This window comes from Acanthochromis polyacanthus, chromosome 22 (genome assembly GCF_021347895.1).
Source record: "Acanthochromis polyacanthus isolate Apoly-LR-REF ecotype Palm Island chromosome 22, KAUST_Apoly_ChrSc, whole genome shotgun sequence".
NCBI lineage: Eukaryota > Metazoa > Chordata > Actinopteri > Pomacentridae > Acanthochromis > Acanthochromis polyacanthus.
This window is the reverse complement of record NC_067134.1, coordinates 18,109,017-18,397,374: the sequence shown is the minus strand read 5'-3', so window position 1 is coordinate 18,397,374 and position 288,358 is coordinate 18,109,017. Positions and strand designations below refer to the sequence as shown.

At 40.8% G+C, this 288,358-nt stretch overlaps 6 protein-coding genes, 1 long non-coding RNA gene and 1 pseudogene across 17 annotated transcripts in view; 6 read left to right on the top strand and 2 right to left on the bottom strand.

The window, feature by feature from the left end:
- Positions 1–20,715, bottom strand: part of LOC110959547 (transmembrane protein 163) — a 28,692-nt gene extending 7,977 nt beyond the window's left edge. The window contains exons 1-6 of the mRNA XM_022206433.2: positions 20,530–20,715; positions 18,661–19,072; positions 16,358–16,477; positions 8,980–9,023; positions 8,803–8,894; positions 3,698–3,794 (exon numbers count right to left, since the gene is read on the bottom strand). Of these exons, the coding sequence (XP_022062125.1) occupies positions 3,698–3,794; positions 8,803–8,894; positions 8,980–9,023; positions 16,358–16,477; positions 18,661–18,844 (537 nt within the window). The 5' untranslated portion in view covers positions 18,845–19,072; positions 20,530–20,715. The remainder of the gene's footprint in view (positions 1–3,697; positions 3,795–8,802; positions 8,895–8,979; positions 9,024–16,357; positions 16,478–18,660; positions 19,073–20,529) is intronic.
- Positions 20,716–23,935: 3,220 nt separating this feature from the next.
- On the top strand, positions 23,936–29,814 carry LOC110959548 (cyclin-T2-like). Of its 2 annotated transcripts, XR_002596235.2 has the most exons (7): positions 23,936–24,173; positions 24,729–24,810; positions 24,896–25,024; positions 26,655–26,715; positions 26,926–26,988; positions 27,162–27,533; positions 29,667–29,814. XR_002596235.2 is itself a non-coding variant. In XM_022206434.2 (6 exons), the coding sequence occupies exons 1-6, from the start codon at positions 24,016–24,018 to the stop codon at positions 27,395–27,397; spliced, it is 729 nt and encodes a 242-aa protein (XP_022062126.1). In that variant the 5' UTR covers positions 23,936–24,015; the 3' UTR covers positions 27,398–27,897. The 2 variants fall into 2 exon arrangements, 1 of the variants encoding a protein (XP_022062126.1); XM_022206434.2 differs by lacking the exon at positions 29,667–29,814 and having other exon boundaries at positions 27,162–27,897.
- Positions 29,617–34,184, top strand: LOC110959545 (cyclin-T2-like; annotated as a pseudogene).
- Positions 34,185–51,642: 17,458 nt separating this feature from the next.
- Positions 51,643–147,785, bottom strand: zranb3 (zinc finger, RAN-binding domain containing 3). 3 transcript variants are annotated; one of them, XM_022206435.2, is made up of 22 exons: positions 147,470–147,785; positions 144,871–145,073; positions 132,805–132,823; positions 132,358–132,536; positions 128,427–128,658; positions 123,288–123,373; positions 121,468–121,639; positions 117,144–117,278; positions 111,969–112,088; positions 106,589–106,708; positions 105,721–105,900; positions 104,439–104,612; positions 102,469–102,940; positions 95,615–95,905; positions 88,798–88,952; positions 78,415–78,519; positions 74,611–74,753; positions 64,169–64,309; positions 60,484–60,642; positions 59,100–59,292; positions 52,928–53,059; positions 51,643–52,229 (listed from the first exon to the last, which is right to left on the bottom strand). In XM_022206435.2, the coding sequence occupies exons 2-22, from the start codon at positions 145,014–145,016 to the stop codon at positions 52,131–52,133; spliced, it is 3,453 nt and encodes a 1,150-aa protein (XP_022062127.2). In that variant the 5' UTR covers positions 145,017–145,073; positions 147,470–147,785; the 3' UTR covers positions 51,643–52,130. The 3 variants fall into 3 exon arrangements, with proteins under 3 accessions (XP_022062127.2, XP_051798122.1, XP_051798123.1); XM_051942162.1 differs by having other exon boundaries at positions 147,655–147,779; XM_051942163.1 differs by lacking the exon at positions 147,470–147,785 and adding an exon at positions 147,305–147,448.
- On the top strand, positions 147,786–197,155 carry LOC110959550 (R3H domain-containing protein 1-like). 8 transcript variants are annotated; one of them, XM_022206437.2, is made up of 27 exons: positions 147,786–147,917; positions 156,191–156,350; positions 161,108–161,306; positions 164,213–164,230; positions 164,812–164,901; positions 168,792–168,915; positions 170,155–170,233; positions 171,052–171,111; positions 171,604–171,744; positions 172,005–172,113; positions 172,266–172,361; positions 172,677–172,702; positions 172,957–173,010; positions 174,532–174,764; positions 177,183–177,446; positions 177,977–178,128; positions 178,933–179,058; positions 180,073–180,423; positions 180,621–180,750; positions 184,404–184,561; positions 185,713–185,846; positions 189,192–189,295; positions 191,870–192,051; positions 192,714–192,867; positions 193,898–193,995; positions 194,580–194,664; positions 196,151–197,155. In XM_022206437.2, the coding sequence occupies exons 3-27, from the start codon at positions 161,148–161,150 to the stop codon at positions 196,450–196,452; spliced, it is 3,429 nt and encodes a 1,142-aa protein (XP_022062129.1). In that variant the 5' UTR covers positions 147,786–147,917; positions 156,191–156,350; positions 161,108–161,147; the 3' UTR covers positions 196,453–197,155. The 8 variants fall into 8 exon arrangements, 7 of the variants coding, with proteins under 7 accessions (XP_022062129.1, XP_022062130.1, XP_022062133.1 ...); XM_022206438.2 differs by lacking the exon at positions 147,786–147,917 and adding an exon at positions 151,199–151,382 and having other exon boundaries at positions 185,716–185,846; XM_022206436.2 differs by lacking the exon at positions 147,786–147,917 and adding an exon at positions 151,200–151,382.
- Positions 197,156–197,262: 107 nt separating this feature from the next.
- On the top strand, positions 197,263–201,276 carry si:dkey-154b15.1 (uncharacterized). The gene is made up of 3 exons (XM_022206445.2): positions 197,263–197,818; positions 199,225–199,319; positions 199,549–201,276. The coding sequence occupies exons 1-3, from the start codon at positions 197,626–197,628 to the stop codon at positions 200,746–200,748; spliced, it is 1,488 nt and encodes a 495-aa protein (XP_022062137.2). The 5' UTR covers positions 197,263–197,625; the 3' UTR covers positions 200,749–201,276.
- Positions 201,277–202,049: 773 nt separating this feature from the next.
- Positions 202,050–207,265, top strand: LOC127531885 (uncharacterized). The gene is made up of 2 exons (XR_007939124.1): positions 202,050–202,556; positions 203,418–207,265. It is a non-coding gene; the product is annotated as an uncharacterized LOC127531885 (long non-coding RNA).
- A 24,339-nt stretch (positions 207,266–231,604) lies between these two features.
- Positions 231,605–246,684, top strand: rnd3a (Rho family GTPase 3a). The gene is made up of 5 exons (XM_022206446.2): positions 231,605–231,940; positions 232,791–232,878; positions 241,715–241,824; positions 243,708–243,842; positions 244,048–246,684. The coding sequence occupies exons 1-5, from the start codon at positions 231,791–231,793 to the stop codon at positions 244,294–244,296; spliced, it is 732 nt and encodes a 243-aa protein (XP_022062138.1). The 5' UTR covers positions 231,605–231,790; the 3' UTR covers positions 244,297–246,684.
- The last annotated feature ends 41,674 nt before the right edge of the window (positions 246,685–288,358 follow it).

The window sequence follows — 288,358 nt, the reverse complement described above, 5'->3', positions numbered from 1 at the left end:
GCCCAGAATGTGAATAGAGCATCTGACATTTCTTTTTGACAGCTAGAGATCCCTGAGCAAAATCAGCCGGCCGGCACCTCTAAGTCCAACATTAACTCCAGTCTTTTAGTGAAGACTAACCAAGCAAGAAAGAACCTGTTAATTAGTTCAGAAAAATTTAAACCTAACATGATAAAATGAGTTGATTTTCACTGGGTGCCATCATCTCATTGCACTGTTTATTTTAACTTGTTTGGAGAAAATAACATCTCACCCAAATTGACAACTGATTCAGGGACTAGAATGTGTTGATGATCATGTCTTAAACAGATTTCATTAGCACAGGGAGGATGTGAGAACTCTCAGAGGTCATTGCAGCCCTTGAAATTAATTTCAAATATGAAAAACCCTGTTGGGAACAAAAAGGTTTTCACAAAACGCCTGTATGAAGAGAGCAGTTTTGTCGTGGATGCTAACTGACATTAATTGGCCACCGAGGACTAGCAGAGCAGGAACAGTCAGGTGTCAAAACCAAACATCCTCCTCCACGTTTCCTCCTCGCCTCTCCCTATCATCCCTGTCGAACCGCTGCATACCTAAGCAGCTGCTTACCTTATTAACATTTTATGAAGACGATGAAGAGGGGGAGGAGGAGAAAATAAACCTTATTATATTGCAAAGGCTGTGAGGCATGCACAAGCTATATATAACTCCTACTGTGATCCACCAGAAGCCAGTCTGGTAGAACCCGAGTGTGTGACAGAAGAAGAGCAGGTCGACTCAGAAAAAACACAATCTGTCTGCCTCGCCGCTCCCACACTCTGCCTTTGTTTATGCTTTGGTGCTCGCTGCGTATCAGGCCGTCTCGCTCCCCGGCTGCAGCCACAGATGAATAGAAGGAAAACACAGTTGGTCCTATAAATCTATAAAGGGTTTTTAAAAACTAATTGAATTTTAGACCTGAGTGAGTTGCAAAGACTATCTGAGACTCAGAAATGTGCATTTGTTATTATTCTGCAACTGATGTAAGAATATGACAAAAATCTATAATTTTTATTAAATATGTTCAGCTCTGTCGACGAGTTTCATGCTCTATACAGCAATCCTCAAAGCAACATGAATAGACAGGAACTTATTAGAATGAACAACAAAAGCAGAACAAAGCATGTTGCAATCAGAGCAGGGAATTAGTAAACATATATATTTTATAATCAGTGCTCACGAAACACACAAACATCAGATTCATGGTTCAGTATTTCAGTGTCAGTTCACCTACATTTACCTTGACACAAGCACATGCGTATACTATATACTGAAAAATATATAATCATGTGTTCACTAAATCCAGTTGTAGCATTAAAACTTCAGAAAATGATTATAAATTTAACTACCTTTTGTGATGTTGGTGGGACTTTATTTATAAATGCAGAAAAATGACTTTCAGAGTAATTAGTTTTCATGCTGTTTAGAGAGAGATGTTGACATCATTCAGCTGTTTTAAATGAAATTAGCGGGACACTGTGTAATCTGAGGTTATTTTTGTGACACGTGTTTTAAAATCTACTGTATCATTACAGATCAGGTCACTATCTTGTGCTTTATCTACATAGACTTTACATTAGCACACTAACTTTAGTGTCACTACCTAATTTGAGTTGTTGCCCAATAGTAACAGTAAGTTCTAGCATCTGTACTGCATTCAGCAGCCACTCTACCCACTGAGCTATGCCACCCTATGCATATATCACTCATTCACACCTCAAATCGAACCCCAACCTTCTCACAAAGATGAAACCCCACCATGACTGGACCAATTCTGACACTCAACTAATTTGTTATTCTACATACTCTCCTCTGTTGACATCCTCAGTGTAATGGTTCTTACAGACAGAATACAACAACGGCGTCGCTGCTCTCAAACCTATTATTTTCAATGGAGAACTTTTACTGCTTTGTATTGTAATAAGAACCCTTAATACAAACGATTCATTCAATCAGGCATGGAAGATAAAACAGATGAGAACATGTGTCTGAATTCCCTTAGTTATGGGAATTATTAAGTTTTCATTTGCAATGATATTTTGGGTAAAAGAAAATAACTCGATTGAGGTTTTGTTTACAGAGAAGATGTATATTTTCAAATGCACATTCCTTAAGAGTGTAGTTTTATGGCATGCTGTTCGTAATATAATTTTGGTATTCATCAGATATGAGTTTTGAAACAGTCGTTCACAATTACAGGACTTAATAAACCTTTTTACAAAAACGACTTTGGGCATGCAGATAGAGTGTAATCTTTAAAGTATGTAATCACACATTTGGGGCTAAAACAAACAACAATGATTCTCCAAACTGCACCAAAGTGAATTCTATGATAGAGTTAAAGTAGACAACGAGAGGCACGAGCACCGGCGCTCTCTCAACAGTAATTTAGCTCACGAAGGTATATTGTTCCCATATTTACTCATCATCATCATCATCATCATCATCATCATCATCATCATCATCATCATCGTCATCATCATCACGCTCAGATCCTCAGCAGTGTTTCTAAGGTGATGACTATTGCCTGGCAACCAGGTGGCAAAGCTATTTGCAGAAGTGTGAAAGCTTCTGAGTATTCACACCTGAAATTTGTGACATTCTTCATCCAGCAGCAGCGACAACAACAACGCAGTTACACTTCCTTCACGTACATTCTCTCGCTCACACACACATACAGGCTGTTAATGGAAAAAACAAAAAACTAATCTAATGTTGAGTCTGGAAATCATGTAAGTTTGCATGTTTTCAGTCCTATTTGTCTTAACAACGGAAGGTAAGTCAAGTAACTGGCGCTATAAAGACATATTCTGTGTAGTTTAACGTAAACACAGATTCAATGCATCTTCATTTACGGTCACACACAGCATCGGGCTTATTAGCACTTTGATTTTGGCTTTTGCAGCTTTAAGCTTTTATGCACCTACAACAATAGGTCAAACCAACATGACAGCTGCTGACTCCATGAGAGCAGAGCTTCAACTTTGCATCACATGATATCCTTTTTATGGTGAACTTGTATGAACCGCATGACCCCATAGCATCCACCAGAAAAGCATACATTTAGTAGATTCAATAGAGGGTTATTGTGAATGGCAAATATGCAGAAATACAGTAGATTCATTTGTGGGGTTTTTTGTTTGTTTAAAGACAAAATCCCAGAATCTGTGATCTGCTCAGCAACATCAGGACTAGCATCGCTCCATGACCAGAACCTCGAGGACCAAAGCTGAAAATATGCATAACTTTATTCAAATCTGCAATAGCTGCCTGCGTGTTTTTTGTCTTGGATACTATCATGTACAGTCTGGTTTTCGACAGATATTATTAGACACAGGCACAAAGTCAACAAGCTTTAATTTTAGATTCTGAAAGAGTATTCGTCTTTGGCAGACTGTTAGTGTCACAGTAGGGGAGAGCAGTCCAGAACTGGTTGGAAAAGTGGTTGTTACTATCTGGCAAAGCTTTAAAGATAGCCACAAATTCCAATCAATAATAATAATATACACCCAAATGTAAGATAAATATGTGGCAGTAAACTGTAATTGAGTACTTTGTTGTGTTTTAAGCACATATCAGCTCAGTGTGTGGTAGTGATTGCATTTTAAGCTAAATTTTGAGTCAGTGAATGTGCAGAATTTCTGATTTGTGTGTTTTCTGTGTGTTAATTTCTCACCACTTCAGGTAGCAGCTTGGTGGCCAAGTCATGGATGGCCTTACCCAGAATGCACAGGGAGGACAGGATGAAAATCACACCCAGGATAACACAAGCTCTGCAGAGGAAAAGAAAAGAAGACAACTGGCAATGAACAAGAACACAAACAGAAATTACTGTGGCAGACAGGAAGAAAACGAGAGCAACCCGCATCTTCGTTTCAACATTGAACAGATCCTGATGCAACAGTCAACCCCAACACTGAAAGTCCACATTAATAATGAAAGACATGTAAGCTGGTACCTGCAGGGCCTGAACCAGGATCTCAGAGATACTGAGGTGGTTAGTTTGACTTCCTCAACACAATTTACTCAAATGAGAACATCTTGACCAGCCAAACTCTGACAGAGTAAGTTTAAAGGATTAAACGGGATTCCATCAATTTTGCACATGACTCATGTAGTTTATTTTTAAAGTTTGAGGTAAAATCACATGAGAAGTCTGTTTAAAGACACAACTTGGTAGCATGATGGGAAATGTTGACTTTAGCGCTGCTGGAGCCTGACCTACACTACACAATAACACTTTACGTATCTAGCAGATATCTTGCCCTCTTGATTATAACCGTCCTCTCTTGTGAGTTCCCAGCTTTACAGATTTGCAGTACTGCAAATTGCGGGAGAAACGCCGTCAAAGAAGGAACAGCATGATCGCTGCGGCTCCTGATGTGATTAAACCCCTTCAATTAGAAGATGTTTTCAGTAATAAGTCAGGACGTGTTTGCATTTAGCTCAGAGGACCACTGCACAGTCTCAAAGAGCTGCTGGCATGGCTGTAGACATAAGCAGACACCCATGTACACCCAGTTATTAATATACTTGGTTTCGAGTCCACTCAGAGGAATTGTATCTACATTTTTTACACATATACACACTACTGCCCCTACAGCGAGGTTGTATTGTGGACTCACAGACACAGAAAGTATAACACCAGCAGTTGTTTTTATTGTCCTACTTTTAAATCCATGTCGTGTAAATTTTGTCATCTCTCCAATTCAGCAACAGTCCATGCAGAGCTATCCACATGTGGCACCAAATTTTAGTTCAGGTTGACTCTTGTGGACCGTAGCGAACACTCAGATACAAGCCTTGATCAAACTCCCTTGTGTGTCTGATGATTGGTGAGCAGCTGCGGACATATAAATGCATTACTAGCGTTATTTTACAGCTGTCTAATCTGCTTGGAATCTGCTGTGTGGACTCAGTTGTTTACATGTAGATCAGCAGCTACATATTCCACACATGCACACTACTAATCAGCATCTGCGGTTATAGTCACCATCCGGTCACAAATTTAATTTCGAAATGCACATGTGAGTCCGAGAGGAGTCCACGCAAACTCTCACGGACTTGAGCAGATAATAAAATCCACTGAAAGGATCCTGCCTGCTCGCTGATGCAAAAGTATAACAACTATGAGCCTTTGGTGTCCATATTCACATTCCCAAGTGAGTTTAATCTAGTATTTCATCTTAAAAAGATAGATAGTTGGATTAAACAACACTTTCATGTGACAGTATATGATCCAAAATGACAGATAGCATTCATCTAGTGTTTTACGGAGCGAACGTGCTCTGTGTGGATTTAAATGAAGACAGCAGATGTCCTTTGAACACCTTTACCCAATTAACAAAGTCTAGCGGGACGCAAAAACCAACTGGAGCATATGCCCCGGTCATGCACGGTTACCAGTGTTTATGTGCTTAAGTCTAAGGGCTGCTCTCGAGCATCACTTGGTGTCCTGGGTTTTGACCAGATGAAGTAACCACGGCAACACCCAACATCTCTCCGGGAAGTCCACAGCAGGACGCACACACACAAACACACACACACACACACACACACCCAGGAGCTCTGTAAACCCACTAACAGGCCCCCTGCTGCTTTCTGCACACTGTGGATGTAAAAATGACACCAAATCAGTGCTGCAGTTTTCTCCACAAGAAAACAGCAAAAAAAAAAAAAAAGTCACTGAAGCCTTCAGCAAAATATTGATTCTGTTTTCATACATCCACATCTAAAGTGGATGACATCACTTTTTAACATCAACACTGGCATGACAATCGCATCTCGCTCTAACCTTGGTGAAGTGACTGAGAGGGTTCTTGTTTAAAAAAAAAAAAACGTTCCATGTTTCATTTAGAAACAGAACTCCCTAATTTGTCTTGTTTTGACACCTCTGGCTTGTTACCTTGGCAACCAGTCGGGACTCGGGCATCACTATTCAACCGCATCTCCTCTATCAAACGCAGACAGATCAAGAAATTAAGAAGAATAGCATGAATCCTCTTGTTGTGCATCAATGTTTTCTCTCTCAGTCTGCTGAGAGCTGCTGACTGTCTGCAAACAAGCAAACAAAACAGCACTGCTGCAAGAGAAAAACAGGAACACAGCTCCAGCTAAGGCATCTGTGAGTTAGCTGATATACTGTCTGTGTTCACATGGGAATGCATATAGCACATGTCTATTAAAGCACTGCTATACTTGTGCGTCCATGTGTGGGTGGTGATTCCCACCTTTCTGTGCGTTTCAGAGCATCTCTGCATAAATATACCAGTGTGTTCGTGGCTGTTGGTTTGTGTGTGATCCAGGAGCAAGCCTGGCCTCTTGGTGAAGCCAATTACTGGCTGAGCAGCTTCCTGAACTCAGTCCAAATTCTCCAATTAGCTGCTGGAATGACAATGAGAAGTGCTGTCAAGTGGGTTTTTGTGGATGTTTTAATGAGAGGATTTAACTCTGTGTCAAACATCTTATCAGACAGACGGCTCATTTCAATCAGATCGGTGCTTAACCTCAAACATTTGTTATGTTCAGTTTGTCCATTTGATCACACAGAATCTGTTACTGACATTATTTCTGTTACACTTTCTAAGACTCTTGAAATAATGGACAGCTTTTGAAAAATAAAAAATGAAGGCATATTTTTTCTGGTTTGCATAAGATGGCACTGTTTTTTAAATACTAAATTCATAGTTTGTGCCATTGATTAATATTTGAAATGTAATCTGCATACAAAAAATATTAAAGCCAACTACTTTTTATGCTAAGCTAGGCTTTTGCTCTGCATTAAACAAAGTTATGAAAGCAGTATCACTCCTCTCATCTCAAATTGACAAAGAAAAAGCAAATAAGTAATCAAACTGTAACTTTATTAGACCTGAGTTAACCCTCCTATTGTCTTCATTTACGGGCACCAAAAAATATTGTTTTCTTGTCTGGAAAAAACAAACAAAATTCAGCAAAAAAAATCTCCAGGTTTCTGAAAATTTGCAAAACATTCAGGAGGAAAAATCCCATAATTATATAAAAGTTTCCCTTAAAAGTCTTATTTTAAAAAATCCCCCAAATTTGGCAAGAAAATTCTTGTAAATATTTTCAAAAAACGAAGAAAAATCTTCCGAAAAATCCTAAAAATATGTAAAGTGATTACATGTATATCAGTAAAACTTCTAATATTTTCTTTAAGAACATTCACAAAAAAATCAACCAAAATCCAGCGAAAATTTTTTGTGAATGTTCTTATGAAACATTTTTAACATTTCTTTTTTCCACCAAAAAACATTCAAAAATTTCTCAAAAATGTTGAAAATGTGGACATCAGAAGTTTCACTTTGAAAATATTTTTCCCTCCACATTTTCAAACTTTAAACAGGCCAATTTGACTCGCAGGACAACACGAGGGTTAATTTATTATCCTTTTCTTCCGTTTTAATGCTACAACTGGATTTAGTGAACACATGATTACATATCATAGATGACACGAGGGTTAAACTCCCAAAACTGGTGCAGTCGTCCAAAAGCTGCACGTTGATCATGGATTTGGTTCTAAAAGGTTGGACTGTGTTTACTCTCTTCAGAAAAAGAAAATTCTGGCCACTAACTGGTATTTTGTTTGCAGCATGTCAGATATTTGTCATCTGAATTAATATTTTTTTCCATGTGTGTTACCGTCTCGTCTCCAGAGGACGTGATCTCATCTGTCGTCTCCACAGCAATTAGCCGTCGCTCCTGAGACCAGGACTCATCTCTGCTCCTGAGTGTGTGCTGGGACTGACGGATTCACTCTATGAATCCAGCAGATGCTCCAACAGGAAGGACGGAGACGGTGAGATTTTTTTTTCATCTGATTCATTCGGTAACAGATGATTTGGTTTTGGTTGAATTTCAGTGTTTGATGTGTTGATTATTACATTTCAAGAGTTTCCCATCTAAAAAGAAGAGAGCAGAAATAAAGCGACGACGACTCTGATTTCTTCTCTTCTCTCTCTCAGTGACCTGCTGGTCGTCTGAACGTTCACCAGGCTCTGAAAAACCCACCTCCTCACACACACAGACACCGTTTTCAGCCAGGTGTAGATGAGATGTGAGGCTCTCGGCTGTGATCGGTCCCAGTGGGGCGAGGCTGACGGAGCTGAAGAGACCTGCTGTCTGACACACTGCTCTGAGGACAAAGCCGACCACACACTCACACTCTGCCACATTAGACGCTGTGGATGCTTAAGTGGATTTCAGTGCATTTCTGGGTTCATGGATGGAACTAAACCTTGTGGGAAAGATGCAAGAAAGCCTCAAACAACTGCAGCATAATGTGAACTAAAAATAGAAAATACAGAAACAGAGCTGCTGTCAAGTCAACAGCAGTTGGTAGAAAATATAACATAGATGGACACTATAAATAGAACACAAGTCAATTACGTTTTATGATAACTTGCACGATTATTTTTAGATTTGACAGATTTTGACGACACTCTCAGCTTTTACTGATAATATCTTTATTCCTTTATCTTTAACACACTTTTAGGTGGCTTATTTTTATTTTGCTCCAGGTAAATGCAAATGATTTTTCGAGGAAAAGATCAGGCAGACATTATATTTGCTCAGAATACAAAACGGGAATGTTTTCGTTGTATTTGTGCAAGCCATCATGTTATTATCTATTTAGCATATCATTTCAGCCAATTTAAAACACCTCCGGGCATTTCAAGCACACACAGACTCCCAACTGAAGGTTTGCATGCTGATTTGAAGCAGGTTTGAACGGATGTGGGTGTAGGTGGTTGTACTTACATGTATTCACGGTGTGCTGAGTGGACGGCAGCGGCGTTGCTGTACCGCCACAATACGATGACAGAGGACAACACATCCAGCGTGGCATCAAACTGCAGAGTGAAAACAAACACGTTTTATACTCTCTTCCAGAAAATACATGCTGTTAGTTGTTCTAGGTGTATAAACTGGACTCACAGCAAATCCAAAAGCTGAAGCACTGTGGCGCATAATGGAAACAGCTGGAAAGAAAACAGAGAGAGTTTTAACGGACACAACACATTTTCCCACTGTTCTTTATTCAAACCAGATTAAATTAAATACTCGTAGTTGTAAGCAGACAGTCAGTTATATCAGTCCTTCATTTCACCCTCCTAACCCCAAAACACACTAGCATGTTTGTTTGGCATGCGATCCTCTAAATGAACATTTCTCAGGGCCAGACACCACCATTAATACTATAACTGCGCCATACTCTACAGAAATCACTGTTGAGTTCTCTTTGCTTGTAGACATGGTTTCCACAGAGGTAAAACACCGAGAAACTGTTTGGGTCTCAGAGAGTTAAAGCCCACAGAAATAAGAGATTCTAACTGCAGTTCAGGACACTGACTGGATCGTCTTGTTTAACTGCTTCTATTGAAGATGATCATTCGCATCAGCTCCTGCAGCAAACCTGCCACAAAGAAGAAGCCCCATTGTGCAGTAATTTGGCTATCTGCATATTACTTGCTTGCATTTGGTCCGATGATAGTAAGACGTAGATCTGCTAAAAACAAACATGTGGACGCCTGCAATGGGTGGGAATGAGGAGAGAAGGAAGAAGAGACAAAGATGCAGAAGGGGAGGAATCCCTCCTCCCATGTTTATTTTTAGCAGGACTCACAGGGGGCCAGCAACTCGCCTCAGCCCTGCATACAGAAACACAGGACTGTGTGGTATCTCTTTCTCCCCTTTAGCTGCTCATTTTGCTTCTGCTTCAATAAAATCAGTTTTTCACCCAATCCCTCTTCCCTTCCTGTTCACCCTTTTTCTTCCCCTCCAGCCTCCTGAGCACCTCTCTCCTACACCCTTTCTTTTCCTCACTTATTGCTTCATCTACATTCAGTTCCTCTCTCTAGGCTGAAGGCACAATCATCCACTCTGCTGTCATGGCCCAGACCAAAATGAAAACAGAAACAGATGCTGCTTTCACACTCTCTCAGAAACAATTGAACATCCACGAATAACTGTTGAATACAAATAAGTGGATGTTTTGTTTTTTTTTAAACCTGAAATCTGCAGCATGAATGTGGTGCCTTCAGCAAATTGCAAAAATTATCTTGAATGTATTATGTGTATTATTATGGCTAAAAAGCTTAGAAATGGAAGCTAAAAGATTATCTGAGGCACCACCATGAAGCCAAATCCTGAACATCCCTGTACAACGCCATGCTCACAAATATAATGTTCAAAACAGCATTACATGACTGACAACAAGCCGTTATTTTTTTATAGTAAAAATGTATGTTTAGGTCTCGCTTGTATTTTTTTTGTCATATTTTCTTGTTGTTTTGTAACTTCTTTGTCAGAATTGTTTCCTTTTTCTGTTTGTTTAGTGTCGTTTGTCTCATTTTGTCTGACTTTTTTCGTTTGCATTTTTGGTAATTTGTCTATACCAAAAATACAAAATAATTTGCACTAATTTCTCAAACAGAAAGCAGAACATTGGATGAAGCCAGCTGTAAATGTTTTGCTTAATTTTGTTGCTGTTTTAGAGTGAAAGGTTTATACAGGGGATTTTTGATATTCTTTATCATTTGATAAATTAGAAGTATAATTAGATACACAGCCACCAAAAATTAATTTTTGCATAAATCACACTGTGAATGATATAAAATCAAACCAATCTGTAAAACACTTTAGAACACACATGAATAAAACTGGTGGGTTTAGTGTATGTAACCTGCTGGAGCTGAGATTTCTGGCTCAGAAAGAGGAAAAAAAAACATTTTGAGGAAATTAATTGTAATTTTACATGTTGTAATTGAAATCTAGATACACATAATAGGCAAAGTGTCGTCAAATAAAAGCCTGAATGTCTGTTTGGATGTTTTCTTTTCATTAATCTGAAAGAAGACATGCTATGGAAGCAGTGCTGTTTCTCACACGAGTTGTGTTATTTTCATGGCAAATTCATTCCACCTTTATTTAAACTACAACGTGATGTAGTCGAGTGGGATAATAAAAGATGTCGGCACATAAATTAAATCTGAAAGCAATAGAATATGAAAATATAGCTTTATCAAAGAGTGCAGATAAAGTGATCTGCCCGGTAATATCTTCCTTAATTTCTATTTTATGTAAAGCTGGTTTGAAACACAGTGTGGTATCATCTCAGTCCCAGAGTTCATCTATCATCAAACAGTATACATACCTATACTGTACATCATGTAGTGTAAAGTCTATTAGCTCATGGCATTCTTTAAACATGCAGAGTGGAGATGTTCTTCATGTCAAAAAATAAAAAAAGAAGTCAAATCCTGTGTGGATCGTCTGTCAGCGTAGCAGCGACATACGAGTGAACAAATAGAATCTGACAGCTGTTGAAACGAGAGTAAATAAAGAGCTGGGGAACACACAGGTGTCACACATGTGCCAGAACTGACATGATAAGGAAAAGGTAGTCAGGAAGAAAGGCTTTCCCAACAAGTGAAGGACTCTGGCAGAATAACTGAGGTGAGAATGTATGTCAAGCACAAAAAAACCCAAAAGCCAAGGCTTATTGAACTTAACTATAGTTTGGTTCTCAAATGCACTCCCACATTTCTTCCAAAATCATTTCCTCCATGAGGAAGGATGTACTGAATCTGCAGATGTATTCTGTAATAGAAATTCTTTAGATATCTGAAAGAAGTACACATTCCACTGTGACTTTTGCTTTCACGCTACCTAACACAGTTTTTCAGTTCTTAAAGCTCTCAAGTGGGATGAAGACCCCACAGATCTGACTTTAACGCCATCCAGAAGTGTATATCTCCTGCTCCTCCTGCCTTCCTCCCCTCTTTCCTCCATTCCTCTCCTCCTCGCTCCTTCATTAGGAGCAGAGAGAAGGAACTGTGTATAAATGAATCTGCTGCAGCTCTGCGGTCGTCAAAGCTGAGCCCAGCGACGGCTAATTGGTTCCCAAGAAAGCAGGGTGGGTGTCAGCGGGGATGGAGCTCCAGCATCGCACACACACACAATCACACACAATCACAAACACACAAACGTGCACAGTTGAGGTCTCTCGTCTCCCTCCTCCTTCCCCCTTCCTCCCTGTCACATGTGACAAGAGAAGCAGGAGAATAGAAGATAAAACACCTTCCAAGCCCTGCTGCTCCATTGGCTGTTCCTGCAGCTGCAGTATGCATACAACACTTTGCTATCAAGGTTGTTTTTATACTTTGTCACATTGTACTGTTGTGGAAATGCCTTGTTATGAAAACAGCAACAAAAAGCACACTTACATTTCCATTCATTCATTCTTTCACTCTTTCCGCTAAGTTCCACTGGACAATAGACAGAGATGAAATGCTACCTCCAGCTCAGACTAAAACTGACAGCTCTTCTTCTTGATTTGTGCCATGAGCATGTCATTTCCCTACTGTGATGTCTGCACGATAAACCCAAAGCAGCACCTGCCCGCTCACATTCAAATTCACACACAATTGCATATACAGTATAGTCTGCTTCCAGGCTTACTGGTCTTTGCCATGTTTGAATAATGCTAATGTTTCACACGGTCTGTTACCCAGTGGCTATCACTCAGCCATCATGTCGGGCTGACAGGGAACAGCAGCAGGTGGTGGTGACTGGACTGACACCCTGCAGAGCTCTGGTAGCTCACTAAAACACTGCCAGGACACAGGCTCTGATTCCTAATGAAGTCCTTTAGACTGAATACACCTTTCCATATTTCAGTGAATTTCCTTTGAAAATCCTCCGCTGCCTTGAATTTTTTCTTAAATCTCTTCCATTTGTGATCAGTGTAGCCTTAAACAAAGAGTCTGAATGCTTGTATGGTGGAGGATTTTACCCAGAATCTACTACATTTCGTCAGGCTCTATCTTCAACTATGCCAGGCTAAACATCTCCTGCACCTTTGTATTTAAGCAGTATTAATCTCCTTATTTGACTTTTGAAAAGTGTATTTCCCCAAATACTGACCTCTTTCTTTACTAGCAATACAATACTATGCTAATCTATCTAAACATCATTGTGACAGCTTTGTCTTTTTGCATTCACTGCATCTTCAGTCCATTCGTCTCTTCCTTAGAACAATGTTTTGTTTGGTGCAACTGAGTTTACGATGCGACCTCAAGCAGGAGGCTCCTTTATACAAACAGACACGTCCAAGCACAGGGATAACAAACAAATGTCAAAGATGGACTCTAATGCTGTCATCAGCTACTTATAAGCAGGATTCTCACACAGTCTGTGCACACTAAAATGTTCTTATTTACAGTGGGGCTCACAACTGAGGACATCATTTATATTCAGTACACTCTGGCTTGTTTCCAAGGAGGCAATGACAGCCCTAGAGAAGATTTAACAAGTGTTTAATGAGCGATCACGCAACTGTTGCAGTGGATTTTGAGCTAATAGAAGTTATTTTTCTCTACAGTGTCAAAAAATAACAGGAAGTGGCTCTGCACTGCAATAATAAACACAGTAAATCTAATGTATCCTGCTGTAAAAATTAGATTATCAGGGACAGGAATATAAAATCTTAAGCATTGATTGAATAGCTTCATAGTGTCACAATTCACATAAGAAAGAGTTTACACTGATGCTAGCTTATAGTACACATATAGCACATTTTTTAACAGAACTAAATGAGGTTGTGGTTTTTGGTCACAAATATAATGTTGCTCCTGACTGAACTGCCTGTGAGAACAATTATTTGCAGTTAATATTTTTGTTGATTAAAATTGATGTATTAAACTTTAAAGCAGATGGCAGAAGGACGTGCGATTTAACAGTCAGAAAATGTATTGGAGATTAGCTGTAGTACCTGCTTGCTCCAGTAGATGGAGCCTCTTACTGTTTAAAGGAGGTACAGGTGTGTTTGCTGACCAGCCTTAAGAATTCTTGCTGTTTAGCTGCTAGCTGTGGCAGCCATGTTGATAAACTCTGAAATAGATGTAAAAATTGTGAAAAGTTGTCCAACGACTGTTCGGTTACTTATGCTAAAGCTAAGCTAGGATTATCAAATGCTAACACAGGTCAGGAGCTGAATGTGTGTCAGGAGATATGCTGCTAATGTTCAATAGCGGCAGGGCTCGAATTACATGCGTCCAACAACAATCAAATTAAAGTGATGAATTGATGCTCTGCTCTGAGTATAAATTCATTTTAGAGGTGGGATTAATTACTGACAGATTTCCTGGACTGGCTAAGTCGCTGTGACTGTGTATTTATGGGCATCTGTTCAAGCTGAGGAGCTGTTTCCTGCAGCTGGACTAACATTAACTACAGTAAACAAGTCAATCCATCATGAAAATCAGATAGAAGGACCATTTTTTTATATCAAACTGCTGCATAGAGATTAATAATGCTGCAGGATTTATTTACTGTTGAAGACTGCAGCTTGTTGCTGTGTTTAATACTTTAGATTTCATTGTATTTTTTTCAACAATTAATCATTTATTAACTGATACAGTGGCAGACTATCAGTTAAGGGAATTATGCATCCCTAATTTAAATTTAATTCAGATATTATCTAGTTTTTATATTGAAGTTTCCAAGACAAAACCAAACTAACCAGTGATATAATTTAGTTAATCTGCTAAATTAAAACAACTAAAGTCAACATCAGTTTTGTGTGCAACACTTTTTGTCACTTCAATGCAAAACACCTGCAAGAGCATTACTATCAATAAAATTAGATTCTACACTCTGCAATGAATGCACCTTTCAGGGAGGAATGTATTAAACACATAGCTCAAATAGGACACACAGTAAAGAGGAAAGTTGGCCTGTCCTGCTGCTCTACCATCAGTTCCTCATTAAAACAGGTGGTGGGCAAGATGTCTGACAGAGCTTCGAATGAAAGGAGAAAGAGGCGGATTTTCTACATGTCTCCATCCTTCACTGCAACAACCTGCAAACAAACAAACCTCACTTTGATAATTCTGACAACAAATCAAATTCCAATTTTCAATTTCACACTCAAAGATGCCTCCAATGAGTTTCTTAACCGCAGCATTTTCTTCGGTTCGCTCTGTTTTCCTCCACAGGGTGTCATCATCGAAGAAAAAACAATCATGTGCCTGTAATGATGCCGGTCCGGTGTGACTTCATGTCAGATCTCTGTTTGCTAGAATAGCTGCTGCTCTGTCTGCCTCATTCATCTCCTCCTCTGCTCATTTCTGCAGCTGATTTGCAAGCAGCGTCATGTTATATTTATGAGTGAGAGCGGGTCTCACTGCAGGACTACAGCAATGTGACAACGGTGTCTAATGAGAAATGAAAAATGTTTAATGAAGAGAAATGGCCTGTTTACTGATGTGGAAAGTTTTATGAACGCAAACACATTCACAAACAAGGTGAGGAAGAGCAACACAGGAAACTCTCATATCTCTGCACATCTGCAAATCAATCTCGAGGTGATCAGCTACACTGCAGCAAAGCCTCTGCTCTGCACTTATGTCAAGAACTAATCTGCATTTACTGCAGGGGAGGAGGAAATCGCATCAGTTGAACATTAGTATGTGTGGTGACTGATCTGTGAGATAAAACTATGAAGCGGTATTTTAATCATTTTCAAATCAACAAGAGTCATCATCTCAAGCAGATTTGTCACATTTTACCTCACATTTCAAAAGTTACCTGAGACATAGCTGTCCCTAAACTCCCCGTTTGAAAAATCTGTACAAGTCTCGACAATGGGACTTGAAACCCAATTTACAAATTGGAAAACGTGACAAAACTTGGATTAGATCTACAAAGCGACTCCCTTCTATTTCAAATTAATCTCAAAGGGACATTTAACGTGCAGAGAAACTAAAAGAGGTGATGTTAAAAGTCTAAGACACAGTCAGTAATCCTCTTTGTCTTCTCTCAAACCCAGAATGACTCACTGTATCCAGCAAAGGATCCTTGACATGTGGAGGTTAAATGAAAAGAAAAAAACAGACTGCTTATGACAAAGATCACACAGTCCTGCCTCTAAAAGAAAACAAAATTCAACAATGGCAGTGAGAGTGAAGGTCGACTTTAGACACTATCCAGCCAAAATGTTCCATGTTGCTCTGAGAGAAGGCATGCAGTGGGAGGCTAAACTTTTAGGAGTGAATGAAAAAAGATCCTGACATGTGGACTGTCAGGGTTACCATGTTGAAAAGCTCGTCCTTCATGCTGTCTTTGAATTTCAGAACTAATGTTTAATCAAGCTGTCGGGTGCCACATTAATCCACAGGGTGTCGAACTAATTAGCAAACCTGTCCTTCAGTAGAAGGACCAAACAGCAAGAACCCATGATTCTGGAGTTTTTTTTTGTGTAAATGTCTTTGTATGTTAAGCACACACTGTAAAAGCTTCAGGTGCTACTCACTGAAAGCGGCAATGGCCAGGACAATGGTGACCACGATGGACACCCAGGACACCCACAGAGCTTTCTTGCGGTAACTCTGTGCTTCATGAGGCTTCAGACGCATGCTGCTCTCCAGAAGACCTGCAGACAACATGACAGGGCTCAGTGACCCACAGTGTACAAATATAACTCGGAGAGGTATAAAGGAGGCGGTTTAACTCAAGTTTTCATGGCTTTAAAGCTCAGTTTCCAACAGTGTTCAAACTTATTCAACACTTATTCAAAAGATTTAAATATATATAATAAAGAGGAAACATTAATTTGTGCTAAATTGTATGATTTATGTGTTTTAAATCACTTTATGTGTAGGAGGTAGCTTTATCAGGGTTATCAATATGGTTATGTCTTCTGATTTACTGCAACATTACAACTGGGAAAGAAAGACTAATTTGTGACTGCACTAAACAAATTAACTAGTAACATGGCTGCAACGTTATTTTAGATACTGAACTGTCCAGCATTTTCTAGATTAAGTAATTAGGTCTATGAATGTCGAAAAAAATCAACAACCCAAAAAATATTCAGTTTACTGCCACGGAGGAGAGAACCAGAAAAAAATCATTCTGAGAAACTGGAATCACAGTATTTAGACTTTTTTTTAAATTATTTAAACCTACTGACTGATTATCAAAACAGTGGCCAATTAATTTGAACTAATCTTTTGTAGCTGTAACTGGTAATTATGCATAAATCACATTACAGGTGCCTTTAAATAAGCAGACCTGTAAATAAATTATGCTTGTTGATGCTTGTTGGTCGATAGAAACCTGCTAAAATGAACTGTTTTCACCACTTGGGGGAAACAAACTGTAAACACTGACATGTGTTCATCTTATAAATGTGTTAGCAAACACATCTAAGATATGGAGTCATACAGTTGTGTTTTAGTGACTTCATCCTCCCTTTAGCTCTGTTTGTAGTCTCCATCAAATCCTGAAGAGGAAATCTGACCCTCCAGCTGCTGAATGCTTCATGTTGTTCACCAGCTAGTTGCTAACTGTGTCAGTCTGCTGCTTGGTGCTGAGCAGGTAGAAAACAGTACTTATATGCTCCCTTCACTGAATACAAATCTGTGCCATGAGGGAAAATGTCCCATATGCTAAAGTGCAAATGCTTGAAGGTACTGTCTGTTCCAGCCTACACCAAGCAGTTGAACCAGTACAATAGAACATGATGCTATATATACACAAGCCCTCAGCAATGAGTGAAGATTTTTTTTTTTTTTGCCAGAGTACAATAAACAAAGGTTAGTAGCATATACACAATTATACAGAGGTTAGTAGTAAAACAGAAATAACAAAGAATACTAAATACAAAATGTAGTTTCTAAAAGTGTTTGTGAGAAGTGTCTTAAGTGTGTAGTGTCCAGAAAATAAGAATTAAAATAAATGAGAAAAATAAACCAAGATAACAGAAGTACAGATGTAAACTGTATGCAATATTATAACAAGAAAGATTAACAGAAAATTAACTGAAATAAGAGTATACAGATGTATTGCACTAGAAATATTGCACTTGAACAATGAGAATTTTGATTATGAGTCTAATATAACTGCTTTCCATTGTTAAAGCATTCTGCAATACTCTGAAATTTAATTATGTTTCTACAGTTTTCACTTCATCAAGGTAAACTGTTCTGCAACAATTTGCAGAAAATTGCATCGTATATAATAGTCATTAAAAGGAACAGCTCATCTGCTGTTGATTTGATCAGTTTGATTTGTAGAGATGTTGCAGAAGGTGGATTGATCTGAGACATTCAGGGACAATCACTGTTCTAGCACTATAACAAAGAACAGACTTAGGCAGGGTCTTTAAAAACACACTGTAATGAGCAATATGTTTCAGGATATTTCCCAAATTAAGGTACTCATATTTTAGTTACAGTCTTGTTGCTAAGAGGGTTATAAACACACCCTTTTCTGTGCCATAGTTAAAGATGGAACACCTGTCACTGTTTTAATGGCTGCCTCACGCTTCCCCAAAGGAAATCCAGTTTGTTATTCACAGAATATGTAGCAGTGGTTCAGGTAACATGACTATAGAGAGCAGGTTTCCATTATGTCTGATTTGAGCACAGTTTGGAACAAGTGGGGGCAAAACACAGGAAGCAGAAAGCAACATGTTTAAGCATAGTTGGATGAGGAGTAAACGGATTTCCAGCGCGTTCAGTGAAACCTCGGTCTGCTCTCCATGGCATTACGCACAGTGTGCGTCCTGGCCGCAGGGCATCCTAAACTTTAAACACATTTCACGCTGCCTACCTCGGTCCTCTATGCTGTCTGTTATCTTCATCTCCTGGTCCATCTTGAAGCCTTCTGCTTGACTTTCCGCGCTGGGCTCCTGCTGCTCCTGCTGGGGGTCGCACTGGCCGTTCACCACCGGGGGGTCCACAACTACAGCCGGCTCCGGGACGGCGGTGGAGTCTGGCGGTGTGGAGTCCGTCATGTTGTCGGCGGCGGGATGCGGTTCCAGTGAGGCACTCCAAAAATGTCACACCTGGGTGAGGAGCGAGGCTTTTCCAACAGACAGAGAGCCGGAGACGGAGGGAGGAGGAGGAGAGAGGGAGACTCCTTGCAGGGCTGTGAGTCCAGTTGCGCCAAAACGCAAACTGTAAGGCGAAGTAAGACCGGAAAGCAGGAGACGTGGGCTTCAAAACAAACGCCCATTTCTCACCTGAAAACAATGCAGAGATGTTTTGATGCTTGAGCAGACATTATGCCTGGGGCTTTTAGATGTTTGTTTTTCCATTTTGTCAAATGATTGTTAAATTATCTTTACGCAATTTCCGATGTAGTGACAGTTATTTTCTGTTTCCCTAAATGCTCAATAAACAAACAATGATTTACATTCAAGTAAACACACTACATGAAAAGATGCAACCTGTTTACCTGAAAAGTAAGACAAATGATTCTAAAATTTCACCATTTTTTAGAAAATAATTGATGTTTTGGCCTCATGACTCACACTGACTGTGGATTAGTTACTGAAGTTCATATCAAAGTCGGATGCCACACCAGCTACATTGCAAAAAAAAAAAAAAAAAAAAAGGTAAAATTCTGGTTGCTGTGGTCGTCAGAACGCAGCGTAAAATTTTGGTAAAACATTTTCTTCATTTACAATAAAGAAATGTATTGAAACTGTTGATTTTATGGTTAAAAAATTTTAATTCCATATTTTACTGTAAAAAATGTTTCCCTTCAAAAACTTGAAAATCTACACGGAAATACAATATGAAATAAAGTTTGTGTCACCTATTACAAATATCACAGCATTTTCCATTATCAGCACCACAGTTGGTGTATTAGCATTAAATATATGCATTTTGGCTATGAGACAGGTGTAGATGTCATAAATATGACAGCATACGTCCATAAGTAACACAAAAGTGAATCAATCTGACCAGTAAAAACTGTGATTTTTAAATTAAATAAATTAGCCCAACAATATGTACATCTAACTATGAAAAACTATTTTTGAGAAATAAATGTAAAAATGGCAGTACTGATCTGCATTTTTCCAATAAATAACTGTGCAAGAGTAGAGAATTTATATTTTAAGACAATTTTTTCTATAAAAGTGCAGTTTTCTCCTCATTGCCTTATTTTCAGTGATTCAGTTTTATATAAACTGTATCAAATTGTTAGATTTTTTTGTATTTTTTTTTTTGCATTTTTTGACAATTGGGTTTATGTAATATATATATATATATATATATATATTATCGTATTTTTTGCTTTTTATATATATTTTACTCTATATATTGCTATTATTATTTATACTTTTTAATTTTATTTTAGCTCATTTTTTTATATGTGGGTTTACACACACACACACACACATATACTTTTGTTTGTCAAAGAATTATCTCTCTTAGAAGTCACATAATATCGCTTTTATAAAATTTTGAATGCTGAACTTTTACTTGTGACACTTTTAAAACGTTGTTTTACAACTTTTAAGCTTTGGGTTAGCAAAAGCAGCTGAGCAGCTATCTGTTAGCTGCTGATGCTAACAGCTGCTCCCACTAACAGCAGCTTATGAGCTTCAGGCTCTAAAAGCAACATGGCGGCTGTTTATTTTGAAGGTTCTGAGTGGAATTATGGGAACTAGGGGTCCACATGAAGACTAACCTGACAGAGGAGCTGCTCGCAGTCTGGACGGACAAGACACATGATTCACGACAGGCTCCAATTCGCGGCTCCGTTCAAACCTCCACAGCTGGACTCTAATTACTGAGGTCACGACACCTGCGCTCGCGCTTCTGCTCCGTGCGAGGAGAACATCTGTCCCGGAAGAGCAGCGACGGGTACACCTGCAATCGGCACTGTTTAGAGAGGAAAATAGTCCCAATAAGTACTTTACCTCTGAGACAAGATTAGTTTTACACTTTATTACTTAACTTTCTCTCCTTCACGCCCACAAACAGACAGTATTTTCTCCTCAGCAACAATTCAAATCTGATGTTTCCTGAATGTTGTCGGTTTAAATAATCATCACGCTACACTGGAGAAAGTAACGTGATTGGGTTGCTAAGATACGGAGCCAATTGACAGGCAGGTCTGCATTAAAATTCAGTTTTATTCATATATTCCAAATTCATCAAGTCAATTCAGGACACTTTACATAGGAAGTCCAGACGTCAGAGAATAATATTATAGAGAGAAACACAACAAATCCTAACAATTCCCTGCAAATTCATCCACTGACTGAAAAGAATAAAATAGAATAGAAATCCTTTATTGTCGTTATACAAAGTGCAAAGCAATTAGAATTTTAAAATGGTAGCTGAAAGAAGATTTTTAAGATGCTATATCAGAGTAAATTAAAAATAAGTTCACAATCTCATACACATTCAACTTTAAGTATCCTGCACCTTTATTAATCCAAATCTCGAGCATGAAAAAGTTCAAAACTGGGATTTTATGAATAATCTAATTATAATATCTTGATGATGTGGGCGCCTAAGTTCGTGCATGTCTGGAGCCAAACTACAGATGCAAGGAATCTAAAAAGTATTGTAATTAAGCTGTCTGAAAACACTCTACAGAAGCTAAACCAGCCGAGCTTCACTTCTGTTCTTAGTCTCTGCCTCCCTTCAGTGGACGACACAGAGAAATGCAGCTGGTATGAAACTGATGTCTGCACTTCCCACAATAGTACTTCACATTTTGTGTTAAAATTAAGATGGCCTGTTTTTCAGATTTATTGGTAAGCTTTATCTAAATCCAAAGTAATGGCTAGTCTAAGTTTAGGCCAAGTTTTGTTTTCATATTCATCTATTTTTGTTGCGCTCTGAAAGTATGGAGAGACTTTGTTGCAAAAAACAAGGCAATATTTGATAAATGTTTGTGGTAAACAAACTGGAAACACCAATTTTGAGATGGACATTAGCAGAAGGTTGAACTTGTGGAAAGTCTTCAATGTTAGAAGTTCTTGCTTAATTGGTGTCACATGGTGGTGTTCAGTTTGTTATATTATGTAGTAAATTAAATACTAATCATTAAACAAAATTAGAGTATTATGGCTCTGGAAAGCATACAAAAAGAGACAGGACATAGAGGCTTTACATGTTTACACGCCTGAAACTGCATTTCAGTCAAAAATGCTAATCTCTAATAGTAGTAATTCTCATTATTTTTAAAGTATTATTTACTTCTTTTAATATCTGTATCGTTTTATGAGGTTATTCTTATTATTATTATCACTATTATCTACAACATACATTAATAATAATGTTAAAGAAGTCCAGAGTACATTTGTGACCCCTAGTGGCTAATCCGGGTATTTCAACCTCAGCTGATATTTGACCAATCGTTTTCTTCTGGCTGAAACTGTGACTGTTGAACAAGTGGCTCACTAGACAGTTAATGACTATAAAGCTATATCCAAGTCTTTTCAAGGGTTGTTGGCCACAATTAAAGCATCATTAGAAAGTATAACGAGTTCTACACAGTAGACATCTTGGAAGACACAAGGGAAACCTGCACTGGTAAGAGTGGTGTAATCAGAGGAAAGAAGAAGGTAAAGATCAACACAAGACCCATTCAGATTCTACAGCACACACTGAACAAGGCCGGTTTCCTTTGACGCAGAGCCAAAAGGACTCTATTTCTCCCAGAAAGACACCAAAAAGCATATGTGGACAAAGAAGGAAGCTGTTGGCCATCGGTTCTATGATCTTAGGAGATGAAAATGGAGTTGTTTGGACACAGGGAGGGAAGAAAAGAGAAGAATTCAACCCCAAGACCATCCCTGTGATCAAACATGGTAGTGGGAATGCAATGCTTTGGTGGTGCTTTTCAGCCGAGGGAGCAGACGGAGTCTTGTCAACATAAACAGTATTATGGGAAAAGAGGACAACATGAAAACATCAGCAGACACTGGACCTTCCAACAAGACAATGACCTAAAACACACAGTCAACATGCTCAAGAAAAGGTTCATGTAAAGCAGTATGAACATTTTGCACTCGCACAGTCACGGTCCAAACCTGAATCTCATCAAGAATCTGTGGAGGAACTGAAGACCAGAGTGATGAAAGGAAGCCTCAGCCTCAAAGAGCTGGAGATCATTTCAAAGAGTAGTTGAACAAAATCCCAGAGGAGACATGCAGAAAGATTACCAGCAAATATGAAAACAGCTTGAACAATGTGATATAAAGCACAAGGAGTCATGGCCTCTGAGGTTCAACCAAGCCAAAGACATCTACCTAACAGGGTAAATATATAATTGCGGGACTTTTTGCATCATAGTTGACATTTTTGCTGTTTTCAGGCTTAAAATCAACATGGCCACCTATAACCAAACACCACATGGCATTTTTACAGAAAGATTCTTCGAAAATATTACATATACAGCTGAGTAAAATTGAAATTGAAAGTTATTTATAAAGGTATTGTGGTAAACCTGTTGACATGGGATAAATACACACTTGGCTCACACACTACTTTATATTAAATAACTCAGAAAGCCTTGGAGTCTTACCAGTCTCTCTTCAGGAGGAAATGACATCATGTGGAGCAGGTCATGTGATCTGGAATTAATACACTTCTTTGAGAAGTGTTTTGTAATGGGTTCTCGGCCACAGAAACAGTTTGTTATTTTCCATATAAAAGTTGACATATTGGCAAAAAAAATAAGCATCCGTCATGGTTATCTTGTTAAAAATGTTCTTAAAGAAACATTTTTAATATTTATTTTTCCACCAAAAAATGTTGAAAATGGATATCAGAAGTTTCACTGTGAAATGTATTTTTTTCCCCCCCACATTTTCAAACTTTAAAACGGGTCAATGTGACCCACAGAACAACACGAGGGTTAATATGGAACTTGCTTAAATATGGAACTAACATGGAAATAATGAACATGAAACTATTGTTGTTGTTGTTTTAATGAAAATGCGTGCAAGACGCCATGGACGCCAAAAGATCCTCAATTATATATTGACCCAACAAATTAAAAATTGATTGTTGTAATTCCCATTAGGTGCCGCTGGAGGCTCTGTTTCAAAAACTGGACGACCGGTTTGAGCTCAGCTCCTCTTTCCGTCCTTCCGGTGCCCCCGCCGCCCCGCTCCCTCCCGGTGCTAACACCGTCGGGCTTGGCTGTGGGAGCGTAATGGCGGTGCACCGGGGACCCTCTACGAAATGGCTCTTCACCCGGGAGCAGCTGGAAAACACCCCGTCCCGGCGCTGCGGAATCGAGGCTGACCGGGAGCTCTCCTACCGGCAGCAGGCTGCTAACTTAATCCAAGATATAGGCCAGAGACTCAACGTGTATCCTTCTGAACCGACCAGAAGCCGGCCGACAGACGGGCTAGCTCGAGTTAGCATTAGCATATAGGTAGCCGGAAAGGCGAGGCTTGATTTATTTAGCATTTTGACTCTAAAAACACACTTAAAATTCTTCTTTATAATACACACAGTATTATGTAACTAAAACCGGCTGTTTATTTCATCTAACATTGCGTTAATCCGCCACCGGAGGTGTCGCGGCCTACTAGCTAGCTTAGCTATTGTTTTGTCTCTTTAGGCTGCAGATTCTATTGTTAGCTTCATGTTTAATGACAGCAGGAATAAATTAACACTGACTCAGATTGTACGTGTGTTTTAAACTTGACATCAACCGATAAATGGATCCCTTCACTGTTTGATAAGTTGGTAACGTCTTAATCCTGCGACTGGTTTTAACGTGGTTTTGACTAATGGGCTCACGTTTTGCTAGCAATGTTAGCTTAGTGCTATCCGTCAAGGTTTGTGATCTAATGCAGTTTCAGTTGTTTATTTTATTTTGCTCTGTCATCCACGTATTTTCCTTGACTGTCTACCCAGGTCTCAACTAATAATCAACACTGCTATAGTATATATGCACAGGTTTTATATGATCCACTCTTTCTCCAAATTCCATAGAAATGTAAGTATCACTGCAATTTTGGTCGATGCCATAATTACTGCTGGTGCAGACTATGAAAACTGACCGAGTTTCTTTTTCTGTGTAGATCATTTCTCAGACCACGTTGTTCCTGGCAGCTAAAGTTGAGGAGCAGCCCAGGAAGCTGGAGCATGTCATTAAAATAGCCCATGCCTGCATTAACCCACAAGAGCCTGCTCTAGACACTAAAAGCAACGTAAGTAAACTGTGACTAAGGGATCGATTTTGATTTACATGAGTCACTGTTACATGGATAATGTGTTGGAAACGCTGTATCTTGTGGCTTCTCTGTTTGGCAAAGATGTTGCTTTATAGATTTTACATGGTTTGTGCTGATACACAGAGCGGTTTTGTTGAGACTGGGATAATTGTGGCATTGAGTTTCAAGTCTTTTTGATTCATTTTTTTGTGACATATGTGTCCTACTTGTTACTCAGTTGTTTGTAACTCCTTGTACTCACATCTTCTGTGAGGCTTTGGAGAGAGAAGATACCAACAGAATGAACATGATGGTTGGTTAATTAGTGATGTTTTTTCAAGCATAATATTGGCTTCATGACTGTAAGAATTTGCTGCTTTTCTTCTCAGTAAATTTGCAGTCTGTTAGTTCTGTACTAGTTGTTTGGCTTTGGAAAACTCTGGGGACTGCTGTTCTGCAGTATTGAGGTTTAATAAACCAAAAGACTAATTGGATAAAAAAAAAAGGAATCGAACATACTCTTTACATTAAGTGTGAAACATGAGCAGTACTTAAACACTCTGATCGATCCATTCAGTCCACATCACCTTCATTTGATAGCTGTTCTCCAAACCAGCTGCTGTCTTCGGGAGACAGCTGTCTTCACCAGGCATGTGGACTGCTGGAATAGTTGTCATATAGAAATGAGCAGTATTTTTATGGACTTGGCTTATCAATTTCCAAGAATGCTGCGAAGGGAGGAGCAGAGTGAAACCTGAAAACTGACAGTAACACCTGGAGCATGATTTTACAAATGCAATTAGGAAAGTTAATGACATATAAATTGCACAGTTGAGTTTTTTTTTTTAAAAAAGCTGTCCATTATGTCTGAAGTGTGCAAGAGGAAAACAACAAGCTTAAAGTGTAAAGACAAATAGATGTGTCTAACGTGATCTGGATGACAGCATGTTCCAGATGTTTTGGTTCAGTTAATGAGGTGAATGGTGGGCATGTAAAAACTCCTCTGGAAACACCTTTTCTGTGAAATAGCTTTTAGATTACAGCTTATTTCAGACATTTTGTTTATGTCTCTGCTACAGTTTGTATGTCATATTTAGCTTACAACATCACAAAGGAGATCTGGGTATAAAAGACTGCTGTCAAATACTGAACGCTCAGTATGGTCAAAGATAGTTTAGTTAACATTCACTTTTTTAATGGTTTTTCAACTCAGTTTGTGTCTGCGCTGTGACTGATATTACGATTTGAGAGTTCAACTAAAGGATGCAATAGTAAAGTTAAGATTTCACACTGTTTCTTACTTGTAATGAGATGTAACACAATGGATATTACATGTTTTTGCAAGTTTTAGATTACTAAAAGGTTTCTTTTAACATAAATTTTGCGTTTAGGGTGAATTCAACTGAGAAAAAAATGACAACAAGGACGAATGTAGCTGCTAGTGCTGCTCCATGTTTGTAAAGTGTTGCACTCTGTCTAAAATACAGGTTGAACCTTTTCACCTTGTTTAGAGGTTGGTTAGAAACGTGGATTTCTTTTTGAGTTGCACATCTGAACCAGCCCTCTTTATGCCATTTTTATTATATTTTATTTATGTTTTAATTCTTCATTGCTTGACCTTTTTCAGGCATTCCAGCAGCAGGCACAAGAGCTGGTAGCACTGGAAACAATAGTGCTGCAAACGCTGGGTATGTACGGAGTTCTTGAGTTGAACTGGTTTCTACAGTAAGTCGTTTTAGCAACATTATCTGTACAAACAACAGAATTATACAAGTACCATGTTGAATATTGAACTGATCTTCTTTTCGTTTCCCTTTTTAAACCAAGCCACATTATCTGACTGATGTTGTGCCTCTGTTCACACTGGCTGATCGTCTCATTTAACATATCGATTGCAGGTTTTGAAATAACAGTTGATCATCCACACACAGATGTTGTGAGATGTTCCCAGCTAGTGCGAGGTATGCTCTTTTTTTCTCAGCTCCTTCTCTCACTTGAGCTTTCTTTTTTCTACAGTCCTATGTGACGAGTGAAGCTACATGCTAATCTAAAATCTGTCTAATGATGTTTTTCTTTAAATGCTGTTGCCACTTAGAAACTGAACCCTAATTCAGATTTTCTCCTTCTTTTACAGCAAGCAAGGATTTGGCACAGACTTCCTATTTCATGGCTACCAACAGGTTATTATCCTGTTCCCATTATTGCACTGTAATGGCACACTATAGCTTCCTGTCCTGCAGGGTCCCCCTTCCTGTGTCCAACGCCCTGTTTGCACTTGGATCCTGGGAACCCCCGACACGGGGAAGTACCGGCCAGGCTGCTGTGTGCGGTGTATTGTACAAGGGCTCTGTGTTGGCACAAAGGGGTTGAATGCACAATGTGGAGTGTAGTGGTGCTGTTTACCTCTCGAGGTTGTTTGGTACGGAGTGCACATGTCTAAAAAAACGCAAACGGTAGCCTGAATATAGATTGCCACTAAAGATTCTTAAACTTATAGAGTTTCTTGGTAAGTATAGTTCAGTTCTTTTTTTAATTTTTAATATTTTTTTGCACATTTTTCATCCTAAAAGGAGCTAACAGTGAAACACCAAACTATACTGCAAACTGACACTTTCTGTGAGGAGTTTGTAACATTACACAAATAGAACGGAACTGAAAAAATCTTGTTTATCTTCAGCTCAGACAGGATATATTATGGTTTGAGGAAGATTTTCTATTCACCGAGCTTCTGATTTTAGGACCGTGTTGATTTTACTTGTAGTTTGATTTGTCAGTCTGTGAAGATGACGATCCCGGCAGATTGAAGCGTGTTCAGTTATTTTTCTGCACAAAAGGCCAAGTATATATATATATATATATATATATATATATATGAAATAAAATAAAAGTACAAAACAATTTCTTTGGACTTTAAATGTAATTCTTGACCTGTATTTATCAGCCACAGTACTACTGCTACTCTAAATTATACTAATTATCAGTATAATACTTTAATTTTAGTGTCAAAACTCAAAACCACAGAGAGAGGACAGTCTTGGAAAATCTATCATAGATTAATTAAAAGCAGAGTTGGTGAATTTTTTATTTATTTTTTTAGCAATGATAAACATCCTAATAGCAGAAATGATAACATCGAAGGTTATTTATCCTCTAGTTTTAATTTAGCTGAGAGCCAGTTTATTACCAGGTTTCGTTGTCCTGCTTCTGCTGAGTTTCAGTAGAGCCAAAGAGGTGTGCTAGCCTCTTAGCGTTAGCCAATTCATGCTGTCCATGTGAACAGACCGATGTGGACTTTTTGGAGGCAGGCAGCGGACACACACATGCTTGTATTCATGCTCCAATAGGTGAACAAAAAACCTTATTTTATATGATACAGCAGCTACTTCCAGACTGGACTGCAGCTCTGTGTGAGTAAATATTCCTGAGGCGTGTTGAGCACAGTCGGGGGGGATGTAGCGCAGGGTTTGGGCTCTACGATGGAAAGCATGAACAAATGGAAGCACTGCAAAGTCCTGCAGTGACTACATGAATTGCATCTCCTTTAACAATGAATAGTGAAGGTGTGGATTACAGATGTGCGCTGAAGCATAAATTAGGTTTCAGGAACAGGCGAGAAATGGAGGTTAAACAGATGTACATGCATCCTGTAGAAGGAGAAACGTCCACAATCACGAGATCAGTGAAACTGAAGTTGTTGATTCACACTTTTATGGCAAAAATTAATAATTATTTGACAGACTTTGCGTGGGATGCAAAAGAGAGCGCACACTCACCACAGAAACTGTTCAGTGAATGCAAGAGTTGATGGCGTGACGGTGTTTGATTCATTCTTTACAGCTGTGAGAACACAATATATGAAACGTGACTCTAGTCTCAGTATTATAAAATATAACAGTTGTTACAAGCTGTCTTTTAGTTTTTGTACTTTATTCTAGATAAAATATTTACTTACACACACAAATGCTACATATAATATGTTATCTTCTGCATTCCAGGTTATTCCTACTCTAATTTCAAACTTTTGATGAATATAGCCCCTGGTTATTTCCAGTGTGAACCCTTGTGAGCCAGTTTGCAGTGTAGTTTGGGATTCAGGGTGCAGGGGAAATTAATCTTTTAAAACCTAAAGCCTGGTCATTTGTCTTGGCTACCAACAACAGTGTTTCTCAGTCTCTGATGTTAACGGAACACTTCGCATGAGCTCTTATCAAGATCATGGTTTTGTACGAGTAAATGTGGTGTGTAAATGTTATTTAATATGTGTAAAATTTAGATTATCTCCCTTTAAGAGACTGAGAAACACTGTTCTTGCGTTACATAATTTTCCCTTTTTTAATAAATCAAGACAATAATGTGGCCTCATAGGTTCAGTATATCTACATTTCTATATTACTGTATGAAACTGTGTGTATGTCTCATTCAGACATTTAGGAACATGCCTAACAAACATAGGTTTTCTTAAATGTTCCAGTTCTGTAAGGTAAGGCTGTGTGTATGTGAATTAATGTCAGCGTTGCTGAAAATTTCTGCCTTTAGTTTAACTGTATGTTGCTTTTGTTAAATTGTATATTCAGTGTATGTGTTAAAGCCCTGCAGCTGACAGTTGGATCTTTTTCTTGTTTCTCGTCTTCTCCTGCAGTTTGCACCTCACCACCTTCTGCCTGCAGTACAGGCCCACGGTTGTCGCGTGTGTCTGCATCCATTTGGCCTGTAAGTGGTCCAACTGGGAGATTCCCGTGTCCACAGATGGCAAACACTGGTGGGAGTACGTGGACCGCACCGTAACGTTACAGCTGCTCGACGGTGAGCGTTCGCATCCTCTGCTTTATTTTAGTCGTGGATGTCAGATATAATTCTCATTGTGTTATCAGTAGTGGAGAGCAGCTAAATACATGAGTAGGGTTGACCTATTAGAGCCTTGTTTTAATTTTTACGCAGTCGAACAAATGTGGCTTAATTATGCAAACGGAAAAACAAAGCAGCTGTTCCGACTGAAATCGCCACGCAGAAGGTGTGATCAGAATGTTCAGATGCAGCTCAAAAACCTGATTTAAATGTGGCCACCTGTCGTCGTGCCACGATCCGTCGCTCCCAGTGCTCCTGTAACGCTCCCTCCTGTTACGTTAACACGCCGAATACCATCTGTAGAATTTTCTACGCTGACAAAATGGTGACCCGTCCACTCGAATGTCATTTTGGGGAAGCGGTGGAAGTCAAAAGGAGCCGATCTTGCAAGTAGGGCAAGTGGGGGAAGGCTGGTTGTGGTGTTTTGGCAAAATTCCACGTATAATCAGAGTGCTGTGACCAGAGCACATACACGCCGTCAGGCTACGTTTGAGGTTGTTTGCTCCGAATGTTCTCCTTCAGACACTTGGAGACATTACAGAACCCAAAGGAACACAACAAGCATGTTCCTGGTTCTTCTCTGACTTGCCTGCAGTTAACCTGTGGGTCAAAATTGACCCGTTTAAAGTGTGAAAATATGAAAAAAAAATATATATTTCACCGTAAAATTTCTGATGTCCACATTTTCAACATTTTTGGGAAATCTTTGAACATTTTTTGGTGGAAAAAAGTAAAGTTAAAAATGTTTTTTGAAGAACATTCACAAAAAAATCAACCAAAATTTGCTGGATTTTGGTTGATTTTTTTTGTGAATGTTCTTATAGAAAATAATACAGGTTTACTGATATATATGTAATCACTTTAGATATTTTTAGGATTTTCTTGCCAAATTTGTGGGTTTAAAAACATAAAACATAAGGAATTATTGGAATTTTCTTCTTGAAGGTTTTGCAAATTTTCAGAAATTTGGGGAATTTTTTTGCTGAATTTTTGGATTTTTTCAGACCCATAAATGAGAACAACAGGAGGGTTAAAGAAATCACAAATATATCTGTACCACAGGCACAGCAAGGAGTCACACTTTGTTCTTTCTCATACTAAAAGTTACTGCTCTCAATTAAATGTAATGCACTGAGCAGCATGACTGACTTTTTTTGACCGCACCACGTACTGTGTGCAGAGAGTTTCAGTCTCAGTCATGATCAGTTAGTACAGGGGTCGGCAACCCGCGGCTCTGGAGCCGCATGCGGCTCTTTCAGCCCTCTGTTGTGGCTCCCTGTAACTTTGGAAAATAAATTGTTCTGCCTTTCAGGCGCGTTTCAATGCATTTTAATATAGAGAGTTTTATTGTGAAATTACCGCTCTTATTTTGACGTGTCACTTCACCGGATGTGCTGCTGGGGTTTTCCCCTGGCTGGGACATGAGAGCGCAAGGTTGATCCGGAGGAGATGGAGAAGCAACGCATGTAGTTTCACATCGTTTTGTACTCAAGAATGGCAAGCCTGTATATTAAAGCTCCACTCCAAGAAAGACACGTCTTGTCTTTGAGTCAAAAGTACTCATGATAGGGTAATACACGTTACACGCAAGAACACGGCAGCAGGTCAGAGAGTCAGAGGAGTAACGTCTTGGAAAACAGGGCAGCGACTTACCGGAGAAAAGTTATTAGCTTAAGATAAATAGATAAATAGATTTTACAAGTCAAATAGACATTCGCAAAATATTGAGTTCCAGCTAACATTATGTAACATTTGAGGTCCAGGAGCAAAAATGACATTAACCAGGTAAGATAAATATTAGTGGAAGGACACAATTTAAAAAATGAATCAAATTAGAGGCTTTGTAATTAATTAATCACGACTGATTAACAAGGGCATAGAAGTAAAAAAAAGCGATATATGCAGTGTTGTCTTCATTTTAAATGCCAAAAGGATTTTGCGGCTCCCGGTGTTTTCTTTTCTGTGGGAAACGGGTCGAAATGGCTCTTGGAGTGTTAAAGGTTGCCGACCCCTGAGTTAGTAGCAGAGCCGTTTCCACTGACACGGTTTTCTTTATTGCTTTCAGAGCTCACGCACGAGTTCCTTCAGATCCTGGAGAAGACGCCCAGCAAGCTGAAGAGGATACGAAACTGGAGGGTATGTCATAAATACTTGTCAGGCAGCAGTATGAGGGCAGCGCAAGATATATAGCAGGATTGGTGTTAAGTGTCAGTATCTCATGCTGAATTGTGCTGTTATGTTGTTTTCTAGGCCATTCAAGCAGCTAAGAAGCCAAAGACAGAGGGCCCGACCGTGGACAGTGCCTTCCAGGGGACGTCCTTAGACAGCCTTCCTGGGGTTACCAACTCCTTCTTCCCCTCCACCTCAGCGTCAGACTCTGCAGACATGCCCACCCTGAACAGCATTGCAGCCCCATACGCCTCCTACCAGCCGCTGAACGACCAGTCAAAGACCTGTGGCTACGACCAGTTCTCCCAGCCTCCCCACTCAGACTTCACACTGGTCAAACACAAACCCAAAGCTGCTGGCGGGTCTAGTAGTGAACACCAGCAGCTTGGTGTGAACGCCACGGCTTTTTCACGGCCACAGAAAATCTTGACTCTGGAAAAGTACAGAGAGAAACACGCAGCCGAGCTGGCCTTGCAGAACGGCTTAAAAGAGGAGCCCGGCACGGACATGTACGCTCCTCCAGTCCTCTCCTCTCACCACCACAAGAAACGCTCTCAGACACATCAGGCTGGCCAGCCAGGTGACAGCAGGAGAGATAAGGCCAGCTCTAAAAGGCCTCGGCTCCCAGCCTCCTACGCTGAGAATGGCTCTGCCACCAGCGAGGAGCTCAAGATGCGAATCAAAGTTTCATCTGAGCGTCACGGAGGCTCGGAGCAGAGCGGGACTCTTTCTGGAAAAGACAAGCACAAAGAGCACAGTGGTCACCGCCACTCAAAACACACCCACTCACACTCGTATTCCCTCAGTGGGAACAGCAGAGGGACAATGGACAACGCCTCCTTATCTGTACGAGCTCCCAGCAGCCACTGCAGTGACGGGAGCTCCTCCAGCTCGTCTCGTAAGAGGCCTCACTCTGACGCCAGTAACCACAACCACCACCACCACTCGTCCAAGAGCAGCAGAACCTCCAAAGGAGGCCTGAACTCGTCTCACTACTCAGACAGCAGCCAGAGGATGATGGATCACCACGGCCACGACGGAACCAACGGCATGCTGACGTCCAACGGCCAACACACTGATTACAAAGACACTTTTGACATGCTGGACTCTTTACTAAGTGCCCAAGGAATGAACTTGTAACCCTCAGAGCCCCCAGTGTTGTCTAGAATAAGGTATTACCATGTTTAATAGATTTTAAAAATGAATTTATTTGTCTTAAGTTATCTGAATTCTGCATCACCCTCAGTCGTGTCTACACACTGATAACTGATGATTCTTGTCAAACTGTCAAATGTAAAATTACCTGCATAGAGCTGTGTGCTACTAGCTTGCAACAGAAAAAACAATCTGAAAAGTTTGAGGAATGCGGCTGGAAAATGGGATTTTAAACATTCTGTTAATGTGAGCTGACACTGATTTTAATGTGCATGTTTTCAGTCACAAAAGGGAAGACAGTGTTCGCAACAGCTGTGACAGTTTACAGACAGTTAATGGTTTTTTTTGTATGTTAAAGCATTTTGTTCCACTAAAAATCTCAGGTCTTGAACTTTTTTGATATAAGAACGACTCTTCCTCTGTTTGGGTTTGTTACCTGTATCTGTGGAGATGTATCACCTCGTCCATTTGCTGACAAAGATGGCAGAATGTTGGTGTCTGTCTTAGGTAACATGGTCTGCTTATTTTTCAAAGAGTGCATCTATGGTTCCAAACCAATACAAATGCGAGGCCGACTCCATTTGCTGTCTATTGGGACTTCCAGGGCCGCGCCTGAACTTATTGTGCAGACTCATAATAGAGCAACAAATGAAGTTTACGTTACATCTGCTGTGAAAGTGCATTTAAGATATAGCGGCTAAAATTGCAAAAAAAAAAAAAAAAGGCCTTGTGATTGTACCTTGTCAATCGCTATTCAGTATGATAAATGTTATTAACTATCAGAAAATACAGATCTCTAAAATGAAATTATGTATATAGGACTGTAGTTGACAGTTAAAACTGTTGGTTTATTGCATCAGTCCAAACCTTCCTCCATTCAGTGTATCATGAGATCTAAAGCAGACTCTGTATTGATGAGCATATCCTCGATTTGTGTATTGGGAGCCCGAATAAAAGGTGTAAAAGTCATTTTTACACATTACAGTCATCTTCTGTTATGAGTTTGCTCAAATTTCTTCAACAGCTCAGTTGCTCTTTTGTTTTGTGGTGTTTTTGTTGAGCAGATGAAGACCTTGGAATGATTCTGAAAGCTCACTGTCTTGGAGGGCAGTTGGCCGACACGGGAGGGTCATCAGCTGATTTATCTCACTTTTTCAGGCTATAAAAGCTGAGCCATGTACTCACTGCCTCTTCTATCCACTTGCTAGCATCCTTTGTGCTTTTAGAAGCTCCATGCACTGTTTGCATTGCTGATGTTCGCACAATGTTTTGTGTTAAATTTCGTGGTAATATTGCAATTTATAAGCCATTGTTTTAAGGACTTCCTGCTTGCATATAATGGTATCTTCACTGACAAAAAAAACTGCTTTTCCTTCAAAAATAAGGACATTTCTAAGCGACCCCATACTTTTGAAGAGTAGAGTATACAGTGCTTTTGAAGATCCTCAAAGATGCTTTAGATGATCCTGCATCATGCTGATAGCCAGGTGTTTTTATAGTGTTCATCTGAGAAAGAGATACAAAGAAAGCAAGCAAATAGACGCTGTGGGCAACGTTCTGCTGGGGAACCTTGGGTCCTGCATTCATGTGGGCGTTACTTGAACAGCTCCCTAAACACTGTTGCAGACCACGTATGCCCCTTTCATGGCAGCAGTATTCCCTGGCGGCAGCTGCTGCTTCTTGCTTGGATAATGTGCAAAAATAGTCCGGGAAAGGTTTGAGGAAAGTGACACAGTTCAAGGTGTCGGCTTGGCCTCTAAATTCCCCAGATCTCTGATCGAGCGTCTGAGGGACGTGCTGGAAAAACAAGTCTGGTCCGTGGAGGCCCCAAACTGCAACTTCCAGGAGTTAAAGGATCTGTTGCTCACGTCTTCAGAGGTCTGTGGAGTGGAAGCCTCAACAGAGACAGACCTGAATAGTATGAGGCAGGTGGTTTTAAAGTTATGGCAGACAAGTGAAAAGATTTGACAAATACTCAAAGGAACTGTCCACCACTGGACATTTTTAACTTATTTCCGTTGCTGTCGAGTTGTCCCTGAAAGCCCTGATTTTCCATTTTCACTCTGCCATCCATGCAGTGCCCTCCTGCCCCGTTGCATCTACAGTTCTTAAAAACCTCTTCTGACGTTCTAAAATCAACACGAACCTCTTGGGATGGCCTTGATTCCACTTGTCGAGTGCAGCGAAAAAAATAAATAAAAAAAAAATGTTTAAGCTCCTAATTTTGGCTTCCAAAGCACACATAGCATGCAAAAATGAAAAGAACTGCCAAATCATGCAGATGGTTTAATCCCAGCCTCATAACATTGGATTTATTCACCAATGAATTTAAGCCCTCGCTGCATTTGAAGATAAAACAGTCATTTGTCAAACGCCGCCAAAGAAAATTCTCATCAAAACCGAGCGCATAATGGCTTTTTCTTGCTCTATGTCTGCTTATATGTAGCCGATTGATTAATTGATTGTTGAAGGCGACCAAACAACAACACTGATTTCATTAAGTGACCACATTTCCAGCTTCTCGAACAGCCTCTAATGGAGTGCTGAAGTGATTAGTAGTTGGGCTGCTGTGCTACTGAATTAGTAATGTTAATGGGAGTAATGAGACATGATTGGAAACGCACGTTGTTGAGCTGCTGCTTGGAGTTTTTCGAACAGTCTTATTAAGTGCCATCTTCTTTTAGTTGCCAAATTACCTTCCATTCCTATTTTTGTTTTTGCAGAAGGATCAAGCAGCTGTTTGACAAGAAAACCTGCTATTTCGTCCCTTCAACAAACCAGAAGGGTTTTTTTTTTTTCTTTTTGAGGTTCAGCTTTGGACTCTGCTGCCCTCTCACACAACACAGCTTCAACGGTTCATTTGTGGGTGGAACATAAATCCAGTTCTTGATAATTAACTAGCACCCTCGGAGCAGACGCAGCGTTTTCACCAAGTATTACCTTCTAATTTTAGCGTGGAAGACAATGGGGAAATTCAGCGGGAGGACGTCAGTGAAAATTCAACCATCTGGACATTCTCGCATACTGGTGGGAGGGTGATGATTTATTTTCAGCAACCTTTCGAGCTGAATAAGAGACGCCTACTGCTCGAAAATCCACAGAGAGGAAGAGATATGAGAGCGGCTTTTGTGAGCAACAAATCCCAGAATTAAGAGCCATCTGAAAGGAAAACACCATCCAAGCTCCTAATTACAAGTCAAAGAAGAGGAGCATACTGTTTAGAGCTGCAAAGGTGGTACACAGAACCATCATTTTTCTCATTATGACCGTCTCAGCAGCAGATTAGAAGTTAAAGGGTGGTCAGGTTGCACTAAAAAGGTGATTTTAAGATGTTTTCTAACTTAATTTTGCTCTATTTCGATGCTATCCAGCAGTCAGATGAATGCTATCAGTCATGACAATCGTTTTTTATTCGTAGAAGAGAAGCAACAGAAAAAAAAATCTCTCTTTATGTCATGATCTATGCATGGCTCATAGCTGTTGTGTTGCTTCGTGTACACTAGATGGCAGTATTACCTTTGGCCTCCAATGCCAGCAGGAGCAGCTCAACAGCACAAACATCCAGTATCATTTTCTCTGTTTTTACAGGATTTTTTTTTTTAAAAAAGCAAACAAGATGCAGTGTTGAATAACCTTGAAAAAAGGACGCAGGTTTTCATGGCATAAATCCGAGGGGCCGCTCCGCACACTCTGTGATCCTCAGTCAAAACAATCACACAAACACACACGTGTCAGCTGCCACTAACTTTGGACTTGATCCATCTCATTAACAGATTCAGATAACTGTCGGACGGCGGGGGCTCAGAGACATCCCAGGAAAAAGTCATGGCACTTGGTAATTTCAGTGGTGGAGCTGATCAAAAGGCCTTTGCAGAGCGGCATGTGCTGCACTTACACCCATATGAGTCTTAATGCAAATGATGCCCAGGAAATTGTGCAGGAAAGTGGCATAATTATAAGCCATTGAAAGTCCATTGTCATTTCTGTCTGAGAGGTCTCTCTTGAAAAATCAGGAGCTGATGGAAACCCCTCTAAGTACCTGAGATAGAGCCGGAGGGGGAAAATGACTGGGCACGGGCTGCCATTATACCATGGTAGCGCAATTATAGCCAATGATTGGCAGGAGAATAAATTAGCTTCTGTCTTCATGGTGTGGTTTACTTTTTGTTTCCAACCAGTGCTAAGGTATTTTTCACATGCTAACAAAAAAATCTGTAGTTCTCTCTTTAGCCAGCTGTTCTCGGTGAAAAACAAGACATTATTTCAGTTTTACTCTGTAATTATTCCCTTTACTACCCCAGTTTATCTCTCCACCCGATGCAAATGCATCCTCTCGCGGCCTGAACACCAGAGATTCATGTTTGTGGTGGGAACCGCACAGCACCAGCTGTCCTTTAAAAAGAGACAGCTAAAAAAAAAGCACAGTTGATGTGAAATGTCTTCCTCCCTACTCGTCCCCAATCATCAATAATTCACCGGCTTCGACATTTGAACTAATTATGGTGCACCAATGGCCTATTTGAGCAGGGTCCTGTCAGATGAAAGCTGCTTGGTCCTTCCTGTCAGCAGAGGAGGCAGCAGAATGAAGCGACAGCAGTGGAGGCTGAAGCCATTAAAATGAATGGAAGGCTCCTCTAACAATCATACACCTCTGACACACATACACACACTGCTTCCTCAAACACACACACACACACACTCGTCCTTTCCTGCCTCATACGCTCACGGATGTACCACACAAATAATAAAAAAAAAAAACAGAAAAAAAACATGAATTGCGGCCTCACACACACCCACACTCGTATAGACACACACAGACATGCATAAACATGATGCGCTACAGCAGCTCACACACACACACACACACACACACACACACACACACACACACACACACACACACACACACACACACACACACACACACACACACACACACACACACACACACACACACACACACACACACACAGTGACGTGCCCGCCACCTGTGTGGGTTGTTTGGCCTCCTCATCCAGACCTCTCTGGTTTTAATTAGCCTGCTGCTGAAGTGTTTTCCTTTTTATATTCTCTGAAGGGCGATGATAACGGCTAGAGCCGAGATGGAGGCTCTCCGCTGGTTTGTTTCATTAGGGAGAGCATAATGACCCTGCAATCACAAAATACCTACCCTAATAATTATTTTCCTCCTAATGGTTCAGTTTATACTCTGTTACTGGGTTTGTCATCAGGGCCTCAACAATGGAAAATACTAATAACGATGTTAATCATGATAATACTAAAAAAAAATCACGTATTTACTTGGATTAATTTTGCTCAAATTAGTTCCAATGCAAAAAAAAAATATTGATTGCTTAGCCTGATGTGTATTAAAGGTTTAGTTTTAGAAATATAAATACATTGAGCTCGATACCACGCTAAAACGGAAGCTACAGTCAATGATTTGCTAAAGACTGGATAACAGCTAGTCTGGCTGTTTGAAGTTTAAAAAAAAAATCCACATCTTAATATCTCCAAAGTGCAATATTTAACACTATGTAAATCGCAAACCTCATGTGTAACAACAACTGCTAGCTGTTTACCCCTTCAATGTACTATCTACTTTTGTGACAATATTTGAAGTACAAATAGAAAGAACCTAAAAAAACTGAGAGGGTGTGTTTACATATTTATCACAAGGACTCAGAAAAGTTTCAAGTGTGTTAACAATTGTGGTTAAACATCTTACTAAGACACTTGAAAGGGTGCTTACTTTAATTTGTCACCTATTCCAGACATCTGTTGTCTGGAGAACCTAATATTTTTCCAAAGGATCCTAAGCTTATTTTAAAAGCTAATGTACCATTAGTTAGCCAGCTACCAAAATTAAAGCTGCATATATTAATATTTTTTAGAGCCACAACCGATTAAATAACTATGCAAGATGTGATAGGGATCATTTATAGGGGCTTAAACAAAACAGAATCACCTAGCTTTAAATAACGTTTAGCATCTACCAGCTAACAGTTTTATGGCTCTCAATGCCAGCAGGAAGTTGCTATGCTAGCTGCTCCTTAACAGAGGCTACTTAGCAACTAGCTTATGAACAGCGGCTAAAGTGCAAGACAGCAACTAAAAATGGTGGACCTAGCCAACGACTGTTTATAAAGGCTAGCAATGCTAGCTAATCGACTCACTTTTGGAGCTTGCCACAAGTGGACATTCAAGGAAATGCATTTTTTTTTCTTTTTTGCATTTCTAAGTTGCCTTCATATTCTTCCCACCTGGACTTGGACTCTAAATAGATGCTAATATTACTTTTATATTCATTGTAACTACTTTATGAACTCATAGCTGTGTTTATAGCTTATCCCATTTTAATGATGAACTAAATATATGTCAAAACAGTGACCTCCCTTCACCCCATTACAAATCTTTGTTTCCGATTCTACAACTGATGACTAATCAAAAAAGAAAGAAGGAAAGTCAGCTCATAGTCGTGCATTTGCAAAGTTATGAAGTGAGTAATAAAACAAAAGAGTCGTCGGAGGCTGCAGTAACCTCCAGGAAATATACAATTGATTAATATTGTCTGCTTGTTCTGGAAGAGGCTCCTCAGCGGAGTGCATGGTTGTAATTTATCTGGAATATATAACACACACCAAAGAACGAGACAGCCTTGTGCAACTAAATGAGCTTTGATATTTGTTTGAAGACCGTTAATACATTGGATCTTTTGTTGTGCAACCAGCCTCAGGAAGCGCTGAGGTTCAGGGTAGAAATATACGGAGGTCGGAGCTTTCAGATGTTTGAAAAATAATCAGTAAATTGTGGAAATACATTCCAAAGGGGTGTGCAAGGACTTAAACAGTGGCACCGGTTGTCTTACAAAGATGCTTTTGTGGAGGGCTGGTCAGTTAAAAGAACATCGAGCTGGTAGAAGTCCTTGGACGTCCTGTACTCAGAAGAGCTATTTGGATCATCAGGTTTCTGTGGGAGATGCAGCCGGGTGTCATCGGCGTAGCAGCGAAACAAAACATTATGGATTATGAGGCCGAGTGGGAGGATGAGGAGGAGGATGAGTTGGTTATTGAGAAAGCTGAATTGGAAAGGTAGGAGTTGAGGCTTTCCAAAGCTGGATTTGGGTCGACAGAGCATAGAAATCTGGTTTTGTGTATTCGCAGCAGCAGGGTGAAGCAGTGGGGGTGCTGCCAAGGCTTTATTGATATTTTGAGGTGAAACAGCACAGATGAAAATAGTGACTCTGGTTTCGGTTTTGTAGATGCGATAACGGTATCTTGATTCTATAACTACATCATAAATACAGCGTTGCACAATCATACAGAGCTATATATTTGCCAGAGAAGCACAGCAGGTGTAGCGTTTTTTTCTCTCCCTTTGTTCGCCCATGTTGCCGTAACGCTGTGTCAAATATTACAGCACTGACACTGAGATAATGACGACAAAATATTGCTTTGCTGCGGAAACATCTGTAATTTCTATCGTGTCCTGAACAGCAGAGGTGTGTGTGTGTGTGGCAGTGATTCATGCTCCTGTGTGTGCATTTGTGGGTGTAACAAAGCTAATCCGCCATGTGTGTCTCAGAGAAATATCCAAAAGATGCACCTGCTGCAGGATAATTCCTCCTGTGTGTGCTCCTGTCCCCTTATTATCTTCATTTTCTGCCTTTGAATCAGCTTCTCATTAATTTAACAAAGACTCAGTCACTCATTCCAGCACATATGCTTCTGTACATCTGACACTATAAATAACTTATGAAGCATATTTGCCCATCTGGACATATTCATGCACCACATCCTAATGCAGTGCACTTACAAAGCTCTACCTTTATTTATTTGCACTGTTCCTTTGAATGTGTTTGATTGTTGTGTTTACTGCTTGTATCACCTTCATTACTCTCCATCTGCCTTCTTTTCTCTATACCTAAAGCCAGCCACAAACATTATTAAAATTTCATCTGAACTTGGTTAATCTATTAAAAAGCAATAGCCCTGCTGATTTTCTAGTGTTGTAAGAGGAAAATGGGCAGCTCTCCCAAGGAAGATGAACATGAAAAGGACATGTAAGGACCTTTGAGAAACCAGGAGACCCCTTAGGTGTTACCGCGCCTCAAACGAAGCGCTTGTTGAAAGATGTTTTCAGAAAGATGTTGATAGATGTTGGGGGAGGTGTTTCCAATCGCAACACCTCCCCCAACTTCTGTTTGAAGATGGAATCAGGCAGGATGCATCCAGTAGTTAATTTGTGTTTTTCCAACGGTTGAACAATGGTGCCCTTTCTGCACTGGTTTGTGGAAATAGAAGGAGCTCTTTTCTATCTGCTTCCATAAAGTATTGTGTGCAAATCTCCTTGAGCGTATATAAAGATGGATGAATGCTCTGTGACATCACCTGTAGGTTTGCTGAAGAACCGTCCTGAGGCTCAGTGCGGTGGCTCCGGACATCCCTATCTTGGCACTGCCTGGTTCCTCCTAACTTCCAACTAATCCTAGAATGAGCAACAAGGTAGAGGGTGAGGGGAACTTTAAGTCTTAATACAATTTAAACAGGTGATTACTATAAAAATATAACCACTGTATGGTTCCTGAATGAGAAAGTTACCTATTAAAAGCAAAACTTGTGTTATTTCTGCTCTAAAGTTGGGCGTTCTGACATGGCAGTCTACTGGAATTGATTTACTTTCGGAGCAGATTCAAGTGGACATTGGAGGAACTTAACACATTGGCTTAATTTCTTGCTTGGTAAATCACCGTAAATACCCTCAGGGGGAGACTATTTGAAAATTATCCCCATTTGTACCATTCAGGCGATTTTACCCATGTGTATGACCCTATAGCCAGTCAAGAACTTGGTTGATGCATGTTTTAAAGCCCAATTTCTTAGTTTAACCCTTTGATGTGCAGCGTGGGTCAAGAGATACCCATTTTCCATTGCATTTGGGTCACTTTTGACCCATGTTGTGCATCAAAGGGACAATATCTACATCACTACGTCTGGCAGCTATGGTACCACTAAGGTAATGCCATGATTCTGGTTATAGGAAATAGTTCTAACTAATTATAGATGTTTTGGATAGAGTTAGATAAGCCTAATACTACTTTCTTGACTGTATTCTGACTAATAAAATAGCAGTCAATTAGCTTGGCTTAGCATGAAACCTGGTGGAAAGAACAGCTGATCTGACTGTCCAAAAGTAGAAGCAATCTGCCCAACAGTTTTAAGCCGAATTGTTTTCCTTGACCTTGATGAAAAGCATCATCAGGTCAAGACAACATGTGAATGAGAAGTCATGAGGGTAACGGAAAAGGCAACTGCACAGATTTCACCTGACAGTCGATTCTTGACAACGTTTTTGCTAGAAGGAATTGTTAGATGGCAGTATTTCCTTTTTTTTTTTTTAAAGTAGAATTCAAGCTGCTCTTATGAGGTACTTAGTCGTGATCCTAACCCCAACCCTATGCCATCAAACATACCCTGTTTTTTCATCTATAAAGGAGGGTATGGGACCATTAGGAGCTTGGACCATATAAATGGGACCATAATTTACACAATGAACATCTTTTTGTATTGAAGGAAACTTGAAACTAGTGATTGGACCATTAGGAAAATGTTTATTAGGACAACAAATCAAGTGAGAAGTTATTTTCTCATAGACTGCTATACAATCAGACAGCTTGGCCCTTCTTGGTTGTTACAAAAGAAGCTACACTACTTGCGTTACATCAAGAAGATTTTTTAGATTTCCTGCATAGGCATTGAACATTGCCATGAATATGATATATGATACTTTTCCCTTCAGGCACATTAGGATGCTGCTTGTTTCAGGCATCCTGATATCTTTAGCAGCACCAGAGATCCTTTTTCACTAAACTTGCACATTATCTCATCATTGAAGTTACTGCAGCCCCTAAAAAAGTCTTGCTTTTACTTTCTTAAAAAAGTTTTTGTCTTCTTCTTACAGAAATTTGATCACACTAAACCCCTCCAAATCACACTCATATATCAGATGTCAAAATGGATCCTAACATCCACCATCCGGCTGCTGCCAAACAGTGAACACCAGATTTCCTATTTGCTGTGTTTCCTGTTCACTGATACACCAGATATGAATCTAGGACATCATGTGTTCAAAAGTACTGTAAAAAAAATAGTGGAATTATCTCATGGTGTGGACTTATATAAACACTGGCACGGTGTTGACTGGATTCTTGCACTCTCAGGATTAGCGCTGATGCTCCTGCCGTGTGCTAAACCGTCCAACTCGCTGAAAAGCATCTCCAGGTACGTCTGAACACCTCGCTCCTTTCATCACGGCTGGCAAACCTGCCCCGCTATCACATCATTAAATAAGATTTATATCATCACATAGAATAATTCTGTGTGGGCTGATGGCGAATGTTGCTACAGCCAACTTTCCCCCCTTTTTGCACCGGCCCACTCACGCAGCAATTGAGAAACTGGCATAACTGAATATTCAAAAAAAGAAAAAAAAAGTGGTGTGGGTGTGAAGATGTCCACGGTTGAGTGGCCAAATGCAACCCACTCAAACAGTCAATTGTGAGAGTACTTATCAATAAATTTCAATAGACGTTTGTGACACAGGTGTAATTGCTTTTGCATGAAATCAGATTTACATAAATGATGAAAGATTGATGACAGACTGGTTGCACACTTTTAATCAGGTGTATTTTTAGCATGCGTGTGGCAACAGCTTGTGAGTAATTTCCCAGCTAATGTGAGCATCATGTGTGTGTATTGTTTCCTCTTAAAGAAACCAAGCGAATGGCACATCCTTTTGTGTCGCAGGATTGAAGCGACGGCCTCGCACAAACAAAACGCCGATATAAGTTTGCAGAATTACTGCTGCTAAGAAAAGATATCCCCTTCCTTCCTGATTAAGTTGGACTAATTTTCTAACTATAAAGCGCCTACGCCAACGCTGAACAAGTCTCCAACTTACACCCAGAGAAACAGCTCCTAACACTTCAGACTCAAACTCACCACTTGGCCTCTTTAAACTTACCACAAACTTTTTGAATCAAGTGTGTGTGTTAGTTTTTTTTGCTAGTTTTATAATTATGTCTACAAGGTGATAATCATCTAGTGGCAGAAATCCCAGATCTGGATCCTCACCAAAGGCGACTCAATTGTTGCCGAGTCCAAAGCCAATCTGTCCACCAATATCCACTGAATGGCGTTCAGAAAACATAGCCTCTAAAGGTGGACATGAGAACTCATTTTCCTGCTGAGATATACTATTAAGGCCGCAAACCTGTAGCCCTGCTTTAGATTTGAAGCTTCGGTGCAACATGTGCAGGAAAGTGAGTTAAATCAGGCATTCATAAAGCATTACACACACTCCGATAGGAATTTCTAACACAACTAAAGTAGTTTTTTTTATAAGTTTGACATGCCAAGAATCCACAAAATGTTCAACTAAAAAAAAAAAAAATAGGACTGCTTTAGTAGTTTTAATCCAAACATGTTTTGCCAGCTGGAAACAAGCGGCCACATAGAAGACAGGCTGCTGATATCTTGCCTCAATTTCTTTCCTACAGCCTGCTCACACATGCTGCCACACAATTTTATTGACTGTAGAAGTGCGGATAAATACCGAGTCCACCTAAAGCGGCAGTGTTTTCAGCTCCGAACTCACGATGAGGACACTCCGTAGCCGCTGCATTGATGTGTGACAAGACATCCGCAGCTGTTCGGCCGCTCATGCTGTGTGTTCAAGGTATTATGGGATGTTGTACCGACGGAGCAGAGGGCTGATGGAAGACAGTCGCAATCGCCCTCTCCTCATTAGACGCAGGGCTGACTGTGCTCATTAGGCCGGCGGCAGCGCAATGGGGCTCTATTCTCCTGAGGTGACCAAAGGTGCTTACACAGACCTTCCAAGTCTCAGTAATGATGCCCCAGACCTGTCACTCTTGTCACAAGACTGACATGACCTTTTTCTGGCGCATGCACAGAAAGAAAAATAAAAAAAAAATCCTAATTTTACAGGATGAGGCAAGAGAGGTCCCGTTTTCCCCTTCAAATCTGACAAATGTGCCCAACTTCCCCAGCTGTTGATTCACTTTTCACAAGCATCAACAAAGGCTATTTCCTGCGAATTCTATCGGCGATTTAAGTGATTGCGATTCAGGTTTTAATCTAAGCACAATAGCCAGACCTTGCCATTAAGACCTATGAAATAGAGGCATGCTGAGCAGCGACGGAGCGGCTGAATAGATGTCTGGAAGCAATCTGTGAAAGATGGCTGATCAATGGCGGCCAAATGAAATGGGAGATGAAAAGATGTCTTTTAAGGCTCATGAAAAGGGAACTTGTTGGAGGGCGTTTTGTTCGGCTTTCCATTTTTAACCTCAATCATCTGAACACGGCGCACATGAAAGGGGGAAACGTTAATACAGTAGCCTGCTGTGGCTTTCTTCCTCTGATGTCAAGTGTTGCTGGGATTCCTTATGTGACTGCTGCAACATTTCTATATACCAACAGTATGCTGAGTTAATGCGGGATATAGTTTCACCTTTAATGCAGTCTAAAAACCTATTTTATTAAGCTTTGTTTCATGCACAGATTAATATGCTGACACAGCCTCGGATAGAAGAACATCTCTATGATCATAAAATATGGATGACATTACATCAGTCCTAAATTGCATTAACCCTCCTGTTGTCCTCACTTATAGCATCAAAAAGTATTGTTCCCTTGTCTGAAAAAAATCCCAACATGCAGCAAATAATTCCCCAAATTTATATAAATTGGCAAAATCTTCAGGAAGAAAATTCCTTAAAAGTTTCACTTAAAAATCCCAAATTTAGCAAGAAATAAAATAAAAAATGTAAATATTTTTTTTAAAAAATGAATAAAAATCTTCCAAAAAAATCCTAAAAATCTTTAAAGTAATTTCATATATATCAGTAAAAGTTCTAATATTTTCTTTAAGAACATTACCAGAAAAATTAACCAAAATCCAGCGAATTTCACTGTTTTTTTGGTTGATTTTTTCCCCTAATGTTCTTAAAGAAACATTTTTAACATTTATTTTTTTCCCCAACAAGAAATGTTCAAAAATTTACCAAAAATGTAAAAAATGTGAACATCAGACGTTTCACTGTCAATTTTTGACCGGAAATGGTAAAAAATTTCAAAAAATGAATAAAAATCTTCCAAAAAAAAATCCTAAAAATATCTAAAATAATTCCATATATATCAGCAAAATTTTGCTGGATTTTGGTTGATTTTTTTCCGAATGTTCTTAAAGAAACATTTTTTATCATTTATTTTTTTCCCACCAAGAAATGTTCAAAAATTTCCCAAAAATGTTGAAAATGGGGACATCAGAAGTTTCACTGTGAAAATATATACTTTTCCCCACATTTTCAAACTTCAAAACGGATCAGTTTTGACCCGCAGGATGACACGAGGGTTAAGTACAGACGCCTTATAAAACAATGTGGTCAGATCCGGGCCTCACTGGAGCCTTTTCAAACAAAGCCTGGTTGTAATGGACCACATGAAGCGCCAATTTAGCCGCACACGAGCTCCAACATACAAATGAGAGCGAGCTACAGCCAAGACATACATTAATCCTGGCCAGATTGGAGACTGTATGAATTATGCTAAGAACGTTATCTGTTATTTCCCCTGATCTCCTGCTGGGTGAATTGATTGCGTTTTTGGTCTTAATCCGCAGCATGCCATGCATCTTGGGAGACAACCAGGGAGCCATCTTGAATAAATAGAATTTGGACTTGACAAAAGCCACCTCCAGCTGAGCAATGAGAAAGCATCCTTTTACCGGCGCACATCCCCTACTACGCTGAATGACATTTGAAAATAGCCTGCCGAGGTTTACATGGAACTGTTGTATCGATTTTCTGTTACTTGCTTCAGCTGCAGTATCATCTGCGTATATGACACTCATCAGGATGGATAAGCCCATTTTGGAAAATGCCTTCTGTTGCCAGTTGTCGGTCCTCAAGAATCATCACCGTGCAACCAGAGAGGGTGTTTTAATGAGATTAATTAGATCGCTTATGAGTGATGGTCCTCCACCAATTACCTGGGCCATAATACCGTTTTCCTCCACCCAGGGCGTCGCGCTTCGCCAAGCGGTGCCGGCGTTCTGCGAGCGAGAGGCTGCAGCAGGAAATGATTAATCATCTCATCACCATCCCGAGAGATAAAATGACAATAAAGACAAAAGCCTCTCATCGGCTGTGGCTGTTTAAAGCCAAGAATTGCTTCCTAAACGTCAACTCCGGAGTTCAATTAGACGATATGGGTGTAGCCTTTTAGAACACAAGCTTTGTGGATGTTGTAACACAGCGCTGCAGAGGTCTGACTGGAGGTTCATTCTGTTCTTATAATGAGGTTTTGCGGCTCACATTCCGCCAAATGACAAAATATCAGAGGTGCTTTGGCATGACAGAGACAGCGCCGTGGCTGTTTTTCATTCCTGGAGGAGAGCAGCGGGGTTCGGCCTCCCTCGCGTCTATTTCCTTTTCCTCGCTGAAGGGCAGGGAGGGTCACAGACACAGAGGGATCACAGCGGAGAGTATGGCAGCCAGGAATCAAACCACAGCAGGATTCAGCCACGGATTGGAGAGCCGGCGGCTGCACGCGGCGCGCTGTGCAGGCTTTTATTGGCCCTTCTCCATCACACCTGTCACACAAGATTGGGTTTGTAGAAGCGCTTCCTTCAGCTGAAAAGGCCAAAGTAGATTATGGGGGCAGGAGAGGTTGAAATGGAATAACCAATGGAATGGGGCCAAAATATAACGCCTTGCTGTCTGAATGCAAATCATGATTGAATTATGAATGATTTGTATAGTTTACTGTAAAATCTCGCCTGGTTAGACAGAACAGAAGCTTTCAAACAACTGAATGTCACAGACCCCTAAAAAGACACATTCTGTCACCTCAACCTGTGGGGACATGATACTGAGAATAAACCCGAAAATTACAATAATCCTTCTTACACCTAATGTAATATCTGTAATTGAGGTAGTTCCAGTGGAATTGAGTTACAGCGATATTAATCTATTTCTCAATTTGCCGTGGACCCCCAGGAGCCCCACACGGGCCCCTGGAGGTCCTCTGACCCACATTGAGAAACACTTGCAACTCTGGTGTTACCATGCCAAAGAAATGTGTTGCTTTTCAAAATGTTTCTCTTTTTTGATGACGTGAAGACCAAAGCCAACGATGTGTTAGTCCATCTCTCAATCATTTGCCCTTTAGGTTTTCACTAACATGACACAGACAGGAGCAAATATCCCATTTCTTTGGGAATATTACCAAGATTAACAAAAATACAAATACAAAGCTTTATATTTTGAGTTTTATATATCAAAATCCCTCAATTTTCTTACTGCAAACCATCAGCATACATGAATCTACTTGTGATTTGAAGCTAAAGCTAGCTTTTAAACTATCACATCATTACAGCAGCCAGCAGACTGATATTTCAAGGAAGAGGAAAGTGTTTGCATGTTGGTTAGCAAAAACTTCATTTATACGTCTACAAAGCGTAAAAAATTAAAGTCAACAATATATATATTTTTTACAAATCCTCCTTTTCCTGATAGCAGTTCTATACTGACATTTCATGAAACTCCCTCAAACATTATTTGGGTCAATATATAATGTAGGTACTTTTGAAGTCCATGGGACATATCTTGCATACACTTTAATTTAAAATTTACAAAACTGTTTATGTTCATTATGATCACGTCTTTACAAATTCCATAATTATTTGTTATAGAAACAGTCCCTTAACAATAAAAATGACTGGATATAAATAAAATGTCAACTAAATTCCCGACTCCTGTAGTTTTGAATGGAAAAATGCTGTAATATGTAGAACAATATTGTAATTTTTTGCATTAATTCTTGAAAAGAACACAGTTTTTCCCAGATAATTGTACACATTGTTGTACTAACAATGGAAACATGCTGCAATATTTATAACAAGTAACAAGCATAACATTTAATACATGTAAAAAAAATAGTTTGTTTCTGGCCAAATTGATGTACTTTTGTGTTCATAACGGACACATGCTTTAATATTTATGACAGATATAACTGCGATTTTTGCCAAAAATACATATATTTAATGTTAAATACACCAACTGTTGTGCTGATAATGGAAAAATGCTGTTATATTTATAATAAGTTACACAAATTTTACTTTATATAGCACTTTCATGTAAATTTTCAAATTTTTAAAGATTAAAATTATAATTTTTACAGTAAAATATGGAATGAAGCACGTATTTAAACCTTAAAATCAACAACATCAGTACATTCCTTTAAGGCAAATGTAGAAAATGTTCTATTGTAATTTTATGGTGGCATTCTGGTGACCACAGCTGCTGGAATTTTACCGTAAACGCAATTTTTTTTACAGTGTACATTATATAGTGGATCTGCTTCAGGGTAGTTTATTCGTTTCTTCTCATGGATAGCAACAATGTTCTCTATATATTATTTATACAAGAATGCACCACCATTTATTTGTGAAAATTGTCTACAGGTGAGTCACAATGTGCAGCAAAGCAGTCAGTTAGCTAGCAGTGTTTGCCATCAGTCTCGACATTTTCACTTGGTAACATTCCAGCGTTATATTGCAGAGCTAAAGGCGCCCCAGACGTGCTTTAATGAATAGTTTTTGGACACCAGTATTTGGAGCTCAGTGGCACAGAGGAGTGATATTACAGGGTTTGGAAACTCACTCACAACCTGAAGGAAGGATCCATTCATTGCTGGGTTTGAGGAAAAAAAACATTTATTGCATTCTTTCATTTTGTTCGGACTCACTGGTGTGGCGTTTCATCAGATGGCGCTGTTAATCTTACTTCTTACTAATTATATGGGACTATTTCCAACAGCTAATTTCTTTTAGGGTTTAAAAACGTGCTTCATTCCTTATTTTACTGTAAAAAAAAGTTTTAACCTTTCAAAATTTGCAAATGTACATTAAAATACTATATATAGTAAAGTTTGTCTGACCTATTATAAGTATTACAGCATTTTTCCATTAACAGCACAACAATTGGTGTTGTGCTGTATTTGCACAACACCAGCTATATTTGCATGTATAGCTATCTTCTGTTTGACCAGTTTGACCAATTTCGTGACGTCCACCGTATGTGTTGCTATGTAGCCTGTAGGAACGTCTCTGCCGCAGCGGCACCGAAGCAAAGACGTTGATTTCACCTGATGGGGAAAAAAGTGACTTGAGTTTGGCTCTAATGCTGACTTTAGGAAAAGGAAGCGGGGGGCGTTAGATGGAGAGCAAACACGCAAACCTCGGCGGCTGTCCGTCGGTGTTTGAGTCCATCTTTATTACTGTCATCACCTGCAGAGGTAATGTTTTTCCTCTGGGCTGATAGGTTGTCCAACGCAAACAGTGTCACGCGGCTGCAGCGCTGCTCTTTACCCAGCAGCCCCCAGTGGGAAGAACGCGAGACGTCTTCATCTGGGCGCTGCCTCATTATGGCTTCGTCTGACAAACACGCTTCCCCTCTCTTCCAATACACACTTTCTCCACTGCCAAGCACACACATTTTATCCACGCGACACACACTCAGCGACACTTTCCCACTACTTTCCTTCCTCTGTGCTGCACACACACACCTTTTGGGTGTAATAAAACAGCAGATCAGAGTCATTGGCTGCTGACAGGGACTGACACTGAAACCTGCTGTTGTTGGAAGGCTGCCTGGGAGATGTTCATTACTCACAAAGCTTGTCGGTTTGGACAGGAGAGGAACAACGGCCTTATTAAGTGGAGACCTGGAGCAGCCGTAGGGGAAATACACACACACCCACGCGTTCACCCACATGGGCTCCAAGAAAGTTTGAAGCTGTGGCTCCTGCCGACGGCTCTGATAGGCTGCGAGAAGTTGGGGCTGCCAGGAAAATGGAAAACTTTCCGCGGATGACGGAATTTGCTGAGTTAGGAGTTTGACACGACTGACAGACAGACAAATCGTGACATGACGACTCGTGCGACGTCGACGCCTCAGAGCCGAGAAGCGAAGTAAAACCCTGCTGTGGAGGAATGTGACGGCCTCATTTTCACAGGAGCCTGCTGGTATTGATTGGAGTTTCTAATGTCTGTCTGCCTCATTGTATAACTCTCACAAGACAAGATTCAATATTCCCGACATGGCTGAACCTGGAGCCTTGTTTCCATAGTAACTCTGCTCTCCGTCTCTCTAAACATAGCCCTCCTGACTGACTTTAGCTCTGCTCAGATCATCAAGCACAGCTGAAGAGGAGGTAGATGCGTGAACATGGACAATAATGTTCCTGACTTGAGGCGATGAAACGATTTGCTGGCTTGTCAGAACAACCAACGTCTTGGTGTGCTTACAGTCCAAGCTGTGGGTAAAAGCAGCAGAGGAACGGGAGAAGACAACAAAAAAACAAGATGAGAATGGTCTTTATTTCACTGGGAAACGTTCATCCATCCTTCCAAAATGAGCCGACACTTGTTGAGAGCACCAACGAGGACACCTGGTTGTGTTTTCTGCTGTAGAGTTTTAATCACAAAGCCCCCGATTCATCTCTCACCTGCTACTGTTCACCAAGTTTGCAAAATCTTAAAATAGCAGCATCTCTCTAAACAACCTGCTCCAATTCAGCCTCGAGCAAAAAGGGGGCCTTCATAAATCAAAACTAGCGCACTGGTGACGGTTCGGGGACGAGAGGGGAGTTGGCTGAATTTGCATTTGATGCAGTCTTCACTGTTTTTCGGGTAAATCTGCACCATTTCACCTTCCTCTGTAATTTGGTCCAGCAGGACGCCAACGACATCACAGAAGAAAGTGAGACAGGAGATGTAAAGGAGTCAAAGGAAACAACTTAACACAACAAATCTTTATCCTGATATCCTACTAAACCTTTCTGTCTTTTCATTTCCTGATGAAGAACCTGCTGATGTCTGACGCAACCTTGGAAGCAGCAACGCTCTTCCTCATCTGGCTCCGTTCTTTGGCTTGCTGAGCCGTCCTCTGTGGAGAAAAATGGAACATGATGTAAGAGGTTAAATCTGCAGTCGGCGCTGAAGAGAAAAGTGAGATCAATATATTGAGCATCTCTAGATTAAAGTGTCTGTGCGGTGGCATAAACAGCGAGAGGATCCCCTTATCGGAACGTGCAGGTCTTCACATCAGTTTATATACGTCAACGTACGAAGCGTTTCCTTCCAAACTGACACCCACTCTGACAAAAATGCTTTCTGGCGTGAAGGCAAAGCACATTTCAGGTCACAATGAAAGCTGTGTTTCATGTTGAAACCTCTGCTCTCGGTTCTGTTTTTAAGAAGTGAATTGTCTGTAATTATGAAATATTGACTGAAGAAGCTCAAGAAGGAAAATGTTCCCAAGACAGAGATATAGCCTTTACCGACAAACGCGATATATCAATGTGTCATACAGTCGCATCATGTGATGCTATTACAGGCAATATATAGCTTTGTGTGGGATGGGCTGACTTTTGATCAATGTGTTTGACCATGTATCACATTACTGCCACCATATATGATCCTCAGCCTGACTGATGAGACTTGCTTTTATACGAGGATAAAGGAGAGATCCATCCACTGTGCACCTTAAATGTTAGACAAATTGCTTTTGCCCCTTAAGCCCTTTGGCTTTAAAAGCCAGTGCTGCGGTTGCTATGGGTGCAGCGAAGCGGAGTGTTCACATACGGCTTTGTGGCAGACCGTGCAGAGCGTCTGCAGGTTGTCCAGAGAGCACTGTCCTCCTCCGCTGTACACCGGCCGGATGTGGTCGACCTGCCAGAAATCCCCTTCGACCGGCGCTCGGATCATCTCGTTCAGCTAGGAACACACACAGAATGCGAGAGTGAGCCTCGGATGTTCTCTCACGCTGCTCTAAATTGCCAAAAACAAGCTGTGATTGCACTGCCCTCCCAAACCATCCGTCTATGCTCAAGTTAATTCTTTCAACTGAAGTGATGTCTTTAGTAAAGCTCGGCCTGCTCCGAGTACTACAGCGACGGAAATTTACCAGAACAAATCATTCATATAAAGCAAATCTGTGCACTGCGGGGACACTTGTGCAATGTGCCTCACAATAAAAGAAGATAAAAACAGTCTCACATCACAGTAAAGAACAGAAATGGAAGCAAATAATGGAAGGAAGCCGCAGAAAAAGGCCCCTAATGAAGGTTTAAAATGCTGAGATTAATGAAAGCCCGAGTGATTGTGAGGATTAGAGCGGCCGATGAAAACAATATTTCCAGCAAATCAATGACAGCGACCTCTGACCCTCCATTATCTGTCTCTGTTTGACGCCTCAGGTACAGCCACATAAATCACCAAAATGTTTCTGGCCTACATAATGGGCAGCTGTAAGGGAAACTTAATCAGCAGCACTTGCAAGTCTGCCTGACAAGGAACACAGAAATTGGGTTAAAAATACCAGAGGGAATAACACAGTACAGTAGGATGCATACTTCTGAATTCCTCAACTTTTTGGGGGGTTTATTACACATTTCAGGCACAGTTTTCAGCGGTGTTTACAGAAGTAGTAGTTTTTTTCAGTTCAAAAAGAAGTTACTAAAAGTGCAACTTGCAAATTGGTTGATTTTTTTTTGTGTGAATGTTCTAAAAGAAACATTTTTTTTAACATTTCCCTTTTTCCACTAAAAAAAAATCCCAAAAATGTTGAGAATGTGTACATCAGAAGTTCCACTGTGAATTTCCACCCCCCCCCCCCACATTTGCAAACTTTAAAACAGGTCAATTTAACCCGCAGGACGACACGAGGGTTAAGACATTTTCATATTTGCTTCAGCTCTCATCGTTTCTATACAGTCTGTGCTGTCATTAAGCATGAATTAGTCGGTAAATGTGCAAGCTTGTCATGCCGAGTAGGACATTAGTAAGTGCTTTATCATGGTTAATAAAAGGCCATTATGCAACTAATATGATTGCTAAAAGGCAGCTAGTTAATGAGCAACACGTGATTTGTACACTGGAGGCATCACAATACTTCATTCAGAATGGTACGCTCTGACACATTTGACCTTTATCGCAAAATTGCAGCGCTTTCGATTCAGATTTTGCACTTGCACAGATTGCAATTTTGGCTACATTTTGATGAATTGTCCACTCCTAGGATGCGGCACATTATTATCTTGATTATTGATGAATGACTATTTTGTATTTATTCATTCGGCTTACGTAACCCTCGTGTTGTCCTGTGGGTCAAAATTGACCTGTTTTCAAGTTTGAAAATGTGGGAATAAAATGATATTTTCACAGTGAAACTTCTGATGTCCACATTTTCAACATTTTTGGGAAATCTTTGAACATCTTTTGGTGGAAAAAAGAAATGTTAAAAATGTTTCTTAAGAAAATTCACAAAAAAAAAATCAACCAAAGTCCAGCGATGTTGTTCCTAAAGAAAATATTAGAAGTTGTACATATATATATGTAACCGCTTCAGATAATTTTAGGATTTTTTTTAAAGATTTTTACTCATTCTTTTGAATATATTTACAAGAATTTTCTTGCCAACTTTGGGGGGATTTAAAAATAAAACTTTCAAGGAAAACTTTTAAGGAATTTTTGGAATTTTCTTCCTGAAGGTTTCGCAAATTTTTAGAAATTTAGGGAAATTTTTTGCAGAATTTTTGGATTTTTCACAGACAAGGAAACAATATTTTTTGGTGCCCGTAAATGAAGACAACAGGAAGGTTAATTAGCCATTTAGTAAAAAAAAAAAAAAAAAAAAAAGACAGAAAATGTGACAAATGCTGCTAGCTACGACCATAGACTGTATATAAAGATGGACGTAGCATCTGGCTCCAGAATTGAAGCCAACCCGGAAGTGTCAAAAACTTGCAATATCACGCCGTCCGCTAGGGTTGGCTCCAAAAAGCTTTTCCTCCATAGACCTCAATTCATTTTTAGAAAAAATAAAATTTGATAGACTGATTTTCTACAGCTCAGGATTTTTTTCCCGTTAGTTTTCATGGTCAAAATGAGAGATCAGGTGGTCGATCTTAAAATAAATCAATACTGAATTTTGAATAAATCGTTAAAGTTGGCGGAGCCAGGGGGCGTGGCTATACTTGATAGACAGCAACAGAAGCCTCTGCGGTAAAATGTGGGCGGGATAAGAGAGTCCTCAGCCAATCCTGCCCCTAGTTGCTCTCCGGTCCAGTCTGTTTGATGACGCTTTTTACGTCACTGGCTCCAAAAAATCCAAAACGGCGACCAGGAAGTAGCAAAATCCGGGCTTCATTTTCTCGGCGTTGAAACCAACGCGTTACGTCACGGTTAGTCACGCCTGACTACGACTTGTTTTGTTGAACCACCAGTCCAAACTCCAAAACCTTCAATTTACAATAATATAAAACTGAGAAAAGCAGAAAATATCCCATTCTAAAGTGACATACCAGGTAGAGAAGTAGCTGAAGGGAGGCTGAGGAGTGACTGATGGAGCTAATGAGCAACTACTGAACCTTCTTTGGACCTGGATTGTTGCTCTGCATCTCTACAGCAGCAGATGTACTGAGGTCCAGTGGAGCAGAGAGCTGAGCTAAAACTGAATCATTATGTAGCTGTTTGCAGGCATCGGTGGGGCGCATCTAAACTTTCTTTCATTTCAAAAATACGAAAAGAAAAAGGAAGAAGGGCGAGACAGAAAGAGAGAAGCAGAAGAAAGAAAGGAGCACAGACAAAACGAGAGAACAGAGAGCGAGCAAGCAGAAGAGCCAAAGATGATTGAGAGAATTAGGAATAGAGAAGGAGAAGCCTGGTGGGAAGAGTTCAGGGCCAAAAATCTATTTCTCTGCTTTGAGAGCTACTCTGCTGACATTAAGGCAGCGAGCTGGAATTGATCCCAGCAGATTTAAAGAACAGGCCTCCTCACAGGGGCAGAGTTCACATCTCACACACACACACACACACACACTCGCTCTTGCACATTTCAGTCAGCTGAACCTGCTTTTGTGCCAAAACCATGTACCTTCCTGCACCAGACCCCAGCACACAAACACACACCAGCACCCAAAGGCCTTAACACAGACAGAGAATCTACACACGGCAAAATACCTCCACACACATGGCAAAATTCTGTTATACACAACAAAAGAGACCCGAAGGTACACACAAAGGCCCCTACACACACACCCACCAGAACCCCCAGTATGAACCAAAGAATGAGCCTATAATCTTGAGGCTTCTCCACCACTGCGGCGTCTTATCATGTGGCTGAGTTTGTTTCCTCTAAAGCTCGGCGCATCGATCGGCGCTGATGCTGCTGCCGGCGGCACTGGGAAGGTGGAGGGGGTGAGTGTGTGTGTGTGTGTGTGTGTGTGTGTGTGTGTGTGTGTGTGTGTGTAGGGGAGGGGGTGGGGTGGGGGGGCGTTGGCTTTGCAGGATAACAGCCAACCGAATCAAACAGGCTTACTGGTCGAGGCCTGGCACTGGGAAAAAAAAAATCAATGGGCCCAGCAATCCATTTACTGGGAGCTGGCCCCTTGGAGTGCAGATCAACCTGTGTGTGTTTGTGTTTGTGTGGGTGGGTGGGTGTGTGTGCATATATGCGTAGGAGGGTGGGATGGAGAGCACAGGGCATTTTATTTTTGCACTTACACAAGCACAAAGACAGAAATGGATTTCCTCGTCAGTTATTTGGCTCTCATCTGCAGACTGATGTCAGCTAATGTTCATTTTCATGAATGTAAAGTCTCATAAAGTTGCTGCACACTGACTGAGAGCAACAGCAACTTGGTTTCTCTTGAATTCTCAACCCCTAAAGCATGCGAGCACCTGCTGAAAAATTCCTTAAATCAGGGGTGTCAAACTTATTTTGGTTCAGGGGCCACATTCAGCCCAATTTGATCCTAAGTGACCAGTAAAATCAGAGCGTAATAACCTGTAAATATCCACAATTCCAGTTTTTCCACTTTGTTTTAGTGCAAAAATACATTCTGAAAATGTTCACGTTTAGGGAATTATCTTTTTACAAAACATTATGAACAACCTGAAATTTCTGAAGAAAAATAAATTCAATTTCAACAATATTATACCTCAGTTTATCATTTATACATTACAACTTACAGATCATAGAGTGTCTACAAAAGAACACAATATTTAGCCATCTGGAACGGAATCATACAGGATTTTACTGTAAGATCAAAGCAACTTGTCAAGATCTAGAAACTATTTTAGATTTACAGTTTCACAAATTAACAATTTTCAGTTGATGACTTCTCTGTAATTTTTAGACTTTACAAAGGCGTCCAGTGGGCCGGGCCGCATGTTTGACACCCCTGCCTTTGATGCACTTAGGCTTTAGTGCTAATTACTAAATGCTAGCATGCTAGCATGCTAAACTCCAGACCTATAATCACTTATTTACGGTATGAACACATAAAGTAGGCTACTTTCTAGTCTGCTTGGAGGACATGATCTAACAGTAGCATCTGAATATTCAGCAAGCTCTCCCTCCTACCCTGGAGTGTAGTAGCGGTGTCACAGTTGTCACAAGAGAGAGAGAGAGAGGTGCCACTAAAAGAAGACTGAATACAATTTCTGTTACTTGGACCCTAGTTTGCCCTCCTGCACCGGCACATGTGGAAACTATGACACGTTCCTGATGGTATGTACTGTCCACAGGGGTGATTTTACCGTCATGACAGATGATTGACGTGGCTCGTCTAGAAACTTCTCCTTACATTACAATAACCGCTAACCTAATTCATCTATGAAAACATATAAGACAAGAAATCTGTCGTGCAGCTGCTGAATCTGTCTTCATATTGGATCAACAATAGCAAGCTGAAGTTTCTTTCCCTAACAGAGACATTGAATCAGGCTCGATGTCCCTGATTTACATAAAAAGGCCTAGACCTCAATTTTATGCAAATGAGGAGCAGCCAACATGATGACCCGTCTCTCAAAAGGCAATGTGGCGCTACGATAGTACACTGCAAGGCTGCTGGCATAGACAGAGGACAGAAAGCATGAACGTGACAAATCCTGTAGAAAAGCAACATAATATGGTAAATCTACTAAATGTTTGCACATTATGTCCAAACTCACTCCATTGTGCACCTACTACTCCCTACATAACAGACACTCAGAGGTTTAATGTGCAGTGAGCAGTAAACTCAGACTTCACACACTTGTGGATTACTATTCTTTTGTGGAACAGGTGTAGATGTCACACTAGGCTAAGCTAAGGTTATAAACGACGCATGCTAAACATTAGCACATCAATGTTGTTGGGAGAAAGTTGGTTAGTATTAACCTCAAGGCACCGCTGTATAATGTACATTATTTGCTGTTCTCTGTTTTATCAGAGTGTCAAAAGTCAGTGAGTGCACCAGTTATGAATTGTTACTCTTAATGACTGTGAAGAATGATTTGGTCACTTTTGTTGCTAATTATTAACTCTCCGGTTGCCCTCATTTACGGGTACCAAAAAATATTGTTTCCTTGTCTGAAAAAAATCAAAAAATTCAGCAAAAAATTCCTCAAATTATTGAAAATTTGCAAAACCTTCAAGAAGAAAATTCCCTTGAAACATTTTTTTACATTTCTTTTTTTCCCCACTAAAAAATGTTCAAAAATTTCCCAAAAATGTGGAAATGTGAAGTTTCACTGTAAAAATGTTTCAAACTTGAAAACAGGTCAATTTTGACCTGCAGAACGACATGAGGGTTAACAGCCCGGTAGATTAACGTCAACAAAGTTCACTTCCTGCTTTGTTGAACTTTCAGAGAGTGAGATCTGCACATGAGCCGGCTTGTTTTCCCCAGACTTCACCATTCCAGAAAAAAAAGATACATTCTGAATTCTGTCTAGTAAAACGACGACCTCCTCTGCTCTGGTGTCTGACCTCTTTGAGTGACAGCTGGGCGAGCCAAGTGTTCTCCAGCATCTCCTTGCGCTGGGAGGGTGGGGCGCCGCGGACCTTCAGGAACAGGTCGTGGGCCTGGAGGCCACAGTGCTGGCAGACGCCCTGCTCCGCCTCCAGCACTCGAGAGCGCATGTACGTCTGGCTGGAGCGTAACTGAAACTCCTCCTGGCATCTAATGGAGGGATGACATGGAAACATCCGGATTGGAATCAAATTTGTTTTTACTTTCATACACAGAGAAAATCCTCAGTTCTGTCTGCTGTAGTTAAGACTCTACAACAGGGGTGATATGTGGAAAACAATGTGGTAAATTTGGCTAACATCCAGATAGACTGATTCAAAGAGGTGAATGGAGCTCTTAAAAAACACTTGAGGAATTTGAATTTTTGCCTTGAATAAGTAGCGGGACAAAAGGGAAGCAACTCAAAATATAGCTGACAGTCCTGTGAGTGTCAAACAAGGATACATCAAGGATACAGAGACACTGCAGAGACTAAAGCAGCACGGTTTTTGGCATTGAATGAAAAATAACATTGGTGTCAAAGAGCAGGGTCAAATTTATAATAACTGAAACAACCATAGCAGGAAAGGATTCGGAAATGGACCACTATGATTGTAAGGGAAATTTGGGAGCACCATCTTTAGCAAATGAATTCTACCTGCCAGGTAAAAGTAGTGGGAAGTTTTAAAAAGTAAGCTGGGAATGCTCGGTTTTATATGCATCTACACTGGAAAAAAATGACCCTCCCAAAACAGGGAAAAGGAAAAAAATACATATTTCAATCAACTTTTACCTTGAATTAAGTGAAAAATCTGCCAAGAGAACAAGTGAAAAATGGCTTGGTAAGATTTCTTGAAATCAGAAATGCTATTCAGAATCTTGACATCTTAAAATTAGCTGGGAAAACTTATTTTAAGGTTTATTTTATTAGGATTGTCAAACTTAGGTGTCTTAAAATAACCCACACATGCTTAAAAAATTGTAGTTTTTCCACACAAAAATAGATTTTTGCTTTCATGTAACCTCAAAATTTGAGATGTATTAAATTTATTTTGAGTTTTCTTGTAAAATTAAACTCAAAAGAAGATAATTTCAAGACTGTTTGACTCAAGATATTTAAGATGTATTGTCTTAAAACAAGTCCCTCCATCTTGCTGAAATGTCACTTGTTAAGTAAATTTATCTTAAATCAAGTGGGATGAGACATTTTGACTAAAAATAAGACACACAGACTCGGTAAGATCTTGAGTTTTTGCAGTGTACAAATCTGCTCTTTATCTTTCTGTGCAACCCTGAACTTTTTCGAAGCTGACATGTTCAATTTATCCCACAGAGTTCCCTTAACTGCAGGTGTTGCTGTACCTGTGGCTGCAGAACCGAGTGTCCCACGCCCCACCAGCAGTAGTGCAGGCCTGCTGGCAGGACAGACACAGAGGGACACCCTGACTGTCCACGGCCTGAAGGTAGCCCGACTCTGAAGACGGCTGCTCGTCCACTGTCTTACCGGACTGCTTGTCCTGCCTGCAGAGAGAGACAGAGGACGAAATCGAGAGTCTTTGCTCAAGAGTAAGAGAGGTGGCTGATCACAGTGATTTCACACCAAAGAGACAACATTGTTAAAAAAGCTTGAATAAGGAGAAACATAATGAAACTTTGGCCAACCACGAGAGACAAAAGGAAAGTTGTAATTATTCTGTCATGTTCCGTGTTGTTTTTAGAAACGGAGACAATGACAGAAACAAAAACAGCTCCGCGGTCATGTGAGTTAAATGTCATTCAGGAAAGGCGTTTCCATCCCATGAGGCTCATTATTTCTTTGTTCAAAACAGCAAAATTGAAGCAAAAGTAAAACGTGTTCTTGTGAAATTAAGGGTGTTTTTCTGGTTCCAATTTTGTTTCCATTAATCTTTTTTTTAAATGCGTTACTTCAAAACTGTATAAAAAGCTTTTACATATAGATCCATAGGTTCAAGTGTCACACATAACTCTTGTACCTGCACATTTAGCATGGGCAGCGCAGTTTTGGGTGTGTTTGTGCAATACTTATTTATCTATTTATTTTCATACATATATAATATATATTTTGATTGAATAGCTGTCGGCTAGTAAATTAATCGACTATTTTGATAGTCGATTAATTGATTTGAGTAATTTTTAAGGAAAAAAAAAACATCTGCAGTCTCTAATTCCACCCTCTTATGTCTGAATATTTTCTGATTTCTGTCCTTTTTGGCAGTAAAATGAGTATCTGATGACAATCTTGGGCTTTGAGAAACACTGATTGATATTTTATACCATTTTATAGCCCAAAACAACTAATCGATTCATCCAGAAAATAATTGCACATCCCTCTACTTTATGGGAACACCGTAACAAACTGCTGCAGCGTCCCTTTTAAAAGACAACCTGAGTAGGAGGGCAGTAATAGCGGCGAGACTGCATTGATGGAATTAGTGCAGCTGAAATTTACATCCTCCCAAATTGATTGAGACAAGGAAACATGAAGGAAGTTCAAAATGAATCTAATTAATAGACCAAATCTACATTTTACATGTTGCTCCTTCAAAAAAAGACTGTTTGTTACGCTAACATGGCTCTAAATGTGATGAATTAACAAACAGAAGTCAGGTTAAAGATTGACAAAATGTAGCATTCAGAATGATTCCTCGTGTGAGAAGATGAAGTAAATGAAATGCTCCTAATGCAACTGAAAGTTTAGCCATGTAGGAAATCGAGTTTTTATGTGCTTTCATTCACGCCGCACGGCTGCCACAGCTTTTCACTCCTTTGTGCGTTAAACTCAAAGAGACGCTACCTTGACCCGTGTGAATAACATCAATCTCTAAGCTCCATTTAAATAAAAGCAAGCAAAGCTCAGTTCTTCCAGCATCAGCAGAACAGCAAACACAATTCAATATAAATATTCACCCAATAAAAATAAATCTGCGTGCTTCTGCAGATGCACAGTTAAGAGACATATGGCTGCAGTGTGCGAAACGCAGCGTTTACATAGATAATGCTGATGTATCTGTGGAACATTTCATCGATGTGTATGTGCACGCTCGTCCTTTTTGGCAGCGGAGGGTGAGTCTGGGCGTTTGCCATGTTGTCCCAGCAGGGTGCTAGAGCCACGGTGGAGGGGACAGATGGACTAAATTCTCTTTCCCCACGGTTTACAATTCAGAGAGACAGAGAGAGGAACAAAGAGCCAGAGAGACAGAGCACTACAGAGGGAAATTCAATCATTGAAATGGAGAAGAAAACCTTCTCAAAAAGGAACCTTGCTGCTTCAAAGTTGAGAAGATACCAAAAACTGGAAGTACCCAGAGACAAATGCTGTGCCAGCAAAGTCTTGTGCATGAAAGAGAGACAGAAATAGACGTTTTACTGGCGTGCCCAAACTGAGAATGGTGAAAAAAATGGTACTTCGGAAACTTAACCCAGAAATGCATTGATTTCTAGTGAATGTAAGTGTTCAATGCATTCACCAGAAAAACGCAATCGAATCAAAAACACATTTGAAAACCCAGTTTTGTGAATAATGTGATTTGAAATTATAGCAGATAACATAAATAGGTTTTACATTTAGCTTCAAAGTGATTCAAATTCATGCATGTGCAGAGCAAATGAGCATGTTGGCAGCTCAACGTCGCAGCATGAGGTAACTCTCTGAAAAATCAGACTTCAAACCCCACAAATCACGCAACATGCCTTCAGCAAACGGCACGCAGGCTGCTAATGTTTACCACCTCGGCTCATCTCTGATGCCTTTATACCAAAAGAAACCAAAGGCACGAGAGAGGAAAGAAATCTGACGCTGGTAAGTCCAGCTGTCAGTCGACGGAGTGCTTGCTCACCGTTGATCCCGACGCAGATTCCGTCTCTCAATTTTAATTTGTTGCTTCCTTTGGATGGTGAGGTGGATTGGAGTTGTTTTTAATATTAGTAACATTATAGCAAACACCAGTGATTTACGCGACATGGCAGCCTGCTGTTTCACCCCAGCACCAGAGAAAGGTAATACATCTCAAGACTTCTGCTACCGACTGAAATCTGTACAGCTGAGTGTCAGTTTCCTGATTTTCATCACCTTTCTGGCTGTTGTAAAGAAAAGTCTGAGACAGGTGCTTGTGTGAGGTGACATTTGACAACTTTCTTTATCACTTTGGCAGCAGTCTTCAGGAAAAAAAAAAGATTTAAATTACACTGCTGAAAACAAGATATTGTACTCTGGAAACCCTAAACCCAGCATCAGCACTAGTATGGATCATATTAAACAATAATCAGACCAAACTACCACCTACATGAAACGCTTTTGAAATGTTGTTAGGAAATATTACCTTCTGTGTGTAATAAAAGACATGAATTAATGAGCTGTAGAAGTGTGTTCAGGTAGAATTTTTAACCATGAACTAAGTCAAACTAGCAGCTTTCCCCTGATCTGTTGACAATGCTAAGCTAAGCTAATACTTCCTCAGTATAGCTCAGTCAGAGACATTTTTCCACTTCTCAAGCAGGTCAAGTCTATACGATGTGCGGAACACCTTGAAAGCACATCATGCCCAGACATTTTGTATGTAATACCACTTGCTGTCTATATGTGTGTGTGTGTGTGTGCGTGCATTGGCTGCAGGTTTCCATAGTGATGCCTCCTGGGGTGAGCTGGCCGTCGCATCTCACCCAGTAGATCGTATTATGGTCTATATTTACTGTACTAACACACTCAGCGGGTCTTTGTGCCTCTCCCACAAGGCACATACAGATCTCCATGGAGACAGCTGAGGGAAAGAAAATACTCTGAAACCCAAAGAGGAAACCAAATGATGAGACAAACCATGTAAACCTTGAAAGCTCATCCTTAAAAACCACAAACAAGATGGGAAGGCATTGTAGCGAGTGGACAGAACTGAATTTGAATAGTAAGACTATAAATGTATAAATTACATAAAGCTGTGACTCGATTAGACACTATTTGAGGATGTAAAGACCTGAGGACAGCTCGACCTCTCCTGCCCTGATCGTCCACCCACGCATCCCTTTAACCAACCTCTCCGCAGCAGGTGGTGCTATAGAAGAGGCAGATCTCCTTTTCGTGAAGAAGTTTTCCTTTGTGATCAGTCGGACGCTGCCTCCTTCCTGCTGGGCTTTGCTCAGGGAAGCCTGGGCCACCTCCTCTCGACTGAGGTACCTGTGGACACGGGATAAATGGAGCTGTGAGGGAATGGAGGATTTGCAGACGTTACATAACCGCAGATGATAAGAGCTGATTCACTTCTAGAGCACGGGTGGGTTGCGAGGAGATGGATTCAGAAACTCTCTGGACAGCAATAGCACCAGCAGTAGATCGGACATCTGAAGCTGCTCATGCAGTTCGGTGATCTTAGTCATCTTTTCTGGACAGCAGTAATCCTGGGAGTCAGTCGTGTAAATGTAACACACATCATCACCCACAGATCTGGCAAAAAGTTCTGCAAATGCTCTCAGTGCAACGCAGGATACGCTGTAATTTTTTTTCTTGGCAACAAACTGTTCTTAAATGCTCATATTTGTCCCTCCACTCCTTATTTCCTATTCTGTTTGTGTGCTTATATCCTGTTTGTCTTCTTCCCCTGCTGAATCCTATTACTATTGCTGCAGCAGCAATCTAATTTCCCCACAGGGATCGTCAATCATCTAATCTAATCCATCTGCCCCGCCACTGGTTTTTATGGCCCTTGTAATACAGACGCTAGGTGTGCAAGTTGGAAATTGTACAAAACTCAACATGGCGATCGGGGCAGGATTAAAGTGACCCCGGGATGTCAGAGTCGACAACAAAAACACGAGAGAAAAAAATAAATCACTGACATGTTTGTTCTGAAAAATTTGAGTGGTCTCAAGAGAAAAGTGGGAAAAAGAGTTTCCACAGAGGGAAGGTACAACGCTCTAATGGTCTCCACAGAGCAATTATCTTTCCTCTTTTCTGTTCAGGGAAGTCAAAGGTCAGATCCTGCAGCTGGTTGCTCAAAGACACTTTGGCAGAATGGATGTTTGCTGACCAGCTATCAGCCAAAACTAGTTTTTATTATGTCCAGTGTTAATTACAGATTCACTAGGAACCCTCAAATTTCACTCATCCAGTAAAATCCCAAATATAAATCAAATGGCACAGTGGCTCAAATCATTGTTGATGGACCTTAGAGTGCAATGCTACTGAGTTCTACAAGACGCTACCAACAAAAAGACAAAAAAAACAGTCAAATTCTCTCTAAAAACACAAGGTAAATATAGAGGTTGACATCCCAGCAACGTCCGAGCAGTAACTCTGACGAGTCAGGAGATCATGTTCCATGTTCTTCGTGTTTTTGTGTCCACTACTAGGTGCACATTTGCAGTTTCTGAAGCACAGAGCAAACAACCCATTCTGAGTCAGTCATATAAACCAACTTCGTGGTGAGGGTCATTACTGCTGATGAGAGCTAGTGTCTGCAGCTCCAACCAAGAGAAGAAACAACTATTATCACAGTGGAAGAGTCCAGATCAGACCAGACATGTTCAATGTTTTTTTCAACACTGATGGGAATTAATCCCACTGGGTCGGATGGTTGAGTTGTTTACCTTCACAAGACTTCCAAGGAACATTACAAGCAGCGTTGCTATTTCAATGAGGATGGCGGCTATATTTCAATTAGATTCGATTTTGGATATTCATAGGCATAGTCTCCAAACACTTTGATCAATTCCCTTACAATTTAAAGTCTTAACTGCTAAACCCAGGCCTCGTAAGACGTACACCGAAGGTCACCATGGAAATTATTGATTTGTTAATAAGATTTAAAGCCTCCTAAAGTCCTAAAGTCACCCTGTCTTGGATTTTTGGGGCTATTTTTTGAAAGAAGGAGACTGTCTATCCACGTGAAATGCAAAGTATACAGAGTGACAGTACGGGCTTCTCTATTGTAGGGTGCAGAAATTTGGACTGTCTACAGAGTGCAGATAAAGAAACTCCACATACTTATGATGAGACACCTTCAAGCCATAATGAACATCTCATGGAGAGACAAGATAACCAACATGGAAGTGTTGCAACAAGCTGGTCTACCGTCAATGGAGGACACGCTAATACAGATGGATCTGAGATGGCTCAGACATGTTGAGACGGCAAACGCAATCAGAGTAGATCAAGGCTCAGACTTAAAGAAATTGTAAAAAGTAACTTGAAGAAGCTGGGTACAGACTGGAGTTCCTGGCAGTGGAAGGCTAAGGACAGAGCTCTACAGACACCATTTTTCCTCAGTTAAGTTTAATGTTTATGCTTAACCCTTTAAGCTTCAGTCAATTCCAGCCGTTTTCAGTACAAAAAATCGCTAATATTCTATTTTTAAATAAAAAAAATTATGAAAAATACGGGGAATATTGGACGCACATCGCGAGGTGCATTTCCTTGAAAACGACCGATTCGTGGATTTTATACCGACTTCAGGACATGTTTTGGACAAAATAGTTTACTGGCTTGTGTTGTCTGGATGTAAAAGGTTGGATTATGGCCGTTTTTTGTGGAATCTTTTTTTCTGTGTGTAATAATGAACCCGGAAATGTGAGTCGCGCTGTGTGCGTTGAAGCCGTGTATAGAGAACGGATGGATGAATATTCGTTTTTGTCGGACAAATGTGTTTTTCTCACCCGCTGTGGTAATCACATCTGAAAGTGGTTTATACCGGCGGATTCATGAGAATCTAAGCTTTCCATCGGCGCATAGTGTTTGTATAATCGTGTTTGCAGCCGTCGGACATTCTTGAAATTCCTATGCAAATTAGTAGGTGTACCGCCGGCGGTACACCTACGACGCACTGAAGCGTAAAGGGTTAAATAAAATGTCTGCCTTGTTAGCACAATGTAGCTAAAGTGACAGACCATGTGTGGACTGGTTGAGGAGTCAGTAAGCTAGTATTGCTTTGGTTCCATGTCCTCGGATGGAAAAGACAACACCCCTGCTCTTTATGGAAACACGTTGTTGACCGTAAGACAAAATTCTGGGTATCCTGCACAAACCAATGGGTGATGTCAAATCTCTCTACATCTATCTTCAGTCTATGATATAAGTATACAGAGTGGAGAATTTAAGAGTTACCGTAATAGCTGCTTAATAAGGCATTGGTAGTTTAAATAGTCACGCAGGTTCCAAATTGTTTTGCATTCACTGTGTGCGCAACGTTTTGTTGTATACCCGTGTTTTGCCATTTTTGTGTTAGCATCACAGCATGTGTTTTGTTCTCACTGGGCAACCAACAGAGATTCATTCTTTTCACGGGGCATATAAAGGCTGTTTTTAGCTGTTCTGAAAAAAAAATCAATGATGAGGCGCCCTGTGACAACATCCTAAATAAAGCAGATTCCTCTTGTAAGTCATCCAGTGTTTCCAAGTCCAAAGCATCTTTTTTTCCTTCTCACAGAAGAGCTTTCTGCTGTATCAAGCTGAGAAATGGATTATTCTTAGTGAGGTGCTACGAATACAGATAACAAACGGTTTCAAAGAAGTGAAAAATTCAGATTTAAAAAGAGAAGAAAAATTGGACAGAGAGAGACAGTGGGCAGCGACTACGTGATGTAGCCGCTTCACAGACAATCAATTCTGGTGATGAAGCTGTTCACTAATTGTTGAGCTGATCAATAATTAATGTTGTATCTTCCAAACATTTGCTCTGACAGCTATGTCAATTCTTGGATTTAGTTTGATGAAACTTTAGTGCTGCCAGACAAACAGTAGCCTTGCCACCTTTGAAATAAAAATCAATAACTGGAGCGGTGCCTAGAACTATAAGACATGCAGATAAATAAATTTAACAGTGCTTAACTAAGAAGAAATATTTACTGCCCAGCAACAGACAGGTAAAACATACATGTCTTGTTTTCTTAAATATAGAAATCCTTTATTTATTCTACTTGAATTAGTTACATGATGCATCTCTATCCTGACTGCACTGTTTTCCTTATTACTAATGCAGCAGCAGCTTCCATGAAACACTCACTATTTAAACAGACGGTGTTGCCACGGTTAAACTCTGCTTTTAGTGTTTCTACTAGGCCCTGCAGGCTATGCAGTGACATTTTTATGCATTTACACCACCTCCATCTGGACAGAATACTTTTTTCTGCCTCTTTGGGAGGGAGATGGAAAGAAGGCAGAAGGAGGGGAAAAAAATGAAGGAAAGATAGATGACAGGAGGCAGAAAGTGGAGGAGAGAGACACATCAAAGAGGAGAAGTTTCTCTGGAAGCTGAGGGGAGATGAGGAAGAAGGTAAGTCTCCATCAAACACAAGAGCTTCCTTTGCTTCAAACGGTCCCAGCACAGAGGCTGGATGAAACGAGATACCTGGAGTCCAACTGCGCTTCGGGGAGACTGTGGATATGTGAGTGTTTTTGCATGTTTTTATGCAGCGAGGCTCCTGGACAGTAATTCTGTACACTAAAGGTGACTGCCGTTCCTTCCTTATAAATTACATTTTCTGTCAACGTCATCACCCACTATCAGGAGGGGCGGCCATGTTCACTGACCGCTTCTATTTTTGTCAAAATGGCATCTATGTAGAAAAATATTGTATAATTTCAGACATAAGTCACAATAATAATTTAATGTCCTCCAATACTATGCATTAAAGGACTCTGTGGAGTTGTGGTTGTTTCTTTATAGGTGCTTTGTATCTTCTACAAAGCACAAACAAGCAACACCAACGTACTTTCCAGCAGGTTTTATGAGTGTCTATCAACCGCCAGTTGGTTGAAACAAGATACATTTCAATTTTCAGTCATTTAAATTCAAGGGTAGAAGAACAATGACTGACTGTATACATAATTCTGCTTGTTTACAGGCTGTGGGGAATGCATTAAGTTGCCTTCTTTCAGAGTAAAACAAGGAAAATGATACTAATTAGAAACGTCTCTTGAAGCTAAAGCTACCGGCTAACTTAGCTTAGCATCAGATGGGAGCAGCGGATACAGGACAGTTTAGAATCACCAGTTAACCTCAGCATGTTTTTGGACTGTGGGTGGAAACCGGAGAACAATGAGAGAAACCACACATGGAGAGAACATGCAAACTTCATGCAGAAAGATCCCAGGAAGGCCGGGACGCAAATCAGGGACCTTCTAGATGCAAGACAAAAGGGCTAACCACCAAGCCACCGTCATTAGAATATGCTTTCATTCAGCAAATTGCTCATGAAGACTCAACTAATTAAACATTAACTGAGAAGTTACAGTTGATTTTTTTTCCTGATTTCTTTAAAATATGCCATGCTGAACATTTTCTTCATGATTCTCGCCTCCCTCAACCATCCTGACAGCTAGCGTTGCAGCTGCCACTAAATTTCCACCTGTGGCTTAATCTGATTAGTCAAATGTTTGCGTGCTGAGTGGGAGCGCATCTAAATAGAATTCTTTTTCACTGCATTTCAGATGGACTTTTGCTATGTGTGTTTAGTGTGCACATTCTGATTAAGAAGACAATGAAAACATGATTATTGGCCTGCACTAGTTTGACGGTTGTTATATACCTCAACTATTTAAGGATCAGTAACATCTGGACTTTCATTGTTTGGCAGAAGTACTGGAGGCCTTAAGTTGTCAGAAATACATTACAGCATGGTGTTTTTTAACCCCAGCTTGTGAGAAGTTAGTCTGATTGCAGTTATGATAAAATGCCTCTGAAACAGTAACCCAAAATCTCAACCACCCAGACACTATTCCCCCCATTGGACAGTGGGCTGCTGCTCGTAATTTCTTTTTGCTGTAAAACAACCATGACAGAGGTATAAAACCCCCTTTAATATTACTTCCTGTAGTCTTGACAGCTACAGCAAATCTAAACACAAGCGGTGGACGTTGCAGCAGTCAAACTATGATCTGAACTGGATTACCTGGACATGGCATTCTGCTGGTTGTCATTTGATGCCCAGCTATAGGGATGCTGCTGGAGACTCTGGGTGGCAGCAGGTTGCTGACAGCGAACCTGCAGAGCCGCAGACAGCAGTTCAGCTCCGCCTGGGCCGAAGCTCCGGTCCAGCACGGAGACCAGACCCCGCTCAGCTGTGTGAAATCAAACTAACAAGCTGCTGCTCTGCTCTGATTGATTGCTGCTCGCCTCCATCGGCCTCAGAGTGACGGGACTGGTGCAGCTACAGCCTTTTTAGCGGCAGATGTAAGATATTTAAAGCTAGTTTGCCGAAAGAGGATGAAAGCTGCTAATTCATATTTCAACCATCTATGTTTACCCATTAATTTTTTATAGCCACTGAGGCTAAACAAAATAATGTATATTAAAAAAATCTGTGTATTGGACAAGTGTTTAAAAAACAGATTTAAAGCTTCAGTGCAGTCATTTGAATTCTATGATGGACCAGGAACAATTAGAACTACTCTACAGAGAGGCACTTAGAAAATGCACATACATAAAATGCTTAGTGCTAAAAAAACAAAACAAACAAAAACAGCCATTAAATAGCCATGAGCAGCAGAAAAATTGGGTCTGATGCGATGAAAATCTCTCGGATTATTACTTCATCTTTATAGTTCCAGCTTTTCTTTTTTCTTTTTTACATAAAGTTCATAGTTTGCTCATTATAAGTAGTACTCAGCCTGTGAAAATGTCCTCTGGAGCGTCGGAGGAGCTTTTGCCAAGTTTGAGAAAAGAGCCCCGTCTTCTTTCAGTTTCAGCTCGAGACTTCAAATTTACTGCCTGTTACAAACTGGGGGTGTGGAGTTTGAGAGATGTAGGCACTTATCAGGGGGGAAGACGCTATCAAATGGAAGATAATGGGAAGTGTGGGATACAGTGGGGTTTTGTTTTTTGCAGCATGACAAAAAATAAATAAATCTGGATCTCTTGGCATCTGCTGTTTTAAATTTGATCAATCTTCTAAAAATCTGTTTTCTCCAGTCCCTCAACTCTCTCTATGGAAGTAAAATACTGATTTACTGAAGTAAAGCTTTGATGTAAGCTGCTAAAATGATATGATAGCAAAGCGATTGACCTTTATGGAGCCAAATGTTCTGATTTTCAAAATTAGAGCTGGAAAAAGTCATTTATCCACTCAATATACCATCCAAGGGGATTGTTTTCGCTTTCAAGCAGTATTTAGTCTGTCACTGTCAATCTGGGAAAACTGTATTCCCCGCTAAATTGTGTATATTGCTGACTTGATATGAAGCCTAGGTTAGCTCAAATTTAATTCTGAAAATTCTTTTTAAATGGGATGATTTGTATCTTTGATAGTCTAACGCTTCTTTCAGGGTGTTCATCCATTGGTTGTTGTTTATTGTCCACCATTCTAAGTACAAAATACAACAAGCTTCATCCTGATTGTGTAACAACCAATCACCTTTTCACTTGAAAAGTTTGGTCAACATTGTTATTTAGTTATTTATTTATTGGTTGTTGCTAGAGGTACGGACCCGTACCCGTAGCCTGTGGACTACAGATACGGCACTTTCCATTTGCCAATCAGATACGCGAGATCTGGTCACGTGACTCCCGGTAGACGCGAGCTGTACGGACCCGTAGCATCGGTACGACAGGTACGGACCCTAAACCTGACCCTAACACTAACCCTAACCTTAACCTTTGCTTACCTTTCAACAGTTTGCAGTGGTTAGCAGCTTCTTGACTCGCGAGACTCGCGTACGGGTCCGTATCTGTCTGGCAAATGGAAAGTGCCGTATCCGTAGACACTACCTTATTTATTAATGACCGGCTATCTTTTTTCAGCTTTGACTTCTAGCCAAAGTCAAGCCAAAGAAACATGAGCACATAGCACTGGTGCTTTCCTCACTTCACTGGCTTCCGTTTAGGTTCAGGATTGATTTTCAGATTCTTTTATTTGATTTTAAGTCTCCAAAAGGACAGTCTGACCTTATTAAGGTGCATCTACCCTCCACAGCCCTTAAGTCAGCTGACCAGACGGTCCTGGACGTTTCTCGATCCCTCATGAAAACCAGAGGAGATCGAGCTTTCGCAGTCCACTCCGGTCGTCAACTAGTTCCACGAAACCAGTTCAAACGCTGTAAGTGGAGGACGTTGTAAACTGAGAACTCCATGTATATTGTTGTGTTGTGAATATTTCTAAAATTCTACTAAAATACACCCTGATTGTACATTTCCGTTGTAATTTATCAGTTCATACTTTAAAAAATTTTAACGCTGTAGTATTCTTCTCGTGAGTTAAGGAATGGAAGATGACGAAAATTTGTCTGCATAACAGTCAATAAAGAAGTGATGTGTAAAGTTAGTTCACAGATATATGTGGAACACACAATGCATATTTTTATTATGGTGATTACAAAGGCGCATTATAGAAAGCAATAAACCACTTATGATCAATGTTGTGGTAATCCTAACGATGAAGCCTGCTTGGGCAGGATGCAAACTGGATTAAAAACCTCTTAGTTCTTCTAAAATCGCTGTAAATCACCATGAGTGGCTTATGACAGAAATATCCACAGTGTTGGAAACCCAGGCAAAGTACATTAAGTTTGAAGTTGTTGAAAGCTGAGCGTCTCAGTGCAGAGAGGGTGAGCCGTGATCGCCCCGCTGAGCCAAAGCTGGAGCTTGATTGGTTCTGATTAGTGAATAAATCAAACAGGTATCAAATCAAGCCGGGCCAATTGCCTCCTACTCACACCTTGATTAGGTTCATGCACCCAAACGCGTTCCCCGGTTGAGAAACACTCTCCCTCACTTACACACACACACGAATCTACCCTGTAATTGGCAAACTCTCCCTGCCTCTATCCACGCCAGCTGTAATTAGTGTGCCAGCAACAATGCTTGTTTGTCAAAAAACACACATGTACACATACACACAGCGCTCATCCCATCCTCTCTCATGCCTCAGCTGACACCCTTTGATACACCCACACACACATGCACACACACAAATACTATTCAGCCTTCCATGATGCCTGGGGCAGTTAGTATTTACAAATCTGCTCGCTTCTCTGTGAAATCTCACACATTGCTTCTTGGTTTCTGACATAATGTTGGGAACTAATTCATCTCACTACTTCCACCGATTCAGAATATACACTAACTGGCCCAAAGGAGGTGCCAAGATAAATGATATCTTACTGATGGGCTCGTGGGGGAAGACATATTTTTGTTCCCTTGTTACTTTGCAGATTTACTGAAGCGCCACAAGGGAGGTGTACCACAACTGACCCTTAGTTAGAGCACACATGCAGTTTATAGTGATGATGAGGGAGGATTTACCACTCCAAATATCCAGTAATTTTGGACAAAATTGGTCAAAACCAGGCTTCTCTTGATTTTTGCTGTCTAAAATGAGAACTGCTGCTGGTAGATGGAGCCAGTTTGCTAAATAAAACTGACATATTGCTATGAATTGGTTGCAAATATGCCTCTGGCTGAATCTTTAATGGCTTAATGTCTACATAGATGATATTGTGCGGAACAACTGAGGCTAAAGCTATAAGCATTGAAACAATTTTAGGGTCCCTGAAAGGAAAATCACCAAAATGTATTTTTGAATCAGTGTTGTTGAGTGGAGGTTTATTTGCTCGAGACAAACACAACAGTAGATGATAACTTTAGACGACGTACCTGCTTGTTAACCCTACTGCTGTAAGTTGTGCCTCGGTGGAGTTATGTGACCACTGGTGTTGGTTTGTTTGTCTGTCTGTCTGCCTGTTAGCAACATTACGCAAAAACAGACTAAAGGATGTGGAAGAAATTTTCAGGGAAGGTCAGAAATGACACAAGGACCAACTGATTAGTTTTTGGCAGTGATGCGGCTTATAGTCGGGATCCATGGATTTGTAAATGATTTCTGTATTTGATTCAGTATCCGTACATCACGTACACAAGCTTGTTTAAAATTAGCTAAAAACAAACCGTTCGTGAGGATTCTGTAAAAAAAAAAAAAAAAAAGAAAAGAAAGATGGGTACTGTTTAAAACACTGAGTTTGTAGAGGTCGCAACTATGGTTTCTTGACGGTCCTGGAAATACCTGTGGGCACATACTGTACAGCAGACACTTTTGAGTTTTCTCTACTTCAAGTCATGGTTGTGCTGTTTTGATAGAGGTAGGACTTTATAATGGGAAAACGAGCCCACAGTGAGAAAAAAATGTAAAAGGAGCAAAACTGCCCAAAAATCATTTGGTTCAGAGGGTTGAATGTAACCAAACAAACTAATGTCGTTAGTTGATGATGTGCTCCTTGGCAAACACAAGCTCGTAAAGTGTCCTCTCACCTTTTCTGTAGTGTTTTTGTGTTTGTAAAGGATAAAACACTCCAAAGTCTGCAAATGCCAAGTATCTCTCTAACTCCTGCCCACAAACATCCCGTCAACAAGAAGAGAAATCCATAGTTTGACAGAGCTGCTATGACTAGATGCAGTATCTAGGCAATGGCAAGAAAATCACTGATATAAGTCGGGGCTTAGTGAAAGTCAAATCATGTTTCCTTCAAGAGCATACTTCCAGCTAGAATCTGACCTCTTGGTGCTGGAGTGAGGGCGCTGGGTGTTGGCCAGCTGCTGCAGGCCCAGGGTGGGGCTGTGGAAGAGGAGGCCGCTGCGTCGGAGAAGCTTCTGCTTCATGGCCGCCAGGCTGCTCCACTCCTGGACAAACCTCAGCACCTGCATGAGGGGGAGGGAGAGATATCAAACCTCACTTTATATTCAATTTCAAGCAGAAACCGAAGCCGTTCGAGTCTTCATCTTCGACACAAATTGATAGTTTGGACGTTGGAGCCTCTTTAAAAGCAAAACATTTTTTAGCTTTTCAATTCTGAAAATACACTTGAGCTGAAAACAAACTATTCAAAGGAGACAGTTTTCCAGATTGCTGAACAAAACCCATCAAACCAATAGAGAGCTGTATACGCTTTCAGCCAAGTCAAGGATTCAAAGAAAATCCACTGCCAAAAAAACAAATAGCACACCAGACACCAACCCTAATGGGCAATTTGCCTACATATATTACACTTGATGATAGCCACTGTCACAAAAAGATGAGTTGTCTGAAGATAAAGCTCAAAACACATAATACACACAGTTCTTTCAGCCATCACAACATCCAGGCTTTCTTTGTTGATGCTTCAGCGGCTGAATCAGGTGTATGACAACACATACGACCACACAGGAATCTTTATCTTACTTATTAGGTTCAAATAATCATCATTATTTAAAGGTCTGAATTCACCTTTTAAAATTTTCTAAAGGATCTTTTAAAATTTTTGCCTTTCACATAGCTGGGAAAGAGAATGACACCATGACAACGCTGTAATCTTTCTGAAAATATGCTACTAGACGTTAATAGATGATAATTATTGCTCATCACTTGCTTGAGATTGAAGGCAATGAGAAACATGGTGCCATTCTTACGGAAGAGCTAGAAACAGAGCAGAGAGCTGGTCTTGTATTCAGATCAGGAGTCAAAGAACAGCAGTCAGCCTGGATGTCATGAGCTGGTAGATCATAGAAATCCTGTTCTGCATATCTGGGATGTTCTGGAGACTCCTGACAGGAGTACAGTGCAGCTTAACACCACATCGCGAAGCAGTAACTGTTTTGAAAAGCCATCACAGGTTAGCTGGGAGTCAAGGAGTCGAAGCAGATGCCAAACGCGGTGAATGAAGAGGAGAGTGGGACGAAGATCAGATGGGTTAAACGGTGAGACTTTGTGTTGGTAGAAACTGGAGCGCTTTGATTTATCAATGTGTAGCTGCTTCTATTGTTAAAGGTTTATGCTCACCTTAATGGAAGCTTATCACATAAAACACCACGGAACTCATCCTACTAATCAGTATTACTCACAATTACTGAACTTTTGATTTTTAGTGATTTTTATGTAACTAATATGTTTCTTGTAGCTAAAAAAGATAAACAAGCAACAGATGATCAAGAAATAAATCATACATTTGAACTATTTCTTGTTATTGTCTTACATTTTTACTGCACCTGTCATGTCCAAAATTATTATACCCTTTCTCAGTAATCAATGCCAAAGCCTTTATTTGCTAACAATCTTTCTTCAAGTTCCACTTTTTCTTTGAAGTTGAAGCTTCCTCCCATCTCTGGTCTTCACTTTCTTCAGATTCTCGATGGGATTCTGGTCTGGACTCTCCAACATGTTGATGTTTTCTGTGAACCATTTCTTGGCCACCTTGAGGTGTGTTTCAGATCATTGATTTGTTGGAAGGACAAGGGTTTCTGCAGTTGACTGATGTTCTCCTCTACAGCTTTCTTCTTTGCCTTTTCTGAGTCTTGTAGAAGTGAGTCCTCCTTGGTCGAATTCTGCTACCAGAACTGCCCATAAAGATGGTCTTGGTGGTGATTCTTGGATTCTTCTTGGCCTCTCTAATGACCATCCTTACTAGTGTAGACTTCCCTTTTGTTTCCCTATCATCCCTTTGAGATTTTTCACAGAGCAGAACTACTTGTACTTTCTGATGATGCTTTGCACTGTGACCACTGGCACTTAAAAACACTTATATGTGGCTTTATAGCTTTTCACCGCCTTGTGAGCAGCCTTTCTCACTGACGGGCCCTAATAGCAGCTCACAAAGCTTTTTGCTTTTAGCCACGACTTGCAATTGACTGGAGAAGTACTGCTTCAGCTGTTAAACTTACAGTGTGTTAGAATGCACGAGAATATGTTAGAACTTACCAGGAACATTTGTCATGGTATAGACATGGTCTGTTCTTAGAGATTTGTCACAGTTTTGGACACACGCAACACAATGTCTTAACAGTTTGTCACTTGCTTCTGTCACTTCCAGCCAAAAGAACACTACGGGTCAAATGAACTATTGAGGACTTTTCTGTATGTGTTTAATTGTTAACTTAGTCTCACATTCACTTTATGATGCTGTCAATTCCTACAAATGCATAAAATGCATATTAATTTGCAGCTGACAATAGTCCTGAATTAAATGCACTTTTTATGCCCGCTTCAATAAAATGTGCTAAAAATGAAGAAGAAATGTACTTTGTCTCATTCAAAAATATAACTATACACTTGTGAGCTCTTTCAAAAGACTAATATCTTCATAACTAAGAGTTATAGACAAGGTGGTGAAATCAGAAAATCCAGTGAAGTGTTTTAAAAATGCTCTTGGCCTTTCATGTAATTGGTAGACAGGCATTAAAATATAGTCTCATCTTTTAGGAGACAAAAGTACAGAATGAAAAAGACTACAATTAAGTTATCCTCTAAGAAATATGGCTCTTTTCTTATGAAATGTAGATTATTCTTATACTGGTTTTATAATGACTGCCCATTTATTTTGAAGATATTTCAGCTGTTTGTTTCTATTGTTCTTCTGGGCGTAGCAGAGTTTACACGCCCATCCAAGACGTGTTGCAGGCCACATTAAACCGCTTGCTTGGTATTGATTTTGATGGACAATTGGAGAGTAACAGGGCATAAATGATGGGTCAGAGGATGGATGCAACACACGCCTTGGTTTTACAAACCAACATAAACAACGTGACAGGTGGGGCGTCTGTCAGGAGCTGTTACTGCCGCGGCAGATTGCAGGATTTAATATTAGCCGGTTGGCGTGCGGGGTCGTTTGAGGCGATGATCCGTCTCCTTTAACGACCGTCATAAAACGGCACTTTCTCTTTTGCCAGTCTCCTCGGCCGCCCAAACCCCCTAAACCGCCCCACTCCCTCCCTCCATCACACCCAACCCCTCCTCCATCGCTCTTCAGGCCCTGCAGTGGTGGAAAGTGGGCGTCCACATTCCACCTATCTGTCAGGCCCCCGATGTCGAGCTGCTGCTTTTCCTGCTCGTGATCAGTGGTGTCATTAGTTTCACATGGCAGTGGCACGCACACACATATATCTGTTAGGTTTAATAACCCTGTGCTGCCTGGTGCCTCATCTTCACTGGATCAGTGGAATTGAGGAGATAGCTCCACTGACTGTGATATGAAACTAAATTATCTTAGTCTAAAATTAAGGCCAGCCTATGGGCACGGCAACTGAAAAACTTTCAACTGCACTCGTGAGCATGTTCAGAATTTTCTATCATGCTCCAAATTCTATAATGTCCTGGTTGCATATTTTTTTATCCTACCAGTCAGTCAAAAGAAAAAAAGTATCGGCACATCTCACAACCTAAAAGTCAACTCCAGTTTAATTCCCCTTTAGATCACTTTAACAGTAATGACAAATTAAAGGCGTACACCTCCCTCGTGTAAACACCGCACATGCACACCCACACACAGCCATGAATATCAAACCACATGCGAGAGACACACACATATTCAGCCTGGCGGGAAGGGCAGACCTGGATTCGATTTTCCCGGCGCCGGCTGAAGGCCTCGGGCAGGTCGTCCCAGTTGGTTAGTTTGATGTCCAGAGGGATGAAGCTCAAGTTCAGCGGAGCTCCGTCCTAAAAGACGGGGAGGAGACAGAGACGAAGAAGACAGCCTGAAGCAAAGCTACCACCATCATCTTCATCTTAGTGGAACTGTTGCTAATATAATGATAAACATCTTTAGCCTGGCTAATATGGGTGTTATGGTTTAACTCCATATTTGATTTAGATTTTATCTCTGCAATATGTCGCAGTGTTGACCAAGTTTTGTTTTCTTCACAACATTTACTTTTTATACATTTGTAAGCAAACAATGAAGGACAATACAGTATGACATGGATGTAATCATAAACAGAATCTCTTCATTTTTAATAAATATGATTCTATATACATGTATACTGACAGTCAATAGAAACTTTGAGGTAGAAATGTACACAGAATTCTACTTGTAGGGGGGTTGTAATTATTCATTGTGGATTTACTGATGATCTAGTGCCCTGGTAGTTGAGATAATGATGAGTTGTCATTTTGTCATGATTCATTGCACATGGGTTGGTCACTTTGCAAAAGTGAACCAAATGCACACCAAGCAATACTCAGTGAGTATCTGCACAATTTGAGAATGGGTTTTGAAGGCCTATATAAAGGCCCAAAAAAGGCCACCATTGTTAGTTCAGTGAACAGCATCATGCCGCGTCTATCACATGAACAACGTCTCCGGGCACTGGGTATGGTGGAGGCCGGTTTGAGCTGCAGTGATGTAGCCAGGCGTATGGGCTGTTCCCAACCCACAATCAGAAGCCTGGTCCAAAGCATGCGCCGACGGATTGCTGCCTGCATCGAAGCAAATGTAGGCCATACTCGGTATTGACTGTTGTGACTTTGTGTTTGGCAGGTGCCGTTTTCTTTTGTGAAATTCTTTATTTTGAAATCATTCTTGAAACTTTAGATTTTTGTTTCTGTATGCCAATATGCTAAAGAAATGATTCATATGAAGAAAATCCAGTTTCGGGCTTCAAAATAAAAATTATGTTGAAAAATCTGGTCTCAAACTTTCTATTGACTGTCAGTGTATATAGAATTATTTTTAATGTGCATGTATTAATGATGTATTTATGTATATTTATGTCTTCAATCTCAGTCAAAATGGTTACAGTAACGCCATGCCACTATCTTGCAATGATACAGAAATCTTTAACAAATCCGTGGATCCAGACTATAAGCCGCACTGCCAAAAACTAATCACTTGGTCCTTGTGTCATTTCTGACCTTCCCTGAAAATTTCATCCAAATCCATTATTCCATTTTTGCATAACGTTGCTAACAGACAGACAGACAAACCAACCCCAATCATCACATAACTCAGCCGAGGCTCCTCCTCCTTGGCGGAGTAAAAAATACTATCATATTAGTTATGCTAGCATACAAAAACAACATCAGCATGTTTGAAATTCCTCCTTTTTTGTTCTGCATCTTAGCAGTGTTAGCATAAACTCGGATCAAATTATTCTGTTTGTCTGTTTTTGAGTAATGTTGCAAACAGACAGAAAAAAAAGGACGGACACCAATCGTCACATAACTCCGCCGTGTTTCTTGCCAGAGTGATGGGCAAATACAAAACTTGAAGCCTTTAAAATGCTCTGGCAAAAGCGGTGCTCGCGCAGAAATGAATGCAGATTGCGTGTGAGGCGCTCATTCTTCATTTGAAGGCGCTAGACTCAAGGAAGGATTATGAAAATGTGTTACATGGTCACATAGATACGTAAGTAACAGCAGAAGAACATTTGAAATGAGGCGTTTCAACCAGGTGTTTGCAAAACCTTTTACATGCTCAAAGAAGCTACAACACACTAAAAAGATGGAAATTGAAATACCCCAAAAGCACCAAGTGGACCCTAAGATGATTCCACTTCTAAACAGATTTTAACCCACCTGTTCAATCTGATGTCACTGATAGGCATTACATTTTTGATAATGAGTATCTTTTGACAGTTTAAACAGAAGGTAATTGATGCTTCATATTAGGAGCTGTGCTTTTTTGACAGTTTTATTTGAAACAATTGTCTTAGAATGAATAATATATACTATATAAGTGTAGTATATCCAACAACAACACTACAGCAGTTCACTGAGTATTGATAAACTATCTGTACATACTAAATGTGATCCCACTCAGACTACAAAAACATTTATAATGTTATCAGTAGTGATAATACCAGAATTTAAATAGTCTTCTTTCCAGAAACAATGTGACCATTATACCAGAGTGTGCCGTCAACAGTTCTTACAGCAACAGTTCTATTTCTTTGATAGAAAGTAGTCTCTAAGCAAAACAAAAAAACTGTTCAGCGATATCTCAAAGCCTTTATCTGTTTCTTCTTTTCATAGACCTGTGAGTCAGGAATCCTGAAGGGATATATAATTACTATATTTGAGGTAATTTTGCAGCCATGATCTGATGTTTTCTTCTCTTTTTCATCTCCCTTTGTATTAAACCGTCAATGAAACTGTAGACAGATGCATTTAAATGACTAATAGTTCACATTTGTCTGTGTGAAGCACTTCAAAGCTGTCTTGAAAGGTGCTTTATGTCGAATCCATTTAATTACTCGCCAACAAAGTCGCATCAACAACATTATTTTGTCACTTGTGCATGAATTTGGAACTATAAGCGGAATCAGACAAAGTGTCGCTTAGCAGAGATTAAATGACTACGTGATTGACAGAAAATTAATCTACAAAGGTTATGAATAAGGGTTTAAGTTGTTTTTAAAGCAGAAGTGGCAAGAAGATTCAGAAATACTGCAAGTATATTTCATGTGGTCAAGGAAAATGGTTAACAGTTTTGGTTAAAATACCATCATTTGCTCCGACAAGCCAGAGAGAGACCCACAGAGAGCAGCTTTTGAGCAGTAAATGATGTTCTACGCTGCTCACTGTCCCTTCATGATTCTTTGGAGGTTCCTGACTGGCTCCTCGTGATTTCCTGCCCAAACAGTTGGTGAGACGTGGGATTTTGCTGCTGAGTCACTCGTGTAACCAAAGCAAACAGAAATACAACCACGCGAGTTTACTCGTCGGTTGTCCTTCTGAGTGAATGACGATGCAGCGCAGCTATTGTTTGAGTCGAGAAGAAATGTCAGGGTAATATTGTAGTTATATAACTTCGGTACAAACCTAGGAGGAGGGATGGATTGCAAACAAAGCTTTCCGATGCTATCGAACAAATGTTACCTCCATGTGTCACAGGAGGTGGGCGTCAGCCAGTGAACTTTGTTTTCTCATTAGCTACATCTGAAGAATGTCTTTTATTGTTAGCATTATTTTCTCAGTTAATGTTGATGTTAGTGGAAACCAGCAGGGCAAAGCCAGGTGCAGCCTCACCACTGGGTCTGGATCCTTTCTAGCTGCTACAATTAGGTTGCTGACTTTGAATCAGTGCCTCAGTACAGTACTGCAGACTGTCTTGTTTTCTAATGCAGACCTGCATATGACAATGACTTTGTGTAGTCACGTTGTGGATTGTCACACATTGTGCCTCTATCAAATAGAAATACAAGTTTGCAGTATAATGTCAGACCTATGGGCGTCTCTGTGGAGAACATTTATAGCAACTGCAGAACCCAATCTGTCACTCAGCAATTAGAAATAAATATCTAGTTTTGTACAGTTCACATGCAATTAGTGTCATTGTGTACTGTAGTTCAGTTTCTACTCAAACTTTGGGTATCTTCAGCCAAGCAATCAGATTTTTAATTACCAAGTAGCAGAACCGGAATCTAGTTACATTCAAGTTCTGTAATCTGGCCACACTTTATTCTTTATTGGTTGCCATGGTAATTCCTGAGGTAACCAAGGAGCTCATTAGTGATGTGTCTTGTTTTGTCCCCTTAATTCGAATATATGTTTGAAGATACTGCTTGTCTTGTGACAGTATGCATGAATTATTAACAAAAATAATGAGGAATATGAATAGGATTAAAAAAATAATTTAAAAAAAGAATGTGCTTTCACCTATACGGTTGTAGCTCACTGTAATTACAGGTAATCATACTGCAGCGGCTTGGGGTAACCGCATCATCATTGTAAAAAATAACCACAATAAAGAACATTCTCACAGTTATTACAGCTTCATTAGCACTAACTACTGCCAATTTGGAGCCTGAGAAGCCACTTGGCCTCAGTGTTGACTTCAATCAAACAACAGTGACTGAGCCAAACATTTTAGAAGAAAGAGGCTGAGCAGTGAATTTAGGTAAAAGCTACAATCTGTCAGCTGCTGCAACCACATCAGGCATGATGATGGTGGACAGAGGATGGGCAGGAGAGAGGAGGAAGGATAAAGTCTAAAGGTTAATACCTACCAGCCGCCGACACGTGGATTTGGAGATACAAATCAACATTAGGAAGTTTTTCCTGTGCTGTAGCCTCCGTGCACAGAGGCCCATGTGTTTATTTGGATTATGGTAAAATAAATATCATGGAGAGTCAGGGGAAATGGTGGAGCGGGTTGTGCTGTAACAGCATGGAGCAGGATTAGAGCCCTGCTAGATGTGATTGAAAAGAGGCACACTATCTCCCACACTAACATGCTTGTGAGTAACAAATAAATCAATTCGAAATAGGAGTTCTTTCAGCCATCCAGTAATTTACAGGGGGAAAAAAAATCAGGAATTATCACCAGATTACCTGAATAATTTTATTTGGAAAGAATGAATTCTTCTAGAGCAATTAGGGTGATTTTGTGGTGGAGTACATCTGCACAAAAAATAAGGCTTTTACCGTAATGAACCGTTTCTGAAAAAGCATCTTAAATTAAATACCTTGTTTTCTGTAGCTGAAACATTTCCATACAACAGACTAGGGGTGCATGATTATGGCCAAACTGATAATCGTGATCATTTTAATCAATATTGAGATCACAATTACACACTACAATTTACTGATGTTCCCTAAACGTCACAAATGTGGGCCACGGTATGAGTTAGCTAGTCGACTGTACAGAGAATCCTATAGTCTCTGCTTAGATACAGCAGCACCGCAGCTATCACAAATAACGCAAATTCAAAAAAGTTAGCTCTTGCAGGTTGCAACAACGAACCATTTCTCAGAACATCTACACAAAGCTCAGGTTAAAAAAACAAACAAGAAAAGCACTCAGAGAGAGCAGCACTCCGCCAAGGCTGCTCAGTTGTATCATTTCTGGCAGCCGAAATCTTTAAAAAAATTGTTTCAGAAATCACGGCACCATAGAATGTGTCCATTTAATACAGATGTACTCAGAAACAAAATGACTGCATGTGGACGTTACGCATGAATACCGAATTGTGTGACCCAAATATATAGCTTGTGGCGGGAATTGATGAGATTCAGAAACACCTCCACAATTTAATTAATTGCTCCTTGTATAAATTCCGACGGATAAGTTCCGATAAGTCCGCAGCCGTTGATTTGTAGTAGGATTGAAACGTGATCGTCAGCAGGCAGCTGATGTAGTGTTCACTTGTCATAGTTACAGTGACGCCATGCCGTTATCTCGCAATGACACAGAAATTTTTAACAAATCCATGCATCCAGACTATAAGCCACATCACTCCCCAAATCCAATCACTTGGTCCTTGTATCATTCCTGACCTTCCCTGAAAATTTCAATGGACATCCAAATCTGTTTGTCCATTTTTGAGTAATGCTGCTAACAGACAGACAGACAAACCAACAAACGCTAATCATCACAGAACTTCTTAGCAGTGTTAGCATATACTACGATCAAAATATTTCCAAGATGTATAGAACAAAAAATATTATGTCTACATGTAAAATTTTAGACTTCCAAAGCTGTCACAAGAGAACTGAATGAGTATTTATTATCCAAGGTCATGAAAAGACATCTAGGCAAACCCAGTAATATTTTTTCTTTTCTGAAATACTACATCTCTATATAAACAACAGTAACTACATGATGCGGTTTTCTATCAAAAGCTGTCAGTCGGCACCTCGTTGCTGTCAGAAACCCCCACACTGGAGCTCAAAGCATTGATCAGAGCCTGACAAATGTTGCTCAAACAGCCATAAACACACAGCAACATTGTGAGCTGTCTTCCCTCAAAACCGGCATGTCTTCCTCGCCAGTTTCTGCACCAAACCATCCGCCGCCTTATTAAAACCCACAGCTCTGACAAGACACTGAGATCAGATCCTTCCTTGTTGGGATACTGAAGATTTTCCATTCATTACTTTTGCAATTTGTACAGTAAACAACTCATGTTTATCTTTATAGATAAAGCCTACAGATGTCCTTTTAGACATTTGAGAATAAAACATCAACGCGAACAGGTCCTGACAGGTATGGATTATTGGTGATGGAAGTTTGTGGAGTCTCAGCATGGGGAGGGAATCTTACACAATAGAAAGTGTCTGAATTACTTCTGATATTGTCAACCACACCCCTCTGCTGCTTCTGGTGTCAAAACACCAAACCTCTGGGGAGAAAGGACAGTGAATCCTTGAGTAAAACAGCAGTTTGATGTGTTGAAAATGGACATAAAATTCCTAATACTCTCAATATTTCTCATTCAAGCACCAGTGACAAATCTTCCTCTGATTGTGCTCTGAGCAGCCCCCCGTGTGGATTCTACGCCCGGTCCAGGATTATCCCGATGTGACAGCTTTCCAGCCAGAATTCCTCCAGTTTATCATTTAAACGACAGCGGGGGACATTTATCTCTGCGGCTTATCGTCTCAGCCACGCGTACATGACACTTGTCTATTGCCGTCAGGGTAATATTCCATTGGCGATTCAGTTCAGCGCTTTGGTCTTCTCTATGTAAAACCCTCTTGTCTCTTATCTGCGTTAGTGGGGAAGGAATTTGATCCCTCATGAATGAAACAAAAGGGCGTTAAGTATCACAATGCGATCAATACAGAGGTCTGTTGGCGAGTGGCACTCAGGAGGAGTGCCAAGAATGCACAGGAGTGTAATCAGAGTCAGACTGAGGTTAACCTATAGCTTGTATTAGTCTGCTGGGTGCAAGAAGCACCACAAGATTCAACGATGACATCAGCTAAAAGAACATTTTACTTGATTACTGAATGAAATACCCGAAGCCTTCACACAAAATCCCCCTGTGGCTGGTAAAACATGACTGGATGTTGTAGGTAGACGGTCTCTATTCCCCTTTCTGGCTGACTGCCTTTGCTGAAATGTCTTGGTCAGCTTTTCTGAACAACTACAGCTTGTTAGAAGATATCTAAACATTTATGACTGATCTAATACTCAGTCCCTCGGCTGCCTCAAGTACCGCCAGGGCAGCCATTGTTGTTGTTCATCATGATTTGAACAGAGCTGCAAGGTGGTCACTTATCATATTTTGAGCAATCTTAGCAACCATACATTAGTCACTGCCAGCCGAGAACACAGAAAACAGTATTATTACTCCGGTGATTTAATACAGAGCTTTCACAAAGTTGGGAGACAAGTGACATTTTGTCCTCATGCTTCTAGTTTGTTTTTTTCTTCAGTTGCTGTTAGTGCTGATATTGAACATCTAACTCAACAACAGAAGTGAAAAGTCTTGGTCTTAAATATGTCAGAGTCAAAACTAATGCAGAAAAAGGTGCTTGGAGTATTTAGAAATCACGTCAACACAAAATCTGTCCAGCAGAGCGGCTCCCTGCTCATCGATTAGGATACTCTCAGCACTGTCTGCAGCACATTGTAGCTTGCCTGTTAGCAACTCGTTAGCTTCATTATGACTGAAGCTAGCATATACATCTACTGTGTATACATATACATATAAGGATTAACCATCAATATATTAGGCCACTTTGTACTGCCAGAATTAGCATTTGTTTTCTCCAAGCAATCAAAGTGACTCAGCTTAAGATATTTAGGGTATAAACATTAGCCTCCATATGTTATTGATCATACAAAGTAAAACTGTAGCAGCAGGGTGCATTTATTTCTTCCTGCCAACATCTAGCTGTATGCCACATATGTCAACCTACATATTATGGAGCTTCCTTTGCTCCAAAGACACTTGATCCTCCATTTTTCATCACACTCGTCTCTCACTGGACTCTGCCCTCTGTTCCCACTTTAAAATGCAGACTCTCTCTTGGCTTAGACTTGACAAAGCTCCTCGAGAGCCGCAGAAGACAATCTAAAGCTGTTTTCAGCCTGAGCCGTACATGCCAGGTAAACTGAGAATGATATTTAAAATTGCTGGGCTGCTCCTGCCAGTTTAGATTAATTTAAAAAAAGACGTTTGTGCACAAAACATATTGAATAAAAATCCTTAGTTGACTGCCTTCCTGGTAAATACAGGAGGATTGTAGATAAAATTGAAAAAGTTAGGAGGAGGCTTGGAGATGGGTGGCTCCCTGTTAATCCCTTGGTAATTCCTAAACCTTTAATTTGTATTGAACGGAAGAATATAAATGGATTTGAAGAGCTTTTCTTTCACCTTTTCAATCTCAGAGAAAAGAAAAGAAAAAACGTGAAATGAGTGGAACAGACTCTTGTTCCTCTGTTAATAAGACAGAATCCAAGTTAGTATCAAACATCGTGGTTATTCAGGTTTCTATTCACTGTGCTAAACTTGTAATGACACATTAGAGCATGTTTTTCCATCAAAGTTGGTTTCCATGGAGTCGTTAAATGGAATACCTCCACCTCTTTCAATCACCATTAGCAAAGAATATTATTCATACGTAAACTTTGACTTCCTTAATGTTGCCTGAAGCTACGTTCTCACATCCTGTCTGTTTGCTAATTGGCAACGTGTGAAAGAACAGCACGTCTCTTATTTTTATACCTGCATTGTTATTTGCGGCTCAAACTTGAGAAAGAGTTGATATCAATGAGACTTCACACTCAGAATCAAGAAAAGGACTTAATTATGGTAAGGAACAAAACATCGAGCACGCGTCAAACCTCATTATGTCCTTTCATTATTCAATTATTCTTATTGCGCCGAGACCTGAAAAATAACATCAGAAACTTTGATTTCAAAGGTAAAATAAGTGTCTGATCACGCACTGAAAGCATCGACAGAAAGGTTAGAATCTACAGATAGCAGCAGAAAACACTTGACTTGACATCAGCCCATGTCTGCCTAGAAAAATAAAGAGTGACACTGTACACCAGGGATGTCAAACATGCGACCTGCGGGACAAAACTGGCCCTCCAGAGGGTCCAATTTGGCCCTTCGATGATTTTGTAAACTGTAAAAATTAGAGAGAAGAGATTAACTCTGAATTTAAAATAATTTCTAGATCATGATAAATAGTTTTTATCATAAAGTGAACTACTAGATTGTTCTTTTGCCATTTAGTTTCTCAGTTTTGTAATATTGTGCCTCATGTTTTTGTTGCATTGTTTCTTGTTTTTGTCATTTTCTGTTTCCCTGTTGTCTTGCTTGTGTTTTTTGTCTTATTTTTGTCATTTTGTGTTTTGTTTTCACTGTTTTGTGCTTTTTGTCTTACTTGTGTGATGTCTTTTTTGTTTTGTTTCTTGCTTTTGTCATTTTTGATCTCATTTGTGTCATTTGTCTAATTTTTTGACTCTTTTTTGCTTTGTTTCGTGTCGTTTGTCTCATTTTTGTATTTTTTGTTTTGTTTTTGTTGTTTCTGTCTTTGTAGCTTGCTGTACTCTTCTTTACATATGGACAATATTACATCTAAAGCAGTTACATACGTGATTGTAGCTGAAGTTAAACGTGTTCTAACATCGTGTTTTAAAGTTGTTCTGTGAATCTCCATTTACGATTTCTGACTTAGTGTAAACAGTGATGTTAAATCAGGTTAGTCAGTGTCATAAATTAGTTATCTGTTAGCTGCAGCTAAGTGTCCTGCAGGTCACAGCTGATCAGTCACAACGGATCGATAACTGCTGTCTTTATTATGCAGTCTAAGTTTAGGAGTAGGCCTCAAGTGGATAAACAAGGAAATGCAGTTTTAGCCGTTTTGTGTTGGCTTCATTGTTTAGCAGCAAAGGTTGACTAAATGGCTGGTCTGGATGTGTAAATAGCTCCTTTACTGGCCTGCATTGTCTGGAAACATGGCAAATATGCATTGCAAAAAGATGCAAAGCAATAGAATGAAGATTAAATTCAAGCTCTAGAAAAAAATGTTTTACTGAAAAGTGGTTGCATCACTACCTATATGTACGGTACTAAGGAAACAGATGGACAATAGAGGTAATTGCAAGATTTCCTGTAATCGCAGCACCTATTCACAACCTTGAAAAAAAAAATATAATCAGTGAAAATCATTAGCAAGAACATCTCCAGTCCCCTGAAGGGCTGAGTCAATAACCAAGTATGCACAATCAAACACTCACACAGCCAGCAGTACCTTGGAGTACAGATAGATTCGGTCTGTGTGCTGGCTGGCACAGAACTGCAGGCCATGGTAGACGGGATGGGCGGCGCTGGCGTCTTCTCCACCATCGGCCTCATCATCGTCATTAGCATCAGCAGCAGAAGACAAACACGCCACAGCTCCTCGGTCTGCAGGGAGACAGGAAGAGGCTGACTAATATCTCACTGAGCATATATTATTGGCTCATTATTGGCTTTCACAGCTTTATTGGTACTGTGTTTGCTCCTATGGTGATGCAATGACTAGCAGAGACATTAAACTCCAGCAGCTTTTAAGATTTATTATACAGGGAACAATATTAAGAAGATATGACATTTGTAGCGGATCATTCAAATGCGGATGTGTACACGGTGGATGTTTGGAAAACTACTGTATCTTGATTATTATTGCTTTCCAGCACTTGATTATAGAATCCCAAATGAAAACACTGAAGTAATTATCTGTGACATTTTCATAGAAATAAGAATCAGTCAACTTCTTACTATCAGCAGTTGATAAAACAACCAACCAACATGAAGAGGTCGAAACACTCTGGCAGCAGATTGTTTAGAAGGAACAGAAGAATAGCTTTTCAACACTGAAGAATATTGCTCTAGGACCAGAATGTCGAAATAAAATGTTGGTTGTGTCAGAAATAACTTTAACAAGAAAAGCACTCGGCATATGGCAGGAATTCAAATGGAAACAAATCACTAGATTCTTTAGAACACCAGTAGTTACAACTAAAATGAACCTAGCATGTCCTAACTAATGCTGGAGAAACTTTGAGACACATATCCCAAACCACACTAGCTGCGTTTCCATTACCCTTAGAAATGCGCAAAATGTAAATAGCGCAATAAAAAACTGGTAATGGAAACACCTGAATTTCGAAAAAGGACTAAAATATCGCTAAAAAGTTTTTACGCTCTCATGAGGTGGTTTTTCAGACGTTTCGATACTGAAAAATATCGCAAAAGCGCAATGGAAACACTTTTTCCACAATTATACGTCACCGGACGTGACGTACCTGGTCACATGACCAGTTCTCTCGGAGTAAACATGGCGCGGTACGTGTGGACAGAAGAGGAGACCGAGACGTTTCTTGCCATTATTCTTGAGAAAAACATCACTGCGATACTAGACAGCAAACAGCAGAGGAATGCAGAGTGTTATAAGGAGGTTTTGGGCGTCCATCTTCCTGCAGTGAAATCTCGCGGGATGATATTTTACGAGAGTTACGATGCTTCTGCCCAGAACAACCTTCAATGGAAACACGCTCAAAGCGCAAATATACTTTGTCGAAATTTTAGAAATATCGCTTTTATTTTGCGAAAAACTGTAATGGAAACCCAGCTACTCACATGCTCTGCTCATGTCCCAAATTGTTCATTTTTTTGAAAGATGTTTCTGATGCTCTCCGGCAGGTTTTTCAACAAAACATTCCACCAGACCTGGCAGTTGCAGTACTACAGTAGGAGTAATATCTAAAGGCCTGGATGGGAGGGCCAAGAAATACTTCTTAAACATTTCAAAAGAAAATTTCATCCAAATCCGTTAGTCTGTTTTTGAGTAATGTTGTGCACAGACAGACGAACAGACAGAAGCTATAGGCTAAAGACTAGTCTGTAAAAAGAAGGTTCCTGGAGGTGTTCATGGTTTCAAACTTCTTGTAACACAATGTGATCAACTTAAAAATCCCCAATTTCAACTTCTACAGTAAATGGAAGGCACTATGAGCCCAACGATTCAGTCAAAATTACAACTGATTTTTGTCGTCTTAATTGCAGGCTTGTGCAGGTGTATCATTAGCTTAATGTATAAATAAACAGATATTAAACATCACCTCATAACATGCATCTCTTACATACAGCAGTCTTTCTGCTCAGCCAGCCTAATCTCATCTTAAATCCAGCCTCATTTCCAACACACGGACACGAGTTGGATATCAGCCGTCTCATCTCGCTCTCTAAAGCAAAACTATCCCTTCAATGTTGTATAATACCGCGCAGCTACAAAGAGAGCCAATTTCTTTGACGGAAACTGCCCAATTTATTTTTCACAAGTTCACTCTAGAATTTTGCTGAACAACAGGACGGAAACACAGCTCGAGAGCAAAAAAAAAAAAAAAAAAAAAAGAGAGAGTGATAAAATGACAGTCGCAGACACGGGGAAACAGAGAAAGAGAAGAGAGAGAGCGGGTCATTAATGTCAGCTATGTGGCTCGCTCATCCTGCCAGCATCTAGCAAGAAAAGGTCAGGCGGTGGAAATGAGACCGCCGCTGTTCGACCACGCTTCATTTAGACAATGACCTATAACACTCTGATAATACTTGCCTTAAATCACTTCGCGTGGCCAGTTGTCTGCCTTGTCGGTGCATGTGCTTGTGAGAATGTGTGTGTGTCCATCTGGCTTGCTAATGGGGGGAAAATACTGACACAGGCTGATGTCTGTGACAAGAGTTTCCATTGAACAAGTGCTGCCCTGCACCTGCACTGAATCTCTAGTGGTTATGGGATGGAATCGGCTTTTTCTTTCAAACACTACAGGGGTCAAGTGACAAAGACATGCCTCCAGTGTTTGGGCCGTATGTACGATCATGACATGAGAGAAAGTTATATTACAAACGTTTTGAACAGACACAGGCCCTGCAATCATGTTTTCTCTCTCGGCTTCTTACTAAAAAGCCCTTTCTAGGCACACAATTTTCTGGCCAGCTTCAAATGAGAGATCTCTGTTTCCTCTGGTTTAAGTGGGCATGGCCATCCTACCCATCAGCAATATCTGAATCAAAATGTGAAGACTGTTGTGGGCTGCTTGCTTCTGATGCCAGGTCTCTGTCAAAAGCATCAAACTCATAATAATAACACTTAAGCGAGCTTGTTTTTAAACTCCGAGTACATTTTGTCTATTTAGCCATGCATATTTAAGAAAAACTTCAGATTTGAAACAGCCTTTTAGCGGGCTTAATGTATTTGCTGTAGCAGCTTTGGATAATTACAATCGTCCTTTAGGCTTCTAAAATATATTGAAATTCAGCTGCTCACCATGAAGACGGATTTCCATTTTAAAGACAAGATTTGCAGCATTTGTGGGGTACACTGTGTGGGGAAAACTGGCCTAGCTGATGCCCTTAGCCTTATTGTCGAGCTTAAATCCTCTCTTTTGTCATCTCATTGATGTCAAAACATTTTTAATTCTTTTCCAAATTTCACTAAACTAAAAATACAGACACACAATCAGCACAACGTAGTGCTCATTAGGCTGATGTTAATGTATATTACAAGATGATGCATTAACATGTAAATAATGTTGAAAGGAGGTCTGTAACACTGAGCCATATAGCATTTAGGGTGTCTAATCCAAATGCATGCATGCTTGAGGTCTAGCAAACATGCTGCTGAAGGTTCTCTGTGCAGATGTATGGACAGACCGGAGCAGAACGATGAGCGAAAGAGACACACATACTGGTGTTTTAAGCCACAGATACAGGATACAGACTGCAAAGCTGTCGGACACATTCGTCACCAGAACACAGAAATGGAGTCTTAATTAGTTCCTCCTTGATTTAGCGCAATAGTACCAGCTAGAGGTCACTAAACATCACAGAAAACAGAACATCTCTGTATGCTACATTACCAAACTGTAAGAGGCTCCACCTGGTGGTAGAAACAGGTATTACAGATAATCTAGAACACGTACTCTCTCGGAATTTGGCATCGGTATTGGTAGATGCTAAATTCTGAATAACTCAGATAGGATTGGATTGAAAAAGCTGATGGGGACATCCCTAGTAATAAATTTAAAAAATGATTACCATTTAACATGCAAGGAAACTACAAGCACTTCAAAATCATGTGTATTTGAGTTGATGTACTTTGCATAAATTGTCATCCTCCCATCTCCATAAACTGTAAAGAGAAACAGGCCTTTATTTGAAGGAAGCACACATTTTTCCTGCCTTTTGACTTCTATCTCTGTAATCTCAGCATGAAGTGCGTTTCTAAAGCAGTATTTCTGTCAGTACGGTATCAGTCACGTCATACACACCATGCTGTCTTTTCTCACACAGTTTTGATTCATTAATTATTCCAGTCACTTCTGCTTTGTCGTTTTCTTTCCTTCGCTGTTAAGTGATCGTTCGCGACACTTCCTGCACAGACTGCTATTATTTATTGGGTTTTATTTGAGAATTCGTGGTCCTTACATTCCATCACTGCTTTGTCTAACACATATGACGCAATTTCATGCTGAAACTGTTTTGTTTCAAGGTGACATCATCCTGATAAGTCATTTCCTCTCCTTGACCTAAGCTGTACAAAGTCCGTATCTTTCATTTTTATGCTTGTCGTCCTCATAGGTGCAATTTTCCCAAGTCAGGCACACATTGTTCTGATCTCACCCCGGCTTCAGCTGAAATGGGCCACTTTGTGTCTGAAAATACCAAGATAACTAGACGAGGCATTTTGCAGAGCTACAAACCTGGAACCAAAACATTTTTAGGACACGAGCGTTTCACAAAATCCCATCTATCCTTCTGTCCTGCTGCATCTGTAATGAAACCCAGCAGCTCTGCAATGTGCACCCTATATTTGTTGTAAGCAGTTTTTTTTCCCCCTTCCCCTGTTTGCAGTGGCGGAACGCGCCAGCTGCATTAAGTGGGCCATTTATACGATGGGGGCAATTCATCTTACAAAGCCGTCTTATTAGACTGTCACTTACACAGTATGAACAGTGCCTTCAAAACACCCCAAGGGATTTATCTGTTATTTTACTGCAAGAGAAAGAAAACAACGCCTAATTGGACTGAGTCATCTCATCTTCTGCGGGATCGAAACGGAAGATATAAAAAAAACTAAATTCCAACTTCGAGTCTGAAGACGTTCGGTGCTGCGGCGTTTGAACTAACGTCCAAAACAAACGGGTATCCGTGTTGAAACGTTCAGGCCGCGCTGAAAGACAGACAGACAGAGCGACAGACAGTAAGGAGAGGGGCAGACAGAGCGGTGGAGGAGGAGTGATTGCCTGTCTGTGCTGTGAGGAAAGTAATCTCAGAGCAATCAAGAGGTGGGGGCGGCCGACAGCTCTGCGGTTTGCCTCCTAAAACCACAGGCAGGTAGAGGAAAATCATTAGGCACAGCTCCTGACCCCATAGGTCACTTTTATTGGACAACCACTGCGTTTCGTATTAGACCCACGCTGCCAGAGACAGACAGGCAACGGCATGTAACTAACAAACTGACTAAACAACAACAGGACAGATGCCATGAATAGCTTTTTTAAAAATCAAGTCACGTCATACATGCTAGCTGCACCCACAAAGTTTTTTAAGGTACTCGGCAGGCAGGTTCTACATTTATGCTGTCTCACTAGCCTCTTGTCTGTTCATGTAATCCCTGACTGACTCCCTGATGTTGACATCAGGGCTCTGAGGGGGACAAACCATCTGTTGCAGGGCTCCTTGTCTTTCTTGTCACTGCAGATAGTTCTTTATGGCTCTGGCTGCATGTTTGGACTCGATGTCATGTTTAAAGCACTAAAACTTTTGCACAGTGCTGCAGATAGGGGTTAGCTGTCTGCAGGGAAAAGTGCATGTCTAAAGGGAACGTGGGGGGCCAAGTCGGTATCCAGCAGTGTCTCTTTAGTGCTGCCATTTGTGATCGACAGTGAGGCTTTTATCTCTCCCCTAGAGTCGGTCTAAATAGAGGTGTTTTTTTTTATAAAAAGAAAGAAAGGAAGGAAGGAAGGAAGCAGGTCTTTCGCTCACCTTTAGTATTTTTTTGCCTGAGAGTAGGAGGCGGGAACAGAGTGCAGAAGGCTCTGCAGGGGAAGCTACAGCGGGATTCAATCCTAGACTGTTGGGGGCATGGGTAGCTACAGAGATGGGAAATTAACCACTCAACAACCTGGGCACTAATAGATGTCACAAGTGTGTGTGTCTCTCCCAAGAACAGGAATCTGCCAGGCTGCTGCACGCTGATCTCAGGATGTTAAAGGCTAATAGGGGTTGATAGCTTGCCTGTTAAAACCTAAATGAGTGCTGCAACAGTCCCCCCTGTGTTAGGTATTCTGCAAAGAAGCAGCTCTGAGCTCAATTTCATCTGTCAACACCCAACCCCAAAATGCCTGCACCCTTTTTGAGGCAACACCCAGGTCACAGGCTTTTCTTAGACTCTGCTAGTCTGGCATTTTTTTAAAGGTCTTCATATTGCACACAGTGTAATTAGTTCTTTGTAATTAGCGCAATTTATTGCTTTGCGTATCCCTCTGAGACACAAGTACTTGAACAGAGGTCTTAATTTGCAATATTACACACTGTGTAATTGGGAATTTGTTCTTCACATCCCTCTGAGATTCACAGACGTACACATATAACCAGAGTGGACGGGGAAAGCAGGTTGTGTTTCAAGGATGAGCTGGTGCAATGAGGGAACTTGTGCCTTTTATGTAATTAGACCTTAGTCCACTTTATTAAAAAACAGCTTATCAGAAGCTCATCAGTTGCCTGCTGGACAGTGATACACCCTCAAACCTTGTGTGTGTCGTATTTTGTTGCTTCAAGCAGGTCAGTGGAGACTAGTGAGGTTTTACTCAATATCTCCTGTAGCTTCAGAGTGCAGAAATAGGCAATATCTCCAACTAGATACTAATAAGAAGTAAGAATAATAATGCCCAGCCCCATATGGAATGAGATATAGTCCCCTATTGGTATGAAGTGATGATATTAAACAGCATTATATGGGCAGGTGACAATGCGGCACCATCCAATTTCCCTAGATATGAAAAGGAGAAGATTGCAGGTGGGATTACCCTGTGTGTGGTCAGGGGGGAGGCAGCCGCCACCGCCAGCGTCGTCGTCGCCTCGCTCCCCCGCTGATTGTTTGCCTTTGAGCCACCGCTTGTCCTCTTCCTCTGCTTCTCCTAGTTTCTGTTTGTCTTTCGGAGGCTCATCCTTCTCCTCCTCCTCGCTCTGTTTGTCTTGGTGTGATTTCGGAGGCCGGGCTTTTCCCCGGCTGAGCTCTGGCTCGCTATCGGAGCCGGAGAGGACGATGCATGCCTGGTCCCTCTCGGTTGCGGGGGGTTGCTGAGGCCTGGGTGGCTCTGAGCCAGCAGAGAGAGGGAGGGAGGGAGGGAGAGAAAGATGAAGATTACTCTATTGGCCGAGTTGCACAGTGTAATCAGACTTTGAAGAGTTTCATTCCCGAGCGAGATATCCATCATCTGAAGAGTGTGACAGTGTGACAAAATGACTGCCGACATGAAAGTAAAACTCAATATGGCTCATTAGTGATGTTATTAGCTATCATAAGTCCTTCACTGACAAGTTTAGAGGATGTATTGAGTAAAATGAAAAGATACAAGCAGAAGAATGTGTAAATTTGCCTTTGTCTAAATTTGTCATTTTAAAGGAGGAGGCACATTTTTACAAGCATGCATTTGAAGTGCACATAAATGATTTTTTTCAAATATACGACTTCATCTCAGTAGCTGGATAATTGCTGCATGCTGACCACTAGCTGGAGGTCTGTACTGCTGGGACATGTTAGTCTTTAGCTCCTTGCTCAGCAGCACATTAGCTGTGATGCAGAAAGCTGCAGACAGAACACCTGCCGCCCTCCTTTCACCAGCTTTCGGATCAAACAGCCAATATCATTTGCTGAGATGGTGAATTATGCTCGCGTCACATTGTTTTGTTAATTGCTCGCCTGCATCATGTGCAATCAAACCTAAACAAAATAATTGTCAGCAATTGCTGCATCTGTGCCGCGCTCCAGCCGGCTGCAGCGAACACTGTTCAAACAGCTGATAATGGCTGAACGCCAGCCAAAGGCAGATCTGACTTTTAGGAATCGGCTTCTGGCACCTTGAAGACTGGCTATCAAACTTGTTTTGCAGTTCCAGTGTTAAACCACTCATGATTTCCATTCATGCAGAATGTTGTAATTCTGTGAAGGTCAAGCAGAAATCTAAGCCACGAAAATGTTAATGAATGCAGGGATTATACCGTCATCATTCACAGACTTCACATTCTTTAAAATTGTACTTTTTGTGCAGATGTTTATTATCAGGGTAGAATTAACAGACAGATTAGCTACTTAAAGAAAAGAGCGCGATTATTTATAGCCAAATGTAAATGTCACGGTGTGAGCAGAACTTCTTCAAAAAACAAGTGCTATATAATTTCCTTTTCCTTCTCTCCTAGTTAAATTTAAATCACATCCTTTCACAATATTTGTTGAACTTGAGGTGTGAAATCTAACAAGACAGTAAGTTGTGATTCTTGGGGACGCAGAGGGCTAATTAGTGATCCTGCCTCTCTGTGGCTTGTTTCTTCAAAAGGCCAGCCTCTCGACGGTTTCCTCAAATGTCATCTGAGTCTCCGGGCTCCTGGCCCTGCCGCTGCTCCCCTTCACTAACAAGCCGAGTGAGGCCGCGAAGAGACGGCTCAATTTGAGTTAAGCTGTCCCCATCGAAGAAGATGTTAACGGGGAAATCCTACCGGGCCGTGCCTCGACTTTACCAGTCAACTCTCTTGTTCTCCCACCCATCAGGGCCCCATTATGTCTGTAGTGGCTTGATATGGTTCAAAAAATCAGTCTCGAATCTACATACTCCACGCGAGCACATTCAAAAAGCATGTGATCCTACATGTGAGCCAACAGCATGAGCTAATGAGGATTCACATAAAAAACAGCACACTCCAGTAGTTCAGTAAAATAAAAAAAGCTTGTTTTTGCAGTCTGCAGGGAGTGAAACAGCTGCCGTCTGTTTCAAAGAAGAATCAAAGAAAAGCAAAGTAGCTGCTGCTCAGAAACACCGTAATATCAAACTGTTAAAGATTTGACTGGACCTTGTTTTGCTAAAAAAAATCAGTATGAAAAAATTGGAGGAAGGACAGAGTGCTAGCTGAGAGGTGTAGAGCGATAGGAGATAACCAAATTGCCCTCTTCCTGTATACGTCTCTCACAGTAGGTGCTGAGAGACAAATTGATGGTCTACCGGTGAAAGAGCTGAAGGACTAAATCATGCCCATGCTCTTGTCCTAAAAAAGCTGCAAACACAGGAACCCAACTGATTTAACTCAAATGGTTCAAGAGACACGGCCTGATTGTTTACCGGCACTAAATCAACTACAGGAAACCGCTCAGATGAACCCACCTGAGATGCCAAACCCTGTCACAGGAAGGAGGTAATAACACATGACAGTTTGATTAAAAACAGTCCCGGACTAGTGACGATATAGCACTACAGCGATTCAATTTGTGTCCAATTATTACAACCTGTTATTGTTTAACACTGAAAGTGGGTGAGTTCCCCTCTCTGATGCACAGGAGATAATTTTCACTGGAAAATAAGAAAAATGGTCGCGACCATCGCTGAAATTCCAACTTCAAGATTGCCTGGAGGATTCTATAAATTACAGAAAACACAGCTTTAGATAAAAGTTTCCATCATAATGTGAAAAATCCATTTGGCTAGGCTAATTGCTAAGCTACGGCTTTCTAGTATATTATTATGGCTTAGCAACTGTAGCTAAAAGCTACAGGTTGAAACAAACAATGTGTGTGAAAAAGATGCTGTGTCTTTTATAGCATCAAGCACAATGAATGGATTTCAGTGTTGAACATGCAAACTGCAAACATTAGCATGCTAAGCTAAGCTAACTACCTTACTACCTACAGCACTAATGCAGCGCTACATTTGGCTAAGAGCACATAGCTTATTTATGCTTATTGATGCTTCTCTCAAGCTAAAATAAAACATGCTATTTCAACATCTAAATTAATACAAAAAAACTATATCGCTAACATTTATATGCATTCATTTTTGCTGTGGTTCCAACGCTAACAGGCTGTTTACAATACCGCAACTTTGCTGCTCCGTTTCCATGTATGATTAACTGGGAAGGAGGGGGCCATTTTGACACATAACTTAAAGGGGCCATGTTATGCAAAATTGTATTTTTTTTATTGTTTCTGAATATAATTATGTGCCCTTGTGTGACTATAGCTCCATAAATGTGAGAAACAATCATCCACCTGCTTCTTTCCTGTTTCCACTGGTCACAAAGTGTGTGAGATACGTCATGGGACCTTTAAAATTTAAGCATTACATCATGTATGGGTACAAATTTCGTTTGAACACATTTAGCAGGAGTTTGGGTGTTCTTCCTGATGACACTGTGACAATAAATCCACTATTTTTATGAATTCTTCAGCTTATTAAGCCAAACAGGGAGTTTTCAACAAACTCCTTAAGTTAGTATTCATGAGCTAGCTTAAAAAAGCTTGAAGCAGTCGTTATTTTTAGCTTACAAAACTGGCAATGGTCAGCAAAAATGTATCAATTATTTTTGTTTACTACTGTGTGAAATTGAAGAAGAAAATATTGTTTTGAGTTGTAAATCGGCCACTGCAACGTGCTACAAATCAAAACATATCGGACGAAGCAACAGTAGCTAAAGCAACTCCATAGCAAAGCTTCGACTTTCAGGTGTTCCCCGCATCGAGCATCAATACTTGCTGCTGAATAATAGAAGGCTCTCTTGTCCTTCGCATTTCATGCATCTCATTCTGTTACATTTCATTGTGGTACAAACGCCTCGCAGCCAAACAGACCAATATCCTTCTGCATGCTGACTATTCTTCCACTACAGCTGCTGGCTTGCTGTAATTTTGCCATGCTGTGAAAATCCACAGACGGCGGATGCCAAAATGCCTAGAATAGTTTTCCTTTACTTTAAACATGAAGCTCTGATGTCCTTGAATCATGTGTCAGTATTCTGTGATTCACAGACAATGTCCCAGCCGTCTTTGTAGTCGTCGTGAAAATTGTCGCTCTTGTAGAGATAACATTTCTCATGTCACACTATAGGCTCCGACCTGATTATTTCCCTACATTTCCACGAGCTGAGGATTGCAGTGCCAAGTTGAGAGATATCTCCATAAATACAGTTGTTATTTTTCAGCAGTCTGTCATTTACAAATTTAGCAGGTTGTTAAATTCCCTGTCTAGCAAGCTGACACAGCCTGCTGCTGTGAATGCAGAGTGCCGCTTGTGACAAAGAAGAGAGTGTGATTGCTGAATAGTTATCAAGCATCTGCTGCAGCTGAGCATGAAATGGGGGGTGAATTTTGTTGAAAAAAAGGGGTGTGTGGGTGGGTGAGTGTGTGGGTGTGCTGCTGGTTGTTTGTACTGTGTGCTTTAAGAGCAGCAGACAACAGACCATCAGCACAGCCAATATTTACTCGATACTTACACGCAGTACAGATCCTATATCACAATACACAGGCTTCAGTCATTACTGCAGCAGTGAAATGATTTTTTTAAACAAACAGGCGATAAATTGAATGTGTTATGAAGAATATACTCGTCTTAAAACTTTACAAAACGTGACCATGTGCAAAGCACATGCAGTTTGTATTTAACCCTCATGTTGTCCTGCGGGTCAAAATTGACCCGTTTTAGTTTCAAAATGTGGAAAAAATATATATATTTTAACAGTGAAAGTTCTGACGTCCACATTTTCAACATTTTTGGGAAATCTTTGAACATTTTTGGTGGAAAAAAGAAAAAGTCAACCAAAATCCAGTGAAATTTGCTGGATTTTGTTTGATTTTTATGTGAATGTTCTTAAAGAAAATATTAGAAGTTTTACTGATATGTATGTAATCACTTTAGATATTTCTAGGAGTTGGTGGGAAGATTTTTACTCATTTTTTGAAAATATTTACAAGAATTTTCTTGCCAAATTTGGGGGACTTTTTTAACTAAAATTTTTAAGGGAAATTTTAAGGAATTATTGGAATTTTCTTCCTGAAGGTTTGTAAAAATGTTCAGAAATTTGGGAACTTTTTTGCTCAAGTTTGGATTTTTTTTTCAGACAAGGAAACGATATTTTTTGGTGCCCGTAAATGAAGACAACAGGAGGGTTAGGGTTGATTTTTATGCTGTTATTCTAATGGAGCTCATGAGTATTTGATTACAACATGAGAAGATCGTCGTGATCACCAAAAACTTGCTGTTGAGGTGAGTCATGAGAACATTACTGTGAGGTAAAGGCACCCTGGATGCTGCTATCGCTGTCTAAGAAACACAAGAATAACAATTTAGCAAGCTAATAAGTGCAACATGGTCTTGGAAATTTCCATTTTGAAAGTCAGACATTTTTAGATAGAGGCTTTTATTTGTCATTGTATAAATCTAATGAAACTGGAGACTTTTTTTTTTTTTTTTCCCAATGTGATAAACATTTTGAGAATTCAATAATGGCATCATCTAGTCATTACTGGTATCCTTTGCTCCTACTGGTGGTTGCCTTAAAGTTTAGATTTGTTTGGATGTAATGTCGCCAACATTTTTGTCACCTGTCAACATGACTTGTTGATGAATTTCACTGATGTTTGTCTGTCTCTGGTCGCCATTTGCTCTCTTCTTATGTGTCGATCTTTTAATTCAGCAAAAAACAAACACCTTTTTCTCAAACTCTCGATTCTACTCTGAACTATTCTCTTAGGCAAGGCGTATAAAACTCTATTAGCCTGTCACTGGTCTTCTAATTGTAGTGCAAACAAAATGGCTTTTAATGGTAAATGCATTCTTCCTAATTACTTCGCTCTTACAAGTAATTTTTATTTCAGCACAAAATGTAAAAGGCTGTATTGTCAGACACTAAAACACCTTCTTCCTCTTCCTCAGCGGGTTGGCAGCCTGAGGGCAAGAGGCTATGCTCACCTAAGAATTACTCCTCTATGAGTCATCTCATCGCAGAACTATTCTGAAACTGTGAATTCATTTAAATTTGGTGTTAATTAACCGGTGTTTTTGCTATATTTGAATGTCTTTAACTTTTGTAAGTTTCAGAAGAAGCTATAAAACATGATTTCATTAAGACTGTGAAGCATGTGACTGTATGATTAGCAGCGTCTGTCCACATTGGATAAAATGCAGAATGAGATACGTTTTAATGAAAGCCGTAAACTGATGCTGTCTAAACATTACCGCCGGTGAGATTCCCCCCCCCCCCAAGTCATTTCTCAACCGATCTGATGCGTCTCAGACATTCAAAGAGCCTGGACCTGCAGTTTGCCAGGTCATAACGACTTCCCTCCCCTCTCTTTTGCAAGATACAATCATAGGCTGTCACAGATATCAGCTAGAGCCAGCTCAACTTTTCCCAACTTTGTGTGAGACGTTTGCAGCAATAGTAGGCGCCTGCTCTCCCTCTCTCTCTCAGCTTGACAGGTGAGAATTATACTGTGTCCTTGTCATCTGCAGAGAGAGAGAGAGAGAGAGAGACAGAGAGAGAGCGAGACAGACAATATTCTCCGAGCAGTGCTATTTCAGACTCTGGCGAGCCTGCCTCCATCTTTCTCTATCACGCATCTCCATCTGGTGAAATCTGTAATGCTGTTCAAAAGTATTATGTCAACAGACCGCTACGATTGATATTGACAGGAAGGAAAATAAAGCGATGAATGGATTTTAGCTTCAGGTGCTTCATTTCAAGCAAGAGATGATGGAATTATTGTCGTTTTCTAAAGACAATCCAGTGTGAATTGCAATCAGGGAAATGAAGTTGGTGAATTAAAGTAAAGTGGAAGGCACAGGCAGGAGTTGGGGGTAGATCAGATGATGAGTTATTACTTGTTGCTTCATCCTACCTGACCTGGCAGCAGAGGAGGAGCGCGGGAACTCACACATCTCACAGTAAGGCAACAGGCTGCTGTTGGAGTAGGTGCAGGCCCCACAGCTCCAAGTTAAACCGGGATCAGGTTCTGACAGCTTTCGTGGAGCCATTAAGGAGGCCAGAGCGCCGGGGCTGCTGGAGCTGACACTCCCCGCCGTCGACCTCCGCTTCCCCCTAAATCGAGACCTGGGGCTCGGGCTGGACAGCGGCGTCCGCAGCCTCTTCAGCTGTGGCGAGAAATCCTGGTCAGGCGTGGCGGAGGTTTGGGAATAGGACTGTTCGTTCTTCTCCTGTTCAGAGTTTGCTCTACTGCCAGCTGGCGTGGCAGACGTCTCCGAGGACACGGAGGGAGATGTTTCTTCATCTTCCGTTCGCTTCCTCTTCTTCTCCTTGCTGGCGCTCGGGGAGAAGAAGGAACGGATGTCGTGCTGCCTGTCTTTCTCAAACTAAGAAAAAAAAAAGATGCACGCTCAAGTTAGTTTTTGCCTCGGCGGCGTACAGTTTTCAATCCGCCTATAAAGCGGCAAAACATCCATGACACGAGTCTCACTTTTATTGTCACCGTCACAAAGAAGCCAGTTCAGCTTTTTACAGAATGCAAAGCAACACTTTATGATGAAGTTGTGTCCTTGTGAGGAAGAAAATAATAATGAAAACTACACAATGACAACTGGCAGAAAAAAAGCCTTTCAGTTCTTTAAAACTCTAACAGCTTTCAAAAGATACAACCTCTTTAAATCTGGATCACAAATGTTGCACAATGGGACAATATTCCTTTTGTAACCCACCCTGCATAAAGTGTCATGCAATCTGTAAAAGCATTTTTTTTTAATCTATCTAGAGTTGATTTGTAGGAGCCTAAATGCATTTAACCCTTTAACGCCCAAGGGTCATAAGCCACCTGGATTGTTTTTATTTGGGCTGTAAATGAGTCAGAAATCAATCATGCTATGAGTGATTGCTTTTAGCCTTTCAATATCTGGCAAAATCTGACATAAACTGTTTATAATAATAGTTTAAGGTGGAAAAAAAACAAAAATTGACTTTGATTTTTCAGGAAAAATAGGAACTGGAGATAAACATGAACAAAATATTAGACAACACAAATGTAAAATATGAACTATAATAAAAATTTACAAAAATATACATTTTATAATACTTTTAAAATGGGATTTTGTGATGAAGGTCGTTGCACGTGGTTCCTTTGACACACCGTAATACCCCGTAAAGTGCACCTTCTCTTCTTTCAAGAACTGTTTGAATCTAGCACAAACGGTTGAGGAGTTACGGCAATTTAAAGAGCGCTTGTAAAACAGGAGTGACGACGCTCCCGTGGGATTTAAAAGGGTTAAGTTAACGTGCAACAGTTAAAGTGTGGTAACTTGAGTTATGGGAAAAGTGGTCAAAGTAGTCAGCCATCAGGCAAAGAGAGGGGAGCCACACAGTTGGTTGAAGATTTGGGTAAAAAGTTTCACAAGTGGATTTTATCTGGAATGTGGACAGAGGAATGTTTAACTGGCTTCTTTAACTGGAACCTACGTAACGACTCTTCTCATGCCATCATAAACATTCCTCACAGTATCTGTTACTGAATTCAAGCACCTACTGACACAAAACAATCATTCAATCAACAATCATTGATTCTGGAAATTTGTGACACATTTTCAGATTTTTGCATCACACTCACAAATCTATCTAGTTCCAAAAGTTTCAATGCACATTTTCAATTATTACTGCTCCAATAATACCCCGTATGAAGAACTTTATCAACTTCCACTCACTCCACTTTACTTCACTGTATGCTGTGATTTGTCTGGCGACAGGGGCTCGAGCTTCTCATCTCTCTTTATTATTATCATTTTAATCGCCCCAGAATGAACCTAAAGTGGAGTAAAACAATGCTTTACTACTGGTGTCTCTTGTGAACTCTTCCAGCTGACTCACATGAGTGAAGAACACATCATCTTTGGCGTCTCTTGAGTTTCCCTCCAGCGGCAGCACCATCTCGCCCGGCGTCCACGTGTTCGCAAAGCTGAGAAACTCCCACTTGTCCTTGTCGCCCTCGTCGGCCTTCAGGTATTCCTTCCTGCCGTTCAGAGTGCTGCCCGTCACAGTTTCCTGAAGGACACAGGACATTCAGTTTCTTCCAAACAGTCTTCTCTTTTGTTCGCGTTTTTGTTTCATCAGCAAACTGTATGATGATGTATTTGTGGACAGAGGAAAAATGTTTTAGTGGAATCGTTTTAATTAGAAATCATGACAGCTGGGATTATTATTGTAAATCCCCAAAGTCTGTTCTCACATGCAAATCAACTTCAGTGACAGACAGTATATAAGTAAATGTTTTTCAGAGCAGACAGGGGTATTCAAAGTCCCCCTCCTCTCCAAAACGCTTGATGACTGGAAGCTGTTTTCACAAAGCCTGTGCTCACAATAAATCTCAGGTTAATGTGGATGTATATGAGAATACTTTTGTGACATCGCACTAGTTTGGGCAGCAGCGGTTAGAACTGTAGCCTCACAGCCAAAAAGTTTATAGTTTGGAATCTGCTTGTCGAGTTCGGCCTCCTCCCACAGTTTAAAGACATTCTGCAGGTTAATTGGCGATTTTAAATTGTCCCTGAGTGTGAGCGTGTGTGCTTGTCTGTCTCTTTGTGTTAGTGTTGTGATGGACTGGCGTCCTGTCCAGAGTGTGCACCGCATCTCGCCCACTGTCAGCTAGAATAGGCTCCAGTCCCCAGTGAGCCTCCACAGGAAAAGCAAGTGTGGCTAATAGATTTCAGACAAGGAAGCAGTATTTTTTTGGGCCTGTAAATGAGGACAACGGGAGAGTTAAGTTCCAGTTTTTGTGTATCTGTTTCCAAACATAGCCCACTCCAATCCAATGAAAAGTGGAAATAGAGACACACAGAGTGGAACAGACACGAGCAAAATTCATCTCTTGTGTACACAACGATTCTGGTTGTAAATTAAACATGGAAGACGAGGGGAGGCGTAGCTGTTTTGGTCTGAAATGCTGCTCATTTACAAACTTCCAGTAAGTCTTCAGGTAAGTTATGTTTGCAAATGCCATCAGAACCATTGGAATGAAAAGATCGAAAAAGCTCATCAGTCCAGGAGCAACAGACGTGATTTATCATTCAAATTAAATATGACATCAGCAAACGCTTAAGCAGCTTTGCATACATTTCCTCCCAGTTTTCTGGCATGAGGTCACCCACGCTACCTTCCTGTTGAGCATGGACCACATGACGGTGTCAAAGGTGCCCTTGGCGATGAGGTAGTGCACGTTGACGGAGGAGGTCTGCCCGATGCGGTGGGCGCGATCTTCAGCCTGCTTGATGTGGCCGGGGTTCCAGTAGAGTTCGGCAAACACCACGTGGCTGGCAGCGGTGAAGGTCAAACCCTGAAGAGGACACACACACACACACACACACACACACACACACACACACACACACACACACACACACACACACACACACACACACACACACACACACACACACACACACACACACACACACACAGTAATAAGGGCAAAAATACCTCAGTTGGAACACTCCAGCCCACATCCAGTCAATTTTAATTTGGTGAAATCCTTTTTAATAACTGAATATTATCAGCTAATTACTGTGTAAGTGTTTCAAGCACTCACTTCTTTTGATTGGAATGCATAATATTTCTGCACCTTTTTGGTCACACAGAATATTTGATGTCAACAAGATGAAGTTCATTATTAAGAGCGCAACACATTTTTAATATTTACTCGTACAAACCTTGATTGTGATTCACTGCAGTAGCTACAATAACAGTCATCATTATTCGTAATGCGTACTAAATGACTCTATTCACCCTATTTATTGTTGCATTACAGTAGCGTGACACTTTATTTTCTTATTATGGCCAAGCAGACCTAAGCTAAACGAGCAGTGGAAGACAAATGAGAGTTTACCTAAATAGTAGGTTTTGTTTTCAGTGGTTACAGTCAGGAAAATACATCTTGTTTGTGTTCCAGGATGCTTTCAAATTCAAATGAAATACAAAGAGTGGTTCCGTACAGCGCGTCTGTGTGTTTTTGTGTCTGTAGATACCTGACCAGCTGCTTGGATGCTGAGGATGGCCACTCTGGTTTCCGGGTCGCTCTGGAACTTGTGGACCAACTGGATTCGTTCTGATGACGGCACGCTGCCGTCAATGCGGATGTAACCAGCCTGTCAGACACCACAGCGTTTACATTTTCAGGGGGTTATTCAGCTGACAAAAGATGGTAGAGCACTGCTAAAGCACACAATGACACCCAACGTCACTTCTATTTCATTCAAGGGAAGTAAAGCAGCACTAATATATGTTATTTTGTTCATATCAACAACACAGTGACTCTGTGTAATGTAAAAGGAATCACGATTAACAATGTACCTTCCAGGAAATATCATTCGTCACTGCAGTGCCTCTCAAGTATGTAAAATATTTTTTGTCTCTTTTAGATTATTGTTTTGGTTTTCAGAAAGGTATGCTGTATTATCATCAGATTTGTTTTAGTATATATTTTAGCATATAATATACAGTATACTGTATCTATTGTGTGTTTTCTGCCTTGCCCTACACAACCAGTCAAAAGTTTGGACACACCTTCTCATTCAGTGCTTTTTATTTATTTGTATTATTTCTACATTGTAGATTAATATTGAAGATTAACACAGTTTTGCTTACAACATCATTCCACATGTATTCTTCCATAGGTTTGATATTAATCTACAATGTATAAAATGATTAAATAAAAAGCTTGAATGAGAAGGTGTGTGCAAACGTTTGACTGGTAGTGTACATGTGACACAAAGTTAGCGACCAGCTAATAAATTTAGAGCAGATTTTAGCAGCTAAAGAGATATTACATATTTCGACCACAGGTTGGTGGAGACTAAAACAGAGCTAAAAGAGCAATTGGTTGAACTGAAGAAGCTGCAAAAGAACATAAATTAATTAGAGAAATGAGCCAAAAAAAAGTGAGTATTTTTGTCTTTTTCTCACAGACTTCTGAACAATTTGACTTTTTTGCTAGTAGAGCAGTCGCCCCCTGCTGGCTGTTAGAAAGAATGCAGGCTTACGAGTTTTGGTCTCACTTTTCACACCCTGGAGGCTACATCCATCTTTAAAGGTTGTAGCAAAACTACTGGGTGCTTTTAACTGAGCAAAGATGTATTTATTTGGTTGTGAATGACGGTCTTCATGTGGAAGTGGACGAGGGTGTTATTTCCACCAGTGGAAATATTGTCCTTTCTGTGTACACAGTTAAAGAATTATCAGGTGGTCGTCTGCACCTTCAACTGAATTGAATCAAGGTTCACACTATTTAAAAAGAGAGTATTGTCCTTCTGTAAAAAGCTGGTACAGATTGTGCCGGGACACTAAAAGAGCGTAGCATTTTATTAAGCTACATGCTACACTGTAGATATTTCAATGAAGGACGTGTGAATGGAGAGAGAACATGGGCAGGGGAGCTGTGATGAATTACTGACAGTAAATTAAACGAGAACACTACTAATAACACCATATTTTGTAACATTTAAAAACACCAAACAAAGAGAGCGGCACCTGCGTGTTCATTAAACCTGAACTTGAACTTGACATTCACCGAGCTGCTAATGCGCTGTGGTGACGGCACTCTTTTGATCTGGGGCCATCGGTCCCGCGGAGCTGCACAGTGGCCGGCAGCATTCGCACTGTGCCGCTCCCACATGTGAATGGAACCAAAACTGCATGAATATGAAGTAGAACCTTGCTGAGAAAGAACAGAGGTCTGCTGGACTTTCATCAGAAAAATAAAGGTCAAACAAATGGAGAACTCGGAGTGCTAAACATCTCAAGACCTCAACCTGCTGTTGTTTATCTCTTTATTTAGAGCGCTATATTTACTAGTTAACCACTAACATTCACGATTTGATTAAAGAACCAGGTGAAGTTCCGGAACGTGTGGAGCATTAAAACAGTGAGAACACTGTGATTGGAGCACAGTTGCTTGTCTCTGCCGAGCTCCTCATCACTGTTCGTCGCCTGTCGTTCCTTTTTTAGCTCATCTCTGCTAATTGGTGAGTGTGAACGCACCGGAGAGTGAGCGTCTCAAGGAGGAACGTGCTATCACACGTCGCACCGCTACAGTGCATTCAGCCGACACCTCCTCGACCCCTGCGACACGCACAGACACACACACGTATGCAAACGCACATGTGAGCTCTTTCACAGGTTGCCTGCGACGAGCTAAAAGATATCATTTGCTTGTGATCGCTTGAGAGAAAGTTGGGGGATGAGTTGAGAAAGTAAAGTTTACTTTCTGAGAGAGGAGAAAAAGGAGCTTCTTTCAAGAATTCGGTCATCATTATTAGAAAACTTTCAAAACATAATTTGTTAACTATCTAAATATTGCACCTGTATTAAACTGTAGACAAGAGTTTAGCTCAAAGGCGTGAGACTGAAATAATTCATGACTACTAACATCTGCTGTAAGTATGGGCCCAAGTTGTGCGCTTAGAGCTCAGTACTCTGTCGAAGTTAATCTCAGCGATGACAGAGATTTGACATATAAACACAGCGGGACTATGGATAAAGGAATAAAACTTAAGCGTGGGGGCCAATTACCTCTAGTAAGCCAGGAAGCAGGAGTGAAATATGAATACACTATGCACATTTAGTACTTATAGGTTACCTTTAATAGGCAATTGGGGTCTCTGCAGCTGGAGAAAAAAACGCTAAAATGTTGAATGGAAATGACAGGAGTAAACATGTGTGCCAAAATGAAATACCAACCATATAAAAACAGTGCTCCCTCTTGTTGCAAAGTGATTGATAGTGCAAGAATTACACAAAGCTCATTTCAAACCACCTCTCAGAGGTTTTAAGAAACCCGATTGGGGCTTTTTAACAGTGTTTGACATACTCAGTGCACAGGAACCTAACTGATCAGAGCGGACAAAAACTCTGAAATTATGAACAGAATAAGAAAGAAAATTAATGGTTATGTGCAGTAAGTGTCACAAAGTTAAACTGACAGTTGTATTTCGTTCGCTTACATTTTCCTCATTAAAATCAAGCAATGCACGGACAAAGACACCTGCTAGCACATGAATTACCAGGACCTTTTAGTGAGGAGGTGGCTAGGCTGACTCATGGAAACCTGCTGACTTCTATTTTCGGCTACTGATAGGTTCATCTTTGTGGACTTTAGTGAAATATCTTGACAGGTGGATGGACAAACATGTGCCCCTCAGAATAAACTGTGTTCATTTTTTTTAGATCCCTTAACGGTTCCTTTTCCATCATCATGACATCAGTACTTTGGCTAATAATACTGCCATCAGCCTCAGCTGTAGATCGTGCTTAGTGCTCATTAACAACATGCTAAACTGAGGTGTGTTAGTATTAAGTTAAAGCCCAGCTGTGCCTGAGAACGGCCTCATGATGGTTTCACTTAAGAACTAGTCCTGGTCCATGCAGATGCTTTAATAAAGTGGCAGCTACAGCTGTTCATGAAGAAAAAATATATAAATAAATATTGAAAAAGTTTCAGCCACTGCCGGATCAACTGCCTATTTGTGCATGTGCGGTGGTATGCTCGAAGGTAAGTCTACGTGGACAAACTGCCTGAAATGCGTTGCCAGAGACTTTTCTTGGATTTTGAGTCATCGTGTTCAAATTGTTAATCAGATTAATCATGACGATGGATTCATCTGCAATCCATTAATTTTGACCACCCTGAATATAAACACAATATATTGCAGCCTCAATGAGCTTAAAAAGGACAACTTGGTGAAGCGTGCAGCTGACTCCTTGTTCTCATTGTGATCCACGGATGCTACTTTGCAAATAATTTACTACACTTTTGTCAAGGTTTTGGGAGCTAAGTCATCTCTTACAGCAGCTCACATTAGTAGCTTAGTCATTTAAATGCAGCCTGTATACAAAATACTGACATAGCTGGTTTGTGGACATTCATTCTTTCCTCTCAAATGGGAAATTTGGCTGCTTTGGTGTCCTGAAATCAGACATGACTAGCGAGGGGAGGATCTGACTGAACTCGAGGACTTGTCAACTATCGTAAAACGGGGCTATAAGGGACAGCGGGGTAATAAGGGACATTTCTATCTACAGGAAAGCAAAAAGGAATTTCCAACTTACCTAGATTTCTTTAAGAATTCATGGATAGTAATTGATAAAAACAACACAAAACCGCATCCTGCTCAACATAAAAACCGCAGAATTACATTTAAAACATTTTCCGGAAAAATGCCCCTTATTACCCCGCTGTCCCTTATAGCCCCGTTTTACGGTACAAGATATCCCCACCCTAAACCAGGATAGATACTTCTACATGGCCCTAAAAAAATTCACTTCACACTGATTGGTCACGCATTGTAAAGATAATGTTGAATGATTAAACTCTGTCAGAAAGATTCTCGTAAAATTCACCATACGGGCTAACATAAACTCTCCATCGCTCTATTGTCTTTGTACTTAAACAATCTGAGTTGCGTTCAGTAAATATTATTTGCTGTTGTTTTGCCACAGTCAAAGTTAAAATGGCCGCTGAAGGGGCCCAATCTGATAACACAATAGAAACTGAAAGGCGAAAACGGCTGATTTTGGAGCTGTTCTTATAAACATCGTACCTCCCACCTACTTCGAGTTCCTGCAATGGAAAGCCCTCATTTTACTTCAAATGTTGACTGTTAATTTCTAAAATATGCATAATCTGTAGTGAGGTAATAAAACAAGTGAAAATAGGGTCATTTTCCCATAGATTTATGTAGAATTGGACTAACTTTTGCAACTGAAAGTGTCGCCCCCTGCTGGCTGTGAGAAAGAATGCAAGTTGACGGCTACTTTTACAGCACTGGATTCACTCCTCAGATCCAGAGGGAACATCCTCAGAGCTTAAAGTACAAATTTAGTGTTACTTTTTTCAACCTGCTCCTAAACTTGTACATAGTATCAGTGTCAAATGCATTTACTCCCACAGGATCATCTATGATCATCCATAAATAGATAAGTGCGACCCTGTAATCAGCAGCGTATTGTGCTCAAAGCAGCTCTGGCAAAAGAGACACGACTTCCACAGATGTGTCCAAGAATCCTGTATGCGCGTTTAGATTGCTGCAGAGTGAAAACTCAACCGTGTGAATGCTCCATTATGGAGGTCCAAAAGGTTGGGGGTGAAGAGGTCAATGGGTCTGAATGCAGTATGTGTAATATGGAACACTCTGTTCTGTCAGCAGTGCATTATGGATCGAGCAATTCTTTTGTGAACTCTTCCTTGAAAAACTTCTATTTGAGGCAGCACTCTGTTTGGAATTTTAAATCATTCCCAACCTCTTCACGCCAGTGTTGCTGTATCTCCTACAGGCACTACCACGGCCGCTGCTTACCACACCTTTAACACATTTTAGAAGATCCAGTAGCCTGCGGACCGCCTGAGGTTACCTTGGCCTCGATGACGGCCTCGGTGCAGGCCTGCAGCATGGTGAGGTGGTGGGCGAACACCAGGAACTTCAGCTGCTCTGCCTCCAGCATCATCTTAATGTAGTCCTTCACAGCTCCCGCCTGGCCACACACACAGAAATAGACACAGATGAAAGAGAGCTACTGAATCCATCACTTCACCGGCCGACCACACACAGAGGAACCGGCTAGATCAGTGAAGAAGTCAATTAATCACCGCAGCATCCTTTCTGTGTGATCGATTCTCTATTGAATGCCAGAGATCCAGACTTTAAAAGGAGAGAGCACACAGAGCGACTGGGGCGCATTTGTGTGCTCGAAGATAGTGAGAGCAAATCAATAACTCACAACTTGGCGATATGATTGGTGCGTGTGCCTTCTTTTGATTCGGTGACTACAGAAACAACAAAATTTACCTTTTCACAGGCAGATAAACCCCTAAATTACTAAAAACTATGTACAAACTTCAGCTTTATTGTTGGGTTTTAACACTTTTCTAGAGCAGAAATAAAAAATTTAAGTATAATGTCACTATCAGGGTAAAAATCTATTTTACTGGGGTGATATTTCAGGAGACGCTACTGTCTATGTGACTGCCTTCAGACCTTTTTACATTTTCTAGGTCTTGCAAACACTGCTAAAAAGGTATATTAGGCTGGTTACCTGTCAAAGTGACAGCTGCAGCCCAGAATTAATCCAGTAAGTAAAAGTTCAGCTCCTCAACTATTTCATTCCGGACTTTTTTCCCCCTTACATAACCGGGTTTTTATTCATGCCAGGCATTTTTTTTTACCTGTTAGTATTGTTTTATTTATGAAGTCAAAAGGCAACAAAGCCTTAAAAACATCACAGACCAAATTTTACAGACTTTTGCTTGTTTCTGCCGAAGCCTCCGACCTTGATTGACAGCGTGAAGCTAACAATCTGAAAAAGCAAACAGCACAAGAGCGAGCGAATTAACTGTACCCTGCAGGTATCCGTATCTATCATTTCACCATGCGCTGCTGCCCAGCGATCACACTGTGATGGCTGTGGCCGTTCCCGCTACCTTCTGCAAAGCTGGAGTGGATGGGCTGCATGAGCGTGTCATTGAGCATCCGGCCTCGGCTCATTTCAGAGCCCCAGGCCATAAAGCAGCCAAGAATAGCACCAACTAGTGAGAAATACTGAGGTTTGATTTGAGTCAAACAGAGCCCTTACTAGACGGTTTTGGAGACAGGCCTTTCTCTGTGGTGTGAATCCCACCCCTATAATCTCCACACCTCCTGCAACCTGACAACCTCTGCAGCCATCACACCTGCTCTGGTGGGAGAACCTCTGCTTTGCCTTGCTGATAATTAGCCGATGTGCCTGATAATGAATCTCTCCGCCAGGCCTGCCGACCCTGTTCTGATCTGGGGGGTCCTCATTACTGACGGCTTGGCTTCGCCGGCTTCCTTCCGCTGAGTTTAATTAGTGCACAAACTTCTCGGCTGTCTGAAGCGGCCCGTTAGCTTGCTTTAAAGTCCAGCATCAGAGCTGTCCTCTCTGGGTAATTGGGAGCAGATGCTTGGCGGGTAAAGCAACAAAAATACCCCAAAGGCGTTTGGCAGCTCCGTCGCCAGGCGAACTGGCAGGCAGGCAGGGGCCGTGATGCTCGTCAGAGTGACATAGATGTGTGAATCTATCTCACCATTTCACCCCTCCCGGTGATCCAAAAAAAGAAGAAAGAAAGGTTGTTTTTTTTCTAAAGTAGAGAAAGTGTGTCTGACTCTAAGAACCAATCGGAGAGGAAATGAGACTCGGCCGGCAGTATCGGCTTTGAGGTGGGTGAGTGGGCGGGGGGCTTTATAATGAAAGGAGGTCCAGTGTTAGGCTAAACTGAGCAGAAATCCAATCAGCAAACAACACCAAGCGCAAAAGAGATCCAAGCTCGGAGGCAGGCTGAGCGAGTAGCGTGTCGATGATTGCATTCTGTGGTTATCTCCGGTCTTCGTTAACCTCGGGGCCATGCTCCTCATGGCTGAGGGCGTTGGGCTAATTGAGAGGAATGCCGGTCCTCGAACATGGCAGATGATTGGAGAGGGATACTATATTTGGAGGAACTGTTTACTTAACTACAAATAGAAGAGACCTAGGGACTGCCTGTTCTCTTAGCATCAACATTAGTGAGCCTAGAAGCAGATCAGAGGTTGAAAAGCTGGAGAAATGCTTCCACTGAGGAACAGGAAATGTAAATACATGTCAGACTCTCGTCACTAGCTGCACTGACCCCAGCCTTGCTCAAACTGTACCCAGCCACCTTCTCACACTGCTTATTTCTCTCTCATTAAAGAAAAAAACATCACTTCAAACTGAGAGCCGGCTGAGTTTCCATAGCAACAACATCACAGAGATGCTATTTTAGTGCGGTGTGTAACTTTGATATAAGGTGTAATCATGCCAGGCTGGACGCAACTAAATAATATCTCTCTGTTATAACTCCCTACTTTGTCTAAGTGCTTTCACTGGTGACCATTAGGCTCTGTTACCATGGCAATGCTTTCCCATGAGATCTCACTGAGTGGTCGGCCAAGCGCTCTGAGAATGATGCTGTACCATCAATTCACCATTTCCTGAAACACGAAAATGAATAAAAATGACATTATTTAGCCAATTTTTCAGCTGTTTAAACTCTCCTGGATCCTACATGTTGCTTCGATTTTTAAATCGTCACACTTCCAGAGGTTCAGAAACCTTTAAAGGACGCATTTACGTGATTTACATGATTTGTAGAAAGCATAGAGTAATACGGTGTGATTCATGCAGCGGTTTGTGCTATCTAACAGTCTGTACAGTTACGTAAAGATATAAGGGATAACTTCAGCTCAAATATCGTTCAGACAAAGTGTTCAGAGAGCTTGTAGAATTTTTAGCTGCATGTGTTGCTGGGTGTCATAGCAGCGGGCAAATGCAGCTTACCCAATGTGACGACGTAAGGAGATATTTTCAGACCAGCTCTAGCAAATAATTACTCAAAACTTTTTCGGTCACATTCTCACATCTCTGCTGATTTAATTTTCATCAACTATAATTAATAAAAGTAACAGAGGGAGTCAAGTGAAATGGTAATTCAATTAACATTATTAACAACATGAGGTGAACATTCTCGTGATTACTGCTTAAAAAGAACATAAAACATCCTAATATTGATGAGTTTTGTACAGGAGGAGCATGAGAGTTAACAATCTCCCCTTTTCTGCATCCAGTAGTTTCCCTGTATCACTTTTGACTTTGGAGCTCTATTTTCTAAGGAATCTCAGTCATTGTCAGTTAGTGACAACAAATGTCGGAATTTCAAGCTGATCAAACCATTGACTTGAGGACTCACTCGTTTCTCTTGAATCAGATTCTGGCCTTGTCTACATCGTGTCAAAAAACTCAAGGATTGAATATGCAATAGAATCTATTTACTCAATAATCAGTATTTCCTCCTTTCATTTTGATCACGGCTTTCAGTCTTTCAGGCATGGAATACACGAAGATATTGAGTGCGGATGGTTCTATCTTCCACCACTCCCACACAGCCCTAGAGTTGAGCTGTTTCATGGTGGTTGGTGGTGGACTGGTAAAGATGCGACTGTTCAGGATTCCCCAACAGTTCTCAATTGGGTCAGGGAAGTTTGGTGGCCATTCCTCCTTACAGAAAGCCAGGTAGATGCTCAGAACACCATTGCTGAGTCAGATGGACAGTGTGAGCAGGGCCACCATCATGCATAAATTCACCAATTCCAAATGTCTACTGAACATTTAAGGCCTTGTTTTTTTACTCTTGGCCAAAACTGGACCTTGAGGCACAATGTGCAGCTCTGAGAGACCTGAAGTGGACATAGTCCCCCAAACCATACTATGGGCACTGAATTTCACTTGCTCAGAAGATACTTGGTACTTTTTCACCATCATCTGTATAGACATGGTTGTTTTGGCTGTTGGGTGCCGGAATTAAGTAGAGAGGGCATTTATTAGAGAAAATCCAGTGCTCCCAGTCTTTTTGAGCCACAGTTATGTACTTCTTTGCAAAGGCAGTCTCTTCTCCTTTTGTTGTTTGGTAAGTCGTGGGGTACGGTGCTTCTTGTCAGCTTTCAGCCCCAATGTTTCTGTTAAATAACGGTGCACAGCGCTCTTAAAAACATGGTGTTCACAATAATGTTTGGTCCACAGCATCCACAGTTTAAAGTCTGCAGATATGATGAAATGACAATCATCTCTGCTATCTGATACACTGTTAAGTTAATCTGGCACGGCATGGTTGTTAGAGCACGTCTAGATGTTTTCGCATTCTTGATGTATGTATGTAAAGATATTTGTACAAATGCACACATTGGTAGTGAGGACCAGATTATTTCTTTTTTTTTTAAAGCAGAGAGGGTGAATATCTTTAACAGTGCGCACAATGCTTCAGTCTGCTCCCCCACATCCTCTGAAAAACAAACCACTGTGTTAAATAAATGCACGGTGGTCAAACCGAAACCAAGGTTGCCTTTTTCTGGGGTGCTAACAAGTTAACATTTTTACTGGCTGTGAAATAAAAATAACAGCAGGGCTCGCGGTGAAAACAGCAAATGTTGGACGGGGACTGCAGCTCACCAGCAGTGGACTTTTTTTAGAACATTATGTACAAATGCTCCAAGCGGAAATATCATTCTCAGTATCTAGACATTAAACTGTGTTGATTTAAAGAGTGAGCTGGGGTCCATGAAAACACTAAATCCAGATCGATATTTTGATTTCACTACTTCAAATCATTTCCTGCAGAAGGCCTATTAATATGAATTACAAACGTATTGTTTTCTTTATTTAAAATGCAAAATAATGTAGTCAAACAGCTGCAGATTTTAAGCTATTTTCAGCTATACTGAGTACTGTATGTATTAGCAGGATGGTGTACGTGGCCTTGAGTCAAGATAAACTACAGTATATGTGTTCATGATAATGAAGTAAAATGTTACCCAGTGCAGCAGTGTGACTCATTGATCATTTGGACAACAATGGAACCCTGGAAGGCTCTGGATACCCACACAATACTTTCCAGTAGGATTCAGAAAAACACACAGCATCCTCAGTCTTCCCCTTCAAAGCTACACTGTGCTGTATAATGACAGATAAAACACGATACAACTCCTCCGGCTCTCCTTTTACCTTTGCAATAGCTGTTTGCTTGTACATCTGTGTGACCAGGCTCATGACCTCGGTGAAGGGGTTGTCCGCGGCGACGACCCCCGACCCCAGGCCCTTCATCAGCGTCTCCCACTGCGCGAAGCTGGCCGAGGCTTCCTGCGAGCAAGGAGAGCGCAAAGACGGTGAGGTTGTGTCCTTTATTTCTTCAGCCACCTTCCTCTCTCCCTTGTTCTCTACTGTTTTTGAGATATAAAGGGCAAAACAATTAATGGAGCTGCTGGGTGTCCTACTTTCCCTGGAAGAGAAAGAAAGAAAGAGGGAGAAAAGAAGAAAAAAAAACCGCTAGAGAGAGAGAGATGGAGAATTCCCAAGGATGCCACCCCCTCTGACTGGGCTGCTGTGTTAGGTGGGTCATGAGCGTCTTCCAATTATAGCCGCCTTGTGACAAGCTGGGGTCGAAGATGGAGAAGCAGCCCGGCCGGTACAATAAATCAAAGACGCCTCTCGTGCTCTCAAGGTGATTGGCGAGAAGTATTTAAGGCGGGAGGGGAGAGTTAGAGAGGATCGCAGTGGGAAAGGCTGCTGGTGAGGAGCAGCATATGCTACCTCCTGCTCATAAACAAGACATGCAGGGAGGCATTTGTTGTCCACATGTAGGTTAGCCCTGTTTATCATAAAAACAGGACTCTCAGGCCTCGGTACAAGGAAACACATTATACAGAAACCTCGATAGAGAAGCAACATGTCACATATTTGATTCAGTTTTCATGCATTACATTTAGAGCAGCTACAATGTCAAGTACTTTCATGAAGTGCTGAACCCTATTGACTTTATATAAATACCACAGTAGGTTTAAACCACTTTGTTAGAAGAGAGCATTCTGTGCCTGTTTTTAAACAACTCTCAGCCAAATCCATCTAAATTCAAGCTGCAAGACAAAACACAACAACAAAATGTGTGAAAATTCCATCGGACTGCACACTAAAAGTGCTGCATATCAAATGATGCAAAACTGGGAATCATATGGCAAGGTGGCAGAAGTCTACGGCTGATTAAGTGCATACATACGCATAACGGCAAGGTAGGTCGGAAGGGGGGGAAGAAAGAAAAAGAGAAGGGTGAGAAATAAAGTGGAGCCGAATTAATTCAAGCAGACACACACATATATAATGGAGGCTTCTTCGGCAAGCAACTTTCACAACTGCATCCTCGCACCGTGTTTTCTGGACTGCTACCATGAAAAGATCTTGGTGAAACATGAAAGCTTTGCACCATTTAGTGAAATAATTAGCATTTCAGTGGCTTCAAACCTCGTCAAAGTCAAGGACGGTTGAATGAATAAACAGTATCATATTGCAGGAGCACAAAGCTGCGCTTCCTTCATGTTTTCCCTCAGATGTTTCACTCAGCAGCACCTGCATAAACACAGTTACGGCTGTCTCTCAATGTTTTTTTCTAATTAAAAATTGTACATTCGAGCATTTCCTTATAATCTGCTTGGGAGAAGAAGAAAAAAAAAACGGAGTGGCTAAGCACTCCACCCTCGATGATATTCACCAGACTAACACTGACAAAAGGCCAGGGCTGAAAACGTAAAGGGCAGGAGGGGCATAAAAAGTGTCTGGCTGTGGAAGATAAAAGCCATTATTAGGGAGTAAAATGAGATAGGAGGACTGAACTGGAGAGTGGTCCTGGTGTACAGGATACATCGTCAGTTAGCAAAAGTACGCTTCAAAGGACAGTTTGTTTAGAGGAAAATAATGTCCACCCGCTCTTTTATGTTTTATATTGTCCATATTTTCCTGCGTAATGGCATAATAGCTGTGGATTTGGGTGACTGGCCTCTTAACACCTCTTTTTTCATCTCCTAAAACCAGTCCATTTAGCCGTGAGGATAAAATGCCCATCCATTCTTCTCAGCGGACAAATACCTGTTTAAAGAGAAGCCCGCAGATTCATCTCATGTACAATAATAAGTAGCTACAGCCGCTCGCACTTTTTGTTTTCACCAAAGACAAATGATCTCAGCTCATTTCTCCATCGAAGCTGCTGTTTCAGCCAACTTCAGATAAGGGAGCAGCGCACGAGCAACTACAAGACATGACATGAACTTTTCCAACGTGTGCACTCGCTGGCCTAATTGGTGCGACTGTGTAGAAACACTGACCATATTTAGCCCCCAATTAAAGTGTCCCTTAACATTTAGGGAGAATGGGGTAAAATCCTGCATCATCACTTTCCTGAGCAACTTCCTTATTGTTGTGTCATTCCTGGGACGCCGGCTCGAAGCATAATTAGCACCGAAAAGGCTCCTCCAGTGTTTTTCCACTCCTGCTGATATATAAAATATAACAAAAGCTTCTTACAGGATGCGTATGCATTGTTGTTGGTGGTGGTTGCTCCCGGTGGGAAACTAACCCCTTGTAACCTCGACATCTGTGACCCCACGTAGGGAGAGCACAGGACACGTACCGACAGGCGCATAGGCCAGGGCAGAGTTGCATTAGCATTCACGTGTACGTTCGCACGCATCCAATACGAGCGTGGGAGGCAGAAACCGCAACCATAACTTTGGGGAGACGAAAAGAGAAACAAACACCTACACACCAAACATGACATTTACTCTACAAATACCCTGGTATCCTCTTTACGATGGTGGAGAAGCAGCTGCACACACAGAGACCTCTGTGCATCTTTGCTGGGCGAAAAGGGAGTTATTTCATCTTAAAGCAGCAACAGCCAGTTTTAGGTTAGTTTCAAATAAAAATTATTTCCTTTATGTGTTAATGGATGAATGGACGTGCATGCAGAGTAACTGCATATAAAAATCATGTAATATTTGTTAATCTGTTGGTCATTTATCTCATAAATCCCTCTGCAACTGGCTTGTTTTGTACAACCTACAATCACAAACCTAAAAATAATTGTTTTACTATATTTAAAAAGAAAAATGCAGTATTTTTTTAAAAGAATCCAAAAAAATATCAGCTTACCATAATAAAAAAATATTCAAAAAATATTCATTTTACTATATTTACTAAAAAAACATGATATACTTTTTTTCCAAAAGCTAAAAAAATACTTTACTATGTTAAAAGAGCCTAACAATATTCCATTGTATATAATAAATAGATTTTATTCTAATCATCGTTTATTATTTTTTTAAAAGTTTAATTATTTGGCTTACTAATTAAAACAATAGAAAATCAATTCGCTATATTTAAAGATGAAAAATAATCAGTTTACAATTTTAAAATATTAATAAATTCCCTTTTACTTTTCTATATTTTTAAAAAACAAGAAAGTCTTTATTATGTTTAAATAAAATGCATAAATACATGTATTTAATAATAATTACTTTACTATATTAAAAGAGCCTAAAAATATTCAGTTTATTATCACACACTTGTTTAATGTTTATCACCATCCATTATAAAAAGAAATAAAAATATTGTGTTTTCTAAACCAAAAATAATTGATGCCATATTCAGTTCACGAAATAAAAAAAATTATCAAAAATATTCCAGCTACTACATAAAAAAATAAAAAATATTCAGTTTAATTCTCATCATTCCATCTGTTTTTCATCAGATGTTTGCTCATAGGAGCTTATTAATTTCAAAGGAGCAGCAGGAATAATCTGACACGGCAGACCTTTGAAAAGAAAGAAAGATTCAGCTGTGTCAGTAGTCAAAATAATTAGATAATAATAATGGAGCTGCCAACAACGTGTTGCTGTATGGTGACAGAAATGGGGGATGACATAAATTTAGATGTTATACAACATCTTTCAAAAGCAAAGTAGTCTCGGACTGGTGAGGTCAAGCAGGGGTGACAGACACGTAAATGAATGATGCAGGAGGTGAAATATTATTGCACACTATTACAACAAATCTGTTATGTTCCCTCAGACAGAGTCTTGTTTCAGTCAGAGAGGTAGCTACTGAATTGTGTAAGTTACATGCAAAAATATGCCAATTAAATCTGAGTACATTGAGTCAAACACTGCCAGGTACAATGTATTTCTATCCTATTACAGTTCATGGGCAAATTCACCTTTACTTGTATACATTTACTTGATTACTGTCATTACTTGTAACAATTTATTACATTAAGGTGAACTATGGTCATACTGGTTCTACTATTCATTGAACTGATAGCTGGACTAAACATCCTGACTGCTAATGCCAGCATGGGAAATAAAAATGCAAATGTATAATATGTTAATATTATTACTGACATTCCTTTGACAGATTTAATTATTGATTATGAAACTAACTATAGAAGCTTACTGTACGTGTGTAAATATCTGATGTAATGTGTCACAAATACACACACATGTACCTTTGCAGCCTCCTTAGGCAGGTCGAATGGGATACGCTGGCGGATTTTGGGTGGCAGCTGACTGAGCACCTCAGCCTTGAGGCGACGGATCATAATCTGGCTCAGCCGCTGGTGCAGCTCCTCCAGGTTGGACGCTCCACGACAGTCCCACAGCCTGCGAGGCCCGAAATACCTGCAAGAGAACGAATGAGAGGTGAAGCTGCTGATGCATTTGTTTTTTATATACACACTTGTAACCAAGAGAAAGTTCCTAAGAAAACACACTTATTTACAGCAATGCCCTGAAGGAATAGTTAAACATGTTTAAGCATTCCCACTTGGGAGCTGCCCAGCTCTGCAACAGCTTTCCATCGTTTACCGCTGAGCAGCTCTGCTGGAGCAGTCGGGGGATCAGTTTTTTTGCTTAAGGGCACTTTGCAGAGCAGGAAACTATTTTGTCTAATGGCCACTGCAGCAGGTTCATCCCAAAACTCGCCGGCAACTTTCACAATTTATCAGCCAAACGGATTTTTAGAATAGAACTGGCCCTCCACACAAAGGCTGGTTATCTGCCATGTTGGATGGAAATGTAGACAAACTTAACAAGGCACTGCCAAAATTTGCTGTTTCACACTTCAGTGTTGAAAGTTGTAATTACTGAAGGATGGTAAACTGACTCACTACTTCTAAAATAATGTTGCCGCCTGGTGTACAGATTTAAACCAGCAACTCTCTTGCTCTAATGCTGCATTCTGTCTAATCGCCTACTGCCATTTCCCACAACAACTTCACCATTACGAAAGAAACAAGATGGGTAGTCTGCTCAGATGGCACCGCCTTGTGCCCTTCTGTGTGTGTGATGTCTTTAGTGTGTGTGTGTGTGTGTCCCTCAGAACGGCAATCCCCAGCCACACTAAGTACTATTATATACAAAGTGTTGTCATTAATGGTGCCAAGCCCATCCCCAGCCGAGTTGCCGACTTTGATGGACATCCAAAACAATGCATTTGATGTGTTTGTTCACACATGTAACTGATCGTCACTGGCAACTGGCAGCCAGTTGGCATTTAACGCTTGGCTTCAGTTGTGGTCTGGCTCTGACAACAAACCCTCAACTCAGCAGCACCACAACTCCACACTCAGGTAAAGCCCGCCTTATCCCAGCAGACACAATTAAATGGTAGGTGAGATCTTCTGAAAGCTGTACTCATTTCAATAAGCTCCATATATTAAAATTAAGAAGAGAAGCACAGACTGGGCTATTACACTGAAAGGATGGAATTGTTCAGTATTTGATTTGTAGTTAGCATGTTACAGGGCAAAATCAAAACCACTCCCAAGACTGCCAGCAAAATATGAAGCTGGAGGAAGAAGATGATAAGCCTAACTTAGCCCCATTTACCCAGAGAGTAGAGACTTGGATGGGAAGATAACACTATATGTGCAGATAATTAGAACTAGGAGGTTGTGAGCTTAGCCTAGCATAGGAGAGGAAAGTGGGTAACGGCTGCATCCAAAAGTAACAAACGTGCTCACCACTAACATACCTGACTATTTCTTATCCTCTCAAATATCATACCTTGTCACTACAATTCATTTCTTTGTGAGCTTTCGTGGTGCTGGCAGAGATTCAGGCTAGCTGTTAGCCGCAGCTTTAGGTTTTCATATTAGGCTAGGCTAACAGTCTCCTAGCTCTAGCTAAGTCACTGTAACAATGTGAATAAAGTGAACTCAAATGACAAAATATGAATTACATGACACATAAACTACACAAAATGTAAGCTAAATATATTAGAATTAACACGCAGTACATGTGAACTAGTAAAATTTGAAAACTTCACCTGTAATGTGCGTTGCAGTATTTCTTGGCGTAGTCGGTCCAAGTTCCAAAACTGTTGTGATAAAGGGCATCGATCTGCATGAAAAGCTGTGAAATACACAAACAGTTAACACACTTTAACAAAAAACCACACAATACAGCAAATATATGTGGACACTGTATGTAAGACAGTGTGTGTGAAAGTTAAAACAGTGAAAAAATTACATTTTCTGATATGATGAGTTGCAAATGGCAATTTTTTTTTTTATCCAGTGTTAGCAAATGAGCTAATGAGCAAGAATGGCTGTAACTGAGAAAAGCAAAAAAATATACATATTCCCACTTTTACAGAAGAGAAGTTGAATTAATGAATAATAAAACACACTTTGGCTCATTTCTGTACTTTAGCCTAATTGATTTTACAGATATCGCCTATTGATACGACCAATAGCTGATGGTGGCTACTATTAGCCAGTGTTAGAAAACTGCTAGCGAGGTAACAAGAATGGCTTCGATAAAGTGAGATAAGGAATACAATAGCATTCTCCCTCTTACAGTTGAGAAAATTAATGAACAATTAAATACAAATTTACTGTTTTCAGTAACTTTATTTGTTTTTACTGCTACACAACTATTGATACTGATATAACCTGCAGCTTATGATGCTAGCGTTAGTCAACTTTGTATAGACAATGCAGTGTCCCTGAGATTAGTTTACTTACATTAAGACTCTGCTTGTATTCATTTTACACAATGTTTTAGCTTTTAACAGTATAATGTAATACAAGGGTTTTGCTTCCCCTGCTTTATTATATTTGGTATGGTTTGTAGCTTGTAGGGGCTAATGTTGGGTAGTGTTAGCTAGCTAGGTCTTGCTTATAAGCTAACAGCTGCTAGCTTTAGGTTCTTATTGAGCATCCAGACATGACAGCAGTGTCAATTTTCTTATCTTGACAGTAAGGCAAATATTATTTTTAAACATCATTTCGGTGCTATATTTTGTGTAAATTTGGACAGTTTTATCTACTGTGCATCATTAGCTTTCCACGGCATGAACTTGGGGCAGGTGTCACAGAAATTATTCTAGGCAATCAGCCTTTCTGTTTCCATTGTTGTGTAGGATCCAACATTTTCAACCACAATGTCAACTTAAAGTGCAAAAAAACAATGACAAATCGTAGCTACGGGATGCAACTCAATTTTAGTTAGCACATAGGAAACAGAACAAAATGGTGCATGTCGTCCTAGAAAAAATTAACAAATCTGTGTTGTTTTCTCTGAGTTTAACTAATCAGCACTGGGCACAGCAGTTTTATCGGGCTCCTCAGAAATAACTCCCCCACTGAAGGTCCATTTTTCCATGTAAAAACAGTAGTGAAAGAAGTTCCGCAGGGATGGTTCTTGCATATATAGAGGTTCAGCCGCCTTAAAACAGTCGACATGTTCCTGCAGTGGAAAGCTTTCTTCTGAGACTGCGTGTTGCTTTAGTCTCTAAAGCTGCACGTAATAACTCAACACAGTATGAGCTTTTTTTGGCCTTAAACAGAGACCTTACCGGTGCTCACGATTAGTCTGCTGTCATGAAGTACATCTCGTGTGCAGTTTATTCAAGGTCCCGTTGTCCTTCGCCTAGTTTACTAGTCCTGTGTTGTGCAACTGTGTGGTAATTCGTGTCAGCACCAATTAACCGGGTCAAACCGCTGTGCAGTCCAACTAGGTGGTGAAATTTAATGACATACTCACAATCGGCTCACACCCACCAAATAACTCCTGCCATGAAAATTATGCGTCATCAAAAGATCTTTGCATCCACTGATTTTGTCAGATAAAAGACAAGCTGCTGCTGCTGCTGCTGCTGCTGCTGCTGCTTTCCGTCTTCAGTGGACGCGTGCCATTTTAGTAGGTAATGAGTGTGTTTACATCACAGGTTGCAGCAAAGCTTTGCGCGCAAATGTCAACGTTCCCGTGCAAACACCCCACATCCCTGTCAATTTTCAGCATTTGCGGCAATTTCTGAAGTAATGGCAGGTAATGATCAGCACGGCGATCTGAATAAGCAGCCACAGTGAGGAGTGCTATTCTAAATTCAGCACTTGTTCAACAGGAGCTTTGCATTTTCCCCCTTCACACTGTTGATATAATAGGTGGGAGGAATGAGGGCACATCATGAACGGTGCAGCATGCCCTGAGCTGTGTGCTAACTCGATGTCAGAGCTACAGTGAGTAATGATGGCAGCGAGGAGACTGGCACAGAAGCAGGGACAGGGCTTATCAGGTTTATGCTGCGGATGATAAAATGTTATATTCAGTTTCAGATTCTAGTGGCAGAGAGAGGGAGAGAGAGATGATATCTAAAAACTAACCTCGGCACTGCAGGCAGGCAACGGCAAAGACAGGGTGGCACGTATCACACACACACATATGGCAAGTATGTAACACACACACACACACACTTTCTCGATGATACACCTCGAGATTTCTTACAAGTACGAACTTCGTTTTGGAATTAATTAGGTGTCTGAATTTCATCAGTTAATTATCATGATCGGGTCTAGGCAATAATTAAGTTTTCCTCACAGCAATGTGGCAGTTCGATGACAGCGCAGTCTGTCCTACATAAATAGCTTAACATAGTCGAGACAAAATTACAACGTTAAACCTGGATAACTCATGAAAAACACAACTTTAACTAATCCGCCACACATTAGCTACACATCTCGTTCTAAAAGACAGACCTTGCAACATAGATTTTTCTTATTATCAGAAATCTGAACATTAATATATGCGATTCATTTCCCATAAATGTCCAAAAATGACTAAAAATACAAACTAGAGGACAAAAGGTGCTGAAAATAGTCTCCAACACATGCAAATTATTTTCTGAAATTGCAGTTTCTTCTCACACATCACAAAGAAAGTAAGAAAGCAAGACTTTTTTGGATTGATATTTGCATGTGGTTCAGTGACAAAAAGCTAATTTTATTAAATTATCAGTCCTGTTTAAAATCTGCTTTCTCAATCAGCTCCCGTTTGTGCAAACAACAAGTATTCTGTTAAAGCTGCAACCGTTTTGGTTACTTTAATGACGAACTTGTATTTATGTGGGCGTGGCTTAACCCTTTACGCTTCAGTGCGTAGTAGGTGTACCGCCGGCGGTACACCTACTAATTTGCATAGGAATTTCAAGAATGTCCGACGGCTGCAAACCCGATTATACAAACACTATACGCCGATGGAAAGCTTAGATTCTCATGAATCCGCCGGTATAAACCACTTTCAGATGTGATTACCACAGCGGGTGAGAAAAACACATTTGTCCGACAAAAACGAATATTCATCCATCCGTTCTCTATACACGGCTTCAACGCACACAGCGCGACTCACATTTCCGGGTTCATTATTACACACAGAAAAAAAGATTCCACAAAAAACGGCCATAATCCAACCTTTTACATCCAGATGACACAAGCCAGTAAACTATTTTGTCCAAAACATGTCCTGAAGTCGGTATAAAATCCACGAATCGGTCGTTTTCAAGGAAATGCACCTCGCGATGTGCGTCCAATATTCCCTGTATTTTTCGTAATTTTTTAATTTAAAAATAGAATATTAGCGATTTTTTGTACTGAAAACGGCTGGAATTGACTGAAGCTTAAAGGGTTAACTGGGGAAATGTGATGTCACAAATTTCTGTGCACCAATCAGTGAAGAGCAGCATTCGTCACACTCACACAATGATGAAGCAGAACAGCTGATATTATCCCTGTTAAATCTATTCCCACACTACAATTTTCAACACTGATTCTTGCTTATTTATTTATTTTAAAAAATAATAAAATTTATAGACAGATTGAGAATTATTTCAAAAAAGGAGGACTTCTCTTCAGTCTCTCATTTCATATAGGATTATTTTCCGCATCTTTCTTATATATGTATATATATATATATATATATATATATATATATATGTATATTTGTAAAGCACTTTATAACCAGACTGTATTTATGACATTGTAATATTCTCAATATGCAGCACAGGCATTCAGAAAAATATATTTTGAAAGCTACACTGCAACTTGTGAATAATTATGTTTGTGTGTACTGGAGAGCACCGCTATTCACAAACAGTGTTCTGTATAGTATACTGCAATAAACTGGAGAAATACTCCAGGAAAAAGGAGGAAAATTAGGACATATTTTAAAGAATTATCTGTCAAATCAACTGCATAATTTTGGAATAAAACAAATATGTATGTATCTAATTATTACAAGTTATCACAATAATAATTTGACAATGTAGAAACTGTAAAAGCCAAAAGCAACACTGCTTTAGAGGCTGGAGAACTGTGGAAACTTTCAGCTCCAAGCTGCATCAGTGTCCCATCATTTGGGTACACTGGGCACACACAGTGCTTGATATTGATACTGTATTGTGTCCTCACGATGAGACTGTGAAAAGATTTTCAATTCACAAAGTCGTCTTCATCTTCCACGGCTGCGGTGATGGAATACGGCTGTAATCTACAGCTTCAATATAACATATATAAAAACGATATAATAAATCATTATGGAAAAGGGAATGGCTCAGCCGCTCTCCAAACACCGTTGTCCTGTGAACAGCCCTTCTTATTGTCTCTAAATTCAATAGTCCCCCCACCCGCCCCGCCCTGTGTGCTTCTTTTTATTACTTGTCTCATTTATTGCAGTGCAGTGTCTGTTCATATCGGGCTTTGTAAATGAAGTTTTTGCAACAAAGGTTATTGAAATAAGACCATGGGATCCTGGAGGATAAGTGACGCCGCAGAGAGTTAATTGGCTTTTTGAATGTTAGATCGCAGTAGAACCTGCTCTGGAGCAAGTTACCATGGCGATCTACCTGTGCTGCAGAGTGGAACACCTTTGTGAGCTGCCTGAGCTGGCCTTCTAATCTCTCTTCATGAGTGTGGGTTCAGAATAACCTTTATAGCCTCCGGTTTGTCCACAGAAGACCCTCCTCTTCAGCTCAAATATTTCATTAAAAATTCAAACTAAACTTTGAAGTAATTTTAAGTCTGCTCGCTCTGTGTCATTTGGTGCGAAAACAAAACAGCTTACTCCACTTAAATCTGTGTTCTTTACCCTCTAGGCGTCATTAAAATTTCATTTAATCAAATTTAATTACCTCTTCAGGTCGACCCAGGGCAGGGGTACCGGTGAGCAGGATGGCCCGCTTGGCACTCTGAATGAGAGGAATGAGAATCTTAGTCCGTGCTGAGTTTCTGGATTTCAGGTAGTGCGACTCGTCCACGACAACCACTGCAAACCGCTGCCTGGTCAGAGCCTCCACCAGGGGGCGAGCATCAGTGCTGAGCAGGCCGTAACCCAACACGGTCACCTTACTGCTGCTGATATCCCTGGAAGGACACAACACATGCATGAACATTCACAGTGAGCTACAGGTTAACTGGCTTTATGAGCCATATTTACACTGTTATTGCCATTTATTAACGGGGCAACAAAAAGGTATTTTCATTAACTCTGCTGATAATTTCCCCTGAGTGATCAATTCATCATTTTTCTTTCTGAAAATGACATGAAAGATGGTCCATCATGATTTCCCAGAGGCCTGGATGGCATCTTCTAATTGATTGTTTTCTGAAACCAATAGATCACAATGCAAATACATTCAGTGTACAGTAATTGAAGACTAAGAATATCAGGAAATAGTCCTATTTGACCAGCTGAAAGCATTGTTGTGGCTTAAAAAAATAATGATCAAGTCCTGCAATTACTGTTGATTGCCTACATATTTAATAAACATTTGTGAATGACTACACTATCCATACATATATAAATACAGACTCTATTTTGTTGATATCTTACCTTACTACAGAAATTATTATGCCCTCTGTTTCATATTTATGGAAAAAACTCATTGGGAAATTAATTGAAAATACTAGAAAACAAAGTTAAAACAAATTCCAGGGACTGCAATCCAGCTAGTTAAGGCTAGTTGAAGCTAATTTACCAATTTCAGACTATTTGATGCTCTACAGTCTTAGGATTTGAGTTTTTCATGCAACGTACCACATAGAAATAGATGAATCTTACATCATAATAGAGAGAAAAAAGAAAGGCAGCCTTAACTAACCCTGCTACATACTAACTAGCCTAATCAGATGAGAAGTAGCTACTGCAGTCTGTGTGGAATCGTTTCATGGGGTGAAGTTAATCTTAAATGATAGAAAACAAACTATATTTACTTAAAGGGGAAGCTAGCTATTGAGTTCAAATACAAAATAGAGCTAAGATTATTTGTAGCTACTGTGTTTTCCTTTTAACTTAGAGGTCAACATTAGTACTAATTGGATTCACGTTTTATACAAAGTCTGTGACATTGATTAGCATGAAAAAATGACTTTACAGCTTCTGTTCATCATAGATTTCATATATCTGTTACACAATTCAGCCAAGAGTCTTTTTGTCTTTCCCTCAGCCCCAAATCCTCTGGTTCCCTGTGAAGACTCACACAATGGATTAATACACATTTTATGCTCCTGACAGTATTTAGTGGCTGTATTTGGAATAAATCTAAATAAACTACAGTTTCCATGTGATTTATGATGAGGGAACGTGTCACCCAGCTAGTTTTTAACACTTTCTGGACAAAAATGCAGCTTTATGGCACCAAAACAGGTACACAAACAGCACGGTATTGTAGGTTTTCATGGAATTAGTTGGAATCAGCTCTTAAAGGAGTCACCTTTAACACTGACAAATGTGTTTCAGCAGTTAGAACTAAATAGAGACTCAGCAGCTGTTCAAATGTTTATTGACATGGCAACTGGACCCTCAAGGTAAAGCAAAGCCGACTATTTAAAAAAAGGTCTGTGGACTTAGCTAAACGTCGAGCTCACACACAAACGTTTCATGTATCTCCTCTTCTCTGCCACCTGAAGAAAAAAAAATCGTTCCCAGACTATATTGCAGTTTTTCAGAAGAACACACACATCCACAGATAAACAAACGCATTCAGCTGCATGAAACTCTATAAGGATCTCTGAGAAATCAAAAGCATTTCCAGCATCTGTCGGGCTTTAACTCTTTGCCTTCGCCACTTCCAAGCTGAAATAAACTGAAGGTGCCGTTCATGTTCTACAAAAGCACGCACAAGTCAAAATACTGGTGCCGCATAATTTTCTCTTGCCTCCCCGTTCAGTCATTAACACATCCAGTTCAAGGACACGTTTTCCCCAGAAGGCTTTCACAACCTCTTTGCACCTCATCTGTGATGCGATGTGAGGTGGGGAGTTTTACCCCCCCCTCTCCAAGTCACAAATATAGAAAGTTTGTTTCATTCAAAGAAAAAAAAAAAGCAGCAAGAACTAGGGAAAAGTTGAGGCGATAATACAAGTGGCTGTTTCTGAGACTTATACGCAACATTAGTCCACAATGCAGAAATGCAACGCAAACCTGAATCAATGTACACGGCGGTGAAAATGATTTCTCCACGACAGCATTTTTCCGCTTCTTGCGGATAAAAAAAATAAAAATTCACCTCTTGTTCAATATCGCAGACGTCGCCTTGACATGATTTGTCTGTCAGTGCTGTCAAACGTCGGCCCCTGCTGGCTCCTGACACCGAGGGACACTTTGAGATTAATTTATCAGGACCAACTTTGCTGTCTGTCACACTGCCTCGCTTTCACACTATATGGCCAAGTGTGCTCATGTTTTTTATTGCATCTCTTTAGCTAAATTACGACCGTTTGGATGAGCAGGAGGCTGGAGGCATGAAGTTGTAACAAGACATATTAGACTCAGCTTGCTATAAAGGCAACTTCTCCTTAAGTTCAAATAATTCCCCCCCACATAGTCCTTTGCACTGATATCTGAAATGTATTTAAGAAACCCTGTATGTACTTCTGCGTAGAACGTGGGTGTAGAATGTGTTCTTATCTGCTACACAACATGGGTAGTATTGCTTTGAATGGATTAAACCTGAAACAATTAGTTGCTTGAAGGTGCAGTCTGTCAATCTTAAGAGAGAATATCTAGCTACTTAACATGGGCCGTGTGTGCGGTTAAGTCCAAGTCACTTCGCATAAATACGATGTTTTTCTTTCAGCGGACACACAGAGCAAACAGGAGTTGCAAAATATTCAGTTTCTGCTCCTCAAATGTAAACATCTGTTGGTTTTCATAGACTTGCTAGTACATGACTTGGCTAATACAAGCAATTTCAGGATGGACAAGGCGAAAATGACAATTTTTTGCACCTAGAGATTAATTGCTTATTGAGGAAAGCAACCAAAAGATTAGTCCACAATGAAAATTATCCTTAGTTGAAGTCATAGAATAGATATAAAACCTGGTGTGTCTGAAGACAAAATATAATTTTTGCCTCGTCTATAAGTGTCCAAGTATCAAAGGTGTGATTGGTTAGATTGCTGACAATGTGACCTTTAAGAAAAAGTAGCTTTTGCAATAAACAGCAGTACCAAGAAGTATGAATTTCTGCATATTTTCTTCAAACTGCCGCTTTAATAAGCTGTCAACCTACTATTGTCTCATACTGAGGCTTTATCAGTTTGCTAATATTAGCCTTTCATTAGGAAAGAGGCAAGTCAGTACCAACCACAACTGATGTGAAGAAGAAAAATGAAGTTTTATGATTACATATGTCCTGTCTATTTGAAGTACATAATTAAACTAGATCCTAAAAAGACATTTTGTTAATGATGGCCTTCATCTGTCCAGCACCAAACAGGAGACAGACACACTTAGCAGCTAGCTGGTGAATATAGTTGAGCATTTAGCTAAAGAGCCAACAGTCCCATTAAGAGGTGGTGAGACCAAAAGTGGAGCAAAAAGAAGAGCGGATGCTGGAATTTTTTTGGATTTTGGGTGAGCAAAAACAACACTTGAATTCAAAGCTAATGTTGATGCTAAGTGTGTAAAGCAACTATTGTCTTTACTGCTTGACTATGCCGGCAAAAAAAGTGAATGTTCAAAATATGGACTCTAAGGGGCTGATAACAGTTAGTCATTGTCCATGTATGTGTGGCCTGGAGGGATGAAGGTGAAGGAGAAGGTGTAGGGGGGTGACCTACATGGTGTCGCTCTTGCTCTCCACCAAATTGATGTCTCCAGGCTGCAGCTCGGGGATCCACCTCTCCAGCTCTTCGATCCATGGGTATTTGAGGGACGAGGGCACCACCACCAGGAGAGGCCACTCCTGCCTGAAGGCGTACGCCACCGCGATGGCCTGCACCGTCTTCCCGAGACCCATCTGGGCCGAGCAAATCAACACATGGCGAAGGGAGAGAAAAACAAGTCAATCGCGCACAGACTCTGTGGCAAATTGCATATGACGGCCGAGCTGATGCGAGGCCCAAGAGTAATAAGGTCTCAGAATGATTCTAGTGTCAAAACCGATTAGGCACGTGGGAGTGCAGCGCAGGGCTGACAAATTAATTTGGAAGGCATGCAGCAAAGTCTCAGGTTCATTTTTTTCTTTTGGAAAATAGATTTCCTGAGCTAGTTTTGTGAGTGCTTACCTCATCAGCGATCATACATCTGTAAAACAAAAGAAAACAGAGAAATCCTTATTAGATGAGTTTTTGAGAAATGGTTTTTAGTGCTGACCAGCAGCCAGTGGTTGTTTCAGACTTTTTGAGTTTACATACAAAGACAACAGCTCCTGCAGCAGAAGAGCTTTACTCAACGCAGCCAGAACTGCATCTATTAAAAAGGCAGAATTCCTGTCATAACCCGACTTCTCCGACTCCTTTGCCCCACAAAGCGAAAGCGTTGAAGCACCACAACAAACTCAGCTGCTCTTGGACTCCCTACAAATCTGTCACCTGTAATTTAAGTCTGCACCGCTCCTTGTTTGAGCACTGGTCTTGCTATTCAATATTTATCATGTTGCCGTTCCTATTGAATATTTCTGCATGCGATGCCACAGAGTGGTTTGTGTGTGGGTTCATCCAGTTCCCTAAAAAAATAATAATCATAACTTGCCGGATGATGCAGGCGCTACATCTAATCAGCTTGAATAATTAATTTTTCAGATTTTGTGTGCTTTTAATTAGGAATGTTTATGCACCTCAAAGAGATGATGCACCAGACTCTGGCAGATATGAGCTATTAAGATTTTACCTGAATTTAGCCTTCATTTAGTAGTTCACACAAGCCAGGGCTCCGTTCCTTGTCTGAGAGGCAAATTTAATTAAGGTCAGCTCTTTGAGGAGGAGATGAGCATTTTTTGTTTGTACCGAGCTAAGTGGGCAGAGATAGAAGAGTCAAACATTTCTTTATCAGTGTGGTCAAAAAGCAGACTGGATAAACAGACTTTTAAAAAGGCAAGAAATCTCATTTTTAAACACTGCACATGATATTATAATCAGGAGAAAATGAGCACAAGGTAACCGGTCGCATGTGAAATCCAATGAAGAAAATGTAAATTCGCTTCTTGCACGATATTATTTTCACACTCTCATAACGCATGAAGCCGTTGGCCTGATGTGTTGCGATACCACAGCATTATTACAAACAAGAGCTGCAACAATAATCAGTTAATTCAATTAGTCCGTCTCCTGAAAATTAATTAGCAGCTGTTTTGATAATGGATTAATCATTTATCCAGCAAAAATACCAAACATAAAGGTTGTTTACCGCTTTAAACGGAGCATCTCATGTACTGATGATCACTTTTTTTCCTGATATTTAACAAGCAACTAATAAAAAAAATCAATACATGAATCGAAATTAATAAGTAGCTGCAGCCCTATTGGAGATTATCAGTTTAGTCTGGACAATGATGCTGATGCTCACTGCCAATTCTGAGTTTTTTTTAAAGGGAGTGAGATTATTCTGTGGCCGATCCTGAACAGCTCACCTATTGTGCATGTCTGTGATATGTTTTAGCAACCACACAAGAGCCAACGAGTCCCCCTTCTATCCAGTTCCCACTCTGATGAACAATGAAAGCGCGACACAGCCCTCAGCCGAAGTTGTCCCCGTGGAAAAAGTGCCGCTAGATCAACCTCTGGTTCTCCCTGCCCAGTGGGTACGGGCCCATTGTCATGACCTTGCTTATTCATAAATGCTTCCAACATCATGTCAGAGCAAACAGTGCAACGGAGCAGCTCTGAATACCTCAGACACAGTCTCTCATTATTCTTTCTCCTCCTCCTCCTCCTTCTCTTCCTCCCCCCATCTCCGCCCCATTTCTCTCTTTCAGCTGAGGAACATGATTAATGTGCACCTTGCCACTGGTGGTTTTTCTAATTGCCAGCACACCGGCCCAGTCAGCGCAATGCACACACACACACACATACACACACACACACACACACACACACACTGGGCCAGTATGTGTGTGGAAAAATGCACACAAAAGACATGCAAAACTGGAAGTGCACGAGCACATATAAAGCCATGTAAAAGTAGACGCACACATATATGTGCTGGCGCATACACCCACACACACACAAGCTGCAGAGGGAGTGCGGCTGGGGCAGGTGCTTGCCATTTCTCAACACATTAATCATCCTCCTTTAAATAACCTGAGTGTCGTCTTGACGGTTTGAGACTGCGAGCATGCTGCAGTGCTGTTGCCTGACGACGGCACGCTCCCCGTCGCAGCATCTTTCTAATGTTATCTCTGAAACCCACAAGCCCCAAAGTGTCAGGAAATGGGCTTCGCTACCTCCCAGGCTGGCTGTGATGATTTGATGGCTCTGACCTCTGCACGGTGATGTGTTGTGCGGCCCCGTGTCTAACCCCAATCTTCCAGCCCCGTTAAAGCTCTCTGCTGAGGACTGGCCCTGCGGTGCTCTGTGGTCAGCGGAGAAAACTGCTCAGAGGCCGAACGCTGCACAAAAGGCCGATTCGATGGCCCCACGACTGGAGCCACTCTGATCCCACACACAGTTATGGGTTCAGAGTGCAGTTTTGCTCCGTATTGTGAATTAACTTAAAATCCAAACAGAGCAGCCTTTACTGGGAAACGTTTCGCCTCGTTTCCAGCTGCAGTGGAGAGAGAAGGCTCAGTAGTGTTCACCATTACAAAAAGGAAACGTTTAAACCCTTTAAATGGGGAAATCTTCAATTTATGACGCCTTTTTGTTCACATCCAAAACTGTCCGAACTAACTGAGCTTCAAATAACATTCAACATTTCTTTGTTTTTGATTGTATTTCTTCCGTAACTCAAGCCAGCGTTTCTAGAGTGATTTTTTTTCTAAATATTCCTGATATCATTTCACCTCAGCTTGACATTTACATTAACTACACTTTTTATATTGCTTTCAACCACCATATCCAAACAAGAAAAAAAAGCAGTAGACATGGAAATGCTCACATTAAAACAGCAGTGACCTGTTAAATATGCAGTTATGCAGCGGCTAATGGTTGCTGCTTGTCATGGAAAGATGGAAAGGATGGGGAAAAAAACATTGTAACTTTCAGAGACAACAAATAATCTAATTTTCTTTTTGTAAAGGAAAAGTTAATAACTACAAAAACACATGCTGGCTAATTTCATTAGCTTACATTGAGTTTTTGCTGCTACTTTGTGTGGTGTGACCAGTACTGCCTTTTTCTGCTATAGTTAGCAAACATTTAGGATGAGTCAGGATGTATTTTTTGGCTCCACTTAGGTCCTACAGATTGTACAAACAGACACACACAGATTGGAGACAGGTGAAGTTAAGATAACGTTGCTCAAGTTGACAACAAGCCGGTACAGCTACTTACAACGCTGGCATGGGATAATGGTTGCAGCTGCACTATTTTGTTGGTTCTCGTGTGTTCCACCTTTCTGGCTGTAAAGAAAGTGAAGCCAGATGTGGTCAATAAGGCTGCTGTGGTCTGAGAAGCTGCCATTCTCGCGACATCCAGTGCTTCTGAAAGACTGTTGAATCTTTAACGTAAGAAGTAGCGAGTTTTACTGCTAATAAATTCAAAGCTTAGTTCCTAAGAAAGTGTTTATTTCTTCTTTTATAAGTCACATAATGCTTTTAAGGTTTTAAAAATGTCTGTATGCACGATTTAATCTAAATTTATGCAACTAACCTGTTTTATCTAAACAAACCTTTGAGAAAATCTTTAAATCAAGCAACACTTCTTGTTGGATTTTACGGTTTTGTGCTGTACTTGTAATTGTCAGTCTCATGGCAGTTTATGTGCAAGTTTGTACGTACACTACTGTTCAAAGGTTTGGTGTCACCCAGGCAATTTCATGTTTTCCATGAAAACTCACATTTTTATTCATGTGCTAACATAACTGCACAAGGGTTTTCTAATCATCAATGAGCCTTTCAACACCATTAGCTAACACAATGTAGCATTAGAACACAGGAGTGATGGTTGCTGGGAATGTTCCTCTGTACCCCTATGGAGATATTCCATTAAAAATCCAGTGAGAACAGTCATTTACCACATTAACAATGTCTAGACTGCATTTCTGATTAATTTAATGTTATCTTCACTGAAAAAAACTGCTTTTCTTTCAAAAATAAGGACATTTCTAAATGACCCCAACCTTTTGAACAGTAGCGTTGGTGTAGGTGTGACAATAATCTTTAATTATGGCCTTAATATGTTGCAATGTTTAGTCACAATGCTTGTTCTATTGCGTCTATTACAGCAGCTAAAGATGCATAAATTGAAACGAACAAGATGAGTGGCGATAATGATGTATGCATTCTGAAAATTCATGTTGTGAGCATATGTTCTATGTTGCAATATGCGTTAAGTGTCTCTCAACAAAATGATTCTTCCCTCTAAAACCCAAAACAGACCCAGCAGGTTTTGACATGTATTTATGATGTGTAGCCTCCACACTTTGCTTCTATAAAAACCTCTCCTTTACATCGTGGATGGATGCTGTCCAAACAATGGAAATTTGCCTATTAAGGCCATGGGTTACAAATGGTGAGTGAAATTCTTCATGCTGTTTAATAGAACGCATCTCCTGCTGTCTTTACAACACAAAAAATATCCTATTATAAAAAACTTCCATGCTTTATTAGGAGTAAATGGAATTTTAAGTACCTTAGGAAGTAAATACATTCACTAAAGCACCTTAAAATGTACAATAGGCACTTTTTTATTCATAAGGTGACAACAGGACCCAGTATGTACTGTTAGATTTACAGACTAAAAGCTAAACATTCCATTTGGTAAAATTTAGGGGCGTGACGATACACTTGGCTCACGAGACGATACACGATATTGGGTTCACGAGACGAGACGATATTTTCGCATTACTTTAAGAAAACTAAAATGACAAACTATATAACTGGACAAAAAGTTTTTTTATTTGACAGTCACAAAAAAAATGCACGGGCATTTTGAAAATGTTTTGTAACTTACATCCATGCATGACTGAAGCATGAGCTTTTAACTGTTGACCTTCTTTCCACAAAAATACATATTTCTTTTTTTAATGTGCAAACAATGTGCGCAAAACTGTAACCAAAGCACTACTCTGTTAATGCAGAGTGCAAAAAAGTGCAAACTTTAGTCTTCGACTCTTTATAAAGGTTCGGGACCACTGTGCGTGTAAAATGCGTACCTGACCGAATATGTATGGAGGAGTCGCCGAAATCCCAGGTTTTGTACCACAGAAAACGGCCTCATATCAGCTGCAATGAAAACGCCGATTTCTCTCGTTATTGCCATGGCCGTAATGCTTGAGTCTGGAAGTTTAGGTGCAAAGGCGTCAGTCAGTGTTGTCGGGCCTTTAGCTGCTTTCATCACAGGTGCAGGTGATTTTAGCGAGCTGTGGTAGCTCTGTATGTGTCTTAGCATAGTACTCGTGTTAGCCGCGGTGTACAGCATTATTTTCTTACTCTGCTTACATATTGTCCATGTCTTGTCTGTCACTCGGTTGTCGTTTATTATCTTCACTGGGTACCCAAAATGCTGCCACACAAACGACTTAAATGTGGCGGGGGCATCTTCATTGGTGATGTCAGACTCTGACATCATTCTGGCTAGTGCTGCTGCAGTATTCCTTCTCCTTTTTGTCAGCTTTTGGCAGACTAAACGCAGCAAAGGCACATTACTGCCCCCATAGGTCACAAATAGATGTTTCTATTGGTCTGATAGGCTTCTGCCCTGTGCCCGCGAGACAGCTTTTCACTTAAATGAGAAATATCGTCACGATTTAATCTCGCGAGATCTCGTCACACCCCCAGTAAAATTCCATTTTTTGGGTGTCAAACTGCAGCTGCCTCACAATCCACCAAGTTTATTCACTTCCTACAGCTGCTTCTGCTAACTCTGAAACTTCTTAGCCACAAGCAAAGCTCACCAAATGCTGCTGGCTGCAAGAGTGAACACAACACTCTTTATGTACTCCCAGTGGATTACTATTACCAAAGGCAATGTCACCACAACAATAGAAGAATCTGTAGTGTTAGCACTTCACACGACTAATGTGGCTAACATTAGCTTTGATTATATGTCCACAGTCAGAGCTCTGCGGAAACTGAGGAACATACAGGGATGCCATTAAACAAGGTCTGGGTGGGTTACTGTGTTTTCTTGTTGATGTTGTGCTTCAGTTCAAACAAAACTCAGCTGCTGTTTACATCTGTTTACTTTGCTGCTGCTCTCTGTGTTTACAAATACTGTGTTTTCATACAGCTAAATTCCCAATAAAGCGGTTCTCGTACACACATTTTGCAGTTTCTGTTGTCAGAAACAAAACAAGCATGAAACGCAATCCATTAATACTACATGTTAGCCAGCAGTGACATCAGAGCCCTTTCCAAAGCTGCTGCTTTCCACCACAAAACTATTGATTTTAGAGTGCAGAGAGAGTCTTCTTCTTGAAGGGGGCGTGGACAGCTGCATTTAAAGCTACAGACACTGAAACAGTGCCTTCATAAAGGGCTAAAATCAGGGTTTATACAGTCATGGTGAAGCAAATTTTTACTTTTTTTGTAGCATAACAAAGGAAAAATCTGGAGTTGTGGTTATTTATAGTTTATTATGCTGTTATTTTACTGGTCCGGCCCTCTTGAGATCAAATTGGGCTGAATGTGGCTCCTGAACTAAGATGAGTTTGGCACCCCTGATGTAGACAAACACTCAAGAATCTGAATCCCTTATTATCCCATATTGTTCTCTGTGAATGATGTCCGAGGAGCCTCTGAGACTGATTATAAACTATTTTATAGAACCACTCTGTTTACAGACTCGTTCTTGGTAATAAAACTATAATACTAAAAATATAGTGTGAATGCATCAACTTGTATTCGTTCGGAGAACAAAACTCCACATCTGGACCATTACAGGGACAGACAACACAGTATTGACCTCCTCTTGCATCAGCACAGCGCATTATATTAAATAAAAGCAGAGGCAGTCACTTCCAATAATATTTTGGGTAAATCCACAGAGGGTGGACCTGCACTGACTGCACCACATGGCTCGCTTCAAACTGCAGTCACCACCTTAATGGAAGAGACCAACAGGTCTTAATGGATGTACTTTTACTCTAAATGAATGCTTTTTTTCTATATCTAGACTGGTCCACTCAGGTGCATTTTGCAGATGTACAAATGGGTAAATTTCTGCTTTTAAATAGCTGAGTATATACAGATGTCAGCACTCGAATGGCAAACTTCTGCCCAACTTTCTAAACAATACAATCAACCACATCTCATGGGTTTTTATTGTCGCACTGTAGCACAACTTTCCCACATTATCCCCCATCTGACTCGATAAAATTCACTCACCCTCCTACACAGGCCGATACAGCCGGCTCCATAAGTATTTGAATTGCAACAACATTTGATGTTTTGGTTCGGTACTCTTGATGCTCTGGATGTGAAAAGACACAATGACTATGAGATTTAAAGGAAAAATCCGCCCACGGATCCTCCTACGCTGTTAGATATCCAACATCAATCTGTGATGTTCAGTGCATTTCAGGAGTTATTTTATAATGAAGGGCTGCCATTATTGTGTTTTTTTTTTTTTCGTCTGTCAGCCTTCATTGTCTAGCTCCATTTCAGGTAGTGATATCCTTCATTCTCCAGAATTGTTTTACCCCTTCCTAAAAATCCAGCAAATCTGCAGCAGCATTGCATTGTGGTCTGTTGTAGCTAGTAGGCAGAGACGTTATTATTTCTATCTTTACTATAATGAGATTCTGTGGAGTATCAAGGATACTGAATGAACAAATAAAAAGGAGCACAGTGCTTCTATATTCCACAGAAAGAAAGATTCCTGCCAAAAACATTTTCATTTTACCTTGTGATCAACCTTCCGTCTGTCTAAACTCTCAATTTAAGCCTTTTAACCTCCTAACCTACATTTAAGCCTATTGTAGGGAATAAATGAGAGCTGTAACTAGGAAAAGCAGGCATGTCAAACTTTAAATTTCTCCGCATACCAAAGCTGTGAACATGGAGCCATGTTAAGAGTGAGCATTTAAACAGATTCGAGGATAGTGTCCTTTTTTAACCTGTCGGCAACACTCTGTTTACCCGTTTAAACATCAGATGGACTAACCTGCCCAGCCAAATGCAAATGAGGTAATATATATCTAAAAATGCCCCAATTTGCAGCAATTTCCAGAACAGAAATCTGAATATATAGCTAAGCAGACTAAAAAAATGTGTGTTTTATTATTCCAATTTGTCAGAGTTAAAGGTTTTTACCAAGGAAATATCTCTTTTTATCACTACATCTATCAGAAACTACTGTCAACAACCAGACAAAAAAAATCCATTCTTCCTCTGCTTTTAGGAATAAAATGTTCCATAAATCAAGCTGTGAATCGTACATTCAAAACCCCCCGAGTAGAAACCTTGAGAACATAGTGTAGACAGTAATAAAAGCGGAAAGTTTCGGTGAATGTAAGTGGTGCTGAGGTGGACATTTGTGGCTCGGAGGAGGAGAGAATACTCATTTGGAGAAAGAGATAGAAATGGTACTGTTGCTACTCTGAAGGAAGACACATTATGGCAGAATTATATCGTAGAACAGGGGTGTCAAACTCATTTTAGTTCAGGGGCCACATTCAGCCCAATTTGATCTCATGTGAGCAGTAAAATCACAGCATAATAACCGATAAATAACCACAACTCCAAATGTTTTTAGAGCAAAAAGGTACATTCTGAAAATGTTCACATTTAAGGAATTGTTTGGTTTTTTTTGCAAAACCACTATGAAAAACTTGATATTTATGAAGAGAATGAAGTTTAATTTCAACAACATTATGCCTCAGTTTATCATTTACACACTACAACTTCCAGATCACAGAGTGTCTACAAAAGAACCAAACATTCAGTCATCTGGAACTGAATAATGTAGGATTTTATGTTATGATCAAAACAACAAAAGTCAGACAAAAACAAGACAAAAAAAAAAATGAGACAAATCGACAAAGGCGAGAAACAAAATGACAAAAAATGGATAAACAACACAAGTGAGACAAAAAAAGACAGAATGACAAAAACGAGACAAAAAATAAAAGCGGGAAATAAAACAACAAAACGTAGACAAATGATGAGATATATAGGAAACACAAAATGACAAAAATGAGAGACAAAACAACAAAATCATCAGACAAGCAACAAAAGTGAAACAAAATAACCAACAAAAACGGGACAAAATATTACAAAAACGAGACATAATAAGACAAAAGAACAACATAGTATTTTACTTTATGATCAAAACAACTTGTAATGGTCTAGGAATTATTATAAATCTATGGTTTTACAAATTTACAATTTGCAGTTAATGTCTTATCTGGAATTTTTACACTTTACAAAATCGTCCAGCGGGCCGGATTGAGCCCTCTAGAGGTCTGGTTTTGAGCCGTGGGCCGCATGTTTGACACCCCTGTCTTAGAATCCTAAAACTGACCAATGTATTAAAAAGCACGTTTCTGCCTGCGGAGGTTCAACTTGCATATGACAGCGTTTAGCTAGCAGGTTTGTTAGCTGAGCAGCTTTCGCCTTTGTGAATAGCATATATGTAGCCACCAAATTCATATTTCAGAGCCCTTTTACAGAGTTTTAGCTTCAAAATGAGACAGCTCCCCTCTGTGTGTGACTGATCTGCTGTCAAACCAGCAGTAAGTGTGATCACCTGCACAACAGCTCACCTGTCTTTACTCAACACTCCGCTCTAGAAAACTCCGGCTCAGACCTCACTGTCGCTGCCTGATCGTCAACCTAGATTCATGCTTCGTCGTCTGCTCATCACTTTCAATCTTCTACTGCTACACTTCCAGAAGCCCTGAACTCTGACCAAGCTTCACCTGGGAAGGCAAGGTCACACCTTTTGGAAACAAACTCCTCCTTCACTAGTCTCTGATCTCGTTGTTCTCGTTAGTGTCTGCACCTGGGTTCTCCGTAACCCTGTGACCATCAAAGTCATTCAAATAGTTTCAAAAATACAAGGAATTTTGAAGATAAAATTTGCAAGTGGAAGAATACAAAAAATTGGGATGCTCCATTTAGTGTAAAAAGACCATTAATTGAGACTCTCTGATGGCAGTTTTGAAGGTTTTACCTCCTTTCTGACAAAAGTAATATTACATAGATCTAATGTTTATATTTCATCCTATAAAATTACTTTCTATATATTCAACTAGTTAAAATAACCAACAAGCTAAAGCCTCACTGATCGTGCTAATGTTGTTTTACTTTCAGACCTGCTCATTACCTATAATATTGTCTGCTAATACTGTCTCGGTTTGTCCCCTGAGAGCACCAGTGTCCGCGTTGCTCTTGCTGTCAAATTGATGCCAATTGACTGAGGTAGCTGTCCACACCGTGCAGCAAGAGCCAATTGACTCCTGACCCACCCGTGCAACAAAGCACTGCCTCCCAGTGTTCCTGAATCAATATGGCCGCTCCGCATCACAGCAGCGCCCCTCAGATTGGCTCCCCGTGCGCTGACCTTCCCGAGAACCCGAGCGTGCATCGACTGGTCGGGCAGGAGGAAATGGACCAGTCCTGGTCTGTTCCTGCCGCAAAAGCTGCAAACACACAAACACTTGGGGACTTAAGGCCAACTGAGAAACTTCCCATGGACTGCTAATTGTTTTCAGAGACACAACCTGGAGTCTTTCTGAGCATCTGGATTTAGAATATATTCACATACACTCCTGACTTTCTACTTTCTTCTTCAGCCTCTAGAACATATTGTAGGAAATCACAGCTCTCGTTGCACTATAGAAATGAGGTGGAACTGCCTACTTTTAAGCGCCATTAGGCAAATTATCTTTGTAAAAATGCCATCCCATTTGACCGAATCACACACTGATGCTGCAATGTAGAATGTGTTATGCTGCACATTTGTTCTGTATGTCCAAATGAAGTTTCTGCTGCTGAGATGAACTTTATGACTGCGAAGCATGAGAACATTGTCATGTTTTATGTCTTTAGTATCACAGAGTGAATGTACTGATAAAAATTTGTGCATTTTATGTACCTGATTAATGTTGGATATTGATTATTTTTTTGTAAAAGTTATATTAATCGTCACTGAAGAGTATTTTGAATGTGTTTGAAGTGTAATAGGTCATCAGTATTCATTTATAAGCATTACACATGGTCATTGTCTTTTATAAACTGTCAAATGTTTGTTTAGTGCAGTCATCATTTGTGCTGCCACAGCTGTATTTGGTCTGCTATGTCCAGTCATCTATGATGGCTAATGTTAGCTACTATTAGCAAGCTTTAACCCTCTAACCTGTCCAGCAGTTTCTGAGTGTTTTTTGCTACCGTCACTTTTGTCCTCACTGTAGGCTCATTTTAACCTGCAATATACAGCCCATCATTTCTATGGAAACAGTTCAATCGCAGCTAAAAGTATAAAGAATGCAAAAAACTCTTCTGTGAAGTATAACATGCTGGTGTCATAAATTATAAAAAAGGACAGAAATGACAGTTGAATTCGATTTGAAATCAACATGTTCAACATTTTCCAGTCTGAACCATGTGCCACATAAGAAATGTTCATGTACCTTCAGAAAGCTGAAAATCCAAAAATAATTCCTGATTTTAGTTACTTCAGTTACTTTCATATATGGTTGATTTTTTTAGGATTTTTAGAGAAAATGTGCCTTTAAAAATCGCCACCAGGTTTTAGGGTTGAGGGGTAAATAGATATTGCTGTAAAAGTAACTCTTTTCCACTTGAGCTACTCTACAGTAACATTTTAGCCCCTCTGTTTCAGCATAACATTACCACTTTATTGTGACTTGTGAGACAAGACAAGATTTGAGGAGCTGCTTGTATCCTTCTATATGCTCGCACAATAGATTTGAGTTGAAAGCACTGTCATAAATCAATATTTAGACTCTGCAGAGGTGGAGTGGAATGCAATGCTTCAAACGGAGCAGAACACACTGTTGCCAAAAATGAACAATAGACCTGCCCATCTGCACATCTACGTTTACTTGACAATTTTTTTTTCGTTGACATTTTACTTTAAAAATTCTTCTTTTTTTGACGTTATAACTTACTTGCAAGATACAACTCGACCCATTTGTGGAGTTTTAAAGTCACTTGAAATGCGATATGTCTGAGTGTTCCATAGTCAAAGATGTTTGGGCTAGACTAGCCGAGCGGCAGAATTGCTCACCGTCCATTTTTGGATAAGGCGAACTCCACTCCCTCCCTTTGGAAAGGCATCAGGCGCTGCAGGAGCTTGTGAGGAAGGCCTGACAGTTGCCGTGACCATCTTGTATCACAGCAAGAGGTCTGTAGACCATTATCATCCATTTCCATTTCTAAGTCCTCATCAGTTTCTTGGTCCTTGCTCACTCACCCAGCTCTGATTTCAGGCTGCCAAAAAAAACAGAAAATATACATTTAGGAACGGTTTAGTTTGAATTAGCATCTAGATAGCACTTTAGTTTAGCATACTGCTTGCTGATTTAAACAGGTTTTATAATAATGGTATGCCACAATCCGCTGCTGTCTACTAGAATTGACAGGAATACCATCATTAGAAGCTGGATGACGCAGCACAGTGGACACAGAAAGTCAGAATTTGAAATGAGATTGTGAAAGTTGCCTGTCTCAGCCACCTACAGTGACAACGGCAGCAACTTCTCTGTGTTGCCTCATCATTCTGGTCAAGTTTCTGCATCTACATGTTACTAATCATGAACACCAACATCCCAAAAAGTATGAAGGCTAAAACAGTGAGAGCCTCCAGTAAGGACAGAGAGACAGCGATGTCCACAGTAAGCAGCCATGCATAGCATTTATGTGTATTATGAAGGTATTGGTAGATATTATACGAGTGGAATAATCAGTGGTGGAGCCAGACATTTTTATAGTGGTGGACAGGCTGACTCACTTTGGGATGGCGCAATGTCTTCTTCTTTTTATTTCTTTACCAAATCTCTGAAGGCCAAATAGTCTTTTTTGCCATTCATTCTGGTCATTTGCTAAAGCAGGCAAGTCAGCCATGTACAAGTAAATGACAACTCATTTACAGATATTTATATGTAACCCTTGACTGACACAAACTGAAAATGGTTGCTCAAGTTCTGCTTTTATAATTGCAGGAAAAGCTCAAAAGATAAACACAATTTTGATCATGCAAGCAAGACTTGTGTCAAAAGTGTTCTTGTTCTACTCAGGACGCCCGACTCGTTGAGACGTCACACTGTGTCCATCCAGCCTTTTCTTTCTTTCTTTTGGCTGCAGGTTCTGGGTCAATCTAGCAGTTTGCATCACTAGTTTCTCGAACTCTTCAAAGTAGGTTTCATCCCCACAGTCTTAAAGAGACCGTGCAAGAGTGTCAACTAAATTCACAGCTTAACTGAAATCCTATGCACTTTAACTAATAACAACATGTGCAGACACATTCATTGTCCACATATGAAAACAGATGCATTCTGATACTGTCCATAAAGTGGAGTTGCTGCAAAATCTGTATGAACATTTTCTGCTTGGGCACAAGTGCTTGGTTGTATGTGGTTGAAAGTAGGTGGCGGCGCTGCTAAAATGTACGGGAACAATGGCTGTAGAGAAACGGTTCCGCAAAGAAAGGTAAAGTAAGAGAGGCCCTAGACTACTGTCAATGTAGAAGTGCTGCAGATGCCCATATATGCATAGTTGTTGCTGTTATACTACTTAAAAAGTCCACAGAAATCTACTTCAAAGTCTCCCTTACATACATGTGCATTAGATCAGGTCACATCTACGTATTCGATGCATGCACACTGTTGCTTTGGTACCATACTCATGAAAATATTCTGTGGAGAGTCGGTGCAGACTGTCGCAGACTTGGGGACATGAAGAACTTCACGTCATCTGAACCTTTGCAGATTGTTGCATACTCAAGGACACAAAACAGCAAAAGACTGGTCTGATGAGCTTCACAATTTTGGTTGGGTGGCAACCTTTCAGCTCCAGCCCTGGGAATGATCACTGTAAAGTGTGTGTATTTTCATTAGTACTAACTTTATTCAAACCTCAACAACCATATATGAGATGCATCACAATCAGAGTTCACATGTGAGGAATTGGACTTGTGTGTTTTGGTGCTCGATGCTTACAAATAGGAACTATAAAGAATGGCAAAATGTTTATTCTAATACAGTACTGATAGCAAGTCACAAAAAAGTGTAGCAAATTGATTATAAAAGTAATACAGATATTTGCACTGTTATTTGAGTGAGACAGCTGCACAGACTATTAGCCTGGGAATGTGCTATATCTACAGTATTTAGTGTAGTTCTCATTTGTACATTTAGGACACTGAGACATAGCATTCTGTAACAACAGCCAAAGCTTTAGAGATTAATTATCTACTGAAGCAACCAAAATTAGTGATATTATGATTTCAGTGGCAGTATCCTGCAGATGTAGCTGTATATGGAGTTTCTCAACACCTGTCATCATTTTTTTTTTCTGGCTTGTTGACTTTAAAAGCAACATGCTAGACAAAATGGCAGCCGAATAAACAACTAAAATCCCCAATAACAATGGGTTGATACAGACTAAAATATGGATGTAGCATGTTTAGCTAGAGCTAGCAAAACAAAGTGCTAGCTTCTTACCTGAAGAGATCAGAGTACTCTTCGCATTCATGTTCACTGCTGACTAGCTTGTATTCTGTGTGTCTACATATAGCGGTACCGCTATGTTGCTGTGTGAGCTACATGTGAAGTGTTAGCAAAGCGAAATAAGAGCTTTATGTCTGAGTGTGTGGACGGTTTTCCTACCGGTTGGCACAGTGGGACGAGGAGCTGCAGTTACTCGGTTTAAAACTGCATACGACTGAACTGGGACACTAGAACAGTTTCGCGGCAAATTGGAGGTACACTCGGTTTATTTCACCGGGCAAGCCGCTGCGCTCACTGCCTATGCGACGTAACTTCCTGACATTCTTTATTTAGCCGCGACTCACCTGAAACAATAACGGATTTACATCATTGAGTGGGATATGTCAAACAAATGACGAAATTCGCGGACAAACTGCGTACGTTAGTGATGCCATAACGCAAAAAAAATAACCGTGCGACGGCCAGACGTGACATATTTCCAACGGCCTGCGTGCGGAGCGTGAGGATCTGACGCACTGAGCCGTTGCCTCCTTCACTCTGCCACAAACACGAGCTGCTTCACCCTCGGTGGAGACAACGGCTGTGCACCGATTGTAAACCAAGAGCGGTAAGGCAACGTTAGATATCTGCGGTGTCCTGTCCAGCAGCTGCCAGTTTTATCTACCATTAACCGGGGTGGTTGTACCCACGTAACACGACCTTTGTGAGCCTTAAAACGCGTCTCTTTGGCTGCCGTGTGACAGCGCAGGGCGCCGGTGTTTAGTCGTTTTCAAGCGTTAGCAAGCCGCGGTGCCAGGTAAGAATGTTAGCTTAGCCCCGACTCGATCTCATCCCGAATATGTTCAAATGCTCTCCGGCAAAAGTACACACCTGGCAACCAAAATCAACATCTAAACTGTAAGAAGCTATACTTTAATTCGGCTTCCTTTCATAAAACGAATCGGCAGTTATTAAATAATGCTGTGTAATTCAATAACTTTTAGGCCTGGTTCGACTGTGTCTCTCACTGCAATCTGCCGCAACGAACAGTGTGTACTAATCATGGTTAGTCCGCTCACTAAATTGAGATTTAATTGAATTATTTCGCTGCTTTGGGAAATATTTTATCCGCCGAATTTTAGTTCCAGATACCCTTTATCTGACTAAAGTGTCTCATGTTGTCTGGAATTCGCAGGTCTGTCGCTACAAAAGAAACATTAAGTCGCCAAATTTGTAATGGGTTTTGGTGCGACTGGTTCGCTAAGGAATAGCGAGTGAGAACTATCAACAAATAACATTTAAGTCGCATTGCTCCAAATTATTGATCAAAACAATCGCATTTCCACCCGCCTGACTTGAACTTTCCCCCTTTGCTTTAACATGGAGTGTGCTTTCGTGTCTTGGTTGTGTATGACTGAGTGTTTAACTTATTAGTCGATGGAAGCAAAAGGAAAACAAGCCACATGTAGTAATAATGAATGGCACATTTCATTGCGCAGTTTATCAAAGATACCTGTGAGTTTACCAAAGGGGCAGAGAGGGTTGATGTTGGATTAAGACTCGAAGAAATAAAAAGTCATAATTGTCTGTCATTGTTAGTCATCTAACATTTGTTTCTGTTTAATTCTATAAATGGTTAAAAGGAATGATTGAATCATGTATTTTTAGCACTGACATGCAGTAGTTAAGTACATCTCCAACACTGTTGTGAGAGAGGGTTATAAAAGTGGACAATAAAACCTGACGTGGACTGGATTTATCCCGTTCAAAGGCCATAAATCTTTGATAAAATATCTCAGTTTAGTACTTGGTTCATAAGTAAGCCATAACCACTATGATTCAGATGCACTAACCCAGACAATTATCGCCTCATTGACTTGGTAGAGATGGCAGTGAAAGAGTTGCCACCAATGAGGCTGAGCATCATGATGGTATCATTTTCATTATGGTACCAGCGGAGCCTGGTGGGTGGAGAGTGGATGCTGGTTCAGTCCCTCCGGCTGCTGTTTTGGAGCATGGAGATGATGTGTTAATCTTTACAGGGCTGGCAACTCTGCTGTGCAGCAACATAGTCCGTTTTGAACACCGTAACGTGCTCTTTTTGCAGAAATAGTTTCTATATTTCCCATCTGTGTGAGACACTGTGATTTAAGGATTTTAAATTTGATTGTGCCCATGCTGGAGTGATGTATTTCACCTGCTGGGTGAGATATGGTGCATTAAAGTACACTAAGTTTTTCTCTTGTGATCGTCTGCATTCTGTTGCAATCTCCTCTGAGGCTTAAAATAAATGCTAATAATTGTTTGCCAAAACGGTTTCACCCGGCGGCTGCTCAGGCCACTACAGCTGCTGCTCTGTTGACCATTCATTACGCAGGTTAGGGCGTATTTGGAGCTGATGACATTATCAGATATTGAGGCTGCCGTGTAATAGCTTTCACCAAAGATGTGGCCCGATGACTAAATAATTCATCGCCTTCCAGGGGGAAAATCTCTCATTCCTATAATATTTGGTCTGGGCCATTAAATAATTCATCCACCTATCCATAAAGTGTTTGTTCAATTGGTGACCTTTTCATGGGATTAAGAAAGCACAATAATAAATTCTTCAGAGACATGGCGTAACGAATGGTACAATTATGAGGCAGGATTGGATCGGATCGTTTGTCGCAGCCTGGTGTTGGTTGCTAAGTGACAGCAGGAACTTTTCCGCCCACTGTGTTTGCTGTTAAAGTCTGAGTGACTGAAAGGACAAAAACAATCACATTATGGCAGTCTAGACTTCGGCTGCGCATAGGACCTGTTTGTGACTTCTTCTGTCTTTGACAGCCTGTCAGTCACTTAGTGATGAAAGTGCTTCATGAAGTAGATTATTTTCACAAATCAATTATCACTCTTATCTCCTGTGCTTGTTCGAAGGAGAAAAATTCTTGATCTTGAATGAAATAAACAAGCAAATGAGGACTGGAGGATGCTATCGTGCCTTATGTTTTCTAACACATCTCTAATTTCATAAAAGGCAGATTTAGATGGCATGAAGGAGGTGAGCGTTGTGGTTTGATCATGCATGAGCACCTATTTTTTTTCTTTGTGCACTCACTCTGTTGTTCCGTCGCTCATCTGCCAATAAGCTTATCTTAGATTTGCCTGAAGCAAACTGTATTATTGCAGTGTTTCACTGTTCTGTTCAGTAATAGGTGGAATTTCAGGTGGTGGCTCGATCTAAGTCAGTGGGAGTTAGCTGTAGCCTTGTCGTCTTGTGTGGAAAGCAGGGTGCCAGCTTTAATGGGAAGGTAGCCCAGTGAACAGCTCGGCTGCTCAGCGGCCAGCGCCTCCCCATCGACTCTCCACCTGGTCTTTGAGCACCTAGCTGGCTGCAGACATGTCGCTCCTGTCCCCCATCTTCTCCTCCTCCCTGTTTGTCGCCTCTCTTTCTCCTTCACTTTCTTTCTGCCTCCTCTGCGCTCCTTTCTTTTCGGCTTTTCTTTCGCACCGCTCTACCTCCCGCCCTCCCCGCTTTCTCATCTTCCTCCCCGGTCTCCTTCCATCTATCCCATGTCCCTGTCTGCCCTTTCCTCCTCCTCCTACCCCCGCCTCCATCCTAAAGCAGAGTAGCTAATGAAGAGCCCCATTTAGCCGGTGACTTTGGTTCAGTCAGCGCTCCGTAGTGCCGGCCGGCCTCGGCTGCCGTGACTGGCTGTTGAGGCTCTGACATCACACAGGGGCCAGCTGTTGATTTGGCGCTGTCTCCAAGGCTGGCTGGCTTGATGGGTTGTGGCAGGTAGACTTGTGCTCACACAGCGCTCTCCCTCCCTCCATCCATCCCGCTCTCTCTCTCTCTCTCTCTCTCTCTCGCTCTCGCTCTCTCACTCTCTTTGTGACACCCACTCCCCCTCGCCCTCTCCCTTTACACTCTCCTCTCCACGACTTCCACTCTCACTCAGTCGAGCGAGCGTACAGGAGGCGGCAGGCAGCTGCTGAGGAGCGAGCTGGAAGGCGACTCCAGCCTCCTCTCCAGCAAATTGTGCCTCCTGTACGATGGAAACTAAGCGGTCACGTAGCAGAAGGGATGGAGGGCAGAGCTGCCGGGCAGGTACGTCCTGCAGCTTCCAGCCACTTTGGTAGTGAGCAGACAGGGATCATGCATGCCTTCTCTCATTTCTCATGCACTGTTAATATTCCTTGTGCTTCTTTTTCTCCTGCTTTTTCAGCGTTCTCTTTGTTATGTGCCTCTGAGGCTGTTGATTTTTCTGCTATTTCTAGCCAAATAACGCATGTTCTGTTCACTTCTGTTAAAAACCTACAAGACGAGACAACCTCCTCGAGCTTTTCTGCCTCTTTTACCGTCGCATAGCATCGTCAGTAAACAACTGTGCAGTCTCTTTGGCTTGTTAAACTAAGCGCAACATGAGATTTGGTGGGCTGTCAGCGCCGTCTTACTCGCTGAGCTGAGCCAGAGCTTTCGAAATCTCTTGGCTAGTTTGCCAGTGCTGCTTCTGCTTTTCATTACAAGGATAATTAACCGAGATCAGCCAATAAGAGGCTCCACTCTGCATTGTTCTCTAGCCAAGCTCGTCCTCTGTCTCCCGTTCCCCCTGTTTGTTCTGCAGGTGTTGCAGGCAAATGGACTTTTAATGACTCTAGCAGACTTTTTGAGTTATTCCTCTCTCATAAGGCTCCATAGATCAAAACTGCTAGACTTGCATGTTCGCTTTTTGTGTTTATTGTTTCTTCTCTAATTGCCTAGATTGATATTCCCTGGAAGCTCTCCTGTGGGATAGGTAATGGATTACCTACATGCTCTGCTGTGGATTTAATTTATTAATGCCGGCTGGCTGCGCCTCTGCTGCACCGCACCGCCTTATGCGACCTGGAGGCAGAGCGAGCAGCGCAATTAGAGACTCATTTGTGCCTGTTTATGTTTTTTCTGTTAATTCAGTCTGAGCTATTATAGGCAGTTGCTAAAACTGACACTGCCTCAGTCGCCTTGAAATTGAGGCAGGCAGTGTATGAAAGTGATATAATTTCAGAGGCTTTACCCTAATCGTTTTTTGGTCCAATTATATAGCTCCCCTGTCAGTGCTTTCCTTGCTTTGCAATTAGCAGAAATGGCTCGAAAATGGGAGATTAGTTACTCAGTTAAGCAAAACACCAAAATCAATTTTATTGCGCTGCCATGAATGTGAACCAGCATTAGTAACCTAATTAATTGTTTATTTGATGCCTGATTTTATTAGTCAGGGTGCATGTCCTGCCATCTGCACAAGCCGACTTATTCTAAATCTCTTTTGTTGGTTTGGAAGTCGGCAGTTAATTGCACAGCCGGGGAATGTTGGGCTGCTTTTGCTGTGTTTCCTGCGGTTTGAATGCAACGTTGGCGAGATTCGGCCAAACAGAAGTGGCAATTTTTATTCGGAAATGGCGAGCAGGTGACACAAAGCAGACATGGCATTACCTTTGTAACTGTGTCTCAGCTTTTGTCTCGCAGTGCTCCGCTGAATAGAGCTCTGTTTAGTATTCTACATGACTGCAGACAATATCCCAGCTGTTTGGCACCGCTCCTGCCGTTGTCCTTTTTATGTGACACTTGCAAAACCCCATCAGCACCAATAAAGCGTCAAATTATTTTCCAGTGTGTCTCTTCTGCGTCTGCATGCAGAGAGCAACCCTAGCTTATTTTTTTTATCGCTCTGGCACTTAAAAATCAGCGACGCGATGGGTTTTCTTCAAGATCAGAAGCTTGTGAAGGTGATGCCTTGTTCTCTTCCACCCCTTCTTTGACTCATCTCCTCGTTCTTTGCCGAGAATAGAGCTGGGGATGGAGTAGCAGATAGAGGGAGGGATTGAGGGTCCTTCACCTCCAGTTGAGCTGGTTATAGCCCAGACAAGAGCCCTGATCCACTCAGAGCTGAGCAGAACGGAGCGGAGGTGTGGGAGGGAAAGGTCAGCCTTTGCAAGAGAGAGGCAGGTGAGTGTGTGTGTGTGTGTTCGTCGCGCTTGTGTGAAGGGGAAACAAAATAAGTACACTGGAGTGTGCTTTCTCTCCCATTCCTCTGTGTGCGTTCCATCACCGACAGGCTCTTACACGCTTCACAGTGATTGAGAAATTTCTCATTAGCTTGCTATCGAGCATAATTGTCCGTGAGAGTAGTCCGTTAAGAGGCCGGCGTGTGATTAACTGGGCTCAGTTGACGGCCACCCGCATGACCTCGCTGTGGGTTTTTCAAGAATTAATTTCCATCAAGAATATATGTGCGGGAGGAGGAGGAATGTGTGTTTGTATGTGGCTGTGTTCCACCAAATCAAGCTGGATGATATTTGAAATAATGATGTGTCACTGGCATTTTTTTTCTTTGCAATTATGAGTAATTATTTCTATGTTGGCTGTATTCTTCTAATTGAGCGTATCTGCATTTGAATATATTCATGAATATATGCTGCATGCAGATGGGTAGGTTTGACGCGTCTGTGTGTTTGTGTGAGGCTGCTGATATGCCATCGACCGTGGCGATAAAGGTGGCGTGACACTGAACGATGCCCGAGGGAGCCTCTTTAAGGTTGCTGCGCTCTGCGGCTGCTGTAATACCAATGAACCACTCCCTGTCAGCTCCAGTACAATACTGGAGGACGCACAGGCAGGCGGAGCGTCTCCACAAGTTCACTGCTGCGTGTGTTTTGCAGTGTTAGGGTGTGTTAGGAGCTGTTAAGCGCCTATCAAATGGGGATGCTTCTCTGTCTGTGCCTGTCAAAACATTTTTCTAAGGGGGGGGTGTGCATTGTTTGCAGCATTAGTATTCAGTGTTTACTGCACACACACGGGCTCGGTGTGAAGTCCTGCAGCCAGCCGGCTAAGCCGTGGCTGCACCGTCCGCTCAGCAGCTCTGGCCATAAAACCTGGAGTGCCCACAGCCAGACTCAGCCACACCACTGTCAGAGCAACTTTTACACTGTGTGTGTGTGTGTGAGATAGCTGCAGGACCAGCGCTGAATTACAGAGCAGGCTCCACATTTTTCCATTTCAGACATTTAGCTGGCACTACATTCGCAGCGGCTTGAATTGGCACCACTTCTGCTTTCAACTAGGAGCAACGAGGGCTAAATCTCGCACCACCAGCACCGAGATGATACTCCTGTCACACATGAACAACCATGTAAAAAGTGCTGGGTGCGTTTGGAAAGAGATGGGAGTGGGAAAAAAAAAAGGAGAGCAGAGGGGGTAAAGATAAAAGCATCTCAGAGCAAGAGGAAAAAGATACAGGTTAATCTGTCTTCAAATGGTAAATGTACAGTTATAGATATTCAGGCTACAAACTGCATTTAGCAGATTTTGCACTTGCCACATGTAACATTGATGAATGGATCTTGCCTTGGGTGTCAATCATGCATCGTGCAAGACGATATTTTCTAAAATGTCAATTGAAGCTCGAAGGATAGAATTCTCATTTTACTAACATATCTTAGATTCTAAATCTTGGATTGTAAGTAACGTCTAACTGTGCTGTTCAAGCCGTTGTTCAAGCATTAGTCACTGCTGGTGGTTCTGTGAGGCAGTTTTGAACAAAAGCAACACACCAAATGGCGCCTGTTCCCTGGCACGTCTCTGCCACCCTTCATCATCTCAGTCTGCAGCTCTGGCTCCAGGCAGAGGTGTCATGAGAAGGAAGATTATAAAGTGAGCAGAGATTCCACTTGACCTTTTTTTTTTTTTTTTTTCCTCCTCCCTTTCCGGATGGCACGGGGGTCGTACCAAGATCGTGTTGGGAGCAGCAGCCACACCTTGGCACCGTTGGGTGCCAGAGTCAGCGTGGCACCTCGCCTGCTCACTGAGACGGAGATTAGAGGAGGAGAGGGAGAGAGAAATGCAGAGAGAAGCCCAGGCATGGTCAGCTGTAGGAGAATGTACAGCATCAAGAGCTGAACCGATGGATCGATTAGTTTGACAGGGAATCAAGTCATTTTCAGCAAAAATTCCAGACATTTTTCAGTGTTTTTACTTTTTTGAGTTTCATATCATTTTCCATAGATCATTTTTATATTTTGAACTGCTAGTCAGACAAAAGAAAGGCATTTAAAGACCTAAGTTTGGGCTTTAGGAAATTATAATGGCAGCTTTTCTGCATTTTCTTGCATTTTATAGACCACTGAACAATCGAGTAATAGTGTAAACAGCTAAGAGATTAATTTGAAATGCAAATAATCATTAGTTGCAGCCCTAATCTGATGTTTAGCAGCCTCATTTGGCAACTACACCCAACTGCAGCCAGTGAAGTGAGCCACAATGCCACATTTTCACAATTTAGAGAAGGAACATAGCTAATTAAGGCAGCAGTTTAACAGCAGCGTGGAACAAAGTGAATGGAAAAAAACAGATTTCGTAATAAAGATGGAAATCACTTTTTTTTTTTCCCCGCTCCAATATTGTGTCAATATTTTGCAGCTCTGCTGTTGTTGCTGTTTTCAGATGTCTGCCCCTGCCCAACCAGTGTCACCCTGTAGTTCAGCTAGAGAGGAATTTGCTGGAAAATAGAGATTGTACGCTAGACGATTTGAAATTTATGTGCCACCAAATGGCAGAGGATTTTGAGCTGAGAAATGCTATCTTCTCCCGCTGCTCTCTGAATTCCTAATGCTTGGTTTTTACGAGGTTGGCAGGGGTGCCTTCTCCTGTTGCCTCCGCCGCACTCCCAATCTCTGTGCTCATCCATAATTTATGGCGCATCGGCACGCATAGGCCCAGAAATACACACTCACCACACTTTTACTTTTTGCTCCGGCACACAAATATTTCAGAGTTGCTGACATCCTGACTGCTGTCAGTCCACGTGACCTCCGTGACAGAAGCGCTGCGAACCCCTGACCCCAAACATCACAGCACTAACCCCGTGCCTCTCATGGTTGCAGGTCAGCAGGGGTCATGAGGGTGACAGAGGCCCCGCTTGCTGTTCAGAGCAGCTGAAGCAGACATGGGCAAAGAAGTCTCGGATGGCATCGGTAGGCTCAGCCTCATCGACTTCACCAGCCACATCCTCCTTTGCCGCAACCACCACTGGCTACGCAACAAGTAAGTCTTTTGTTTCTTTTTCAACAAGAATAGTCAGTCAGAGAAGTCAAATTTTAACCAAATTTACATAAAAGTGGGCACAGAATACATGGTATTTCCATTCATTACTCTTGTGCGACAGCTAGCGGCGCTAATTCTCCGAACAGAAGGCCTTAAACCTTCCAGATGAAATGCACAATGAGATGACGTAGCTGAAAAAGTGCTAGCTACACCTCAAGCAGTGATGACGAGACATGATGGAATTTCAACAGTTGTGCTTATTTATTTTGCACCTTTCAACACTGATTTTTTTTTTTGTCTTTAGCTATTTTTAGTTCATTCAGGGGACATTAGTGCATGCTTTTATTACTGATAGACTGCTTTTGCACCTCAGCCAAATGTATAAACAATATACCATAGTTGGACTTCTGCATATTGCTGGTCGTTCTGAACACACATTTCAAATGTGCATATAAATGGTGAGTGGAGACACTTCAGTAGAGGTGGGTAGCACATCCACATTTACATGCTAAGTGTATCTCACAGAGTGACAGATTTTAGTAGTGTTTCGCTTGTGACTTAACAAGAGACTTTTTGTCATAAGGTGATAAATGAGAACACTGGACTCAACCCTAGCTCCACCAGAATATAGCAGCATGTCCTGTTCAGACTGTTAGTCTCAGACATCATCGTTTCTAAATATTCTGCACTTTAACTGTCCAGTAGTTGTGCAGCCTTTTTTGTATCCAAACATTTAATACAGAAAAAAAAAAAAACATTTTCTTGTTTCTTTTTGTAACCTGCACCGAACCCTACTGCTACAGCCTTTTACAAGATCACTTATCATTTATCACATCCTGCCATCACACAGCAAGCTAAAAATAAGCAATACGTTTTCCTCTTAATCTGACAGGACCCTGCTGTTATAGCCTCTACAAAAGCACTTTAAGTTTCACCTTCTAACTATAAAACAGTGTCAGTAAAACCCCTTTGCAGGGTAGCAGTTGTGATAAGAAAACTACGACCTGGCTAACTGGTGTGTTTTCTAATAAATATATCAATTAAACTTTTGGACTTTTAGTAATTTTAATGTTTTTAGGCAGAAAAGATTCCAAATCAAAGCTAATGACACTGCATTAAAACTTTGTATTTGAACATACGTTACTGTCAGACTTAGCAGGATGCTTTAGCAAAATGTTAACTTGAAATAGGTAGAGAAGCTTAATATGCACTCATACTTGTAGAGCAGCTAAGAGAGCAGAAATCATTTGAGATCAAGCTGAGCAGTTGTCCTGCAAAGTAGCTAAAGTTGGAAGTGGGCAGCATCTACTTGTGCAGCGAGAGGATCATTCACAATATGACATTACAAAGTGAAGAGAATCAAGAATGTCTTTAGATACACATATATAAGATGGTGATGTCTGTCTTCAGCCTCTCTCTTAAGAGACCAATTTGCTACTCCCTAAATTCCTTAATGTAGCACTAAGGACCAAATGATGATGCAGATTACTTATGCAGTCAAAACATCAGGGATTCTAAACAGGCGCACGTTGCAATTACCTCAGCCGCGAGAGACGAGACGGTGAAATGCGGATGGATCAAAGTCTGAAGCCAAATTTAGTCCAACACTCCAGTCCCATGATAAAATGTGTTTGGGAGAATGAATGATTCGGTGAGGGACAAAATGGCTATCCATCACAAGCCCGGCTCTTGAAAATATCTGTCCAATATTGCAAATCTTCAACAGAGCGACTCAAGAGACTTCACTCATCAAAATGTCAGCAACAGACACTAAATATTCAAAGGCGTGCACAGCACTCTGGAGTATTAAGCTGTTTTCCTTCAGAATGTAAAAATAATGTAAAGCAGCAGCCGGCGTTGCTTTTGTCAAACCTCTGACAGGTCATTGAAATTCAACGTCTGGCTCTCCAGTGCCCTGCTAAATTTTAGCTAACCTCTTAGCCTCACACAGGATTGGGTTAGCGGTACATTTACCCAGCAGAGGAGCACCAAAGAGCGGCGGACCTCACTTGAAGTCAATTACTCTGACATGGAGGAATTGGATGCCACCTTTTTAAAGAGAGCCGCTCTCCCGCTCGCTGCCTCAGCTCTTCTGGGACAGAGATAAACAATCAAGTCTCAGCCAGCCGCTTTGCCGCTCAGCAATCAGATAGGAAAATGGCTCTGATCACTGCCGGACAAATAGGTTGAGGCCTCGCTGATTGGCTGAAGGCTGGAACACACACGCAGCCAGTCACGTACACACTGAAGCACAGCATAAGTGCTGTCATGTGTGGATCCAGTTTTGATGTGCAAAGTAAATTTGATGAGCCCGTTTCTAATTAACCTATTAATCATAGCTCTCATGTACCAGATGTCTGCCCTCCCTTCTCGCGGGCCTGCGTCTGTGTGTGATTGTATGTTGCGCTGCATGGGGCCTGGCTGCATAATTGGGGCATATCGCAGGATGAACTCACACCAGGGCTTCAACACAGGGAGGTCATGATATTACACAGACACGTCCTACAGCAGACCATAGGTGCAAAGCAACTTATGCTCCTACATTGGAACCATGTACGGTTCTTTTATGTTGAAAACTCCTCTTACTCTGCTGATTTAGGCAGACATCTTCTCAAAAAACCTACATGTTTTATGCCCAGTGTTTGAACCAGTCATTAAATTAACTCCAGTCTTCTTTGCTGTTAAGTCTATTCACTCTACCTTCATGTTATACACACTTTCTACGGTAAAATGAGGATATGGGTATTTCACCTTTCCATATCTTTCTGCTGAAATATTATTTTTGTGCACTTTAAACTCATAATTCAAATTTTTGGATGACTATGCACAAAGATTGAATTTAAAAACTTTACTTTCATTCAGTGTTAATCGAATATAATGGGAATTTAGTATTATGACTGCATCGGGCTTTAAATGTGAGCCGATACCAAATCAAAAACTTTAATGGATAAGTAACACCAAATGAACTTTAATGCTAAATAAACACTTTTCTATGGCGGCTGGGAGTTGGCAGTCTTCTACAACAGCCTCCCTCAAACCACTACAATCTATATTTGTTTTGCTACAGGAGCAAACTGTGCTCCTGCAGCATCTTGTCCAGCCGTTTCCATTGTGTCAAGCTGAACAGCTGCAGAGCTGTGAGACGGTGCAGAGAGAAAGTAGTGACTGATGACCAAAGACTGTGCTCATGACACCAACTGCATCCCACCGCCTGCTGCTGTATAGATCTTTGTCATCGCAAGTTTTTTAGTTGTCAAACCCGGTCTCACTTAAAAAATAATGACTGAATTCTATTTTGATCATCAGCCATTAGTAATATTATTTGTAACGCGTGTTTTTTTGTTGTTGTTGTTTTTTGCTGTGTTGGGACTGTTTCAAAATTGTGCTCAGTCAAGTCAATGCACTTTCATACATTTCAGGGTTATTGCTTTTGTTGTGTTGCTGCTTTCTCTATCAAAATAATACCGCCAATAAAACAAAGGAAAACAAATAGTAAGCACTTCTCGAACTAAGATGTGAGCGGAGGAAGAAGAACACGTTTTGCAGTGGGCATGAGCTCATAATCCAATGAGAACAAGTAAGTTTTATTTGTTACTTTATATACTGTAGCTACGGTATCAAACTTATTCACCAATGTTTTCTTTAAAGCTTGGGTAGGCAGTATTTTAGTTTTTAATGTGTGCATCATAGTTCAAATATTAAGCACTAACCTTCCAATATGGTCATTTTGCTAGTATGAGAGGAAACTAGATTTCTGCATCTTGTCTTGCCTCCATTTTTTGACTTTAGAGAATCAAACCATGACAGTAGACTTCAGCCAATCACAGCGCTTTTTACTCAGATCAGGTGAGGTCAGATAAACAACAACAAAGTCCGCATTAAGAGTCGGATGTCATGCCACAAGGAGTTAGACTTTCACTCTGAAGAAAAGGGTTCAAATCACATGAAGCCACAAATAAATGTTGAGTTTTAGCTGGACTATATTTGCATGTTTGAAGTGTGGCCTCATGTAGTTACATGGGCTGAAAACAAAGAGGAAAGAGCTGTATATTTCCCTGTCATTCATAGACAGCAGTGCTTTTGTAATGATTGCTGTTGTTGGAATATGAAGAAATAGATAAATGATCAATTCTAAGCTTTTTCATCTTTTCCACAGTCTAAAGAAGAGTCATGATGACTAATGAATGATCTCTCCCCAACTCTAGAAAGCTGCTCATCCATTAATCTTTACCTAGTCATCCCTTTAGAGATACAGAAAATTCAGGATTTGCATCATTGTTTTCTGAAGTTATTTCTGAGCTAATAAATCTAATCCAGTTTATGGTAAAAAATGCATTGTTATGGTGGTATTTACACATTCACATCACATGTTATTTCAGAGAACTGCAAATACAAATTTAGATAGAACACAATGTAAGTTTAAAGGTAGCAGAGGGATGCTGGGGCTACGTCACCCCAAAATGCATAAACCAACAGGGGACTCTAATTTAAAATGATGTCAGACACAATACCTGAGAAGTCACAAATTGGTGCATAAAAAAATCACCAGAATCCAAAATGCAAATGATTAACACTTAAAGTGTTCTGAAGAGCCACATTTAATCTAGTCTTCATGAAAACACCTTCAAATCATGGAGAACTTCAACATGTGGAGTCTGTCGTTCTAATATGCAACCTATATTGTTATCATTTTCGATGTTTCTTAACTTCCATCCTTCAGAGAAACGACCTCTCATGGACACATTCCTGTCTTCCAGGTTGTCTGTATTTGCCAGCATCTCCCTGTAAGACTTTGCAATGAGAATGTCCGATACCGTTGACACTGAAACGATGAAGGTTTCCGAGGCCGCCGACACGGTGTCATCTGCGAAAGACAACGCCACCAAGTCCGAGGTCTCTGACCAGAGCCAGAGCAGCAGAGATGAACACGGCAGCAACAATAAGAAGGACATACAGGTAAAGAGCTGAAAGCAGACCAGCCCAAAAACTCTCCAGTAACGCATCTTTCATATCCACCACTGATGGGTACTTTATAGACCGAATGATTGAGCACTTTTGTGAAAAGAAGTGTCAGTCTCAGATATTCTCTTAGCCTTCTGACTGGACTCGGACTGAGCTGGGGACACTTGACAGCCTCTCCAAACATTTTCACTCTTCCTCTGCTCTCATTTCCATTAAAATTCACTAACGGTCAACGTCAAACACCAACTGCCCTGGGGATCTCCTGTCACCCGCGGCATTTGAGATGATTTTCCCAGCTTCTTCGGCAGGGAAAATTATTCCTGAAAAGTGTAATCTGCACTGAGCGAAATAATAATGCGGGGCCAGTCAGAATGAGACGGCTTCATGCCTGGCTGCCGAGAATCCTCCAAGTTGTAAAGATCATCTGGTTGTGGAAAGTAGTTACATGTGGTCCATGGGAAACATTTAAGTGGTGATCTGCCTGGGATTCACGACAGCTGAGATCACTCTCAGATAAACTGCTAATTAATTAGGTCTCTGTGTCATTGCAACGTTGTGCTTTGGGACTGCAGAGAATTTGCACTTTTTAATTTGACTTTTAAAGGAAAAACTGATGGTTTGCGCTCACAGAGGAATGGACATTAAAAGCGAAAATAGTGAAACCACGTGAAATCTCAGGGTATGGTCAAAAAAAATCCAGGAAAGAAAAAGGATTGTCTCTTTGGCTGCAGCCTAAAAATAGGATTCAGGCCAATCTGGCCTTGTGGTTGGAGGCAGGGAGAGCGAGGGAGTCAGGCAGGCGGATAATCGGAGCTCAAATCCTGGCTTATCTACCAACTTCCTGCGTCTATGTTACCCTGAGGAACAGAATGACACCAGCATGGGGGGAGCAGCGGGGGAGAGAGGAGGGGACACAGGAAGAACAGGGAGGGAGAGATGGGTGGAGAGGTTGTAAGAAGGAGGGATTAGGATGAGGAGGAAGGTAAAGAACATGAGAGACACGATGTTGGAGGATGTCTGAAAGAAAGGAACGCTGAGGCAAAACAATAAGGAAGCAGGAGGATGGAAGTGGGAGGGCATTTCTCCTCCTTAAATTATTCTTCTCAGCTGCCGAAAGAAATCCTCTTATTAGTTCAGGCAGAATATGTTTAGTCAACGTAACTAGCTTTTCACCAAATTTGAGAGTCGCAGTTGTAATTTAAAAGGCTGTAGACTAAGGTCACTGTCATTTGAAGCTACATCTGTCTAAAACAGACTAAGTAAAAACCCTCTGAGCCTTGAAATGCTAAGAAGCAACTGTCAAAATGACACCAATTATCAGAGCTCTACTTTATATTATTGAAACAAATTGCTTTCTGAATCAATTTTAGTATCTAAACAAAGCCTGTGTCCTCCTTCTTTTATGCCTCACCTTAAATTGACTTTGCATGTTTTGCTGCCTCCTCTGGTGTGTTTTGTGCGACCTCTACAAATGTAGGTTACTTCTCATTCTCCTCCTTTTTCTAAAACTCACCCTGGTATAATTATTCTCCGGTCAGAGGAATGCCAGGATGTGCTGACGGCACCGACACCGCCGACCTTTCCGCTCGTAATTTTCAGCTGCAGAGGAGGCTGCAGCTAATTCCATCGCTCTGTGTAAGGGCACCAGTTAAATGCCTGAAATGTTCATTGTGAGGGAAATGGAGGAGGCAGCGGTAACTCAAACAAGCGAGGGGGAGTCGGAGGGGGATGGAAGAGCATTCCAACAGAGGTAAGAGGAGGAGGAAAGACCGGGTGACTTTGCCACCATCTGCCTCCAGCTCCGTCCTCTGCGGCAGGACAGGTGGCTGGTGGCCGCCCTACTTCTGCTGACTTCAGCCCTTTCCCTCTCCCCCTTTCCCGTTCCTTTATCTCCTGCCGGCATTGTTCATTCCCCACCGGCCCCACACCGCTCAATTAGCCGGTGTAGCGGTGCGCTCACAGTCCCAGCCCTCCGCTCCCCCTCCTCCTCCACATCCAGATTACCTGATATAGAAAAAGGGGCGCGGCAGGTCACAGGCGTTGGAGACGGGTGAACAGCGGCCCATTTCAATTTTTTATAGGTGTTATTTGGCCCTCAAGCTCAGTGAGGGAGGGGAGGGGTTGTCCTTTTGATTTTTAGAGGACAGGTGGGAAGGACAGAGCTGTGTGTGTGCACCAACATGTGTGTGTGTGGATGCATGTTGGGATTAGGAAGCAAAGGACTGGGCTCTGTTACAATTTAGACTGAAATGGTTCTTGCCAGGTCTCCCCCTTCCTCCCTGCCTCCTCCCTACGCGTGCTACTGAGAGACCTTCTGTTTATACGTACACATGCACACACACACAGCCACCAATGCGTGAAGCACAGAGGCACCGAGCTGTCTCACACACTGTTGGGTGGCCGGCCCTCTCTCTGCTTTCTGCAGCTCACCTCCAGCGCCTGGAGGTGAGCTGCAGAGTGGCGCTGACAGCTAAATGGAGCTGGGAGCAGCGCATAGAACTGACCCGAATCCCTCACCAGCCGAACGTATGGCTTTTGTTTTTCTGCAGGGTGTGTGTTTGAGAGTGTTTGCACAAGAGGAAAGGGCACCGACGGTGCTGCCGCTTTGGTAACATATGCTCTGCAGAAATTAATTCATGCTCCCAGGAATCCTCAGCGTCACAGGATTTAGTTTTGTGCTCAGTTTGTGAACAGGAAGGTTATTTATTTGTTTATTTTTTTTAGCTTGTATGAATTTTCCCAGCCTCTTTCACAGAGGTAGAAGCATGCACAGAATGTAGGCCAGTCATATTTAATTCAAAATTCTTGACTTTTAAAGTAACAATCCTCTTTTCCCCACCTTTCTGTAGTTTGTTTGATTTTTATTTTTTTTCCTGCACCCCTCCCCTACCTATGGACAGCCTGTGAAGTACTCAAAGGTACGGTACGCTCGACATGCATGTTGTACAGGGATGCTCCGACATGTCTCGTGCACTTGGATTGCGTTGGAAGTTGTACTTGTGTTTTCTGTCAAGCAAGTTGTCGTTGCTGCAGATGTCTAAAATTACTCCGCTGCAATATGCTGAGATTCCATTAAATGAATGATAGCAAGGCCTACGTTGTGAATTATGCCTGAGAATACAACTAGTCTGGACATTTACTCTGTGCTTGCTGCATTGATGTTCCCTCGGGAAAAGCATATGAGAAGGGTTTTTGCGAAAATGCAATTTCTTTTTTTGACTTAAGTTTGTTCTGATCAAGTTATTTGAGAAGCTACAGATCGACAATAATCTTGAAAGTGAAAAGCTCAGTCGCTCGGGAAAAGATGTGTCAGCTGAAATGTGGATTATTGAAACTGTATGATTTGCTTGCAAGAATTGATTGTGCTCGCTGGCTGTTTCACTGTTTTTTGTTTTTTTGGTTTTTTTTTTACCTTGGCTTGCCACTGTGATGATTTTGATGCAGTTGTGTGTGCATGGTTTTAACTGTGCCCACCTACCTGCACCCCCTCCCCCCTTAGTCCAACACCAGGCTAAAGCTCGTGCGGAGCCTGGCAGTGTGTGAAGAGTCCTTTCCTTGCCCTATTCCTGAGCCTTCAGCTGCACCTCAGGTAAAAATCTCCCTGAATAACCAGAGTGTATTCATTCATTGGAGATGTGCCGGTTTTAACTCTATATCCTGTTTGAGCGTCCTGTTGATAAGGGTATCATCAGCGTTGAGGTCACTATGAATGCAACCCTGCCTCCAGTAGCAGCTTGGCTTCGATTAACCACAATGATGCAGCTTTTTATCAGCCAAACAGAGAGGCAGGCTCCGAGTCTGTCTGCTTGTAGCTACTTCAACCCTCCAATGCCATCATTAGCTAAGCAGAATATTTAGAAAGCAGCAAGTTTATCGCGGTTGTAGTATTCTGAGAGAAAGCATATATTCTGCTTAACTCCTAGCACAAGACTGCACACAATTCTGATCGGCAAGCTTTGTCTTTTTCTGTTGTCTTTGCCAGTCCATTAGTATGTTCTTTGTACTCTCTGCCCTCACATCTACTAGCATACATGAATCTACTGCCCTCCAGAAAGTCTTATGGACCAGAGTGGACCCATCATTAATAGATACATCCATTGCTACTTAGTGATTGACGAGTGAAAGCAAATATAAATTTCATATTTCCAGTAGTTTTCTTTTGCTATTTGACCACAGTTGTTGTGGCATTTTGCTCTTTCGCAATGGTTTAATGACACCTGATTTGATAATTGACATCTTTAACTCCTAATTACCATAGAGGATGGACGTATTATTTCACCTTCTTTTCAAACTTTGCACTAACACTACGACTTCATGAAACACGCTCCAATGCTAATATTCCACTATAATTAATGACAGTGAAGAGAAGTTTGTAAACTGTTCATTTGTGCCACACAGATCTGCTTGATTAATCTGTTAAGTACTTGATTAATACATTACTTGTTTGACCTTTTAAATGTCAAAAACTGATTTTAAAAAACGTCAATCAGCCCACATTCCACGGAACATCACAGACTCCTGCTAAAAAAGCCAAAAACCCAATAATGAAAAGGTGGAAGCAGCCAAACCTCCAGTTGCAGATAATCCTTTGATATCTGCCCGAGTGGGAACCTTAGAGAAAGCAGTTGGTGCTTCATATTCAGGAAGGAAAAAACTAACTAAACATATTTACATTTAAGCAGCTGGAATTGAAGGATTTTAACTTTTTCCCTCTTAAAAAATCATTAAGATTAATTTACAATCGAAGTAGTTGGTGAATGATTTAATACAGTAGTTGGTAACTAATTGCTTAATTGTTGCAGCTTAACTAAAACAGGCCGTTTTTCTGCATGTAATTGCGGCATAAATGAACACAAGTGGATGCACAGAATCTAGAAGAAGCTAAAAGTAATTTAAAAACCAACTTGCTTTTGTTGAAGATGTTTTGTGCATATAGTTTAACATCTGTGCTATAGAGATAATAGAGTGAGGAAAATTTGCCATGTTTCAGCTTTAGTCGTCTATCAGGGCTGTTTTATAAACATAGTGATGATGCATTTTATCACCATATTTTCGGCTACATTAACCGTAACACAAAATTTGACACCGGCACATCTCTAACTACAACCACACTCTGTTCACATGGACTACAGTTTTCTGTTTAAAGACTGTAAACTTCATCTCAAGCTCAGTGTGATGTAGGTGTTCTCTGGTGCTTCAGCCCAGTTGGTGAAGCTACAGCGCTGAAAGTGCTGACCTGGGATCAGTTCTTCATTTTAGCTCATTACAATCGAGCAGATAGAGCTCAGATGCTTGATTAGCAGCCTTCATCTGACAGCTATGATTAAATACCTGGCCGCGGTCGCCCGGTGAAAGCATCACATCATCAAAACAGAAAGTGCGGGGCTCCAGCAGCGAGCCGGCCGTTACTCTGCTAAATCGACTCTTCTTCGACGTCGTATCTGTGGGCAAAGCCCCCCTCCGATCAAACTTTCTCCATTACATGCCACCGTGCACCGCTCCTGGCATGCTTTCACACACACCCACGTACACACAGGTGAATGTGTTCCAGGCGTTTCAGCCAGTCAGCACCGAGCTCCATAACCAGAGGGCGGTGTTATTCCCACAACAGTCTCGCATCGTCTGCACTCACACGACGTCCTGTATTACTGCCATCAATCATGTCGAGGAAATTACAATTTCCACACGTCAGCTACAGAGAGCTGTGGAGCGCTCTAATTGAATACTCCTGATATTTCCCCCGCTCCCGTTATTGGCCCCGAGGCCGGGACTCCTTCTGCGGCAAACTAACCTAGAGGGGTGAGGTAAAGCAATAAAGAAAGAGGAGGAAAAAAAACACATTAGTGGAGTACACATTCAGCAGCACTGATTCTCAATCAAACCCTTATGATCATCAAATCTGAACATCCCATTGTTCACAATTTTGCATTACTGTCTCCACTGTCAGATAGGAAGGATTAACAAAGGCCTGTATGGATGTATACGCTGTCCAAGTCGTCGCCGCTTCCTGAAAAACTGCATCTGCCCTTACATTGTAGGCCTGGCTGTCAATTCCAATCAGTGGCTGATAGTGAGGGGCCCCTGAATGCTCGTCGTACTTTTTTTGTTTTAGACTGACAGCGTGTTCATTACATATTCACAAGACCATCATTTTCACGCTGTTTTTCCTTTATCTCGAGGTAAATGGATGTCAGGAAACAAATGAGGCAGCTCGCAACAGCTGCACATCAACCAGGCGGCTTCCATGTGATGCCGAGGGTGGCATTAAGTAGCAAACATCAGCGCTCCTTGCCAGGAAAAAAGAATCTTTTTGCTTTGACAAACACACACACACACACACACGAACTCACTGTCACTTCTTCAGCACGCAATCCTAGACTCATTTTCACTTTCTCCCAGTCTCGCACAGGCAATTAGTCAGTCACGTTTCTCATTAGCATATTACATTTTCACATAGATTCAGAGCGCCTTAAAATGAAGGAGAACGCAGTGTCTCATTATCTTGCTCCGCAGCTGTTACAGGGATCAAACTCGTGACCTTTTTCCGGTTATGAGCTGCTCTCCCACCACTAGGTCACCCCTTCTTCTCTCTCATTCATTCATCCTCTCACTCGCACGCTCTCTTTCTCACCGACTGTCTGATGTTAGCTTTCCAGAGTTGTGTTTAATCCACTTACGGTGCACTGGCGACCCCTCTCCTCTGTTCAGCTTTCCTTTCAGCCTGCGCAGAATTGTCTGAAAAGCAAATCAGATACTGCTGTGAGTCGTGTGCGTGAATGTGTGTGTGTGTGTGTGTGTTTTGAGGCAAACCAAGGCTGTTTTTAATAGATTTCACAAAAATCAAAATCCGCACCGCTCTGCAGCCAGATTGCAACACGGTCGATTTTTAGAATTTCTCCAGTTGGCGGGGGATTACAGCTAACTCCACATTCTGTTGAATTTTAGGGAATGGAATGTGCTGTGTTGTTTCATCGCAAATTCATGTTTTATTCAGGTGGTTTAATAAAAACAAGCTAATCTGGCAGATTAATTGCCATAGTAATTTGGAATTCATGAACACAGGTGCATTATTGCTGGCAAGGAAACGGGTTTCAATGATGCACCACAAGAGTTTATTAAGTGTCTTCCAGTGGCCTGTATTGCCCGTGCTATTCTCCAATTAACCCAGAACCTCAGGCAAGATCATAGAGAATTAAATGCCTCATATTTAATGCCGCTTTTCTAAATTAAGGTCTCATGTCTGTTCGTCATTCAGATGAGACCTGGGTCACATTTAGCATTTGGCGCTCTTGTAAAATGTTGACATTATCGCTCTTATGTGTGTTGTGTGCGCTGTTTAGAGTTTCTCAACGGTTTAATCGAGGCCATTTGGAACGCATACACACAGCTGCCCTTTCATTTTCGACTTAACAATTATTTTAAAATGCAAATCACCCACATGCCTGCAGTTTTTTTGACTCGTTTTTCCTCCCCGAACAGGATGGATTCCTTCTCCAGCCCTTTGAAAAGGAAGAACGAGGCGCACAGGACCAAGCTGAGAAAGAGGACAGCTGCGACAAGATGGACAAACCCGAGAAAACGATGAGAAAAATGCTATCCAGAGGTGAGATCCCAAAGCTCATTTCTGAATTTTTTTTTTTTTTTTTTTTTCCGTGAACCTCTTCACCTTCTACTCTACTCCTGCTTCGTATTAACATATTCATGACCTCATATGATCAGGGACAGTCCGGTATATGTGTAATTTTATGTATTTTTAGTTCACTTTCAGTTAAGTCAAACAGATCTACCATCTCGGTCACAGGAGCTGAAATATTTCCATTAGCACCTCAGCTTTCTTTACATCATAAACACCTGGGACCTCATTTATAAACATTGCTTGCACCCAAAGAAGAGCTTGAAATATGCATGTGCCTTTTCCCATCCAAAATTTGTGATTACATATAGAAACAAATGAAAAACAATGTATACAGAATCCATGCCATTCAGCCAAATTACAGCCTCCCAAAATCCTTCACCATGTGAGGACGAGCATCCAGTCCGGAACATCTTCTTTTTTTCTGGTTCACTATCCTCTGGTTTGTCCAAAAGCACTTCTCCTCTGTAAATGATATCTCATTATAGGCTGATAATTGGCGTGATTCAGTTAATTGCGACAAGCTCAAGGTGTGAAGCAATTATACAGATTCCCACAGGCGTATAAAGGTGTCTGCTTCCCTCTGTGGAGCAACACCACTGATGAGGCAGCCGCCAATTATAGAAACCAGACACCCACCGAGGGGAACGAGCTCCGCCGTCCCCCAGACTCCCACCGATGGCTCCTATCCTTTTGTTGGTGCACAGGAGCATGTTTTCTTCATTGTCAACTTCGTTATCCCAACACTCCCTCATTTCTTAAATGGTTCAGCTGGCAGTGTTCCTTGCTGCTGATGCAAGCTGCCAGATTTATTTTTTTCCCCTCTCACTGGTCGCACTAATAACCCATCAAATCGCATTTTCCTGACCAATGTCACCCTCAGTGAAGTTTACCTTTTTGACTTTTCTGTTTTTCCCCTCTCAAACTGTTGAATGACAAGCTGATTAATTTGCATATCAATATTCACAACATGCGTTTGATTAACTGTTTGTCATTAATTTGGGGAGTTAACGGGGTGGAACATTCTAACTTCCTTGTTATTCATATCAAGAAAATTATATTGAGAAAAGTACGTGCAGGTAGACTTAAGACGCTTTTTCATAAATCCTGATTTATTTTGTGATTGGAGAACATCTAGGGTTTGTAAATGAGATGTGTATCGCATTGAATTTGTTGATCACTACATCAGAATGTCTCTGTTTTCATTAGATTCCAGTCAAGACTACACAGATTCAACTGGTATAGACCTCCATGAGTTCCTGGTCAACACGTTGAAGGGCAACCCCAGGTGAGCTCAGAATACTCAGTTCAACTACTGCAGTAAAATACGGACTGTCAGGCGTTTATCTGTTGTGTCTAATGGGTCACAGCAGCATTTAAAATGTCACTATTTAACAGTAAAATCAATTCATGTCAGTGGAGTTGCAGTGATGAGTGGATTCACATCCCCACCACTGACTGTTAGTTAACCATTTTATGTCGTCCTAATAGCCTTCACCTGATATCCATCCTGATAATGCTGGTCTCTATTCACTGTCATGTTCCAATAATGGCAAAAAACATTACTTTGCTGCACAAAAGATTCAGTGGTATAATAGCATGTTTTGATTACCTTTGTTGCCTTACAAGCGAGCTGAACTTTTTACTAAATGCACAAACATTTTTTCTCCAATCATAAGAATGAAATATTTGGAAGTTTCAGTGCAGTTCAATTGTAAAAATCAAATCATGTTGTGAATTGGTGTTTTTCGTTTGCCACCTCAATTAATCAATCCCTTAATTACAGCCTCATCACAGAGGTAAAAATATCATTTTCTAAATAAAACAGAACAAGTACTAGTGGTTGCTAGTTCCCAGCTGGCTAGCATGTTAGCAGTTAGCTTCGAAGGTGCAACACTTGCATTCCAATCCCCGACACCTCGATAGCCAAACATTTTGTAATGATAAATATTTCTGTGCTATTTTCTGCTGTGACCGGTCCTTCAGAAAACTTACAACTGCTGTGTGAAAATTGATGATCTGAGAAGTAAATAGGTTATTAATCATGAGTCCAGTTTTGTGTTCGGACACGTCTCAATTATAGTCTCAACTTTGTTGTTTTTTTAGGGATCGAATCATGCTGCTGAAGTTGGAACAGGACATCTTGGATTTCATCAGCAATAATGAGTAAGAAATTCATTGCAATGTGATTTAACCGGTTTTCATCCTAATAAAACACTGAAGCACCTAGTTTCACTGAGTTAAACTCATTCAACCAGGGATGGAGAACTTGACTAGTTGGCTAATGCTGTGAAATATCAGACTGTTTGTTCATCAGCTGTTTCAGTCACAACTGCTTCATATTCTGCTAAAATGCATCCATCTTTTCCAAAAGGAATCTTTGAACTTATCATTGGTTTTTATTGTCATGTTGTGGGTTATGTGTCATGGATCAATAAACTACTCAGTCTGGATCTAGAATTACTGAGAGTTTCACGTTCTCCTGAACTGAAAGGTTCTTTGCATAGAGTTTGTGACCCAAGAGCTGCCACGAGGTAGAAATGGAACCAACACCAAACTGAAGGTGTAGCTTCACCTGCAAGGCTCATTCAAGTTGGGATAAAACGATGGAAGTCAGGTTCACCAGATTTAACCAGATTTCTCCGTGTTTACCTCTAGAAGCCAAAAGAGAAAGTTCCCGCCCATGAAGTCCTACCACAGGATGCTGTTGCACCGAGTAGCAGCCTACTTTGGCATGGACCACAATGTGGACCCCAGTGGGAAGTCAGTGGTGATCAACAAAACCACCAACACCAGAATGTGAGGATCGTTTTTTTAAATTGTTATTTAGTCGATGCATAAATTCTACACTGATGTTACATGATGGGCCCTTCACAATAAAGCTCTTTGTTAATAGAATATTTCTGCTTGTTAATTGGTGTAGCATTTTCTGCAGCCATAAGCTGTTTCAATTAGATCAGTTGATTTCCTACGCTGCTCGTTGGTTAACATATGTTGCTGTCAGCATCTGCCTGAAATTAAGCTGCCACTAAAACTCTTGTGAATTCCCCCACTGACAGACCCGATCAGAAATTCTCCGAGCACATCAAGGATGACAGGGCGGACGATTTTCAGAAACGCTACATTCTCAAACGAGACAACTCCAGCTTTGATCGAGAAGACAGCACGGTAGGTTTTTTTTTTTTTCCTCTCTCCCCTCACCAAGCTGTCACTTTCATTTCTGACATGTTGGTAAGAGTGGGACAATCTGGCGTCCCTGACATAGCTGCTAAAGAAGCGTGTGTGTGTGTCTCTATGTGTGTGCGGTGTGTCCTTGCCAGATTCGAATGCGTTTGAAAGCTGACAAGAGGAGCAAATCGATGGAGGAGAGGGAGGAGGAGTACCAGCGAGCCAGAGAAAGGATATTTGCACATGATGTGAGAACTGTTTGTGTAGGCGGAGTAGGGGGGTGGGGGGCCATGTTTCACAAATCTTTGTGTCTTTCTATTCATGTGTAAATTCGGTAGATTTCTTGCCGTCAATTACCACTGCTAGATTTATGAATTTATAGACGAGGATGGTCCCATCTGGAGCCACTTCTTTGTGGAGAAGTCAAATTTATAGCTAGACTTGCAAGCACCTGATCAGCCTTATTATGATGTTTAATAGCAAATTGATTAATTCTTCAAATTTATATGATGGGCCATGAGTTGTACCCTGGAACTGATGGTAATTTTCCTTCTCACCCACAGGGAGATCACTTCATACTAGACAGAAGGTAGGTAGTAAAATTGTATTAATCACATCCAAAACGCTATGTCTAATATGGATGATGAATTGTCAGTTAATTGGCCACCATGGCGCTGATTTCATCCTTTTGAAGTGTAACTGAAGCTCTTCAGAAAGCAGCTACTTCACTTTTATGCTTTTCCTGTCAGAGCAGCAATTAGAGTCAGCCCTGCCATGTTGTAAAAAGGTAGATGTCTCATTTAGTCAGCGCCTGTTCTTTAATACCTGCTCTCCTCCCTTCAGTGCTCAGGATGAAGATGCATGCATGAGCACCCAACAGAGGCGGCAAATGTTCAGGTGGGTCCACCCCGTCGCACGTCACTCAGCTCCTTTCAGAGGCAGAGAAAAACCCTTTGAATCGCCGTCTGTCTTGATCGGCTCGCGCAGGAACAGGAGTGCTGATCTGAGGATTTGTTTTTGCTCGTCAAGAAAGCTCCTGTTAAAGAGGATTTTCTGCCCAGGCTTCCTGATGTGGGGTGGCCTGCTCAGATCAAAGCTTTCCAATTAAATCATGATACCGTTTTTATTGTTCTCCCAAAAACATATTTTATTGATAAGCACTGAAGAATGCGTGAGTGTAATGTTTGTTGGGCAGTTCTGCTGTAGCGATACGATATGATCTTATACTGCAGGCTGTAGCATGTTGACAACTCTGTAATCTCGAAATACAGTCTTGGAAAAAGTTATTAGACCACCCTTGTGATCAAAAACGATGGTTATACAATCAAGTACTAACTCCTGTGTGTATCATGTGACTAAAATAGACAGAAAAGAAAACATGGAATGCCTAAAAGCTCTATTTTTGACTGTAGAATGCCAGGGAGGTGTTGATGTAAAAACTGAAGTGGTTTTGGTTGTTATCAAGGAAACCATGGAAAATGGCTAGATACCAGCTCTTAAATGAAACTTTTACAAGTTATTTTGTTGTTATCGTTGTATTTGTCCAAATAAATATACCTTTAGTTGTACCAAGCATTAAAATGAACAATAAAACAAGGTTGGTCTAATATTTTTTCCATGACTGTATGTATTTTTACATTGAAGCAACTTTATGCTGTTGTCTAGTTTTTGGTACATATTATGCGGAAATTAAATTTTAAGTGTTTTGTTTCTCTGAAGAAAACAATTTTGGACAGCTATTCTGTCATATTTCAAGTCAGAATGTCCAAGTTGTCTGCTTCCATCTGTTTTTGTGATATCAAACTGTCTTTAGATGTTTTTAACAAAGCAATCTAAATGTGTCAGCATGGCATCTGGTAAATTTCGATAAGAATTTGTACCATTTTTATGCCTATTCACAGGCAATGGAGACAGTAATTCTGCTTAGTTATACACTAATTTAGCTTGCACTTACTGTGATGCAGTCATTGTAAATCTTGATGTTGTCAGAGATCAAGTCTAGAGCAGAGTCTACAGGGTGGGCCATAAGTTTCCATACATCGGAAAAATAAACATTTTATGTTGGACAACTGTTTTTATTTATATAATGAGCTCTATACGATTTCCATTGTTTCAAGAACACATTAATATGTGTTTTCCACTGTTGATGAACTTGCATTATTACAGCTTAAGTTATGCCTGTAATGGCGTTGGTGATATGTTCCTTGAGATGATTTATGTCTCACATCTTCTCCTGATACACCATGACCAAAGATGGCATCAAACGCATCTTCTAGGGTATCTGAAACATCACAAAATATATACATTATACATTTTCCTATGTATGGAAACTTATGGTTCGCTCTGTATATTAGCAAGCGTTACTTCAGAGTGAAATTAGGTTAACCAGTTTTGAAAGAAGACTCTCTTGCTTTCCAGGTTACGGGCCGGTCAGTCGGGCACCAGCCGTCAGAGCAGCTCGGAGACAGAAACGCTGCCGCGACACGGCGAGCCTCGGCCATGGAGCAGCACTGACAGCTCAGACAGCTCCAACCGGCTCGCCCCGCGGCCCGCCATCACCAAGGCCAGCAGTTTCAGCGGCATTTCACCCGGCCTCGTCCGAGGAGACAGCACGGCCAGCAGCAAGAGCACCGGGAGGCTCTCGAAAACAGGCAAGAGACACAGCAGAGATGACGTGGATCTGTGTGAAACAGCTGCAGCACAGTGTTTAGATGCTGGTGTGTTGAGAGACAATGCCCTCTGAATGTCCTCAGCTTGTTTGAAATGGAAAAACCCAGTGCAGAAATACTAATGCAGTCTCAAATAAGAAGTAACTGCACTTTAAAACGTAGCACTGTGCTGTCATCTCACATTTAATCTTCTGTTTTAATTGTTTGGACATGATTGATTGCCCTAAATGTACAGGTAAATTCTGAATATTATAGACTTATTAACAAGAGAGCATTTAATTTATTCATTCAGTCACACAGAGAGGAAACTGTTTCAGCACGAGGAGGAAAAATTCACTAATTAGATGCTAAGTGGGGGACAGTAATAAGAATTTTGCATATTGAGCTTCGAGCAAAATCGTGTGGCATTTGGAACACCTCAGGTCTTATCAGAACAAATGTTTGTTGTCCTGCCGTGGTCGATAAGTCTGTGGGCCGCCCTGTAGCCGGACAGCTGTCAAAACTAATTACCGTACAGCATCCTGGTGATGGAGGAGGCTCTTAAAAAGTGTTGTAGCAGCAGCAGGATAAAACAGAACACCGAGGAGTCGCTGCATAATGCATAAGTGTAAGCGCTGGAAGTGCCACACACGTCACCGAGATGAAGTTAGGGCTGCGTCTCACCTGCAAGTGCTTATTCCACAGTATGATACATTTGTACCTTGATTGGCTGAGATTAGCTGCTCTGCATCATGACCATGTCTTCTTTACCTCTGTGAGAATCGTCGTCTGGTCTTTCCATTTTTCTCCTGCCACCATTTTTCTTTCTATTTTTGCCAACCCCCTGTTGGGGTTTTTTTTCTTGCAGGGAGGTAGCAGCAGCCGGCTTCTTGCCTGAGCGGTTTTTTAAGTTGTTTACGAGGCAGCTGGCTGCCCTCACTTTGTGTTTTGGGAGACATCTCGCCTGTGCTGCCATGTTCTTCTGCGTTTGTCCTTCTCCTCAGACCTCAAATAAACCTTTGCTGCGGCCGGCCAACTTTACCCGAAAACAGCAGTTTAGGGAGCAGATCCTCATCTTTGAAATCTTAATCTTTCTGATATAATTATGACATCATTATTCAGTTTTTTGTCAAAATCATGACCACAACTTAATGTTAATGATCCATTTTTCTAAATCCAGCAGTAGAATGTAAAAACAGGGCCTCTTTTATGACACACTTCCATTTCTTTTTTCTGTCTTTTTGCCTCTAAGAGGGAAATCTTCCACTTTATCCTCATTTCCATTTATTTGACAACTTTATTTAATAGATATAGGTTAGGAATTTACATCCAAACCATATGGCCAGCTTCTGAAATATGTTGCTTTGTTGGATGTTAAGCTGCTCAGTAGTAGTAATAGTTTTACACAGCAGCTGAAATTAGCTTAACTGAAGTGTATTTGCTTATATTCACCTTTATATCAAGGGATTCTGAGATCGTTATGTTTTTTTACTTGTCTCACCATAAAATCATGAATGTAGAGATATCTAGGAGATACTGTCATAGCTAGATATGAACATATACATGCAACGAGGAGTTAGAGTAATTCTAGCATCAGTGATAGGTGTGGATAAGGACACAGAGCTATATGGAGGTTTTTACTGTGACTAAATTTGATGTAAATTCAAAACACACTTAATCTCACCAACATTCGTTACACAGATGAGCAACTAGCCTCGTTAGAAAGGTCAAGTCATGCTGTTTTGTGTAATGTGTGCTACATCTAACTGTAATGGATACTTACAGCACAAAAGCACTGAGAAGAGGGGATGGGAATTTAGCCACAGAACGTTCCTGTGAGGCTCCAAGGGTTAAGAATAAATTAGATCCTCTACATGTTTGTGTAAAATAAATAAACTTGAAGGTTTTCACTATATGGTTTTGACATAAAAAATAAAGTTGCTGAGCTAAAATTCCATTGACTTCTCCCAAAAACAATGCAGCCTGTGTGAATATACACACAAGTTTAACAACAGAACACTGATAATCCCGCTGTTTCATTTTTTAACTCAGCCGTGTGAAGTCATAAACACCAGACTGCAGTGTTGATCCCTTCTCCCAAAAACCAAGAGCTTCTTTGGACATCTGTTCATTAAAGAGGGCGAAATCCATCACAGATCACTCAGATACCAGTTTCTCCATCAACAGCTGCCTCAAGAGATCAGAATGCAATGCAGCCACAAGAGAGGTTGCATTATTAGCAAGCAGCTCGACTGTGAATATCCTCCCCTGCTTCATTATCACCGTGAGCGCCACCACCCAAATGAATAACTAACCTGCCTAAAGCAACGAGTTAATGCTACGCTCAGTGTCTGTCTTAAAGTCGCCGTGGGAGATGTAGCAAGTTGATGATAATCTACTCTTTGTTCCGCCTTCCTTCAGGTTCAGAATCGTGCAGCAGCGTCGGTTCCTCGTCCAGCTCGCTATCCCGTCCCCAGCTGCCTCTCCCAGTTCCAGCCTCCTCCCGGTCCAACCTCCCCAACACGCCCTTAATGCACCCTGACACTAGAGGCCCTGGACACCCTGAGATGACCAAGAGCATCTCCTCACAGCCACCACCAGCTACAGATGCAACCAACTACTATATGTTGCCGCTGGAAGCCTCAGGGATCCCGCCTGGCAGTGTCCTGATCAACCCACACACAGGTGGGTGATGCTGCACCTCCATGAGAGCACGAAAAGCCACAGTTTCTAATTAAAAGCTCAATTTTACAAATTAAAAAATCACCCCTTTTTTTCCCCAAGGGTGGCGACCCATTCTCAGTCTGCTGCATTAAATCAAAGTCAAATTTCCTAAAATATATTCCTTGTCTTGTAATTTTCTGGTCTCCTAATGAATATTCATAACTGTGGGACAGAATTACAGGTTGGCATAGGCCTGCACTCAATTTGTCTGTCAAATTAGTAGTCAGCCTAAAGCTTGCTGATCAAAATGCAGGGAACAGATGGGAGAAATCTGTAAATATGCATCATGGGCCCAGCACACAGTTGTGCACTTTTGGGCTGCAAACTCATCTTCAAAAACTGCCAAGGTTGTTAATTCCTCGTCTGGGTGTGTCCTTCGCTGTCATGAGGAGCATCATTCAAATGTTTGCTTTTGTATGAAGCTGAATTATTTGTGTGTGAAACGCTCGCATCACTGTGGGTTTTGGTCTCGTCTGAATTACATTTGACAGGCAAGCCTTTCATCCATCCCGATGGCAGCGCTGTAGTTTATAGCCCGGCCAGCATCGCCCCCGCTGCTGGCAGGATCCCACAGCAGGGGAAAACCCCACAGCAGCCAATCCCCACCGCAGCGCAGCAGCCAGCCAATCACCTTCACTCCCAGGTCAGTGGGCAGGGCAGTTTTTTTCCCTCATTCTAAATGAACTCGTGCAAAGACTTCAGTGTTTTTTCCAAACTTGTCCTTAACCTTACTAACTTACAGTGTTAAAGAGCTGATAGTAGGATGGTAGGAGCTGTTTAATTGACCGTTAACACTAAACCCCTCCCTTAAACAACAATTGTCCAATCATAATTTAGGAACTGGCTTGTCAAGCTTTGGTTTTCTCCACATTCTCAAGCATTTTAAGCCTTCTCAAAACCACCTTGCCTCATTTCCAGGTAGCTCTGTGTACATTTCTGAGTCAACTGGAACCTTATTGACCCTCCTACTTTTTTTTTTTTTTTTTTTTTTTAATTTGCCTCAAGTTCGTTGTAATCTTGAACTTCAGCGGCTGATCTCAAAGGTGGAAAAACAAAATAGCTAACAGGCTTTTCAGTTGCTCGACTATGTTTGGCTTTTATATATATGACACTGGGGAAGTTGAGTCAAGATTTGGAGCTAATGTTAGCTTGATAGTCAACTTATAAAATCTGGAAAAGATAAGCCTGCTTTTGTTTATCTCTGTTTGCATTTAAGAACTAGTTGTTGCAAAAACTCATAAAATATAAATGTCAGCTGTTAAATCTGCCCATGATTACTGTAAATTGCGTACATGTGCGACTGTGAAGCTTGACAAGCGAAGCTAGGCTAACAGTGAAAGAGGGGCTTAGTGAGCGGCCAGTTGGAGCTCCTGCTGTTTTACTAGCATCCTTTGTCCAATCTCATCACCTGTCCTTCTGTCCGTCTCTTCTTCCCTTCCCTCCCCAGCCGATCTGTCCTCCTCTCCAGCCGTCCTCTGAGCCTGTCCACAACCCAACGGTCTCTTATCCTCTCATTCCTCCTCTTCCTCCTTCTCAGTACCTGCCCGTCTGTCCTAACCAACAGTACACTGTGGTACAGAACTTCTTTCTTCCATTTTATTATTCTTCCCCTCCTTGATCCATCTCCTGTCAGATCTGGCTCATTAGGAGTTTATTTATAGGCTTTTCTCTGAGCAGTTAGATTAGTTAATTAAACTCTGACACAAATGTCCAGAAAGTCAAAGAATTCAGCTCAGTTTATGTCCATAGAAATGCTCTGGGCTCTGCTTGGACTCAGGTCTCCAGACTGTAACTGAGCTCCCTAACAAATTAATACCAGTGATATTTAACAAATTCCTGAATGATTTGCTTCACATGCTGCTTTCTTTGTCACAAGGACATTTAACTTAGTTTGAGTTTGGTATCACATAGCAGGTACTTAATTTCTTATCCTCACTGTACATTTTTGGAGAGACTACTCCTAATAAGGTGTTTCTTCAGTGGCGTCAAGCACAGACATATCTCACCTTTTTAGAACTTCAAAACACACCTCATTATTTCCACAGTATGGAAAGGTGTAACTAAATCCAGCAGGAGCCATTACCCACATATGTAGATCATGCATTCACTTAACCTCATTTTTGACCTGGTTTTAGTGAAAGACATGCCTCTGTGACTAATTATGCCTGTGGAAAGTTCCATTAATATTTAATTCATCACCAGATGTTAGCGCTGAATAATCCATGACTAAAAACACCACTTCTCCAACAACATGTCAGAAATGACCTGCGCTGGTGATACAGATGAATCGTTCACTTTAAACTGGACTAGTCTCTGCAGACCTGGGTCAGATATGAGCTCTCCACATTTGTTTAAGCCTTCAAGTGAAAGTCAATTTAACAAATGTCTTTGATTTGCACTTAGCCTGGAAATTGTCCCTGGTGGTTGATCTGTATTGATCCTTATTCTGAGTTAATGAGTTAAATACTGTGACCCGGGTTCTGATTGTCACTGCCCTTGTCCTGTATCCTGTATATTGATATGCATCTGGTGGTGTCTGTTGCTGCATTTCATTTACCACTTGTTTAAAATGTAATTGCCTCTGCAGCCTGACTCCCTCAACGCCCAGTTCAGTCACATGACGCTGGCTCAGCAGCCGCCCAATGACGGCGGAGCTTCGGCTCCAGATGGCCGCCACTATCCCTCTTTGTACCACCACCACCACCCCTCTCCCGTGGTGCTGCAGGGAGCTCCTCCACAGCAGGTTGCGAGCTATGTGGTGGCCGGGCCATCGGGAGGACACCCAGGGGTGCTGCAGGGTCAGCCCGTCTCTCTCCCGACCCAGGGCCCCAACCACGCGTACCCCAGCTCCACTCCGGGCCCTGCTGCTTTTCCTGGACCCACCCTGAACCAGCCGCTGCTCCAGCAACACACGTACATCCAGCAGCCTGTCCAACAGGTACAGACTCTAACTGCACATCTAAAATCATGCAGAGAAATTTGAAAATGTGGTAATTTGTCCTCATGAGTCACTCCTGCAGTGAAAACCAGCTTTATGACTAATCCTTCAATTCTGCTCGAGCTGTGAAGTGGATTCAAATGGGACTGTGATGCATCATGCAGTCCTTGAATCTGTATTATGTGTTTCTCGCGCAGATGTCCACGTGTTACTGCTCTTCAGCTCATCACCCACACTGCTCCAGTCAGCAGCAGCAGCACTACCGACCCCACATCAACGCGCTGCCATATAACTGCCCTCAGAGCCAAAACCTGCCCCAGCAACAAGGTACAAACACATCCATTTTAAGGATCCATGTCAACTGTTTGATCTTAAAGTCTTTGTTCTCATATGATAAAATGTGTGTTCTCTTGTAACACATTTTCATTGTGGTGTCTTTCGAAGCAGCTGAAAATGTTTTTGATTAAGATGCACACAGCCACACAGGGTCCTATTGTAAAAGAATCCCTTTCATTGCCATTAGACCAGTTCAGAGTTGCACACCTGGATACCAAACAGCAGCAGGTTCCTTTTCTTTTCTCCAGTTTCCTCTGTTAGACCAAAACTACAAATGATTCAAATCGAGCTTTGAAATAGCAACACAGTGGATCTGAAGACAAATCAAAGAATGTTGTAATGAAGAAGATCCACAGTTCGCTTTTAATTTTCAGGCTTCACGTTGTTAAGAGCAAAGCTCTGACTTGCTGCTTCATCATGAGTTGTACTCTGTAGACTTTGTTAACTTCCCTCTTTGAGCTCTTAGATATCATTTTGTTGTTGCTGTTGTTTGTTTCTTCACAAGGGAGCAATGCCTGCTGCAGTCCGACGGCTCTAGTGAAGGACAAATATTCCTCCCTTCCTTTCCTCTGTGTTTGTTTTGTTTTTACGAGTTCAGATGTCTCCCCGGGAGTCATCCACTAGATTATTCTGGTTTTGGTTTTTTTTCCTTTTTCCCCCTCCTTCACCACAGGAGTTGAGGTTGTTAGCTCCTGCTCAGTCTCTCCCTCACAGCGAACACATACACACAGTTACTTAACTAAATGTAACGTTGCCACAGTTGTTCTTGTATAATCGCACACACACACTGGTGCACACACGTCTCTGTAAGTGGCTGCGGCACTATTCTGTCATCTGTAGGCTGCAAATGTGGCTTCCCTGCTGGGGAACTGGGGAATAGACAGCGGACAAATGAAGCTGACCTACAAAGGCAAAGGACAGCAATTATTTCTCAGGGAAACAGGGGAAAAAATGACTTTGGTGCCTCGTTTCCCTTCTGTTTTTGCATTAATTAAAGAAATACACACGTAAGACCGTCTAAAGGTGACGATAAAGCGCCGCGGGTTGCACACATAATAAATAAGTTATCAATGGAAATTGTCTCATGGCCCAGTCAGTGTCCGCTGAGGAACCTGTCAGCATTTCCACTCACTTGCATCAGACAGCCACCAGCTCCACAGGGCTTCAGCTTCTGTCATGGTCATTCTCAGAGAGCATCTTGTAACACATGTGAGGGGATTGAACGCTTTCTGTACTTTTCCTCTTTGCTGTCAGGCAGTGATGGAGGTTATTAAACAGGAGCATGTTATAAACTGAACATCACAAACCTACTTTCAGTAAAAGCGGCATTAAAATACATTTCTTTGACAGAACCTCACGATGATTTCATTTTTCAAACAATGCCACTCTGTGATCTCCACTTCCTCCTGCTATAAACTAAATGTCATTGCTAGAGAGAAAATGTCACTTTGAATATGTGTACATTCAATCAAAGTGGCCCTGAAAAAACGGTGTTGTGGCGCTTTCAGCTGTTTTTAAATCGTACTCGCAGATGAATTCCATACAACACCCCACAATGCCTTCAACAATGGGCCTGCGGTATTAATTTTGACTTGAATGATGTCAGTATCCAGCTAGCTCTTTCTGGACACAACTTCAGATATGATTTCAAGTCTCATTTTTCGTTTGTAGAGAATTTTTCCAGTGAGAAATATGTATATTCTTTAGTCATACAGCACTTTCCAACCAAAATAAAGACACAATTTGGTGCATAAAAACCAGTACAGTTGAAAAAGCTCAAATATTTTTAAAAAAAGGAAGGGATATTTAAATTTGAGTAAAATCAGGAACGCTTGAGAACCTCAAACAAACTGTTTGTTTACAGAATTTTTGCAGTTAAAAAACATGTATATATATTCTGTTGTTATATAGCACTTTCCAAGCTACAAAGCCTAAGCAGCAAAATAAAGACAGTTCGGTGCAAAAAACCAATAAAGTGTTGAAAAGCTTAAATACTTTTTAAAAAAGGGAATTTTTTTTTTTTTTCCTTAAAATGAGCAAAAAAATCTGGACTTGACCTCTCAGATCTGGGTCCTTTAAAACTGTGACCAAAACACAAACTGATGGGTCCATTTTACTGTGTCAGAATCGACCTGTCAGTATTTTCTGGTCCACAGTTTCTTGTAGATTTCAGCTGACATGTACACCAGCACCCACATAACTGCAGCGTCAGCCGATATTATCCAATTCTTTCGCTGTCGCTCTACTCGAGGAGACGTCTGGAGCCTGAGAGGCGGGATGCGGGGCCGGGACGCTGTCTGAGAGGCCTCTATGAATCTCACAGTGAACCGGTCTCTTTTTCAGCCCCTCACTTGTCACCTCGCGGGACGTACAACCACCTCGCCGCTGCTTCCCAGAGAAAGAACAGCAGTGTTTGACAAGGAAGCGCCTGTAAATCCAGTCGCCGATGGTGGATGGATGCAAACTGCTCAAACTGATGGCTTTAATCCCAAAAATGAACCAGAATGTCAGGACGCTCAGCCTTACTTTTTCAGCATCAGGACAGCTGGTCATTATCGAACTCTTCCCTCATGTGCTGCAGGCTGGAAGGGGAATAAATAGGGTGCGTTTGATATTATGGTCATTTCATGCTTGGTTTGTAAGTGAAGGTGGAGGCGAGGGTGGATAAAAATAGTCCTCCCCGCTCTGTTCCTCGCCGAGCTCTTTCATTGTCTAGTTGTACTTTTCTCCCAGGGCGGCAGACTGTAAAGACACCTTCACAAAAGGACGTCCTCTCCTTTGTCGTGTGTGTGTGTGTGTGTGTGTGTGTGTGTGTGTGTGTGTGTGTGTGTGTGTGTGTGTGTGTGTGTGTGTGTGTGTGTGTGTGTGTGTGTGTGTGTGTGTGTGTGTGTGTGTGTGTGTGTGTGTGTGTGTGTGTGTGTGTGTGTGTGTGTGTGTGTGTGTGTGTGTCACAAGGGACAGTATTTTCAAATGTCTCTTTTTGTCACCTTGACATTTAAGTGTCTGATTTACCCTCAGCCTGCGGTCAGGAACAGGAGCCACCATTTTAGGCCGCTCGGAGAATGGTCGGATCCGTGTGACATTGCTTCATCTTCTGTGTCTCATTTTCCCCTGCCCTCTTTAAATGGGTTTTTAATAAGCAAGGTAGAAATGAGATGTCTTGTTGAAGTGAAAGTTGTTTTTTTTTTTTTTGTTTGGTTTTTTTTTTTTTTCTCCCCCTCCCTGGCAGAGGAGTGGCTCAACCACTCAGGTTTCAGGTTCAGGCCACCGCAGGCTAAATCAGATATATTGACTTTCTCATTTATTCCAAGTGCCTCAAACCTGCTTAGCAATAACAGCTCAACTCCTCTAGCAGAGCCTCGACTCCTTCCATTGTTCTCACCATGATGGAGCTTCTTTGTTGTGATTGTTTTAACAAGCAAATATCGCTTTGAAATCAATAAAATGTTGGACAATTTTCTTGTAAAATCTTGATAGCCGAGCCTTTTTCCTCCAAGCTTTCATTGGTGCGTTCCTCTGCTGTGCTGTGTAGGAGTCATGAATATTAAATGTGGTGTTTTCAGGGGTTGTTATTATCACTGTGTTCCTATCTGGAGCCTCTTTTCATTCGGTCACAGCATTGTGCCTTTCTCATTTTGCCTCAGTGCACCAAGCCGTGATGCCAAACCCAGCGCCCAGCTACCAGACCGTAGTGGGCGTCCAGCCAACACCCAACCTCGCTCTCACTGGCAACCAGCAAAGCAATATGGGCAACCAGATGCAAGGCATGATGGTCCAGTACCCTCCAATGCAGTCTTATCAGGTACTCTGATGATGGGACGCCTCTGTGAGCTTTTCCCTGTGAGCGTCAGATAGGTTAATATTAGCAGAGTAAAAATGAAAGAGAGCATTCAGTTCAAGTCAATACGGATGAAGCCTGCTGAGCTTGGGACCATTGTTCTCAAAGGGGGCCGTTTGTGCCTTTTTATTCGTGTTGAGGCACAACAAGAAAAGATAGCTTTTTAAAAAAAATAAGAGCAAGCATTTGATAGTGAAAAGCAACTCCCAAGTGTTGTCTTTTGAATTGTTTGTCCTGAAGCTTTAACAAAATACAAAGCCATGTCTTTGAGGATTTTGAATTAGAAGAATAAAGAAAAACATTGATAGTGCAGCCAGTAGTCATGTTTCCATAAAATATGTTCATTAGAAAAATAGTCAATGATGGTGGCAGAATTTGAAAATGCATCCATCATTTTGCAAAAAATACAAAAACAAAAATGATACATGAGATATTTTTACTTTTCCGCAAACAATAGTTAATATTCTTCATTGGGGATGGAAAAAACTGGTGAGCAGAACATTTAACTCACAGTCTTAGCTATTTCCCCTTCTTTTGTTGGCTTTTTCCCCCAAATATTCAAACATTAACTTCAGCTTTGCTTGACTATTAAAGGGAAACCTCTTGAGTTGTACTTTCAAGGCCCATTACTTTTGTGAGGTTGCATTTTTTAACAAAAAGCGTTCATGTTAGCATGTATCTCCTCACAATATGGAGCTGCTTTATCACAGTTTAAGCTAGCATTAGCTGTTTGGACCTTTGTCAAGCTGCAATGTAGCAACACTAGCCAAGTTAGCATTATGTTAGCCAAACGCATCGGCTGGTATTCATTTTAGGAGCCTTTTCATCTTGGTGAATTTCGTTTCTTGCTTCATCTTCTAGCCATGTGTGATGTAGCCTGTACCACCCCCATCTAACAACACTATACAGTCTAGTTTATTCAGGCCAAAGTAGTTAGTGGAAACAATTCTCTTTTTTTCTTTTTCTTTTTTCGCAGCATTTCAAAAGTTAGCTTCAAATCCATTTGACAGTTAAATAGAAACACCGCTACTGCTGCTGTCAGAGAAAAAGCATTGTTGCTGTTTGCTTTGTTTCGTTGCTTGATTTCTCGTTCCAATCGTTTCTTTCTTCTGCAGCAGGTTTCAGTCCCTCAGCAGACATACCAGCAGCCAGTGTTTGTGTCCTGCCAGCCAGGACAGGGAGCAGTGGCTGTTGCTGGCATGCAGCCCTGCTACAGCCTGATCCCTCCGAACCAGCACACCACCATGAGGTACAGTTCCACAGCTGTGACAGAGTTCCAGAAGTAACGCTAAAGTGTCCGTATTTGATGGATTACCTGGGTTTACATCCATTCAGGAATTTCTTGGCACCCACAAAGAAAAAATCACTGACAGCAGCATCCTAAGAATTGAGGATATAAGCAGCACTTTAGTTGTTTAGCCAGCTTAAACAATTGGGGTTTTGTTTACTCGAGCATAATAGATGTTTTTGTTCATCACATGGTTAGAAATACAAGGAAAATGCAAAGAATCTGTCAAATACGGAACACAAAAACATCCCCCCTCCTGTATGCAGAACGATCGTGTTTACAGTTGATTGTAGTGTCCAAACCTCCATTTTAGTACCGGGAAGAGAGTGTAGTTCTTCTAGTAGCACACCATGAACAGTCCTGACATGACTGGAATACTGTATTTAGATGAGAGCAGAGAAAAAGAGGTGGTCAGGCAGGAGTCTCGAGGGGTTTTGAGGTGGAACGGGCTGAATAATGCTCTTTGTTTGACAGAAGAGAAATCCAATTTTGACCTTTAACTCACAAGTCATGTGTTGAGTGTCGGTCTTAAAAGTGACATTCTTATGCAGGGAGAGTTCCACATATTCATTGAAGAATCCTCTTTGGGCTTAATAATGTTTTGCTTTATCTTGTAATAATCGTAGCCTGTCCCATGCTGGATTTTTGAGGTTGAAGATTCATTTTCATTTTATATTAGTTGTAAGTGTTGCAAGATTTTGCAAATCTGAATTACAGTTGATGCTGATATTGATATTTGGCAGTTAAAACCTCGGAGTGTTCTAAGAAAAGTAAGTCAAAAGATGACTATATTTTGCATTTCTACCATGTTAAATGTATCTTGAAACAACTTGTGGACCACTCACTCCTCTACTTCCCATTTTTCAGACATTTTTTCACGTAAATATGTTTTGTTTTACTCTGTATAATTTGTTTTCGCTGCTCTGTGTAAATACAGACTGCAGTTCAGGTGAAATTTCTTTAATTTTTATCACACAACTGTTGGTCACAGCTGTGCCAAGGAGCGCAATATTTTTTGGATTGTTTTTACAGAATCTGTGGCTTATTTTTCTGCAAATTGTGAGCTTATATTGCTTCGTATTTGCAACAGAACCACACATCAGAAGTTAAAATTCTGACACTTCCAGCCGTTAAATGATTTACTTTTTACAAGGCTTTCAAACTCGCTGGTAGTTTTAAGGTTGTATTTGTTTTATTGCATCAGACACTGTTCACTTCTACTTTCCAAGCCAGAACTTTTCATGCATATCATATTTTGATGTATGAGTGTAATCACTTTAAAGCCCTGTTTTATTTCTTAATATTTAATAACCCGGTTTGCATTGATCCATTTTATGATCAATTAGTCAAAAGTCGCTGTCTAAAATGTTAATTGTGTTTTCTGGTACATTGTTTTGCTCCGAAATTAACTTAGGTCCTGTTTACAGTGGTAATACACTCACTCTGATTTATGTTCATCTTTTTCTAATGACACTTTGTAATAGCTGAAGTGGCTTTAATCAGGTTTCGATGGAATAATTAGCCTGGCCTTAGCTGTACTTTGTCCCAGAAACCGATTTGCAGGTACTTGATGGTGTTTCTCACTCCTGAAGGTGCCTCTTATTTATAGACCGAACAGGCCTGATGAGTGAATCCCCAAAGCACCTCTAAGACAAGGTCATCTTTGTTCACTGTGGGGGAAAAAAATGAAGTTATTACCACAATGCTTTTGGTGAACTGGGTCTGCGTATAGCTGATGAATGTCTACTCTGACACCGCCTCAAAGAGCTTTAGCCATTTTCCTCCATTACTGGGCTGCTGTGGAGAAGTGTGGAGTGCCTCTCATTATAGCTGATTGATAGAACTAGTTCACAGAAAGCAAAACATGTAATTAGTTTCTACCTCCATGGACCCAATCAATCTGGATACTGGTGAGTGGAGCACTACTGGGACCGTTGTGCGCGCACGTATACATAACAAACAGCAGACATGAATGCAGCCGTGTGCGAAGTCGTCACCAGCCCAAGAACAATGCAGAGATACTCATATGTGAGGAGAGGTCACTTTCTCATTGTCCCAGCTGTAAAATGAGGCTGCTTTAGTAGGGCAGCCGGTGTGGAAATGATTTATGTGGCGGCGTTGGATCGGCTCAGGCTTCTCCCAAGAGTGCCGACTGTCCACCTGCAGCCTGCTTTTCCACCAGCTGGAGACGAATCCCTGCAGGCAGGGCGCTTACAGAGCAGAGCGCCTACTTTCCAGATGGACTTAAAGTTAGATTTTAGATTTAATACCCCAACTGCAGCGCTAAGATTCCACAGATCTGTGGAGGTTTAGAAAAAGATTTCTCTGATCACTTAGGTGTCAGTATTGGACTTTATCTTTTCAGGTCTTCAAGTCATGTGTAATGATTAATTAATGGCATTAGAAATAGTTGTTTTTGAAGCTGCAACTACAAGATGTTTGGCTTCAACCATCAAATGTTTGCTTAAATTGATCAAAGTTTTGATTATTTGACCAATAATTACTATAAGCTGCTCAGAAAGTGACAAAAGTATGATTTAAATGTCACTACACTGAAACCCTGCAGGAGCCCTTTTTAAAAGTCTCAAATTGAATAGTGCAAACTATAACAGAAAATTATAATAACTCCATCAAGGAACATGACAGAGCAATGTGACGATGGGCGTACGTTTGTTTGTCTGTTTTTCCATCCGTGTGCAACATTACTCAAAAACGGATGAATGGATTTAAATGAAATTTTCAGGGAAGGTCAAAAATGACACAAGGACCAAGTGATTAGATTTTGGCAGTAATGCGGCTTATAGTCTGAATCCACAGATTTCTTAAAGATTTCTGTATCATCGCGGCACCTCGTCACTGTAACTATGACAACAACTGAATGCGACATCAGCTGCCTGCTGACGATCACATGATTGCGATCCTACGACGGTTGGACTGCTGCAGACTTATTGGGACTTATCTGTCTGAAATGATAAAAGGAATGGCTGATTAAACTGTGGGAGTGTTTCCGAGTCCCATCAATTCGCGCTACATACTTAGGTGATGAAATTCAATATCCGTACAGAGCATACACATGCATAACACACACCTGTGCTCAGCGCAACGTCATTTTGTTTGTGGGTACATCTGTAATAAATGGACACATTCTATGTTGCTTTGATTTCTGATTATCAATAACTAATAATTTAAAAAAGTCGCATTTCTGACAATACCATATGGGGGAATGAACAGCTTTGATGGAGTACTGTGCTCTCTGAGTGCTTTTCTTGTTAAAACATGCGGTTTACTGTGTGTCTTCCATCACAGTTCAACAGTGAGTTTCCTGCCCGCCCCGATGATGGAGCAGCTTCAGTTTCCTCAGACCTCGTCGCCCTGCGTCTCCCAGCAGCACCCGGGCCAACAGTATGCAGGTACGCTTTTCTGTAGACCAGGCAGAGGGCCACATTCAAACACAGTGATCTACAGTAGGATCACGCGCTGAAGTGCGAATATTCACTTTTTCTGACATTAGCCACCCTGGAGATACCCCATCACTGCCACCACGCTCCCACACCCTTTATTTTCCCCATCTCTCAGTGTCAATATCTGCAGAATGGATTCCTCCGCAGCTACGACCTGCACTTCATAATGAAATAATCTTCTCTGGGTTTACTTTGCCGATGTATGTGCGTCAGACGCGTGATTAGATTTACACTCTGGATTTTCAAAATGAAAAAGAGCGAGGCGCGGTGATGACGGGTCCCTGGAGTTTGGATAAGTTAAAGTGATTTGCACCATCCAGAGCTGGACGGAATTAAACGGCGATTAGGTCGACCACTGCAAATGTTACGCTGACGTCAAACTCGGTCAGAGCGTTGCCAGTGTTTGCTGCAGTGAAAAACTATTAAAGTAAGAAATCACCGATGGCATCGCTCATCAGACGTGTTGCTGCTGCTCTGCTCCTCTGGTTGTATTGGGATGTATCATCACGTGGTTTGACATGAGCATACCTTGCATTTTAATTGAGGATATATCTTATTTCCCACTTGTCCCACTCTGAAGTGATGATTCTCAGTTTAATTTAACATGGTCATGTGTGTATGTGAGTGCATACAGCATATGCATATTTATATGGATGTACAGTTGTCTTGTTGAGCTCTCCAGGGCAGCAGATAACTTGTTAGCTAGTTTTCAAACATACAGAACTTTGTCAGAACACATTATGCGTTTTGTTTTTTCCCTTTGCTTCACTTTATTTTATAGCTAGGGGTTTTTTTGAGCATGTAGAAGATCACCAAAGAGAAGTATCTCATAAAAAACAGTCATGTTTCCATTTAAAGTGAACTTTGACAATGTTAAAATATGTAAACATTTTGGCCAGTTTCTATTAACTGTTCGGGCGGAGTACGCTGTGTTTCACATGGCTGTATCAAGGCCAGACACAAAACCAGTTGTGTGAAAACCACTAAGAAACACAAAAAAGAAGCAAAACTCTGTGCAGAAGTGAAAAGAGCCATTTTAGTTTCAGTTGTGACCTGAATGTTCAGTTCAAAGCAGTTTCAATCACCTGTTCAGTGCATTAAATCTTGTTCAGTAAGTCAACAACTGCCTCAAGCAAGTATAAAACTGGAATGTTTTTTAAAGTTGTCTCCATTAGATTACTTCAGAAAGGATGTAAAAATACATTATCAAGACAGGACTTCTGCTGCTTACCTCCCTGAAACACGTCATTTAAAATCCTGGCTTTTCTTGTCTACATCACCATGTAACTCATTTGCATAATACCTACAAAGAATGAGCAGTTTCTTCACTAGAGTCACCTCAGCTGCTATCCCTACGTAACCAACATGCTTTCATCAGGCTGACCAATCAGAGTGGGCTTTTTGTTCAGCAAGGAGCTGAAACGGAGCAGAAGGTGCTGCAGCAATTTACAGTACAAGAAAAATAATGTGTTTTTGAGCATGAAACATTATAGTAGACCCTGAAAAGACTGTTATTTACCTATAAATGAACGTCATATGGGCTCTTTAAAAATAGTCCTTAAAATCAACAGTCAGTGTTTGAGGAGAAAAGCTGACATATCTACCAGTGATGTCAATAATCAGTCATGATATGGATACTTTTGTGTCAGTCTAATTGCCCAGTTAGGTCATCACGGAGGCAAATGGATGGAACTACCAAAAAGACATGAGAAATAACAGAAAATTAAGGCAGACTTTTGCTGTTAGAAAACATCCTCATAATAAGCCTTATTTTCCTGGTTATTTCCTGCGTGTTGCGTGGTTGAATGTCCGTCCAGAGGCCCAGGTGGGGTAGTCTCCTCACTAATGACCTTTATTATTCATGTCTGATTATTACGGGAGCCCAGTGGAGGGAGCCATCATTTCCAACCCGTCAGTAATGAGGTCAGATGAAGGTCTCACGGCGGCCTTACCTACAGCGTGACCAGTAAACACTTTTAATTGGCTAGGCTGAGGCCAGAAATAATCTGCAGATTAAGCCCAAATATCCATTGTCCTTGTTACTGTTAGGAGATTTTATTCCATAAATCAACCGCGCCGTCGCCTGTGTGGAGTTTGTGTAGGATTTCCACCTCATGTGAGCTTAATGTAAACAGAAATTAATTATGCTTTTGAGTCTTGATTGATTGTTTTTTATTAGCCACATGTGTTGCGGTCATGTGTCACAAACAAATAATTTAATTGGATCTGCGGGATCATGGCAGAGGGTTTAGCAGGAAAAGGGAACGGACTGTTATTGCCACTATCAACGTGCCCTTATAATGAAGGCACTTAAGACCTAATTGCTGTGTGAGAGCTGCGTTTCCGCTGATGAGGTGTGTAGCTGAACAAAAGTGCCGGAAAGGAGCTTTGGGGCAAAAACACATTTAGTGTGGCGCATAAATGATGAGCCGACGTGATGAATTAAAGAAGTGGATTTCATGTCGACCCGATTTGACTCTTGCCGGCAACAACAACTTGTTTCTTTAATTTGTATGTGTGCAGGGTTGTTACCCCCGGCCCCCAGCGGCGGCATGGTGATGCTGCAAATGGCGGCGCCCTCCTGCCAGCAGCCCCGGGCCCCCTCCCCCTGCCAGAGGAAGCAGCCCGGCCACAAACACTCGGGACCCGAACACCAGCGCAGCCGTCGGCCCGCTGAGCTCCCTCCGCTTCCAGACAACACGCAGGTACAAACGCTGCCCGAGTGCATCCATCAGGCAGAGACAGAAAGACCCCGTCGCTTAATGGTTTCCTGTAAAGCCATGAGATTGTATTTATCACCTTTAAAAAAAAAAACTAAAAAAAAAAAAGCTTCATCGAGGTTGTCTTGCAGCTTTGAAAACATTTAATTAGCTCTGTGGCCCAGAGGTTTTGACTTGACAGCAGCAACTTTCACATCATTTTAAATTGAATTGTGAATTTGTTTAGCTGATGTTTTTGCTGCACAGGACAATGCGGTACGTGTCGGAAAGTTAAGACGGTCACAAGAAAGCAATTTGAGAGCCAATTTAGTTTGGTTGTCTGAGTCTGACTGTGACGTGAGAATTGTCGCCTTGAGCCAAAGTCGGCCCGGCTGCCGTTCAGGCAGGTTAAATGTCGTCGTAAATAGGCTCTGCAAATGAAGTGAGTGCTGCTGAAACCTGAAAATGAGGAGAAAATAGTCCTTAGCATTAGGGTGTAATGGTACATTAGTGGGACTAATGTGGATGGAATGGTACATTAAAGCAACAACTTGAACACCACAATGACTTTGTGAGAGGAGGAAGATATCGCCAGAGTTGCTGTTTCTGAATGAAAGTGTTTGTGTTGGTCCTGTTTCCTCTCTGCACCGTCGATGTGTTGTGTGTAGAGCAGCCTGCCCTCGTCTCCGGCTCTCACTCCCTCGCCAGGCCAGCCGCCCAGCGTCAAGGGCCTCCCATCAGGCATCTCGCCCATCCCTGTCATGGCCCACCACCCGCACCACCACCCACAGCTCCCTACAGCCTTCTGCCACAGTGGACAAGGTCAGACACGCACTGGTGTTTACGCCCTCACACACAGTATTACAGAGAATTAATGCTCCGCTCCAGCCAGTGGCAGGTTCAGTGTTAGTACCTGACCTCTGAGGTTAGCTGGAGATGATTTATTTTTGGGCTTATTGACTTTATTTGACAAGAGAGACAAGACAGTGGGAGAGAACGGTGAATGGGAAATGTGCAAATACAAAATGTGTCTGAACCACCTGATAGTGGAGTTCATTTACACCTTAGCCCTTTTGGCAGATAGCTAGCTGGATCTCTAGGATAAGCAGTAGCTACCCAAGCTAGCTGACTAATCTGACAATCCAAAAACCATGCTAGTGCAGGGTTGAGTTGAATATTTACATAGCTAACTGACTCGCTATTAGCCACCGTGTAGCATGCTTTTAGAATTACATTTAGCTTACTGTGCCCAACAAATATCAAATGGATGATTTATTTTCATGAATCATCAGTTTTAAGAAATTTTGCTGGATTTTGGTAGATTTTTTTGTGAATGTTCTTAAGAAGCATTTTTAACATTTCTTTTTTTTCCACCAAAAATGTTCAAAGATTTCCCAAAAATATTGAAAATGTGGACGTCAGAAGTTTCGCTGGAAATTAAAAAAAAAAAAAATCCTCATTTTCAGACTTTAAAGCGGGTCAATTTTGACCCGCAGGGCGACATGAGTGTTAAGTAACTGCATTATGACGTCAGAATGAACGTCTTGGCTGCGTAGCAGAAATTGTCAAATTAGCCAACTAGCTCTTCTAGCACCTGCTGATGCAACTTAAGTTAGCGAGCTAGCTGCTTACAATGAAGTCTAGGTTATCAAGCTAATAACCCACAGACTAACTTGCAGTTGAATTTCATAAACCCCAGTTTGTAGCCAAGTGTGCATAAACTAGTGGACGGTCTAAGAATCTTTCTGTGCTTGTTGTGTTCTGTGAAATGAATCTCAATAAGCTAATGTTCAGCTTTGGATGTTTGGGTTTGTGACACTTTTTGTAAATGTGTTTTTGCTGTGATTTCCAGGTGAAGCACACTATTCTCTACTGGGCCAACCTCTGCAGTACAAACCCTCCATCAGACCTCCGCTGATCCACACTGCACACATGGTGGCCAAACACCAAGTAAGACTCAACATTTATGACAATTCATTCTTCCCCTCTGAACCCCAGACCAGCATTGTCAGGGCATTTCTTGGTTCTGTCACGTTTTTACTCACTGTGGACTCATTTTTCACTGCAATATAAAGTCCTGCAGCTCTAAGAAACAGAACAAAACAGAGGATATGTATTGAGTTCATTTTTAAATTACATGTAGAATAAAGTGATTTTGATGAGACGTCACTATTGAGCTTAGATTTGGTTTAATTTCCTGACCGAACAATGCATCACTGATGAATCGTTCAAGGAAAGCCGAACAATTCTGTCAGTTTTTACAGTTTCTGTCTGATAAATGGCTTCTTTCTGGCTGCTTTTTTCTTTTCCAATGAGAAGTCTTTCAAACCCACTGGCGGTTTTTTGGAGTTCAAAAGGTTAAACATTGAAATATTCCATCGCTGAGAAAAGTTATTTTTTGAGCTTACAAGTGAAAATTCTGCCGCTTTGTTCGAAACTTCTCCCACAAGGTTATTTTTCATGTCTATTTTCTTTTCTTGTCTTCATCTCTGCCCTCCATTAACAAACCTAACGTTCTTCTTCTGTCTCCTCAGGGTCCACTGGGGGTGTGGCGTAGCGGTCATGGGAGGAAGGCCAGCAGAAAACCTCTGTCTTCAGATCTCAGTGTAGGTGAAGCAGGTAATAGGAAGTCCAGAGGGAGGCTTAGTGAAGATAGCTGCAGTCGTTTTTTAAGAGCTTTTGACCGAGCTGGACCTCTTTTCTACAAAAAGGAAAACCGGACGTAAATGTCGTAATGATTAAGTGCTCTTTTATTTAATTTAGTGAAGAAATTCCGACTGAAACACGAGGCTTTAGATGTCGATCAAAAACAGAGCCTCATGCTGAGATTCATCCCATGATAAATCCAGCTGCTCTGTATTTCTACTTAGCAGATTAAGCGACGTAGCATCACCTTTTTATTGTGTCGGAATATGCTTGCTGCGCTCCGACGCTGTGGAAAAATAGCGTTTGTGAATGTAAGCAGAATAAATCACAGACGGGGCAGAATTCACACCTGGCAGTGGAACCTGCAGCCCCGGCAGGATTGAGCCGACAGAAATGTGCTGATTATTTCAAATATGGCGCTGTAATTTCTGCACTCGCCGAGGTATTTTTCTGCATTATTCAGGCGCTCGTGTCAACAATCCCACCAGGACAATCATGAGGGAGGAGGAAGGTGGGGGAGGCTCGTGAGCAGCGTGTTTTTCAGAGAAATTAAGACCGAAAACCCAATATTGGAGTTTCTATATTCGATAGCTCTGACCGTCCTTCCAGCTCCGAGCTTTAAAGCTGACAGCAGCATTTTGTTGAAGCCGATGGTGCAGGCCTGATTTTTTTTTCCTCTTAACTCCAAATCTTACCAAGTCCATTTGTCTTATTTTTTGTCAAAATGTCTCATCCCACGTGATTTAAGATAAATTCACGAGTGACATTTCACCAAGATGGAGGGACTTTTTAAGACCGTGCATCTTGTTAAGTCAAACAAACTTGAAATTATCTTGTTTTGAGTTGAATTTTACAAGAAAACTCAAAACAAGTTTAACCCTCGTGTCATCCTGTGGGTGAAAATTGACAAAAAAAAATTTTCACTGTGAAACTTCTGATGTCCAAATTTTCAACATATTTGGGAAATTTTTGAATATTTTTGGTGAAAAAATGAAATGTTGAAAGTGTTTCTTAAAGAAAGTGTTTCTAAAGAAAAAATCACTTTAGATATTTTTATGATTTTTTTCAGAAGATTTTTACTCATTTTTGAAAAATATTTACAAGAATTTTTTGCCAAATTTGGGGAGGATTTTTTTTTTAAATAAAAATTTAAGGGAAACTTTGGAGGAATTACTGGAATTTGTTTCTTTATTTCGTTTTGCAAATTTTCAGAAATTTGGGACATTTTTTTGCTTAATTTTTGGATTTTTTTCAGACAATGAAACAATACTTTTTCTGTGAATGAGGACAACAGGAGGGTTTTAATTTGACAGCAGCATTTTATCAAAGCCTCCCGATGGTGCAGGTCTGATTTTTTTTTTTTTTTTTTTTTTTTTTTTTTTCCCCCTCCTCTTTACCCCTGAAAGTTGTTTTATTTCCTGGCTCTGCTGCTCACTGTTGCTGTTTCATGTGTCTGCAGTGAGCGGTCGGATGCTGGAAGCGACACATCCTCCGGAGGGGATCAGCTGTACAGACTCCCACCACCTCCTGGCAGAGCTCTGCAGAGGGGGCGAATCCATCCAGCGGCTGTCGGACCGTCGGCCCCGGCTGTGCGACGCGACCAGAGATGCTCCCGGCGGAGACTTGGCCTCATCATACTCTATCTTTGCCATGCTCCCCTCCAGATACACCGCGCTCCGCCACACCGGCCCCCAGGGCACCTTTAAACTCTCAACTAGCAGCAGACACAAAGGGGAGCCGTGCGACTGGGAGGCGGCATAGCTGCTCAGATCTCGGTGCATCTTTCAAGGAAGCGCCACACGAACGCACATCCAACCACCTGCCTCTGTTGCCTCAGTCTGGACTGTCTCTGCCCAGACTCTGTCCAAATATCAAGCGTTTTGAAGAATGAATGTTCACTTTTAGTTCATTTTTAGCTTTTCGTTCCGGCCGACGGGTGGAGACTGACGCATCAAAAACTTCTTTGTAAAATGTGAGCTCAACTCCCGAGTTTGCCGGTCTGAAGCGTTTTCTGAGATCCACTGTGGCTGTTTTTGACAGCAGGTGTGCGTGACGGCGCCGCGTCAGGAAAAACACCCATAATCTGTTTGTTTCTGGTTCTAGAATGTTTTCGTGCCCGATTTAGAAGATTAGACGGTATAATTGTGTTTAAATCGAGCGTTGATATCATTTTTTTGGGTTTGGTTTCACTTTGATCGGTGAGTCCGTCGGCTTGAAGAATACACAGCAGCACCTGTACAATTAGAAACACTGAATGACAAATATGCTACCTGAATTATCTGAAGTCACCGTTCAACACAGTGAATGTTGCTTTTGCACTGAAGTGATGATCAAGATGGAGATTGGTATAGGACAGAGCCTGGATTTTCTTTTATTAACCCCCCTATTAATACCTGTTTGTTGCACTCGACCAGGCCACTTTGTTTTATATATTAAATTAAAATGTTTATATGCACAAGAAAAATGCAATCGTCACTCATATGTTTGTGTGAATCATGAGAGGTGTTCTGTGTATGGTGTGGCTTTTTTCTTTCTTTTTTTTTTTTTTTTGGTTTGACTCTTAATAAATGTTTGCACCACACGTGTTGAGGTTTTTCCCCCCTGCAAAGCCAAAACATGACTAGAAATTAGAAGCTTTAATCGAAAACGTGTCGAAATAAGCAGCAGATGAGGCAACTAGCTGGTAAATGTTGCCATGAGGTTTGTCTTTGTGCCTGCTGGGCTTCAGGGAGCTGCAGAAATGAGCCATTTTGAGCGCAGACAAAACGTGGAGAAACAGCGACACCAAGCGGCCACACGGCGCCTCTGCAGCTCAGTTCAAACCGGCAGAAAGTGAAACTAAAACCGAGGAGTGTCCGACAGCAGCGGGTGTGTTTGTAGCAACGTGGTGGTGGTGACCGTTAATCGTCAGATGTTTGCCCGCTTCCGGCCGTGATGGAACCCCGGGAGAGCCGCAGGACGGTGGTGGTGTCCGGGGTCCCCGACGCGCTGTCCGCCGGGAGGATGGCGGACAAGCTGATGATTCACTTCCAGAGCCGCAGGAGGAGCCACGGAGGAGACGTGGAGGAGCTCGAGTATCCCACCAACATGGTCGGAGTGGCGTTCGTCACTTTCGACCGAGCTGAAGGTAAATTAGCAGCTTGTGGCTAAACTCAAGCTTAAACCAGTCAAAAAGTGACTGGTTTAAGGTAACTTCCTCATCAGGGGCCCAAATCTGTGCCAGAATACTATTACTGTGAAGGTCATTCTGAGGAAAATAATCCCAGCATACAACAGAATAGGTGTAAAATATCACCTATATGTCAACATTTATCACCTTTTAATGGTTGCGTTATGGCTGCATTGACACCCAGCATATGAACTACTTTAGAGACTAAATTGGAAACACAGTCCTCAAAATAGACCTTCGGTGTATTACAGGGTTTCAGAATGAGCTGTAAACAACACATCTGTCTCAGCTTTGGACCTATGAGTTGTGTTGATCTGCATGTCTTCATCATAGAGCCATGATGAAGACATGCAGATCAACGAAGGCAGTTTAAATCCTGAAGTCAAAATGATCAGCCAAAGATTCCCTTTTCTTCCAAAGTTGAGCACAAAGACGATTTCTTGTTTGATTTCTTCGTGAAGTGGTTGGCTTTTGATGGTCTCTTGTGTACTATATTTTGGCTAAACTCTCTACTTCTGTACTCATGTGCTGGGGAAAGGATTGATCTATCTGTGCTTTGCAGAGATAACACATCAAAACTCTGTCAGATCTTCCAAGTACTACAAACTTTGTTCTGTACTGCTGGATCCTAAAGCTAAGAGAATTTCATCAAGTTGTGCCAGTTTTGCTTCATCCAAACAAAGATGGGGGCAGGAAATGGCATCATGTAGTACAGTGTAAACACAAAATTAAAGATGGCCTCCAGACGTGATTTAACACAAATGAAAATTACTGAGCTTTGATGGATCATTTGTGTCAGAAAGTTTTAAAAAGTAAATACATAATGATATAAAGACTATTTATAGATAAATGATCATTCTGATGTCACAAAGTGCAGCTTGTGCATCTGAGTTTTAAGTGGAGTGCAGAGAAACTTTTGTCCATCTGGTAGTGAATATGAAACCAAAACTCTGCACAGTGAAGCCAAAATAACAAGGAAAAACACATTTTTAAGCAAAGAGGCAACTTTATCATTTATATTTACACTAAAAAAACAAAAACACATTAATCATTTCCTTTTATTGTTCAAAAAAGCAAATTCCACCTATGAAGGTCAGAAAACACAGTCAGTGTTTCAGATTTAGAAGAAATTTAATGTGACTGCTGGAATATCAGACGCTGATTTCTGTATTTGTCTGTGCGGAAACCATACTCCCACTGATGATCATGTACTGTCGTATGAAAGCAGCGTTCCACTGGTAGATAATGAGTAGAGTCGGGCTTTGTTCACGCTCTGTGACAAGAAATAGCAGCGTAGCTTTGTGGGTTCATGAGGCATCATTATGTCGGTGACCTGCGTAGAGAACAGTATAAACTCTTGGCAGATGCGGCGAAGGTGGTGGAGAAGGAGCAGCAGATCATGACGGACAGCGAGTTTCTTCAAGAATACGTCCTCACCGTGTTTCCCTTCAGCAGAGACGTAAGTATGGACATCAGTTTAAAGCAAGTCACTAGCTTTAATGTGTTTAACTGTGTAAGACCAAAATATAGTAAAAAAAAAATACTAATAATGTATATAGAAACCCAAATATAGAAAAAAATATATATATATAAAATAAAAATGAACTGATGTTTGTATTTCTGCAACAAACTTCTTCTTTTAATCACATGATACAAGACCATGATCCAGATGTGCTCTTGTGCTGCAGGTGTTTGTGTACGTCGCCAGCGCCACAGTCGATCTCTCCAAATTCGGCAGTGATCCAGCGCCCCTGATTAAGAGTCTCCAGTCGGCTCACAGATCACTCCGGTTCCAACCTTTGCTCCCTGGAAAAGTGTCCATTGAGGGTCCTTTCTCTGCCGTCCAGGCCCTGAGAGCGGACCTCATCCGCAGGGACAGTCAGCTTAAATCCCCAAACTCAGCCATCAAACTAACAGAGACTCCTGCTAATCCGAGACTAATATCTCATCACAGGTCTGTCGGTTCTGTAAGCCGCAGCGCTTCTAAAGCCAAGCGGGAAGCAGCGAGCTCGAGCAGCTTATCGACGCCGCTGCAGAGCACAGGTGAAGTAAGTGAAGTCCAAAGCCTGCTCTCCAAAGCAAAAACTCCAAACGCTTCCTCGAGGCAAAAAGTTTCTGATGGGAGTCTGGCTGGAGGGAGGTGTTTGGATGCAGACGGAGAAGAACCGAGAGGTCGGCCGAGGTCCAAAATGTCCACAGAATATAGAAGAGAAGGAACAAAGGCCAACGCCAGACAAGTGGTCGGGGCAGAAATCAATGCGGGGATTATTTCGCCATCGTCGGGTCTGGACCTGCTTCCTGCAGAGCAAAAATCAGCAAACAAACCACAACAGCACCTCAGAGCAGACGGGATTTCAGAATCCAAAGCCGGAGGACAGAATCATTTGGCTGAAGCGAAGTCATTCCAGAACACATTGAAAGATGTCTCAGCACCATCGAAGAGCAGAGCTGATCTGACTGAAGTCCATCCGGAAGATCTCTTGGTCGACTCGTACACGTTCAGATACATCCAAAAATTCCACAAAAAGGAGCTGGACAGATGTTTCAACGGCGTTAACATGTTCGTCCAGTGTTTTAAAGAAGATGGCTTCACTCGGATTTCCCTGACCAGGAATCAAACTAACACGGCAGCTTCAAGCATCCAGCAGGCCTCAGAAAGATTACAGGCTTTGATGGACTTCTGGTTTTCCACTTTAAGAGTTCGCGAGATGTTCTATGACTCGGCAAAGCTGCCTGATAAACAGAAAGTGACTCAGATCTGCGATGACGTGAATTCACTGCACAAAGACGTTCTGTACGTATTTGAGGGTTGTTTCATTAAGGTCATCGGTCCATCGGCGTCCATCCACTCATTCTGTAGCAGAGTGAAGGAAACCCTGAGAAGGTGAAATAAATGGGTGCAGTTTTACCAGCGACCACATGGTGGCGCAGTCGTACCTTCACAGAACCTTCTGCATTCCTGTGGTTGTAATTTCTAATAATTAGAAGCATATAAATAAGTCACACTGTGTATATTAGATATCTGCCTCAGAAACATCAGAATTATCTCATATTAAATTAAAAAAAGTAATAGAACACCTTCCAGTACCTGAGTCCCGCTTGTTTATCCCTGGATTACTAATTGGGCCTTTAAACAGCAGGTTTTAATCTGAATGATGTTCTCACAGCAGTAGGGGTGAGTCTTAATTAACCTCCTCATATCTTAATTACAAATGATCGACTTCTAATTAAAACTTTAAGAAAGCAACATGCCAACCTGTCTCACTCAACCAAATGGCGTTTTATCAGGAGTTTAACTTGTATGTCAGTGTTTGATCTCATGTTAATTGACATAAAATTATATATTTTTTTGTTTTTTTAAGTTGTTTCCATTACATTTGAATGCAAAATTCAATAAAAAGATGGAAAAAGTGTCAGTAATGCCTTAAAAGCCTCCTAATGGATGATTTCCATGATGCATAAACATATCATTTTCCAAAATAATTTGTATGCAATTCCATTTTTTGACAGAAGTACTTCAACGGTCTTGTAAGACGTGTCGTGGAGCCTTTAACCCTCCTATTGTCCCCATGTACGGGCACCAAAAAATATTGTTTCCTTGTCTGAAAAAAATCCCAAAATTCAGCAAAAATATTTCAATAATTCCAATAATTCCTCAAAAGTTATATTTTTTAAAAATCCCCCAAATTTGGCATGACAGTTCTTGTAAATATTTTCAAAAAATGATTAAAAATCTTCCAAAAAAATCCTATAGGTTTCACTGTGAATTTTTTTTTCTTTTCTTTTTCCCACATTTTCAAACGGGTCAATTTTGACCCTCAGGACGACACAAGGGTTAGTTGGAGACCAGCAGGGGGCGCTGTAACACTTCCCTCCACATGTTTTAAAATAGAGCTGCTGCGGCTGGCCTCACTGAAGTAATTTTGGAGGCTGAGTTTGGCAAACAGGGTGCAGATTGGCCACCAAATGATGTCAGTTGGGTGTCCCATTACACACCCTCTACACATTCACTCAGGGTTGCACCTTTACCAAAGAAAAAAACATGCGAGGATGTGGAGTAGAACCCGGTAGCGTGGAGGCAGCTTCTTCCTGCTCTGCCATTATTCAGATGAGCTCGCTCCACAGCCTCAATAATTGATTCATTATGTAAAAATAAGCCACACTACCATAATGAACGCACACAAACACAGACAGTCTCCCAGACACACTCACTCTGACTTGTTACCATAGGAACGTAGTGGAGGAGGTTGCCGAGCTGCGGCGTTGTTAGGGGGGATACAACTAAAGCATCCAGGAGGACGGAGGAATTAGATTTCCAGCATGAGGACCCTTCAGAGGCGAGGAGAGGGCAGACCTCAGCGTTACCTGGGAGGAGCTGCAGCCTACAGCAGGAATGAACCCTCCTGAAGCAGGTTCTGGGCCTCCATCACCCCCCCTTCCATCCTCCTCCTCATTATGCACGACGTGTAATTAGGTAACGGCGTTTTTGAATGCATTAAACATGCATGACTTTCGTGATGGAGGTCAGAAGCAGCGGCGGGCAAGAAAAAGCAGCAATAGAGTCTTTCTCAAGGACGCTTTCATGGTGGACCAAGTCTACTGGGGATCAAAGCTGTTATTGGACTCAGGATGGATGACTGAGGCCTCCAGCCCCCGAGGCCTGTTCCTCTGTCTGATCTCACTGTTAACAGCTCTGGTGAGCAACACAAACACACAAATACACGCAGCACAAGCGCAAAATGACAACAAAAGACGCTCAATCTCCACTAAACAGCCACAAACAGTGACAACAAATGAATGCGAAATGATCACAAACAGACAAAATGCCCATGAAAAGAAAAAATAGCAATACATAATACTACAAGGAGGCGCAATGTGATAAATGTATAAAATGATCAGTTACAGAATAGCTAAAAAAAAAAAAGACCGAGAGTCCCAGAGGCGCAGTGTAAAGATACACAACTCCAGAGACACAAAGTAAACACAAAAAGAAAACACAAAGTGACTACACAGGTAAAGCATCTATATAGATCTGCAAAACACTTAGAGAGAAACAAAAGGAAACACACAATGTTTTAGAAGAAACAAAACAACTACAAGTAGACACAAAGCATCTACAAAGAAGCACAAAATACCGATATAAAGAATAAAAATAACTACAAAGAGCCTGAAAATGACAACAAAGAAACACAAACGACTAAAAAGTTTAAGAAAATGTCAAAAAAAAGTCATAACATACAGTCGACAGCCCAATAGTGATCTGGTCATAAACGGAAGCCGGATGACTGAGGACATGCAGCTCTGGATTGAAGGATTCTTCATGTCTGTTCAGGAGGTCTGACGTCTCTGAACTGTTCAGATCCACAGCAGCTGTCGTGTTCGCTCTGATTGTGTGTTTTGTCGTGTTCAGACTCACATCCTGGAGGTCAGAGGTCAGACAGACGAGCAGCGTCTCTCCTCGCTGAGGAATGAGGCTGCAGTGATGGATAACCTTCTCCAGGCTAAGTGTTGGCGCACGTCGCAGCCACAAATTACATCTTAATGATTCTCTTTACAGATCATCACCCAGAGGAGGGAAGCAGGGAGGGATACGACTGCTGCCCCCTGACGCTGCTCGGCCTAAATGTTGTTGGGTATGATGGAGGAGAAATTAGGGGCAACAGAGCAAGAAGATGGTTTGTGTGTGTTGGCTGAGGAAGAAAGATGGATGGGGTTTAATTGGTCGGACAGCATACGAGCCGTAATGTAAGCACACGACTGGATCCTCTAGAATCTGCAAATGGAACCAAAGTGTGACTGATGGTCAACGTTTAATGTTCAGGTCCTCAGTTTAGCATCAGCTCATTGATCGCATTAGTTGTGGGCTCATTAAAGCATTTTACCCCAGATATTAGTCATGTCCTCTGCTCTCAGTCTTTAGTTAAAGCTTATTACCATAGCTCAACATTTTGGGATAAAAATATTGATACCACTCTTTGAAACCAAGGAGTTGCTTAGCTTAGCTTAGCATAAAAACTGAAAGCATCTCCGCTGTTTGAATTCCACTTCAAAATCAACAGTTTTTAATGAGAAAGATGCAGTGTGACTTCTCGGAAATCACACAAGGAACAATTGATTAAATTGTGGGGGTGGTTCCAAGTCCCATCAATTCCCACCGCTACATCAATTACCACTGCTACATATTTAGGTCACGTGATTCGGTGACCGTACATAACATACACATGCATAACACACGCCTGTGTTCAGTGCAACGTCATTTTTTATTAAAGATTTCATCTGTTGGAAATGATGTAATTGAGCAGCCTTGGAGGAGTACTACGCTCTCTAACTGCTTTTCTTGTTGGATTCTGTCATTCTCTCTTTGTACGTTTCCTTCGTACTTTTTTATGCACGTTCAAAACATTCATACGTTTCACTAATCAACAAATTAACTGTTGGGATCTGGAGGCATCCGAACAGAAACATTTAGATCATTGTGCGTTTTCCAACAAACCCCAGATTAGCTCAATTCATGTGAAAGACAAAACAAAAGCCGAAGATGTAATTCTTAATCAAAGTGTGTTTTCGACATTCGTCACAGTTTTCAGATTTGTTGCAGTAGTGAGATCATCGGGGCGGATTCAGGTCAAAAGGTGCCTTTGGCCAGACATCCACTGGCGTCCCTGAGGGGGCTGTTATTTTCATATCAACATAATTTAATAATATTTTCAGTTAATTGGGTTTGTGTCTGCGTCATGTCATCAGTTTAGTACCCTCTAGGGTCCCAAGACAACCTGGGCTTTCATGGTGAACTGTAGACCACCACGCCAGTAGAAAATTTTCCGATGCAATGGACATTTGAGGCAGTTTCAGTTTAGTTTTACTTCCAAACACTGCTGGTTTGTTTACAGCCCGTCCAGCCACATTTGTGAGCAGCGTTGCTTCGATTTTGGCACGCTCAGTGTTATCATCGCCAACAGAAACCACGGCCAAGCCTATCAAAATAATTATCCTTTCACAATTGCACATCATCTGCTCCGTCTTCCTCCGTCCTCACATCTCGGCTCCCCCAGCTGCTCAAACTGCCTCACGAGCCCATCCAGGAAGCGTCAGTATGATTATCAGTCTCTCCTCAGACCATTTCAAAAAGCTCACAGTTAGTGGGGTGTGAAGAAGAAACGTGATTGCCTGTTAAACCTCGACACCGCAGGCCGCAGCGCGCAACACCCGGACGCCACATGTGGGCCCCTCTCAATTCAGAACTGTAATTTCGCTCTTATTTAAAGACAGTACGGTCGTCTGAAGCTGTCGGATCTTTGGCAGGTTCGTCTGAAGAAGCAAAGTGTGTGAAAACAACAGTTTACTGCGGATGCAAACAACAGCCCCTCAGGGACTCCAGTTCTCATTCAAACTCTTTTTGGAAGGTGATCAGACAGAATCAACTTTAGAGTGAATCCTATTGTAGCTGTTTACATGTGGCTTGTTTTCAGATTTAATTATGTTTTTGTACCTAAATGAAGCCTTGTTGTTGCCTTTCCAGTTGGTTGCGCTCACAATTTCCATTAACTCTAAAAGTCCAGAGGGTAAACACAACAGTTTGCAGCAAGATCAATCCATTTTAAAAGAAATGTCACCAGTAAATTTCACGTTTAACCTCAGAACCGACAGCAGGTTTCGCCAAAAATACATCCCTTACCACAGCCAGAAACAGTAAAAACAAAGAATTATTGGATTTTCAGGTTTTGAATAGCCAGGACACATGTTTGAGATGCAGAAATTACCCAAAAACAAGCATTAAATTTTGATATTCTGCATTTCCATTCAAACATTAGGTCAAAGTAAACCATATGCACCAGATCTTGGAAAAAAAACAGCAACAAAAAAAACCCTGATTTTGTGTTTCTAAGTGCAACAGTGAAGCCATGACTGACACAATTTCAGTAAATATTCAGGTGAACTGCAGGCAGTATTTCCACAGAGTGACTGAGAGTAAAATAAACTGGATCAGTACAATAAATGCTGCATGGCTTGAAAATGTAACCAATTGTCATTCAGCATGGTTAAACATCTCTGCAGAGTTGTGTGAAAAGCATCAAATCTGTAGAGGTTGATAAAATGGAAATACTTAAATGATCATAGTGTGTAGAACCACATTTTTCCAGCTTTTGTAGCATCTGTGAGCACGTAGAAAATGTTGTATTGAGGAACCTGATTTAATCCAGTGAAAGACTTTAAATTGCAGTGAAGATGAGCCCACAGTGAGTCAAAATGTGTCAGGAGCAAGAAAACATCCACAAACTGGTGAGAGTCAGAGAGTTAGCCAGTAGCAAGTATCTAGCTAGCTGTGTGTAACATCCACTTATGTTTAAGCTCATCTGCTGCAGTATTTCTGAAAAAAAAAAAAAAAGAGGAATATTTGCAAATGATTGCAAAACAGGAACTGATGTGTCATCTTAGCAACACTGCTAACCAGATTGCTAACTGATATGTCACTACAATAACTCATTGATTTTAGCTAATGCTTCTGGAGCTAACTCCCACTACCAGATACATATCTGGCTAGCATGTTAGCATTAGCTCTTCAGCTACTCCTCTCGCAATATCTTGATATCACTGGCCAAAATAATTCAAAAAACAGCATACTTGTGATATCTGTAGAATATATAAAAAATATATATTAATGATCAGTGTAAAATTAATCTTTAGTTTGTTGTGTGTTTTGTCTTTTTGGCACTTGAAATTTACTTGAAATATGAGTGTAGGGAGTCTGTAAGCATAATACTGTACTATCTTTTGCTCCTATGTTGGTGTGTTAATCAGATAGTTACTGGCTCTGCATTATTTTTTAGAATTATGTGTTTTTCATGTGTATTATTAACGAGATGACAATGTTTATCACTGAAATTCAGCCATGTGAATAGTCACTATGTCCCCTTCAACATTCAGAGAAAAGTTTGGTGCTTTGTCACGTAATGTTTCTAGGTAGACTGAAATCATAATGCGACAAAAAATAAGATCTTTGTGGAGAACACAGGGGTAGATTTGTTCTCAGATTCAGCTTTGATGGGTGAACTGGTTCATTATCTCCTGCGATCGTCTGCAGCTGGTCCAAAATATCGTATGATTCGTTGTGCTGCCTTGTGGGAGAGCTTCTCAATTTCATCTCTCATCTCTCAGCTCCATTAACTGACAAAAGACACCAGACGCCAGAGAGGCACATTTCTCAGGTGGCACCACATGGCACCGTATGATTTGTGGGTCCTCGGATTATTTGGGGCACTCTGTCTTATTTTAAACTGTATATGGATGTGTCCAGGAGGTGGAAACATGCCAGAAATAGGTCTGATAATTCAGATTTGTGTGAAAGTACCTGTACGATTTAATGGCCTGGACATTTTTTAAATTGAAGCCGTCGCAGAAATGCCATCAGTCGCCCCGTGTCTTATTATATCTGCCATTACACATGCACTGACCATGATAGGCCCAGAGGGGGATGATAAAATATGTGACATTGTGGAGGGTCAGAGCATGTAATCGTTGTGGTGAGTTCAATTACAGTGTAGACAAACTGCCGTGAACTGTCCCCAAAAAATGAGAACTTTATACCTTCTGTGGCAGCCACAATGGAAATCTACAAGATCCTCTTTGACACTTAAAAGATAAACATTAGTGTAAGAGCAAGCAGATGAATCAGTGTGCCTTCCCTCCACACCTGTGTTAACGGATTTAGATTTGTCTGGACTAAACGGTTAAAGGAGAAGGAACAGATGGATCAGAGAGAGGCGACGACATACAAGAGGAGATTGTGAATACATCAGTGGCCCAGTGAGCCGATAGGACGTGTCAGCACGGGTGTGCTTGCACATGCAGGTGTGTGTGATGAGTTCATTTGTATGCCGTCAGCATTAGAAATCAGCAGACTGGTGAAGGAGAATGGCGCTGGCTTTATGTGAAATGTTAATGCTTTGACAAAGGGCAAAGATAGATTAAAACTACACCTCAGAAAGAAATTTGAAAAGATCATATAAACTAACGTGCCAGGTGGAGTCAAAGCAGCACAGCAGTGGGTTCCAGCTAAATATACCAAGATGTAGGCTTTATATAGAATTCTAACCTTTAAACGCTGCTGCATGCATAGTTTTTTGGAGCATCCATCAGCTTTTGGAAATTGTAGCGCTACTTTTCTTTTTCTCTTGTTGTGGCTAAAGCATTGTGTGCACGTTTCTGAGATCTTCAGGCTTCCCAATTTGTAACTTTGTCCTGGAAAGCTGATTGTGCACTTGGACAAGCAAGTAAACTGAACAATATGAGAAAACCTTGCTGGTATTTTCTTGTCTTGGGACAGTTAAGGGTGTGTAATATTCATGCTGTATTTCTGCTTTGTAATGATCTGATTCATGACTAGCACAAGTTAACTCATCATCATCAGTAGGCTCAGCTGTGTCATCTTCATTTGGAGGACTTTTGTGACAAGAATACGCCAAAATAAGGAAAAAACATACATGTTCTGCAGAAAACCTGTAGCCCAGGTGCTGCAGCATCAGATTATTGAGACAATGATTACATTATTCATTCATTCCACTTTAATTCTTTAGACACATACTGTGGTTAAAAGAAAATCCAGAGTTTTTTCCTCGTCTTATAGCAAAAATAATGATGAGGTGCAGTCAGATCATTCTACACTGTGTTGTGTGAGCGCCAGATAATGATCTAAGTATGCAGGACTAGCATCAGCACTACGAGGTCACATCTGGTTGGATAAACACAGTAGAAAAACAAAGCTTTTAAGAAAATGACATCATTAAAGAAAAACAGTTTGAGGAATTTCAGGGATATGAGTGCTTCACTGAAAAAAAAACATGAATTAGAAAAGATCTGAGTCAAGGTTAAGGATTAAAAAAGCAGAAACTGTTGTACTATACATGCAGAATGAGCTCAAGCATCAGTATTTTCACTGCACTTTGATAAAAAAAAACTTTTAGACGCATAAAGAAGTAGAAAATCTAAGCATCTTTTCATTCATTTAGAAAGCACTTAGACACGATGTCTCCTCATCTCTAAACCATAAAACACCAAACTCATAAGAGGCTGACCGCGTCCATGCTACCTAACCTCGGATGGAAGGAAAGCACACTGATTTGATTAGGCCCACTGGAGTCTTTAAAGTCTCCTGGAAATGTCAGCAGAATCATCAAAGCGTCCGTCTCCTTCATAAAGTCTTGATCAAAGGCATTCCCAACATACTGCGCCTCTATATTGTTAGCTCACGGGCACGGCGTCCACATCTGCACAGCATTATTGGTTTTATGGGCGTTTTATAAGTGGAGACAGACCGAAAACAGGAGAGACAAGTGACATTTCCCCCTCTTAGCTACACCCTCGGCCCACCAACTCTCTGCTGCATTTGCAGATATGTCACATGCACTCTGTGTGATATCAGCCCTGTTTTACAAGGAATTCCTCTTTGTTTGCTGAGGCTGCTTATTTGTTTTCATCTGCCGAAGCAACAAATGGAGCATTTTGCCACATAGATGACCAACATATTAATACAATTAGACTTAGTAAAGTGCAGCAGTTCTGTAGGGGGGTATTCATAAATCATAACGCTGCATATGCATCCACTCTGAACACAAACCCCAATTATATATGTGCAGCGTGTAGCATAATGTATTCTAACACAAGGGAATTTCCCTTGTAACAGCACCAATCCAATAACACACACACTGATATAAATACCGCTGGTTCACGTTAGGTTGAATTAAATTATTTGATTCTTTTCAAATCAACAGTTTCATTGCTGCAACTTAATTTTAAGGAGTTTCAGTTTTGTTTTTACCTAAATGTAAAATGTAAAGCCAGATTTTATCAGCAGACGTACTGCATAGTTACCTGTTTTCTTTTTTTCTTGTAGTCCTACTTTAAGAAAATGACAGTTGAAAAATCTGAAAAACCATGGACGTCATATGCACAACACTAAAGGAGAAGTAAACCTGAGCTTTTGCCATAATTTTAAAAATAGTATACAGTAATTGTAAGTTCCAATTAACAAAACTGATGTTTAATTGCCTGTAAAAGCACCTTGACTGTATTTTGCCGCCTCCTCCAGCCTGCAGCAGCGTTTCATTAAAGCTGTGAGGCTTCTGAAGCTTTCTGTTCACTCAAACCACATTTTTTTTTCTGTCACATTTATTATCCTATTGTCACACACACACATGCATGCACAGACCATTATTCTTGCCTTTCTATTGTCTCTCAGACCGTCTGAATCTTACTCGCAGCATAACTTCTTTCGTCTCATACAAAGGAATGTGACTGAAGACAAAGGTGTGTGTAAGTCTGATTTATGAACTAAACTTCCTCTCCTATGAATCTCACCTGCCACATACTCTCGTTAAAACAATGCGATGTGTAACCTTGGGTTTTATGCCTTGAATTACACTCATACTTCCAGCCGACTCTCAGCAGGCTGCTCCGACCTCAGGCCACTCCAGCAGATCAAAGTACTGCTGCTGTGAAGCCCTGCCTCCTGAAATCCTCCAAATCCCAGCAGCACCACCCCAGTGGCTCAAACTAACCCCATAACACACTTCGTTTTAATTCACTCTCCCCACCAGAGAGCCCCGAAAGGCCTCGCCTTCGACCGCTCACACATCAGATCATGCCCCCTGCTGCTCTAAGGAGAGCTTTCATTCTTGTCTGGGATGTCCAGACATCCACATTCTCTCATATCAGGATGGAGAGTTTCCATTTCTGCTGCAGATGAACTCACAGATGCTGACACGGTCGCACCTTCTCCACCCATCCCCCGTCACATCGGAAGGGTTTGGCTCACCACGCTGCATCCTCACCACGTCTGCTGCTGATTTCCAGGCCACAATGCAGAAGCCTGCCAGCAGAGGGAGGAGAGAAGAGGGGGGGGGGGGAGCTGTGGATGAGCTCCGGAGGACAGCACGAACATCACCACGGTGACGCCGACGAGGAAGCAGGAAGCTCAGTGTTGCTGTCATCTGCCTGTGTGATGCTTCAGATGACAGCGGTTTGCCGAAACAATTAGTGGAATCACTGATTATAGTTCAAGACCCTTAATTTTAGAGTGACGTGCTTCTGAATTTGGAGGTGTGACTCATGTGATGGTCTGGAACAAATCTGTTCCTTTTTATAACAACTGGGCAGGTGGAGCGAGGACAATAACATTAAAAAAGCAGCTTAAATGTTTGAGATTGTTTGTGTGCAAGTAAGGTAGTTTCTACAGATACGGACCCGTACCCGTAGCCTGTGGCCTACGGATACGGCACTTTCCATTTGCAGACAGATATGGACCCGTACGCGAGTCTCGTGAGTCAAGAAGCTGCTAACCACTGCAAACTGTTGAAAGGTAAGCAAAGGTTAAGGTTAAGGTTAGGGTTAGGGTTAGGGTCCGTACCTGTAGTACCGATGCTACGGGTCCGTACCTCTAGCGTCTACCGGGAGTCACGTGACCAGATCTCGCTTATCTGATTGGCAAATGGTTGTTGCTAGAGGTACGGACCGTACCCGTAGCCTGTGGCCTACGGATACGGTCCGTACCTCTAGCAACAACCATGATCTAATTATATATGGAATATGTGAAAATAAAGTGGTGTATTTGCTTTTGATAACAAAGATTTAGGTCATTTTCACATTGAAAGTACCAAATATTGGTAGGTTATTTACTCTCATGTCACTGTAAAGTAAATTTTTACACAGCCTGTGTGTTACATTTTATTGAGTAAATCTTTAATTTTGTCAATCAGTTTTACAAAAATGTAGGGAAAGATGATCAATTAATGATGAAAAGAATTAGAAAGAGCCAGCATACAGTGTCAGAAGCCTAAAACAGAAGCAGCTAAATCAGCCATCAGTGATTTGATCGTTGACGTCTGTACTTTTTCTGCTCTGACAAGTCAAAATGCTGGTTCACTGACAGGACAAAAAAAAAAAAGACAAACCGGTGTGTATATTTAAATACATTCTGTAGCAGTGGCTCAGATGTTAACAAGGTACACGGTTTTTGAGCACATCGTTGCAAAGAAGAGGCTCTCAGAACTGCCAGCAGTCGTGTGTTGTGCTGTGATATAGGTCTGCTGGATAGTAGCTCCTATATGGGCCACAGAGATGGCCTGGTTGGCAGCTATATTTAGCCAGATGGAGAAAAGATATAGAGGCCTGATATGAAGTGCAGGGTGGTTACTGGTCAAGTGTTATGATTAATGTGTCACTGCTAAATTCTATTACTGTGTCAAGTTGAATACAAAGCTGTTCTGGTTAGCTAACTAAAGCTGAAGACAATGCAGAAAATGGGGCTGTTTCTAAGCTAAGGTTAGCTCATTTGTGTTAAATTCAATCTTCCCAACAAAACAAGACTAAAACTAGATAAAATAAACATGTAGAAGTTCAGATGCTCAGGAACAAACTCCACCAATGAGCCAGCAGGGAAGCTTTAGGTTTATTAAATGTTGCTATGAAGCATGAAGACTAAACTCTCCACAAGGATCCAAAACAAGTTGGGCTTCTACATGAGAGCTTTAGTTATTCTTCATCTACTTCCTGAAAAGTTTGGTCAATTTAACAAGTCAATTTGACAAAAACTAAGATTTTCAGCTGAACTAAAGACAGACTTTGTGATTTTTCTGCTCACATGTTGTTGTACACTTACTCTTTCAAATAAATAGCTGCCTAACCCCCTGGAAACCAGTGTTTGTCCTGTTTTTGTGTTGCTCCTCTGCGACCCTAGACATCCAATCGTAATGTTTTTTGACCAACACACCATAATATGATGTTTTTACAGTGAAGGTTCTACTGTGGAACCAGTTTGACATGTTCAGGCATTCTTTGTGTGAAAACTCAGAAATTTCAGGTATCAGAAGGTGGTTTTCAACTTTCTTTGTTGACTTTCTGCTTCAACTTTAAACTAAATTTACTTCACTAAGGGGCCGTTTATACGAGGACCATCCTAACAGAAAACGCAAAAGTGGCGTCTTGTCATTTCACGTTTAGACGAGCGGTTTTGAAGGAAATCTGCGTATATACGGTGACTCTATAGTGTGTGGAATTCGATTGGATATGCATGCCAGGCAGCTAGGTGGCGCTGTGATAAAACTCTGCCATGTCTACGCGCATGCTTACTGTCTCCCTTTTCGGATCTCCGCCGCGGTAAATGTTCATGAATGGAATCTGTACAGATTCTGTACGTTTGTTGGTACGACTCCTGTAGTGTACATAGAGCTGCCAGAGTTGCTTGAAGATAGGAAGGATGGAAATAATCACACATCTTTGTTTACGTCCTTGTACCGGCCGGCAAACCAAAGCACGTATGTGACGTAATCGCGTACGCGACGTGGTCAGATCTCGGCAAAGTTTTGCGTTTTGCTGTTTAGACGGAAACGTAACGGCGGAGCGTTTTCTACTTTTCCACTCTGGAGGCCGGTTTCAAATTTTTGCGTTTTCAAGCCCCCAAAACGCCGTCCTCGTATAAACGGTAGGGTGTTTTGTTGAAATATTTTGCCGTTTTCACCTGCAAGCGTCCTCGTGTAAACGGCCCCTAAGCCAGCCCTCTGGACTTCCAGTAAGCTGTGTTCCTATTGGCTGTCCAGGTGGCTGCTTGGTGTTATCAGGAACACCTGAGCAGCTCAGTGTCTTCCTGCTTTATTCGGCTGCAGTCAAACATTTCCTCTGCTTCTCTTCACTGAATCGGGTTTGATTCTGTTGCTTTAGTTTGTTCTTTAGGTGTTGGCTTGCAGCTTCCAGCAGTAAAATTGTCTTTAATGTGTTTCTTGGTGTGTTTTAGGGCTTTGTACTGGATAGTTGTCTTGGTAAATGTGGTTCTTTAGCCACTGTTAGCTCATGGTGCTAATGTGCACTGTGATTAGTGGATTTGGTGCAGCTGAGTTGTGGCTTTATCTTGGAGGTTTTTGGTCAGACACATTCTGTATTCTTGTCTGTGAACCAACATTGGTTGTCCAGAAGGTAAGAGTTCCTGTCCTGATTCTCTGTTTAAAGAGGTTCTCTGGTAGGCTGCAGGAGACTTTAGCGTTTGGGTTGTGCTAGTTTGGTTTTTGTACGGTTTCATTTGGACGACTATCTTGAGGCCCCTCCATGTGTTTTAGTGAGGTTTTCTGTAACAGTTCTACAAAGCAACCTGTAGCAGAGAGTAGGGCTGGGCGATATGCCCATAGATATCGTCTGGACGATGGAAAATGTCTATTGTTTTATGTGAAGAGCCTATCGTTTATATTGCAGTGTCGCGAAACACACTTTACGGCAGTATTTTACGTCACCAACGTGCCGTACGGCAAGCCCAGGCACACGGCCAGTGTTGCCAACTTAGCGACTTTCTCGTTAAATGTAGCGACTTTCCAAAGCGTCCTAGCGACTTTTTTTTGTCAAAAGCGACTAGCGACAGATCTAGCGACTTTTTGTGCCGTTTTGGAGACTTTGATAGGAAAACTTGGATCATTCTGCAGTTACTGTCCTCAGCAGCATGTGCTGCTGTGAGCTCCTCCCCGTCCCAAAGCACAGGCTTTCAGTCCAGTAACCCCGCAGCAGTCCCAGTGTCTGATTAGAGGAGACCCACATCACTCCACAGACAGATGAATCCTGCATGCGCAGTCACTACAGATCCCATCCAGACTTACGGAGCAGAACATAAATGAAAATGTTTTCTTCACTGTCATACTAAAATAAACCACAGCATTTAGCCTGAAGTTCAAAAACATATTTTGGGTGTTTTATGCTCACTTTTTGGTCTCTTCCACAACGTTATTCCTGTCTCCTACAATGTTAATTACAATTACATGCAAACTGGGAAATATGCAAATTAGGAGATGATGTCATTCAGCGACTTCTAGCAACTTTTAGGACAGCCAATAGCGACTTTTCTTACCGAGGAGTTGGCAACACTGGCACGCGGCTAAAACCTAAACGGCTATGGAGGAAGATGGTGGACTTGACTCAGAACAATCTAAACAAGATGACGAACAACCAGCTCAAACCGACGAGCTTGTACCTAAAAGAGGGGGAACTTCTGTCATATGGCAGTGGTTTGGATTTAAAAAGACCGACAAGGATCAGATTACCGTACTTTGTAAGGTATGCCGCTGCCCTCTCCCATTCATTCATGAAATTTACCAAAAATATGCTATATCGTGATGTATATCATATCGGGATATAAAATTTTGGTCATATCGCCCAGCCCTACTTACCGACCAATCAGAGTCCTTTCAGTGTCTGCTGGTACGATCAGCCGAAGGTAGAAAACTGGTTAAAACAAGCCAACAGGCAGAAAAACTGTTTGTGGAAGAGGTTTTGCTGCTCCACCGATAAATAAACCAACAGTTATATCAGAATTAATCCAAATGTGGAGAGCAGAGTCTCGGCTGCCTCCTCCCATAGACTGTATATCTTTATATGCAGACTGTTCCTCCTCCTTCGGACCTGTCAATCATTTATTCCAGACTGGAATGTCAATGAGGTAGGCCCGCCCCCTGGCTTCTCAAAACTTGAATGCTCTATAAAAAAAATCAATATTGATTTATTTTAAGATTGGTCAGTTGAGCTCTCATTTTGACCATGAAAACAAAGGGGAAAAAATTCTGTACAGTCTGCACCATACTCTGTTTGGCTCCACACTTGCTGATGACCACTTCCGGTCTCAGAAAATGAAAAAAACGGACCTTTTTTCGTTTCTGTCTCTTACTGCTTTTATTTTCTTATTGTAAATATAAAATGAAAATCAAACCATTTTTAAAATGTCATTAGAAAGTTATGTTATACTGTCAATAACAAACTTGCAGACAACAGTGCAATAATTATTCTTGAGGATTAGATATCTGTGAACACTAATTTGCTTGATATTTGACATTGCAAAAAAGGACATTGTGATGTTGTAAAGAACAGTGTTGGAGATTAGCCCTTTAACTGATGTTCTCATATTTGTGAAATTTAAGTTGTGATGGAACTGTTTACTTGCAGAGGAAAAAGATCATAGTGTTTTTAGAAAGTGCAACACCTTTTATTTTATTTTTTAATTTTTTAAATTTAATATTTGTATTTCTTCTTTTATTTCATTTTTAAGGTTCGGATATCCCTGAACACTTATTTGAACAGAATATAGATTCTGATATTGTAAAGAATAATGTTGGAGATGTGCACTCATGCTGGAATAAATCTTCATTGTGAAGCAACCCTTACTTGCACTGAATTGGAAATATTTTAGAAAAACACACTGAATTACAAGACAAAGCTAGAATTAAATGATTTTAATGGTAACAGGTCGTAATCTAAAGTGGGTCGGTCTGAGGTATGAAAGTCCAGAGCTAAAATGAGTCCCACTCCGGCCCTGGTACATACCTAAATGGTGTTAGCCAATTCTTCATTATTGCCCGTAAAACAAACGCATAAATATCGTCTCAAGTCAAGAACTAGTAATTAGATGCACCACACCAAGCAGTCCATTTTCCTGTTGTCACGCTAGCTCGTACCACCCTCAGCTTTACATCACAAAATGCTACCTTGCTTCAGCTAGCATCCTTGAATTTAGTTTTCTTCTCTTTGTTGGTGTGCTTTACCATTTGTTAGAGGAGTTACAGATGCAAGATCAACTCTCCACTGTGCCACACATCATCCACTGATACACTGAGAAGGTGAAAGGCCCTGACAGACCTGAGGCAGCGTCCTGTGGATTTACGGAGCTGAAAAGACACAGGGCCTTTACAGAAGCAGCTGGAGCAATCGATGGCTGCCATGTAGGCATCAATGCCGTGGAGCGGATCTAATGGTCAGTGGAAAAGGAAACTGCTCCATTCTGTGCTGCTGCAGGCTGTTTGTTGCCATTATTGTATTGTTTGTGACCATCACTGACTCTTATGTGGGCTGGTCTGGGTTAATCCATAACTCCAGAGTGCTCCGTCACAGTCCACTGTACAGGACGTTTTATCCTTTCAGGTGGAGGCTATTCATGCCTGTTACACCCACTACCTCCCATCACTCCCTAAAGTGGCCTGTACAGCATGTGGGCGCCATCAAAGGCCTTTAGTGGCCATCAGTCCATGGAACACTCCATTGTAGAGGATGATTTTTGGATGATGAAGACCTGGAGGTGCACCACACCTTCATACCTCACACAAGTAATCACTCAGAGGGATTTATTTTGCTATACTGCAAAAAAAGTGAATCAAACAGGATGAATTATATTTACAGGAGGTCTTTTTTGCACCTGTGCCTCTCCAATTTACGTTGTAAAGCAAGTAAAAAGCACATTTAACAACAGCGTCAGCCCTTAATAGCTCCAGTAGATCATCCACTGTCTCGGTCTCCCTGCTGGCTGGTTTTCCTCCTCCTGGTCATCCACTGCTGTATTTGGCCCTGGTTTGTCTACAGGGATGGAGGTAATTAGGCCGGGGGTGGTGGAATGTCTCTGTCCCAACACTAACATCTCATCCAGGAAGGGAAACCACAACCAAGATGGCTTTGACTGATCCAACGTTTTTGTAGAGGAAATCAATCATGGCAGTTAACAACAGAACAAGTCATTTCAGCACAAGGGCAGGTGGGTATGAACCTACATGATTAAAATAAATGTATTTTTTTATTTGAACTCGCATGTACAAAGTTTGTGTTTCTGTTCTGATTGCAGATTTCATCATGTTGACTCAGGGACGTAAACTTGGAAAGATTATAAAAGACGACACAACAGGACAGATCCTAAATCCTCCAGAAATGAAGAAGTCATTAACTTTGATGCCTCAGGTAAAAGATTACGAATCAGCTTTTGTTGCCATACCTCTAGGCCACACGGGCCAAATGTTCTGCCCCAGTGAACAGATTGCTGTTTTATACCCTCAGGTTAATATTCTGAGCCGTCGTCTTCCTGCTCTCTAAAACAAAACTAAATGTTAGATCAGGTTTTCCTTCACACCACCAAAGGAAAGCAGCTGAACTTGAAGATATATTAATTATGTTCAAATTAGCTGCCTAATCAACCCCGTCTTTTACACTCGAACAAGCAGGATTTACGATCTGTTCACTTTAGTCCATTAATGAACAGAATATGAATAATCAAGTCTGTTTACTTATTTAGCACATTTACACGCAGCAACAATATTGTCAAAATGCTGCACGACACTGAACATAAAAAACAAAAAAGATAACAGCTTAACAAGAACAACCGAGCTTATTCTGACTCTCACGTTATGTCCACAACTAATAAGCAACAAACTAGTTAAACATTTAACAAATATTAAAATTTATAGTTGTTTAGTTATCTATTGTGTAAGCAAATGTAAACTATAATGATATTTAAATTTCAAAATATGACTGTAAATACTCACATTTCTAGTACATTTATTGTACAAATTACTACAAAAATCTGAAAGACCAGCATGTGCATTTTATATAAATAACTGTGGCTAGATGTTGACAATGTTAGATGAGCTACTATCATGTAAAATAGATAGAAACACAGCACATTCTGCAGTATCAGAGCTGCTAGATCTTAGTACAGTGCTTCTATCCAACAGAGTGGGGCCTTTAGTGATACATATCATTTTATTAGCTTCAGCAAAAACTGCTAATAAGCATTTAAACAGACAAAAGTGCACAACAAAACAAAAGTCCACCAAAATATCGTAATATATTATGTGAGACCTCCAATATTAAATGTCAATTAATTCTAAATGAATTGACTGAGATTTGAAACGGTGTCCCCCTCCAAAATATATTGGATGCCTGAAGGTCTTGGTCACACATTTAGAAATACAATCAGCTGCTGTCTGTCATTAACAGCTGAGGACCTCCAATGCAGCGGCCCAAGGCCACATTGTGTCACCTGGAAGCTGTAAAATCATGTCAGAACTCCACCATCATGTCAACATTCACATCAGTCAATGGTAATTAATATTTCATCGCTTTTGATTGACTCACATTGGTGGCAGTAGTGGTTGCATTATCTCTCGTGAGTCTGTTTTGTATTTTAGATCTGAGGGCAAATTTCAGTCCTGACATCAGAATCACTGCCTCACATATGGAGCTTCTCATTTATCATTAGTGTGATAAAGAGCTGGACGACACCGGCGGCTGTTTCCCGGCTGTCAGCCTCATCTCCACCTCACACATCACACCCGCCGCCTCAGCTCTGGATGGCCTGTGATGTGATTGAGTCATGCAGTGGCTGTGGTGGGTCTCGCACAATAAAAAAAGCCACATCCGAGCACAGCAGCCACACATTTCCGAGGATCATGAAGAATTACAGCAGGCGCTGGTTTGGATGCAAGACTAGACGGCTGCAAGATAAAGTCAGAGCAGAGGTTTATTTACTCACTGAGAGAAATTATTCATTACCAACCTTTTATTTTCAAGAGTGAAAGTAAATAAACAAAAGCAACATACAATAACCAGATCTAAATATTGAAATTTTCATTGAGCACTGACTAAGCAACACTGTGCTAGCTAATGCTGTTGTTAGCTGTCCGATAGCATTTAAACCTCCTGGATAGAAATAAACAGAAACCTAACATCTTACAGTTTTTATTTAATGATAACTGGGCAATACTGTGAAGATGGGCTGTTTTAATATGCTGCCAGCAATGTTAGCTAATATTGCAGTTACATTAGCATTCAAAAGTGTTTTTGGTCACTTAGAAATATCTTATTTTTGAAAGAAAAACATTTTTTTCAGTGAAGATAGGATTCAATGAATCAGAAATATAGTCTAGATATTGTTAATGTGGTAAATGAATATTTTAGCTCGACATAGGGGTACAGAGGAACATTTCCAGCAACCATCACTCCTGTGTTCTAATGCTACATTGTGTTAGCTAATCATGTTGAAAGGCTGATTGATGATTAGAAAACCCTTGTGCAGTTATGGTAGCACATGAATAAAAAATAAAATTGTGAGTTTTTATAGAAAGCATGAAATTGGCTGGGTGACCCCTAACTTTTGACCGGTGGTGTAATGCTAGCTAACAATGGTATCATGTTAGCTAAAAATGTACCAAAATATACCCACAACTTAAATTAAGATACATTTTTCTGTTGGCCAACTACATTGTAATGCAAAGACATGCTTACAAAGCTGTGTTTTATTTCAATAATGTTATTTGGTTGCCATTAAACTGATTTTGCAATTCGAAGGATGCTAATTGCAGTTAGCAATTTCAGTGCTATCAATGTTATCCAAGGTTTCTGGCAGAAATATAATTACAAATGTATGCACATTAAATGTGTTCAATGCAATAATCCATTACCAAGCCTTTTCACAAAATTGAAAGTAAATAATGACACCAGTTCAATGAAAAATCACTAAAAAGCAGTGCGTCATTTCAATAATGCTATCACTCTGTCAGCAATGTTAGATAATGTCCTGGAAAAAAACAAGTAAAATATTTAATGTATGCACACTAAATATGTTCAGTCTCATTAAAAACATGTATAAAACAAACATATCGGCACATTAATATTTCTAAAAATAAAAGCGAGATTTAACATTCTAATTTCCAGAGCAATTGAGGTTAATGCTAATGTACATTTCAGTGAACAGTTCATGCAAATCAGGACAGGTATCATTTAATTAATTTAAAACCAATATGTAGCATTTTAATGACTTTTTCACTGTCTTCATTTACTGATTCAACTCTAATATTCTTTGTTCCCGTCATGTAACTGACAGATATGATTATTTTACCATCATGTGGCTTATGTTAATGAAGACATAATTTCATGCGCCATTAACCCCCAAACAGGCACACATCCTCACAAACACACATATGCTCAAAGTTCCCCGAAGAATCAGGTCATCCCTGGAATGATTCATCCTTCAATCTATTAAACACGCACAGACCGAACACGATCGCTATGCCTCATTACATCGGTGTGTATTCAGGCCTGAGCAGACCTAATGACTGACGGGAGACACTCAACACACTTACTGTACTCCGGCTGACATGTCACTGCCTTTTCCCCTTGTGTCAGCCATCAGTGTGTTGTGCCCTTGCAGCCCCACAGTACATCCAGCAGAGGATATTAAGCTAATGATTTATTAAAAGAAAATGTCATGTGTTAGTAAGCCGAGGGGGGAGGAAGACGGAGCTTGTTAGGATTAATTAGGAGGTTCCGGTCGGTTAGAAGTGTTTCATGCACTAGAAACCCCAGAATGTAAGAATAACTCTTTTGTCATTGGGTGCAGTTACATGCAATGTGAGACTGTCCCGCCGGCACTTTACCTGTTAGCTGCTGAAACATTTTGGCCCTTTTGCTACTCGCTAATGTTTTAGATGATGTCATGTTGAGCGATAGCAGGTGACTCACAGTATTTGGGGAAACTGTGCACTTCCTTAGAAGGTTTAAACACACGGATACTAGATAAATTACTCATGACCTTTACAAAAAAAGAGGTTCTCAACACACAAATGCACCAAACACAGCAGAGGTTATGTAAAACAATTAACAAATTGTCAATATGTAAAACAAGTTTTGGATGTGAGGAGGCTCGGAGAACAGAAATTAACTTTGGGTTTCTGGAAACAAGTGGAGAAAAGCAATTTCTCAAGACATTTTTATTGCTAAAAGGAATTTTGGAAGTCTTCCCTGGCATGTCCAGTAATGTTCTCCACGCTTCAAACCAGTCAGAGTACACACAGTGCTGCAGGGTAGTGATTTCAAAACACAGCAATTACAGTAAATATTGTATTTCTGAGTAACTACACAGCAGTGATATCAGTCTAAATATACCAAAGTCTTAAATATGATGTCAAACAAACAGCAGCAACATTCCAGGAAATTTCCTGACGTCATCTGGAAAGAATTACAAATGAAAGAGAAGCTATACCCAGCATCCCAAAGTGAATCATAGCTTAGTAGCGGGTACAAGGGGATGTCTGCTAATATTGTTTTGCCAATACAGGAGCTAAAATGGAAGGAGCAGATAAAGAAACAAAGAGACAACAAGAAAAACACTCAAAGAGGACATTACTCCGCCAAGGCTGCTCAGTCGTATCATTTCTGACGGCTGAAATCTTGAAAAAATGGCAGAAATCCCGGCAATATAGTATGTGGCCATTTAATATAGATGTACCCACAAACAAAAGGACCTTGTGCTGAGCACAGGCGTGTGCGGATACCGAATTGCATAACCTAAATATTTAGCGGACGGCAGGAATTGATGGGACTCGGAAACAACCCCTCAATTTAATTAATTTCCTTGTATAATTTCAGGCGGATAAGTCCCAAAAAGTCCACAGTGGTGGTTTTGTCGTAGGAAAACAATCATGTGATCATCAGCAGGCAGCTGATGTAGTGTTCATTTGTTGTCATAGTTACAGTGACGCCATGCTGCTGTCTCGCAATGATACATAAATATTTAACAAATCCGTTGATTCAGACTATAAGCTGCATCACTGCCAAAATCAAATCAGTTGGTCTTTATGTCATTTCTGACTTTCTCTGAAAATTTCATCCAAATTCGTTTGTCCATTTTTGAGTAATGTTGCACACTGACAGACAGATAAATGAACACCAATCGTCACATAACTCCGCAGAATTCCTTGGCGGAGTAAAAAGCAAATCGCTTCATTGCTCTAACATAAGCTGCAAACAATACCATATGACTGAAGTGTAGTTGTTGCTATTATACTACTTTTCTGGTCCTCTGGATTCTGATAGGAGGACTCTAAATTCCAGTAGTATGCATACATATTTACAGAAAGGTCTGCAAGGCCTTTCATGGACATTTACAGCACAGGCATCCCCATGTGCATGCAGTTGCAGAAAATACAACTAACCTAGCCTTTATTGCAAGGACAGAAATTAGCATATCAATAGTACATAGCAGGACTTAGCAGACTTTGAAAGTTAAAGCCAATTAATTTTTTCTGTGTCAACACATTTGCAAGAGCTGCTGCTACGCAACTTGATCAAACACAGGCTTGCATTAGCATCTGTTAGCTTCAGTCTCAGTCTAAGCATAATATCACGTATGTAACCATTAAAAGCATATTTAAGAGTTCAGCTGATAAAACTGTCATACTGCCATATGAAATCAAAGACCCAGTGCTTAAATAATGAAGAGTTTTTACTTGCTAGTCTGCCATCATTAATACTGTAAATTGTATATGTATCATGCAAGAACTAAAAACTTGAGACTCACAGCAAAAGTGAGAAACAAGTTTGAGGCTGAGCAAAGGGCATGTTACTCTGTTTTTGTCATATGGTGGAATTACAGTAACTCAAGTAATTATAAAGGACAACATTCAGTTTATGCATTTGTTCTTCACACAGATTCCTTCCAGGAAAGTAATGAGTGTGAAAATGGAGACAATTATTCACACACACACAAACACACACACACACACACACACACATACATGTCATTAAGGGTCACTCACTAGCTCAGCTGGTGTGAAATAACATCTCTCCTTGTCCTGAAACTGGAGCACTTTCATACCGCAACCCCCTGCTGCTGTCAGCCTGAGATCAAGGCTGAGAGCTGAGAGTCGATCGGGGAAGTTCCATAGAACATTGCGAGAGGTCAAACAACTCTGACATGTCGTGTTTAACAAAATGTGTTTTACTTTACAGGGGCCCCTTTGAAGATTTTATTCAAGTCCCAGCTGTGGCACAGTACAGAGCAGGTGATTTGAAGATCAAGTCAAGTTTGTGGTAAAAATGATCCCACATACGTACATAATTAAACCTCTGACTGATCACAACAACGGCCCCTTTTCCACCAAGCAGGTTCCGGTGCTAGTTCAGAGCCAGTGCCTGACTTGAAACTGGAAAAAATGCTCCTCTCCAAACAAGAAAAATAAACTTATTTCAAGGAACTTTTAGCTTGAGATAAGTGAAAAAATCTGCCAATAGAACAAGTGAAAAACGCCTTGGTAAGATTTCTTGAAACAAGAGGCTATATTTTACCAGGATTGTCAAACTTAGGTGTCTTAACCCTCTTGTTGTCCTCACCAAAAAATTATTGTTCTCATGTCTGAAAAAAATCCAAAAATTTAGCAAAAAAATTCCCCAAATTTATAAAAATTTGCAAAATCTTCAGGAAGAAAATTCCTTAAAAGTTTCCCTTAAAAGTATTACTTTAAAGAAATCCCCAAATTTGTCAAGAAATAAAAATGTTAAAAAAAACAAACATAAAAATTGTAAATATTTTCACCTGGTTCTTTTTGTTCAAAAAGGGCTAAATGACGTCTTTTCATGGCTGCCAATATTGCCCGCGGCACTTGCGCTTGTTTTTGTAAGGAACAAAGAGACGTCCATCGCCGTTTCTCCCTGAACTGTTCTGAATCTGCCCTTAATTTCCCAGTCACGGTGACTAACCATCGAGGAAACCCCTCTCAAACCGAAGCAAGTGAATGTGTGCTGCGTTTGCCCCGGCAGTAAATGTCAGTGCCCCGCTGATTGAATGCACGTCGACAGAGATAACTGTGGGGCAGCATGCTGTCAGGGCAGAGGCTCAGAGACCCACTGACCCAGACTCGTCACACACCTCCAGCACTGCCGGCCTGCTGGATAAAACCAACCCGCTTCAGACCTGGCTCCATTATTCATTACTCACGACCTGTTTTTACCATCATGTTCAAACAGTTGCATGTGGTTGCTTAACCCTCCTGTTGTCCTCATTTACAGGCACCAAAAATATTTTCTCGTCTGAAAAAAAACAAACAAAAAAAATTCCCTAAATTTCTAAAAATTTGCAAAACCTTGAGGAAGAAAATTCCAATAATTCTTACAAGTTTTATTTTTAAAAATCCCCCAAAATTTGGCAAGAAAATTCTTCTTGTAAATATTTTTTAAAAATTTGTAAAAATCTTGAAAAAATCATAAAAATAGCTAAGGTTATTACATAAAACTTCTAATATTTTCTTTAAGAGCATTCACCAAAAAATATTGTTTTTTGTCTGAAAAAAATCCAATAATTCACCAGGAAATTTTCAAAAATTTCTGAAAACTTGAAAAACCTTCAGGAAGAAAATTCCAACTATTCCTTAAATTTTTTTTTTAAATCCCAAAATTTCACAAGAAAATTCTTGTAAATATTTTCAAAAAATCTTCCAAAAAGTCCTAAAAATATCTAAAGTGATTACATATATATATATATATCAGTAAAACTTCTGTTTTCTTTCAGAACACTCACATAAAAAAATCAACCGAAATCCAGCGAAATTCATTGGATTTTGGTTGATTTTTATGTGAATGTTCTTAAAGAAATATTTTTCTTTTCCACCAAAAAAAGATTTCCCAAAAATGTGGACATCAGAAGTTTCACTGTGAAAATATATTTTTTTCCGCATTTTCAAACTTTAAACTGGGTCAATTTGACCTGCAGGGTGACAGGAGGGTTAAAATTTCTGGAAGTTATTGCAGAAACACAGCAAATCCCTCCTATTTGAAACTTTTCCATGCAGGAAGTGACCCGCACATGAACTTCGCTGGAGATCACAGATGATGGGTGTTTGCTGAATAAGAGCTTTATCAGGGGAAAGTACGCCGTTGCTGCTCTGAGGTATTTTCAGTATGAATAATTGAGAATATTTACGGTTGCAAAAATATCTGTTCCTGATTTAATGTTCGCAGCTCTTGTTTCTTTTTTTTTTTCCTTCTTTGCCAACAAGCAGAATTCTGTAAAAATCCTGCAAGGTAGACATGAGCTGACCTAGTTGTGCAATTAAGCATTATGAAACACAGACCAAGGTCGTCTCGCTTTCATCTAAAACATCATATACGCTTCGAGATTTAATAATCACAGTGTGCTAATTGAAATACTCAGTATATTATTATTTTTGCTACGATAAATTGAGGCAGAAAACATCCAGAATGATTCAGTCTAGGGTTCACGTTCTGTTTGTTTCTCCTGCTGTCACACACGTTCAGAAATCCATCACTTTTCTGAGGAGTCTCCACTGCTTGTCTCATATATTTTATTATATGTGACAGGCAGTGAAGAATGGTGGGTAGCTACACATGTGGCAGGGAGGATTCCCAGAGGAGAAAAACACAGGGTTTGAGCTTATTGATGTTTCAGTCAAGGATACCTCAAGATCATCCTTGAAACGCAGCCGATGCTATGTCTGCCTCGACGTCGCTCTCCTCGAGTGACGAAAAATCAAAGTATAAACACGTAAAGGTCGGAGAAAATTAGCTCCGAGTTGCCCTCGTGGAAATTTACAAGATCTGCAGGATGTTGACAGCACCATGTGACCAGAAACAGGTGGTACCCTCATTTCTATTCTGGGAACCATGTACAGTATTTAGGCAACTGTATGTGTCTGCCAACTCGATTAACAGAAAGACCCAGTTTACTGCGCCGCGCGTCCTTCAGGGTCGTTTTTGTCATTTCTCTCAGCAAGTGTCATGCTTGGTGACATTCACACAGAAATAAAGAAAGAAAGAAACAGAGGGAAAATCCATTGCAGTAGAAGCAAGGCAGCCGTCTTCATATAAGACTCAACAGAGAGTAATACTGCAAACAGGATATGGTGACCTTTTGACCAGAGTATGACTCTGCAGGCACTTTAACCCTCCTGTTGTCCTCATTTACCGGCACCGAAAAATATTGTTTCCTTGTCTAAAAAAATAAACAAAAAAATTAAGCAAAAAATTTCTGAAAATTTCTTTAAAATTTCCCTTACAAGTTGTATTTTAAAAAATCCCCCAAATTTGGCAAGAAAATTTTTGTAAATATTTTTCAAAAAATGAGGAAAAATCTTCCAAAAAAATCCTAAAAATATCAAAGTTGTCCTCATTCATGGGCACCAAAAATAGTGTTTTCTTATCTAAAAAAAAATCCAAAAATTCAGCAAAAAAATTTCCCAATTTTGTGAAAATTCCTTAAAAATTCCCTTAAGACCTTCAGGAAGAAAATTCCAATAATTCCTTAAACATTTCCCTTAAAATTTTATTTTAAAAATAAAAAATCCCTGAAATTTGGCAAGAAAATTTCTGTAAATATTTTCAAAAAATGGATAGAAATCTTACAAAAAAATCCTAAAATATCTAAAGTGATTACAAATATCAGTAAAAATTCTAATGTTTTGTTTAAGAATATTCACATAAAAATCAACCAAAATCCAGCGAATTTCGCTGGATTTTGGTTGATTTTTATGTGAATATTCTTAAGAAATATTTTTAACTTTTCTTTTTTTTCAGCAAAAAATGTTCAAAGATTTCCCAAAACTGTTGAAAATGTGAACATCAGACGTTTTGCTGTGAATTTTTTTTTTTTTTTTTCTCCACATTTTCAAACTTTAAACTGGGTCAATTTTGACCCGCAGGATGACAGGAAGGTTAAAGAAAATATTTATTAAAATATTTGTTAAAGAAAGTTTTACTGGTATATACATAATCACTTTAGATATTTTTAGGATTTCTTTTCAAGATTTTTACTCATTTTTTGAAAATATTTACAAGAATTGTCTTGCTAAATTTGTTGGATTTTTTAAAAATGAAACTTTTAAAGAATCATTGGAATTTTCTTCCTGAAATATTTGCAAATTTTCAGAAATTTGGGGATTTTTTTTTTTTTTTTTTTTTTTTTTTACAGAATTTTTGGATTTTTCAGACAAGTAGACAATATTGTTTTGGTGCCCGTAAATGAAGACAACAGGAGGGTTAATACACCTTCACTGAGGTGTGCTTATAGGATTATGGGAACAGTAAGAAAACACAATGGGATTTTGAAAAGCTCCTAAATGCATCCAGCCTTACAGAGCAGTGATATCTCCCATATCTGTTTACCTTTAAGATGTTTCCGCATAATGTCAGTCTGCACAGTCTCACTTTGGCCCAAATGTGTGGCTGCACCCAAGTGTGATTGGCAACGCTGCAGGCTATAGCAGACTGCAGCGCACACATACACACACACACACACACAGGCAGACAGCCTGAATAAAACTGCAGAAGGGCACCAGGGCACAGTGTGTAAACAACTCAGTTAATGTGGTTTTGTTCGGCATCTCCTCTGCTGTGGCCCCTTCAATCTCTGCAAGCTGGATTTATTTAGACATAGAGGAGGTAAACAGTGGAGCTGGGGAGTCTGCATAAACACAAAATGACTGCTTTGCAACCCAGGCAGGTAAAATCTCCATAATCTTTTGATTGTGACTGAATTTGAATGAGGTCAAATGCATATGGTACGGGGACGGCAGCCAAGTAGCAGAGCTCTACAGTGTTCAAAAATCCCCCCCGTCCCTTCTCTCCTGGCAGTGTTGTGTCCTGGAGGCAGAGCTCCCACACAACAGACGGGACTCCCACCACACAGCCTGCAGGGTGGAGCTGTCTCGCTGCAAAAACGCTGCCAGCAACTCCAAGAGTCCAATCGCTCTGTCGCAGAGGGGAGAGCTGATGCAGAACGCTGATGTTTTCCCATTTCTGCGAAAATTAGCAACGATGCCGTGTTGGCGACGTCGTAGCCCGAAGGCGGGGAGATGAGGCCTTGAGACCAGAAGGGTTCCTGTTCGCACTCTGAAAAAAGACAGAAAAACGTGGTGCACTATCAATCCCGTGGGGAAATTTGGTTTCCATTTTGCCCCTATTTTTTTTCTCCATCTTCTCATAAAAATCTGGATGAAAGCTAATGTGTTTTCTCTGGTGGTGCTTGCCACAAAAAGTACATGTATTGCTCACAGATAATGAGGGGAATCCTCAGTGGAAGCTACTAATGCTGCTCACTGGAAACAGGCAGCATCTGGTAGCGACTGGATTCACTGGTTTATTATTATTTTATGTGGCGGAGAGTTCAGCTGAAGTTCTCTCAAAGTGTTGAGTTAAATGGGTGCAGAACATAAAGAATGATGATAAGGTTTGTTTCTGCTCTAGCTTTGAGTACTAACAGCCTCCAGAAGCCTTTTGTTGTGCTGTGGCCTTGCAGAAACCTTTGTAAAGCGCTTTTGAAATTGGAATGTGTAGCGACGGCAATATAGTTGCTACTCAGTAAATATCAAATAACTAAGGATGTATTTTGGTCATCTGAAAAGAAAAGATTGACACGAGGAATTGAAAACTGTATGTTCATGTTTCATTTTCCTGCTGGAGTCCACAGCAGTTGATTTTTAACCCTCCTGCTCTCTTCATCTATGAGCACCAAAAAATATTGTTTCCTTGTCTGAAAAAAATGCAAAAATTCAGCAAAAAAATTCCCCAAATTTCTGAATATTTGCAAAAAAAATCAGGAATTTTGCAAGAAAATTCTTGGAAATATTTTCAAAAAATGAGTAAAAATCTTCTCAAAAAAATCCTGAAAATATCTAAAATGATTGCATATCTATCAGTAAAACTTCAGATATTTTCTTTAATAAGATTCAGAAAAAAAATCAACCAAAATCCAGTGAAATTTTCTGAATTTTGGTTGATTTTTTTCTGAATGCTATTAAAGAAACATTTTTTGAACATTTCTTCCCACCAAAACATTTTCAAACATTTTTCAAAAAATATCTAAAATGTGGACGTCTTAAGTTTTACTGTGAATATATATATATATTTCCACATTTTCAAACTTTAAAACGCGTCAGTTTTGACCCGCAGGACAACATGAGGGTTATTTACAGTATTTATGTCCCGAAATTAAAGGTTAACTAGGTTTGCTCAAGTAATCTAATGATGCTCTATTTACAGAATAAAGCAGAAGTAAATGTCAAATGATTCAAAACTGTATCACCATGCAGTGACTGCAATATATCTAGATTGAACAGTGGAGTATTTGTGCTTTTGCCACATAAACAACTAACAGTTTAGATGTAGTATTTTAGAAATTCAGGCCTCATAGAAGGAAAGGAGCGCAACAAACGTCTTTTTTGTTTGATGAGGTGCTTAATCCTTCTTGATATAAATTCCAGTTTCTTTGTGTTGTGCTCCCCTTCTCTTAAAAATATCCCAAAGGTGTTTTATTGAATTCAACTCTGGTGAAACACTTCACTCCTCTCCTTCTTTAGAAACTCTTGTGATTTTGGCAGTTTGCTTCGGATCGTTATCGTGCTGGAATATCCTTCTTCTGCCAAGTTTCTACAGTCTGGGAGTCATCTTGTCAGCCAGGATTTTCTCTTTATCCACAGAGAATCATCTCAACGCCACAGCTGCGTGTCTTCACACTCCTACCTTCATGCTTCACTGTCAGGACTATGCATTCACTGTGGTAGTTCTGACTCGGACAGATTTACGTGGGTCTCGTCTGAACAAAGAATGTGCTTTCTGTCTTTTTTCAGAGTGCGAACAGGAACCCTTCTGCTCACTGTGAGCACATTCTTTGTTCAGACGAGACCCACGTAAATCTGTCCGAGTCAGAACTACCACAGTGAATGCATAGTCCTGACAGTGAAGCATCAAGACCTCATTGCAAGTTTCATCTTGCTGTTTTGTACCAAAGAGCAAGCAGGGGTGTTTTTCTTGGATGGTATCAGTAGACTTTCGTGTTAAGCAATGTCTTCTGCACTGTCTGAGCTGTCACTGAAACTTTTTCAGTGCTAAACACCGTGCCAAGAATGGGTAGATTATGCATGTAGCTCACTGCCCGTAGCATCTCTCAGTGGGGATGACCATTACTGCCTGGATTAGTGGTACTACTAGCCCAAATGTGGGCTCTAAACCGTCTGAGTACTGCTACAATTGCATTTTGACTGATTAGTTGATGTACCTGTATGCTTTTCTATCTTGGCGGAGTCTGATTTTTCAGTTCCTCTGGCATTTTATTCCCATATGGAGCCATGATGCAGATATGCCAAGAGACACAGTCCATAGGTTTACTTAAGTAAAGTCACTGTAAGTATTTTCATTCTTCTTTTGCTACATCTACTTTTAACCCCACTATCCCAGCCTGCAATAATAAACTCATTAATTGATACGTCTGTATGATGTGTATGTATCCAAACACAATGGCTAAGAAAAAAGCTAACTACACAGCTAGCTGGAGTGAAAGTTAGCCGCTGAGCTAGCCAAAGCCAGCTAAAGGTGAAGTTAAGTTTAGCTGTTGATTTTCTGCTAGTAGTTATGTGTAAATGAAAAATATCCTTTTTGACAAAGTGATATTGTAGAGCGATTTTGAATTGGAGCCACTCACAATTGTAGTAATCAAAATTAGAAAGTCAGATGGCAGAGAGTTACTAACCAGCTGACAATCTTGTTTGCAGCACCCACGTGACTCCGAAAACTTATTTTCTTATACAAATGAACCCAAATGAACCACATAGCGGAAAAAATATTGTTTGTTCAGTATCTATATTTTCAGCTGTTGCGTGTAATAACAATGATTTTTCCAAACTGAAAATAGATCAAATTAGTACTGCCATTTTATCTGTTTGATAGTTGACTGCCCTTAACTCCCTTTTTTTTAACTTCTTTGCCTCTGTAAAGACTGCCCCATTTAACTCCTAATAGTTCCTCTACAAATTAATATGTTTATCAAACAAATGCTGCATTTTGAAAGAAAAGCAAAAAAAAATGCTGCATTTCTGACAATAAATTCCCATGTGTGGGAATGAGCAGCCTTGCCGGAGTACTGCGCTCTCTGAGTTTGTTTGTTGCTGTTTGTTTAGTTTCATGATAGAGTTTAGCGCCGAAAGTTGCCGTAATATCATTTAATCCCTTCAGTTTTGTGTCTCAGATTGGTTTTTGGTTGTTTGATGTAAGCTGTGTCCCTCGTGTCGTCCGAGCGGGGGCGCCATGGCGGCGGACAGGCCGGGCAGGCTGATGTGTGGAGGCTCGCAGGGAGGAGGACCGAGCCGCTGCCATTGGCTCCTGCCACGTTATAAATACAGGCAAATGGCATTTACCGGCTCAGAGCAGGCGGAGACACCGGGGGAGGAAAGCAGGCAGGCAAGGAGAGCGGACAGGAGAGGACACACCACAACCGCATATCTGTCGCTTCTTCTTCTTTTTTTGTTACATTTCGACGTTTCCCGAGATTGGACTCATTTTTTCCATCTTTAATCCCGACTGAAATCAATGAAGGAGAGACGCTCGTGTCAGAAGTTATCTCTGAAATCCGGCATGGATCCCAGTCAGAGTGTGAAGTGTAAGATAGTGGTGGTGGGGGACAGCCAGTGCGGGAAGACTGCGCTGCTTCACGTGTTCGCCAAGGACTGTTTCCCAGAGGTGAGTCCCGAACACATGATGCTGTGATTAGATGATGATCTGTGATGATATATGAGGACTAAAAAAAGAGAACCTCAGTGTCTCAGTGAAGGTGTCAGCTGCAGTCATGATGAAGGACATGCATTGTGTCTTCTACTGTAATACATGGAAGCATTATACCTGTGGAAACACTGTTAACCCTCAAAATTGGCCCGGTTTAAATTTTGAAAATGTGGGGAAAAAATTATATTTCCACAGTGAAACTTCTGATGTCCACAATTTCAACATTTTTAGGAAATGTTTGAGCATTTTTTGGTGGGGAAAAAAAAAGAAATGCTAAAAATGTTTCTTTAAGAACATTCAGATAAACCTCAACCAAAATCCAGCGAATATCGCTGGACTTTGGTAGATTTCTTTTCTGAATGTTAAAGAAAATGAGAAGTTGTACTGATATGCGTCATCATTTTATATGTTTTGGGGTTTTTTTTTAGAATTTTTACTCATTTTTTGAAAATATTTACAAGAATTTTCTTGTCAGATTCGGGGGAATTTTAAAAAAAATAAAACTTTGAAGGGAAATATGAAAATATGAGGAATTTTTTGGAGGATTTTTACTCATTTTAAAAAAAAAAAAACATACAAGAATTTTCTTGCCAAATTTGGGGGATTTTTTTTTAAAATAAAACTTTTAAGGAATTTTCCTCTTGAAGGTTTTGCAAATTTTCAGATTTCTTTTTGCTGACTTTTTGAATTTATTTTTTTTTCAGACAATAAACAATTCTTTTGGTGCCTTTAAATGAGGGCAACAGGAGGGTTAATAATGTGCTCCATGTTGCTCATTTTCATCAAAGTTTCTCCCCTTCTCCTGCAGAGCTACGTCCCCACAGTGTTTGAAAACTACACGGCCAGTTTTGAAATCGACACTCAGAGGATTGAGCTCAGTTTGTGGGACACTTCAGGTAATTATGATCCGATTCCTGATTCATTCGTGGCTAAATCTGTGGACATGTCTGGGAAACGGCTGATTAGATCCATGTGGTGCAGCTTTGTTAACTTTAAAGAGGTAAAATGCATCTAGTAGTGTCCAAATCATTGGATCCAAAGTGTCCCAGCCCTGCTCTTTTTTTTTTTTTTTGGAGTAATGAATTAATCTGTGACCCATTTTGATCAATAAAACCGGGTTAATCCTTTCTCCTAGTCCTAGTCCAGACACATTTCCCCTTCAGATTAGAGCAGGACTCACCTTTTACCTACATGCACACATTTGGCATCATGGCTCAGATTTAACGCAGAATGCATCAGAGGAATGGATCTGATTTATGGATCCCTTCCCAGCGGAGCAAAAAGCAAAAGCAGAAACAGGAAAGGGAACCTAATGACAGGGCCGAACGGAGCTCACATTCATACATCTGGTGAACACACTTTGGAAATTTATCCCACTTCCCCATTTTTTTTTTTTCAGGGGGGAGAAAAGTTGTGCAACGCAGCTTTTTATCGCTTGTTTGTTGGACTTTGTGTTCGGAGTCCAAAACCAGCTGCTGCAACCCCAATGTGTGTGTGTGCTCTTAAGTGTGTAAACAGTCCAACTTTCCCATCCATCAATGCCCGAGCAGTGAAAAGCCCAGCAGTGAGGCGTGAGTGAGGCGTATGTTGCATGTGTGCTAGCATGTGTTGTGTGTGTTTTGTGTGTGTGGGAGTGATGGGCGGGGACAAACCGACAGCCAGCTGTTGCGGGTCCTCGGCCTGGAATTCCTCAGCGATGTTTGAGCAACTTTCTCGGATGTCAAGATCAGCGTGAAACCTTTTTTTTTCTCTTCTTTGAACAGACACTAGAAGTTCTGAGCAGCATAAGCTTCGAGTTAAATCTCGACCTTTTTGTTGAGTTTCAGAAAGAATCGGCAGAGTGAATCCTCATTTTCAGGCTCGGTAAAAGCACGACAAGGAGGGCCAATTTAAAATTCCTTCGCCCCTCCGGTGTGTGTGTCTTGTAGAAAGTGGAGAGGCAATGAAATGAAAGGCGGCCAGAGTGAGGATTTTTTGTTTTATTGCACTGGTGTTGGCCGGCCGCCTGGAGCCATTTTTCTTTTTCTCTCTGCTTCATAAAACGGGGGGGGGGGAGTCAGGGTGGTGGTGGTGGTGGTAAGGAATTTCCTATTAGATCAGTAAAGATGGAGGCTGATACCCCTACCCCCAACCTCCAGCTCCAACCCCCACACCTAGTGACCGATTGAGAGAGCTTCAGAGTTGACTGGTCCTTTTGTCGAGACACCCGTCGGCCACGGCCAATCCCATCGATCCCTTGTCTCCTGAGGTGTTCCGGCTCACAAAGACAAACACCGCCACCTCCTCCCCTTCCCCACACCTCCACACACTGAGGTGGTCTTTGTTCTTGCGGTGATGAGTTGCCTAATGAGCAGCCTGGTGTGCGAGTGTGTTTAAAAGGGAGGGTGATGGGAGTAATTCGGGTCATTAAGGTAAATGCCTGCCAGTTATACAGCCTCCATTTGGCCCCCCACACCCTGCCTGGCTGTGGGTGAGGCCTGCTGGGGCAGAGGTGCAGCTGCCTTTGATGCTCCCTCGGTTCTTTCACCGGCGAGAGGAAGCGGTTTAACATTGTCTGTCTTTCTGTCTGCATGCTCGTCTGAATGAGCGGCAAAGGTGTTTGTCTGAGAGTCAAATAGGAGGTTAGGAAGACAGTGAGGGTAAACAGAGCAGTCCCTGTGGCTCGGCACCTGCCCACCTCAGGCCTCTTCTCGCTTTACAGAACAGAAAATCAACACAACAGCATCTCGGAAGCTTTAAATAGGGAGTCTCAGGCGGGGCTGTAAATAGCTGCTTTCATTATTGGCAGAGTTGTTTTGAAAATGTCACAAAATAATAACCTCAACACCCTTCAAGGTAACTGTAACGGCCCACAACAGAACATTTCCAGCACTATAAAATGGCAAAAAAGCACAAAATTCTCACATTTAAGAAGCTAGAACCAACATGCTATTGCTAATTTAGCTTTTTTAGCATGACATTGTTTGATAAAGTTGACGCGTTCATACAGATCAATATTAGCATTAATTTGGAGTTAGTAGTAGCCAACCTGATGAATAATATGCTCTCTTAGCTTAACAGTTAGCTGCTAGCCACTCCGTTGTGTTCACCAGCTAGCTGCTAATGTAGCCTTCTGCACCATTTGGTGTGTTTTATCACAACATTTACTCTTAAAACAGCTGCGTGTTGCATCTGGGTAAATTTGAGAGCTGTGGGAGTGAACCTAAACATTAAAGCTACATGTGGTCCAACCAAAACAATGAGCTAAAAGATGCTAAAATGCTCAGTAGCACTACTAGGAAGTGCAGATTGTGGTAATAATTCTGTGTGGATTTGTTATGATTCAGTGTTTATATTGAAATATTGATGAAAGCAGCTTTAATATTGCTCTTGTTTAAGTCCTTGTCAATCAACTAATCATTTCCGTGCTAATCTCAGGCTCATAGAAGATCAATTTAAACAGATTTTGCACCTTTGCACAGCTGAAATATTCATAATAGACTTATGCCGGAGTAACAGCAGGAAGCGGCTTAGTATTTTCCTCACTTCAGAAATCAGCCTGGAATGTTTGTTCCAACTCTCTTAGGCAATTTCCCAAAGTTACAACAAATAAAAAGCTTCAGTATCAGAAAAACACAAGAATCACAGGTGTTTTCAACTCAAGGAATCCCAAAGAGACACATTAGACCCCGAGGATCTCATTTGACAATATTTATCTCGGGAACCTTGTGGGAAAAATGTGTTTTTTGTTTATTGAACAGTTGCCGACTGCATAACAAAAGTTGACCCACTTTGAAAGTACGTCAGTTTTAGGAGTAGAAATGGAAGACGGCAGAGGTAGGTTGTCCAGATTGTTGCATGTGCTGCTTCCCATGTAATAGTGGACTGCTTAGCTTATTGGACTCGGTAAGCTCCTCTGTGCCCCCCCCTCATTCTTCTGTCTGCAGCCATTGTTGCATCGGATCACATTTCTGGGCTCAGCGAATTGGAGCCGCATGTCTGGCATTCCTCAGACTAAAGGTTTCTACTTCCTCCTCTACAAAGACCCCTATTGTACCCGGCAGCCCCAGATCCTCAGCCAGAGAAAGAGAAATGGCGAGGATCAGTAAAGCCCCACCTCGTTTCCAAGGGGGGAAATTGAATCACGGTGGAATTTGCCGACCGGTAGTTGGACGGTGATACAGCGCGTGAACCCAGGGGTAATGGATTAATAGACATCCTGTCTGCTCATGTAATGGAAGGACTTTGCGTGTGATGTTACACCTGACATTAAAATCCATGTCCGGTCTTCACACTTTGCATTCTTGGCTCCGTTGATGTACATGTGTCCTGCCAGTGCATCGGTGAGAAACGTGACTCTCCTGCATGTGTTTCACCTGCTGCCAGTTTGAATCCACATGTCAAATCTGAATCATGCTTGACTCACACTCTGTTGTTATTTGTGTCATTAATAGCACCTCCACAGCCGATACAAGTGGAATCCAGTGCAGTTTAGGGCTGCTCAAACTGGGAAGTTTCTCTTTTAGCTTTGTTATGTAAAGTTCTTGGACACATTAACTGTAGAGTTGGGTTTCATGAAAATAATCTGATCATAAGTGAATCAGCTGGACAAACAGAAACAGGATATGCTTTTAAAATACTTTCAAGCAAGCCAAGGTAGGAAGATGGTAGTTTATGCAGAGGTAGTGAAACTTTTCTGGCCAACTGTGTGTCGCAACACACCATCCTCAGTGACGTATTGTATACTATCATTCAAAGTATGGGGTCATTCATGTGCTAACATAACTGCACAAGGGTTTTCTAATCCTCAGTTAGCTTTTCAACACCATTAGCTAACACAATGTAGCATTAGAACACAGGAGTGATGGTTGCTGGAAATGTTCCTCTGTACCTCTATAGAGATATTGCATTAAAAATCAGCCGTTTCCAGCTAAAATAGTCATTTAGCACATTGACAATGTCTAGACTGTATTTCGGATGAATTTAATGTTATCTTTATTGGAAAAAAGCTTTTCTTTTAATCCAAGGGACTTTGCAACATATTGTAACATCTTGAAGTGTATCATAGTATTATAAGTGCTACAGTGTGTCGTAATACATCCTAACATATGTATCAATATACCATGACATGATGTAGGATGGAAGCATAATGTATCGTATTGAAACAAGGCCTATCATCTCATATTGTATGTAGCATACTGCATCATAATGTATCATATTTTAACTTAACCTACCATATAGTAACGTATCAAACATCATATCGTAACACGTCATTGACTGTTATTATAAGATTGCCATAAATGTCATATTGTAGCACATCCGATTGTTATATAGCATATTTTGCATTGTAGTATTGAACTGGGTGTTTCCAAGTCCCATCAGTTCCCGCCACCTGCAACATCTTTAGGTCACATGATTCGGTATCCGTACATAACGTACACATGTATAACACACGCCTGTGCTCAGCGCAAGGTCGTTTTGTTTGTGGGTTCAGCTATAGTAAATTACCACATTCTGTAGTGCTGTGATTTCTGATCATCAATAACTAATAAACAAATGCTGCATTTCTGACAATGCCATATGGGGGAATGAGCAGCCTTGGAGGAGTACTGCAATCTCTGAATGCTTTTCTTGTATTGTGATATACTGTGCATCATATCTCCCTGTATGCTATCATACTGTATACATACTGTTTTAGCCTGATACCTGTTTAAATGGTGTGTTTACAGCATCAGATATCCTGGTAACCACAGCAACCACCTCAGATATTGGTTGAGGTTGCTTCAGTTTGAATTGCTTTTTGTCCTCGACTCTGTTTGTGTTAATGCGCCTGGCTGGCGAGAGAAGGTTATATATTTAAGCTGGTGCAGGATGGCTAGACGTGCCTGTCGCCGTTTGCTGTTTCCACAGGTGTCCCTGAAGGCTTAGCGCCTCTCCACACACACACTCGCTGCACCCACCCATAAGTGCAGCTCTGCTCAGCTATGTTAGCTATGCAGTAAATCAGCAGGCCTGCAGACCTGTTGCCGAACCTCCAGACTGTCAGCTGCAGCTGGCTTACCTCAGGTCTGCTCGGTTTGTGAGAGATAAAGTGACTTTCCATGTCATTAAGCCATTACTGTGTAAAGGTGGATGTGTGGAACATCATGGAATATTTTCAAACCCAGACAGGCAACATCAGTAGATGTTTCTCTACGGTGGAAGGCAGGAACATCTGGGAATTTGAATAATGAGTCACATTACATGAATTGCTCAGAATGTGTTTTCCAACTCGTTTCATGTATATTCATTGCGTTAAGTGGTGCTTTTTATCCCAGCTGTTGCAGAAAGAAAGCAGAGATTCAACGTCGTCATGGAAAAATTATTCAGACATTTCGTGAAGACCACAGCGGAGGTTTGGTCACGTTATCCTCTGGTGTCGTTCACATCAGCGTGAGTTTGCTGTGAGCGAGAGCATGTTTAAGAGAAGGCTAGAGGGCTGTTGAAAGGACGGGAGGGAGGACGGGGTGTGAGCCTTCTTCCAGATTTAGAGATCCTGTGGGAGAACAATGACAGGAGCTAATTAGATGACAGTCACCAGGTCTTTGTGTGTTAGCTCTGGGATTTCCTCTTATCTTTCCGCTTGGCAGAAGAATGACCTTAAAGCAGAGGTTGGTCTCAGGCGCAGTAAAGACGAAAGAAAACGTCCTCTATTAAAAGTCTCCTGGAAAGCATTAACAGAGCCGTGCACACACTCGAACATGTCAGAGGATTTCCAGCTATAAATACTTTAATCTCCAGGTAAATTCACAGGGATATGTGCAGATGTATCAACAACAGCAGCTCCGAAGTGTGTTTCCTCTCATTGGATTGATAAAAAACAAGCAATTCATTGTGAAATGTCAACCGACTCTACAGCCTTTCAGTCACAGGGTCTTATTTTTCCAATGATTTGTTCCAGGCAGCAAGGGATGGAATGGGAAAAAAACCCTTCAAACAATGCGATGTGGTTGTGATTGATTGTGAGACAGCCATGAAAAATGGGGGGATAAATTCTTGCGGGGGATCCCACGTTCCTGCCCGCCTCGTATTTCCTGTTCATGGTAGCGGCTCAGTCTGGCCTTTTTGTTTAGGCGGTGTCACCTATTGGACAGCTTTAAAGATTCTCAGTGGAAAATAACCAGCCTGCGCTCTCCCATCTGAAATACATTATGCTTGTAATTTACTCTGTGCAGCTCCTGGCGTCCCCACTTCACTGACTCACAGCTTTTGAAATGATAATAACCATTAAGACACAGAAATTAGCTGCATCCCGAACAAACCCTGTAAGTGAACGTTTAGAGAAATGATACTGTGGAATGCAAAGCTTGAGCCAAGAACGCCAGTGTGTCTTGAAATGTATCTTGTGCTGTCACTGCAACCGCCCTTCACCCAGTTCTCCTTAGTAAGCTTCACGTCTTTACCTTTTATAAGGTGTTTTAAAGGCCCCCTCTGGTGAAAATCAGGTTGTTTTATCATCCTGTTGACATGGCCATATGGTGTTTTGTTAATTTACTTTGATTTTGTTTTCAATGCTGCACCTTACCGGATCATATTCACCTTGAAACTAGAGTGTCATAGCAAACTTAAGGAACTATAAACTCGTCAACTTGCAGGGTGGAGCTTTCTGTGTCTATAGAATCAATTTCTGGTTTAAACATTATGGCTGCTTTACCTTCAGTGTTGGAATTTGCCTTTGTGCAGCATGAGGTGGTTTTACAGAGCAGAGTCGTAGATGAGCTGGAGCAGAAACTTCATAGATCTGCACATTCTAGAGCAGGGGTGTCAAACTCATTTTAGTTCAGGGGCCACATTCAGCCCAGTTTGATCTCAAGTGGGCCGGACCAACAACAACTCCAGACTTTTCCTTTGTGTGTTTTTTTTTGTTTTTAATTTACAGTTAATGTCTTTGTTGTAATTTTTACACTTTACAAAGTGGGCCAGATTGGACCCTCTGGCGGTCCGGTTTTGGCCCGTGGGCCGCGTGTTTGACACCCCTGCTCTAGATGGAGCAACATTGTAGGCTTTTTTTGGGCATGCAGGGACTATTTTTGTGGGGGTGAATCGAAATATTTAAGTTTAATTCACAAATATGAGTTTAGGGGTTTGATCAATGACTAAAGAGGGCTTTTAACACTTATTCCACGAGTTAGTTAAACTAAAAAAACTCATACAATGCCAGTTAGAGTGTACATGTGTGCTACAAATTCACATCTGTTTACTTTGGTGATTACAGTAACTTTTCCAGATCATTCAGACTTCAGCAGCTCTTACTAACGTGATTGCTGTTTTAAAATGGGTCCGCAAGTGATTTAGTATTACATCAGGAAAAAGTCATGGACACAGCAACGTTCAGGGAAGAATAACAAACTTTCAGGCTCATTCGTTTTGTTCGCCTTTAGACAGTATGACATGATGGAACAATTACGCTCTTTATTGGAGGTTTGTATAGTGTAGTCTATACTGCAGTCTTCTGACAATATAGCATAGCCTACTTTATTTATTGAAGTGAAAGCCTACAAGCCTAATTTGCACCCTCTTTTTCAAATGTGTGCTTCAAGTTCTCCTGACATTCGCATGGAAACACGGCTAACCTAGCATTAGCAGGCTGTTATTTAACGGGAAAAGAAACTCTCCTGTCATTTTTCTATTGTTATGGCGGTGCAGTGACCAGGGGGAGCGTATCATTATCTACATAGACACAACTCTGCACACATCAGCCAGTGTTGTGCAAGACTCTGGCCTGGATGGATGGTTTTTAAAACGTTCTCTCCAGCCCAGACTGTTTAGATTAGGAACCCTAGCTCTCCGTTTGTGTGCGCGTGATGGCGCATTCCTGGCTTCTCTCTGCAGCACTGTTTAGAGAGGACCTCCCAAGGGAACCTTTAGTTACTAAAAACAAAATTCTCCAGATTCTTGGCAGCCGGTTGTGTGTGTGGTCACCTCTTGCTTGTCATGTGATCGTGACTCACCTTGACATGCCTGCGCCCTACCCCTACCCGTCCTCACCCTTCCTTCTCTGGAGATGTTTCAGTCTGGCAGCGAGGTGGGCGTCTTCCTCGCACATGGTTTCAATTTGAGGAGGGAGTCATTTCCTCGCTCTGAAGTTCTCCGTTTCTCCAGAGAACATCATTTTTTTTTCAGCTAGTAATCTTGCGCAGTCAGCACATTTTTCTCCTGATGCGGCATTATTTGTTTTTCTCGTCGGGTTGCTATGGATCATGGCCGAGCTGCAATCATGTCATATGAGAATAACTGTCAGAAATGTTCAGGAGTTAAAACAGATAATTTGGCCTTTTTCTGTGCATTCAAGGAACCTTCCTCGCTTGAGGTTTTTCTGTACGTTTGGTTGCCGCCCCTCACTTGAATCCTGGTATTTCCTTTTGTGTAAAGCCAGAATTCTGCACGTCTGATGAATTTGAGGTCTTCCAGTAAAGAAAGTACCTTCTACCAGTCAGGCCCTAAATAGGAAAATCTGTGTTAATCAGATTTGTGATCCAATTTTCTGTCCTGAAGCACTGATAGCAGGTTTTCACATGTCCCTGGAGCTGGATCCCTGTTTAGATTATCCAAAAATAGCCAAACTGTAAATTGAATCAGGGAAGTGTCTCACCCTCAGCTGCCCACCTGTTTTCTGGGAGCTGGAGAAGTTGCTTGCACGGTCATGAATAGAGCAGTTTTTTTGTACATTGGTCCTTGTAACAGCTTGTAAATTCAGTTTTTCTTTTGTTTCAGGATCTCCATACTACGACAACGTGAGGCCCCTCTCCTATCCAGACTCAGATGCCGTCCTCATCTGTTTCGACATCAGCCGCCCTGAAACGCTCGACAGCGTACTGAAAAAGGTTTGTTGCTCCTCACGAAGCAAGTCTTTGATGAGCTCAGTCAAAGTCTCAACCTTCCTTTACTTTAAAGTCTGTTCACTTTGATTTAGTTTGAGCTGCAGACAAAGGTTGTATTTAAGTAGATCAAAAGTTAAAGTCTCCAGTCAGGAGACCTGTTTGGGGGTTCTCGGTCACGTCAGATCTCGTGGTGTGAAGTTGTAAAGCTGTAGTGTGACTGGAAGGTCGATGGGTTAAATCCCCAGAGCGGCTGGAAGGAGGAAGTACTGCTGAACCGCCAGCGACTCACATGGAGCTGCTCGGTGGTTAACATCCGATGACTATGGTCGACTTCCACATGTCTGAATGTATAGCGAACATCTGACTGGTGGACGGCTTTGATGGTGCTTGGAAACAGGGTTGCTAAAAATATTAAACCCATTGTTTTCCTGCCATAAAAACCACCTGCCCTGTGCTCTTCTTTTGCAATCCACATCCTGTTTGTGGTGTTTGTGAGCTGTCCTGTTCTGACGTGACACCAGTCACATTTAAAGCTAGTGGTTCAATTAGATCAGATCCTTGTTAACCTTTAACCTAATGACTGGATGGTTGGGGAAGCAAATACCAGACAGTGAATCCTCAGTTGCAAAATCCCATGTCTTTACTGCATGTCAGTCCTTCATTCTGTTTCCCAACATTTTATGTCAACTATCTCTGTCTAATAAAGACTAAGTTTAAAAAAAATATGTAAATCCAAACAAGGTTTTGCTAAACTGGATTTAAAACAAACCTGACAACAGTTCCAGGTCTTGTCTTGGTTTCCAGGGACCCATAAGACCCATGAAGACAATTACCTATTTCTGCTTTTTTGTGTATTAAGGCAACAGATATTGTAGAACACAACAAAAATAACCCAATATGAGAACAGTGTGAGGGTTTCTAAGCTCATCCAAGCATTTGACAAGCGCATCTGATGAGTATACTGTAATGTTTTCCTCTGCATCAGGGTCATCCTCAATAATTGAGGCCATGGGTTGAGGTCCACCAGTACTCCAAGTCCTATTTATTGGGCTCACAAAGTCAAATATACCGAGTCTTTCATCTGTAGGATGTAATTTCCTCCAAGGTCTTGAGAACTGTTAAACAATGATAAAATCAATATTGTCAGTGGCAGTGTCTCCCTTTTCTGGCATGTTTGTGTGTTTGTAATTTGCTCCCTGAAAATCACAATACAACTGACATCAGTTATTTAACCATCGTTTTGGTTCATCTTGCATACTGTTGTTGAATCTGAGTAATTAGAAGCCAGCTGATCAAACACTTTGTAAAAGTCTGCTGATTAAACTTTGTTCTTAATGTTACGTCATTTAAAGGTTACGTTTGAGATGGTGAGTGTCTACTTCAGATTTAGCTTCCTTTCTCGCTTGTAGTCAAATGATGTTTGTGCAGACACACTTTAAAACACGACTTCCTCTTCAGATGTCAATGAACCTGATCCCCTGACCAGCCAGCCAGCCCTGAGGCACATTAGCCTCCGAGTAAAGCCTCCAGAGAAATGCCATTGATCACAGAGCATTTATTGTTTTCAGGGAGGAAACATGGGGATTATTTGTAGTTTCTTTCCAGGGTTCAAAGCATGAAGGGCTCCAGGAAGTGGCAGCTTTAACCTTTGTACTTAAAGGGTAGTTGCGGGGGGGACCCGTGGGATTTCGTTGTGGCCGACAGGCATGCATGCATTTTAACAAATATTTGATCGCTGTTAGAGTAAACTCATCAATTTTAAATACAAAGCTTCCTATTGGGGCTTTTGGGAATTGAGCTAATGGACCAGTGGTGATGGATAATTGCTGAATGAACTAAGAGCATCCATAGTTTACCTGATTGAGAGTTTTTGTCTGTCTCCACAGTGGAAGGGAGAGATCCAGGAGTTTTGTCCTAACACAAAGATGCTATTGGTTGGCTGTAAATCAGACCTGCGCACTGATCTGAGCACACTCGTGGAGCTGTCCAACCATCGACAGACTCCAGTTTCTTACGATCAGGTATGCAGACTAACAGCAACGCCAGAATCGTGTATGAAACATGCAATTTTCTGACTGTAATCTGTCATGAATAACTGCTCACTGTGCTCTGCTTTAAGCCATGTTTAAATGATCCCTTAGAGTGAAAATGCTTTCGTCATTGTTGACGTTAGTGGTTTGCTAACCTGACTTCCTGGTGACCATATTTGGCCTGTTCCCTCCTCAGGGCTCCAGCATGGCCAAGCAGATCTCGGCGCCCTACATCGAATGCTCGGCTCAGCAGTCGGAGAACAGCGTCAGAGACATTTTCCACGTGGCCACGTTGGCCTGTATCAACAAAAACAACAAAAATGTGAAACGCAGCAAGGCCGCCCGTGCCAACAAGAGGATTTCACACATGCCCGGTCGGCCCGACCTGGCTGCCGTGGCCTCGGACCTCCGGAAGGACAAAGCTAAAAGTTGCTCGGTCATGTGACTGATCAGACTGAGGAGGACGGAGCACAGAGCAAGCAGGACGCTACGGGGCGGCGCTCTATCCTGCATGCTAAACGCCCCTTATTTGTCTGGAAAGGGGGTTTATAAGCTTCTATTCATGTACATGTTACTGGAATACTCTGCACCAATGAAAACTCAATGCGTAGTAGCGTCCCAATCGATGTGGCTCCCCCCACCCCACCAGACGAGGAAGCTATCTATCAGCGGGCTACCTACTTGGGGAAGTGATGGCTTCCTTTGGGAGGACAGAGCGGATGCAGTCAAGGCTTTCCTCAGCGACGGGAAATGAGCAGGACGAGTGATGTCATTAGGAGATGCTCATTTGTAACCGAAGGTTTTAAGAACATATGATCTTTTGAATGAGAGCCAAAGCTGGTGATGGGGGGGTTTTCTGCCTGGGAGGAAAAGGAGGAGCTGCTGTTGTTTGTGCCGGATCAAAGACTTCTTGCTTGGAGGGCTTACACAACAACTCGTCACTGTGGTTGGAACTGATTCTCTCTCACCCCTGCTCCTGTAGCTGTTCGTCTGTGCAGAGGAGATTACAAGAGGAATTTCTTAGTCCTGCGTAAACGGAAACCTGACGCTGTGTCCCCCGTCTCTGATATGTTGTCGGTATAATGTGAAGTCATTGGTGTGTAACCGCGTCATTGTTTTATTTTAGCTTCATCCTGATGAGATCCGCGCTGAACAGCTGATCTTAATCTAGCTGATCCCATTCTGTCGCCTCAACAGCTGTACACACAGAATGACTGTATGAAGATACTATTTTCCACACTGACTGGTTCATGGACTCCATAAACAAGAAGGTTGAAAACTGTTCCGCCTTTAGGGTTTGCCTAACAGCTTCTTATGTCCACATGGTGAACAAATTTGTCTAACATTTTCTCTCTGAATAGAAATGCCATATTTTAAAACCCTTTAGTGGATTCTAAATGGGCCGGAGACCTTTAGCTGACCAACACTCAGCCAGTGAAAATTTGACTAACTCTAAATGAGGACATCTATGAGGCTGACAGCCTGTTTGAGCTGTGAATCACTGTTCCACGTCACTTTAAAGAAGGGAGCGGAGCTGATAACGCAACGATTAAAGCTTGTTTATTAGGCTCTGAAACACCAGAGCACCTGGCTTTTCCTTTCCCTGAGGTTGCACTGACTCTGCTGTTGTTGGGGAAAAAAATCCTCATTAAGGTCCGGTCACACCAGTAGTAGTTTAACGTGGTGGCACTTAGCAGTAAAATCAATTTATTCAAATGGAATTGCTGCAGTTTGTGGCTTTGGAGGTTTATATTTGAACAGTTTGCACCAATAGCAGGCTACAGCCTATTAGCCAACTATGAACGGTCTCAACAGTGTGGAGTTGGAGGGAAAAGGAAGCTACTCTTTGTAACTTATTAGCCAAGTTTTATTTAAGCTCCTCTCTGAGTTTAAACTGCTGCACAAAAGAAGTTTCTAGATAGCTGCAAGACAGATTCAACTATATTAGCCTCCTAGCTATTGAGCTAATGCACCAGCTAACTGAAAAACTTCCTAGCTATTCAAACGCTCAGTGTAATAAAAGAAACGGTACACAGTTGACAGAGAGAAGACTGCTACTGGCATACTGAAAACAAACAATTTTCCTTAACCTTGCAGTTTACCTTTATGTTAGCCCAAATAGCTAGCATGTTAGCTGTTAGCTCAGTAGCTGCAGTAAATTCCCAGTTAAACCTTGTATTTCTGCACACCACAGAGGTATAGTTATTATTATGCTGCTTTTGTAGGCCAAGGTATCCCATTTCAAGTCCCTAGTTACATATTTGGGGCATGTACACTGCTATCCAGTGTGGAAACTGTTGCCCTTGTAGCTTTCCACATATTTTACAAAGCCACACGCATGACTTTCACTGTGACCAGACCTTAACTCAGATTGGATGATGGTATTCCCCCCCCACACAGTTTCAATAGTATCAGGACATTTCAGTTTCAGGACCTCTGAGGCTCATTTAAAATTCAGTATATCGCCGTGTAAACAGAGAATAGGTGTCAATATGAAAATGAGACTTTCTCTCAAGCCCTGAGAAAACAATGTTTATGAATTAGTGTTATTTTCCTTGGAACAACAGTGCAATTCAGAGGCTGTTGAAAGCGTTGATGCACTTTTAATGTAACTTTCATCTTACCAATTAGCTTGTTCAAATGCCAGTGCTGTCACATTTGGCAGCTCGGAGCCCCGACTCTTCATTTTCTAATCTGTCGTCCCCTCCCTGTGTACACAACCATGTTTTCTTGAATGTTAATGTCACCTTCAAAATGTCTTTGCCAATGTTGTTGCCTCAATATTTATTGAATTATATATTTTCCCTTTAGAATAAATGCAATTGGAATTGAAGCGAAGTGTGTTTTCTGCTTATTGACAGACAAAAAGACAACACGGTTTGAGAAAAGGCGATAAAATTATTTTTTTTCATTTAGGAGATCCCTGTTGGTGTGTTGATGCATAAACGTGTAGCCTCAGGTTTAGACTCTTTCCTGGAACAAAATTTAATTAATTCATACATGCCGACATGCTGAAGTTTATTAATTGTGTATGTTGCTCACACTGAACACTCCAACCCCCTGTGAATGGGTCCCTTTTATGTAGGTTTCCAGCAGATTAGATGCCTTGTGGCACTTTGCTGCCTCGGTTGACATTGTCAGTGGACAAACCTTAATGCATCTATGGGACAAAGCCATTGTCTCAGAGAGAAGCAGCAATGTGCCGGAGGGCATCAAGTCTGCTGGAAATCCATACTAAGAAGATGGCTGCATCCTCGAAAAAGAGCATCACAAACAGCACTAGAGTCAGTGTTATGTCTATATTTGCACGTGAATACGCTAGCGTTCAAAGCTTGGGGTCACTTAGAAATGCCCTTATTTTGGAAAGAAAAGCTTTTTTCAATGAAGATAATATTAAATGTATACAGTCTCGACATTAATGTGCTAAATGACTATTCTAGCTGATTTTAATGGAATATCTCCATAGGGGTACAGAGGAACATTTCCAGCAACCATCGCTAATTGTGTTCTAATGCTACATTGTGTTAGCTAATGGTGTTGAAAGGGAAATAGATGATTAGAAAACCCTTGTGTGGTTATGTCAGCACATGAATAAAAATGTGAGTTTTCATGGAAAACATGAAATGGCCTGTTTGATCCCAAACTTTTGAACAGTAGTGCATATACTGTAGAATTGCTGTAGAATGGTCTGATTTTCCACAATTCTCCTTTAAGTTTTCTCAAGCAGTAACAAACAGAACAGAAAAAATGCTCTATGGACGGAATCTTTCTTTACTGTTCTGTTCTTTTTGTTGCTTGTTTATTGAGATAACTTCACGCTGAATTATGGGAAATCAGACCATTCTACAGGATAAATAAGTCCAAATATAGAACTAACACTAAAAGGATGCACCTGATGCCTCCTTTGTGTTGAGGAAAAGATCGCCGCATTTGAAGGAGTCTTCATGTCTTAATGAAATGTGACGATCTTCAAAGTGGCCTTGGAAGGATGCAGCATCTGAATTGGGACACAGCTTGAATCAGATATTTTTAGTTTTAGGCAGTACTAGCATGAGAAAATGCAGCTGAAGGAAAAACAAGTGGCTAGATGATTATTTCTACAACATCTACATCCATCAGAGCATTTAATTTGATTGCAAGGCCCAGCTTATTTGTCTATCCCTCTTGTACACACACCAGTTGTTTCCATCATAAACCAAAGAGCTCTTGTGTAAACACGGGGAATCAGATCTGGGTAAGAACTATGCTTTCAACTAAAATCAGATATGGACATGAGCACCTGTGGTGGGAACAACTTCAATCCAGTCACATCTGTGTGTTTATGTGGAGAAACATGGCAGCTTTCTGAACATTAATGTGTTTGAAGCCGTTCTTTGAAAAATATATCAGATTTTTTTTTACACAGTTGCAAAAGAGGCTGTTGAAGTAAATTTCTTCATTTCAGGTTTGTAGAAAAATTCACCCACTTTTCAGAGGAATATCGGAAGAATCCATCGGCTGTTTAACGTTAAATGCACCAAAGGCGGCTTTGTATTAAATCTATGCTAATTCTAATCAGGAGCTACTAGAGATTATGTCTCTGACCTCAAATAAGAGATATGAAAGCCATTCATAGTGATTCAAATGAGCATTGTGTTCACTTTTACTCATCTGGATAAAAGCCCGCAGAAGGCTGCTTATTTCCTGATCTGTAACTGTCAGACGAAGCCACGCAGCGAAAATGCAAAGATGGATTTTAACTTTTGTTTGCTGTCAGTAGCATGTGATTTTTAACACGTGCAGTACACAGAAGGGCTTGAATGAAATCGTACCATAACCATAAAGATTACATATCTTTTATGTATTTATATGTGCTTGGTGTATTGTGTATGCTTTAGTTTTGACCTCATTCAGTAATTTCATCATTAAAGTCCTTCTTCAGCCATTCATTTATCCTGTGAAAGCCCATCTCTATGTAACAAAGTTGCATATTTTTAGAAGTTTTTCCATGATAATAATATATTTCTATCTTTAAAAGCCTTAGATGTGACTCTGCGCTGTTGTTTCTTTAAAATGTGAGGCTCTATGAAGTCCCTGCAGCCTTGAACACCAGCTATCCCACAGTAAAACTACTCTACACTACGCAATGACCATGAACCCATATATATTCAAGCCTAAAACCAGTTTTGAGGAAGAATAATGATAAATGAAGCCCCGTCCTGCATATTGATTGGTTCCTTGTGTTTGTGACATATGAAACTCTAAAAGTCTGAACCTGTGTTTTTCAGCACTGCAGTTTCATAAAGTAAATTTTTAACTGTGGTATTGATTGCTTATTTTGCTCATGATGTTTCTTCCCTTTAATAAAAAACAATTTATAGAAATGTTAACAAGGCAATAAATAAAAAATTTAAATACTCTACAGTAGCAGCAAAATTCTGTTCCATTAGCCATAGCACTATGATAGCTAACCGTATCATTGCCAATAATGATAACCTACTTAACATAATATTCAAGGCAATTTGATGCAGAATGAGCACATCAAACAATATACTTTGATCCAAAAAGCCAAACTATCTAGGTTAGAGTTAAGGCATTGAATAAGTCACAACCTAGCCGATTCATAACTGGTTAGATATCCATCATCATATAAAAATAACTGAAAATAAATCACTTAAATGCATGAAAATAGTTCAGCATTTACTCATCTCTGCTCTTCGGAATGACAACAGTCTCTGGCAGAACAAAACAACTTGGACTCGAGTCCTTGACTGACTTGACATCTTATTGAAAAGCGGGTTTTGTCGCAGCTAAACGGAACAAAAAGCTCTCTGTGAGTCGTCGTCTGCTTGTAAAGCTGCAGTATCGCTGGAAGCAGACGGGGTTGTGCAGACCGTGGTGAATTCCCCAGAGCCGCCGAGCATGCAGACTGCTTCAACTCACACAGCGAGCCTATACATCACGCAGTGACTTCATCACATGCACAAGACTGAGATGTATTAGATTGTCAGGGGAAAGAAAACAGGCCTGTCAGGTGGAAAATAATGTCAGCGATGAAAGACGCACAACTGGACTCCTTATGGCTGCATGGATGAAAGGTTTCTCCACTGAAATACATTAATATTGTATGTAAGGAACATTTTAACAGTCGCTGCTCATATTTCATAGGGGATTGACGTTTTACAGGTCAAACAAAACAAAAAAGAATAACCTTCAAGCCTTTGTTCAAATATTATGGCAAATTAAAGGAATAGTTCACCACTGCAGGTATTGGAAATGCACTGATTTGCTTATTTGTAGACACATATACACTACCGTTCAAAAGTTTGGGGTCAAACAGGCAATTTCATGTTTTCCATAAAAACTCACATTTTAATTCATGTGCTAACATAATTGCACAAGGGTTTTCTAAACATCAATTCGCCTTTCAACACCATTAGCTAACACGATGTATCATTAGAACACAGGAGTGATGGTTGCTGGAAATGTTCCTCTGTACCCCTACGGAGATTTTCCATTAGAAATCAGCCGTTTACAGCTAGAATCGTCATTTAGCACATTAACAATATCTAGACCGTATTTCTGATGAATTTAATGTTATCTTCATTGAAAAAAAAAGCTTTTCTTTCCAAAATAAGGACAGCTCTAGGCATTTGAACTGTAGTGTAGGTTGAAGACTATTGTTATCATTTAGCTTTGTTATAATGTAACAAAATCCACATTTCAGTACTTCTACTTTTAGTATTATTTCATATCCACATGCACATGAGACTCCGTATTAGTGATTGACTGATAGCAATGTAGATTATTGGTGATCAAGAAAAGCTGATAGCTGATATTTGGAATAAATATGCATAAAATGTAATGTTTTAGCAATGTGATAGATAAGAATGACCATTACTGGGTAAATGTAGTGTAGCCTATTTGTGTCAGCAGGATGACCATGCTACAAGCTTGGATGTATGTGTTTTCATGCAATATGTGGATTCAAGCTCCTGCACATTTACATGTCAGTGGTTTTCATAGCTGTGCATGTCCACATGAGACAGTGATCAAAGCTTTGAAAGAAACCGCAGTGTGTCATTTTTTGCACTTTTTGGGTTAAGATGCATGTTAATTAGAGAGCTTTACAGATGCTGGTACGCAGGTTTGTCATAAATAACCAGCTGCTGGTAACCTAATGTGCAGACATGAGAGAAGCTTCAATCTTCTCATCTAAAACTCTTCATAAAAGGGTATTTTACCAGAACGTCCTCTCATTCTGTTACAGTGACATTTCACACAGCACTTATAATAAGGTTTGGGTGTCAGTCCCTCAGTTTCAAAGAAGCAGCCTCTTTGTACAGCGAGGTTTGCCTTTATGTTCAGCCGACTCACATGGGAGTAGTCTGTTGTGCGACGTGTAAATCATCTCACGCTTTCTCCACCCAAAGTGGAGCCTCATTAAACCAGAATGTGAAGCGTCTGGAGCAAAGTTTGGTTTGAACTTTAGTGGAGACAATTTTTGATTCCATGAGGCTTTGATGTGCACATAGAGCACACATATATATATGCATACTGCAAAAATCTTTATTTTGTGTGTTTTTGCAAAACAGGAGCCACATTTTAGATAGTTCTAACCATCTTTTAATTGTCATCTAATTCATATGGATCCGAGACTAATTGTGTTGATTAAAATCTGAGCTGTGATAGATTTTCATGTATCTCTTTGAACATTTAACATTTTATGGGACACAGGAGAAGCGATGCACTTGGAACAAAAGAGAGGAATGCACTGTGGTTTGGCTGAGGTAGGGTGGAGAAAAAGGAAACCACAAACTGCATTACAACACATATGGCTGAGCAACTCCTCAAACATTATTCATTATGTGGAAAATAGCTGTGTTTTCCTGCAAATGCAAAGTAACAGCAGCTTGAGGCAGCGCTGCTAACAAATCCATCTGCTGGTTCACATACTGTATGTTTACACCTTCAGACTCTTCACGGCTGACTCACTGTAGGAGACTGACACTGACCCTTACAGAGAACACAGTTAACCCTAATTCTACTGGGTCCGGATTGTAGTGTTGTATAGCCTGACCCAGATAATGTAATAGGTAAGGAATCCCACTAAAGCAGAGCTCTGAGCACCGCTCTGGACCTCCACACTCCCTCTGGGTGGACTGAGCTGGCAGAAAATCAGTCTTCAGCACGTCTGCAGTCCACCCTGTCCTGCATTGTACGTGTCCCATAACGCCTCATTTTACTCAGACATGTTGTATAAATGTGGGAGGTGAAGTGAGCTAATGCACTCATTGCAGATGTGCTGCAAGTAATTTCCACTGTTCCCAAGGTTGTGATCCTATAATGTACAGCTTTTTAGGAGTTTTTTCAGAGCAGCTAAGCTCTAAAAACAGTGTTTTTTTTAATGGAATATAACAAAATATAACATTTATCATACTAATCATCATGGAATTTTATGCACACATTCGTAGTCCCCAGCAGGTGAAACCTCTAGTGACCTCCTTAGTTTAATATAGTTTCAAATCTAGGGATGTCATTAGCCTGATCAGGATCAGGGCCAATAAACTCATCAGTATCAGCAAGAATCTTAGCCTGATCCTTTGGTTACATCCAAAGTCACACACATAAATTAGCATTTTGTGCCTTAAATCTACCAACCACTTCATGTTAAACCAGGATCTGGCTGGAAACACTGGCAGGATCGTCATGGTGCCGCTTTGCTACCGAACCTCCACAATGTTCTCTGCTTGTCAACATAGAAATACTAAGCTCACTAAATGCTAACAGCCGGTGGCACAAACAGGTAGTACTGCTAATCTACACGGCAAGGAACGTTTATTATCTCAAAAAAATGATATCTGGTATTGACAGATGCCAAATCCTAAATGACTTAGATCAGATTAAGGCCAAAAAACTTAACCAGGAAATCTCTAGTTAAAGGCCTTGACAGCCATTATATAAATTGCACAGATACTCATGATGTTCAATGAATTAATCCACATGATTTGTTAATCCCCACAAAAAAGCTGTTTCTGGGTTACAAAAATTAAGCCAAAAACTGCAGTTTCTTGACTCCAGAAGCCAGTTAATCTCTAAAGGCCTTTGCTAAAATGTCTGCCATAAGAGAGTATCCCGCCAAGAGACATTTGCTCACTCATCCTTCACCTCCTTTGGTCTTCACCATCTGTTTTTTGGTTATTCCATATATAGACACCATACCTGAAAAGTTTCGAAGAGATCTTTTTGTTGTATAGTTTATATACAGTCAAAGCTCACAGGTCACAGTTTTCACATATCTATGACATATCTCTCCATAAACATTTATGATTCCCTTATAATGAACCCTACTGACTTTGGTATTCTCCTTGACTTTTTTGTGCTATAATGAAGCTTATATTGTAAGTGTTATCTGGACAACTATTGGATAGGTTACTCTGAAGTTAACCTTCAAATGTTCATGTTTCCCACAGGCTAAACTCAGTGATTCCTGCAGCACTAATTGGTCAATGCTAACATACTATCATGGTCAGCTAAGGTGGAGAACATGATAAACCTTATAAATGCCAAACACCAGCCTGTTAACATTGTCACTGTGAGGTTGCAAATGTTAGCATTTAGCTCAAAGCACCACATGGCTGTTAGCAGGGCTGTAGCTTCTTGGTGCTGTTTAATATAAAAGTCTCAGTGACAAATAGACTGACACAGCTGTGACTCACACACACACACACACACTGAAGGTGGCATTTATGTGTGAGAGATGTGACAAGCAGCCACTCCTATCTGGCGCATGTGAAAAGGTTGAGCTGCATTGTAGCCTTTGGCAGCTCGCTTCCAAAAAGGCAGAAATTGTGTGAAGAAAAGAGATTAGAGAATCTCGTCGTCATATTCTTTTGTTTACACCTGCCTCCCGCTCCGTTAATCTGACAGGTGACAAACTGGGTGCTTTGAAATGTAGCTGGAAGCAGTTTGACTTTTTGCAGGATGCTGTTCTTCATTGGACATTTTTCTTACTTTGGCGGCACAAAAAGCTCAAGTTTTAGTCATTTTGATTGCTTATTTGATTTTGGACTCAACTATCTGAAGAGCATTTTAACCATCACTCTGGGTTTTCCTGCATATAGTTTTGATAAATTGTTTTAATATTAAGCCAAAGACCCCATTCCCACTCTCCACTGCGAAACAGAATAAATGTCTCGATCCGTCAACGCTAACAGGCTTAGAGGGAGAAGGACACTATTTATCACCGTCGCTGTAGGACCTAAGGAGCGTCTTTTTTTCATCTTGATTAAGAAACAAAATTGCTCGGATGAACTGCTTTGGCAAAAGCAACAACTCGATTGAGCGGGGATGATAATCTATCACCCACATATTGCTTTTTATATGTGCGATCGACTGTCTGATATTGAGGCGGGTGAAGTGGAGGCTGAGGTGGAAGTGAGTTATGTTGCACACAACAGCTCGGTAAATCTGAACGTTCTCACACACTCTTTTAGCTGGCTGAATTCAAATCCGCAGGCTTCCCCAAGTTGTTAGTGTATGTGTGGTGACCCCCCCACATCCAGTCTCCCTATTTTCCTGCAGGACCAGCTGGGACGGACACAGACTGGGAGCGTGTAGATCAATAGGTCTAAACTGGTGCTGCATTGTTTCCCCCCAATCCGCCTGCCTCAGACAATCAGTCATGCACAGCTGTAATATAGAGACAGGCTGAAAGCAAAACAATGGGCTTTTTTTCTCTTTTTTTTTTTTTTTTAACAGAAAAATCTGGTGTTGGACTCGGGCTGAAGGTCTTGAGAAAAGAGGATGAAGAGAAGAACGTGTTCCCTGTGGCTCTGAGGCATGCAGACGGCTTGGGCTTAATGACAAGCCTTTAGTTCATTATGAATGAACCGGTGCAACATGGGGCTTAATCTAAAATGCTGACACAACTAGGCAGGGGAACAGCGTGGAAGCTGGGAACGCAACAGTGGTTTCACTCAGATAATACTTTCGCTCAATTTTGTGAAGCAATTTTTAACGATATTTTACTCCGAAAAGCATGAAAATATACTCAATCTTGAAATACACTTCAAATAATTGTGTCAGCTCTTTGAGAAAAGCTTCAGTCATCATGTCCAAATAAAGAGAAAACCATACACTGTGCAAAATTTGCATTATCAGCTCATTCTTTGGGTTTCCAAAGCACATGTGCACATGTTCTTCTCCGTGTATTAACAAAAGTGATTCAGGATTGGGTGGAGAAATGTGCTGCTAACATAAAGTTTCCATCCATTTGCTTTAATTTGAGTGAAAACTCCAGAAATCTGAAAAACAGTACAGATTACTGCAAAATAAAGTTTTTACACTGGGCTGAGTTGGAAAAGTATATCTATAAAAACAGAACCAGCATATAAATTATGACCTAAATGCCACATTTCCATCTGGTTTTCTGCATTTTTTGCATGTTTGAGGTTTGACTTGTCTTTTCATTCCTCTTCTGCAATGATTTGAGGCGCCCAGATGGAGAATTAGCACCACCAACTGTTTATCTTACAGCCATTTGGACAGAAACGTGGCTACAGACACACGCTGTACAATACAATACATATGCAATATAACAAATTAAGTTAAATATAAATAGGGATCCACAATATTGGATTCTTGCTGATATCTGATTAGCAGATATTTTCCACCTCATTTTGATTAATTGGAGAGGCCAGCAAATGCACATATATTTTCCACCTACTAGCAGAAAACAAGAACCCCAGTTAGCATCCCAACCTGGGCCTTGGATCTTTCTGCATGGAGTTTGAATGTGTGGGTTTTCTCTGGGTACTCCAGCTTCCACCCACAGTCCAAAAACATGCTGAGGTTAATTGTAAATTGTCCGTAGGTGTGAATGTGAGTGTGCTTGTTTGTTTCTGGGTGTAGCCCTGTGATAGATTGATGACTTGTCCAGGGTGTCCCCTGCCAGTTATCTTTTTAAATATCTATTTAAAGTTTGCTTACATCTGCTAACGTTAGCCGCCATTAGCTTGATCAAGTATGGGCTAAACTAGTGTACTGTACAGAGCAAAGGAATTGTCCATCCAGATGTTCAAATCTGCATTTCAGCTTTTCTCATCATCTCATTCCTATTTGCTATTTTCCCACAGAACATAAAGCGCAACTAAACGTCAGCTAAAGTCTTGAATGTTACTCAATAGAGTCTTATTATCCAGTGTTTTTTACTAATTAAGCGTCTGTTTCCACTTCAGCGTACATTCAATCCACCAATCAGCTCGTATTTCAGTGAAAGTGAAAACTTGCTGGCTTGCTGCTGCCCTCCATGGGGAACTATGTTTAGAGGAGGACTGTGAGAACAACAGAAAAACCTTTTTATGCTCCTTGGTGGAATATTTCTGTGGAGAAAGTTCCTGACTCATGTTTATTGGGTTCAGGGTTTGCCAGTAAGATGGCCGCAGCCAGATTTTTCTGTGGATTTTGGCTGGAAGTGATTTTGGATAACAAAAACACATTTTGACATTAAAACATTGACATTAGACTGATTTTTTATGTTCTGGTGAACTGGATTCCCTCAGTTTTCTCCAACATTCTCCCTGGTCAGGTTTGCCATCTGCCCGATCCTAACCATGGGCTACATCCAGACCAATGACCTCCTGCATTTCTGCTCTCCTTGCCATCTGCTCCCCGCCTTGGCCTTCTTGGTCAGAGACCAAATGTTGACTGACTCGACACATGTCTGAATATTTTGTCAGGAGAGTCCCTATTGCCTGCTTATGCTCTACATGGTGTAGCGGCCCCTTGGATTAATTCAGGAAGACGCAGAGAGTTTCAAACGGGTGTCGATTTATTCTCTCTCGACGAGCACCATGTATCACAAACACCGTGGAAACTACAGAATAAAACAGAATACAAAATGCCTCACTGTAGTGTCACAAATCATTCAGATATAAATCATGTTCACATATTAATCATGTTTAGAACCAATCCAAATAAATATAACTCATCAGATAATAATGCATATTTAACATTTTTTTTACCTCATCCCGCTCTCCAAGGGAGGTAACTAAACTTTGATTTTTTCCAGCACAGTACCATACAAAATCCATGCTAAATAGTATTTATGTACAGTACACCGGCTAATAACAAAAAGCATCAAACATTTTATACTTAAAGAACATCATATGATGCATGCAGTATTCAATGTCAAACTGCAGCTTTTAAATGCCTTTTCATTTTTGTTCTGTATGCTGGACTATAAGTAAAGATAGATCCTATTAGTTTGTACTCCTATTTTGAATCCTCAACTTTGAATTCAGCTGTCGCTATTTTGGTCTTTTGGAACCAGATTTAACGAGTAAAAGCTGGATCTGTTTGAGAAATCAAGGATTCAGTGCAAGAAGAAACTACTGTACAAGGGAGCCCCACCTTAAGACCCTACTTTGTCATCTATTTTACTCGGAGTGGCCCATAATTTTGAAAATGACGTAATTCTGTATTCAGTAAGTCTTGAAAGCAAGTGATTGAGACCATAAGCTCACGTGGAAAATGTTTCCTGAAGAAAATAATAAAATGTGAATTGGGGAATTTTTTATCGTCTTTTATGCAATCAGACTTCTGAAGGATGCCTGTGATTGGTCAAGTGGTCCTATATGAGGAAAAACAAAATAAGTAAATAAATACCTGTATTAATGTTTAGCAAAAGAAAATATTAAATATGATTTAACATTACACATATAAGCTAATATCGTCTCAGATTTATAAAATAATGTTTGTGTGATGAGCGTGGCAAAGAGCCAATAAAGCAAAGTAGTAGCCTTTCACTTCTGCCAATCAGGAGGCTTTAGCCCGCCTCCTGACTGTTCATTGGTCAGTTGCGTCAGTTAAGGTCAAAGTGCAAATCGGAGCTGAACCATAGATGCTAACTAGCAGAGCTACATTAAAGGGGTGAGTGAGGAAGGAGAAGGATGATATTTTGTTCCAATAAAGACACCATTTTCCTTAGTGCACTGGTGGGTTGAGTCAGTTTATAGCTAACTGGCCTGAAACTCTGCTAGTCATGCTGCTAATGTTCACCATGTTAAACTCTATTGACTCATGCTAAAACGTTAGTGCTGTAAAAATCCGCTAGCTTAAATGCTAATTAGTGCCACGTAAAAATAATGCTCATTTGCAACATGTTCAGCCTTGTGTCTGTATTTTACTTGTTTATTTTATTTTGATGCCATTTGAAACTCTTTCGACATGCTTTGCTGGTAAATTCTGCTGTTAGTACTGGTATTTTCAACGGTTAAAGTTGCATCAGATGTGGTAAGTTTTCCATTATATTGCCTATCTTCAAATTATTTTTTTGCTTCAGGTAGTAGGTATCAGAACTAATTGTTGAGTGAAATTGTAATTTTGAAACTGATGAATTATCTGTGTCGTACAACAGACATTTGAATTGGAGAATAAGTTGATTTCATGAACTCTGTCCTATGACCAGAAGTGCTCACAGAGTTGGCATGGAGATAATTTTCTGTTGACCTTATTCACAGGACAGATTTTTGACTTGGAGCATTCTTCAGAAGAGCTGAGACCTCAGAGTAGTTTTCAGAACCATCCAAGAATATTTCAGAGACTCCAGACAGACAATTTCCAGTACTGGATGATGATGGTGAGCCGAGCCCACCAGATGCCGAACCAAGGAACCCACCGACTTTGAGTGCGGTAGGATTAAAATGTACACACATACAGCTCCTGAGAGAAATAACCTACTTACCTCTCTTCATATCAACTCCACACAGGAGTGGAATTAAGAACAGTTCCTCTTACAAAGATCAGGGTTTCTCTTTATTTGCTTGTTTTACTCTTTCACATGTTTTCTTTTCATTTCTATATTGATTTTTATCCTGACCTGAATCTTGTTTGTTTATCATGTATTACAGGTCAGTATGTACAGTTAAAATCTGAAGTTTTCTCCCCATCATTCCTAAAGTTTTCTCAATCGAGTGCACTTTGATTATGTAGTTATCAGTTGCTAATACTGATTACATTTGCACTGCGGCGGTCTCCTTTTTGTTAGCCAGACAAATGTGTATTTTATGAGTCACCTCTCGTCTTCCCTCTGGTGTCCATCTCTTAACGGTGGCCTCTCCTCCAGGCTCTAACCTTGTTAACCTCTGCCATCACCACATCCTGTCTAGAGCTCCCAGACTTGGCATTGGCCCACACACACACTCTTGGGTCAGAGCTAATCCAAATTCCAGCCGGTCTCAATGAACACCAATGAGCGTGGACTTATTTCTTAGTTAATTACAGTATGTCCACGAGTGGAGGACCCTCTAAAGATTACAGAGAAAGTGGAGCATCAGAAAAATCAGTGTGTGTGTGTGTGTGTGTGTGTGTGTGTGTGTGTGTGTGTACTTGTACTTACTACATGGTGAGTACCAATTTCTGCATTTAACTATCAAAGTGAGGACATTTTTACAAAGTGAGGACATTTTGGCCGGTCCTCACTTTGAAACAGCCATGTTTGAGGGTGAAGACTTGTTTTTAGAGAACAGGTATGAATTGAGGTTTGGTTAGGGTTAGGGTAAGGATTAAGTTTAGGCAATCAGTTGTGATGGTTAAGGTTAGGGTAAGGCTCTAGGAAATGCATTACGCCTATGGATGTCCTCACTAAGATAGAAGTACAAACATGTGTGTGTGTGTGTGTGTGTGTGTGTGTGTGTGTGTGTGTGTGTGTGTGTGTGTGTGTGTGTGTGTGTGTGTGTGTGTGAAACTGAGCCACAGAGTGTGACTCCCCCCTCCTGCTGAGTGTGTTTACTTCACCAATAACAAAAAAGCTCGCAGGACTCCCACCTGCCCTGATTAGCATGAATCAGCTTCGGATGAGTCCCTGGCATGCCCGTTTCCCATCAGCACCCAAACACGCTCACACCTCCCCGCCCAAACCCCCTACTGCGCCACTGCAGCTCCACCGAGCCAAAGACGCTTATCAGTTGTCAGCCACTCCTGGTGTGCTGCTGAAACCCCGCGGTGCGTTTGTTTTGCTGAGCTGTAACTCAATTTGCTTATAAAGCTCATCTTTGCTTGTGGACATTGTTTTCCGCTGATGAGCTGTGACTGTCTTAGAATCACGTTATGCCAGTGAAAAGGAAGCCATGACATGATTCAATTGTGCGAAAATGGCATTTTTTTTTTACCCTAGCTAACAAGCTCATTGTGCAAGTATGAGTGTGGCTGCACAGAAATAAACACGCTGAATGAGGCAATCATTTTCTTATAATGCTGAAAATTTGTTGTGCTGTTTGAAATATTCCACAGGTAATGTCTGAGCTACAACTAAACATCATCTTAACACACTGTTTATGCATTGTAGCGACGGCTGATGATCACGTCCTTAATCAAACTTTCTTTTGCTACGTGTCCTGTCTGAGGCCATTAAATCACAATTACATCCCTGCTGCGGCTGTTTGTTCAGGGACTGTAATGTATTCAGATGAAATGGCTCAGCAGAGAGTTTCTCCAGTAGTTCTGTGTGAAGGAAGGACAGAAAAGACTCAAATTGGTTTCAACACCACACGCACAAAAATACATAAAAGTAATTTCAGTGGCAAATGTGGAAAATAATGAATAGCATTGTCGCGTCTTCACAGTCTCTCATTGTTACACTTTCAGTTAAAGATGTTCATGCCTACTGTCCACAGTGCTTTATTTTTTTCGGACCCTAAACCTGAGACTTCTGGAAATGCTGCTGACCTTGTTTTATTTTGATGGAACAATTCATTTTTTCGCATTTAGCAGCAAGCTGCAGCTTTCAGGAGAAACCTATAAAATTGCTGAGTAGATATAAAATAAAGATTACCTGCATTCCTTAGCTGTATGATGGCAGCTAACATCTGCTCAGCTGGAACAGATGCACGCAAATACTGTTGCACCGACTTTATCAGTTCAGGAAATCTGTCTGTATTTCCTAATTAAAATGTGTGCATACATGTATAGTTTGTTTCAATTTTGATGCAAGCAGTAGCTAAACCGTACAGCTGCCAGACAACCACGAAGGAATTTTCACAGCTCTGTTCTGCAGCCTTCATCGACACGACTGCAGCTTTTACAACTAAAGTAGTCCTTAAGGTCCTTTAACAGGATGTTGTTTGCGCTGTGCTTGCTGCTGGGTTCAATGCGTTGTTCAGGAGTCGGTTAAACGTAGGCAAACTTTGGCTGGCAGAGTTTGCTCAATGGTCTTCTTGTGTGCTTTTGCTCAGAGAATGAATAGATTTCAGAGCACTGCAGTGCTGTTGTAGCATTCTGTGTGAAAGGGACGTTAGTGATGGACACACCTGCAACTCCATCTCATTTACAAGCAAGATATTTTGAACCATTTGTTTTCCTGGCACATGTGTGATCCATGTGGTCACTCACTTTGAATGTGGACGTCCACAGAGGAGCTTCACACCGCTCAGAAAGCCTTTACACCACACATCCTTTGTCTTCTGCATTTTAGCTTTAAATATTTGAAAACCTTTAAATCAGCGATCAATTGTTAATATCTCGGAATACTTAACTGATGATGAACTTACCGAGCAGTTCCAATAGTACGATTAACCCTCGTGTTGTCCAGTGGGTCAAAGTTGACCCATATTAAAGTTTGAAAATGTGGAAAATACATATATATATTTTCATGGTGAAACTTCTGATGTCCACGTTTTCAACATTTTTGGGAAATGTTTGAACATTTTTGGTGGAAAAAAAGAAATATTAAAAATGTTTAAGAACATTCACAAAAAGTCAACCAAAATCCAGCAAATATTAGAAGTTTTACTGATATACATGTAATCACTTTGGATATTTTTAGGATTTTTTTTTTGAAGATTTTTACTTATTTAAAAAAAAATATTTACAAGAATGTTCTTGCCATTTTTTTAAAAATAAAACTTTAAGGGAAGACAATTACTGGAATTTTCTTCCTGCAAGTTTTTGAAAATTTTCAGAAATTTATTCAAGTTTTTTTCTGAATTTTTGGGTTTTCTTCAGACAAGGATGCAATAATTTTGGTTCTCATAAATGAAGACAACAGGAGGGTTAAAACAGACGTTTTTCGTAAATCACTGCAGTGTTTCATTAGTGTTTCTGAGGTCAAAGTGTAAACTCTGGAACTCTGTCTTTGCTCTTCCACTTTAAACGACTATGATAGTATCTTTTCAATCTCTGCAGTAAAGAAAAGAAAAACTGTGAAGGTTAGGTGACCTAATGCACACACACAGACACACACACACACGCACATACACAGACACAAATACACAGAAAAAGCTCTGAATCAAACTGGGTGTGGAGATTAGAGGTGGGTCCATGGGGTTGTGCTCAGACTTGGCTTATCAGCTGCATGCAGCCTACTAACTCCTCACCTATCAGTCATCTCTGAGCAAAGCCACAGATTGAGGATGGATCACAGATGGAAGGAGCCACAGCAACACTATTATTAGAAAGCTTCTTAGAAACATTGACATGCATGTTGCGGTGGCAGAGAGCAGCCTGCAGCTTGCCGAGCTCAGCGAGAGCATCGTTTGCCTCCACCAAACGCTGTTAACATCTGTTTGCAGTGAATGTACTCGCTGGAATCAAGGTGAAATGAGAAACCCGCAGCACGACTTTGTGTATTTGAGGAGCTACCTCTGGTGGGAGCGTCACTGCAGAGAGAAGCACAAAAACCACGGGGGGGTGAAAAAAATATCAAGGATCTTCTTTTAACACTGGGAGACAAAGGAGTGAAGCAGCTTCTTTTTCAGTTCAATAGAGGAGAATTTGTGAGTAACACAACATTCGGAAGCCTTTCAAATGGCTTTTCTGCTACGTAATCATGATGATTATGTGAGCTGGAAATGTAACATAATTGCCTTGTTAATTGGTTGTTGCAGGCAGTAGATGTGAGGCAGAGACAGGGTTTGAGTGCACTCTCCAAAATGGCAAAAATTAACACATTTGACACTCTAATATGGACAAAGAGGTTTGTAGCACTGCAGCACATTAGGATTGATGTATCCATGGCACACTTTGTTTAGAAATCTACTTATTCTCTGCATGATGAGTGCAATGAAGCCTTTTAGCACAGTGGAAGGGTGTTTGAGTACCTCCTAACGCAGGAATCCTGTACAGCTGCCAGTTTTCTCCCCGAGGCAATCCACAGCCAGAAGCAATTAAAACTCAGTGAGGTTATGGATGACTCAAAGTCCCCACAAGGTGGGGGCCCAAAAACTGAAACTCAATTAAACAAGGGAAAGACTGTACCCCCGCTGTCATTCTGCATATTTCAGGAGAACTCTGGGGATTTCCCTGACCATCTGGAAAATTAGGAAGTACCCCGGTGAAAAATCCCCAAGGCGTTTTAGAGCATCCTGCATCATCTAATCAGGTGCTTTAAAAACACCTGAAAGATCATGTGTAGGTCACCCAGAAGAAAAACTCAACAGATTGGGAGGTTTGCTCGATGGAAAGTGATGGATATGGAAAACATTCTCCACCCACCAGAGGTGACAAATAAAAGCTCGAAAATGAAATGAACTCCATCCAGCAGTCTTTAAAAAGAAAATCGAGATCCAGCTGCAGAGTAATTCACCACTTCGTCTCCCCTCAGGCCTCGAAGAATTTGCGAAATTTGGGCACTTAGTATGAGAATCCTGACTTTATATTACAAGATTTCTGTGTAATGAAGCTCCTGATGCCAAAATTGTGTTTTCTGGAAGGCATTTGGGGCCACCAGAGTGTGAGGTCTCTTATAGCTTCAGATAATACAGTATTTTTCTATACCAAGCGTGCAGGACATGAAAGATCTCTATTCTGAGAAAGCTACACCCGTGTTTGACCTTTGCCTGGATTGTTCCCGTAGTGTCCTTTGGTACTATGTTGGTTTAGCAGACCAAGTGCAATTTACTGAAGTCACATTGTTGTATTTCTGACGCCTAAACTCATTAAATTTCAAACACTTATCTCTTGTTTCCATTTGCTGCTGCCAGCATGTGAAATTGCCTCGCGTTGCTTTAATGTCAGACATTCAAAGAGGTCTCTTAAGAGATGCCTTAATAGTCCCATTAAATGAAAAATGCCTTTTCTGTGTGGTTACCTTCAGTGCCTGGGTGAGTGGTTGTACTATCATTTACTGTAAGCCAAAAGCAGCCTGAGAAAAAAGCTATTTCTTGTGTTTATGTTTTAAAATTGCAACTTTAGCCTGTAGCATTTCTAAGCTAACTAGCACATGTAGTTGATTCCAGAGTATGTTTGGAGTTGTAGTCATGTTTTGGTTTTGTTTCTGATGTAGAACCATTTTAAAGCCCTGTTTTGGCATGACAGATAGGTCTGAATATAACAGGAATCAGACTTTTGGATGTCGTCACTATGAAAGGCATGAATTAAAACATTTGGGAACTTAAAATGCTTTATTGCTGCGGTTTTCACTCAAATGTGGCACCATAGCTCCATAATTCTGACAGAACTCACAGACAAGTTAAAAATGAACTGAGTTGAGCTTAGTAATAAGTTTCCATGTTACTTCCACCTTCAGCTTTTTATCAAAGAACTACTGTTTTATTGTTTGCAGTTGCTGATCGTTCTGTCTTATGATGCCACTTAATGGCCTTGTAGTCACATAATCATGCTCCTATAAAACTAAACTGCCTTCTCAGTCAGGTTTTGACAGAATCCTTGCTTCGTTCTGCAGCGTGCTGTTGAACCTGTAAGAAAGTCTTTCAGCTTGCAAGTTACACAAAGACTCCATTAGAGAAATAGAAGGTCAAAGAGTGGACGTTTATCCTGGAGACCTGGGTTTGTGTTCAGTATTAAGCCATCATTGTTAAATGTAATTTGCGTTCACTACTTGTTCGAAGCTTGATTAAGTTTAGTCATCAAAGCTGCATGATCAGCTTTAGAAAAAGATCATAATTTTAAAAGCTTCTTCCCCATTTTCCTTTTATCTAATGTACAATTGGTTGGCTTTAAGGAGTGACAATTAAGGAATTAAATAAATGGCAAAAATGTGGTGATTTGAAAAGTATTATATGTCACAAACAAACCAGCAGAAAACACGTTCTGCTCAAAACGTAACTGAGAATACAGTTGAGTCACACAGAGACGCAACTTTTGAGAAACGAAGTAGCAATTAAAGTTGTTGCTGCTACAACTGAGTCATCTGTCATCTTTTCAGGGGAAAAAATGAGATTTTTACTTCTGCGACGACGATAGCTCCTCTCGCTTTAGCTCTACTGACAGTTTAACCTCTCCTCTGAATTGTCCAATCCGTACTTTGTAATCATATCCAGCTGTGACGGAGCAAACACCTTAAAGAAAGAGCCAAAGTGTTTCCTGATCTCACATAGATTCTGATTGTTAGTTGTGCCAACTTGCTGACATGTTACTTATGCAGCATTAACCTGATCCTTTTCATACATTATCATGTGTGTGGCCTTCACATGTATGAGGGGTGTTGGGTGTAGAGGTGATAACAATATATTTGTGATAATAGTGGGAAAAATCCAGCAGCTGTAACTGTCTGACACTCCAGCTGTACAGACTATCTCCATTTCCCTACATGCATATTTTGAATGTAAATAATTTGCCAAAAATCAAAACAAAATGCACAAAGTGAGATTTCTAAAAGTGTGTGTGTTGTTTTTATCGTTTTTGTGAAGTATTTTGGCCGCAATAATCGTATAATCACAATTTAATGTACTGACTGCCCTAACATGTACCCATATTAACATTTTATTTCATTTGTAAACTGTATATGTGCAGTGTTTCTCAACTTTTTGTGTTGCTTTCCATTTGTACCTGAGCAGCACAAAACCCTGACAGAAGCATCCTGCAGCTAATCCTTAGTCATTGTTTACCCAAAAGATTGATCTAGTTTGTGTTTACCGTCTTCAATCAGGAGGATGATCTTGGCGAGGCTTCTTTGTGGCGTCCCTGAGATCTTTATACATCTGTGTGAGCTCGTCTAGCAGTACAATTAAGAGCCTTTAAACCATTTGTTGGTGTACATGTGGTTAGGATCTCTTTTTTTTGAGTGATTGAGTGTAAGAGGAACTTCGATTTGACTTGACGTGAATGTCAAGGCTTTGATTTTGAAGGCGACTGGCAGCTTTTACACAGTACAGCTCCGGCTGATTCTGAAGAGGGGAGCTTGAAGGGCGACCATTAATGAAAAGTGACTCACTTTTGCTTCATTTTAACTGATGAAAAAACACGGTGACACAAGACGACAAAAGTTGTTTGTTGAGGATGATTACGGCGCTATAGATGAGGGTTGAATAGCTGCAGCATTAATCACAATCTACATTAATAACAAGCCAAAATTGTGACTCCTCAAACTTTTTCCGGGAGATTTGCCAAGGACAGTTTCTCTTGTAGCGACTGCCAGTAATATATTGTACGCTGTTTGCACAAGAAAACCCGCTGAGGAATCTGTTTCTATCTCTTGCACACCAAAAAGCAGCACTTCAGCATTATTAATAATGGATCAAAGAATGTAACCAGGCAGTCATGCATGTTGGCTTTGCACTGATCCATGTAAAGCGTCATGTATGAGGGGGGCGCTAATATATGACCTTGAGGGCCGGATGAAAAACGGTAATCTTGCATTCACCCTGATGGGATGGGTGATATGTATGGATCAGATTTTATTTAAAAATGAAGCAGAAAAGCTGCAGAGAACCATCGTTGGTTTTAATCCTTTTTAGGCTGCAGATTTGGACAGAATTCCTCTTTATTTCAACCTGGTGTATGTACCATTACTGTGGCTGTTGCGTCTCTATAAGTTAGGCTAACTTTGCTCTCTTCATGGTGGAGATTCAGGGAAATGAAGAGAAAAACACAACAGCTTGTGAGCGGTATTTAGTGGAAGGCAATTAGCATGAGTTTCCTGCAGATGTCCCAAGAGGGACGATTTTTACATGAATCATTTTAAATGTGTGCATCCATGTGTGGTACTGAGGCTCACTGTGGAGATGGAGGCAGAAAGTTACGCAAATCTCAGTAAAAGTTACACAAATATTCATTTCAGATTACTGATTTCTGTGTTTGCTTTCAGCCAGACTTCAAAGAAACGCATGAAATGGTCTGTAAAAGTCTGCTGTCTTTGGATAGTTGCAGGGAGTTCATGCTAATTAGCAGTTTACCCCCTTTAAAGGCTATACAGGAGGTCCTCGGTTTACGACGTCCTCAACCTACGGCGTTTCGTTATGTCGGAACTGGTTACGTGGAACTAGTTTGTGAGCAGAGTGGATGAATACGTCGTCACGCCGCGCTGTAAGACGGCTTTGTTTGCATAACAGTATGATTCATTTAATGTTATCTTCATTGGAAAAAAAAAAAAAAATTCCTTCAGACATAAGGACATTTCTAAGTCACCCCAAACTTTTGAACAGTTCCGTATATTTAATCAATATTGATTATGATCCTCTGTATTCTCACCTACGCTCCAACTCATAGATCATTTTCCACTCGCACTGTTCCGGCCACTGATCCGTTTGAAAGACCATGCCAAGCTTTTATCTTAATGGATTTTAGAATTATCTTAAGTATTTAATAACTCATTGATTCGATGCTGCGTTTCGAGGACGATCCCAAAGAGACCTGATGAACACCACTCACACAAACTCACAGGAATCAATACGGCTGCTTCCTGCCTTCAAATCCTACAGCATCTCCCGTATTGGGTGACAGCAGTTTGCCACATCCTGCGTGGATTCATTTCATCTTCAGCTTATGATCAATACTGTTAACTGAGAAGAAGAAGAAAATGTACCATTTATGTACTGACATGACCAATGTCATTACATATGGTTTTACATATGTACATACATTACAATGTGGTTTTGATGTGGCAGGAATTACAATTCTTATGTGTCATTTTATTTTAGTTGGGAATTTCTATAAAAGAAAAACTTTAGGTGTTGTAAAGCTTTGTTGCCCTTTGACCTTAAATGTTAATTAAAGTAATAGAATTTGCCGTATGTGTGTGTTATAGTGTGTGTTATAATGCGTGTGTGTGAGCTCATCCCCTCTCAGATCCTTGACTGCTGGAGGTTTCATAGGAAGTGCTCTGCCCCCCCCTCCACTCTCCTCTTCTTTCCTTTCGTCTTTCCTTCCTCTGAGCCGGGGCTGAAGCTGGCCGAGTTCAAAGGCGAAACAGAGTAAGAGGCAGAAATAAGGAAGGAGAGATGTGGGGAGGGGAAGGAGCTCTCTAAACATCGAACTTCCCTTTAAAACACAATCGATGACATCTGTCTCACAGCCTCAGAGCTCCTGATGTGACCCATCAGGTCCAAAACCAGGTCTAACCCAAGTCCAAAAAGATGGACTTGTGGCTTGGTTGTCTTCCATATTTCCAGTTGAAACGTCAAAACTAACCATGGATAGGTGACAGAACTCACACATTTTACAGTTGAGTAGTTGTGCTTGGTGATGATATATACATTTCTTGTACTGTTTTTGTTTTGTTTTTTGTTGTTGTTTTTTTTTTACAGCTAACGGGCAAGGAACTGTGTATGGTAACTTCATTGATGTTGAATTTCAACATGAAAATTAAAAATTTGAAAAATGTCATAGAAGTATAAAAGTCTCATATCCTCCAATAACACTCTAGGGTTGAGATTTTGAATTTCAAAATATTTCAGTGAGTGCCCTTTAAAGGGTTAACAACATCTAAACTTCAAATTGTGATATTTTAAAAACCCACTTTATTCTGCATGTCTTATTTAAAAACTGTCCAAAAATAAGCCATTTGCACCAGACCCTGTCAAAATGAAAAAGAAGTTTAGCACCAAGAAATGCAACTTTCAGGGACTTTTTTTAAACCCCAAGCAGTGTTTACACCGAACACAGAGGAGACAAGTATGGAAACAAATGAGAAATACAAGTAATGAAATACTCGTAGTATAATATTTATCCCTTAGTGTAGCACAATATAGTATCATATAATATAGGATAGTATACAGCTAATATCTGTAGGTACCTGGAAAATGTTGTACTTGTTGATTTGTTGATAATCAAATAAATTCAGTTTTATTTAAAGGTTTCGTGGCATTCTATCTAAATCACACAGTACAGAAGACTATTAAGAGTTCTCCTTACTTCTAGTCATGGTTGTGCTGTTTCCATAGAGCTGCAGGAATTTATACTCGAGTGACAAAAGGGGCCCATGGTGAGAATACATTGACAGGAGGATGCTTGGAGTTCAGAGGGTTAAATGCTGAATTTATACATATCCTTGGAGATAAACCATTGTGCGTATTAGTTACTAGACATGTTTTCAACCAAGCAGCGCAAATATTCCAGGAAGATTCAGCTTCTTGAAGTATTTCACCAGTGGGCTGAGACAGGTTCGCTTCCATGTAGAAATATGGAAGTTCAGTGGATGAGAAAATGTAGTGCCTGAGGAAAAATCTGTCTGATGGCAAGGAAAAGTGCTGGGATGGCACGTAGCATACACTTAAACAGATATTGGTTTATTTTTAGGTTGACCTCTTTTTAGGTGACCTCGTCTACACCAGAGCATCGGAGCACTGGACACATAAGAGCTTTAGTTGGACACCAGCATGTGCCTGTCCTCCTTAATCCTTCTCCAAACTCCACATCTATTGTAATTAATACACCAACTATATATAATTACCCTGCACAACCCCACTTTAAAAATTTAATCCTCTAATAACAACAATGCAAATATTAAGAGTTGGTTCACTGAGATAAACTTCTTCTATTAGAAACCTTTTAAACACTGCAGAAAATGAGCGTTTCAAGAAAATGCAGTTCAAAAAATACCGTTCGGATCACAAAAATGGTGGGAATCTATGTACAAAACATCACGAAAGTCTGTAAGTTTGTTCCATGAATCCATTTGAGGATTCAAAATCACATTTAAGTTTCCTTGTCGCAAAACTTCACTTGACTTTGAGTCTTTTCTTAAATCTACGTACAATTAAAAATCCGGCTTTTAATGGTCAAATACAACATGCACAATTAAACCCTTCGTAGGCTGTTTACCCTGAGAGCTCTGATTTAAAATTCTTATTCTAATAGAGGCTGATGTATTATTTGGTAGTTCATTTTTCACGATCAAGAGCATTGAAGTCTCTGCTAAAGATACGGCACTAAACATTTTTTTTTAATGTAGGTCATGTTTCATAGATGACAAAGCATTATTCTAATTCCTCTCCCATGCTATTTGTGGAAAGGTTTATTGTGTGAGACTATTAGCTGAACTGTCACAGTGTGACAAGTGACAGTTTGTGAATATTAATGATGATTCTGATTAATTTTGTCACAACTACGCACGTTTCCTGTGAGAAACGCCAAAGCAGAGACATTGTATGAAGAAGGAAAGCAGAAAAGCTGGCAGGTGTGTAGGTTAAGTCTAATTATTGGAATCCGTCAGTTTGTGAGAGCAGGAGTCGAGTTTGTGGAGTTTTCAGTAGTACGTCATGAAACAAAATAATTCTTTTATGAAGCCTTCACAGAAAACAAAGAGATGAGAATGCATGTATATAAGAAACGCACAGATCAAAGAGTATTGATTAGCTGATATGAGCACAAAGACAGAAGGTAGATGAGCCTGAAGGGTAGATGATTCTGTTTTTCTTCTTTAGCCTTCTGGTTTTGTTCTGCTTTTTTTTGCCGCCCTTCGATTTTGACCTTTAAAAGTATGTTGTGTACAAAATTAGATTAAATATTGAATGCAGTTGTGTCTTTATTGCATGTAGCCAGTGTTTGTGCATTTAGCTGTTTTTCATTAAATTTTTTTTTTTTTACATTACCTACTAGTTACGTTGCTGTCTCACTAATAAACATTATGTAAAGGCTGTGGTTAAACGAGCCCGATGCGAACTGGGGATCGTGTAGGTGCAAGGCTCACCACCAAGCCCTCCAAAAACACAAGTCAAAAAATACTGTAGCTCTGTTTGCTACAGAGAAACATTCTCTCAGTTAATGAATAGAACCAAGAATAACCACTAAAAAAACACCTCTCATATCAGCCACACAGTAAACTGATACACTAAGGAATTGGATTACTGGATAAAGTTTGAAAAGATTCTTAACTTTGCTTTGGTTTTCAAGGATATGCTTGAAACGGAATCAGAAGCTGTACTCCGATAAGCAGGACTGATTTGAATGCGCTGTGATTCATCCATCCTTCGACAATTTTCTTACACCTTATTGTCCTCGCAGTCTGCATGTAAACCCATGTGGGAGTGAGGAGGTAAACATCCAGAGACTGCAGCATCTCTCTCTGAAGATAAGTCTCTTTAATACTGCCTCAGAAATATGACTAATTAAAAAACGCTGCAGGTGCATGCTGTCCTGGTCCCTCACCTCTGATGGAAACACAATTAGGCTTCAGTTGCAGAGAACAAATTGAAAAGCATTTAATTGCTTTTAGGGATCACGCTGCACCACCGTAGAAGATCAATTCACACCAAGCTCCAGCACTGCCGCACCAAGGGCCATTTAGAAGGAGCATAGTTGGCAGAGAAATGTTGGACTGACTCTTTGTTTACCAGATTCAGTGCATGGCAAACAGGAAGGCTTCATTGAGAAATTTAGGAATGTTTGGAGCGTTAACGCGACCGCCACTACATTGCATAACATGTAAATTCACTCCCTCCTGCCTACTGCTGCTGTGTTGGTGAGCTGGTTTCGAGTCGGTGTGGCTGCTTTGATCTCGCTCCAGGTTTGACACGTTAGTTATTATCTCCTCTGTGTTTTCCACTGCCTTCCTACACACCGTGAAAGCCAGGGGATGGCAGTGGGTGTCTATCCAGGGGCTTAGAGCGAGCAAAGTCTCCGTCAGATGCTCCTTTTAAGTGATTCTCGATGGAGTGGCAACCGGGCGAACTTGCTGACATGTTGGGAAAGTGCGCTTTAAGAGAGATGAATAAGCAAAAGGACGGAGGGTAGAAGGGTTTTCAGAGAATATAATCTGTTTGGTGTTAAAACGCAGCAGGCCTAATGTTTTTATAATTTAGTCTCTGTCAGCAAATTTAATGAAAAGATCATAACGAACAATATGTTAGCCTAACTTTCAATACTTTTTGGCTTTCCAGGTCTGTGGTGGAGTTACCTTTGTAGCTACATCTACACTAGACTATTTTGCACCAACTGTTTTTTTTCACACCCCTAAGTATCTCCAGCTGGTGCCATCCTGTCTGTTCATCAATGATCTTAGATGATGACACATCTTCTGACCAACAGTTATGTGCAGAAAGACACCTACAGGTTATGTCAATGGGCGTGATACCAACTGGTAACAGCCATTTAATAGGAATCGGCTGGATTTATGTCCAGCATTCTAGGTCAGTATCAGGTGGAAACTAGGACCACACCGGAAAAAATGCCCCTCTCAAAACCAGCAAAAAAAAAAATGTATTTCAAGGAACTTCTACCTTGAACTAAGTGGAAAAAAATCTGCCAATAGAACAAGTGAAAATGCCTTGGTAAGATTTCTTGAAATAAGATGTGATATTTAGAATCTTGAGATCTCAAAATTAGCTGGGAAAACTTATTTTAAGCTATATTTTACTAGGATTGTCAAGGTTAGGTGTCTTAATTTTGACCCACAGGACAGGAGGGTTCCACTTAGTTTGAGTTTTCTTGTAAAAATCAACTCAAAACAAGATCATTTCAAGATTGTTTGACTTAACAAGATATTTAAGATGTATTGTCTTAGAAAAAAGTCCCTCCATCTTTCTGAAATGCCACTTGCTAAGTTAATTTATCTTAAATCGAGCGGTATGAGAAATTTTGACTAAAAATAAGACGAATAGATTTGGTAAGATTTAGAGTTTTTGCAGTGCAGTGACAGACTTCCTGCATCCGCCAAGTACTTGAGGGTATTCTGCCCCTCTGAAGATATCTGTTTGGGGATTATTCCACAAGGGCAGTAGTGTGCAGTCTTGGTAGACGGTTCATTTACAGAATACATCAATACAACCTGCTGCACATGTATAGAATGGAGCCATCCAAGCAAAGTAGTAAAATAATACAATAGCAACAACTTTGTGACCACAGAGGTCTGTATACTCGTCTATAAGAGCGTCCATTTTAAAAAGGGGAAGTTGTTTACCGTAACAGCTGAGCACTCTAGTTGTTAGACAGTTTGCCCCAAACAGGATCAAACAGTGCATTTGTTCACTACTGTTTTAAAACACCTCTGGTAGTCTAGTTTGTATTTACACCAGCAGGACAGTTTACTGTTTATGGGTTTGACTCGATGTGAAATGGCCATGTTTGTCTTAATTAAGGGACATGTCACCCAGTGCAACAGTGAGGCGCACTGATGTGTTTTTAATGTGTCCTTTGGGGCTTTAACAACAATCCAGGTCTATACACAAAGAACCAAGGGATGTTCAGCTTGTTAGCAGGATCAATTCATTGTTGGTTTAATGGGATTTATTGATACTGAGAGAATACAAATATTATGAGGCGCATGAGCACATTAGTCATCTTATACTGGAGTGTATCGTGGAACCTTCTTTGGAGACGAGTTCCTGGATATCATGAGGTGCTGCTATGGTGAAGCAAATGTGTCATCAGATCACAGCTACAAGCAGTGCAACCACTATTTTAGTGCAGAACCTGTGTCACGCAGGTCAATCAATACTTTAAAAAAAGGAGAATGCTTCTTTGACACACAAAGGTCAGGTCCTGGGCCTCGTTAGTTTGCAGAGAGGAGGTCATTCTGATGGAGTCAGCAGTTAGAAATTAAACTGAATAAAACATGTTAAAGTGATTTAATATGCTGGACAGCGCTTTGCACCACTGGCCAGTAGTGCCTTAGATTCTCCGTCAGCATCTAAAATTGTATCTCATGTTCTCATAAACTCGAAGGAAAATCAATAACAATATCAGATGTGGTTGTCTTTCCCACTGCTGCTTACTTCACACTCCTGCCAAACAGACCATAAAAAGAATGCGTCCATGCAGGGCCACTGCTACCTTTGAGGACACTGAGGTCATATCCTTGGTACTTTTCTTTAGAGTATATCTAAATTAAGAATATATTATTCAGGAAATAATCCAATGCTCTCATTATTCTGGAAAAAGAGCCAACTCAATGAGAAAAATATCTGTGCACTATGTTTCTTAGATTCATATTGTGGATGGCTACAAGATCAAAATGCCCGTTCTGTCTGCAGCAGAGGTTTTGGTTTAAACTACAGCGGGTCCTCGGTGTATGACGTCCTCAGCCTACGCCGTTTCGCCTTTAGGTCAGAACTGGTTACGTGGAACTAGTTGGCGAGTGGAGCGGACGAATGCGTCATCATGCGGCGCTGTAAGATGGCTTTCCTGCCTACAAAATTTTACCTCTGTGTGTAAAATAAGGAGTTTGGGAAGCGGTGAGGAAGTCCATTGTTGCTTTGTGTGAAGAGCATTCCCCTGGAAAAAAAAAAATACAATGCTGGATTTGTATCACTTTCTTTAGGTTTAGTGAGCGTCAGCAGTTACAAGTTCATAACTTCACTTTGCATTGCTGTAACAGTTCACTGGCACCGTAAAGCCCCAGTGTTTACCGTGTTTCCCAACATTTCTTTGTCTGCAGTTTAGAGTCTGCAGAAACAAGGACATTTGTATGTTTATTTATATTTATACTCATGCATTGGTGATATATAAGATTACCCGGCATACTAGTAAGGGCATTTGGACTTGTTTTTGCATTTTTTTGTGTAGGTAGGTTGACACTTTACTTCTTTTAGGGTAAAGATATTTGTCCAGAAAAACATCCATATTAGTCTGGACAAGGCTTAAGTATACATAATACGAGAAGAGAAAATTCTGTACTGCTTAAACTAAGCTAAGCATATTAAAAACCCACATTATTTTTTTGTTTTCTTTTTGTTTAAAACGTTCTGACAAAGCTAAAGCCAGAGCAGTTTCTTTCCGTTTTAGTTCATGAAGTCTGACATTTTGGAGAGAAGTGGCTTTCAGATGATGTAGCTGATGGGATACAGTTCAGTTAACTGACTGCAGTTTTCTGTGGGACCTAGACGTGGATGCTGCCCTGCTTTTTCATTTTTAGTGACCTTTATTCAAAATGTCCTGGCTTATAGGAAACACAGCAGTAGACATAGTACCAAGTCTTTTACATATATATATGTGTGTATATATATATATATATATATATATGTGTGTGTGTGTAAAAGATACATATATATACATGTAAAAGATTTGGTACTATATATGGAGGCCGCTTAGATTCTCCTGTGGAACCCTAATGTACCATGAAAAGGCAAATTGACTGATGATAGACTTTCAAATCCCTTGGAATCGCTCCCATGAAACAGCCCTATCACAGGACTGTGGCTCAGAGATATCAAGATTTTTAAGAAAAAACATGTTTTTTCTTCCATTTGTCTGCTGCCCAATCAGGCATTGAGACGTCGAAACCTCAGCCTCCTGCTCACACTGTGCACAGCAGTTTGCTCCAAAATCAGTCATCGTGTCCAAATCAGAGGGTTAAAATTGGCCTCTCAAATCATGTTTCCGGCTTTGATTTTAAGCCCAAATCCAACCCTCGAATAACCCAAATATGTCATGACTTTTCTGGTCTTTATGTCCTTGTGAGGACATTGGTTCCACACATACACACATTGCAGTGATGCCAGCGGTCCACAGAGCAGGATGCTGTGTGTGTGTGTGAATAGCATTTTTATAGTTGGAGTGGTAGTAAATGTAAACTTAATAAGTGAAGCTAAAGAAAGAATCCCAAGTGACAGTTTTCCAAGCTGTTAGGAGATGCAGTCGTGTGCTGGATGTTGTGAATCGTAGCCGTGAAAGTCTAGAAATAGTCCTAATGTGTGTTTATGAAGCCGTCCGACACAGCAGACGCAGCTTGACTAATTTAAACCTGAAATCCTGAACGCGAGTGACTCAGTGACGGCGTCGCGGAGCTGAAATACGACAGCGAGTTGTTGTGACTTCACGTGTACGAGTCTGAGACAATTTTTCCACGCTGGTGGAGACCCAGATATGTCAGATCTGTGATGCGTTTTATAGAAGACTCATCTTTTCAAATTCTGGGGCTGCAGACTTTTACTCCAGTGGCTGAGCATACTTTTCCTCCACTATAGATTTGCTTGTCAGATTGTGTAAACATGACGTCCTCCTCGGCTCAAACAGAGACACGCAGTTGCGTGAGCACTAATGTGTACGCAGGCATCGCGTGGACACATATACACACTTTGCCCTCTGGTTATTGTAGACAATGTCAGTGGAAGGACCTGAGATGTTTGTGTGTTCATGTATGTGAGAGGATGAAGTGTTTTTCTTCATGTGAGGCCAAATGACTGTGAATCCAAACGTTCACTGGAGCACCAAATATGGATTAATCCACCACTGAAAATAGACCCCAATAAAAGCACTATTTCCTAATGTTTCAGTGAAGTTTCCTATAATGAATGATATATTTTATTAGAAGCCAGCTTGTGTTTTGACCCATTTTTAAAGCTCAGGGAGCTCATCTTTTATAATATCAGTGAAATTCCATCCACAAGACTTGTTTTGATTTCTTTAAACCCATCTTTCCTCTCAGCCCAGATTCCTCCCTGTCCTCCAGCAGAGTGTTTCGGAAGCTATTTATAATTCCTACCTACTCAGACTGGCTGGAGGCGTGGCCCCAGGTTCACCTCTATCCAATTGGAATACTACCTAATGAATAATGCAAATTTCCACACGCTGCATGTTTACTGTGAGTAATGGCTCCAGCTGGGGACGTCTGACTCAAGCCTCCAGGAAGACGGTGAGGGGGGAACAACACATGGGTGCAAATGCTGTTAGCACATAGTCCTGGGTTTGATTCCCTGGTGGCTGAATCCTTTCTGCATGTCAGTCCTCTGCGCCTTCTTTTAAATAAGTCAAAAAGCCAAAAATATCACTGCAAGGCTGGGTGGTGATTCTGCATTAATTTATGCATTCATCATACAACACAGACTGGTCCCAAAAGGATTCATTATATTATCTGAATTTGATCCCTTCAGTCTAGTAACATTTAGAAAATGTCAAGAATGACCAAATGACTATTTTATTCTACCCCATTCAAAAGCACAGGGAGCAGGAACATGTCCAGATGGTGTTTTTACAGCTTTACACCAGAAATCCCAAGAATATTGCTGAACTGAAGCAGTTTTGTAAAGAGGAGTGGTCCACAATTCCTCCTGGAGGGTCAACAAGTTATTAAATCCAAAGGTTCACATACTTTATTAAACCTGTACTGTGAATGTTTACATGTTGTGTTCAATTCTTTGTACGGTATTAGTTTAAGTAGTCTGTGTTTGTCTATTGTTGTGACTTAGATGAAGATCAGAACACGTTTTCTGATTGATTTATGCAGAAATCCAAACAATCCCAAAGGGTTCACATTCTTTATCTTGCAACTATATATCCTAGAAGACATCAACGAAGCATTTCTGTATGAAACTGCAGTGAAAAGATTCAAAATTCAAGGCTTCATACATAACAACTTGCAACCAGTTTCTGGTTTGAATACACATGGCCGAATCACCCCATTACAACTTGCCTTTGTGGTGCGTAGAGTAATTTAACAGTATTTAAACAGGTGAGCTGGTCAAGCTGCAGCACATGCTTCATAGAACAGTATAGAGATGCATCTAAGCCATTTTAAGACTGTTATTTTCATGGAACAAGATCACAAAAATGAGTTGTTAGGTGTTTAATCGATGGTCGAAGCGGAACTTTAACAACAGAGAAAAGAGCCACCATCAACGTCTCCCCCTTTTACCTTCACCCCAGCCGGCTGGAGCAGATGGCTGCCATTTCTGAATTAAATTGAACTGAATTGAAGCTAATCCCTTTTAAAGCTTGTTTTTGTTCTCCTGCTCATGTTACAGATTTATGCCTGCAGTAGGAACGAGTGGGTGTGGCACGAAAAGCCACACTAACTTACTGATTCAGATCTTTTCATGGGATTTGTTGACAATAAAAATGTCTGGAGAATATTGTTCACCGTCCCTTAACCTGCCTCACAGGTTTCCTTTAAAGGTCCCCTATTATTATAGCGTTTTGTAAGATAATTCTGTCTGTTTACTCAAGTTTGGGATCCGTTTTGTGGAGTTTCTAACCACAGGAAAGGGTAGAAATTGGCTTCAGGAGATGCATGTGTCTTTGCCCAGGGGTCCATTGTATCATAATCCGTCCATTAGCACCAGATGTAGCATTTTCTGTAAATGTGATGCTTTGTTATTGATGCAGTTTAACACTCGGACAGCTTGGGGATGGATTGGAAATGCTTATCTCCTCAGCTCTCTGAGGGCTAATTTATTCCGTTATTGTGCAGTGTGGTTTGTTTTTAGAATTGGTTTTGATTTAAGTTGATTATTTCAAGGCAAAACAATAATGTGAATGGAGTCCTTTTGCAATAAAGCACTTGTTCCTTTTGTAAATAATTAGAGGAAAACGGTTTCCCAGTATCAGCTATGACACATACGCTTTGGCTTGTACTCAGAAATCCAGTGTGGACATCAATGGAAAACTGAAGACAAATAAGAGACACACTTTGTCAGTGTTGTCATCCATAATAATGAAGTGAAAGAACAAGTTCTTCTGCATCTGCAGTCAGTTTGAAGTCCAGCTGCAGTCTTTTTCATGATAAAAGCAACCAGACTGACGCTTCAGGCTCTGTGTGGTTTTCTTTTGTGTTGTATGTTTTGTTTCATAGTTTCAGGCAGCAGGAAAAAAAAACAACAGTTTTTCTGTTCCTGGCAGCGGATAGTTGTTTAACAAAAGCAAGCCGCATATCTCTCATATGCAGAGTTGTCAGAGTGGCTTGTTTACTGGAAGACAAATGAATCGGGATTAAGTCAGAGAAGGTTCGCTCGCTCTGCGTGTTGAACATGTGTGTGTTTTCGGCATACATACCTGTACAGCTTCTCACATTGACGAAGTGAAACTGAGCCAGCAGATTGGCTGAATCACAGACTGACAGAACAGGTGCTGTGTGGGAGTTAAGCATCTTACAGATTTACATGTTTTGGTGTCTTTCATCTCCAGTGTTTTGGCATCTGGAGGTCTTTATGATGACTATATATGTGTAGGGATAAGGTAAAAAAAAAAGTAAAACATGACAAATGAAATGAGAAAATACAGCAGCCATCCAATCATACACTCCTATGAAGTGGTTTCTCGTAAAACAGGATGACATTTTAGCTTTGTGAACAGATTATTCTGAGCTGCTGTGTGAGGCCTAGCTCTCCTGCAGCTCTGCAGGCTTCAGTCTCTCGGCTCATGAGCGTCCCGCCGAGCAGCAGGTCTGCACATAAAGAAAAGCAACTGGTCTTTTAAAACCAAACTCATTACTGGCCTGGCAGTTCCCGCAGGAAAAAGAGAGACAAACTGGAGAGGAGATTCATGGCCTGCCATGTTCCCTCTATCATGGAGGTGATTCACTGACCAACCAGTTGCTGACCAGAAGCCCTTGGAAATCTCTTGGGTACACTGACTGTATATAAAGATCAATGAGCCCTCCATGGCATCATCTGTAGGCTTCCTGTAGAGGAAGAAAAAAGCAGTTTTGAAGCTCAGTGTGGCAGCTCCAACTTCCAACAGCCTCACAGTGCCTCACAACCACCAACGCCTGGCTAATCCAAAAATGAGCAAAGGGTTCAAATGTGTGTAGCATGTTTATTTCTTCTGTAAAGTTGGACATTTTAACATGGGAGTCGATAGAGATTTACCTGCTTTTGAAGATGGCCTCAAGTGGACATTTGAGGAACTGCAGTTTTTTACTCTTTAATGCTGCTGGGGTTTGTAGAAGTTCATTTATGCCAGTATATTATTTAAGGAATGCACTAGAAATTTACAGGATTCATAAGATGAGCACTTTTGATGAGCACTTTCATGGACGTGTGCAGTAATTGTTGCATTTGTACAAAAATCATATAAATAATAGTGAGCTGGATTCTCATTAGGAAAAACACATTAAGCACACAACTGCAGTTTTTCATCTATAAAATGCAGTACATTGCACTGTGGTATTACTAGCAGAAAAATAAAGAAAACTTAAATTTTCTCAGTGATTAAAGGTTTTGTCCAAGTAGCTACACACACCAAAACAATAAGGATAAATAGTTTGTAGTGATTCCTCAGCTAAGTGAATTTTAATCTGCTTTACAAACCATTCTGTTCCAATCAGTTTGGCTCGTTAAATTTCCCAAAGCATTATAGTAATTTTGTGGAACTTTAAGGAGAAGTTAAATCTCTTGCTTTTGACTTTACTTTTGCTCATTTAGTTTGGCGTCGGTTCGTCTTGTCACGTTGCCAGGAAGTTAAGTTATGTGGGAGAAATTAGACTGGGAACTGAGATTTAATGATTTTCAAACAAATAATAGGTGGAATTGCACAATCTGAAATTCCCCCTTGGTCACTTTCTCATGATATTAACAGGCAGCAGCCAAGAGCTTGAAAGGCAAATATTGTGAATCCAAATGAAATGTGTGCAGCTCGACCTTCTGCTTTCCATCAACACTGCTATGTACAGCCAGGTAATCACGGAGTTTTTTAGTGCCTCTGTCTCTTTACAGCTCATCTCCTGCTTCCAGAGCTCTCAGCCCGTTTACACTCCCATTCTGCAAATGGAAAAGTTTTAAATTAAATATACTGCGGCAGTGTTTGCCTGAGACTTTTATGATTCAGAGACATCGCACAGTGTGTATTTCTTCGCTTTTATTCTAGATTGCTTTTCTTGATTTCCAAATATTATTACAAAAGCAATGAAAAGTCCGTCACAGCTTTTACACTTTGAGTATTTACAGAACTTCTGAAGCCAGCAAGAAACTTTTTCTTACCATTTGCATGAGGAACTTTTAGACGTATGAGTTTCATCTCCTCTGTGTGCTCAAATGAATACTGAAACATCCTTTGTAAACACTGGCAGCATTTTATGCATAAGAATCCAAGACATGCAACTGCACAGGTAGTTTATTTGTCTATTTAATAACTCATGTGACACAGACTAAATTAAAACAAGCTACTGCTACATAAAATGATCACAAAGATTCAAACTAAATGCAAAATTTCATCATCAAAAGCATATAAACTCAAAGATATAGAAAAAATGTCACATGTACACTCATTTCTCTGTTATCTTCTGTTGTTTATCAGATATTGGAACATTTAAACAGTCACTGAAGATGCAATCTGAACTAATAGAGTCAACTCTCAATGTGTCTGAGTTCATTACAAAGTAAATTAGTTCATTTTCTGCTTTTTATCTCCCAGCGTCTGGTTCTCAGTGTGAGTCCGACAGCACGGCACACTGCTCTCTCCATAGAAAGATCACTTTATATTCCAACTTATTTAATCTTCTGATTAATGCAGATCCCAACTGTGACGATGAGAAAGATAACTGCTTTGAATTGAACCAGCAGCTCAAACATAAGCAGGAGTCTTATCGGACATCATCGAAGAGGTTTGTGTCTGCGGGTAAAAAGATTCATCGTCTCTAATGTTTCATATCGTATTTGTTAGAAACCAGATGTAGACTTTGAAAGCTGCACTCATTAATTATTTTGTTGTAGTTATTATTGTTGCTTTGTTTTCCATTTGGGGAACAATGGGAACCATTACATTCTTGCAGCTGATATGCTACACGTGTTAGCACATGTTGCTTGTTTCCACTTCCAGCAGCATTAGCGTTCAGCTAAAGTCATGTCTGAAAATGCACATCCAGGATGTTTTCTGCTTTTAGCTCTGCTTTGGTTCCCTCCAGTGCTATGTTAACTAGCTAGTCAGTAACCATTTTTGTCAGTTGACTGGGCAGGTATCATAGTGTAGGTTTGTCAGTTTCGCCCCTTTAAGAGATTTAGGTGATTGTTGACTGTGCTGCGACTTTTTGTCCATGTAGGCTTGCCGTAGTTAGTTTAGTTTTTCCACTGAAGAAAGTCTAGAAGCAAACTGCTGTTTTTCATTCCTCATTCATGTTTCCTCTGCTGAACCCTGAAGAGCATATGTCTGGATATAATACTTAGGTTTTATGCTAAACTTACCTGTGATAGCTCGTGTGGAAAACTTAAAAATGGGAGCGACCCTAGTATGCTAGCCTGTCTATGGCTGTGTCTGAAATCGCATACTAATGTACTACTCATACTAAGTGTGACGTCAAAATAAGTATGTAGTGCGTTCACATTAGATAGTATGAAAAGACTGAGTACGCTAGAAATACCCGGATGTATACTATATCCGGAGAATTTTTAAGTATGCGCGGTGACCACACTAGTCATACTCAACCGCCCCATAATGCTTTGCAAGCTATCCACCGAAATGCAAGCCTCCGCGGGATATGTGGCCGGACCGGGGAGATTTTTATTTTATTTTATGTGGTTCAGTAGTCATCCTAATCACCCCACAGATTTGCGAAATAGGCGTTTTCTGACCGTTTTAAATTTATCAGACGCCTCACAACGTGCTACTGAATGCTAGCAACTAGTTGCAGCAGCTCGTTTTGCATACAGAACAAGTAGCAGCTACCTCCAGTAGCCTGCAGCTACAATTGAAACGATTCGCATAATCTGGCTAATAACTGCATGAGGAGTGCCGACTTGAAATTGCCACATTAATTATGCGACTGTTTGTTAGCGTAAAATCGACCTGAAGCCGGCATTCAGCCGAGATATTTGATAGCTGTACTTCCAGTTTTTGTCGTCGGAGGTTTGAAATGCATTATGGGAAACGTAGTAGTATACTACGGTGTGAACGGTTGGCATTCTAATCATACTTATAGTACGTAGTATACAGTATATACTCATTGAGAATGTAGTATGTAGTACGTTAGTATGCGATTTCGGACACAGCCTACGGCATTTTCAGTGCTAAGTTAGCCTTAAGCTAATTGCAGATTTTCTGTACTTAGCTAATTGATGACAATTTCAGTGCATATTTGTTTATATTTGTGTTGTGGATAATAATTAATGGCTCAACACTTATTGGTGTGAAAGAAACAGTCAAACATTACATAGTATTTTATTTTTCTTATTTCTGTATTTCATTTTCACAGTGCTTCTGACAGTAAACATCTTAAACTTACCTGCTGACTCTGGGATGTTTATGGGAGGACCTGTTTAGCTTTCTGCCAAGCCAGACGTCAGCTCTTCATCTGAGTATGGGCAGAATAGTCAGAACTTCTATCGGTAAATAAATTCCTGCATCTGAAAATGGCAGCAGTGGAAGTAAACCGAAAGAGCTATATTACAGCCCAGAAAACTAAACCAATGAGCTGAAAGGTGCTGACATATTGAGATCTGCAAGAAAGTGCCAAGTCAGGTGATAATATTCAATACCACTAGTGACCCCTTTCACGTGACGCACAGTCATCTGAGCCGTTGTTTATACAGAAATATTGATTGGTGCAGCTTTAATGTCTTGTTGCCACTCAGAGACATTGACCCGTGAAATAGTCTCCTTCTTGGTTGTAAAAATTTATTATTTCGAACATATAAACAAGACAAATACCAATGCATGAAACCTGTCATATAAAGCAAATCAAGCAAGTAATCATTTATTCCCTTTTCCCAAACCTTTGCAATAGTTTTAATTGAAACAAAGCCATTAGAAAACTCATTTGCTAATGAGATCCTCCCTCTTGAGAAAGAAAAAGCAACACAATAAAAGGTGTTTCTTGTATTTGGACTCGGTGCTGCTTCATGTTCAGGCAGGAACACTATCCAGCCTCCGGAAGCCTGCCAGCTTTTTTATCCCACCATCAGAAAAATAAGCAGCCATCATCCTGTGACCCATAAAAACAGTGACTGGGTGGCGGCAGAGGCGCCAGATGTGGGCAGGTGTTGCCATAGCTGCTGTATTTCCCCCCCGAGCAGGTGGTTAAAGGCAGAGCAGTGACAGGCCACAGTGGGGGACAGTGGTGCTGATGCGAGTGGACAGAGTGTCACTGCAGAGCACAGTGGTCTCCACAGCCCGCTGTCACATCCTGTGACACTCAATGGACGCTGCAGAGCAGAGATGTCTTTGAAATATTGTGAATATTACATCCACGAGCCCGTATAAACCCCTGAATAAGTGATTCACAAGCGGAAGATTTGATTGAATTTTATTGTTGCTCAGATGCGAAGAGAAATGATGTGCGCGAAGCAGAAAAGTGAATCTTCCAATGTTCTTTTTTCCATTTCAGCAGTCGTATTTCCTCCTCCGCAAACACATTACTGTGCTTTTAACTTTCTTTTAACTCAGCTTGTAGAGGCGCTCCCACTTTGCCACCTTTGGGAGAACCTCTTCTGTCTCATCAGCGTCTGATTCTATCCAAAAATGATTGATTTTGGAGCTACTTTGCACTGATGATGCTTTTAATCAATTAGGCTGAATGCTGTGGGAAACGGCAGAAAATAATCCGTATATGTATGTGTGCAAACTGCAGCAACTGTCACTCAAACTTAATCTTAAGCTTTCAATTCATGAGATCTCTGTCCTTCGATTTCTGCGTTTGCGGATAAGAAAATGGCAAACTCGTGTTGTGTTGTGCGTGGATTGCTTTCTGGTCTCCTGCTGATTTAATGAAACATGTTGTGTTTTCCTTTCTCTCGGGCTGCTTTGTTTTCTGCCTCTTTGAGGGAAGTGTCGCGGGGAGCCACAGATTAAATGAACAGTGGCACATTCCCCCACGAAGCTGAAAATGATATCTCACTGAGCTAACGTTCTGCAGACTCTGTAAAATGTTGATAAGGCCGCTCTCCATCTTTATACGAATTTGTTTCATCGGTTTAGTGCGAATTTGGTGCACGTGCTGCTTTATTGCACCGCAAGAACACAATGTATCCTCTATTATACTGAATATGGGTTTATAAATTATTCAAAATTGCAGATATGTTTTTGCATTTTCATGCCACATGCACATATTTGAAGGAGGAGTAGCTGCTGGTTGGAATAGTTCATCATCATGTTCAGGGAGAATGACTCAGAGGCCTCAGGGTGTCAGTGTAGCACTACTGACCAGAAAAATACTGTAAGAAGACTCTCCATCCAGCGTCACAACAGCTCAGTGCCAGAATGACACACAAGCAGTTGACATGTTAAATAAGGAGCAGAGATGGTGTACTTCATTAGACAGTGACTGCTGCTGCTCACACCGCTGCCCATCAGCTGCTAGGTGTGGTTTAATCAGATGCGATGCTCCGATCGCTGTCACCACTGATCACGGCGTCGTAGTTTAATGCTGGTGCAGCCCGGAGCTGTTTGTGGTGCAGTAATGTGAAGAGCGTCAACAGCATTAATGTGATCTGACTGAGAAAACTCATTTAGCGAGTGATTACACACAATCATCTCAATCTGAGTTCTCTAAATATCTCTTTAAAAAAAAAAACAACTTTTGCTACTAGTTGTACGAGATGCATAGATCAAGTGTCACCACTCGAATTTCAATATACAGTTGCTTCATAAAGTATGCGACGGCTTGTTCAGGAATAATTGTGTTGTAGATTTGATTTTAATGGAGTTTTCCCATTTAAATAAAACCATCTACAGCAGTAATCAATGTCGTTGCTTCAAATTTTGGTGCATTCTCGCATATTTGATGACAGTATGACTTTCATATTGAGTGAAATATATTTATTACTCCACTAAGAAACGGCAGAGTTATGTGGTGATCGGCGTACGTTTATCTGTCTGTCTGCTAGCAACATTACTCAAAAACAGAATAGTGGATTTGGATGAAATTTTAGAAAGTTTAGCTTCCTACAGTGAGATGTGCTCTTCTTTTCTCCATTGAGCTGATATTTTAATTCGGGCTGTGCAAAAATACATCAGTGAGTGAAGCAAAGAAACAGACAAAAAAAACATCAAGCTACAAGTTTGTTGCTAGCACAGTTCATATTTAGGGCTTTTGTTTATTTGAAGCTTCGTAGCTATGCCACTTGATTGTTTTCAATCTCTTTTACTCCGCCAAGGAACGCAGCACAGTTATGTAACGATCAGTGTCCGTTTGTCCGTCTGTCATCAGGTTCCAGTCACCTCCAGTCGTCTCCTTGCGGCCTGCTGCCATTCACAGTGTCAGGTGCCACATTCAACCTCCTCCGTCCCTAAAGGATCAGCCACTTGCCAAGTCACGTTGCTCAGAGCCGCCTGACATCTCCTCTTTTGGATCCTCACATCACCTGCTACAGCCTCCTCTTCCCTCGATTAGCTTCTGGCCTCACTTTTACTACTCCGACTGTTTACAGTAAAACCCCTAAACTGTCCTTGCCAGCCCGTGTTCTGCATTTTCAGCAGTTTTCACAGCTGAGTAAGTATTTGCTGTAACACTGCACGTGAGTAAAATGTGTCTACAGGCGAGCAAACCCAGAAATGGAGTCTGACATATCTAAAAACAGATGAATGTTCTGCAAGTAATTTCTGCGATTTTTCAAAATTCTTTCCAGGATTTTCCTTTAGAAGTCAACAGTTCTGTTTCCAGTTTGTATGTGGGAAGTAGTGGAAAAGAGCAACTTTAGTTGTGTTTACAATGAAGATTTCACATGAATGATAATATAACAAGCTTTCAGATACAACACACAGGTAAAGATTAAACCAGTGGTTTGACATTTTGAACTTCTTCCTGAAAACAGTGTCACATTTTAGATGTGTATGATTTTGTCAGCAGCGCCGCCAGACAGTATTTTTCCTTCTAATCTTCTCACTTGGTTTCACTTTAGTACATATTCAAAGGATCCAGTATCTCAGCAAAATATCAGAGATTAGAGAAAACTGAAAACAGATTTGTGGATCAGAGCTTTTTTTTTTTTAATTTCCTCTCCCAATAATCATGTTTGAAACCCTCAGGTTTGTCTGATGTCTCTGTGTATAAACGTGGATATGAAGTAGCTCCTCCAGCAGCAACACACTCATGCTTTACTATTAATTACATAATGAAGTCAGATCTAATAATAGATCAGTCAGTGGGACCAAAACTGCAGTACTTTAACTGCAGTTTACTGGTTTAAAGTATTTTTTTCCCTACCTTTCCCACAAAACAACAAAAAGGAGAAAAAAAAGGACAAAAGTCAGACAAAAAAACAAGACAAAATATTACAAAAATGACACACAAAATTAGAAAAGAACAGTAAGCATTGTAGGATTTTACTTAAGGCCCAGAAATTATTTTAAATTTATAGTTTAACACATTCACAATTTACAGTTATTTTTACACTTTACAAAATCATTCCATGGGCCGGATTGGATCCTCTGGTGGGCTGGTTTTGGCCTGCGGGCCACATGTTTGACACCCCAATCATGATACTTTCTCCAGTTCTGCAATGCACACTTGCGTCAACCCCAGAGTGCACTTATTGTATCATTTCTCAATAGTATTAAACAGTTATGGCATGTTGATTTCTTGTATATTAATACACTATAGACAACACTTTAAATATTCATATATATATATATATATATATATATATATATATATATAGATAGATATATAGATATATGTATATGGTTGTATGGATTTGGAACACAGGATCTGCATGCTATTCCCTCACAGTAACCTTGTTCACCTGAACTCTACCTGCCCACACATCTGCCTCTTATTCTCCTTATCACTTTCTACCACCCACGTTCCTTATATTCATCAGCTTCAACCCACCAGCCTCTGCAGAATCAAATCTTTATACATAACCATGTAGAAAATCCTCATTGAGCAAATTAAACCTGCTGATTGGGAGCATCCCCAGCTGAGACAGAATGACCTCCACACGACGCAGGTGCAGGTGATAAAACCCCGTTTGCCCCGGACGACTTTGGGTGTTTTTGTCCCGTGTTCACCTCCATTAATCAACATGATTTTATTTTAAAGCTCAGGTGGTGGAGCGCAACACCACAGCTGCAAAAGGTTCAGGGTCCAGAGGAAACACAAAGGAAGGTTGCTCCCTGTGAACGTGTTTGTTTCTTTCTCATTAGGTTATTAGGTTCCCTTCGTTAAAACACACAACCCAGCAGTAATACACATAACGCATGCACGCTAATACACACCCTAGCTGCCCTGTGTATGAGGTCGTGTGAACAATTGTGTTTATTTTACATGTGAAAATGGATAAAATGTGGTTTGTTGGACTGGTTTGGCATTTAGCGTGGTTAATTTATCTTGTCTGCAGTTCTCCGTCGCTGTATAATCTGTGGTTTTTGCTTTAATCATGCATTAAAAACCACTTTAGTCTCTACAAAACAGCATTTGAGCAGCACAGTTCTCATGCCATCATTACCAAAGCAGCTGCTTAGTTCTTTCTTATGTTTCTGATTAGTTTTTTTTTCGACAAACATTCCAAGTGAAATCTAAAAACTGCTCTATCTTGAGAGCAAAATGAGTTAAAATGGAGACTCGAGAATGGGATTTGCTGCATCTTCTTGTTTTACATGAGGTCAGGCAGTTTCAATCGGATCGTGCTGTTCCCTGGAAAAAAGACCTCAAAAAAAGACAAAAATGACAAAAATGAACACAAAATGACAAAAACAATACACACAAACAATGAACAAAAGCAAAAATGACAACAAGAACAAAAATGAAAAAAACAAAAAAACAGAAAAAG

Excerpts from the sequence above, each read along its gene's own strand:
- LOC110959548 (XM_022206434.2), top strand. The coding sequence starts at position 24,016 with ATGGCGGTGCACCGGGGACCCTCTACGAAATGGCTCTTCACCCGGGAG. Across the intron at positions 26,716-26,925 it reads AATAGTGCTGCAAACGCTGG|GTTTTGAAATAACAGTTGAT; the intron begins GTATGTACGGAG and ends TATCGATTGCAG. Across the intron at positions 26,989-27,161 it reads ATGTTCCCAGCTAGTGCGAG|CAAGCAAGGATTTGGCACAG; the intron begins GTATGCTCTTTT and ends CTTCTTTTACAG.
- zranb3 (XM_022206435.2), bottom strand. The coding sequence starts at position 145,016 with ATGGAAATGGATGATAATGGTCTACAGACCTCTTGCTGTGATACAAGA. Across the intron at positions 88,953-95,614 it reads CCCCCCTGACCACACACAGG|ACCGAGGAGCTGTGGCGTGT; the intron begins GTAATCCCACCT and ends GTCTCCCTGCAG. Across the intron at positions 74,754-78,414 it reads GCCGGGAAAATCGAATCCAG|GTGCTGAGGTTTGTCCAGGA; the intron begins GTCTGCCCTTCC and ends CCCCTCATGCAG.
- LOC110959550 (XM_022206437.2), top strand. The coding sequence starts at position 161,148 with ATGAGAATGTCCGATACCGTTGACACTGAAACGATGAAGGTTTCCGAG. Across the intron at positions 192,868-193,897 it reads CTTCTGCCACAGTGGACAAG|GTGAAGCACACTATTCTCTA; the intron begins GTCAGACACGCA and ends TGTGATTTCCAG. Across the intron at positions 193,996-194,579 it reads ACATGGTGGCCAAACACCAA|GGTCCACTGGGGGTGTGGCG; the intron begins GTAAGACTCAAC and ends CTGTCTCCTCAG.
- si:dkey-154b15.1 (XM_022206445.2), top strand. The coding sequence starts at position 197,626 with ATGGAACCCCGGGAGAGCCGCAGGACGGTGGTGGTGTCCGGGGTCCCC. Across the intron at positions 197,819-199,224 it reads CACTTTCGACCGAGCTGAAG|ATGCGGCGAAGGTGGTGGAG; the intron begins GTAAATTAGCAG and ends AACTCTTGGCAG. Across the intron at positions 199,320-199,548 it reads TGTTTCCCTTCAGCAGAGAC|GTGTTTGTGTACGTCGCCAG; the intron begins GTAAGTATGGAC and ends CTTGTGCTGCAG.
- rnd3a (XM_022206446.2), top strand. The coding sequence starts at position 231,791 with ATGAAGGAGAGACGCTCGTGTCAGAAGTTATCTCTGAAATCCGGCATG. Across the intron at positions 231,941-232,790 it reads CCAAGGACTGTTTCCCAGAG|AGCTACGTCCCCACAGTGTT; the intron begins GTGAGTCCCGAA and ends CTTCTCCTGCAG. Across the intron at positions 243,843-244,047 it reads CTCCAGTTTCTTACGATCAG|GGCTCCAGCATGGCCAAGCA; the intron begins GTATGCAGACTA and ends TTCCCTCCTCAG.